The sequence below is a fragment of the Lepidochelys olivacea genome (assembly GCF_965140295.1).
Source record: "Lepidochelys olivacea isolate rLepOli2 genome assembly, chromosome: 3".
Taxonomy (NCBI): domain Eukaryota; kingdom Metazoa; phylum Chordata; order Testudines; family Cheloniidae; genus Lepidochelys; species Lepidochelys olivacea.
Window position 1 is genome coordinate 135,431,122 of NC_140413.1, and position 288,358 is coordinate 135,719,479.

General features: G+C 42.2%; 2 protein-coding genes across 3 annotated transcripts; both read right to left on the bottom strand.

Annotated features, from left to right (window-relative positions):
- Positions 1-16,696: 16,696 nt before the first annotated feature.
- Positions 16,697-56,294, bottom strand: GNG4 (G protein subunit gamma 4). Of its 2 annotated transcripts, none has more exons than XM_084623732.1 (3): positions 56,061-56,294; positions 33,855-33,963; positions 16,697-16,863 (listed from the first exon to the last, which is right to left on the bottom strand). In XM_084623732.1, the coding sequence occupies exons 2-3, from the start codon at positions 33,951-33,953 to the stop codon at positions 16,735-16,737; spliced, it is 228 nt and encodes a 75-aa protein (XP_084479858.1). In that variant the 5' UTR covers positions 33,954-33,963; positions 56,061-56,294; the 3' UTR covers positions 16,697-16,734. The 2 variants fall into 2 exon arrangements, with proteins under 2 accessions (XP_084479858.1, XP_084479859.1); XM_084623733.1 differs by lacking the exon at positions 56,061-56,294 and adding an exon at positions 55,666-55,770.
- A 2,510-nt stretch (positions 56,295-58,804) lies between these two features.
- On the bottom strand, positions 58,805-186,322 carry LYST (lysosomal trafficking regulator). Its single transcript, XM_084625190.1, has 52 exons — positions 186,260-186,322; positions 181,623-181,821; positions 175,403-175,493; positions 170,919-173,013; positions 167,628-168,660; positions 166,793-166,954; positions 165,004-165,157; positions 162,911-163,137; positions 159,846-159,912; positions 158,327-158,436; positions 156,983-157,406; positions 154,749-154,893; positions 151,705-151,878; positions 150,288-150,445; positions 149,859-150,049; positions 147,645-147,890; positions 145,566-145,739; positions 143,951-144,100; positions 143,057-143,194; positions 140,014-140,212; positions 136,067-136,198; positions 132,841-133,468; positions 131,272-131,449; positions 129,682-129,851; positions 127,796-128,026; positions 124,654-124,820; positions 123,773-123,925; positions 120,631-120,822; positions 117,360-117,538; positions 115,710-115,916; positions 113,786-113,962; positions 110,930-110,997; positions 104,797-104,985; positions 101,933-102,078; positions 101,745-101,841; positions 100,823-100,884; positions 95,033-95,088; positions 94,101-94,253; positions 93,137-93,381; positions 89,825-89,891; positions 86,597-86,753; positions 86,080-86,220; positions 84,010-84,227; positions 82,793-83,023; positions 80,841-81,030; positions 76,005-76,141; positions 73,574-73,672; positions 66,322-66,461; positions 66,039-66,136; positions 63,759-63,915; positions 63,457-63,528; positions 58,805-61,353 (listed from the first exon to the last, which is right to left on the bottom strand). The coding sequence occupies exons 2-52, from the start codon at positions 181,812-181,814 to the stop codon at positions 61,215-61,217; spliced, it is 11,406 nt and encodes a 3,801-aa protein (XP_084481316.1). The 5' UTR covers positions 181,815-181,821; positions 186,260-186,322; the 3' UTR covers positions 58,805-61,214.
- Between the last annotated feature and the right edge of the window lie 102,036 nt (positions 186,323-288,358).

The following is a 288,358-nucleotide window of genomic DNA, read 5'->3' on the forward strand; positions in this document are numbered from 1 at the left end:
CCAGAGGGCTTTGCTCAAACCCCAGTTGCTGGGTAATAATGAATTATTTGAAGTATGTCATTTTCCTTATACACTTTCTGAACACTCAAGTTTCCACTCCTTCTGTCATAGAGACTCAGGTTATTTTTGTGACATACGCTGAATAATTTGATGGGCAGGGGCTGTTTTTTATATGAGCAATGAGCATAAGGTGGCACTACTCTTAAACAGTGGCTTTTGTACCTGGGAGCTAGGAATTTTAGGACCCAAGTTGCTGGCTGAACTTGGGACATCATGTCTTAGGATAAGTATTTACTGTCTCACATGTAGTAGTCATTACTCATGTCTAGCAAACATGCATTGTTAAATACCAGAGGGATAGGTACATACATCAGTGAGCCACTATGTAACATTGACTCTGCTTGCTTGTATCACTCTTGTCCTGACTGGGATGTTGGTGTTTTAGTGGGACACCAATGGCAGTTGAAATAAACAGGAAGCAGGGTAAAGGTACATGTCTGCAGAGTTACCCCCAAAAAGTTGTGTTTTTCATGCTTGGCCAGTTCTTACTTCATCGAAAATCAATGAAAGGCCTAGCAACGAGATAAGGGTTATATAGTCAGGACAGGCATTTTTTACATAGCACATTGACCAACCAGCTGATGCACTATATCAAACAATCCACTGTGCCTTCAGTAACACTGCTTGCAAAAGTTCAATGACATCTAAAGTTATGTGGACAGTAACTCTTAGGAAAGGGTAAATGCTATACAGTTCATGAGTGTTACAAAGGTGTTACCACCTCCCATTAATATAACAGGTTGCATTGTGGAAGGGTGGGGAAAGATATACTTAAATTTTTCCAGAGCTTATAAGCAAAAGGGACTCAAAACAAGTATGGATGAAAGCAAGGAACCATCAATTTCTTTCCTATATTCCCAAGGATCTTCAGAAAATTTGGAATATGGCTCCCATATCCCCTGCTAGGCAACATAATCAAAGGAAGGGCTATCTAAGAACAGGTATAGGTGTGTTCCTAGACTCCTCAGCTGGGCTATTAATGTTATCAATATATTGCTGACAACTCTGCAGGCAGAGGACAGACCTAAGGGACTTCTGCAAAAGTTGAAATCCTTGGAGCATGGACCATCCTTTTTAAACGGAAATCACTGCAAATAAATAGCTGAAGCTGGAAACAAGGAGAAATGTCAGCAGTATGTGACCAGTCAGGTCTCTATAGACCTCCCTGAACAGCCAGAGGGTTAGACACAATTGGAAAGTTTTGACCTACACAAGCTGTGCACACAGGGCAGCAAGAAGCCTGTACTCATTTACACTGTAAACGGAGGCAGGATTCCTACAACACGACTTTACCCATGGCTACTTTTCTAAATAATCTCTTATGGGAGACCTATGAAAAGGTTTAAAAAAATCCAGATTTGTACATCTAACTGTTTCATTCAATATACTCCCTTACTAAGAGTTTCAAATAATTACCTGCTCAGAAAGGCAGTTTTTCCTTTACTGAAGCCATGCTGATTTAACCCTATCACACTGCTGTTTAAATACTGCAGTGTTTGGTTGCATGTGAACTGGATCTTTCTATCTATTTACAGTGGTTGATAGCAAAATACTCATCAACCTGAATCTATAAGAATGACCCAAACCAGACAGTAGAGGTGGGATAGTACCACATCTATTAAAATTGTCCAACAGTCACATTTAAAATCCAGTTTTCAGTTGCTTATAACTTGGCCAAACTACAACTGTTAGGGCTGAAATTTTCTGTAAGAGCAGTGGCTGTCTCTAGACTGAATTGTTTTGGCAAGTTTCAGCCAGAATGTTTAATCTGATTCTAAGAACAATGTTAAAAAATTCTGCCAATTTTTTCTTTGAGTGCCCCCATGCTTTGGAGCAGAAACTTGAAATTGGGCAGGGGATGGCCTTTGTGTCAGGATCAGCAAAAGGCATGGCTCTGTGGAAATCTGCACAAATGTGGCTAGGTTATCAGCATTTGAAAAATATCAGATTGCACATACTCAAAAGAAACTCACTAGAGTTTAGCAACTAAAATCTCCATAGATTCAGTTCTCACTGAGCATTCTCGAGCCCCTTACAGCTTCTATATGTGACCACATCTACAAATCCTATCCCTCAAAGCAAATGACCCTGCTCCAGCTTAGGGTTATTGGGGCTCAGAAGGACTTTCCCTGTAACTACTGCTGTCACCTACTCTGGACCAGGGTGGGGCTGGGCTCTGGAACTGAGAGCAGGGAGCCTGTCTCTCCTGTGCTCTCAGTGATCCCAGTCAGTTGGCACCCAGGCAGCATGGAGAGGGAAACTGCCTGTTTTGAATGTTGAGGGGACAAAAATTGGACCGGGGAGAGGGAAAGTAGATTAGGAAAAGGAGACTGGTCAGACTGGGATTTGGAGGGGGTGGGGTGACAGGAGAGAAAGAAACGCTGAGTTGCTGGGCAGACTAGCAGCCAGGAGGAGAACAGACTGGAATTGTCTGGGGAAGATGGGAAATGGGGGATACTGGGAGCCAGTTGGCAGGTGGGAAGGGGAATAGTGAGATCGGACATGGATCTAGGGGAGCAGGTAGACTGGTACTGGCTGGACAAGGAGACTGGGACTGAGAACCAGTGGATGGGTGTGGGGAGAGAGGACAGATCTGACAATGAGCTGAGGAGAGAACTGGAATGAAAAGCCTCAGGAGTGGAGACGGGGACTGGGTAGACAAGGAGAATGGGACTGGATGGGAAGGGGTGAGGAAGAGCCAGGACTGGGACAGGCACAGGTTGAAAGAAATGGGGCAGAAGGGGTCAAGGTTAGGGAGTGCAGGGGAACAGGCAGAAGGGCTTATGACCTCTAGAGACCACTTCCCTCCAGAGCCTGAAATGGAACCCAAGATTCCTGATTCACTATTCCTCTGCAAACCTTCTGGCAAAGCATATCTCATCCCCTTCTAATGCTGGTCCACATAGACGTCCACCTACTATGGCTCTCGGTTACTCTAGTAGCTCGAGTGGCAGAGGTCTGTGCAGTTGATCTAGCTGTTCTAACCCCGCTAATGACCCATGATAGAATTGCCATTTTTTGTTTCCTTTTTTAAAATACCTAGGACATGAGACACCCAAAACTATGCTAAAGAACAGTAAGGTTGCAAAGTCAAATGCTCAAAAGTTAGAAAATGCCTGAATGCCAAACTTAAGGGTGCCTGTGCAACCTTTGTTTGGCCTTCTTGACAGAGATATTTATGACAGTATTTACATGGTCATATACTAATTTTTCCACAGAAACCCACACCATTTAGTGCACAGAATGGACCCACTCTGAAGGATGAGTCAGGGATGTGTAATGAAAGAGACAGTTTCTGTAGGACCCTGCTTCATTTGTTGCAGAAGTTGCAAGGTATGTAGCAAATGAGGTAGGAGATTGTAGGAAGAGGAAGGATGATCTCATGGTTAAGCCAGCTGAATACTGCCCTGGAGACTTGGATTCTATCACTGACTCTGGCCACAGACTTCCTGTGTGATGCTGGGCAAGTCACTTAAACCAGCATTTTCACAAGTGGGCATTAATTGTATGTTCTTCATTTTCTGGATGCCCAACTTGGGACCCAAGGATCTGATTTGCAGAAGTGCTAAACTTCAACTAAAGTCAATGGGAGCTGTTCTCTGAGTCTTATATAATACTAAGTACTCTGAAAAAATCAAGTCCTAGTCAACTCAAATTGGGCACCAAAATAGGTGAATACTTTTTAATCTTAATCTCTCTGTGCTTCAGCTCCCCATCTGTAAAACAGGGCAAATACCACCCTTTCACCCTCACAGGGGTATCGTGAAGGTACAGCAGCGGTGGACAACCTGTGCCCACGGACCATCAGGGTAATCTGCTGGTGGGCTGCGAGACAGTGTTCACATTGACTGTCCACAGGCACAGCTGCCCACTGCTCCCAGTGGCCGCAGTTCACCATTCCTGGCCAATGGGAGCTGCAGGAAGTGGCGGCCAGCATGTCCCTGCGGCCCATGCCGCTTCCCACAGAGCCCATTGGCTGGGAATGGCGAACCGCGGCCACTGGGAGCTGCAGGCAGGCAGCCGTGCCTGTGGACGATCAATGTAAACACTGTCTTGCGGCCTGCCAGCAGATTACCCTGACGGGCCGTGTGTGGCCCACAGGTTGCCCACCACTGGTGTACAGTAAGTAAGGCCTGGGGCTACACATTGAACTATGATGATAAAACAATACTGAATAGCTGCTCATTAATGGAGCACCATCCACCTGTGCACTGAATGATGCAGAAGTTCTGTGGAAAATCATGTAGGTAAAGACAATCATAATGCGTAAGTCCAAGGGATCTGAATTAAGGTTGCACAAGCAACCTTACTTCTGGCATTTCCTAACTTTTGAGTGCTTGACTTTGCAACCTTAATGTTCCTTTAACATAGTTTTGCGTGTATCATATATACATTCCCTCCTTTGAAGTGTTTGTTTGGCAGGGGTAGCTGTAAGATGTTATTCTGTTTTATGTCACTGTATGCTCATGGACACTATTTGTTTTCCTTATTTCCCTTAGTCTGAAATAAAAATAAGACTAAAAACATACATTTTGTTCTTTGTGAATGGCAAAACCCATAACAGCTGCCAATCTGGTAAATGTCAGCACTGGAAGGTTATAAAAGAAACTCTGCATTTTATATCCATCACATTCCTTATTTAACTTTTTGTTACATTTCCTGTGAAAAGAGACCTACTATGTTTAACTTCTGAAGTCTTTTTTGATCCCTAGAGTATGGGAAAAAAAATCCCTCTCTCTCTCTCAAATCAGGACTTATGGGATTCCTGCCCATGATAAGTAAGGAAGCAGCTGATCTGCCATGCAAAGAATCGCTTAGTCAAGAAACAGCCCAGGAATGTTAACAAAAAGTGACTTAAACCATTTGTGATAAATAAGTTGTTACATTAAACCTTTTTAAAGTCAAGGCCATTGGAAAGACTAACAGTCAGTCTATAGGTCTTTGCTATAACTATAAAGTTAAGAGGAAATGTGGATCTTCCTTCCTCTCACTAAAATAACTAGAACATCCCTTTACAATATGCTACACAAACAACAAGATTTCTGTCTTTAGGAGCCTAGAGAAGGGGTGGGCAACCACACACCCGCCCCTAACTGCCCCCTGGAACCCCACCCCATCCAACCCCCCCTGCTCCCCGGACTCCTGCCCCTTATCCAACCCCCCCCATTCCCCGCTCTCTTACCATGCTGCTCAGAGCAGCAGGAGCTTGCAGCCCCACGGCCCAGCCGGAGCCAGCCACACTGCCCACGCTGCCCGACAGGTGCGGTGGGCCAGAGCGCTGGCGGCATGGCGTGCTGAGGCTGCGGGGGAGGGGGGACAATAGGGGAGGGGCTGGGGGACAGCCTCCCTGGCCGGGAGCTGAATGGCTGGGCAGGACAGTCCTGTGGGCCGGAGTTTGCCCACCTCTGGCCTAGGGTGTGTAAAGGAAATATAGGGTACAGTTCAGAGACTAGAGGTATGTATGGTGTTTGAGAATCAGAGGAGTTTTCAAAAGTTTAGTGAAGGAGAGAAGAGACTGCTTGGTATACTTTAAGTGAGACATTGTTCAAAGCTTAAGGGGTGAGCTGAGTTCTGCTGTATCTAGGTTCTTATTCTGTGGTACTTACAACACAATCTGACCTAGACCTCAGGACTGGAAAAAAGAAACAGTAAGGGAAGTAGCTTGTGGAGACTGAATGAAGAAAGGTGGGCAGAGATGTACATGGTGGCAGAGTTGTGAAGTGCTTTGGAAGCGAGGAAGAGAAATCTGAATAGTGTATAGAAGATGGGAAGATTCAGGCATGGGAATTATTACAGAACAATCCCAAACCAAAACTCTGCATCCAAAGATCCCTAAACTTATTGACAGTTTAGGTCTGAACACCTCTAATGTACAGAACAGACACCCACATCTGATTCCCTCCTCCAAACTTCTAAATTCATGAGACCTGAATTTAGAAGTTTGGCTCTGGAACTGAACTTTGAGCCTCAGGCATGCATTTAGGTAACATTATGCGAAGCCCTGGTGTGGAGCTGAGGTCATGTAAATTAAAGTGCTCTCTCTGGGTTGCAGTTGGGGGAGCTGTATAGGAATATAAAGGAGGTTTCTCATAGCTAGATTTGGCTATTTAATCCCTTTTTCTTTAGAAAATTTATTATTTTATCACTTTGTCCAATAGGTGGCACTAATAAATCACTCTAAAAGACATTTTTTCAAGGTAGGAATTGGGGAAGGGAAATAGCTGATTTTAGCATAGATCTGCTATTTCATTCATAGATTTACATGATAAAATTACACTTGACAAAGCCTGCTATGCGTCTTTCTATATGATAGAAAAGTTGTTCCTATGTTTCGTCAGGCCTTGTATTTGGTAAAGAAAATGGGTTAAATTCAGCTTTGGTGTCAGTGGGTGCATACCCTTGATTTAATAGTGCTGTATAAATTTGCATCAAGCTGTATTTGGGCCACAGCTCAGGTTGTGGGGCTCTTAAAATATTTACATAGTACTTGCTTCAATAGTTTCACTGATGCTACTATCAACAATACAAGTAGAATACTCAAGCCAGTGTATTGAATTATGGCTACTAACATTTCTGAATAAAAGATGTTTTTAAGAAATAAAGGTATATAATTTCTCATTAGTAATCAGACTCTATGACAGTCTTAAAGGACTGTGATATCCTTAGTGTTTTCTATACCAGTATACACAATTGTATAGAGTTGAAAACACATGTAAGAGCTGATCTGAATGAATGGGAATACTATAAACCACATCATATCAAATTGCAGAGTTTGTTCTCATCTTTCGATAAAAGGATTATTGTAATATAATCAACCATTGCTATTTTGTTTTTTTAACATACGTCTTCATATATCACAGTTTTTGAAAGAGTGTTCTTTGCTTCTGGTAAGACATTAGATTGGTTCCTTTTAAATAAGTGACCTGGGTACGTGGCCATATAATTGTATTAAATTGACAAAGCAGATGGCCAAAGAATGGACATAGCAAAGGGCCAAATTCTGCTTTGTTACACCAACTCTAGGCTCCTCAGAGTACCTCTGCTAAAGCCAATTGAACTGTTCTAGATTTATCCTCAGTGTGACTAAGAGTAAAATTTGGTCTATAGGCTAAAACTATAACAATTCAGTTTAAACAGAACTTCCTCCCCTGTCCTCGAATGTCTATAATACAGTAGCAACAGCAAATCTAAAAGTCTTACCCATTAACAAAAACAGAACAGACTGCTGCCAGCTGACTATGGGAGCAGGGAAAGAGAATTCTGTCATGTGGCAGAGCAAAACAGTTTTCAGTGCTGGAACTGAGACACTTCAAACTGAGCATTCAGCAACCAGCAGAGCCCAGGGACTACAAAGTCAGGCCACAATGGGTTCAAAATATCCAGCCTCAGAAATGTCATCCATCCAACTACTGCTGGATTATATTTTATTATTAACTCATACCGGGGAGTCTTACTTCCTCAGAGCAGCAAGCACCTGGGTTATGTTCCAGAAGAATGAATCTTTAAATCACAAGTCAGAAACACTGATATTCAGCTTCCTTTCTCAGGGCCTGATTTGGTGAAGTGCTGAGTGTGTTCTGAAAAGTGCCAAGCACCCTCAACTTCCACTGAGAGCAGTGGGGGTATGCACCATCTTCAGGGCCTGATTTTGCAAGGATTAAATGTAGATTGACAGTGCTAAGAGCAGCATGGATAACACACAGCCAAATACCAAAACTAGACAACAGGCCTGATTCTGTTGTCATTCAGGTTATTGGGAGTAGGAGCAGGCCCAGTGTGTTGAAAATAAAGACCCATTGCTACAGTCTAGAGGGAATAATTTACGCAGGGGAAATAAAGAGGTTACTCATCCTGTCCAGTAACTGAGATTCTTTGAGATGCATGTCCCTATGGGTGCTCAATTGTAGGTATGGCAGGACCCCTGTACCTGGGATCAGAGATTTTAATCAATAGTGCCCATCAGATTGCACAGGCACATCTCCCCATCTCGTGCTGTATATATAACGCTGTGCAGTCCGAACGCTCCCCAGTTCCTTCTCTGCCGCAGATTTTATCTTTCAGCTCCAAAGCACAGGAGAGGAGACTGGGTAGCGGAGCAGCCAAAGGGATACACATCACAAAGAACCTCAGTTACTACACAGGGTGAGTAACCTTCTCTTCTTCTTCTTCTTCGAGTGATGTCCCCATGGATGCTCCACTGTAGTTGACTATAGACCAGTGCCCCTAATTGGAAGGCTGGGGCTTTGGAGTGGCATTTACTGTGGATGTTAGGACAGTGTATCCTAGTAGAGTATCTGATATAGCATCCTGAATAATGGTGTAGTGACGGCTAAAAGTGTTCACTGATGCCCATGTGGCTGCTTTGTAAATGTCAGCAATGGGGACATGGTTGAGAAAGGCAATCCAGGTGGAGAGTGAACATGTGGAATGTGCTCTAGTTCCAGGAGGAGGTTGTCAATTGTGTAGTTGTTAGGACAGATGTATACAGTGTGAGATCAGTTTAGAAAGGTGGTGCTTAGAAATGGCTGTGCCTTTCGATCTTTCAGTCATTGAGAGGAATAAGAGTGGCAATTTTCGGAAAGATTTAATTCTGTCCAGGTAGAAAGCTAACGCTCGTCTGACATCCAGGATGCGTAATGTTGCCTCCTGTTCGTTGGTGTGTGGCTTTGAAAAGATGCAGGGTAGGTGAATAGGTTGATTTAGATGGAAAGAGAATGGTACCTTGGGTAAAAACTTTGGATGTGGACATAGCCTAACCTTGTCGTTAAGAAAAATTATATACGGGGGTATGCCATAAGTGCTTCAATTTCACCAGCCTCCCGGGAAGAGGTGACAGCGACAAGAAATGCTGTTTTCATAGATAAATGAAGATGGGAACATGTTGCCATTGGTTTGAACAGAGGTATAGTAAGAGAGCATAGGATAAGGCTGGGGTCCCAAGCCAGTGTTCGATCCCATATGCGAGGGTAAAGATTTTGGAGGCCCTTCGGAATCATTTCGTGAGTGGATGGGTGAAGACGGAGTGGCCATCTATATCATAGTGAAAGGTCACAATGGCTGCCAAATGCACCCAAATGGAGCTTGTGGATAACCCCGATCATTTAAGGTGTAAAATATACTCTAGGATGAGGGGTAATGGAGTGCTCAGTGCCTCGACCTGATTGGAGGAGCACCAGAATTGGGATAATTTGTAGAGGTAAGTACATCTAGTTGTATTGTGCCTGCTATTCAAGAGTACTTAACTGCTTCTGAACATGTTATTTCCAAATCCTGGAACCATGGAGGAGCCATACTTTCAGGTGGAGCCACTGTGGGTTGGGATGGAGGATGCGACCCACATCCTGTGAAAGGAGTCGGACAGAGAGAGACTGAGGGCATACCGTCATGTGAATGAGGTAAGTGTACCAGATCTGTTATGGCTATGGCAGAGCTATAAGGATGACATGGGCTTGGTTCTCGTGGAACTTGTGGAGTACTCATAACAAAAGGGGGAAAGGAGGAAAGGCATAGAGTAACAGCTCATCCCATGCGATGAGGAATGTATCTCCCAGAGATCTGTGTCCTAGGCCCACTCTTGAGTGAAACGAGGGCAGCGGGAGTTCTCCAGTGTGGCAAAGAGATCTATGGTGAGGAATCCTGAGCAGCTGAAGATGTGTTGAAGGGCTTATGATCTTGGGAGAATCTCCTGCTCAATGAGTCTGCAGTGGTGTTCTGGTGTCCAGGGAAGTATGTGGCTGAGATGGTGATGCCCTGTTAGATACAGCAGTTCCATAATTTCAGAGCCTCCGATCACAGAGAACGGGACCTTGCTCCACCTTACCTGTTGATGTAGAACATGCAGGAGATATTGTGTGCCATGAATCTGATCATGCGATGTGCCATCAGTGGGAGAAGGACTGCTCATAACTCTAGGAGGTTGATATGTAGGATGTATTCAGTTAAGGATCATCTGTCCTGCACTGTATGAGTGTGAAGGTGAGCTCCCCAACCAGTTAAGGAGGCATCGGTTGTTAGGATCATGGACAGAGCACGCTGAAGGAAAGGGACCCTGACACAGACGTTCTTGGGCTGTATCCACCAGAGTAGTGAGTCCTTGACCTTTATAGGTGTGGATAGAAGTTTGTGAAGGCTGTGTCTGTGAGGTATATAGACGGTTTGTAGCCATTCCTGGAGACATTGTATGTGTAACCATGTGTAGTTTACTATGAATGTGGCTACTACCCTGTAGCTGAGTAGCTGGAAACAAGTCCTGGCTGAGATCTGGGGGCAGGTTCTCTCCGTGGATACAAGATTGACTGTAGCTGAAAATCTGTGAGCTGGGAGGAAGACTCTGGTTCGAATGGCATCCAACTGTGCCCTGATAAACTCCAGGTATTGCACTGGTGTCAGCGTAGATTCCTCCAGGTTTACATGAAGGCCGAGGCTAGAGAAAAAGTCCATTGTCATTTGGACAGTGTGAAGGGCATCAGTTTTGGATGGGGCCTTGAAGAGACAGTTGTCTAAGCATGGAAAGATGAGAACGCTCTCTTTGCATAGGTAGGCAGCAACTACCGCAAGGACTTTGGAGAACACACAAGGGGCTGTCAAGAGTCCAAAGGGCAGTACTTTATATTGATTGTGATTGGTCCTCATGATGAATCGAAGCAACTGGCTATGGCAGGGTATACTGTGATATGGAAATACGTGTCATGGAGGTTAAGGGCTGAGAACCAGTCCCAGTTGTGAGATAATGGTGGAGAGGGTAACCATCTTGAAGTGTTGTAGTTTGACAAATTTGTTTAGTTTTGAAGATCTAGGATTGGTCTCCACCCACCAGATTTTTTTTTGGACCAGAAAATAATGGGAGTAAAAACCCTTCCCTCTGTGCCAGGATGGGACTGGCTCTATGGTCTCCAGTTGCAGAAGATGAATGATTTCTTCTCGTAGAATGAGTTCATGAGAAGGTCCCTGAAGGGGGATGGGAAGGGAAGGGGCGGTGGGGGGGGAATAGATAGGAAAGGGATGGAGTATCCTTCCTTGATGATCTCTAGAACCCACTTTTCCAAGGTAATTAGCCGCCCTGATGGAAAGAAAGGGACTAGATAGTCGCCAAACTGATGGGATGTCAGAGATTGCTGTTGTGATTGGAACAGGGGAAGGCTTCTCGGGGCCTCAACCACACCTGCAAAATAGTTGTTTGGTTGAAGGTGTGTGAAAGGTAGCTCCCTTGAGGAGTCGTATGTCTGTGCTTGGTAGGGGGCTCTTGTCAACAGTGTTGAGTATCATAGCATCGCTAGAGAGTGTATTGCGGTGGTCGGGATCATGGGGGAAGTTGGTATTTCCCTGGGTGCCTCTTCAGTGTTGGTGTGTAAATGCAGAGAGAGATTGGAGAGTTGCTCAAGAGTCCTTAAGGGAGCATAGGGACTCATCCGTATGCTCCATAAATAATTGCGGTACCTCAAAGGGTAGGTCCTTGACAGTGGTTTGTGCCTCCTTAGGAAGTTCGGAGAGGTGCAGCAATTATGCCTGTGTCTCATGACTGTGGCAGTCACAATGGAATAGGCAGCGGTATCCACGGAGTCCAAAGAGGCTTATAAAACCGTATGGGCCAAGAGGTGTCCTTTGGATCTAAGCACCCAAAGTTACTTTTTTTTGGCGCCAGGAAGGTCTTAGCAGAGTTCCTGCATTTTAGAATATTTGAGACAATTGTACTTGGCCAGGACAGCCTCGTAATTGGATATTCAGAACTGGAGCATAGCAGATGAATAAGCCTAAGGGACCAAATAGATCCAATAGCTTCGACTTGGTCACGAAGGGTGGATCAAGGTTGGTACTGGCGTCCTTTTTCATGCACAGCATTGACAACTAGGGAATTTGAGGTGGGGTGAGAAAAAAGAAATTCCATGTCTTTTGTGGCAATATATTTTTTGTCTGCCATTTGCAGGTCAGTGGGATTGTTGCTGGTGTCTGCCAGAGCACCTTGGTGGGACTGAGAATGGCCTCATTGACAGAGAGGGATATTTTGGATGAGGATGAGGATTTGTGCAGTTTATGTTGTTGATCTTTCACTTTCTTCCACCAAAGGAATCTGGAGAGAATCTGCAATCCAGCGAAACGACTCTTGGAAGTGTCTGAAGTCGTCAACTGCAGTAGGGAGGCATGATCTTTTCTTCCCATGATGTGGCTAAGCGGAGTGGCGGTGGAACTTCCTTCTCCTTTTCTTCCTCCTCATCAGCTATGGGGAGAGGCTTAACCTCTGGTGGTTGAGAGACCAATGGAGATGGCAAACGTGTAGGTCTTTGGCTTTGTTCTATTGGACGTTTCCCAAACTGTGCTCTGTACGTGGCCCAAGGATTCCAGAATGGCCAATGTGGAGGGAGCGGCACATGGGTTTGCATCTGTGGAGGTCCATACCAGGGTCCTGGTCCAGTTGTGGATTGTGAAGACGTGTAGAGGACGCCTTTTGCGCCTGTCCAGAGTATGAGGGTGGGGATGGAATACTCCTTCTTCTCTTCCTCTTTTGTGTCGCTGGGAAAGGGCAGTGCTTGAAGGAAAAAGGGAATAATGGTGTAATTCCAGAGAGGAGGACGGAAGTGGAGGGAGGTCGTGTCTGAGTAGTGGTGACTCAGCCATATCAGATACAAGTAAGTCCTTAGGATATCTGAACTCTTGGGGAGGAGCATCATCGGCACTGGCGCATGTATTGGTACTGAGGAAGGGTGCATTCCCTTGAGCAGCCAGCAGATGGAATTGAAGACTTGCTCAGTGCTGATGGTTTGCTCGGTGCTGAAATGGTCATCAGCACTGGCAATATTGTTAGTGCCATAGTACGCGAAGTTGGCCTGGTCGGGGCAATTGGCTGAGTTTTGGACTGATCTTTGTTCAAGAGGATGAAAGTTGTTATAACCATGCTAGTGGGTTAACAGAAAACAAGAACAGATACATTTAAGACTAATTCCATCAGGGTTTCAGAGTGCAGACCATCATGCACAAAACAAAACATTCTAGAAGGTCTTCTGTCTTGATCTCCAGTGCTGAGACATGGTGCCAAAGGTTGTAGGTCTGCCCAATTAGGATCTTTAGACCTTTACTTAGCACCAGTAACGGAGGTACTTGGATAGTCCCTTGAGCTATGTCCCCGGCCAAGGATGTCGAGGCAACTGACCTCACAGGGGATGGTGTTCTGGTGGACAGAGCCTCAGAGGGTGATGAGGGAGCCCGTTTCTTCCCATCAGCCCAGGAAAGAGAAGATTTTCTTTTAGAGGGATGTGGCGAATGAGGGTCGACGGACAACCTAGCAGAGCATGAGAGTTGCATGGGGAAGGTGTGCGGGCTAGGGTCCAATGATAGATGCAGTGATTTCTCCATGAGGAGAGGTTGTAACCAAATGTCCCATTTTTTTCTGGCTCTCCCAGTCAGGTTACAGTAATGAGTACACTTTTGCGGGACATGTCCCTCTCCCAGACAGAGAATGCACTGTGGGTGACTCAGTTACAGGGAAGGCATCCTGGCAGGAAATGCACCTCTTAAACCCAGGAGATCTGGATATAAGGGTGAGGGGAAAAGCTTCCTGGTTGAGAAGGGCAGGAAGCGGGAAAACAAAGACCTAAGCTATGAACTAACGGGGAGGGCAAGATAGAAAAGCTTTTTTTTTTTTTTTAAGTGAGAGGATGAGAAAGGAAGAAGTAACGACTAAACTACACGAAAAATTAACAGCTAAGGCACTATCTAACAGGTCAAAAGGAGAAGGGGCTCTGCTGCAGATTTCATCCCAGACCAAAGGGGGTAGAGATGGAATGCGGGGTGGTTGGACCACACATTATATATACACATCCTGCTCATGGTGGGAGACGGGAAGGTGCGCATGTGTGGTCCGATGGGCACTGCTGATGAAGATCTCCGATCTCAGCTGCAGGGGGGGGTGCTGCCGCACCTACAGTGGAGCACCATAGGGCATCACTCAAAGAAGAACCAGTAAATCCCTGTCATAGGATAGACAGAGAGCATATTCTGTCATCAACTGAAGCCCCTTTTGGGGAATGAGGAGTACAATACCTTTCAAATAAGTTTTCATGTGAAGTTTCTGGGACAAGCAGTTTTTGGAGCTAAGATGGTCAAAAAGCTTAAGTAGTGTTGGAAGAAATTTCCAAACATAAAACTAAATTCCATCTCTCAAAAGCAGCTGATGCAAATCTTTGCAAGTGTGGTAAAGTAATAGTAAAAAATCCAAAGGGGATATGGGCAAAGTCTGTGGCTGAAAGAGACCATTCTTGAGAATGTTAGAGGTGTCACATGGCCCAAACAAGCATAAATGGGAAAGCTAGTTCCACCCTTAATTATGGAGTTCACCTTATAAACACCTTAAAAAGGTATATTCTGTTATTAACCCTTGAATAAAGGGCAATTCTTAAGTGATCCAGAACTGTTACCACTACATTGTCCTACCAGGTCCTTCTAATTAGGCACTATTTGCCCATAATATACACACACGTGTTAAACAGAATGTGAACAGTCTGTGAAAATGGGAGAACGGTATCCCATTTCCAAATAAAATTAGAGTCATGTGGTATATTCTCCTCAGATATATTATATACATACAATACGCCAAGTATGGATTACATATTTACCCCCTTTTTACTGTAAGCACAGAAGAGTCTCAGTAGGTATAAAATTAATTATCTTGATTTGGCTGAGTTTTGGACTGATCTTTGTTCAAGAGGATGAAAGTTGTTATAAACATGCTAGTGGGTTATTAGAAAATAAGAACAGAAACATTTAAGACTAATTCCATCAGGGTTTCAGTGTGCAGACCATCATGCACAAAACAATGACTTGTTTTCATTTCAATATAAGTTTACCAATGAACAGACTTGATTTTTGTAAACACAACTTTTTTAAACACTGATGCTCAAGTGTACTTGATGTGGCTCTTTAATTTACAGACATTAGAAGTAATTTGAAATAGAAAAGAATTCTAAGTAAGCTGTTGCAATATTAAAATGCTAGATGAGATTGTGTTAATGAGCCACAAATGCAAACTCATACAAAACCTTTGAGAATACAGCTGTATGGCCTACATTCCCCTCACTCTTTATTCTATTAAAACTGTATACATTGAGGAATGACAAGTGAACATGTTACCATGGTGATCAGAGTAGCCTTATGAAAGTTACAACATCATTTACTATGTAGAAAGGATTCCCTAAAAGACCTTATTAAGCAAGAAGAAACAATGTTTTTTTAAAGTTTTCAGAAAACAATTTTTGTTCCACTTATAATAATGTATCTGATATATATAGGGCCTTTCATTTTCAGTTATTTTATTTAATTTTTCCCAGGAATTTATCAGTGTTTATTACCACAACAACAAAAACAGGTGAAAATCAGTACAAAAAAGTCCAGCTCCTAATGATGTCAATAACAAAACTTCTACTGACTTCAATGGGAACAGGATTTGGTTGAAGCCTTACGCTTTCACACACAGAGAATATTCTATGCAATGAACCAGCGTGTCAAGACAGCACAGAACATCTAAACCGATAGAAGTCTTCTGGCACATTCTTCAAAGCACTGTGACAGACATCTGCATTTACCATTCCCAATGCCTTGACATTTTGTTCTGGTGGGATTGTATAGATAGGATCAGATATTGAAAAATAAGCAATTCGGCAGTGATTATTTCAGTGTGGGTGCACGGACTGTAAATGTAAACATTGAATTAAGGTGAAAGCTATACCACTCATGCTCAGTACATCATCCTTATCTTCTTCTAAATGCATCTATTTTAAACAAAGTATTTATATTTCACACATTCCTCACTGAGGACTTACACCAGGGCAGGTTTGAGGCTTTAAAGTCTATGTTGCAATCAGCAGCAAGTATTGGCTAACGGCCTACTTTACTTCTGTTCAAAAGCAGCAGCATAACATGCTCCATAGCACAGCCGAACTGAAAGAATGAACAAGAATTTACTCAAAGCTTCCTACAAGTTTAGATCATTACAATTTTAGAATGGGAGGCAAATGGCTTTTTGTATTTCTATAAGCCTTCTTGGTGCAGAGTTAAGCTAAAGGAAAAAGCAAGCCCTAGATTGTGCACTCCTTTATTTTCTTCAGCAAAGGAAATTTCAGACTCACAATGTTGCTTAATTCCACCAAGTTTTAAAGTAAAATTTGCTACAGTGTTCACTAAACATCCACATTTATAAATACCATTTACTGTACAGGATTGACCGTTCCAAGCAGCATTACAGCAGTAACTGGCGTTCTGCTTCAAGAGAGGTCATTCTGCTTTTGTTAGATATAAATTTGTCAAGGCAAATGAAAATAAATTACTCACCTTTTTAAGAAAATGAAAGTTAAAAATAGGTTCAAGAATATGTATGACTGATTTTGGTCTCAGAAGAATCTATGACTTGCAAAGAGATCTACCATTTAATATTATATTTGGTTCTTTCATTAAAAACCAAAACAATCTTTATTGATAACTGAAATTATTAAACTTATGCGTTGGCAGGAAAGTGAGGCTACCCTAAAACTGCATGTAAACCACTTATTTACCATAAAAATGTATTGTGCTTCTAAAAATATTGTAACTGTGGGTTTAATTGTTGATAACTCAGGGAAAATCTAATGCTAAAAGCATGCACCATCAGTAATGGATTTTCACAAAGGACATTTTTAATTACAAACTGACTCAAAGGATAGTACAAAAGAATTTCTTCTCCCTGAAGGGATTTTCAGATGCAGGCACTGGTATAATAAGGGGATCTTCTCCAATATGAGCATCACAGTACGCCAATAAATCAGCTGCAGCCTTGGATACCTAATAGGAGAAAAGAAAGTGATAACCATTATTAAACTTGTGATATTGAAATAGTCAGCATTGTTTAAACATTCCCATTTAGCCTAAAAATATCAGAAGTTCCCCTTATTAAAGCAGCAGATGATCAGCGTATCCACTTTTCAAGGTATTAGACCAAAAGGCTGAACCTGCTCTTACAAGGGCAGATCTTTCTTTCACATGGTTTTTCAACATAGGGGATAGGAAACAGTCTTGATTCATGGAGTTTCTTCCTAACTGTTCCCTCAGGAACAAACAGTGAGTTTAATACCCTTTGTGAAGTCACCAATTAATGTGATAAATACAGCATTTATTATAATCTGAATCTTAGAGTAAATTGTCTTAACATTTATTTGTATTTATTTTTTCATATTCATGGCATAAATCTAAATCTTCCAAAATACGCGGGTAAAAAGTTTTACTTTTTTCTGTCCTTATGGAAAAGTCCCATAGAAATTTAACAGAAAATTAAAACCTTTCTTATAGGGGTTTTTGAACTATACTATACAATTTAATAGCTATCTACCTCTCTGTTATACAATTTTGTGAACACTAACCTTCCTATGTGTTTTAGTTACTCTATTGGAATGTATAGGCTGTAGAGTGATTTCTATAGAACCCTATTGGTTTCATACCTATCAAATTCTATAATTTTTCCATACAGATGTACCACTCTCCTTGATTTAGTGCCACACAAAACACATACTGATTTGTGTGCTGGGGTCAATTACAATATCTTGATTTCCATTTCATGCAAAAATGTTCCATCACTAGCTGAAATCCTGCAACATTACTCTATTAAGTCTCAACAGGTTTCTTTACCAGGGGACTTTACTGGGAGCTAAAGATGCCCAGGGCCTTGAAGAATGAGGCTCAATATGAGTATTAATTGTTAGCCTTCAGGATGCATTGTCAGACCCACTTATTTTCCTCAGGCCTTTGTGATAGGGCTATGGCACCTAGTCATGCTGTGTCACAAAGTATGTGGAGTATTTTTGTATCATTTGACTGGCTGGCTGACTATTTCTGTTACGTGAGTTGAGCCATTTACATTTTTCTTTTTGTTTTTTAAAAGATTATTGTATCTTAAGTATTGGGACAGTGCCCAGAGCTTAGGATAGATGCTCTTTTTATCAGTCAAGCTATATTAAAATAATGGTGTACAAATAAAGGACAATGATGTACCAAATTCTCCCTTCAATTACAGACTGAACTCACTATCATTGTACCACTATAAACAAGAGGAGAATTTGAGCCTAATTTCTAATGTTTTCTAAAGAATTTGTAATCAGCCTCAAAACTCTAGCCTGCTCGTGCACAACTTCCTTTGGATAAGGCCCATAACATTAATGGAAACCTTTCCACTGACTTCAATAAGCTTTTAATCATGCTCCATATCAAGGAACAATTTATTCCATACAATTTTGTACTAACTAAAACATGGTGATCTGTTAGAAAACTTAAAACCGGCCAAATATTTATGATTGGAATCCCATTACAGACTCCACTCCTTAGCTGAGGAAATCAAAATGTTAAAGTCACGGATAACTAGTTTGTAGCAAGTGAACCATGCTGAGAGAGAGAGGGCTGGGCAGAGGCGTTACCCATGAACAACGAATCACTGGGGCAATACATAGCTAGGAAAAACAGTATTACATAGGGCAGGAAAATAGTTCAGTTGAGCAAAACTTGAGGGGAAAGTGGTCTGCAGAAAGGAACAGTACTTTAGAAAAAGAAACAGGTCAGACAACAGGAAAATAAAATGGTAAGTGGACCCTAGCTTCAAAGGAAGAAAGCAAAAGAGGTGAAAGGAGACTGTTTCCCCATTATTTTCAGACTCCCTCAAATATCTACTAGGTGAGATGTGGCAAAAGAAAAGATGATTTTTCACTTTCTTCTGGAGGTGGACAGGGGTCAGACAGGTGTGAATTGTAATAACCAAAGAGAACTGCAGAATCTTTTCAGCAAATCCTGACAGGATTTTCATTTAAATTCACTGGAGAATTTAAAGAGACTCTACAACAGGGGTGGGCAAACTTTTTGGTCTGAGGGCCACATCTGGGTGGGGAAATTGTATGCAGGGCTGGGACAGGGGGTTGGGGTGTGGGAGGGAGTGCGGGGTGTGGGAGGGGTTGCGGTGTGCAGGAACGGGCTCAGGGCAAGCGACTGGGGCAGAGGAGGGGTGCGGGCTGTATGAGGGGGCTCAGGGAAGGGGGTTGGGGTGCAGGAGGGGTGCGAACTGCAGGAGGGAGCTCAGGGCAGGGGGTTGGAGTGCAGGAGGGATGCGGGGTGCGAAGGGGCTCAGGGCAGGGAGTTGGGGTGCATGGGGGTGCAGGGTGCAGCAGGGGGCTCAGGAAAGGGAGTTGGGGTGCAGGAGGGGTGTGAGGTGCAGGCAGGGAGCTTAGGGCTGGGAATTGGGGGGCGGAGTGCAGGAGGGGTTCGGGCTCCGGCCCGGCGCTGCTTACCTAAAGTGTCTCTGGGTTGGCAGCGGTGCACACCAGGGCCAGGGCAGGTTCCCTGCCTGCCTGCCCTGGCCCCACCCTGCGCTGCTCCGGGAAGTGGCAGGCACCACGTTCCTGCGTGGCTCCTGGGGGAGGGAGGGACACAGGGCTCTGTGCACTGCCCTTGCCACGCCTCCAGGTACCTCCCCCAAAGCTCCCATTGGCCACAGTTCCCTGTTCCCGGCCAATGAGAGCTGTGGGGGGTGGTGGCTGGAGGCAAGGGCAACGCATAAGGCATTCCAACTTGGGTTAGAATGTTGATTGGTTACAAGTTCTTTATATGGGCATGATGTCTGAGAGCACAGTGATATGCAGGGTCACAGCAATTCAATATGAAGAAACCTATTACTGAGTCCATCCCTAGGCTAAGGCATGATATAGCCCCCACACCTAACTTATAAACCAATTTACAAATAGGAAAATGGAACACTTCCAGAAATAGAGAGTTGGCATACCTTTCAACAACATATTAAAACAACACTTCAGATTTACTAACGTCAGAACAAGAATCACAAGTAAGTTGTAGACTCACTACAGTATGATCCAACTACCCACTTACAACAAGCCATGAAGCAGCACAGGCCAACATTTCAGCTCAGTGATTGTCACAAGCTAAAACCTCCATCTTCTTCCCCATATCAAGCCCAAGAACTTTTGTATGGGGGAACCCCCCCGCACCTCAGGCATACACTGCATTAAGGCTGTTGGAGTGGCTCCCTGGCAGCTGTAGAGCTACAGCGACTGACTATTACAACAACAGCAAAAAAGTTAGTGATCATACTCCAATAGCACTAAGTCACATCAGGGTGAACTTTTATAGGTTACGGACATATTTCTGTCAGCACCCAAGAGGTGTGCTGCAACTGCCTACTAATGCATACCCTGCTGTGCCTTATTTCTATATGGAATGTACTGTGTCATTATCACATTTGAAATACAGGAAATGTTAAACAAAGGACATGATTTTAAACTTTAGTAACAGTTGCTCACCTTAAAATATTCAAGCTGAATGCTGCTTGGCAGTTTCTGTTCAATGTTGCATGACTCAGGACTACTTTTATCAACATCAAAAAAATCAAACCTAACATGACTTGCATCACATCCTTCCCTATTTCCCCAGTAAAAAAAACGGTTACTCACTTTCTCGTAACTGCTGTTTTTCAAGATGCGTTGTTCATGTCCATTCGAAGCAGGTGTGTGCGTGCCGTGTGCACGCCAGCCGGAAGATATATCCCCTAGCAGCGTCCATAGGGTTGGCCGGGGCGCCCCCTGGGGTGGCGCCTTCATGGCGCCCAATATCGAATCCTGCCAACCTCCCCACCCCCTCAGTTCCTTCTTGACAACCATTCCGACAGAGGGGTAGGTGGGTGGGTATTGGAATGGACATGAACAACACATCTCGAAGAACAACAGTTATGAGAAAGTGAGTAACCATTTTTTCTTCTTCAAGTGATTGTTCATGTCCATTCCAAGCAGGTGATTCACAAGCTAGAGATCAGGAGATGGGGTCGGAGTTATCCACTGAAAAGAGCACAGCTCTCCCAAAAGCCGCATCGTCCCTGGACTGTTGTGTAATTGCATAGTATGACGTAAATGTATGTATTGAGGACCACGTGGCTACCCTGCAGATTTTCTGAATAGGGACTTGTGCCAGGAATGCCACAGAGGAGGCCTGGGCCCTGGTAGAGTGAGCGGTTATCTGCGGAGCGGGCTACTTTGCCAGGGTATAGCACTCCCTAATGCAGGACATTATCCATGACGATATGCGCTGAGATGATACCGGAAGGCCCGTCATTCTGTCTGCCACGGCTCTGAAGAGTTGGACGGATTTCCGGAATGATTTAGCTCTCTCTATGTAGAAGGCTAAGGCCCTATGCACGTCCAGTGAGTGCAGCCTGCGCTCCCTATCGGAGGAGTGTGGCTTGGGATAAAACACTGGGAGGAAGATGTCCTTGGTCATGTAAAAATGGGAGACAACCTTTGGGAGAAAAGCCGGATGAGGCCTAAGCTGAACCTTACCCTTATGAAAAACTGTGTAAGGGGGCTCAGACGTGAGGGCTCAGACCTGAGCTCCAAGACCCGTCAGGCCGAAGTAATTGCCACGAGGAACGCAACCTTGAATGAGAAATATAGCAGGGAGCAGGTGGCCAGAGGTTCAAATGGTGGGCCTGTAAGCCTGGAGAGGACTAAATTGAGGTCCCAGGCAGGGACAGGCTGACACGTGTATGGGAAGAGCCTGTCCAAACCCTTGAGAAAACAACTGACCATAGGGTTTGCAAAGACCGAGAAACCGTCTGAACCCGGGTGGAAGGCGGAGATCGCGGCCAAGTGGACCCTTAATGATGACCAGGAAAAGTTCTGGTGCTTTAGGTGAAGGAAGTAGTCCAGTATAAATGGCATGGAGGTGAAGAGCGGCGGCTGACTACGTTGCTCCGCCCAGATGGAGAACCTTTTCCACTTAGCCAGGTAAGTAGCCCTGGTAGAGTGCTTTCTACTACCCAGGAGGACTTGTCTGACCTGGTCTGAACAAGAGAGCTCTGTGGCACTTAGCCATGGAGCATCCAGGCCGTAAGGTGGAGCGACTCCAGATTCAGGTGCCGGAGACGGCCCTGGTCCTGTGTGATCAGGTCGGTAACCACTGGTAAGGTGAGAGGGGCTGCTATGGACATTTTCAGGAGCGAGGTGAACCAGTGCTGATGTGGCCACGCTGGCGCTATTAGTATGACTCGAGCCCAGTCCCTGCGGATCTTGAGAAGCACCCTGTGGACTAGGGGGATGGGTGGGAAAACGTACAGCAGGCAGCCCTCCCATAAGAGGAGGAAGGCGTCCCCAATGGACCCCGCACTGTGGTTCCCGAGAGAACAGAATGACGTTTCTTGTTGTCCGGAGTGGCAAACAGGTCTATCTGGGGAGAGCCCCAAAACTGGAAGATTGAGCTCACCACGTCTGGCCGAAGGGACCACTCATGGCTGTTGAAGGTCTGGCTGAGGCTGTCTGCCAGTGTGTTTCACACCCCTGGGAGGTATGAGGGCTGCAGGTGGATCGAGTGCTCTATGCAGAAATCTCACAGTGCAAGGGCTTCTCGGCACAAGGGAGAGGAGCCTGCACCCCCCTGTTTGTTGATATAAAACATCACTAAGGTGTTGTCCGTGAGGATTGAAACACATCTGCCCGTTATGTGCGTTTTGAAAGCATGACAGGCCAGATGCACTGCCCTCAGCTCTTTGACATTGATGTGAAGAGCGAGGTCCACCAGAGACCAGAGGCCTTGGGTCTTGAAGTCCCCTAGGTGAGCCCCCCAACCCAGATCCGAGGCATCTGACACCAAGGTGAGCGAGGGCTGAGGGCTGGCAAAAGGTACCCCTGCGCAAACCATTCGAAGGTTGAGCCACCATAGGAGGAAGTCCAGTACCAGGTGGGGCAGGGTTACGACTCTGTCCAACACATCTTGGGCTGGTTGGTACACTGACACCAGTCAAGACCGGAGTGGGTGCAGCCTGAGCCTGGCATGCTGCACCACGTAAGTGCATGAGGCCATGTGTCCCAGCAGCTTTAGACAGTTTCTTGCCGACATCATGGGGAACTGTCTGAGGCCGTGTATGATGTCCTGAAGTGAGCGAAACCTGGCCTCCGGGAGGTACGCTCTGGCTTGAGTAGAATCTAGGACTGCGCCTATGAACTCTATCCTCTGCACCAGGGACAGAGTGGATTTCTCCTCGTTCGGGAGGAGACCTAAGTCGAGGAAGGTTCTCCTTATAAACTCGACCTGAGCCTCCACCTGGGCCCTCGAGCAACCCTTGATCAGCCAGTCGTCGAGGTATGGGAAAACCTGTATTTGGTGCTTGCGCAGGAAAGCCGCAACAACTGCCATGCATTTTGTGAATACTCACGGGGCAGTTGACAGTCCGAACGGGAGAACTGCAAACTGGTAGTGGCCTGTGTTCACCACGAATCTGAGGTACTGTCTGTGATGTGGGACTATTGCGATATGAAAATACGCATCCTTCAAGTCAAGTGCGGCGTACCAGTCTCCTGGATCCAGTGAGGGGATAATGGAGGTTAGCGGGACCATGCGAAACTTGAGTTTCTTTATGTACTTGTTGAGTTGTCGCAGGTCCAGTATGGGTCTGAGGCCCCCGTTGGCCTTCGGTATTAGGAAGTACCGGGAGTAAAAACCCTTGCCCCTTAGCTCCTGAGGAACCTCCTCCACTGCCCCTACCGAGAAGAGGGACTGCACCTTTTGACACAGAAGTTGCTCATGAGAGGGGTCCCTGAAGAGGGACGGGGAAGGAGGTTGGGGGGGTGGGAGGGTACAGAATTGGATGGAATATCCCCTCTCTACCGTGCGGAGCACCCAGCAGTCCAAAGTAATTTGAGACCAGGCACAGTAGAAAGGGGATAGACGGGACAAGAAAGTAAGATGGGAAGGATCCAAAGGTCGAACTGGCAAGCCGTTCTCGACCGTACCCTCCGGGTGGTCGAGTGGTACGGTCGAGGACGGCTTGCCAGGGTGGTGGTGGTGTAGAGCCCTGTGGGGCCCTAGGTTGGCCCGAGTTTTGCCCAGAGGGAGGATGTTGCCTCCTCTGAGTGCTCCTGTTCCGCCTATGTGGAGCGTCCTGGCGGTTCTGGGGTTGATAAGGACGAGGAGCAGGTTGAGGCCTAAACTGTCTGCGCTGGGTTGCAGGTGTGTGAAGCCCCAGCAAACGAAGGGTAGCCCTCGAGTCCTTCAAGCTGTGAAGTCTCTTATCCGTCTTCTCGGAGAAGAGAGCTACACCTTCGAAAGGAAGGTCTTGAATGGTTTGTTGGACATTGTGGGGAAGACCAGAGACCTGTAGCCAGGAGCCTTTCCTCATAACCACCCCTGTGGCCAAAGTGCGAGAGGCCACATCTGCTGCATACAGGGTCACTTGTAAAGACGCTCGGGAGACCAACTTCTCCTCCTCCACGAGTGCAGAGAACTCCCCCCGAGCTTCCTGGGGCAGAAGCTCTGTAAATTTTGCCATAGACAAACAGGTGTTATGTCCGTAGCGGCTTACTATGGCCTGTTGGTTGGCTATACGAAGCTGTAGACCTGATGTGGAGTAGACCTTCCGGCCAAACAGGTCCAGTTTCTTGGCATCACTGTTTTTAGGGGTGGAGCCTTGAAACCCCTGATGTTCTCTCTGATTGGCCACGTCGACGACCAAAGAGTCCGGAGGAGGATGCGTATAAAGGTGTTCATACCCTTTAGAGGGAACAAAGTAGCGGTGCTCAGATTTCTGGCCATAGGTGCCAGAGAAGCAGCGGTTTGCCACAAGTTCTTAGACGTTTCAGTTATTGACTGGATAAATGGAAATGCAACCCTGGATGGGCCGGAGGGAGCCAGGATGTCTATGACCAGGTATAAGTCTTCTTCTGCCTCCTCTGCCTGAATCCCCAGGCTTTGGGCGGCCTGCTTCAAAAGCTGTTGAAGAACCCGGTTGTCCTCCAAAGCTGGGGCCGGTGAAGTCCCTGCGACCGCTTCGTCAGGTGAAGACGAGGAAGAGAGAACCGGAGGTGGACCCAGTTCACTGCCTTCAGCCCTCCCGGGGTCCCTTGGCACGCAGTACTCGGTCTGTGGAACCGGCACCGATGAAGAACTCTGCATCTCAGCCAGTGCTGGGGCAGGTAAAACTGGTGGGACCGAGACCGTCGAGGTTGGTAGGGATGGAGCTGAGGCTTCCTCTGGTGATGTTGGCTGAGGAGCCGGTGCACTGGCTGAGGCATCGGTGCCAAAATCATGTGTCAGCAGGGCTGCTCCAGTCGAGGGCGGCCCCATCGGCGGCGGTGGTGGCGCTGACTGTGGCACGAACGACGCCAAGGACACAGACACCGTTCTGGAGTGTGGACCATGGACTTGACCCTGGCTCTGATGGTACGCCCAGGGTGTCCAGAAGGGCCACTGAGCAAGTTGTTGCCACTGCTGTTGCCAGGTATGGTTGGTGACTGCGCCGGGACTGGGATCTTCTGCTGTGCGATCTGCTTGATCGAGCCGAGTCTACCGCCGACTCCGAGGTCTCCGAATGAAAAGACCACGGAGGAGCAGTCCCCTGGGTCACCAACGAACGACGACTCGACTCCGGGGAGCGGTGTGCTTCCTGCATCTGTGCGGGCGGTGCCGGAGATGGAGACCAATGAGCCATCATGGTTGGCTTGCACCTGGAGTGAAACAGGGGTCATGCGGTCACCGGAGACTTGTCCCTCCTTCGGGGGGGAGGCCGGCACGGGGAGGTGCATTAGGTCCGTTGCCGCCTCGAACGCCTCTGACGTTGATGGTGGTTGTATGTCCACCAGATGGTCTGGGGATCGAGGAGGGTTCGGACTTGACTGGACCCCGGCTGGGGCAGGAGTCGACGAGACCCTGGGTGGAAGCGAAGTGGACGTGGTCTGTGCCGAGCCACTCGCGGACGGCACCGGCCCCTTAGGCTTCAGGGGGGGTGATCGGCCCCTCACTGGCCTCTTCTTCTTTACTGGCACTGGAGATGGAGAACGGTGCCGAACTGATGCCAACGCCCTATGTCCCAAAGAGTGGTGGTGCCGGTGGGCTTTAGAGTCCTTAGTCTGGCCCAATTCGCGTGCCGGTGGCGCCGGAGCACTGCGCACCAAAGAGGACGTGCTCGGTGCCAGGTTGTTGGGTCCCGGGTCGGATTGCGGTCTCAGAGCTGCCTCCATGAGCAGGAGTTTCAGTCTCTGCTCTCTTGGGCGGGTTCTTGGGCGGAAACCCTTGCAAATGCGGCACTTGTCCTTTTGGTGAGTCTCACCAAGGCACCGCAGGCAGGATGAGTGAGGATCACTCTTGGGCATAAACTTACCACAGGACTCACAGAGTTTAAACCCCGGAGACCCGGGCATACCCCCGGAGGGGAAACTAACTATCTACCAAACACTACTAACTATGTGATAAGTACGGGCGGGAGTAACTATGACTGGCGGGACTAACTATGACTCTCTTAAAGTGTTCTACTTTGGGGAGTCGGGCTCTTGAGGCAGGAAGAAGCAGCTTCGTTGCGGGGGCGGGGGAGTTGTCTCCTCCCAAGCGGCCGGGGCTCCGGCTGGATAAGGAGGTTGCACCTCTCCTCTTGAGGTTCGCTGATTCTCTCACTAGTCTGCACTGTTTAGGGGGAAAAGACGTGGTTTGCCACTGATCCTCCTACTCTGGTCTAGTTACTGGGGCAGCGAGAATAACAGATCCTTAACCTTCCCGCGGTGCCCGCCGGATGCCACCTATATGGTGGTGACCAAAAGGATCTGCTGCCCTGCCCCACAGGGTGACTGGGCTGGAAAACACCCTGTGGGAGAAGCCAACACTTCTGTGTTGAAAAACAATATGATAGCCGAGCCTCCGGGTTCGCAGCAAACTGCCCTCCATTGCGTTGAGAATTGTGGGTTTCTCTTGAACTGAGAAAAACTATTTACACTAAGAACAAAGACACTGCTAAGGCGCTTGCTGCAAGAGCGAGCAAAGTTCCAGCTAGCCATCATGGGCGGTTAAGAAGGAACTGAGGTGGTAGTGGGGTCAATGGGGCTCGATATTGGGCGCCTAGGCTGACCCTACAGACGCTGTTAGGGGAAAAATCTTCCAGCTGGTGTGCACGCGGCGCGCACACACCTGCTTGGAATGGATGTGAACAATCACTCAAAGAAGAACTGTGGCTTCCAGTTTCATAAAAACTCATTTACATCTGCCACAGAAATGTCTAAAATAATCAGAATTCATTGGTCAAACTGAAGTCTAACAAAGTTAACAACACGAGTGCTTCCTTAATACCTCCCCCTTTTTTACTGTTTTAAAATATGTATTTGCCCAATCTCTCATTTTTCAGATCATGCTTTTCTACTCCCCTCAGGATAAAGGGAGTATCTAGTAGTCAAAGTTACCAAATAGTTGTGAAGCTGAAAACAACTGGCAGCCTCAGGAGGACTGTGGAATTTTACCATTACATTTCAGAACAACAGAGGTGATTAAAACAGCTCAAGTTAGAATATAATCCTGTTAGCTAGCTGTACTGTAATTATAAGCTTTAAATGACAAGGAAAAATGCTGCAATTACTATGTCATCTGCCTTGTCATAGATTGTGAATAATTACTATCCTTGCTATGACACCCACTCCACTTATTCCTTTGCATCCAAAAATCAACAGATCCACACACATTTCTCAGCAACCCCGCCGCTTATCTCATAACATTATTCAGAGCCAGTTAGGGATATTTTCTACTTCCTTTTGAAAAAAAGGAAACAAAGTAATAGCTGATACAGTATGATACTTAAGTGTTTCAGCATTCTTTCTTGCTGAATTTTTCTACTCATGAAGGAGAGGAGATCTAACAGAGCTCAGAGTCTCTATTCATGGGACAACTATGGTGCAGCCAGTTGCGGCACTACATTCTCTTAACCTCTCTCAATTTTGATGACCTTCCTGGTTAGCAGGAATCAGCATCTTCCATAGACACCAGTAGTTGTTCTTGATGTGTCTCCTAGGTAGGAGCCATTACCTATATCAGCATCCTGATTCCATGCTGTGGGATCGATCCTCACCTTCTGTAGTCAGAAGACACCAAACTCAGTTTACTATTCTTCTACTGTAACTCATTCTTTAGGCTTATCATAAGCCATCAACAACAGCATTCCCCCCAGACACTGGTACACGTACCAGTATTGATGCTTCCAGCTTTTATGACTAGTAGAAGTCGTATCTCTCCCTCTCTTTAATGAGCTTCCTTGTTGGACTCCAGTGCATTGTCACTGCTTCCTTCTCTGATGGTCCACGGTGCTTGCTTTCTAGTCAGTTATAAACAATTTAATCTGCAATGAAGTATTGGCACCTCCAAATGCAACTTGTAGGACCACAAATCTTTGATATGAGCAGGCTCACATATCCTCTGCTGGTTACTGCATGTGAGGCAGTCACAGACAAGATGATGTGCAATGGAGTCCTTTTTGTTTCTTTATGATGTATGAAGGTGGCCTAGAAAGTTTATTTTAAGAAAAACATTTTCCTTCCTTTTTTTCTTGTCATTAGAAATTCAGGTCTTATCTACTCTGGAAGACTGATCGGGTAGTGAAGCTATTTTTATTCAAACTATTTAAAAACCACTTGTTTTTTGTTAATGTCTATTTAACTTAAATAGTTAAGAAACACTTGGGGAAAAGGACATCTTTAACATTCAGCACTCCTACCTCTTCAGTTAAGATCTGCAAGAGCTCTAAATTCACATCTTGAGACTACCAATGAGTCTTTCAGTAAAGACAGGATAGACCAGATTTGTTATATCTGTTATTTCTAAGGTTAAAAAATAAAAAAAAGCAGGCAGAAAAAACCTCTTAACATCCCTTTTCAAGTTTTCTTTGATCATAAAAATAAGGCATAAACTCAACTGTTTTATCCTTTGCAAGTCACTTTTAGGCTACTATGCTAATACAGTTGCCATGAAAGCCCTGGAGCCACTGGTTTTTCAGCACCTTATAAACTGCTATGATACAAATTTCTGTTTAGTTTGACCTTAGATCAGGTACCAAAATGCATTTGGAGAACAAATGATTGGGCTTTTAAGCTATCCGGGCCTTAAGCCTGCCTCAGCTGTCCATAATTAAACTGACAACAAAAAAGCCTCATTTCCCTTCTGCCTTTGTTGTTTTATATTTAGTTACAGAGCATTACTTTGTACTTCTACACATTAAGTTGTCTCTACTACGTTCCCTGAACAAGTCCTTATCAATAGCTAGGCTGTAGTTTGGTGCTGTAGCAGCTGTTTTAAGATAAGGCCCAGTAAATGAAATTAGGTTTGAGGGGAAAAAAGCCAACTGAAAACTGAGTTTTTGAAAAACGGGGATCTTAGTGCAGATACATGAGAACAAACAGATTTTCACTGAATGAAATGCAAATATGAACGTACATGTATACATGACAATTTCATCATCATGTAATAAAGAGGTGAAATACTTAAAGCTGTGTTTATATAGTTTTCAATGGAACTTTGCATAAGCAGTTTCCAATTATTGGTGAATAGATTTAGATAAAAGCACCAGTGATAATTGATATTCTGACTATTCACCTAAAAGCAAGAGTGCCTTTATTCACTCAGGATTACGAAAATGCCTGTATGACATTGAAATAGAAAGAAAATACTACATACATGTACATGATGCAGTTTTTAAATACACAATCACATATTTTTTCTCCCTCAGGTACCCTGCCTCATTTAGTGCATAGGATGGATTCACAAGGAGGTCAAGTTAAGGTTGCATGTGTAATCTTGTAACTGGCATTATCTAACAGTGCTTGGCTTTATAATTTAATAACTGTCTTTTAACTTTTTTTTACTGTAATATGTTGGAGTGTCACTTTAATTCTGGGGAGGTTATCACATCCAAAGATACTGTAACTTTTAAATGAGTGCTTTGAAGACTTACAGATTAAATGTAGCAATTTAGAAAATTAAACAAGAACTTTTCAGCTTCTTAATGACAACATTTGAGAATGGTATAAATTCTAGGGTAGTAGGTTTTATTCTGTTTTTTAAAATACAAAATGTGATTTCCTTGTATTCATTTTGCAATTATTTCAAATGTGTATTTGAACAACAGCTTGGCTGCTGTCCTCCTTCCATCTAGTCCTGCAGTAAATTCATTGTACTATTTGGGGGACAGAGTGGGTAAAAACTATGGGTGAGATTCTCACTCTGACACCATCCCCTGTATGTCAGGTAAGGGGGCGGAGCAACTTAAAACAGAAACTGAGGAAGACAGCTGTGAGGCAGCCATCTAAGAATCCCCTTGCAAGCACTGGCAAAGGAGGTGTGAAAGGTGCATCAAAGGTGGTCCTGCAGCTAGGATTCCAGACAGCATTGCAACCTATACGGCAGCCTCAGAAGGATGTAATAATTTAGCTCCACAGGGATGTCTAAATTATGGTGGGCCACTTAGCCCACAGAGAAGCCCAGAACTGGGAGAGCATAAAAAACCATGTTAGATCCCCTTCCCTTTGGGGGTTTGAGTTCTGTGTTGTGCCTCTGATCTTTCTTGTATTAATCAATGACTATGTATTCATATGGAGATATTTGATATGCTTTATCAGTGCATTCAAGCTCTTCCTGTAGAGATGCATGGATTGGACAGACTCCACAAATGCAGTGGTTAAGATGATGGACCCAAATTTCCTCAACAATCACACCACAGTAAGTGAAAAGCGCTTAAATTTGGAAATGGAAAGAGTCAGAGATCCTTGTGTGTATAATTTAGATTTTGTACAGCCCTCAGATATTATGACGTCCAATGTGGCAAGGGCAAGTTGTTTGAAAAAGGAAAGAACAAGAGGCAGATTGACATATGATAAACCTCCCACTCTATGTGAGGTTAAAAATACTGTTTTAAAAGTCTCTTATCGACCTTTCATGTGTTCATGGAGGTTGGTCTTTATTACTAAAGAACACACATGATTATGGTGCTTCACAAACTCATTGAAATGTAGGTCTGAAAGGGACCTTGAGAAGTCATCAAGTCCAGCCCCGGGTGTCAGGAACTAGGCTGGCTCTCGACATGGTTGTGTGGCAACCAAATGAGCTTGGCTAGGCCCAACAAACCCTCATTTAAGTGACTGTGCTCCCTGACTGGACAGGGGGGCCAAGAGATCAGATCATCCTTTAAGCCTTTCGGCAACAGCAGCACATTGGCTGCTTAATGTGTTCCATACTCACTGCTGCACCAGACCTGCTTCCTGCACCAGCCTTTGCTCCAACTGATGCCTGCCCCTAACTACAGCCTTAGTCCCTTCCTTCTTCAGAACTCCTGGCTCCGACCAGTCCCTTGTCTACCGACCATGACTCCAGCTCTGCCCTTTGGTTCTGTTTTGACTCCCAGTTCTGATCATTATCTTGTCCCCTGATTTTGCCCCAGCCAATAGGCCAGATTCCTGTTCTGACCACTAAGTCACACCACCTACACACCGGTCTGACACCCTGCACTGAGGCAGGATCAAGTAAACCTAGACCATTCTTGACTCGTGTTTGTCCAAGCTGTTCTTAAAACCTCCAGTGATGGGGATTCTACAACCTCTCTTGGAAGCCTATTCTAGAGCTTAACTACCCTTGCAGTTAGAAAGTTTTTCCTAATACCTAACCTAACATCTCCTTTGCTGCAGATTATGCCAATTACTTCTTGTCCTACCTATAGTGGACATGAAGAATAATTGATAACAATCTTCTTTATAACGCATATCAGTAAGAAACAACATCTTTAACATCTCTGTAAATATTTTTGGAATGGGAGCTAGAATTAAGCATTTGCTTTCGGTCTTTAAAGAAAATAGGGAAAATATGTATATACAAATATTTTCCAAGTATCACCATTCCATGTGAAGGGTAAATAAATATTGCTGATTGTAGGAAAGCTACAAGCTAGCAATACTAAGATTATTCTAGATCATGCTACGCAATAACTAAACAGAAAAAGTAACCCTCATTTACCCAATGGATTATTTTTAAATATTCTATTCAAGTGCAGGTTGCATATTTAAGAAATTAAAGCCTATTAAAATTAACTTCTTGCAATGGAAACATTTATTGTACTCTTGCACATGAGAAATATGAGTAACGCATGAAATTTATGATGAAATTTGTAAAACGGTTGGTTGGAGGAAAATTTAATTAAACTGAAGTGGACTTGCTTAAAAACACTCCCTCTTCCCCCTCATCCTTTATTTACTGAAGGATATGATTTTCAGACATAGTGATTAGTGACTGTGTGTGCAACATGACATCTTAAAAGGAAGCTGATTTTCAGGGTGCTTGAAAAACCAGGCCCTTCTAAAGTGACTAATGATTCTGCGTGCCCAACTTGTCACCTTTTAAAATCTTGGCCTAATGGAAGACATAGGGAGAAATGAAGAGTAATAATTCTACACTTTTCAGCTAAAAAAATTATGAAAATTTCTCTAACCAATATAATCTCTTCACCCCACATGCTTAACAAATACAGTTAAAGGTGTAATATTTTACCCACAAAAAGATGTCCTCAAATATCAGATGCAGACAAATCTGGAGAAGCCAAAATGAAATATTGCATCATTCAGCTTAATTCCCCAGGGCAATGACAACTCTGCTGAACAAAATAAAGGTGAAATTGATTGTGTATTTTGTGTTTCATCTATGTTCAGTGGTAACACAGAGTGACAGAACAGTGATTTAGAAGAGTGATGCAAATGCTAACAGCCAAAATGTTCTAAAGGGCAGCCTCCTTTACTATTGGTGCAATCTGCAACTGCAGAAACCGCTTTCACCTCAACCCAAATGCTGTTGGGCTTTGTCTTGCCATCAGGAAGAAAAGAGCTTGTGGCTCCTTTAAGGTTCCCCCACACTGATTACGAGGGAGTGCAAAGAAGACAGTTTCCTGAGCCAAGGGCAACTGGATGAGGCTGACTCAGGTGGGATGCCAACCATCTTGTGTATTGTAGGAGGGAAGGTATTTATAGACGGTTCTCTCCAGAAATAATCTCTCTCACCATGGACAAGGAGCACTCACCCTCCCCACCCATGGGATCAAAGTAGGTCTGAGTTTTATGATCAGCTTTGGGCATTGCTCTAGTTGCCTTTTTCTTTTGGGGCTGAGAAGGAATTTTTCACTCACTGGCAGATTGGCTGGGGCAAGATGTTTTTTTTTGCCTTCCTTACAGCAGTTCAGGGCCCCAGTGGGGTATTTAATGAGGGTAGGTCAAGTTCTTGCATCTTAACAGCTATCCAGTGCAGGTCATCATTCCATAAGGGGTCCAGTTCCCTGATAAATTGGAGTTGGGAATCTGGGGGAAGGGAGTTGGCATTCCTAACGTCTGGTACAGCAATGAGACGATCTCCCCACCTCCTTTCACCCTCATAGAGGGGAGGGTGGTGGGGTCCCAGCAATGTGCAGTTTGCGTAGAGCTGATGACAGCCCTTCCAAATAGGTGGGAATGATTAAGGAAAGAATGATGATGTACACTATATGATTTATTGATGAATATTTCCCAGATGAGTTAATAAAATTGTGGCCTAATTAACCCACATCCCTTGAATCTTTCTTTCTTCCTGCCGGGTTAGGACAATGCATCTACATTTAACTGCAGGAGCAAATCTAAGTACCTGTGCCTCAAACCACCTGACTGTGGGTGCAGACCAGGTAGTTAGAGATGCAAGTACTTCTATTTTACCTGTTATTATTTGCTGATGTACACTGTGCCCACAAAAAAAAAAAAAAGAAAAGAAAAAAAAAAGAAGTAGGCTGGGCATCAGTCCTTTGAGAAGTACCCTGCTTAAAGTCAGACAGAATCAATTATACATCATTGTTTTTTCATGTTATCATTCTTTGAACATTATTTCATATATCACATTGCAAAGTACTCCGATAAGGATTTTCTGAAGTACCAAAGGTGAAATTTTACGACACAAAAGTAAAGGGCAATTTCAGAACAATTGACTCAATTTACCTTTATCCTGTCCATGTATGCTTCCATTTTTAACTGCTCCACAGCTTTTCTTGCTTGAGATATATTGGTTGTGTTGTTATTAGACATGATTTCCTTCATTCTGTTTTCCCTAGAACAGTCAAAGTTAAAGCAATTGAAAAGTTGCTTTTCTAAACAAATTCTTACAGGCTTGGTTAAGAGTACACTTATCTAATGTAATATAGCGATCAGACTACAGTTAACTCTCCCTAGACTGATAAAATAAAACTGAATGTAAAGTTACCATTGCTAGACTGCATATCTATAAATGTAAACCACAGAAGGTGAGGAAATAAACAGTTGTTCAACAATCCATCTATACTCAATTCCCCTGTACATTAGCTACCATCCTCCCCACATATTTGCACCCTCAACCACAACTCTGAGCATAACTAATATGCCAAATCACAAATGCAAGTTTCTACACAAAAACTACTTAATTTAGATTGCTAACACAGATCATCCATTCACATAATACAAATACATCTGAACCACCATTTGCAATTTTATTCCAGGCCTCGCTTACACACACTAATACAAAGCCACATACAGTTCTTTTGTACATATGATTTATGAAAACCACACCATCCTGATATCAGTCATCAAAACAGATTACTTTTTAAGCAATAAGAACAGTCAGTTAAGACTGCTCACAGGTTGTTCAGGAAACGTGCTAGAGATGAGTAGTGGAAGAGAAGCAATCAAGGTTGTAAAGGGGAACTAAGGAGTTGAGCATAGATGGAGTGTTCAACTAGGTAAGTTCATGTAGGATCGGTCCATCAGTGGCTATTAGCCAGGATGGGCAGGGATGGTGTCCCTAGTCTCTGCTTGCCAGAAGCTGGGAATGGGTGACAGGGGGATGGATCACTTGATGATTATCTGTTCTGTTCATTCCCTCTGTGGCACCTGGCAGTGGCCACGGTTGGAAGACAGGATACTGGGCTAGATGGACCTTTGGTCTGACCCAGTATGGCTGTTCTTATGTTCAAAGACTTAACTGCTTATTTCCTTGGTTTTTATGGTTTCCATGATTGGGATATGTACTTTACCAGCCTAAACACAAAACAAACCCCCATGAAGTGTAGGAATTACCCTGTTTTTAAAGACAAATAATTATGTATTAACCTTGATACCTGTCTGCAAACTATGAAGGTAACAAAGATAAGATGGGTGAGATAGAATCTTTTATTGGACCAACTTCTGTTGGTGAGAGAGAGAATCTTAGAGCTTATACAGCGCTCTTCTTCAGGTCAGGGAAAGGTACTCAGTGTCACAGTGAAAGACAAGGTGAAATAGATTGTTCAGCATAAAGTGTTAACACGTTACAAGAAACCGTTCAAGGTGAAGTGGGTGGTTAACACCTCCACAGTCACAGGACAGAAGGTTAATAGGTTACAGATTGTTGTAATAAGCCATAAATCCACTGTTTTTGAGTCTGTGATTTTTAGTGTCTAGCAATGCTATGAATTTAAGCTTCCAGGCCTGTCTTTTGAAGGTGTTGTGCAGGTTTCCTCTGAGGATGATGACAGAGGTCACACATGGAATGATCATTCAGTGAAGAGTTCACCAACAGGTGATACGGTGTTTTTGTCTTTTATCATTTTTCTGTCAGAGTGTAGTGATTTTTTCGTTTCATCCACACAGTTGTTCTTGGGGCATTTAGTGTACGCACTACTGGGTTTACACTGGCTCTGGTGGCGCCAGGCCCAGGGGCCCACAAAGGGTTAATCCAGCCGGGCCACAGCCCAGCAATGTGAAGAGTCAGCAACTTCTGTGTGCCAGATGAAACACTAAGCAGCCTGGGGAGTGCAGTGCAGAGGTGCAAAAGGGACTGTCTGTTCCAGGGTGTGCTGGGAGTTGTAGTTTGCATGCCACTGTGTTCCACTGGGGCCCTGGGACCTGCGCTGCCAGCTACACTACTAGTCCCAGAATGCCCCATGCCATGCTACCAGCCACCCCAGCTGAAGTGGTCGGAGGGGACCAAAAAGAAATCCCAAACAAGGAAATGGTCTGGTGCAGGGAGAGGGTTCCCGGTGCTAATCCCGCTGCACTCCTCCCCTCCCCGAGTCTCCCCCACTCTCCTGGGGTGGCGGGGAGCTGGGGGCAGCCCCCCAGCGAATGTGATGCCTGGGGCCTCCTGGGCACTGTCTCGACCCTGCACTTCAGGGTGGGGGTTGGTTGTCTGTGGTCCCTGGGAGCAGGGTGGGCAGTGACAGCGGGGCTTGTCAGTGCTGGCTGGCACATCCCCTGCCAGTGGAAATGCCCAGAAATTGCCCCCCTGCACTCTGGGGAGGGGGCACAGCCCAGTGTTGAGGGAAAGAGGCAGTTGTGGGGCAAGTCGGGGTGCGAGGGTGGAGCTGGCAGTGACTCCATGTGGGGGGCTGTAGGAGAAGCAGGATGTTAAGGTGTGGGTTGGCTCAGTGTTTGTGGGGGGGGGGTAGTAGAAGGGAGGGAGATGACAGCCCTGGGGTGAAAGTGTGTGAGGGGGTGGGCAGTAGCAGGGAGATTGAGGAGAGCCTTTGTTAGGGGGTTAGTTGTGTGGGATGGGGACAGTAGGAGGGATGGGGGGGGGGAAGAGCCCAGGTGTGAAGATTGGGGTAGGAGCTTGAGCCTGGATTGTGGTAGCCTTTGTGCTAAAGTGTGTTTTCTCTCAGTGGCCCTTTCTCCCTGCAAAAGATGGGCACCAGCAATTTTCCTCCCCACACTCCTACCCAAAGTTTTGTAAACATTATTGTACCAAAGTAGAAAATGCAACTTTCAAAAAATGTATTTACGAAACATAACTTTGGGTGGAGGAGGTGGTGGTAGGGATATGGAGGTGCGACACCACTGACTGCTACATCCAGGCTTAATATGGCTCATAAGTGTGCTCATTAAGCACTTGTGTTCAGGGCCCCAAGCAGGCCCTGAGTGTTTAAAGGAAAAAGACAAAACTAACAAACAACCCCCATCCCACACAAACCAAATTCAGTGGTATTCTGGGTACATTGATGTTAGCCCAGTTTGTTCTCTGCGGGCTGAGTGGAGGTCTCAGTGTGGCTTCAAATATCTTATTTTGTTTTTCGAATAAATGTTTTCATCCCCATCCCAGCAATACCACATTTACTATGGCATCAATAGTGCTGTCATGCCGGGCCCACACTTGGAAGGGGCTCATCACAACCACACGGGGGCCCACAAATATGTTTGGCACTGGGCCCACAAAAAGTTAATCCGGCCCTACGTGTACTGGATGAGTTACGTCACCTATTGTGATGGGCATTCATAGGGCAAATAGGTCTTGAAAGTGGGGGGTTATTGATCACAGTAGCGGCAGAGGTATGTCTGCAGGTTTTGCGTCTGTTGTTCTGGCAGGGTCTAGTGCTGTTTTGAGTTGGTGGGTCCTGGTCTGTGGGGAGCTTGCTTCTCATGATGAGCTTGGTGAGGTTTAGGGGTTGTTAAAAGATCAGATAAGGGGGATTTGGGAAAGATTTTCTTTCAGAATGGGGTCTCCATTGAGTAGGGGTTATAGTTCTTTAATGATACCCCAGATGGATTCCACATCTTAACACTTAAGACTGTATTCACCAAATAAGGAAACTCCATCAGAGAAGTAGCTTGCATCATAGATCAGGCCACCCAAATACTCCAAGAGAACGTTATAGGCCTGGCTTGACATAAGGAACTTGCCTCATTTCTTAGTGAGCATAATTTAGGGTGACCAGATGTCCCAATTTTACAGGGACAGTCCCGATTTTTGGGTCTTTTTCTCACATAGGCACCTATTACCCTCTACCTCCTGTCCCAATTTTTGACACTTGCTATCTGGTCAGCCTAGCATAACTGGGAAAGTGAATGAAAGGTTAAGTTGTAAATAGGGACTTGACAAACAGTATGCCGGGAGTCAGGATGTTTGTGCAAGCAAAGATAAGCAGCAACATCTTGATGGTAGTAACGATGGACAAGATTACATTCCAGGTTTAAGATCAGTTTCCAGGACACAGTACATGGACAGAACATGGTATACAGGGATTGGTTCTTGCCAAGTAACCAATCCAATAATGTGTGAATTAATGTACAGCAAATGCAATGTAATGTGTAAATGTATATAAAGGAAGACGTTATCTGTGTAACTTTGGATGAGCGGTACACATATCTAATCCCCTAACGCTTGAGTCTAATCAGTTCAGTGTAGCTTTGCTGTATGCCATTGCCAAATAAAGGAACCTGAGTGATGAAATCCAGAGTCAAATTGAGTTTTTGGATCCCAGAGAACTGGATCAAGTGTTTTCTCAGTATTGGACATGGTGCTCTGGCTAAGCCAAGTGGAAAATATCTCAGAGGAAATCCCAACAAACCTGCTTCAATATGAAAAAAACCCCAACCATCTCACCACATGCTCCTAGTTGTCACCTATAACCCCCCCACTGGTGGTGTGCTTTTTGGACCTGAAGTTGGTAGAGTGGAAGCAGGGCTATATCAGAGGTAAGCAAGGGAAAACAGGGGGTCGTGAGAAGGAGCTCTGCTCCAGCAAGGCAAGGGGAACTCGACTACCACATCCAACTCTGGCTCATCCTTAGTGCCCCACCCCCAAACAGGCTGTTGTGCACAGATTTACTCCATGCATTTTGAATACCCTTGTATCTCTCCCTGTCTCCTGGAAGAGCTGCTGCATGGTACACCTCGGGAGGAGATGCTGAGGGAGCCTAGGGTTGAACATGGTCAGGGGATTGGGGGAGCCCAGGGCTCTCCAGATGGCCTGTAACATTAGGGAGCCAAGTTTCTTTGTGCCAAAGAACTGGAAATTGAAAGGTTACCCTGAAACTGCTGCTTCTGCTCCCACATGTACTGATGTAGTAGGACCTTGGGGAGCGGAGCTGAGAGTCTTTGGTCTGAGGCTTCAACACAGACACACATTGGTGTCAGGCATGTTGGAGAGCTGTGGCAGCAGCACTAGATAGCATACAGACACTAAGTTCAGATATCAGTGCTTAAAGGGATCCCCCCTACAGTGGTACTGCACAGTGAATGAGGGGACAAAAGATGTGTTTTGTGCAATGCAACAGTTCACTACTATGTCATCTCCAGAAACCTGGGTTCAAGTCTTGACTGGAAATCACAAATGTAAGTGTGCTTGGGTAGTTTTATCCAAGTCCCCCAATTTGCATACAATTCAGTAAAATTATACTCTGGGAGGAATTCTGTTTTACTGCATGTGCATAATAAATGAGCCACGCATTTTTAAGTTTTTGAGCAGAAATAAGCTTGTGCCGAAATGTTGCTTCAGTTCTGCCTTTTGCCCACCAGAAGGCGCTGTGGCGCAAGAACAGCAGAAGCTCCTAGCAGAAAAATAACTTCTGCAGTTATGCCTTTTGCTCACCAGAGGGTGCTGTGGCAACAGAACACAGGAACAGCTCCCTGCCAGCGAGGGAAGAGAAAGAGCCTGCCTTCTTCGCAGCACCTGTCAGGCCAGGTCAGGAGACAGGGGCTATGGGGAAAACAGACAACGTGGGGTGCTGGGGGGATGTCAGACAGGGGCTCGTAAGGGCTAGTGTGGGAGGACAGATTGGGGCAGGGGCTGAATGGGAGTGGAAGCACAGGGCCACATGGTGATGGGGGAGGAGGCGCAAAGCCACATAGGGGTAAGGGGGTGGCTGAGTGAGGGCACAGACCACATAGGAACAGGGGGAGGCAGCACAGAGCCACATAGGGATGGGGGGGAGTGGGTGTCTGAGTGGGGGTGGAGAGACATGTGGACAGGGACTGCAAGGACACATGGGGTGGTGCAGGAACACACTGGGATGGGGCAGATGTGCCTGACTGAACAGAAGAGGTTAGGGGTCAGCCAGGGTCTGCATGGGGGAAGCTCTCTAACAATCCCTCCCCGCCCCCACAAAAAACCTATTCCATACTTTTCCCACCCATACCCAACAGCCCTCCAAGTTCACACCTAGGCTCCTTTCCAGAAATTGACTACCCCCTCCCTCAGCTCCTCCATTACCCCTAACTCGCCCAAGCCTTTGCACTGCTTCTGAGGGGTGAGGGAAATACAGTTCTGGATTGTAATTTAAGTGAATTATTACTCCGGGTTCTGTATTAATATTCCTAGTAAGGAATCTATTTGTCAAAAAAACATTTCCTGAATCTTTTTTGTTGTCTGTATTGTTACAGACATACTTGCTGACATGTACTGTGAAATAAATGACCAAAAATAATTGAAACTGGTGTGATTATATTGTGTTATTTTGACAAATAAAATATGCAGAATTTTAAAATACTGTGTGCAGAATTTTTAGGCACAGAATTCCCCCAGGAGTAAAATTAGTTTCTGCTTTAAGACCGAATCCAACATCCATTGAAATCAGTGGAAAGACTCCAATTATTAATTACTCAAGTATTAAGAGGCAATGAGCATTTCAGATGCATTAGTATTGACATCCAGTGAGATCTACCATAATGGTGACAATGTCCCAGTCAGAATATATATATTTGTATAAGGCCATAGATGTGCATGGCACTTTACAGGTATAAAGTGAAACAAGTTTCCTGCCCCATGGAGCTTAAAAATCAAATATACAAGTTAAATGATGAGTAAATACAATATACAGGCATTTCTGGGTGGGAAGTGGGTGATTGGGGGGGAGCCTAAGTTCCCTGTAAGGTGCGCGGCAGCACAGCAGCCTATTTAGCGTGGTGCAGGCGCTCAGGGAACCCACCCAGCTGACCTGTCGCAGCCAGGGAAGGGGTGCGCCATACGCGCTGACTTCCCCTCTAGTCAGAGGGAGCTCTACCCCCATCTGTCACAAGCCCCGCCCCCACTCCACCTCTTCCCTACCTCCTCCCCCTAGCGTGCCCGGAGCTTCCTACATACCGTGAAACAGCTGTTCGCGGTGGACCAAAGGCACTGGGAGGGAAGGAGGGAGAGGAGTTGGTCAGTGGGGGCCACTGGCAGGTGAGAAGTGCTGGAGCACCCACTACTTTTTCTCTCTGGGTGCTCCAGCCCTAGAGCACCCATGAAGTCAGTGCCCCTCCCTCAGCCCCAACCCTGCTGCGGCTAGGGGAAGGGCGGCCCAAACTCAGCCCCGGACCTGCTGTGGCCAGGGGAGAGGAGCCTATTCTGTGGCCCCAGCCCTGGAGCTGCTTCAGTGGGGAGAGGTTCCTCTCCCCACCCAGCCCAGGTGCTGCAGTGGGGAGAGAGAGTTGGGGAAGAGTCCTCCCTCCCCAACATAGCCCCAGAACACTCTCCTGCCCCCCAAACCCTTCATGCCCACACCCCCTGCTGGAGTCCTCACACCACTGCACCCCAACCCTCTGCCCCAGTCCTGAGCCCCCTCCCACACTCTGAACCCCTCAGCTCAACCCCCACCCAATGAATTTTGTTATGTGCACCAATATGAAGGTGATGTGGCCTGAAGGTGTCTACTATGAAGGGAAAAGTGATGGTGGCATGGAAGAGGTGAACCTCTTCATGACCCTTGGGCATATGCAGTGACAGCAGATCAAGGAGCTGTGCACTAGCTACGCGCCGACATTCTCAGCCACCCCAGGACTGACTGAACGGGCATACCACTCCATTGACACAGATAATGCTTACCCAATTAAAGTCCAACCATCCTCAAGCTAAAACTGCTATAGAACGGGAGATCCTGGATATGCTACAGATGGGTGTAATCCGCCCCTCTGGCGGTGCATGGGCATCTCCAGTGGTTCTAGTTCCCAAACTAGATGGGGAGATACAGCATTTAGCTTACGGTAGTCCATGCAAAAACGTAACTCGCCCAGACAACTATCCAATGCCATGCACAGATGAACTGCTGGAGAAACTGGGACGGGCCCAGTTCATCTCTACCTTGGACTTAACCAAGGGGTACTGGCAGGTACCGCTAGATGAATCCGCCAAGGAAAGGTCAGCCTTCATTACACATGTCGGGCTGTAAGAATTTAACGTACTCCCTTTCGGGCTGCGGAATGTACCCACCACCTTCCAAAGACCTGTAGATGGTCTCCTAGCGGGATTGGGAGAATATGCGGTCGGCTACCTTGACAATGTGGCCATATTTTCGGATTCCTGGGCAGAATACCTGGAACATCTACAAAAAGCCTTCGCACGCATAAGGGAGGCAGGACTAACCATTAAGGCTAAGAAGTGTCAAACAGAGTGACTTACCTTGGACACCAGGTGGGTCAAGGAACTATCCACCCCCTACAGGCCAAAGTGGATGCTATCCAAAAGTGGCCTGTCCCAAAGTCAAAGAAACAGGTCCAATCTTTCTTAGGCTTGGCCGGATATTACAGGCGATTTGTACTGCAATACGGCCAAATCGCCGCCCCACTGATAGACCTAACCAAAAAAGAAACAGCCAAATGCCGTTCAGTGGACCGAAGAGTGTCAGAAGGCCTTTAACCAGCTTAAAGCGACACTCATGTCTGACTCTGTACTAAGGGCCCCAGACTTTGACAAACCATTCCTAGTAACCACAGATGCGTCCGAGCGTGGTGTGGGAGCAGTTTTAATGAAGGAAGGACCAGATCAAGAATTCCATCCTGTAGCGTTTCTCAGCAAGAAGCTGTCTGAGAGGGAAAGCAACTGGTCAGTCAGTGAAAAAGAATGTTATGTCATTGTCTACGCTCTGGAAAAGCTACGCCCATACATTTGGGGACAGCGTTTCCACCTGTAAACTGACCATGCTGTGCTACAGTGGCTTCATACCACCACGGGAAATAACAAAAAACTTATTCGGTGGAGTTTAGCTCTCCAAGAGTTTGATTTCGACATACAACACATCTCACGAGCTTCTAACAAAGTGACTGATGCACTCTCCCGTGAAAGTTTCCCAGAATCAACTGGTTAAAATCATCCTTGAGATGTGGAAAATATTGTTAGCCTTTATAATCTTGGTAGTATATTTAGAGGTGCATGGTTTCAGAGTAGCAGCAGTGTTAGTCTGTATTCACAAAAAGAAAAGGAGTACTAGTGGCACCTTAGAGACTAACCAATTTATTTGAGCATAAGCTTTCGTGAGCTACAGCTCACTTCATTGGATGCATTCAGTGGAAAATACAGTGAGGAGCATGTGTCTTCTTAACTCTGTTTTCTCCTAGAGCTCCAGGAAGAAATCACAGCCAGTGTTTCACCCTATCTGTGATTTGGGGGGCGTGTCATAAATATAAAGGGAAGGGTAACCACCTTTCTGTATACAGAACTATAAAATCTCTCCTGGCCAGAGGCAAAACCCCTTCACCTGTAAAGGGTTAAGAAGCTAAGATAACCTCGCTGCACCTCACCAAAATGAACAATGAGGAGACAAGATACTTTCAAAGCTGGATGGGGGGAGAAACAAAGGTTCTCTCTATCTGTGTGAGGCTTTTGCCGGGACCAGGTCAGGAATGCTCTTCAGAACTTCTGTTAAGGTAGTAAGTAATCTAGCTATAAATGCATTAGATTTTCTTTTGTTTAATGGCTGGTAAAATAGCTGTGCTGAATGGAATGTATATTCCCGTTTTTGTGTCTTTTTGTAACTTAAGGTTTTGCCTAGATGGATTCTCTATGTTTTGAATCTGATTGCCCTGTAAGGTATTTTCCATCCTGGTTTTACAGAGGTGATTCTTTTACTTTTTCTTTAATTAAAATTCTTCTTTTAAGAGCCTGATTGTTTTTTCATTGTTCTTAAGATCCAAGGGGTTGGGTCTGTGTTTACCTATGCAAGTTGATGAGGATTTTTATCAAGCCTTCCCCTGGAAAGGGGGTGTAGGGTTTGGGGGGATATTGTGAGGGGAAGACGTCTCCAAGTGGGGTCTTTCCCTGTTCTTTGTTTAACACACTTGATGGTGGCAGCATAGGGGTTCAAGGAAAAGGCAAAGTTTGTACCTTGAGGAAGTTTTTAACCTAAGTTGGTAAGAATAAGCTGAGGGGATCTTTCACGCAGGTCCCCACATCTGTACCCTAGAGTTCAGAGTGGGGAAGGAACCTTAACATGTAACTCTCGTTACAGTGTGTATGGTAACACCCATTGTTTCATGTTCTCTGTGTATATAAATCTCCCCACTGTATTTTCCACTGAATGCAGCCGATGAAGTGAGCTGTAGCTCACGAAAGCTTATGCTCAAATAAATTGGTTAGTCTCTAAGGTGCCACAAGTACTCTTTCTTTTTGCGGATACAGACTAACACGGCTGTTACTCTGAAACCTTTCAGATTCAAGTTGGCTTTTCTGCTTATATGGCAGCATGATCCAGTGGTTCAATGCTGGACTGGGAGTCTGGAGAACAGAGCTCTAAATCGCAGCTCTGTACTGGACCTGCTCCTTCCAAATCCCTTGACTTCTATGCCTCAGGTTCCCTATCTGTAAAAGTGGGGTGAGGATATATACCCTTGTTTGTAAAGGGTTATGAGATCTAGGAATATAAAGTGCTTACAAGTACAAAGAATGATATGCAATATAATATTACAGGGTCATAAGCAACTGTCTCCTGTCATTGTTTTGTCCACTGATAGCAGATAATCTTCATTTTGTTTTGATCCTCTGTTGGCTACGTGATAGAAGAGGCAGATCCATTTCTATATTTTTTTGCCATAGCACTTAAGTCCCGAGACAAAACTAGAAAGCTAATTTTATTTGAATTTTAAAAAAAAGTTATTAAACTCAGCTGAATTAAATGGCACGAGCAAACCAGCAAATTCTGGTTCCAACTGTTTTTTCAGAAATTCAGTCACCCAACCTGTACAGCAAGACACAAAGTTACAAGCATTACATCACACCATCAGAGCTCACTGGCTGATTATAGCTAGAAAGCACGGCACTATTTCTAGCTCTGATTTCGAAAGATATTTAGGCATCTAATGATTCTAATATAATTGCCTAGGCACTCTTGAAAATCCACTAAGTGCCAAAATACTTTTAAAAATCTGTCCCTAAGCCTTACAGTGGTGTCACACATACATATACACACACACACACACCCTTCCCAGTACTCTGAAAAAGCAAGATTTTCTGGAAGCAAGAACTTGCACAGTAGAACAATAGAAACACAGGAATGGTCCTACTCGGTCTATTCCAATATGCTGTTTGGGACATTCAGTGGCTAGGGCCAGAGGTGTAACAGAAAGCTGTAAACCTGGATGGCCTTGTTATCTAATTATGTGTCCAATCTCTTTTTGAAATCCGCTAAAAATTAAATACGGTTCTCACAAATAACTTCACAGTACGGTTTTCCTCAGTTCCATGTGCACAAAGCTACCAGGCCAACTGCACCTCTGATCACTCTTGGTCTCTTCAAGTGGACCCCATTCGGGTCTCAAGCCTCTAGCTATCACCTGTCTCAGGGTGAATTCACACGATTCTTCCACACTCAGACTGGGCTTTGGACTGCATCCCCTGCCACTAACCATGATTATCTCAGCATAGCTGACAGGCTCAGACCCTGCAGTTCTGTTTCCTTGGGGAGCAATGACTGGTATCCAGTAACCAAAGAGCCTCCTTAAAGCAAAGTATTATTTTATTTAGAAAAAAAGGATGCTAGAGAATACAGACTTTGAAGATGGTTTATTGTTTTATTTACAGTCGTATAGACAGTGCTTTGAAGCTGAGGCTTGGGCTGAAGCTCAGGAACTGAAGCCTGTGGGGGAAGAGGGGCTGTTGTGGGCTTGAGAGAGAGAGAGAGTTCCAGCCCAAGCTGCAACTTTTACTCCTGGGGGAATTCTGTACCAAAAAATTAAAAATTCTACACACAATATTTTAAAATTCTGCAAATTGTGTGTGTCAAAATAACGCTCTATTTCAATTATCTTGGTAATTTATTTCAATATATCTGTCAGCAAGTATGTCTTTGACAATACAGAAACTAAAAAAAAATTCCCCAGGAGTAGAGAGTTAAAGAAACACCTATGACAACCCAGTTCCTGCTTCTCTGCCCCCTCCCACTCAGAGCCCAGCCAGGGGGCCACACACTCACACACACAGAGCCCAGCAGTGGGGCCCCCTGGGTCCACACACTCACACCCCCTACCCCACAGAGGCCAGCCATGGCCCACCCCCAGCGACCCACACACTCACACCCCTAACCCCCAGAACCCAGCCACGCCCCCCCAGATACTCACACTCTTTATCCCCCAGAGCCCAGGTGCAGCCCCCCTGAGCCAGCCACTCGCATCCTCCACCCCCCAGCCCAGACACTTACACCCCCTACCCCTCAGAGCCCAGCTGACCCTCGGGCCAGACACTCACAGACCCTACCCTCCTAGAGCCCAGGGATCCAGAAGAAAAAACAACCTGCTGCTGAGTCCCAGGTTTGCACAGATTTCAGAGTAACAGCCGTGTTAGTCTGTATTCGCAAAAAGAAAAGGAGTACTTGTGGCACCTTAGAGACTAACCAATTTATAGGAGAGTGAGTTTGTGTGTGTATGGGGGTGGGGGGGATGTGAGAAAACCTGGATTTGTGCAGGAAATAGCCCAACTTGATTGTCATGCACATTATGTAAAGAGTTGTCACTTTGGATGGGCTATCACCAGCAGGAGAGTGAATTTGTGTGGGGGTGTGGAGGGTGAGAAAACCTGGATTTGTGCTGGAAATGGCCCACCTGATGATCACTTTAGATAAGCTATTACCAGCAGGACAGTGGGGTGGGAGGAGGTATTGGTTCATATTCTCTGTGTATATATAAAGTCTGCTGCAGTTTCCACGATATGCATCTGATGAAGTGAGCTGTAGCTCACGAAAGCTTATGCTCTAATAAATTGGTTAGTCTCTAAGGTGCCACAAGTACTCCTTTTCTTTTTAGGTTTGCACAGAGTTTCCTGCGCACCGCTGCCTCCTTCCTTCAGGGCATGCTGGGAACTGCAACTGCTAGGAACCCTTCAGTTCCCTCCCCCTGGCTTTGTCTTCTATTTGCGAGCTGGGCTCTGCCCCTAGTGGCAACCAACATCTCTGCAGCCCATTTCTATGGAGAAAAAAGGAAATTCTGTGCACACAACATGAATTTCTGCAAAATCCTGCATTGCGCAGTGGCTCAGAATCCCCCCCGGAGTAAACGTCAAAGAGCTGTCTACATAGCTATTTTTAAAGAGCAAGCATGAGTCCCGCTAGCCCAAGTCTGTTGACCGGGGGTGGGAGGCTCACTCCAAAGTACCGTGTAGACAGACCCTTACTCTATTCATACCCATTATTACTTATCAGTATTCTTAGACTACACAGTAGCTCCTTGTCCATCATATCATGTTTATATTGTCTCCTGTGCCCTGATGTAAATAATCTAGGTCTCTATAGCTCTGTTAGTGTGGTTAGCTGGCATTTTTCATATGGCCTTTTTCAGTCAAAGGATGTTTTGTTGGTTAGCATATCACATCAAGCAGCTGTTCCCCAATGCCTTCCTTCTGACATGCTGTAGCGGGCTCCTGGGAGCTCCATGATAACATTCTGCCATCCACCTGAAGGGGATTTGGGGATTATTTTTCTGCCTCATATAGAGTTTACTCCCTTTCTGGATGCTGCTAACTCATCCTTGCCAAAGATGACTAATCTCTGGTGTTTCTGAAGAGCAATTTTTTTTCTTTTGAGGGATCAAATTGTACAAAATGATGCTTCAAAGGCCAAATTCTGCCCTGATGTTAGCAGGAATTGTACAAATATTTGAGGGTAAAATTTGGGGCACCATGCACACCTTTTTTGGGGCACCATGCACATATACAGTGCTCTATAAATTCTTCTTATTCAGTAATTTTATACCATGCTGTCTCTATATTTTAACAAGCAAGGAAAATTTAGCTTGTCAGCTCTTCATTGCAAGGGCTTTGTCATTTTAAATATGCAGCACCACCGGTTTTCAGATAAGCTATATTTTAAAAAATGAAGATTTGAAGCCATTGTACAAATTTTCCTCGGCTTCAAATTATAATCTTAATTCAAGTGAGTGTGCTACAAAACTAGATCTGAGAAGCAATCTATTTTCTTATGTCCTCTTGCAGCAATTGAGATTGGTTGGGCTGGAATTATTAAAGATCATGTAGGATAGTCTTAAGAGTTTGGGAGTTGTGGCTTTCCTTCAGAGGCCCATAACTTTACTATCTTCAATGCTTGCCAGTCTATATCCGTGGTGTCCTTAGGGACAAAGCTCAATACATTTTTAGTTTTATGATTTGCAGCAGGATTTCTTTTCTCAAACCAGTTCTATAATTTATTGGGCCACGCAGAAGACTAGGACTAAGCCCAGTCTTGCTAACTTTTTTTTTCATACCAGTAGTCCTGTTGACTTCAATGGGACTGGCCGGTGGCCACATGAGTTAAGATTATTCACAGGGTAATGGTTTGCAACTCAGGCCCAACACTGCAAGGAGGGCCCTATTGCATTAGGAGAATGCAATTGCATTCGGAGAATGAACAGCCAAAGCTAGAGTCTTAAAGATGTTTAATGAAGGATAAACATACTGAAGGACTCACAGAAACGAGAGTTAGGAGGTTTGCTTTTACAGACATATTATATACAACAGAAGCTTGACAAAAATATGTAAATCCTTGGCTCATCACATCAGGGACTATAATATTTGCTATGTATGCTATCGCCAGAGTCTATACCATACATCCTTCCCTGCCCTCTGTGCACAGAGGTGGGAGGGCACCTCCCTGTAAGCTGGGTCTTACTCTGACCCCACTTACCTGAAATTGCTCTGTATATAGGATAAGAGAATTGTTCTACTGTCTCCCCTTCTCCAGGGTTACATGTGACAAAAAACTCCAAAAACTGAAATTGCCTAGGATTAAACTCCCCACCCACCCACAGGTAACTGTCACCACTGTTAACTGCCCACAGCAGAGGTAAAGGACATGCATAGCAGGACCACACTACTAGCATGGAGAGAGAGTATCATTTTCTTACCATATAGTAACTTCCAAAACCATCACTACAGGGAGGTTGCAGAATGCAAACAGGAATGTTTCTCAGACTTATGCTTGTACCATCATTGATCCTAAATGTGGCAAGATGATAGAAAAGAGAGGTTACTTACCTTGCATGATAACTGAAGTTCTTAAGAGATGTTTTGTCCCTACGGATGCTCCACTTCAGCATGTGCATGCACTCTTGATAGGGGCTTTTGCCAGCAATGTCCAGGGGTCTGTGCCTGTGCCCTACTCAAGCTCCGTGCAAGTATATATAGAGAATAGTGGGTCCACTGCCACTCCAGTTCCTTCTCAACCCTGAAGTCTAAGAATGACTTTGAAGCAGAGTGGAAGGAGGGTGGGTAATGGAGCATCCAGAGGGACAAAACATCTCAAAGAACTCCAGTTACTGTATGAGATAAGGAACCTATTCTTTGAGAAACTGTTCCTACTGAAACTGAGCTCCACTTCAGGAGATTCCCGAGCAGAACCTCTATTATGGAAGAGTGTGCTGAAGAGGCAGATTCACAACAGGACATAGAACAGTGATACCAAAAGCCATGTCAGCTCTGGAAGCATGCGCAAGAGCACAGTGCTGTGAAAAAAGCATGCACCAATGATCAAGTAGCAGCTTTACAAATATTTGAGAGGGGTACGTACTTCAGTAAGGCTACAGAGGTAGAATGAGCACTGGTGGAATGAGCAATCACTCTAGGAGGGCTTTATAACAGGCTAATATGCATCCTGACATGTTTAACATATAATGACCATACTGGGTCAGACCAAAGGTCCATATAGTCCAGTATCCTGTCTTCCAACAGTGGCCAATGCCAGGTGCCCCAGAGGGAAAGAACTGAACTGGTAATCCATCAAGTGATCCATCCCGTCACCCATTCCCAGCTTCTATTTATTATTATAGTCTTTACAGATCCAGTGCCCTTTCATTCGTTCCATGATAGAGACGAAAAATCGAAGAGAGGCCCTGAAGGACTCAGTCCTGTTGAGGTAAAAAGCAAGTCTTGCATCTAGTGATTGGAGACTAGCCTCCCTCTAAGAGTGTAAAACACCAGTAATTGAACATCTTAATTAATGTGAAACTCTAAAAAGATACCTTAGGTAGGAAACAAGGGTCCAGACATAATATCACCTTTCAGTGATGGATTAGCTAACAGGCCCATGGGGCCCATGCCCCCGGCCAATTAGGGGGCTCCGGAAAGATGGGCACACCATCCCCAGCAGACAGCTACCCCAGGGTGGCAGAAGCATGGAGCCCTGGGAGAAGCACTGGATGGGCGGGGCAGGGGAAGCCACTGCACTCCAACCCCTGCTGCAGCCCTGGGACTGGAGGAGCTCTAGCTGCAGCCTCAGGAGTGTGGCACCGGGCTGTGGTGGTGGGACAGAGCTTCTCTGGTCTTGGAGCCATGTGGGAGGGGTGGGGGGAGAAAGGAGTAAATGGGTTGCGGGGTAGCAGTGTGGGCGGGGGAGGCAGAATGGGGCTGGATTGTGGGTGGAACAGGGGCGAGGAGAAGGGGCAGAATGGTGCGGGGCCGCAGGCAGAAGGAGTGCAGAACACCCCCCCCACTTGCTCTGGCCCAGAGCCCCACAAAACCTGAATCTACCTCTTCCACCTTTCCATGATAAAACACTATGTATGGTGAGTCACCCACAAGGGACCCTAGCTCTCCTACCCTCACAGCCAAGGTGATATCCGTAAAGAACAAAGTCTTGAAAGAGAAACAGAGGGAACAGCTATCCATAGGTTCAAATGGGGGTTTTCTCAGCACATTGAGAACTAAGTTGAGGTTCCATGGAGGACTATGTTCCTTGAGTAAGTAGGAAAAATGTTAAACAGGCCTTTAATGAACCTTGCAGTAGTTGGGTGAGTGAAGACTGAAAACCCTTCAATGGGGTGGCAGGATGAAAAACTGTAAAGGCACCTAGGTGAACCTAAACTGAGCTCAAAGATAACCCACTGTTTTTCAAATTTAGCAGACTAGAGCATGCTAGAAAAGTGAAACTCAAGGAGGTATAGCTCAGAGGCAGCTCAGAGTCTGAAAAGATTTTCACTTTTTACAGGTAGGTTTTCCTTGTAGTGGATTTTCTACAATTGAACAGTACTGTTTGGAGGTCTGGAGATGAGTCCTTTCCTATGCCAGAGAGGCATCTAGTAGCCATGCACTGAGGTGAAGCAACAAGAGATGGCAGTGAGTCGTGGTCCCTGACTCCCAGGTAAGGAGACCTGCTATCAGAGGAACGTGGAGAGGTGGGTTGCAGGGACAGTCGAAGGAGCTCTGGGAACCATACTTGCCTTGGTCATGGTGATGCTATGAGAATGGCCATTGATCTTTCCTGTTTCAACTTATTCAGGACTTTGAGGAGTAAAGGCATCAGGGGATTCCTGAAGGGATAACTACAGCAACTCCCAGCCAGTTCTGACTGTCACAGGTGCTGACTTTGTCCTTTCCCAGGCGGCTGCTTGACCCCTGCTCCTCCCCAGGCCTGCCCCTACTCCACCCCTTCCCCCAAGTCCCCACCCTGCCTCTTCCCACCCCCTCCCCCACTCCTCCTTCTCCCCCCACTGCATCTCCCAGAGCCTCCTGCATGCCGCTAACCAGCTGATCCATAGTGGTCGGGAGGGGCGGGGGGAGAGGCACTGATTGACGGGGCACCATTGGGCTGGAGGCACTGGGGAGGAGGGGGAGGACCTGACGGGGGACTGCTGGCAGGTGCTAAGCATTCACCATTTTTCCCCCATGGATGCTCCAGCCCTGGAGCACCCATGGATTCGGCACGTATGCTGACTGCATCCTCCTCTCAATCAGGACCATCAGCACTTCGCGCTGGAGGGCATCACAAACACATATTTCCAGAAGACTCAAGATAAGGCAAATCTTCTGTAATACTGCATCGTTGAGCTCTCACTTGTAGTCGTGGCCCAAAAACCTGCTCAGGGAGACTGCTACTATGTTCCGTAACCCCAGGAGATAAACCACTGATCTCTCTGTGTCTTGTGATACACATCATTGCATAGTTTTATGGATTGTGTGCACAAGAACTCAGAGTAGCAGCCGTGTTAGTCTGTATTCGCAAAAAGAAAAGGAGTCCTAGTGGTACCTTAGAGACTAACCAATTTATCTGAGCATAAGCTTTCGTGAGCTACAGCTCACTTCATGCATCCGAATGCATCCAATGAAGTGAGCTGTAGCTCACGAAAGCTTATGCTCAAATAAATTGGTTAGTCTCTAAGGTGCCATTAGTACTCCTTTTCTTTTTGCACAAGAACTGGGATCTTGCTCCTCTCCTTGACAATTTATAAAATACATTGAGGGGTCCCTGATATGTTGGAGAAAGCAAGGCAAACGTAATGGACTGCCCTGAGTTCTAAAATGTTGATAAGGAAAGCGACCTCCTGGGGAGTCCCCTTGCCTTGAGCTGTGAAGTTCAGAAGGTGAGTGCCCCAACCTAGCAGAGAGCCATCTATGGTGATCTTTGGGGGAGGCGGATTTGAGAACAGAACTCCCATACAGACCTTTTAGGGTTTTTTCCACCAATTGAGGGAGTTGAGGACCATCCGGGTATCGATACCTGCTTGGATAGATGGTGCTTTTTGGGTTTGTAGACTGTCCTTAGCCAGGCTTGAAGTTATTTGGAGTGTAATCTTGCCAAAGATGGTATGAACTTACTGGCTACCACATGACCTGGGAGCTGAAGGTTTGTGGGCTCTGTTATATTGTAGAAATAAGGCTGGGTATCATAGCAAACCTGCCTGTGGGTAAGTATGCTCTGGCAATAGTAGAGTCCAGAGTAGCCCCTGTGAAGTTTGTCCATTTTGCGGGTATAAGTGTAGACTTTCGCATTAGGGCGGAGGCCCAAAGAGCCTTGCTGGATGCTGACTGTCACTCAAGAAATGAGCAACCCTTCAGAAGCTAGTTGGCCAGGTAGGAAAAGATGATTATCTCCATTTGACTGATATGGGCTGCAACTGCCAAGACAACCTTGGTAAAGATCCTTGGGGCAGTGGAGAGGCTGAAGGGTAGGACACGGTATTGGTAATGGTCCCTACCACCAACGAAACATATGTGGGAAGAGTGAATGGATATATGAAAATAAGCATCCTGAAGGTCCAGGGAAACAAACCAATCTCCCAATTCCAGAGGGAGAGTTACCATTCCAGCTGCCACAGTTTCCATTCTGAACCATTGTGACAGGAGGATGGGAGGGAGCTGGAGCTGAACTGAATGTAGTAAGCTGGTGAAATCACTTCCAGGATCTACCTGTCTGAGGTGATGAGCTGCCAGGAAGGAGTGGACCCATGGGCACTGCTGACAAAATCTCTAATCAAGAATGCATGGGCACATACACATCCTGAAGTGGAGCACCCATAGGTACAATTATTTGAAGAACAACATTTCTGATAGCTGAGAAATGTTAGATGATTGTTTAGAATTGTGGAAGTTCGAAGATATCAGCATCAGAGTATCCCAATGTTTTCCTTTTTTAATCAACTGTCTCCACTTGGCACCCAATTCCTCTCGTATTTTTAACCAGTACTTTATATAAAGTGGATATGTGGATATGCCTTTGCCAGTGCAACTCAGTGTCAAAAAAAAAAAAAAAAAAAATCCTGGGAATTAAATGAGTTGGTTTTATTTTGTGAGGTACTTGGAGGCTTTCCAGTTTGGGTGATCCATAAATAATTAAAATATTTATTAAAATTCAACAGCAGTGTTTTCATCTTAGGCAATTACTATATCCAGTACTACAACAAGCAGCCTCCAGGAATTCCAGATTTCACATACCGCCTATCAGATTCCACCACCTCTGTTCTCAGAACACAAGACCTAATATATGACTGAATTAATCTGCCATTTCACAAGTACAAATTCTTATATAATTCACTTAAAATCTCCCTTTTTCCATAAACAATTAAAAATGCAAGAACATGGTTATTTTATTTCATGCTTTCTTACTGTTCAGTACTTCCACGTCTCTGGTTTCTGTTCCACAGAAGTTCTTTTTTCATATTCACATTTCAGCTATTTTCTCCTATTAATTTTATTGAGCTTCCTATTTGTGTGAGTAACATCTGTTCTTTTCCTCTATAATTATGAGTGTTATTTTATTGTAATGTTTTCTATTTATAGCTTTTTTACATTTTAGTTCCTCTGCATTTTTATTTCATCCCCAACCTTATTTTATCCTTGCATGTTTCCTATATGAGAAAACTATGCTGAATTGGTTTTCTACCCTCTTCTCATTTTTGCCGGAGAAAATGGAAAACTAACATTTATTATTAATTTAATAAAATAGGCTTAAAAAAACCCCACCTTTACTAGATAGATTTTTGAAGAATGCATTTAAGACAGTAAAAGTACAACCCAGCCCAAAGAGAGGTAACAGTACATCTGCAAAAAAGATGCTATTATGTCTAAGGGATGCTGTTAGGTTCAGTTAATTAGTGTATGTAAAGCACTTTGAGACCATATACTGTAAAGTGCTATTTAAGGGCCCAGTTCTGCAGATACAGAAATTTTACTCATGTAAGTTCTACAATTGACTGAACAGGACTGTTTATGTGAGGTAAAGCTACTGACACATCTAAGTGTTTTCTGGACTGGATTCCAAGTCACAAATAATAGCCCAGATTGTCGTTTTCTCTCTCCTTCCTTTCTCCATTTGCAAGAAGTGATCCTCCTGGCACAAATCCCAGAGTTATCTTGGTATGTCAGACAGATGGGTTGGACATTACACAGGCCAGGCTGGGGACATAGTGGAAGGAGTGGAAAAGACAGGTGGATCTGGAAAATCACTGGACAAGCCACGGTCCAAGACTGTTCTAGCTTTTCCACAGGATCCCAGTAGCCACCATGGCGAGCATGTTTATACATGCCTGGCAGCAAAAGGGCCAACAGAAGCACACTGCCAGGATCCAGCGCATTGGCATAGGTTCTCTGTGCAGATGACCCTAGACTTTAGGTTTGGCCACTCAAGAGGACATCATCTTGCCCCTTACTGTTGTTTTTTACATTAAATTAAAATTCAAGAGAAATAAAATTGCTACATGTTCACAATTTCCCTTTTGTAAACAAATATGAAGAGATTAGGTTATTTCAGACTAATTCCTTTTTCAACTATATTTTCATTAGCTTGCAATGAGTTGAAGCTAACAAAAGACTATTAGAAGCCCAGAATGCTTCTCAGAAAGGAACATTTTCCAAGTTACCGCTTTGAATTTTCTGTTTTAAGTGCATTATCTTAATCTGTTTGCAAAACGTGGTGTATAGTTCACAGCACCATGACAAAAAATAGCTACCACCACAGCAGTTTCACAGGGAAAATTCTTCCTCCATAGACATGAGCTTCTCCTGGAGCCTAGCAGAAAGAAAGGCACTTTTCTGTGTCTCCACTGGACAAGCTAGGAGAGGCAGTGCTAAGCACACTGAACTAAAGGAGCTGCATGCAATCGGTCCACCTTAGCAAATAACCAGACTCAAAAGGAGAAAATTTATGTGCAATACTTGAGGCTTTTTAGATGGTTACTACAAAACAGCCACTAGTCGAGAACGATGCAGCCTCCTAACCTGCACCGATCTCTGGACAAAATAACAGGACTGCATGTTAAAATACAAGTTACCTAGCCAATAAAATTCACTGACCATCAAACAAACTCATTTCCTATTGAGAAAAGCAAGTAATTGGAAGTGTACACTAGGCGCCAGGCCGGGACTTACGTGTTCATATGTAACATTTACAGACATAGGTAAAGAACTATGTGTGATAGGGGGGTGACTAGTCAATTCTCTGTCTCTCACGTTTTCCAGCTCCCTATAAATAGGCAAAGGATCAGCCTCCCACCTCCAATGAAGCACCCGGTAAAACGGGCGCCGCTAGCATACCAATGTCCGCTCGGCAACGCTTCCAGGAGGCCAGCGGCGCTGACGTACCTTCCAAACACGTCGATGTTTCTGCGGGCGATCAGGCTTCTTCCAGCCCTTTCGCCTTCCTTAGTGCAACGACACCAGGCGCTCGCCCCTGCGCGGCCGGCATTTTCCACACGCCCCCTGCCCAGAGCGGCCAGCCCAGCCCAGCCCCGCGCAGACCCGCCGGCGGCGACTCAGAGCCGCTCGCCGCGGTAGGACCCGCCGGGGCCATGGACCGTCACCTCACTCAGCCTCCGTCTGCTGCCTCCGGGAACGCTCCCAGCAACCCCGGCCCCGGGCACTGAGCATCGCCGGGCCCGGGCGGCTCCCCCCACCCACGGCCAAGCGGCTCGGCAGGCTCTCCCGCGCCGACCGCGCAGCACCCGCCTGCCCACTCTCGGGCAGCGGCAGCCACCCACCTGCCGGCGCCGCGGCGGCTCGGAGACTGCAGCGGGCTCACGCCCTCGCCCGGGACCCCGCAGCAGCAGCCGCAGCCGGGCTCGGGGAGCGGCACATGGCGGGGCTGGCTCCGCTCGCCAGCCCGGGGACCCGCGCGCCCCGCTCAGCTACTCCGGGAGGAGGAAGGGGCGGCGGCGGCGGCGGCGGCTCAGCCCGCCCCCCGCAACAGCCCCGACTGGCAAGAGGCGTCGCGTCGCGCGCGCGCGCGCGCTTCAAGTCCCTCAGGTGCATCAGAGCGGGCGCGGCGCGAGTCACAGCCCAACTGCCTCGGGACCAGTGCGTGCGGCCCACGCGCCCCCCCCCCCCGGGAAAGTCCATTGTATTGGGGGGAGGGCAGGGGTTGACGTGAGAGAAAGTGAGGCGGCGGGGGGGGGGGGTGTTGGGAGAAGAGCCACTGCTGGCTCAGCCCACTGCGACCCCTCCCATCGAGGGAGCTGTTGGGTCCCCACTGCTCAGGCGACTCAAGGTGGGCCGGACGCCCTGTTCCCTTCCCATGCGGGGTGGGGGGTGTACGGATTGCCCAAGCAGCCACTGTTACTTCCTGTGTTTGATGGATGGATCTATACCTATAAGCAATTACGTAAAAATCAGGCCCGCCGACTGCAATTCCAGGCCCCCTAGAAAGGGATGGCGGAGGTTTGATTTGTGCAGGACGGGCTGGAGGCGGGCCCCCCTACACTGCCGCGGGCCCAGCGTTGCCACAGGGGCACGGAGCTGGACCACGTGCAGGGGCTGGGGCAACCTTGCACAGGATGCAGGCACTGTCCGCCTGACACTGGGGCGGTGCTCGCCTGCGCTGGCTGGTGTCCAGCAAGCCGCCAGCTGCGCTGATGGGCATGCTCTTCCAGCAGGGCCAGGGCTCCCACATGCCTGCCTGGCTGCCTTCGCTACCACCTGTACCACCCCATGCGCACCTAGGGGCCCTATGGCCCGCCCGGGCGATTGCCTCCTTTGTGCCTCCCCCCCGTGGCAGGCCTGGTAAAAATAGGACCTCTTCATTCTGGGTGACCAAGCTAAAAAGTGGGCTTTAGTTGCCTTAGTCTTAAAGAGCCAACATAACAAGCTGGTATCTATTCTGGCTCATGCACTAAAAATAAACTAATTTTCAATTCATGGCCAAATTCTGCCTAAGGTAGTGCCCCTGCTACAGTACAGCAGAAAATGGAGTTGGACAGAGGTCAGTGAAATTTTGGAAGTAAGAAGGGAAAGAAAGGGACTTTTTTTCAGCTATTGCCATTTAAAATATAAGTAATGTTGAAGGGAAAGGTTTCAGAGTAACAGCCGTGTTAGTCTGTATTAGCAAAAAGAAGAGTAGTACTTGGGGCACCTTAGAGACTAACCAATTTATTAGAGCATAAGCTTATGCTCTAATAAATTGGTTAGTCTCTAAGGTGCCACAAGTACTCCTTTTCTTTTTGTTGAAGGGAAAGGAAGAGAATGGGGTAGAGAGAACTAACGAAGGAAATGTTCTTCCCTCTAAGTCATGTGACCTCTAGCTATAAGCATTCACTTCTTCCTAGCTCCCCTTCTTCCCGCCTTTGTAATGTATTGATCCTTTTCAGAGTGCTTCATAAAGACATTCTTAGAGCACCACTGAAATACAGCCCCCTCTATCGTGTGGAAAGTGACAACAAAATTGCATTTACCCTATGGTACAGTAATAGGGGAGGAGAAATTTAGGCCATTACACTAATGGCAAACATTACAAAAATGCTGTGGAATATCTTATTAGCACATGGAACAGACAGGGTAATCTTTAAAAAAAAATAGCATATGCTATTAGGAAGTCTTGGTTCCAGGAACTGTGAGGCTGTACTTTCAACCAAACCCAACCATCTTGACTATATATTTTCCCAAAGGTTGTAAGTAAATTTTAGTTTAACACACACTGCAACATTTTTCAGTTCCCATAGTAAACACTTCAGTTTGTTTGATTTCCAGTGCTTTTACAATTATTTACAATTCTCTCCTGGCCTCGTCCTAGTAGCTTCATCCTCACCCAGGAAATTCAGCAGTAATGCATAATTCAGATGCGCCTTCCTAAGTAGCTTTTGTGATGTAAACACTCAACCCCTTGTAACTGGATTGAGATTACTAGTTACACACAGCATGGGTGATTTGAAAAAAAGCCACTGATCACTCACCTGGGTTTGAACCAATGACTCAAAAGTTACTGGTTGCTGAAGCACATATCCAGCCCCAATATAAACATATTTTACCAGTTCCCCCATCACGGCTTGTCTCTTCTTCCCCTGCTGCTCCTGCCTTGAGGGTCACCATCTAAAGGGGGTCGGTACCCACCTCCCTTGAGCACCCCCTGTGGTTGGGTATGTCCATGGTCTTTAAACCAGTCTATCCCTGGTATGGGGCTGTGTCCCCAGAGCTTCCTCCCTGGAGACACTACCTTCCTGCAGCCCTCCCCAGGCTCAGTCCCTGCAGCCAGCCAGGAGCTACTTCATTACTCCCCCAGTCCCTGCTAGCAAACGGTCTTTGGCTCAGTCCTAGCAGCCAGCCAGGAGCCTATTGCTCCCCCAGTCCCTGCCCCCACTTAGCTGTCAATTATGCTGCAGTTCCCTCAAAGGAGACCTGGTAATGTGAGAACCAAGAAGAACTGAATTAAAGTAGGTTGAAAAACAGTGGAGTATATAGAAAAGTATTTTCATGTTGCAGATTGTCTACACAGCAGTGTTCATACACGGTCATAACTATACAGAAAAATATATCTCCCTTGGGGAGTTTACAATCTAAATTAGACAAAACAGCAAGTGATCAGATTAGTAGCAACTGGAGGGAAAGTAGTTACAAAACAGATAATGGACCAAATTCTGCCCTCATTCACATCCAGGTAACCCTATTGCTTTTAGTGTGGGATTGCCTACATATAAGAGGGGTCCTGTTGTGAATGCAATCTGGTCATTTTACTTTTTAAAGAGAGTAGGTTAAGGTACAGGAACAGCTGCAAATGGCACTAGAGAAGTGAACAATGGAATGCAAACTGAAAAATGAATTGATAGACCAAACACAAAAAACTGCTGTAGGTATTGCATAAACAGCCTTTTATCTGTATTTGTATCAAATTAATGATTTATTACCCAACACCACAGGTGGCAGTGTATACAAAGACAGTGCAACATGTGATTATTTACAGGAATTTTCAGCCTGACATGCACATATACTATCATGAGGTGTTTTAATATTTCCAAAACATGTTATCAAGCTGAATAAATATTCCCTGCCCCCAAAAGTTCGTGTTTTACATAAAAATATAATATTGCACTTTTTACAAGAACAGCTATTTTGCATATCTGAGATTTATAACAAATGGAATGCTGCTTTTTAAAAAATAAGACTCCATGAGCAACATCCCATATTTAAATTGGGGAGCAAGTAAAAGCCTCCAAAACAAAAGAGTTTTAAATGAAGCATATCACTTCAACATGAACCAAAAAGCTTCTCAGTTTGTATTTGGAGTATGAAAAACATGATTAAAGCCAGCTTGTAAAATGTACCTGCAATATATGCATTTGAAAAAGTTAAATTCTTACAGTATGCAGCCATTTGCTTATTCTTCACTGGTCCAAAAAATCTATTTTCAGAATATGAACTCTGGGAAGATCCTTGTACTTAATGTATAAAGTTTTCTGAAAATCTAGAAGTTAAAAGATGTACACTTGGAATTTTCAGAATGCACAGATTGTGTGTATATTATGATTTGCAGGTATCTATACATATTTTGTCTTTATCACCAGATGACAAATTATAGATCTTACAGTACAGTGTTTTGCAGAAGGATAAATATATGCAATGAGTAAAAATATAGGCATTAAAATCTATATGGTAGAAGTGGAATGTGTAAGTGATTTAAAGGAAAAAATAGGTTTTAACTACTTAATAGGTTTCTGTTGCATTTTTGGGTTGTAACTTTTTTTTCCCTAGTGGAGGAATATGTAATTATGCTCAGCTGATATTGGCTTTCCGAATATTTAAGTTATTGAGCGTGTCAGTCCTGTGTGGGGGATGCCATAAAAAAATTCACCTTCAAATTCAATTGATAGGTTGTGAAGTATTAACTCCTGACTTGAATGCATGTTCCTTTTTCAAAGATTAGCACCTAGGAATAAATATCATATTTGCACTCTATGTCTGTGTAAACTTTTCTGAACTGACATATAAGGTGAACACTGATTAGACAAGCAGTTATGGTCTCATTCAAACATTTTACATGTATTTAACTCTCACATGGCACTAAATGGGAGCAGATGATATCAGCGCTGTTTTCTTTGTATTTTTGAACTGAGATGTATGCTAAATATATTCTGCCACTTAGATTCATAATAAGTAACTAGTGTTACGCATTTGTGCAATTTACAATTAGATAAAAAACCTTGTTTAACTATTGTTTCATGATGCCATGAGGTGTCTGGTTGTTACTAAAACACAGACACATTGGTTTCCGTCAGTTTCAAGACTGTCTTCTCAGCTCTAGTAGGACAATAATTAGCAAAAACTATGGAATATTGGGAATAACGGAAGTTCAATTTTTAGCATTATGACACACGATAAAATGGTTGGTGCACAAAGCAGTGACCTACTGAGTTACTTGCTTCTCAAAAAAAAGCAGTTTTGAATCCTCCATTTTTAAATTTTTGGGGTACTAACGCTAGAGCCAATTGGACTGTACTGACTGATCAGATACACACATTGACAATCTTCTTATAAATATTTAAGAAATTTTAATGCTTTTGGTACTTTACAACACAAAGAATGAAAGGGAAAAAGTCACCACTAGTGAGTCAAGATTTGGAATACTTGTGTTCAAGAAATTATTTTTAAAAATATTACATTTTACACTGCAGCATTTCAGCTTGTTGGTTAGAGCATTTGTGCACCACGTTGGTTGTATCCAGAACTTCCCTGTAACCTTGATATGGTTTAAAATTTGGGGCATGCATACACACATTTTACAGTAGCTTCAGATTGATGTATGCTTTCATCAACTCACTTGTTTTAAAGTTCAATACATTTCAAAATCCAATTAAACAACAGAGGTTCTATGATCTACGCTGGATTTAAAGTGCTTCAGCGATATGGTGATTTAGCAGCATGAAGAGTCGTCAGCCAGCTGCATAGCTGCTAAGGAATGAGTAGAACATGGGTAGTTTCAAGCGCTGCTGGTCTTTGCGACACCAAGCTATAACAGTTCCTTCACTATTTGCGGTGTACAAGTGATGACCGTCACAGGAAAATGTAAGGCTGAAAACAACAAAAATCTAATTTTATATCATATTTAGCAAACTATACCATTTAACTGAAAATACCAGAGGAGATGCTTTAAAAAAGACAAGTACAGCATAACTGCAGCCAACACAAAAATCAGTAGCTTGCCTTCAGTGAGGCAAGTTCCTATGAATGCATAATTCTAGTGCTATGTGCGCACACAGGTGGGCGTGGGCAATACTTACCTGTTCAAACTGTAATTCAAGGTGTCAGTTACAAACTTTACTGCCATAAATTTAACTTAATACCCAGTCAATTTGTTTTTCTCTTTGTCACTACAAGTACAATCTGCTGTGCTGCTCCTGCTGTCATTTCCTGGGTAGAACTGTCTCTGTCTGGCAGAATGTGTTCACAGTACAGGGTCCATGTCCCTGGAACCTGCTCTCAGATGGATGGCCAGAACCAGAATCTGGCAAATTTCATGGGATACTTTTTTTTGTTTGTTTTTAAAGGCAGGCATTTCCTGATTTTATCACCACAGTAAGTAAATCCACCAATTCTTGCTAATTGTTTTATTTCAAGAGACTTAAAAAAACAGAAACTTGTACAAAAGTCCTTGTTTCTAATTACTGTGAGGTGCTGCTGAGGTGATGGTTGGTACACATTAAATGAAATATGATTAAGTTAACTTGATGCTGAGATCACAGGTTAAACCTGCGACCCCATTACAAATGTGAAGAGAATTATGTTTCTGTGCAAAGCTGTCAGATGGGAGTTCAACTCTAGCCATTCACACACACATTCGGAATCCCTAATTACACATTTGTACTGTAGGACCCAAGTGTTTAGTTTGCTGAACTTACTGCAATTTAAAGAATTCAATGTAGGTAGAAACACCTCTTGTGCTCTATTAGGCCATGTCTACACTATCCACCAGATTAGTGAGTAGTGATCGATCTAGTGGGGATCAATTTATCGTGTCTAGTTGAGACGCGATAAATTGATCCCCGATCGTTCTGCCGTTGACTCTGGAAATCCACCACAGCGAGAGGCGGAAGCGGAGTGGACAGGGGAGCGGTGGCCGTCGATCCCGAACCACGAGGATGCGAAGTAAGTGATTCTAAGTCTATCTAAGATACGCAACTTCAGCTACCAGAATAACGTAGCTGAAGTCGATGTATCTTAGATCGACGACACCCCCCGCCCCCAGTGTAGACCAGGCCTATGTATCCTAACACAACTAATGTTAGAATAGTCATTTTTCTCTCTATTTAAAAAGGAATTTTTCTGGATTAACCAAACAGTTTCTATATAAATATAATTGATACCGTGTAATTTAAAAAAAGAATTTCTGCTGCTTAGAAGAGCAAGTCAGTATTTCAGAAACCACTATTACCAGGAGGATGTGGTAACAATGGTAAGTGTTGGCTTTAACAGTGATCATTGTAATATGTTTAAAAATGTTGCTTCAGTAATGGGCACAAATATAAATTCTTGTAATAAAATTTGTTACTATTGAATAATTATGAAACTTAGGGCATGATCCTGCAAGTCTTCATGCAAGGAAATTCCCACTGAGGGCATGCTTTAGTGGGAGTTTGGGCCCCAATTCTGCAAACCCTTTAGCATGAGTGTAGCTCTTACATAAGTGACCAATGAGACTGTGTGCGCGCAAAATTAACACAGGTGCTTAACTGTTTGCAGGATCTGGGCTTTTTTGTGCCAGCCAGGGGGAAGGGTGAGGGGGAAAATGCACAGCAACAAAATAAAGCCATACAAGTCATTTACTACTGAAGCTCATATTATAACCATTTCAAATCTGGAGTTAATATGTAAATCCTGGGGGAAAATATAAACTTTGTTTTAAAAGACAAAAGAGCAAGCATTGTTCAGTCCACAAGGGAATCCTTCAAGTTTCGGTCTGTGTTTATCTCATCATGGTAGCAGCTGGGAATAGTTATTACTGTCATGTTACAATGTATTTGTGCTCATTTTACTTTCATGGGGAACTAGTAGGATTGTGTGCCTGTTTGCAGATAGTTTTGTTCATCCACTTCCCCCCTTTGTCAGTGTCTTCAAAAGTCCAGATTTATTTTTAAAGGGAACTTGAATTCTTTTTATGCAGCAAAATTTTTTTACCTTACAATAGGTTTATTTGATTTAGGAAATGTAATTTCCCGCACAGGTTTCAAGTCCCAAGTACTCCACAGCCTGAAAAAGAAAAAGTAATTATTTTCTCCATATTCTACTTAAACATAAGTTTAATTTTAGAAACTGCAAACAGTTGAACAACTAGTTCAACTTTTTGTAAAGCAGAACATTAGCATGATTTTAAAACTGCATACAGTCTCAAAACAAAAACAAACATTGATTTTATGTTTTTATAAGTGTTTATCAGCAAAGTACTTTAAGAACTTGAGGAGGAGAGTGTATGCTCTTACCTTACAACCCCATTTTCTAACCCCCCTGCAATAACATTGATGGACACTCCTTCTGGCTGGTTAGAGAAAGCAACAGAGCATATGATTTCCCTGCAGTGCACATGTCCTACAAGATCACCATTTACCGTCCAAAGTCTCAGATCACTGCCCCCTCCAACTGTAATACAAAGTAAAACACGAACATTACAAGATTATTTAGACTATTTGAATAGCCTATGTCATTTAGCTTTAAAGGCCACATCAGCAAGAGATCAGTTTAGTAAAGATGAAAACTGACTCAGATCAGAAAACTGTACAAATACTGTACCACAGTTATTTTCTCTTTTTACCATATTGTTTGTATAGGCAAACCCCCACAAAATTAATATGATATAAACCATAGCACTTTAGCAGTAAGGAAGCTATATAACATTCTACTCACCAATAAGACTTTTTGAAAACACTAGTTTTCACGTTAGCAGGTCAAAGTAAACATTGTAATCTCTCTCTCAAGGTTTACCTCAATCTGCTAATGTGTTCGTTCACATTACAACTGCCTTGTCTTTACTAGGATTTTACCTCTTGTTAATTGCCCTATGTTAGCTAACACAAGGTAAGAACACACCATTTTTTCCTAGCGAAGACAAGGCCTGAGAATGGTAAAGATAAAGGAGACAAATATCTCAGGCTATGTCTACACTGCACACCTTACAACGGTGCATCTGTCCCACTATAGCCACACCATTGTAAGGCATGCAGTGTAACCACTCTTTATCACCGGGAGAGAGGTCTCCCGTAGACAAAATAAAACCACCCCCAACGAGGGGTAGTAGCTTCGTCGATGGGAGAGCGGCTCCCGCCAACAAAGTGCTGTCCACACCAGTGCTTTTTGTTGTTAAAACTTGTGTCATTTGGGAGGGGTGTTTTTTTTCACACCCCTGAGCGACAAAAGTATTAACAACTAATGTGCCGTGTAGACAAAGCCTCAGATTCGGTCTCGGACCTGGCCTTGGCCCTGGAATGCTAAGATCATGTATTCTGTTTCTCTAATTGCGAGAGGTCCTAACCTTCAATCATCCTTTAATATAATAATCTGCTTGTGCTATCTTGCAAGACTTATTTACAGCACTGATTTTGATCCACCTCACTCTTCATGGGAATACAGGAAGAAAGGAAGAATGAAAGCAGCTTCCTGAAGAGACCTTAGAAGCCTCTCCTTCGTAGTACGAGTTCAGCATTGAGAACCAAGACATTGTATGTATAAATGTTGGGACAACAAACTGCTTGTTGCCATATGGATTATAAAATTAATCTATTTATCTTGCCTACCTCCCTTGATGGGGGAGAAAATTAGATGCAGACAAAAAAAAGAAAAAAGAGAGAGGCCTTGTCCAAATGACAGCCTCAAATTAACATTAACTACACTACAAGACAGAAAAAGTAATAAAAAGGTAATGAGTGCTGTTCAGTGTGCCTCCTCTTACAGAAACAAATATAGTGCTGTAGTGTGTGTATGCAGTAAGCATCAAATCATCATGCACCTTAAGCTACTTCTAACTGCCCATGTGAAAATTTGACTTACTATCCAAATACATGATTGGGATGTGTGAGGAGGAAGAACAATTAAGAAAAAGTGGTTTTGTGCCATTTGGCTGCAGAGTCAGGGACTTTCTGGGAAAAACTCATTGCAGGGTTCCAAACTCTCTAGGGTTCTGCATTAACAACAAATACCTACACTTTCTTCTGGAGGGTTTTTCCTTAAAACCACCAAACAAAAAACCAGACTACTCTACAGAATTTTTCTGGTTCCAATCACAGCAAGATCACATTGCTTTTCCCGTTTGCTTTGAGTCACTAGGTAATAAACTCTTTGTTAATATAGTGCATATATCAAGGAACATCTGAACACTCCAAAAAGACTGTAGTTTTAGAAAATGTAATTTTGCTTTGTATAAGTAAAACTCCTTTGGAGGATACAGTATCTTGGAAAACAAATCACTACTATCATGAAAGTAATGCACTTAATAGAATTTGAATCTCTCAGGACTCAAAAGTTTCAAATCTTAAAAAAAAATCAAAATATTACACATACAGTTCTGTCAATCACTTACACTAGCATATTTGTAACTACAAAAAAGATATACATATCATACTGTATATAGAAATAAGTTATTGAGTTGATTAGTTGGCTGCTCAAATGATTCAAGTCACATGACAAACCATTGCACTGGGAAAGTTGGTTGATCTTTAAATCTGGTCTATAAATGTGGATAGGTTATTCATTCATGATACCATACATACCTGAATCACAAACTGTTGCAATATCACCTGTCATTTCACTAGCAGAGACTGCTGTCACAGGACTCTTGTGTCCAGCAAGACTTTGGACATAGCACAGCCTACAAAGAATAACAGATCTCTAAATAATCTGCAGTTTTCTTTCAGAAAACCAAAACTGAATTTTGGTTTCACATAAGATTAAAATAGTTGGAAAGTAATAGTGTAAAATAATCATTTCAGATTAAGATTCTTAACAGTTAGAAAGTAAGCCTTTTTAGGCTAACCGAGGAAATTATATTTGTACCTGTTCAAATCCCAGATGATGCAGGTTCCATCCTTGCTTACACTTATCATTATACTATATGGTTTGCAGACAAATAAGCTGGTTATCTCTGCTGTGTGACCATATAGATGTACTTGAGATTCCATTTCTATCTCAGAATGCTGAAAAATAATATATTAAAATGAGACCTGAATTAAACACAACGTATTTATTGTTTTGGAAGTGTGGCTTCCATTGTTTTCAATTGGATCAATATGTATAGATCTTAAGGAATGAACTGGCACTCCATGATTAAATGCTTCATATCTTCAGTTCAGATGCTATTTGTAGGACTTTTAAAGAAGCAAACACATTGCTTACATGAGTATTTGGAGTAAGACATTAGATGTGAAAGGCCCTATATTCTCCTACTTCTCTCACACACAAGGTTTGAGAAAAAGTTGTGTGTGGCTGGTTGTTTTCCAAACATGTTATGTCAGTAGCTCAAATACAGATGGCCGCTAGATCTCCATATTTCAGTTTGACTGGCTGGAGAGGAAATATTGGGGGTTGAGGGCCAGAAACATTTTGGAATTAGGAAAAACTAGTTCAGCAAGTGACAGTCAATGGCAATGACCAGCACTTTAAAAAAAAAACTTGGAAAAAAACCCAAGTTACTGGGAACATATTGAGCCAGTGCCAAGTCCTTAGATGGGGCTTACCTAAGTGTGAAATTTGAAGCTCTGCTCTAATATAGAAATTGTCAAAAATTAAATGCCAAAGAGAAGATGAAACTGCTAAGCAGAAGTGCTAGTTCTTGTGTTTTAAGAATTGCAATTCTTCAGACTTTTTTTGAAAAACAGCCTATAAATTAGAAGAGTTGATCAGAATTATAATTGTCCAATTAAGAGAAGTCCAGCGTACAAGGAGATTGGAATAATGTTTATACAAGAAAGGTAAATGTGTCTCTGCTACAATGAATTTTCCCATAGCTCCTCTTTACTACCTCAGAGCACAGTAATGAACAATTTAGAAATCTGGAAGAGAAAATAGGGCATACAATAGCTCTACTAAAAGATGAAAAGAGTCATCAGAGAAAAGGAGAAGGAACTGGTAATAGATTTCACTCACAATATGCTAGCTATCATTATCATTTCTATCACTATCTGAGCAACAAATAGCAACATCCATTTCTGTACTAGTTATATTGATTACCAGTCAGGACAAGATTGACCTTCAATAATCATAACATTTAGCGATTAGTTTCATTTAACCGATCACAAGAAAACGATAAACATATCTTCCTACTGTGTAGTATAATACTTGCTGATAAGAATATCCAGTTTCTACATCCCCTCGGAGTAATGTAGTATCTACTATTCATAGAAGTATGGTCTGCCATTATTTTAGAATTTTAAGAACAGAACTAAAACAAGGTTTTTAATGGTCAAAGTGTCAAGCCAAGATTAATTTTTCTGCTAAACTATTTTGTTTCCTCATCTTTCCACTTCCCCCATCTAATCTGTCTGTTTTGTCCACCTTTTGCTGACACCTACATCTCTGGGACAGGGATTCTCTATTATTTGTCTCTACGGCCCCTAGCTCAATGTGGCCTGATCCTGGATTGGAGTTTCTAGGCACTATCATAATACAAAGTACAAAATGATAGTAATGGGAAAGGATGGAACTCTAGGATCAAATAATTTATTTGTGCTAATAAGTAATGCAACTATGACTTTTCATGCCATCCTCTCTGCCTGAAACATGTGTGTAAGTACTGTGTGCCATGGAAGCTCTCGCCGCCTCCTTCAAATCTCTTAAGACTCATTTCTTCCATTTATCCTTCCAATGCTGATGTCCACTTCACTACACTAATATAAACACTCAACTCACAAAATATTTTTAAAGTGGCATAGATATAAAAATAAATTGATTTAAAGCTGGTCATATATTTAAAATGCCCCCTCTCTGTGTTAGGCTGGATGGCTGTGGTTAAGGCACTGGAGTGAGGGATCATACAAATAATTACCACACCGTTTCATCTATTCTCTCAAAAGGATATACAATAAGTTAAAATGCTTCCCTCTCTGTTAGCAAGAAAGCCCCAGATAGATTAGGAACAACTAAAGGGTGGAGCAACCCACTTGCCCAACATCCAGAACCTCTTGGCTGAGGCCTTCTAAGGGTAGTGATTTGAGTGACTTCTCATAACAGTACTTCAGTGTGTTTTGGATTACAGATATTGACAATGCCTGGGAGAAGTAACAGACAAGAGCAGTTTGTCTGAACATTTTCAAACACAGAGATATAGGTCACTAGAGAGCCCTGCTTTCAGAGTTCCAGACTCTTATGTCTGTCCATTAGCATCATACCTGTCTCCTTGCTTTAATGATTTACACATGATGATTTTCCCTGATTGACACTTCCTGTACTGCATCTATAATAGACTGTTCCAAAGCACTCAGCTGGGGGGCTGAATACAGAACAGATGCTAGTAAACGCGTTGGCATTCCCTATAGCCCTGTCTCAAGCAACTGACTAAACAACAGATGCTACAAAATTGGCAGCAAGGTCATGCTGCCTGAGGTATACAGAAGTGTCAGTGCTGAGGGATTCAGCAAACATGATCTCACAGAGGACACCTGAGGAGCAAAGCAAACTCCTCCTATTCGCAGTTCTAAAGTTCCTTATAGCTGTCAAATACAAATTGCTAGTTTCTTCATTAGCATTTTTAAAACACAAGTATTCTGTACAAAAAGTTTATTTCCTACGTTAGTTACCAAAAATATAACTGATATTGCTTGGGGGCTTTAAAAATTAATTGCTCACAGTGGGTGGGCTTTCCTAATGTGTGTGGGGCTTGAGCCATGAATTTCTGCAAAGTTTTAACCTTGATGCAGTGGAATCCTTCTCAATCTGCAGAGAGCACTTAAGCCTCTGTTGCTGCTCCTAGATTTATCAAGCAAAAGCAACATAAAACAATACTGTGGTCAGTTTAAGTGCTGCTATTCAGAACCCTGTGACATAAGATGAATGGTCAAGAATTGTGTCAGCGATTTGCTGCTTCTTGGGAAAAAATTATGAACTACTGAAGAGGATGATGCTGGAGCTATTCACAGAAAAGACGACTTAAAACAGAAGGCAAAATCCTGGCTCCATTACAGTTCTATTCTATTTTATCCCTAGTATCTAAGCTTCTTCCATCAATGCATGAAGCGATATGACTAACATCTGTCACACGTTAGTTAGTCTCATCACTGGGGAAAAGGTGTGCAGGGGAGTGTAAGGATTCTTTGATAAGGATTCTTTTTTAAATTATTTAATACATGATGTTATATGTCTACGTTAGAGAAGGCAAGGTCAGAGAAGAATGTGGTAAGGTTTGTGTAACAGGGTGCTGGCCAGGAGGTCCTGACCAGGCCCCTGTTAGCCCAGCTCCAATTAAAGGGCATTAATTGGGGCTAGCTGGGTATGGCTCGCCTAAGGGCTTGAGGAGAAACCCATGCAGATCTTATTCGCCAGGGGGTTATATAAAGCTGGCAGGAAGGAAGCAATGGCAGGGGGAAACAGGAAAGGGAGGAGCCTGTGGCTGTAGGTTCCTGCTGGCTGAGGAAGCTAGCTGTCCTCCAGGGAGCTGTGTTGTACGGACTGTATATAGATGGTGGTGGGAAGTGACACTGCAAATAAAAGGGCACTGGTGCCTGCACTCTAAGCAGTCTCCAGCTGATTTGTGGCATGAGCAGCGAAGGGCTCCGTTACAGTTTGCAAGAGTCCTTAGTTCCTGTGTGAGTTTGTGCCAGTCTCTTACTGGCCCCCAAGAAAGTTCTGTTTTCCGCACAAATGGGATTTAATCTTATTATAGAAAGCTCCATTGTACCACAGGACTGAAGCTGTTGATCGTGGTCTTCATTCCAGAGCTTTAGGTGATATTTTCGATACTCTGGGCCCAGACCATTAGGCGTCATGAAGATAAGGATCAAGGCCTTCAACCTGACTTGACGTTCCGCAGTAAGGCAGTGTAGAGAGTGGAGGACAGGTTTGATCGGTTTGTGGTAGCTAGTGTTCTTGAGGTGGGCAGCAGGGTTCTGTACTAGTCGGAGTTTCCAAAGCACGAAAGGCTTCATGCCCACCTATACCACAATTAGGTACTGCAGCCAAAAGATGATGAAGATGCGAATAACTGAGTCCAGGTCACTGTTCATCAGGATGGGAGGGCAACTCCTAACCAACTGGAGATGATAGAAAGCATTACATATGGATAGAGCTGGGCAAAGTTTTTGGAAAATAGTTTATTTGCTGAAAAATGCAGTTACAGTCAACGCAAAAGTTACTTGCAAATTTTTGTCCAGTTCACCAAACAGTTTAGAACAAACAGCTTAGTGATCAGGTCACCCAGATATGATATGGGACATCCAAGTTCTAGTCTCTGTTCCAAGGGCTATAATTATTTGTAAGAAGCTTCAATAGGAAAGATTCAGAAAGTGCCAAACCTGAATAGGACATACAGTAACTCCTCACTTGAAGTCGTTCCGGTTAACTATTTCATTGCTGATCGATTAGGGAACATGCTTGTTTAAAGTTGTGCAATGCTCCCTTATGAGGTCATTTGGCAGCTGCCTGCTTTGTCCACTGCTTGCAGTGAGAGCATCCCGTTGCAGCTTGCTGGTGGGGGCTTGGAACCAGGGTGGACCGGCAGCCCCCACATCAGCTCCCCACTCCCCTAAGTTCCCTGTGCAGCAGCTACCCAGCAGGCTATCAATTGCCAGCAAGTCAGCTGTCCCTCCCCCCACTGCCATGTGCTGCTCCTGCCCTCTGCCTTGGAGCTGCTCTCCAGAGCCTCCTGCTTGCTGGGGGAGGGTGTCTCCCTCCCCCCTACTCCTGCACCCCGCTTACCCCATCTCCATAGAGCAGGGAGGGACACACGACAGGGCTCAGGACAGAGGGAGCTTCCTAGCAGCAGCTGCTGCGGTCTCAATTTGCCGATTAACTTAACAAGGTAGTGTAGTTAAGAGTGGTGTCAGCATACTTAAAGGGGAAATGGAAAAGGAGTATTTGTGGCACCTTAGAGACTAACATTTATTTGAGCATAAGCTTTCGTGAGCTACAGCTCACTTCATCGGATGTTGACTAACACAGCTGCTACTCTGAAACCTGTCATTAAAGGGGAAATGTGCATCTCTCTCTCTCTCTCTCTCACACACACACAGTGTGTGTCTGTCTGCCATGCTGTCTCCCCTCCCTCCATTCTTGCTGCCTTGTAGAGTGTGAGGCTACATTAACAACGAGTTAAACCTTGAGGGCTCAGCCAATTGCTAGTTCATCATTTAGCAGTAAGGCATTCCCTGGGAAATATCCCACCCTCTGACTCCACCACCTCAACCAAGCTTTATCATCATCGCTGTGTACAGTATTAAACTGTTTGTTTAAAACTTATACTGTGTGTGTTTGTTTCACGTAAAGTCGCATTTTTCAGGAACATAACTACAATGTTAAGTGAGGAGTTACTGCAGTTCAGTGGTTAGGGCAATCACCTGAGGGGTGGGAACTCGTGTTGAAATCCTCTCTCCACGTCAGGGAGAAGAAGAATTGAACCAGGGGTTTCCCATGTCCCAGGTGAGTTCCCTAACTACTGGCCTAAAGAGGCAGCTTCCTCCTCCACCCACCCCATTCCTAGGTGTTATGTCAAAAGTGCCCCAAACTGAAAGAAAACTATTTCATCCCAACTGTTTGATTCTCTGAAAGTTTCCAAAAGAAGTGTTTTGTTTTTGCAGTTTTTTGGAATTGCCAGCAAAATGAAAAATCTATTACTTGTCCAGGTCTACTGACAGATGGTGTGTATGCAACAGCATAGTGTCAGCAAGCTGTCAAATGCTCTCCTAAGCTACAGACTGAACTGACCAATTGTGGACGTGCACCCTCAACTGAAGGAGATCTTACTATGGTTGCAAACTTTTCTAAGTACTTACCTCTGCTCATCAGCATCACTCTGTATTGCTTGGGTTCCACTTCAGCCAGCTTGTTCATCACCCTTGAGCTGTACATGGTTGTATGTAGTGAAGAATAGTCTGAACTTTGTGTCATCTGCATATTACTGACACTTGAGTTCATGTTATCTGACCAATTTGTCTAGTGGGTGAATGTAGATGTTCAACAGGCACTGGGACAAAATTGATTCTTGTTGGACTTCACAAGGGAGGGGTCTGGTGGCAGAGGTACTATTTTCCATCCCTACTCATTGGGTTGTCCCTCAAGAAAGGACTCAAGTCACTTCAGTGCATTATCGTGGACCCCGTCACTTCTCAGGCAAGACAAGTTTAGGTAGTGCATGGCTGACAGTGTCAAATGCTGCAAAAAGGTCCAGTGGAATGAGAATGGATGTCTTCCCTTCAGCCATCAATGCCATGAAAGCTGTTTCAGTTCTACGACCTGGCATGAATCCAGATTATGCCATGTCTAGAGTATTAACTTCAGTAAGGTGATCTTGTAGTTGGAGTTTGGCTAGCTTCTCTAAGTTTGCTCAGGAACAGGAAGTTAGACAAGACTCCCATTGACTTAAAGGAGACAAGGATTTACCCAGAGAGTTCAGGAGAGATAGATTAGCAATCCTCATAACAAACAAAAGGTTCTGGAGAGAAAAAAAAATCTCCTTCTCCCTTCCACAGCAGTTAGAGAGGGTAAGGTGGAGATTCAAATTTATCAGCCACCTACTAGTCAGGAGTGGATAGAAGAGCAATGTCCAGACATGGCACTTCGATAGAAACTCCAGTATCTTCTCCAAGTACCAGAGGGGCTGGCCTTCCCCTTTGTCAGGGTGCCCTGAGTTTGCTAGTGGGACCCCCTCACTCTTATCTTTCATGTCTGCATCTGGACAGTAGATTTATTCCTTTGGATAGTAACCGTCTGGAGTCCTGATGTTGACGTACTAGTAACTAAGTATAAAAAATGTAAAGTCCTCAAACACAACAAAAATCAGCATTTGCTTTGAAAATAAAATAGGGTAGGAAAGTCATTTATTTTTCAAGCTTCTTTAAAGGTGGATGTTGGGGAAGAGAGAAGTTGGACACCATCCAAATAGTTATTAAAATGCAGAATACAAAATTTAAATTATTTTGTGAAAATGTATATGATAGGATACTTTGAAAGCCTCTTTAGTTAAAAAACCAAAACCCCTAAATACAAGGCATTTTTAGTAACAAGTCTAGTTTTAAGAAGTGGAGTAAACAGCAAGGATAAGAAAAGAAAAATACTGTAAATAGCTAAATTCCTAATTATAAATTCTGTCTGATATACTTACCATATTGCTAGAGAATCTGTTGATATACGCTGTGATGACACCAGATTTGCTACCTGTAAAAAGCTGGCAACTGTCTGGTACCCAAGCACAACTTGTTACCTTGGAGAGAAAAAAAAAAAGATCCAGAGAAAATTAAGTACTATTTTAACTACATTCTATTTCATTACACCTAGCTATTTTATCAAATATGTTTTTACTGGCTTTCCTAAAAAAAACATGCAATAAATAAAATACCTGACCCAGAATGGAAGCCCAAGAGAAGTTTAATAAATCTGCAGCAGGTCACATACATTTTGCATAGTTAGAGTTAAAATTATGGATGAAATTACGTGGCGTATTTAAGATGCATAGCATAGAACTCTCAGCTCAAAGGGATGGAGGTAAGTGTTAAAGTAACTTTCTGCCCTCCTGATCCTTGGCTGGCTGGAGAGGCCGCGACATAACGTGGACAGTCCTAAGGGTCTGTGTAAATTATGGCAACCTCCCAGGGCTGTGTGCTTTGTCCCCATCCCTGATGCATCCCTCTCACAGATGCCCTATATCAGGGTTTGCAAGGTGATCTTTGGAAAAATATTCTTACTGCTGTCTTTCATGGTACCTTTGCTGCAAGAATCATATCATAGCGAGATGCAGGGCTTTCAGAGCACCTTTATGAAGTTCTGAATTTTATGTGGTATAAAGAGGCCAGTGTGGGGTGAGGGTCTCACACTGACTTTTTCCATTTTGTCTTTAATCAACATTTTTGACTTTACAGACAGTAGAACCAACAAGGAGACACTTATTCCGCAGCCCACACATACCAATATTTTAAGGCACCTATGATCTTGTTCTCAGCCTGGAAACAAACTGTTTGGAAAGTTCTATATACTCATGATGACATATCCAATCATGTTTTTTCTGCCATGGTAGAGGAGCTGAATCAGAAGCAGATTTTGGGAGCAGAGAGATTCAAGAGGGAAATTTAGTGGAGAAGAAAGAAAGAGGGATATTTGGTGGATGGAAATGGAAGGAGGACCAAAAAGGTATGGGGTGGGGGGGCATTTTGCAGAGCTTGAAGGGGCTCATCCAAAAATGGGTATGCCCCAGAAAACAAATGTGGCATTTAGAGTAATTCCAGGACAGACACAAGCGAAATACTAACCAGCAAAGCAAATGAGTGCAGCTGAGTTTAAACTTGGGATGTAAGTTTGTGTTTCCTACTCCATTACACGTTTTTTGAAGAAGTGATTGAAATCCTTATGATCACATAATAAAGAATGTCATCAAGGACAAGGTGATGGTGACATTGATAACAGGCTACAGAGCCTTACATCTCTGTGACAGGTTTCAGAGTAGTGCCGTGTTAGTCTGTATCCGCAAAAAGAACAGTACTTGTGGCATCATAGAGACTAACAAATTTATTTGAGCATAAGCTTTCGTGAGCTACAGCCCACTTCATCAGATGCACAGAATGGAACATATAGTAAGAAAATATATGTATATATATATATATATATATATATATATATATATATATACATACACACACATACACACACACACAATGAAAAGGTGGAAGTAGCCATACCAACTGCAAGAGGCTAATTAAGATGAGCTATTATCAGCAGGAGAAAAAAAAAACTTTTGTAGTGATAATCAAGATGGCCCATTTAGACAGTTGACAAGGTGTGAGGATAATTAACATGGGAAAATAGATTCAATATGTGTAATGACCCAGTCGCTCCCAGTCTCTATTCAAACCCAAGTTAATGATATCTAGCTTGCATATTAATTCAAGCTCAGCAGTTTCTCGTTGGAGTCTGTTTTTGAAGCTTTTCTCCTGCTGATAATAGCTCATTTTAATTAATTAGCCTCTTAAGTTGGTATGGCTATTTCCATCTTCTCATGTTCTCTATTTGTGTGTGTGGATATCTATATCTATCTATATGTTCCATTCTATGCATCCGATGAAGTGGGCTGTAGCCCACAAAAGCTTATGCTCAAATAAATTTGTTAGTTTCTAAGGTGCCACAATTACTCCTGTTCTTTTTACATCTCTGCGTCACTGGTTCAAGCATGAACAAGATTGCTAGCAACTAAAGACACTTATCTGATGGCATATATTAAGGGATATACAGGATCCACCTTAGTTCCCACTGGATATGTGCCCACATCACATTGAGCACCCTGCCGGTGCTTTTGGAGACTCTAAGGATTACATGGGCATGGATGCTAAACCTTGCATTGTTAGAAACTGTTCCCCAAAATAAAGGTGAGGTGCGCTGGGGTTCAGGTGATCAGGAATGGTGGAAGGCTATGAAATTTGCACTATCACTATCTAGGCTGTACATGTTCTCTATTAAAAATAGATTTCAGTTTTCAATGATGTCATATAGAGCACCTTTTACAAATACATTAACTTTACAGTTAGAAACATTTTAAAGAGTTTTACCTGGTGCAACTGTGAACTCTGTATAAAATTTATTGGAGGTTCACTTTGCTTGCTTTTTAGTCTTAAAATGTTATCAGCATATCCCCAACTCAGAATGGCTGACCACTGGATATCTGTACTGTGCATGCTTCTCACACCTGCAGGAAAAGCATTATATGTTTTGTGTCAAGTATGCTGTCACAGTTTCAGGGTTACTGCACCTTTGCCTCCCGCATCTCCAGTCTTCATTGAGGGTACCCACGTAAGTTTTTAGGCTTCCAACCACCACCTCTCTTGGTGCAGAGATTCATGTCTCTCTCCCTTCAGACTGAGGGTTTAGGCTTTCAGTCCCTTTGCACCTCACTGCAATTTCCCAGCAGGTCTGACTGGGATCCGGCACCTGTGGTTTACTCTTTCTCCAGCAGCTAAAGCAGTGTACACCAATTACCAAACAGCTTTCACAAAGCAAACTGTGTTTATATGCTTAGGGCAAAAGCATTACAGAAGAAACAAAAACAAAACAAAAACTAGACATATACTAAAAGCTTACTAGAGATCACCCACAACTCCAGCATAGGTCTCTGGTTGGTGCCAATCTTTCAAACCACATAAATGGGTTTGCTCCCTTGGTCCCAAGTTCATGTCAGCTTTGAGATGGATCAGGAACTAGACCCCAACTGGACACATCAGCTGTTTCTTTAAACAGCTCAGGCCTTTATTCTCCATCTCTGAGAACAGATAATCACCAGTCAATGGCCCTCTCCTCAGGGTGTAGCTTCAAATCTCTGGGTTTTTGCATAAAGGTGATTGCGGAATTTACATTAACCACTGAGCATTAGAGCTCATTGACATTTTTCCAAGTCTGCCATTTTGGCAAAGGTTTTCATTGAAATTTTGAATTTGGAAGGGAAAAAAAGGAGACAATTTTTGTGAATATTTCTGTGAAAATTAGGTCCTATTTTTTGCCCAGGTCTATTTGCTTCTGTGGGAATCACTGAGAACAACACTTCTGAAAGAGAGGCTACTTATTTTAGGTGCCTGTGGACTTCAGAGCCTAATTTTGCTCTTATTTTTGAAAATCCTGGCCAGTAAAATGCTTTAATGCAAGAGAGACAATTATTAAAACCCATTTGTACTTATATCAGTAGGCTTTAATTCCATTGAGTTAACCTGATAACCAAGCCTTCTGCCTTATGGTTCTACTTCTGTTTCCCTTACTCATCCTCCATTCCACCTTCCAACAAATATTCCTTCACTTCTCCCTTCTGCTGCTCTTCTATTCATCTACTTGTTCATCAACACTCTGCTCCTCTGGATATGCTGGCAAACAAAGTTATCTGCCTTTCCCTAACTGTTCTTCAAGAGGTGTTGCATGTCCATGGAGCACCCATGGAAAAAAGTTAGTTGGTGATATAGCACCCACAGGCAGCCACGCTCCCCGTCCCTCCCGCTGGCAGCCCTACTGATCAACTCCTCCTCCTCCCTCCCAGTGCCTCCTGCCTGCTGCAATCGGCTGTTTCACAGCATGCAGAAGGCACTGGGAGGGAGGAGGAGGAGTGGGGATGGGACTTGCTCTGAGGAGGGGGCGGAACTGGGTAGGAAGGGGCAGAGCAGAAGCAGGAAGAGGCAGAGCGGGGTATTGGGGAAGGGGCGCGCACCTGTGATTCCACTCTATGTGAGCGCATGCCCAGCGCACTTTTGTCAGAGATTTTTTTCCCTAAGCAATACCAACTGGGGCAGCTTGAATGCCCTCTGCTGCCATGCACCACAAGTATAAAGGGTGGAACGACTCCCGACCCACCTCAGTTTTTTCTTACTGGAAAGGCTCTGACAGAGAGGGGAAGGAAGGTGGGTAGTAGAATGAACATGTGCAACACATTTCAAAAGATCAACAATTATGGAAAGGTAGGTAACAGTTTCTTCAAGTGATTACACATATCCATTCCACTGTAGGGGACTACAAGCAGATCCATCTGGAGGTGGGCCCAAAGTCGTTTTGAACAGTGACCGTAGAACAGCAAGCCCAAATTTGGCATCATTCCTGAAATGAATGGCTATAGTATAATGAGAAGCAAATGTGTGCAGACAACCAAGCTGTTTTGCAACTGTCAGGAATAGGAACTTGTGCCCAAAAAGTCACAGAAACTTAAGAGGAAACTGGGTGTCCACCACCACAATGAACAATTGTGATCATGATAGCTAAACAATTTAGTCCAGGCCAGGTAAAAATACTACAGCTCTTCTGATGTCTAAAAACAGTGGAGCTTCTCTTCATCTCTGAGAGTACGAGGTTTTGGGAAAAATGGTGGCGAACAGATTGCCCGATTAATGTGAAAGTTGGAAACAATCTTTTTCAGGAATTTTGGGCAAGGGTGAAGGTAAACCTTGTCCTTATAGACGGCTGTATAGGGAGGCTTGAATACCAGAGTTCTCAACTTGCCCACTCCCCCTCACCGAGGTGAGGTGACAAATTAAAAATGCAACCTTCACAGAGAGGTGGAGTAAAGAACAAGTCATGAGAAGTTCAAAAGGAGGTCCCATTAACTTTGCTAATACCAGGTTCAGATCTCGGGGGGTGGGAGGGCATGTTCTTGCACCTCTAGACATATTCTGTCCAGCCTCTTCAAAAAACCGGATAGCAATGGGATTGGAAAAAATTAGGTCCGTTACTCTCTCATGGATGAAAATCCGTCATAGCTGCTAGATGAACCTTGCCAGAGCTACTGCTAGACCTTGATGTTTTAGGTACAGGAGATCCATCCATCACCTATTGGACTGAGCTCGCTTTCTGGTGGGAACAGATGGGAAAACACTTTCACTTAGCCAGGTAAGTACTCCTAGTTGAAGTCTTTCTACTATTTAGAAATACTCCTTCACACGCTTTGAGTAAGCCTGTTCCAACAATGTTAGCCATAAAGCATCCACACTTTTTCAGATGGAGAGCCTGGAGGTTGGGGTTGGAGGAGATGATAATGGTCCTGCGAAACTACATCTGGATCTAGAGTGGAGAGTCAGTGAAAATCTGACTGACAAGACTAGTAAAGTTGAGAACCATTGCTGTTGAGGTCCCGCTGGTGTTATAAGTTTGAGGTGAGTGTCACGCTGTCTGGAGTGGCTCACAACCATGAGTGCCTCTCTCAGGGCATATGGTTAAAAAACAGGGCAGAGACCCCACATAGTCCTGGAACCCATCCCTGACTGGGCAATTGTCCCTTATCATGTGACCCCCTGCCAGGACTATGGCAGGAACCATCGGGCACACGTCCCCAGTGAAAGATGCATGTCCTGTCTAAACTGGGACACATAGAACCCAACCTCCAAGCTTGAAGAGGAGGAATAATCAGACATCCAATAATGGGGCGGGACAGAAGCTGCCTCAACTAGAGAGCGATAAATAGAGCCCATGGATGAAGGTCCTGGAGAAGTCATGGTTAGTTTTCCCCTTGGAAGTACTGATTTCCAAGGCCAAGAAAGTGCAGGAGGAATCCGTATCACAAGCTGGGGAGGAACTGGAGTAGGGTCCTCGGGTACCAGTACCATCTGAAACACTTCCTGTGCTGCTGTGGAAACTGGCACTGGGAGGTTAAGTAGCTCTCTAGCCTCTGTATATGCCGCCAGTGTCAATGGTACTGGTAGTGCATCATGTTCATGTAGTACTGGTGGATAGCTCGAAGAAGCTGTAGTAGGTGTTTCAGGGGTTGCTCTTGAGGGATCTTGCTCTGGTTTCGGAATCCATGACCCCTTTTTAGTTGAAGGCTGTTTTGGGGAGTGTCTTTTCAGTATTCGTCCCAGGTCTCTTGCCTTTAGAAAGCTTCAGTACCAGAGATCTTGTAGAGTTAGGTACCAAAACTCTGGCGGCCTTGTGCCTCTTCCTCAACACTGCTGACAGTGATCGAGCTCTGGATTCAGACAAAACAGAAGGAGCACTCTGGACCAAACCTAATGCGCCCGATGCCCGCTCTGAACTGGATGGCTTTGAGGGAGGATGGAGTGCCACCTTCACAAGAATACATTTCAGCTTGGCCACTCCATCCTTTTTTGAGCAACACTTAAATCCTTTTAAAATGTGATATTTGGGACTCCCTTAAGGACTTAAGGCAGCTGGGGTGTGGGTCACTCATTGGCATTGGTTTGCTGCATGAATGACATGATTTGAATCCTGGAGATCGAGACATGGTTCCAGTACCGCTCCTCGTACAAAGAGCTGAACCAGTCAGCCTAAGATCTAAAATTGAAACTTATAACTATCATTACTACCGATTAAATTAACTATGAAATTATACGAAGCGAACTGAATATATTTTAATGAGGAATGAGGGAAGAACTTACAGTAGCAAAGCTATAATTCCTCCAACAACTGTCATTGTTGGTAAGAAGGAACTGAGGAAATTTGTGGACAGCTCTGCCCTTTATACCTGCACACAGTGGCATATAGCAGCAGAGGATGTTCATGTCCCAACCGGTACCACTGGGGGGGGGGGAGGGAGGGAAGAATATCTAACAATTAGGCACTGAGCGCACACTCAGCTACAGTGGAATGGACATAAACAGTCACTCGAAGAAGAACTGTGGATTTCTAGAGTTCTGATATTTTAAAAACTCTCAGTTGAGTTATTTTAACAAAAATACCAAACTAACTGAAAAGAATTCTTGAAATCCAGCACCTTTATTAAAAGCTGCTTAATAATTCTATTTACAATCCTTAGCAGAATAAGACTGCAAACTTGAGTACTCAGCTAGAGTATTAGAGTGGCACTATAAAAATATAGCGCGATTATGACTGGGCAACTAGTTAAGTTCTTCCAGTATTTCATATGTAGAGGGTAAACATGAAACTGATTTCTGGGGCTTCCTTACCTTGCTCTTTACTGTATATCATCAAAAGGCAGAATTTTTGGGACAAACCACAGATGGCCCTAGTTGGCAGAGCCTGCAGAGAGCCAAACCTTTCTCCATGTGGCTGGCTGAAGCAAACAACTGGATCTGGAGCACTTGGGGAACCTACATATTCCCCCCACTTTAAACCTTTTATCCAAGGCAAAGGACTCTAGAACAAAGACAAATAAAACACCAATTAAAATACTCCTATTTTATATGAGGAAAAAGTGCATTATAGATAAAAGACTCCTATAAGTGATTCTAGTCTTGTGGTGCTTTATATGACAGGGTCTATACTTTACTTTGTTATAAAGAATTATGCAAAAAGGCAATGTAATGTTCTATGCCAAGATATTAATTTCAAGTGAGTTCTATTTATTCAGAGACACAAGGTAGGTGAGATCTTTTATTGTGCCAACTTATTTATTCAGTCAGTTATTTACGGGCTTGACTAGAAAACTGGTAACTTGTAGGGTTCAAGTAACACAGTAAGATGAAACATCAGTTTTCCATTTCTATTAACATGGGCCAAATTCCCGATTAGGTTTTAGAGAAAATAAGTGTCTGAAGTAAATGAGGCATTTTCCCCACAAAGAATGCTAAACAAAACAAAAATGTTGATACGAATTGTCCATCATCACATATCTCAACACTGGACCAAGAATTCACCATTCAAGGCATGTAACTAACCAGCCAGCAAACAAGTATTTAAGTGCAGTGCAAGTACTGGCATCCTCTTTGCTTCAAGAAAGACTAGTGCAAATTTATTCTACTTTTTAATATATAAAATACTGCAAATTATAATATATTACAATGTAATTTTGCATTACTTCACTAATATTAGATTTCCCCCATGGTATAGCATTAACAGTGAGGTGCAATTTAGGGATTAGAATGCTCTGACGCATTCTATATTGACAAAGACCAGATAGCTGACATGGTAGACTATACTGATCTAATACAAGAATTATATTCAGTGCCTCCTGCACAACATATCTCAATGGTCCTGAATTTATTGGTCTCTCTCACATTTCAGTACTTTTATAGCTCCAAAAAAGTCATTCTGAGCCCTGATATTTTTAAGTTCAAAATGATATTTTATGGTACTTAAAGTCACTTGTATACTAAAATCAACAGATTGGATTTTTTTTTTAAAATGGTTACTGGCAGAAACCAGAAAGTAATTCTTTTGATAACCTTGTTCAATACAGAAACAAAAACTAATTCGCAACTTTCACATGCGTATTTACACATGGAAATTAGAGTGGTTGTTTTTCCATTAGTTCTTCCTAAACTTCAAGGGTGAGAAGAATGGTAATGAGGTTGTACTGAAAAATACTGACTCAAAAAAGACAATAAAATTATCCTACTATAACAGAAGAGCTGCTTAAGAACTTCTTTACTTCAGTTTGCTTACAGACAAATATCAGATGAAAATTTTTCAAAATGTCTTGAAGCTCAGTCTATAGTAAAGAGATTTACTAACCACAACACTTCCTACAGAAAGACACATGGGCATAGACTGAAACAGATTTGCCTCAGGCATGACAGACTATTTGATGCTCTGTGGTGCAGAAAAATCTCCTCCTTCCACTGTGAAGAGAGTGGAAGAAAAAACTATTTCAGTCCAGCACCTTCCGCCCCCCACCTCCACCCGCTATACACTCTGGGAGTAGGATCGGCAAGGACAGAAATTCACTGCCAGACAGTTCCTCCAGAAGCTTGGACATTGCAAGTCATTGTGCCAGTTCTGCTCTGATCCACATAATCATGAAATGTCTTAAAATGTGCAGAGGATATAGTGCTAACGCTTTTCATTAATACACTGTGGGTGCAGCTGTTTTGCTTAATTATTCAGATGTGTACCTTAGGGTGCAGTAATTACAGCCTGTGAATGCTAATTTAGCAATCTTGTGAATCAAATTACATACTGGATATACTATTTCTTTAGTGTGCTCCCTGGTTTCTCTGAAAGCAAACTGCACTAATAACCCCATGGCAGCGGGAAGTTCTCCATCTATTATGAGCCTGGAGCCAGGTCTGCTGACATGTGCTGTGTGGAACAACTGACGAGGGGTTTGTCCATATGTTTTTATCATTGTTTCCAGGGCTCTTCTTTGAACTGGATCCTCAACAGCAGAAACATCCATCCCAAAGTAGGTCTAAAATGTAAAACAGCAAACACAAAAGCTAAGTAAAGTTATCTTTGAAAAAAGTTTCCCAGCTAAAACTGCACAAGCTTAGAGCCAGAGTCTTCAGCCCTTCTGTAACTGACTTCTGGATGCAACAGAACTGCAGAACTACACCCTAAAGTGTTAAGGAAAACCAGCATGAATCGAAGTGACTATATGATTGACATTTAAATACTCTATTTTACCATGAGCAATTAAATTACAGTGAGTGAAACCCATAAAGTGAGACAGCCTGGCTGGACAAAGTCAGGCTGCTGCACTGCTAATATTTAAGCCTTTCAAGGAATGCATTTTGAGACCTGAAAATGTACAATTTAGGAATTCTTTTGAAATTGACAAGTCCTTCGTCATCTTGTTCTCCTTTCACCACGGTCCTGAGTAAATCCAGACGCTTTTGCAGTGTAATGCAGAGTCTTAACCAGTTCTGTGATCCGAAGTTAAAGCCACTGTAGGGGTTTAGCTTAAATGGGACATTAATTGGGTAGCAGGTAAGGAACACAAATTAAGATTGTGGAGGAGGGAATAGTACAAATGTTGTGCTCTCTAATCAGACACTTCACTTATCTCTGCTGCAGCCTTCGCTACAATCTGTCAAAGTGAAAGGCTTCTTTTTGATGGAAGAGGAAACAAAATACTGCATTTCTAAATATTATTGCAAACAATGACTAATTGTCCAATAGGCTTTTAAGTAGACATACATTGTATGACTATTCCCTACCTAGCTTTAGCCCAGGAAAAATTATTTAAAATAGACATAATTGACCTTCATGTCACAAGCCCTGGGATTTTACCAGTTCTTCATTTAAATATTCGGTCTTTTTCCCTGTTCTTTGATAGTTAGCTATTTCAAGGGAATTTGCCTAAAGCTGGATGTTTTCCAAGCAATCGGGTTAAACCAGCTCAGAGATCAAATAATTTTATACTATGAACAGATTACTTAACAAAAAGATACTTACAGCAGGATGGAAGACATTGATAGCTTGAACCGAAGCCTTGCCCTTTTGCTTATACCCAAACACTAAATCAATCCAGTTACAGATTGTCTGGGAGACATGATCAGACTCTAAAGTCTGACGATGAATCAGGATGAAGAGACGGGGATCATTACGAGCCCATGGGGGGAGATTGACATGGTTTACTCTTTCGCCATTTTGACGCAGGCCAAAATCAAAACCTAGAAATGTAAAGAGGAGGGTTTATATGGTTTTATTATTTACCATTTATATTACTGTAGCACCTAGGAGCCCCAGTCATGGACGAGGACTCTATGGTGCTAGATGCTGTACAAACACAAAACAAAAAGACAGTCCCGGCTCTACAGACAGATGGGGCAGTACAAGAAAACAGTGAGAATATTTATCAGCAGATAAGCAGTGGTCTCACCTCACCAGCGGCCTAACCGTTCTTTTTTTTAATATGCATCACTGAGAAGGAAAGTTTACGGGGAGCTCCACCCAACCAAGAGGGGCAACATGGCAGAAAACACAATTTTAGGATTTCAATTACAGCAACAAAAAAGAGGCCTTTGCAAGAGTTCTAGGTGTCCTGACACTTACTCATTCCTACAATAGTATAATGAACCCAGCAGTGTTAAAAAACATTCAGATATAAACAAGGTAATTTGAATCAGCCAGTAACTGAGCTACAAAAAAACAAAAAAGCTTCTGTCTGTCTCCCACAGTGCCACTATCTCCAGAAATCTTCTCCAAAAACCTCATAAAATAAGTATTTTCTGTACGATACCCAGAAAGTCCTCAAAATTTTGGTTGATCTATATTTAAAAAGAAATTTGCACCCATTTCACGCTGAGCAGCAATTTCAAAAGCCTTGTGAATCTATAGGCCTTTTTTCTGAACTTTGCAGGGAAGTGTGCTTAAACACAGTTCTTGCTGGAAAAGTGATAACATGCTTCTGGACCCTGGTGTAGAAATGATCTAACTATATTATAGAATTGTATACAGTAAGTGGGCTAGCAATATCCATGTGGAAAGCCATGTGATAAATTGAATCATGTACCTTAGCCTCACATGCACTCTGTACACTATATCCACTGGGGCTACTAGCATTCCAATTCTCTTAGCAGCTTCAAACAGATGGTACTTTTTCAGGTGGGGGCGAGGAGGAGGGAGGAGTACAAACCTCACAAATGTGTGACATCCCCACTGTGCAACAGCCCTACCTGAGGTCCAGAATGGGTAATATTCAGCACTAACATTGCTTCTTGCTATAGTCACTGAAGGTCTGATCTCTCTACTTGAAGTCTTCTACTGATTCAGTAAAACACTTTCTTCACCATCCTGCATCACTGATCCTTTCCATTCCATTCTCGATGGTCAGTCGCTCTTTCACATTCACCCCCGTCACTACTACCTAACTCCACCAGTTAAACTTAAATTGTAACAAGGAAACATGAACAATAAAAAAGGCTCAATCTTACAAAGTGCTGAACACTACTGTGAAATGTTGAATGCCCTCAACTCCCAAAGGTTTTATTGGGCATTGTTGGCACCCAGCACCTTATTGGATCTAGCCCAAGTCCCTTGAGGACAGCATGAGGACAGTAAACTCTCTCAAAACAACTGACAGTTTGTCAGAGCCTCTTGGGGAAACCCTAAAATGTAACTAGCTGAAAAAATGTAAACAGATTTATCAGAAGCATGACACCCTCAATGGAAAGGAGCAGATGCTCTTTCAGTTATAAGAAACAGATTTTAAATTTCTACATTTATCAAACATCCTTGTCTGGATTAACTTTTATGGTTTTCTTGAAATCAAATAAGATTATGGCAGTACACCTCATGAGCATGAAGTCTGGGCTTGCAGAACTAACAAAAGTGGCAACAGTAGAGTCAATCCTAAGCCTCCGTGGCTAAATATTCAAGATCCGGACCTGCCAGGTTTCCCCTTGACAATCAATTTAAAAACATGGGGGAAAAAAACAGATCATAACATGGAATTATCAGTTTCAACCCAGAGACCCAATCCTTGTGCCTTTTTAGAGATCATTTTGGCATTGTCTCGTATACCTTCTCTGTTAACTAAAAATTCTGGAAGATAGAAAAATTCTGGGATAAGCTCCTTCACATCAGTCATAGATTCATAGGAGGAGAGGCGCCAAGTTGTGTGGGTAGAATGAAAGGTTCTGTCTGGGATGTCAAAACTTTGATCTGCAAAGAAAAACACAGTTTCCGTTTATTACCTTGACAAGAGGAAAACATACAATACCAATTGCACATTGGTGACCTCAAAAAGTTCAAGTTCACCAACTTTGCTTGGCTGAGGCCTGAACATTTAGATCCCAATTGCTACATATGAGATCTAGAGCCAGAGACCAGATTTTTTGGAATAGATCACAGAAGATGTACAGACATTTTTAGAAGATGTAGAGTTTTGTGAGATGCACAAAGAGTTCATGTACTACATGTTCTCTTTATGAAAGCCTCAAAAGGGTCCACTGTCAAGGTAGGTCAGATTTCTAAGTTTACCATACTTGATAATTTCACTTTAATTTTCATTTGTCATATTTAACAAAATTAATCTTACCTTGATAAGCTAAGAACATTTTAGTGAAAGGAGGCATTCTAACTAGAAAGTGAAGTACGGTTCCACTGTTGGAGTAATGAGATCCATAGTGATAAGGCTGCACAGGAGGCATTGGGTCATCCTCTCTAGCTCCTTTGCGGTACTCCTCTTCCAAATACTAGAACAGGAACAGGTAAAACATGGGTGTCATATCTTACCCAACATGCTATTTAAAAGCTATATTGCTAGGATACTACACTAAGATATACGTCCTTCCAGCACTTCACTAGTGCCTTCTGTCCCAGACAATATCTGAAGAATTTAAGCTCTCATTTAGAGGAAAGAGCCTCACCTGGTGGGGGGTTTTCCCCCCCCAGTTGTAAAAATAGCTTCTGTCTGAAGTAATTATTCATTTTTACCACACAATATTTTTCTGGAAGAGACCATTCCAATAACTGTTTCCAATGCTTCAGGTTACACCTTTCAAAACATTAACCATGGTTTTTGGAAATTGTACTAACCATGGTTTGTCCTGTTCTACACCTGCAGTTAACTCCGTTCAACACTAATTCAGCTGCACCTGTTACTTTAATCTTTTTTCAGAAATAGGCAACTTCTATAGTGTGGACCAGGTGCCATTTCACCTTTAGAAAAAAGTATATCTTGCAGGAAAGAGACAGAATCCTGACTCTTCAATCCAAAAACTTATCCTTAGGGGTAGCAAATTTAAAGGGATAGTAAATATGAGTTTTTGTAACAAAAATGCAGAAAAATCCCATCAAAGAAATTTTCAGAAGTGCCAAAGTGACTTAGGAGCCAACATCTTGCATTCAAAAGAGGACTTAGGGCTAGATTTACAAAAAGATATCTAGGCAGAGATGCAGATACACATCTTTGAAAATCTCAGTAGGTGCCTAAGTGAGGTTTTCCTAAATCTGTTTGAAACTGCCACTGAAAATATGAATGTCAGGTTCACTACACTAGAAAGCCCATCACTCACATGCTTGAGCCCATACAGCAACCTAGTAATAAAGAACTGACATCACCATGGCAATGTACTGACTGAATCTGTTAGATCATTTTACATAAATATTGAATGAAGAGGAAACAGTGCCATACATCGATGGTTTCTGACAAAATTTCATTTTAAAAACATCAATTCAACCACAAATGACAAGTGTGCACATGCATACTTAAGCTTTTAAGCAACAGACCACCTGACTTTCACAATATATTGCTCTAGCGGTAAATACTGTTCTTTCTGTCCAGGAACACTGTTGTGTCATAATGTGGGTTTTTCACACTAAACTTAAAATCAAAACAAGTTCATACACACACTTTTGTCAAAGCACACTCCAGATCTTGATGCAAATCTAAATGAAAGGCCCATGTGTAAATGCTTTCCAGCCCCATCAAGTCATTCTCTATGGACTTTAATGGGGGTCCAGGAACAAGATACATTTGTGGACATGGTCACTGTGACTGCACCCCATATTCACCATAGTAATATTATAATATGGTTATGGCATAATTATGATGCATTTTGTGCAAGATAAGTCATGTGAGGAGTCATTGAAAAAATTATGATTTGCTGAATATGATTATTCTATTTGTCTGCATGTATCATTTTTGTATCTGAACACTATGTATCTGTACTTCAAATTTAGTTATGCATGGGAAACGCCCACCCGGCAAGATGCTTTCAGTCTAGAGAGCTGGTTGGGAAGGGCCTATTCAGGGCAATGAGCCATTAGGGAAAACAACAGGCCTTAGGAGAAGCATATCTCCCCCTCGCGAGCCTTCCTGAGAATGCTCCAGACAGCTTGTAAGTAATGGCTGCTATGATTCTACAAGGACATGTGACCAGGCCACATGATTCTAGACTCCATCTTGGGATGTTAGTATTTTTCCACAGACCAGTCTGGGAACCAAGTTTTGAAACAAAGGACTCTGGTCATATGCTAAAGCTATATAAGGCAGGGAGTGACATCATCTGTAGTTCTTCACTCCCCACACAGGAAGACACCTGGAAACACCTGAGGAACAAAGACTGAACTGGAGGAAGTGCTGGACCAAAGCTAAATGGATTTCTAGCCTGTGTATGAAAGACCTGGGGTTTCCAAGCTGTAAAGCCAGTGCAGCTTGTCCCATAAGAATCTGCAGCCCGCCTGTTTCGTCAGCCAGGATGAGAATTTGCTAGTTCATATCCTATCTTTCTAGTATCTTAATCTTAGTTTGTGTTTTGTTTATTTACTATGTAATCTGCTTTGATCTGTTTGCTATCACTTAAAACGTAACTTATGTTTTAATCCAAACCAGTGAGCCTTGATTGGAGTGCTTGTGGAAAATCTCTGCTTGGTTACCACAAGTATACATTGTTCTCTTCACATTGTGGGAGAGGCGGACCGGGTATTAAACCCATAGACTGGCCAGATTTGACCAGGGCAGGACAGTACTGCTCTGGGGTCTTAGGCTGGGAAGCTGGTGGTTAGAGATCCTGTGTGTAACTGCAGGTGGGTGTGTTTCTATCTATGTGAATGCTGGTGAAAGTGCAGGCTGGAGGGCTTTGCAGCTTGTCACAGCAGCACAGTCTGAAAGGGAGCCCAGGCTGGTGGGTCAGAGGGCGCAGTGGTACCCCAGTTCCAGGTGGCACCCCGGGGGGGAACCGGTCATAAACGCTCAGTAGCAACAGCAGGCAGCACTAATGGAATACTAATTCTACTCTATATGATCAGATCTATTTTCAAACTAGATTGATGTTAGGAGATTAGGAAATACTTTTAAAGATTTTGTGCAGTTAGTTTAATTGATAAATGACCCAGAATGTTTGAAGGCAAACATAACTGTTCTGTTGCATACTAGAAAAAACCCAGATGTACAATATAATTTTTTAGACCACAAAATGCAAGGCAATTTACAGAGATGTATTTCTTTGGCTTCTTTGGTTAACTTCATATGTATTTATCTCATTGGTCATGAATTTAGACCCCAACATACATCAAATATAAAGTACCAAAAGATGCACTGCAGTTTTTAGGATTAAGTTTTTTCTTGTTTTCTTATGTTCTTGGTTACAAAGAGACAGACATAAGACAGAAGGGAATCCATTTCCTGCTAACTGTTTTCACAATTGACTATAACATGCTGAAAATGTGAAGTCCCACAGAAATACATTAAAAAAACCCGCCACATTGTTTTGGTTTTAGATACCAGAAGAAAACACATTGTAGAAATGAGAGTTTAAGATACCTTGTAAGTATCCACATATCGATCTTCCTTTTCTTTAGACTGTACAGCTATGGGTTTGGCTAAATTTCTGTAATAGGAGAAATGTTGACATCTTATTTTCATAATGAAATTAGAAAATTCAGTTCAATGTACATTAACATATACAAAGACTGATCTTTTTAGCTAAATCAGATTAAGAAGAGTTAAAATACAGAAGGACAAATACAAAGGCAAATCCTAACAAAACTCTACATATGCGTTTAGGAAAATAAAATGACTATAAAAATACGTTCGTAATTTAAAATTGGCCATTTGATGTTAGTGCTAGAGGAATGAAAGTCATTCGTCCATAGAACAGCTACAGTATAGGCAACAGGTCACATATTCCCCATACTGCTCCCACCAGCATGTTTCAATCTTGACTTGTAGCATCCCTTTAAGAGTAATGCCTTGTCTACTGTGGCAAGGCACCTCCTCTGTGTTGCCAGAATTAGCACAAATCAGCCCACTCTGGCCAGTGTGTGTCTTCCCCCTCTGTATTTTCTTATCAGTATTTTCAAGGTAGGCCTCAGTTCAGGCCCAAGGAGCATGGTTGCCAACCCTCCAGGATTAGCCTGGTGTCTCCTGGAATTGGTATCAATCTCCCAGTGACTATTGAAAGCAATCCGGGAGATTTCCCCCCCCCCCCCCAATGTCATGTCACTTTCTTAAAATATCCTATTAAAATCTCCCGGAATAGCTTCAGTCAGAGTTGGCAACCCTATCAAGGAGGGTTCCTCCAGCTAACAAAATGAAATCAATTTACAAACACAAACAAAGGGGAGTAACTTTCCCTGCTTCCTTGCTGTGGAGGGTGTTGTCCTGTTGTTGGCCCCAGATGTGTCAGTTCTTCCCCTAAACACGCACTCAGCTTTGGTTATTTCCCCTGTAGGGAGGAGAACAGCCTCTCACCCTGGAGAAGCCTGTCTCCCTGCTGCCACTAGCCCTGCAGCAGCTCGTCTCTCCTCCCAGTCTCTCATCAGAGGAGGGGTTTTTAAAAGGTGTCAGGAAGCCCTTAATTGGACTCAGGTATCCCTAACTGACCTGAAGTAACACTCTCTCAGTTTATAGGAAAAAGGGCCTCTCTCATTCTAAGGCTAACATACCTGCCTTCCATCACTCCTCTTGCACCGGGTCCTGCACGAGGGCGCGCCCCACCCACCCTCCACCCCAGGCCCGCCAGACCTTTTTATCGGGCCCCTGCCCCGTGGACCCAACCGACCCCCTCACTGAGCTGGCTGCACGAGCTGCAGCTGGTCTGCTTCCAGACCACGCCAAGGAAACATCTATACACGCTCGTGCTCCATACCCTTCACACCCTCACCCTCGTGTCCCACCCAGATACAAAATGGCGGGACCTCTTGCCACCTTTGGAGGGTGAGGAGCCCCAGTGGGCCAGCCTATATTCTACCTTGGTTCTGAGGCTTGCCGGGGATATCAGTTGGCGGCTCCTTCATGGAGCCGTGAGCACGGGCGTGTACTTGGCACAGTTCACCCCTATGCCAGACACCTGCCCCTTTTGCGGCATGAGGGAAACTCTGGCACACATATTTGGAGTGTGCCAGGCTGCCGCCCCTATTCCGGCTCCTCACGAATATTTTATTATGCTTTTGGTTGCACTTTTCCCCTCACCTTCTTATTTATACACTCCCTATCCACAGCCCCACAAAGTCACGGGATCGCCTGGTCAACCTCTGCCTGGCCCTAGCTAAAATGGCCATCTATAAAACCAGAGTCAGGAGGTTGGCCGATGGAGTCTCCTGTGTCTGTGGGGCCTATTTCCTATCCTCTGTCCATTCACGTATCTGGGCAGAGTTCCTCTGGGTGGTGTCCACTGACTCCCTGGACGCCTTTGAGGAGCAGTGGGTGCTGTCCAGGGTTCCCTGCTCAGTGTCCCCGTCCGGTTCCCCTCGTTTGACCCTTTGACCACACTCCTGTTCCTGTTATTTCATTAGTTGTCCCCCGTATTTATTTGGTGTCCAGGTCCTGTGGATCCCCCTCTTAGGCTGGGGGGGGGGGGGAATCCTTTAGCAGTGGGAGGGCTTTGCCCGCCAACTTCCTGGATCCCAATAGGATCACTCCTCTTTCTCGATACAAGTGGTGGGACCTATTTCCATCTGCTGAGGGTGACGAACCCCATTGGCCAGTCTGTATTCTGCCTTGGTCCCACTGGCCACCGGGAATATTAGTTGGCAGCTCCTTCATGGAGCCGTGAGCATGGGAATGTACCTGGTGCAGTTCACTCTTATCACAGATGCCTGTCCCTTTTGCAGCATGAGGAAGACCCAGTTGCTGCCCCTTTTCCAGCTCCTCCTGGATTTACTTTTGTGGTTCTAGCTACACTTCTGCTCCCAGCTTCTAATTTATGCACACCCCATTTGTGGCCCCTCCTCGTCAACCTCCTCCTAGCGATGGCCAAAGTGGCCACCTATAACACCAAGGAGAGGATGCAAGCTGAGGGAGTGCTCTGCAACTGTGGGGCCTATTTCTGTTCCTCTCTCCATTCACATATCTGGGCAGAGTTCCTTTGGGCTGCATCCGCTGGCTCCCTTGACACCTTTGAGGAGCAGTGGGAGCTGTCCAGGTCGGTGTCCCCTTCAGGTTCCTTGATTCTGACCCTTTGACATTCACACCTGTCTTTGTTTTCGGTTTTGTTGTCCCCCATACTTATTTGAGTCCCAAGCTCAGTAGTTCTTGCCCTTAGGCTGGTTGAAGAATCTTTGGCTGGTGGATGGGCTTGCGACTGCCCACCTCCCAGAACCCAACAGGACTACTCCTCTTGCAGTTGCCTAGCCTGACTTTTTCACACTAGACACAAGAGCTGCACCAACTTTACTAAAATCCATTTTAAAAATCAATGTAGTTAAGATTGTGCCTGTGTGGACCTCCTTAGTCTGTTTACAACTAGCTGATATAGATTTACCTTTGGTAACTGGCAAGTTGCTCATATAGCATAATTCTGGTTTTGGTTATGTTTTGCTAAATTGTCAGCTCTTTGGTTACAGGCTGTTTTTTGTTTTTTCAAGGCAAAGGAATGTATATCAGGAAGTGCAAGACAGCAGGTATTGAGTGAGACCTGCCAACTACTGTGAATATAAATGCTGGTAACAGGTATACTACTCAAATTGACTAGATGAGCCAATGTTACATTCAAATACCATTAGACCAGATGTGTTTCCTAGCAATCTTCCTAATTAAGTCTTGGTTTATCAGGGTGAACACAAGTGGATTTTACTGAAATAACCAGTTTAATGAGTTATTTGGAAAGGAGTAATTTCAAAGATTTCTTGTTACCTATAAACAGATGGATCATTTAGGTCCAGTGTTTCGCTGGTGTAGTCAGAAAGTATAAAGGGAAATACTGGATACTGCATGAGATCATTGAAGGAACGGCCAGCATGTTTGTTTAAATGAGTCAGGTATTCAAAGTTGGTAATCTGTGCTGTGTACCATAGGTGGGTCAAAGCAGTAATGTTCCCATACTCCAAAAGATTAGGCAGGTTGTTCGTTAAGATGTTGTGGTACACATCATCACGGACCTAAAAAAATTATTGTAGTTTTATTCAAGCAACACATTTAAACTGTCATAAACTACGTCTCCTCCTACAGTATGTAAGATTCTCTCATTTACAAAGTTCTAGAGATCTGCTAAGATCATAACAATGTGATAAAAAGTCACAACATTACGATATTGAATTGGTTTAGTCCTGTAAGGAGAGTGATCCTGGAAAACCTGGATTTGTGCTGGAAATGGCCCAACTTGATTATCATACACATTGTAAGGAGAGTGATCACTTTAGATAAGCTATTACCAGCAGGAGAGTGGGGTGGGGGGAGAGAAAACCTTTTGTAGTGGTAAACACCCATTTTTTCATGGTTTGTGTGTATAAAAAGATCTTCTGTACTTTCCACAGTATGCATCCGATGAGGTGAGCTGTAGCTCACGAAAGCTTATGCTCAAATAAATTGGTTAGTCTCTAAGGTGCCACAAGTACTCCTTTTCTTTTTGCGAATACAGACTAACACGGCTGTTACTCTGAAACCAGAACATACCTGTGACACACATCCTGTCTATCAAAAAGCCTGGCTGAGCCCTTAACTCATATCAGCTTCCAGAAGTATCTAAGAATTCAAAGAAGCCTACCCATCATTTTTCTTAATGTATTCCATGAAAATACACATTTCTTCAATACATAATTATAAAAAATACCTTTATATACATATTCTATATTACCATGCATTAATGCCACACTGTTACCTTTGTGTTGTCAAAAGCTAAGAGTAAAGTTCTGCCATTTGTTAAAAATATTTCCACAGCATTGTCTCTTAATTGCCACCATCTCTTATGAACTTCCTTGATTTCTTCATATGTCCAAGAAAATGATGCTGGTTCAGTTTCCCTGTGAAAACTCTGAAGAACATATAGTACATTGATACAGAAAATGTTTTGCTCACTAGCCTTTAAAACTAGTCAGTTTCCATTTATTTATACTGCATACTGTAAACTAATGCTCTGTGTGTAGTAATTTACTTTAAACTTTGGCTTGTACTTTTGAAAATCTTTAATTAAGCTACATTTCTCTAATAGACAAAGAATTAAGTTGTTTATCAAAAACTTTATATAATGAAAACTATCTAACAGATCATTTGTTTTTAATCTGTTTCAACCCTATGTCAATACAAGACACTGTTAGGGATCACAACAATTAGCTCAATCAAATGTCATTTTAGGGTAATAAAAACAGTTTTGTTTTTTAATTTTATTTAAACACAAGTTTCACCTTTCAATAGATAAGTATATTATGATTCCTAATTCTGGGGTTCTGGTCCATGACTAAGGCTCCTACGCACTACTGTAATATATAATAAAATCTGGTATTTATATATAACAATATATAACATATTAAAAGACTGGTAGAATTGGGAATAATATTCTCTTTATTCTATAATGGAAGTTATCAATCTTACTCAGGGTATTTGTATGTTATTGCTGAAATGTTGGCAGATAAGCATTTTAAAATTCTCAAATAATCACACACAAATAGAGTAACAGTCTATGAATTCAAACTCCCAGATATCTTAATATACAAATTAAAATTATGGTGATTTTAATTGATAAAGCACCAAAGTTATTCTCAGTTCTAATATAGAAGAATGTGTGATCTGTGAAAAACTTGAACTCATACTCACAGAACTTTCTATTGTGTCGGAAGCATTGTCTTCAACGAAATACATTCCATATTTGCCTACAGAGAGGAATATTTATACAAAAGGTGACCGTTACTACACTAATTTGTCTTTACTTTTAACATCCATAAAAATGATTAGACATGATGTCTAAAGCACTAACTATGCTGTTCATAATAGTAAGTAAAAAGGACAGCACTTGGTGGAAATGAAGTTAAGTAATTAAATATTTGTCAAAGGATAGTATTTAACAAAACAACAACAATAAACCCAATGAGCACACTGTGAAAACTGTAGGAAAGGAAGGCCAAACTGACTAGTTGGGTAAGCAGGTGCAACTCCAGTAGTCACACAGAGTTAAGGCCAGAAGGGGACCACCATATTATCTAGCCTGTCCTCCAGTATATCACAAACCATTACCACAATAAATGCAGTTACAATCACCTAAACCAATTATTAATTTAGCCTGGAATGTCTGTTTTTAATAAAATTCATATAGAGGCTGTAGATATGTAAATAAACTGAGACTGAACAAAAACATTAAGTGCTCATCTTAGAAATTCATTATATAAATAAGTGCACAATAGACATGCAACTCAAAGCAACAACACACAAATAAAATATTCTGTATGTGGGGTAATCTATGACTATTCATCATCCCCTGTAGTACAATATGTGGAAAGTCAAGCAACATTTCGGCTATTCCAAAATACATATGAACCATATGTCTGGACAAAAATCAGTTGTGTGTTAACTTTAGAAAATTTAATCCATATGTTAACTGTGACACTGGCAGACCAGGCGCCAGCTCTTGCCAAGACTGCAGGCATTAGCTAAGAACTAACGAACTCATAGCTGGAGACTAGACTAGTTCACCTGTACCTCAGTTTTGCTCAAAATAGGTATTAGTCTTATAAGAATGTATTTAATGTTTAGACTCTGTGAAATGTTTGCAAGTTGCTGCATGCATTAATCTCACTTGTAATGTCGATATTCTATGCTCTAAGAAAATATGTAAATTTTGTCTTATAACTTCATAAATGTTTGCTCTGAACTTGCAAACCCAGGTACAGGAATTGTCATGCCACTTCTCCGCACTTTTCCGCCCCTCCCCACCACCTATTCAGGAGGACCATCAAAATTTAAATGGGGCCATTGTAAGACAAAGCTTTGTTAATTGTCCCATCCACCCATGGTTAAGTAGGTGCAGAAGGCCTGTAGCTTTGAATGCTGGAAAAGGTAAATGAAAAATCTTCACATCAACTCTTTTTTCCCCATCTCTTTGCCAAACTCTCACAGGGCTAGAGAAACCAAACTGAAGCCAGAGACCCTAGTCTACCCAGAAAGACACTGAATTGACCAGCTGTTGTGACCTGCACTGGATGTGCCATGTTTGTCTTTCTTCCACAGGACAGAAGCGACTTTGTCTGTACAAAGTGCAAGCTGGTCTCCATATTGGAAGAGAAGGTTCAAGGTCTGGAGCAACAGGTATCGACCCTGCGTTGCATAAGAGAAACTAAAGATTTCCTGGACTGACGTCAGGATATGCTTCTACGGACATAACGTTCTGAAGATTCAGAGCAGGCTGCACTGCGGGGACAGGACGACGGTGAAGAAATTTGGTAGCACGTGACCTCCAGAAGAAGAAAGGGGAGCGTCCATGTACCAGCAACGCAGACAGGTAAGTAACCGTTTTCATGTTCTCTCCACAGGTACTAATGCGGAGAGTGGACAAGATGATACATTTGAGGGAAGGGAACAGAAGAAGACTTCATCCATTGGAAGGCATGAGATGCACTGTCCTAGGGTTGGGGGTTCTACGACCACCGCTCCCAAGAGAAGGAGGCAGTTGGTGGCGGTCGGGGACTCTCTCCTCAGGGGGACTGAGTCATCTATCTGCCGCCCCGACCAGGAAAACCAAAAAGTCTGCTGCTTGCCAGGAGCTAGGATTCACGATGTGACGGAGAGACTGCCGAGACTCATCAAGCCCTCGGATCGCTACCCCTTCCTGCTTCTCCACGTGGGCACCAATGATACTGCCAAGAATGACCTTGAGCAGATTACTGCAGACTACGTAGCTCTGGGAAGAAGGATAAAGGAGTTCGAGGTGCAAGTGGTGTTCTCGTCCATCCTCCCCGTGGAAGGAAAAGGCCTGGGTAGAGACCGTGGAATCATGGAAGTCAACGAATGGCTACACAGGTGGTGTCGGAGAGAAGGCTTTGGATTCTTTGACCATGGGGTGGTGTTCCAAGAAGGAGGAGTGCTAAGCAGAGACAGGCTCCACCTAATGAAGAGAGGGAAGAGCATCTTCGCAAGCAGGCTAGCTAACCTAGTGAGGAGGGCTTTAAACTAGGTTCACCGGGGGAAGGAGACCAAAGCCCTGAGGTAAGTGGGGAAGTGGGATGCCGGAAGGAAGCAGGAGCAGGAGTGCGCGAGAGGGCAGGGCTCTTGCCTCATACTGAGAAAGAGGGATGATCAGCGAGTTCTCAAGTGTCTTTACACAAATGCAAGCAGCCTGGGAAACAAGCAGGGAGAACTGGAAGTCCTGGCACAGTCAAGGAATTATGATGTGTTTGGAACAACAGAGACTTGGTGGGATAACTCACATGACTGGAGTACTGTCATGGATGGATATAAACTGCTCAGGAAAGACAGGCAGGGCAGAAAAGGTGGGGAGGGGGGGAGTTGCATTGTATGTAAGGGAGCAGTATGACTGCTCAGAGCTCAAGTATGAAACTGCAGAAAAACTTAAGAGTCTCTGGATTAAGTTTGGAAGTGTGAGCAACAAGGGTGATGTCACGGTGGGAGTCTGCTACAGACCACCGGACCAGGGGGATGAGGTGGACGAGGCTTTCTTCCGGCAACTCATGGAAGTTACTAGATTGCAGGCCCTGGTTCTCATGGGAGACTTCAATCACCCTGATATCTGCTGGGAGAGCAATACAGCGGTGCACAGACAATCCAGGAAGTTTTTGGAAAGTGTAGGGGACAATTTCCTGGTGCAAGTGCTGAAAGAACCAACTGGGGCAGAGCTCCTCTTGACCTGCTGCTCACAAACCAGGAAGAATTAGTAGGGAAAGCAAAAGTGGATGGTCGAGTTCAGGATCCTGACACAGAGAAGAAAGGAGAGCAGCAGAATACGGACCCTGGACTCCAGAAAAGCAGACTTTGACTTCCTCAGGGAACTGATGGGCAGGATCCCCTGGGAGAACAACATGAGGGGGAAAGGAGTCCAGGGGAGCTGGCTCTATTTTAAAGAATCCTTATTGAGGTTACAGGGACAAACCATCCTGATGTGTAGAAAGAATAATAAATATGGCAGGCGACCAGCTTGGCTTAACAGTGAAATCCTTGCTGATCTTAAACACAAAAAAGAAGCTTACAAGAAGAAGTGGAAGATTGGACAAATGACCAGGGAAGAGTATAAAAATATTGCTCAGGCATGCAGGAGTGAAATCAGGAAGGCCAAATCACACCTGGAGTTGCAGCTAGCAAGCGATGTTAAGAGTAACAAGAAGGGTTTCTTCAGGTATGTTGGCAACAAGAAGACAGTCAAGGAAAGTGTGGGCCCCTTACTGAATGAGGGAGACAACCTAGTGACAGAGGATGTGGAAAAAGCTGATGTACTCAATGCTTTTCTTGCCTGTGTCTTCATGAACAAGGTCAGTTCCCAGACTACTGCACTGGGCAGCACAGCATGGGGAGGAGGTGACCGCCCTCTGTGGAGAAAGAAGTGCTTCGGGACTATTTAGAAAAGCTGGATGAGCACAAATCCATGGGGCCAGATGCGATGCATCCGAAAGTGCTAAAGGAGTTGGCGGATGTGATTGCAGAGCCATTGGCCATTATCTTTGAAAACTCATGGCAATCGGGGGAAGTCCCGGATGACTGGAAAAAGGCTAATGTAGTGCCCATCTTTAAAAAAGGGAAGGAGGAGGATCCTGGGAACTACTGGCCAGTCAGCCTCACCTCAGTCCCTGGAAAAATCATGGAGCAGGTCCTCAAGGAATCAATTCTGAAGCACTTAGAGGATAGGAAAGTGATCTGAAACAGTCAGCATGGATTCACCAAGGGCAAGTCATGCCTGACTAATCTAACTGCCTTCTATGACAAGATAACTGGCTCTTTGGATGAGGGGAAAGCAGAAGACGTGTTGTTCCTTGACTTTAGCAAAGCTTTTGACACTGTCTCTCATAGTATTCTTGCCAGCAAGTTAAAGAACTATGGGCTGGATGAATGGACTATAAGGTAGATAGAAAGTTGGCTAGATTGTCGGGCTCAACGGGTAGTGATCAATGGCTCCATGTCTAGTTGGCAGCCGGTATGAAGTGGAGTGCCCCAAGGGTCAGTCCTCAGGCCGATTTTGTTCAATATCTTCATAAATGATCTGGAGCATGGTGTGGATTGCACCCTCAGCAAGTTTGCAGATGACACTAAACTGGGAGGAGAGGTAGATATGCTGGAGGGTAGGGATAGGATGCAGAGGGACCTAGACAAATTAGAGGATTGGGCCAAAAGAAATCTGATGAGGTTCAACAAGGACAAGTGCAGAGTCCTGCACTTAGGACAGAAGAATCCCATGCACTGCTACAGACTAGGGACCAAGCAGCTAGGCAGCAGTTCCACAGAAAAGGACCTAGGGGTTACAGTGGACGAGAAGCTGGATATGAGTCAACAGTGTGCCCTCGTTGCCAAGAAGGCCAATGGCATTTTGGGACGTATAAGTAGGGGCATAGCGAGCAGATCGAGGGACGTGATCATTCCCCTCTATTTGACATTGGTGAAGCCTCATCTGGAGTACTGTGTCCAGTTTTGGGCCCCACACTACAAGAAGGATGTGGAAAAATTGGAAAACGTCCAGCGGAGGGCAACAAAAATGATTATGGGACTGGAACACATGAATTATGAGGAGAGGCTGAGGGAATTGGGATTATTTAGTCTACGGAAGAGAAGAATGAGGGGGGATTTGATAGCTGCTTTCAACTACCTGAAAGGGGGTTCCAAAGAGGATGGCTCTAGACTGTTCTCAGTGGTAGCAGATGACTGAACAAGGAGTAATGGTCTCAAGTTGCAGTGGGGGAGGTTTAGATTGGATATTAGGAAAAACTTTTTCACTAGGAGGGTGGTGAAACACTGGAATGCGTTAACTAGGGAGGTGGTGGAATCTCCTTCCTTAGAAGTTTTTACGGTCAGGCTTGAAAAAGCCCTGGCTGGGATGATTTAGTTGGGGATTGGTCCTGCTTTGAGTAGGGGGTTGGACTAGATGACATCCTGAGATCCCTTCCAACCCTGATATTCTATGATTCACAGATCTCTACAACTCTGTCACTCTTTGGATTTAGATCGTAACTCATTTGTTTATATATATTTGCTTGCTTTAACCTGTAAATAATTCTCTTATTTGTTTTTCCTAATTAATAAACCTTTAAATAGTATCAATTGATCTGGGGTAAGCGACTGGTCTCTTGGGACTGGGAGCAACCTGAATATGATGTGATTTTTGATGTAAGTGGCCATTTATCACTAAATCCAGTCTACGTGGATGGCAAAATAGACTGGAAAGTCTAAGGGGATTGTCCGTGACTCCATGGTGAGACTGTTACAGTGATCCAGGAGTTCACATTTGTTACTGTGTTGGTAAAATCTAATTATAGAACATACCACCAGTTTGGGGTATCTGCCCTGTTTTTTTGACAGTCTGCCCTGAGGTAGGCACTAACAGTTGTTAGCCACTCCAGACACTTTTTTTTTTTAAACACAAGAACATTTAGTCATTGAAACTGTTACACTTACCTAACAACAATTCCCCAGCTGTCTCTCTAGAAGGTGCTACATTGATGCATCTTCGATTCACTCTGCATATATACAAATAGAAACACTTACTACAAGTCATAAAATTCAGTAGATATCTAAAATTAACAGCCTCAAATACTATACACTATAACCAAGTAGACTTTTCCTTTCTGTGACCCCAAGTGTTCAAATCCCAAAGGAATGTGTAAAACTAGCTCTCACCTCTTTAAGAGTTGTGAGCACCTGAATAAAACAGTGACAACGTTCAAACTTTGAGAGAAATACCAAGCTCAAATTTTATAATATATGTTCACTTGTACAAATTTAGGATCTGGTGCTTTCCACATGCCCCAGCTATTTTTTATGTTAAGCTAATTTGGTACTTGTGAAAGGTGCTGGATTGACAGCACTGCAAAGTTAAAATCTAGTTATCCATTGAATATGTATAGTATAGGCCGTGAAAGTGCATATTTACTCAGTCAGCGAAGGGATGAGAATATAATTCAGTCTCCACAACCATTCATTTCTGGGCCTCTGCTGAAAGCACCAACAAGTTTCAATTGCAATGCTGACATTTGGAAATGAACCACAGCAAAGTCATTGATCATAGGCCCAATACCTGCCAGATGGTAATGACTTTCTACTGATTGTTAGGCTTTAAAATCAGCAGCCTAGAAGTGAAAAGCTCTGTAAACCCACTACAATCTCTCAAGTCACCCACTCTACTATATTTGCTGTTTTTAATTTATGACAAGCAAGTGAAGCAGGTGCAAGTTAAGTCTTCTTAAAGAAGAATATTTCCTTGTTGGAAAACATTGTATGATCTTATCCCTATTGTTCATCTCACGGTTGCCCCTCATGAACAAAGGCAAAAAATAAAAGTTTCCTTTGAGTAAGATTTTTTTCCTAATTCAAAGCTTACCTTATATTCTCACTTGCTGCTTTGTCTTTTACAGTGGAAGAGTGAGAGGAATGTGTTTTGTCTTCAAAGAGGTAAGACAAAGGGTGTTTGATCACTTCTATTGAAAAGAAAAATGTAAAAGAAAAATTGATTAAAATATTAACACTCTAGCTTTTGTGAAAATTTAGTTATAATCTTAAAAGTATTACCTTCCTGTTTCTGCCTATCTCTGAGCAGGTACTTATTTGGTATAGTTAAATAGCACCTCTGCAAACGGCGCCTCTCTCGGTTTGGGCCTTCTGTTGGATCTAGTTGCCAAGACGTTGGGTAGTAGACAGGATCATACCAGAGTGCTCTGAAAATGAAAATATTTTAGCATTTTAGAACAACATGACAACATATATATCTCATTTATTCTAATTAATTTTTTAAAAATTGGTGAACACATAACCATTACAAACAGGCATGAATTTCACAGTGAAACACTGTCCAAGTCATGTTGCTATAAAACAGAGGACTGGATCCTGCAGCCCCTTAGTCTCATGAGCTGTTCCATGGATTTTAATAGAACTACTCATGAGTAAGTACTGCTGGATTGGTCAGCAAACTGCTTGAAAGTTATCAAGGGAATAAGTAACAGTACCGTTGCATAATGTGGTGCTTAGTAAATTAAATTGCTACACTCAGATCTAATATAGCTTGTCATCATAATGGACACACTGAAGTTTGAGACCACACATTGTCGGGGGGGGGGGGGGGGGGGGGGGGGGGGGGAGGAATAGCTCAGTGGTTTGAGCTTTGGCCTGCTAAACCCAGGGTTGAGAGTTCAATCCTTGGGGTGGCCCCATTTAGGGATCTGGGGCAAAAATTGGGGATTGGTCCTGCTTTGAGCAGGGGGTTGGACTAGATGACATCCTGAGGTCCCTTCCAACCTTGATATTCTATGACCCTTTCCTTTTTAAAAGGTCTTGTACGCTTTTGTTTCCGCAGTAACAAGATACAGCATTTTTGTTGCCAGTCAAGATTTCTTGATTTGGCTTAATGCATTTGCAACAACACTGGCTGGAAGATACAGTTTATGCAAAACACTCAAACAAGATCTTTGTATTAGTCCTTCACTTTTGCTGCTGTACCTTTCTAACGTAGTATAATTTTATGTTGTTCCTTGCCCTTCGCCCACTAGGTACACTGATTATACTTGATAAAGGGCCAATCTATAGATATTTCAAGATCTAAAAATGCTTTTGATTGTCCACTTACATACAGGAAAATATACTTAGTAGGGCTGTCGCTTAATCGCAGTTAACTCACGTGACTAACAAAAAAATTAATCGTGATTAATCACTGTTTTAATTGCACTGTTAAACAATAGAATACTAATTAAAATTTAGCAAATATTTTGGATTTTTTTCTACATTTTCAAATATATTGATTTCAACACCATCACAAAATACAAGTGTACAGTACTCACTTCATATTATTTTTATTACAAATATTTGCACTGTAAAAAGGCAAACAAAAGAAATAGTATTTTTCAATTCACCTCAGACAAGTACCATAGTGCAATCTCTTTACCGTGAAAGCACAACTTACAAATGTAGGATTTTTTTTGTTACATAACTGCACTCAAAAACAAAACAATGTAAAACTTTAGAACCTGCAAGTCCACTCGGTCCTACTTCTTCAGCCTATCGCTAAGAGAAACAAGTTTGTTTACATTTATAGGAGATAATGCTGCCCACTTCTTATTTAAGTTACCTGAACGTGAGAACAGGTGTTTGCATGGCATTGTTGTAGCCAGCATTGCGAGGTATTTACATGCCAGATATGCTAAACACGTATGCCCCTTCATGCTTTGGCCACCATTCCAGAGGATATCTTCCATGCTGACGACGCTCATTAAAAAAAACTGCATTAATTAAATTTGTGACTGAACTCCTTGGGGGAGAATAGTAGGTCTCCTGCTCTATGGTTTTACTCTCATACTACCATATATTTCATGTTATAGCAGTCTCAGATGATGACCAAGGACATGTTCGTTTTAAGAACACTTTCACAGCAGATTTGACAAATTGCAAAGATGGTACCAATGTGAGATTTCTAAAGATAGCTACAGCACTCGACCCAAGATTTAAGAATCTGAAGTGCTTTCCAAAATCTGATTGGGACGGGGTCGGGAGCATGGTTTCAGAAGTCTTAAAAGAGCAACACTCCAATGCAGAAACTATAGAACCCAAACCACCAAAAAAGAAAATCAACCTTCTGCTGGTGGCATCGGACTCAGATGATGAAAATTAACATGCATTGGTCTGCACTGCTTTGGATCGTTATCGAGCAGAACCCATCATCAGCACGGACACATGTCCTCTGGAATGGTGGCTGAAGCATGAAGGGATACATGAATCTTTTGTGCACCTGGCACGTAAATATCTTGCAATGCTGGCTACAACAGTGCCATGCGAACACCTATTTTCACTTTCAAGTGACAATGTAAGTAAGAAGTGGACAGCATTCTCTACTGCAAATGTGAACAAACTTGTTTCTCTGCGCGATTGGCTGAACAAGAAGTAGGACTGAATGGACTTGTAGGCTCTAAAGTTTTACATTGTTTTGTTTTTGAGTGCGGTTATTTTTTGTACATAATTCAACTTTCATGATAAACAGATTGCACTACAGTACTTGTATTAAGTGAATTGAAAAATACTCTTATTTTTACAGTGCAAATATTTATAATAAAAACATAAAATGAGCACTGTATACTCTGTATCCAGTGTTGTAATTGAAAATCAATAGATTTGAAAAAGTGGAAAACATCCAAAAATATTTATATAAATAGTATTCTATTACTGTTTAACAGTGTGATTAACTGCAATTAATTTTTTTAGTGGCCTGACAGTCCTAACATTTAGCATTTCATAAGAGCTTAGAAGCTGCAGCATTAGCAAGTCACATTCATCTAATTTTGTTTTAAAATCACACATACATTTCAATTGCTTATAATATTAAAATCACAAGTGTACAGAATGGCCACATTTAAGTCCAGTAATACAGATCTAAAATGGCCACCACTTACCTATCATGTGTAAGTTGCTGAACAAGTTCCTGCCAATGCCTGCTAGCACTTAAATCTGTTTTATACATTCCTCTAATGTGCTGAATCACCTTCTTTCTTTCCATTCCCTGCGAAAAAGAGACTGCCTGGGTGATGTCTGCAGCGATTTTGGAAATATCTTTTGACTTTGCATCCAGACGCTGAGAGAGACTGAGAAAAAAGTAATATGAACCAAATTACAAAATGCCTAATGAATATTTAGTACTGAGTGAAGACAATGTACTGAATGCCTTAGAAGAGGGGTTCTCAAACTTCATTGCACTGCGACCCTCTTCTGACAACAGGGTGGGGGGTGGGGGAGGGAAGGGGGAGGAGGAGGAGACAGAGAGGGAAACCAAGCCTGAGCGCACCCAAGCCCCGCTGCCTCTGGTGGGGGGAGCCAAAGCCAAAGGCTTCAGGTTTGGCCCCAGCAAGTCTAATGTCAGCCCTGGCAACCCCATTAAAACATGGCCCGGCCCCCAGTTTGAGAACCGCTGCCTTAGAATCATAGGACCGGAAGGGACCTCAAGAGGTCATCTAGTCCAGTCCCCTACACTATGGCAGGATTAAGTATTATCTAGGCCATCCCTGACAGGCCTTTGTCTAATATGCTCTTAAAAATCTTCAATGATGGAGATTCCACAACCTTCCTAGACAATTTATTCCAGTGCTTAACCACCCTGACAGCTAGGAAGTTTTTCCTAATGTCCAACCGAAACCTCCCTTGCTGCAATTTAAGCCCATTGAAGAGTTTAATCAGTTAACTAGTTACTGTCCACAGACCCTTGATGTGGTAGGCTCACTGACAGTTTGATACATAATTTGCATTCTGGAGGGCATAAATATAAGTCGTGTACCCCTCTGATTTCTTAGCAATGACTAAATATTACCATCAAAACTCAAGCCAGCAATAAGCAAAAACAATTCTTGTGGAATGTATATTAACTAAATTGTATGATTGAAGTTTAAATTAATCTTCTGTACAGCAATGAACTTGAGTGAAATGTTGACTTTGAGAGACTAAACTGAGTGGCAAAATCTTGAGTTATTTTCTCAGAGTGAGACTTAACTCTGCTCTGGCTTCTTTATGCTGTGCAAAGAGAACAGACTGACAAAAATGGGCCCTAAAATGCTTGGATCTGGCCAGGGAAGAATTCCCACAGTGCAGGAAACTGGACCCTCTTGCAAGCCCTGGTGTAGGGGGCATGCCAGGTATCTGGCTGCAGCAAAGCCACAGCATGTACTGTTGTGGGGATTATGGACATTGCAGATGCCCATAGGCAGGGACAGGCTGCCATAACTTTGTAACAGGGCTGTCTAAGTTAACTTCTTACTTGAAAGAGGACAAACAATGAAGTTACTCAGAAAAAAAAAATCATCATAATGATCAGGAGCTACCACCGTTAGGGAGTAATTACTGCTAATCACCTGAGAGGTAAGCAAAGTAGCCTAAATACCATCTCCTAGGGGACACTACAGATAGTTGTTTTGACCAGGTTCAATAGGACCAGAAACCCGAAAACTGTATAAAGAATTAGCCTGATCGGACTCAGAAAGAGACTCATTCTGGAACAAAGACCTGAAATTGCATACAGACCTACCAGGATACCATGCAGATGATTGGTAATACCTGGTAAATTTGGCACACATGTAGACTGTATATTGTTTTAGGATATGTTATCTCGAATGCTTTCATCCTAAATAAACGTACCGTGCTTTGTGAAAGTTGGCAGGTCACTGGTAAACCTGTTATAGCCACTGGGAGATAACAGGACCATAAGCCTAAAGTAACCTCAGACTTGCTAAGGTGATCCCAATGAATTGCAAAGGGATAGCAGCCCTGAAAATCTAGTCTGGAGGGAGAGGAGGGAGATGGCTAGAGGCCTGAGACTCAAGAGGGTGCCTCTGAGGATGCCACAAAAGGAGCAGAGGTGCAGTTAATCCTGGAACTGTGACAAGAAGGTCGTCTTTTCCAGAAGCACCAGAATATTCAGAGGCAGTGCTGAGAAAGATGTCCCTTCATCATCATACGCTAAGCCTTCTTCCCAACAATACTTCAAAAAGTGAAAAGGAGCTAGGTAATGAGAGATAGAAAGGTTTTGAGCAGATTGAAGTCTGAACACAACTTAGTGACAACCTACATGGGGCATGCATTTTTGATGATTAATGGGCAGTTTCCACAGCTTCTACTGTTTGTATGTGTTCTGAACCTTTAGGTTTATTACGCCAGATTAAATCTGTATGGTATCCTTAGCCTCAAGAAATATGAAACAGGATTTGAACAAAAGCAAGGCATAAGAGGCAGGGGGAGTGTAAACAACCTTTATATGCTTCACATTTAACTTAGCAAGTAGAGCAACATTCAGCTTGGGGTTTGATTTGAAACAGTGGTGTTTTAGACATCTTTGAGTCTTTCAATGGATTATCTCAACCCCCACAAAAAATGTTTACTTCAAAAGAATGGCTTGAAGCATCATTCAGTGACAGATCGTTGGAATCCTTTCACAGAGAATTTAAAAGAGTCTAGCTCTTAAGTACATGATCACTTAACCCTGAAGGCTTTCATGAGCTTACATGGAAGTTTATGAATACTGTAGACTCAGGGGTGTCTAAGAAAGATGCTAATCCCACAACATGATTTCAAAGTTCAAGGCAACATCCTCATGAAGATTCCACACTTAGTATGGGTAGATTGAGCTTCAAGAAAAAAATCAAAAGGGTGACCAAAAGCACTTGAAGTGGCAAACTGCAGGATCATGAACTGAGACCTATCCTTAAGTATTTATCTCTGGAGAAACAGCTATATACGGTATTTTGAAAATTACTCTGCACTTTATACCTTCCTTGTTATATATGTCACTCAGCTATTCTATTTCTTGCCTATATTCTACATGCTAGGTGATTTTTGTATGAAAGACACTTTAATAAATGTAAAGTCTCTGAATTATAAGTGATCTGAAGTCTAAAAAAGGAGTTTTTAAATGGATGTTATATTTACCTATTACAATATATAAACTAATGCCTCCATTACCAGGGAATAGAAAAAAGGGCCCAATATGTTTATTCCATGTATCATTTCTTCAATTTTATGATTTTGTTCCACTGTGTAATTAGTGCATATTTTCCCTTTCCATCCAGGACCCCATAAAGTTATTTAACATACTGTTTCAGAGACAAGGCTGATTATTAATTATTAATAATTATTATTATTATACGTAAGTCAGCTAACAAAGTGGCTGGGCTGTCTCTCTACATCTCTACATTTCAGAGTAGCAGCCGTGTTAGTCTGTATCCGCAAAAAGAAAAGGAGGACTTGTGGCACCTTGGAGACTAACAAATTTATTTGAGTACAAGCTTAGTTTCTAAGGTGCCACAAGTCCTCCTTTTCTTTTTGCGGATACCACATTGATATACTTTATTCTGGATGATGTAGTCTATAAAGAGATAAAGCTCTTCGGTTTGGCCAAACACCAGTGTGGAGATCCACATGTGTATTTTCAAAGGGAAAGAAAAAGTGAAAGAGATAGCAACTAAACTACATTATGAAGAATAGTGGAAAGATCTGAATAATCCATCACAAACTATTAAAGATTAAACTGCATCAAGAAACAAGAGTCTGCAAAGTTCAAAAATGCAAATGCTAAGGCAAATATATGGAGGTTACTTACTGTAGCTAGAAGTTCTTCAAGAGGTGTGATCCCTATCTATATTCCACACATTTGGCACGCATGCGCACCATACGCCTGAGTCTGGAGATTTTAACAAGCAGTGGCCATTGGCCCACACATGCGTAACAGATCTCCTCATGCTCCCAAGTGAGAGAGATAAGAAGTGCAAATTGACATCCTCTCAGTTCCTCCTCTTACTGCAAATCTAATCAGATCCACAGCAGAGGGGATGGAGGTTGGGCAGTGGAATATACGTAGGGACCACACCATCTCAAAGAGCCTCCAATTACTGTAAGTAACCCCCACTTCAAGTGTTGGTTCCTATGTATATTCCACAAATGGGAGATTGACGAACAAGTATCAGAGTGGTGCTGGGTGTGAGGAAGTTGGCCAACGAAGATGTCTGTAACACTACAGATCCACTGCTGCACCTGCAGCAGAGGCTTGGACTAGTGCCTCAATATCTAGCAAACATGTATGGAGCTCAAGGTAGGTGCTTCTGCATATGTCCTTCATTGGTACCTCCTGTGGTAGCCTGAGCTCTGATGGAGTGGGTCGTTATACTGCCCGGAGGTGGAACACAAGCTAGTCTGTAGCATTCGATCATGCAGCCAGAAACCCTCTGAAAAATCTGAGAAGATATAGCCTGACCATGGGCTCTCCATGTTATCACGATGAAGAGTCTTGGAGACTTTCTGATAAACTCTGTTCTTTGCAGGTAAATGGCCAGTGCATGCCTTATGTCGAGGAACTGAAGGCTCTTCTCTTCAGGAGAAGCATGGGGTTTCGGAAAAAGGATAGGTAAGTGAATATACTGCTTATGGTGGAATTTGGAGACTATCTTGGGTAAAAATTTAGGGTGAAGGCAGAGGAAATACCTTGTGAAATACCGTAAGAGGGGGTCATGTTCACCATGAGGGCTGCTAGTGTGCTAATCCTCCTGGCTGAAGCAATAGCCACTAGAAACACCCCCTATATGGATAGCAACAGGTTCCACATCCCACCTAAGGGTTCATATGGAGGTCTAGTAAGCTTTGACAGCACAAGGTTCAGATCCTACAGTAACGTTGGTTTAGCGACTGGAGGAAAGGCCTTGATGAGGCCTTCATGAACCATGTCAGAGGTGGGAGGGTAAAGAAAGCGCCCATCTTCTGGGTGGAGAAAAGCACTAATGGCTGGCAGGTGAACTTTTAATGAGCTGATTGCCAGAGCAGACGTCTAGGTAAAACCAGGTAATCTAGAATGATCGGGATGCCATTTTCATCACCAACTTGCCCTCCCCTAGAAAAGAGAGGGAGGAACTGGGCTCTATCCTCAGAGGAAAGTTTGTTCTGAAAGGCCACCAGCCTAGAGTAGTTACTAAAGTCATACTTAGCTAGCAGGACCTAGTAATTGGCAATGCAATTGCAGACTCACAGATGAGAAGACCTTTCTCCCCAAGAGGTCCAATCTGATGGGGTGGTCCTTAGGTACTGAGACCTATTATGTTCCATCACAGCCTGTATGACCAGGGAGTTGGGACCAGAGTGGGAAAACAGGAATTTAGCTCTCTTTACATAACTAAATAGCACTTCTCAGCCCTTTTAGGTGTCCCTTACTCTCATGGGAAGCCCTAGAGGAAGAATCTTTGGACTTAGACACCAAGGGCTCCTAAGCATGTGCTCGGAGGGGCGCTACTCATTTGGTGAGCCATATATATATATATGGAGTGGGCGGTCTTTCTGTCCCAGATTGGAGAGGGGCTTCATAGTCTTGTCCATTAAGTATTTTGTACGGTTAAGCTCACGAGCTTGGGGAATTCTCTGTGGAAACAAGCAAACCAAAAATCTGGTTTGGGGAACTGAATAAGCTAAAGAATAACTATTTACAATCTTAGTTACAGGGTTTTCTGAAAGGCTGAAGCAAAAGAGGACACTGAATTCTGATTCAGACCATACGGCAGTAAGAAGGAACTGAGAGGGTGTTGACTCGCAGTGCTTCTTATAACCTTGCTTGGGAGCACAAGGAGATGTGCAGGCCAATGGACACTACTACTTAAAATCTCCGGACTCAGGTGCATGCGTACCCCACATGTGGAATTTATACAGGAACCAGCATTTGAAGAAGTGGAGTTTTGTGTTCTAACCAGCTGGTTGCAATGACATGTGCCACACATTTAATTGCATGGTTCACATGCAACGGGAGAAACATCCTGATGGATATAATCGTTAGCATTTCATTGGAAAGAATTATTTTTTTAAAAAAGATATATGGCAAATAAAAGATTAAATGTTCTGAAATTTAAATAATGTTGTTGGTTATTAGTGAAAGCAATCAGAGAACGTCACTTACAGCATAATAAATGTTGAAACAGGCATGGATATTGATTTTAAAAGATTTTTCATAAAAAAGTACATGGCATTTAGCAATGAGATTGCTAAATATTCTTCCATAGACCTTTTACTTACTTTTGCTGATTATTAATCATAGTCTTCTGCCAAGCAGCTTTGTTCACACATTCCTCTGCCTCATACTTCTTTTGATCATGAAATTTAAAAAAAAAAAAAAAAAAAAAAAAAAAAAGTCATTCCACTTTAACTAAGCAAGTTAAAATTTGTGCTTTGTTTTTCATCTGCAAGTTCCACATCAGGAACCATTTATAAAGTTACAACTGAGACACAAATCAATGCTCCCAAAGACATCAACAGAATCCAAGTCTGCTCACTCAGTGAAGTCATCTCTTCTCACTTAAAGGATCTTATAGCATCAGACACTATCATTTCAACAAGGAAAGGAGTTTACTGTCAAAAACATAAATGACTTGCAAAGACTTGTATCAACTGGTTCCATTCTTCTAAGCAGCAGAAGTTGTTTTTAATTCACATATGGCCTATTCCCAACTCAGATCATCATATTGTCTAAGTAATATATTTGGACATATAGTGTACATTCATAGCAACTATTCAAAAGCTTGTGTGTTAGAGACAGGAGGGACCTAATGTACTCCAGTCATTATGTAAACGTATTCAAGAGGAACCTGACCCATCCTGAAGTCAATAGCGAAATTAACAAGGACTCCAGTGAGAATAGGATTTGTCTCTCTCTTTTTTTTTTTTAAAACAATATAAAGAGTAATATATCCAAATGTTCTACTTTGCCACAATGCAGCTGGGGCTAGATTCACAAAGAAACATAAGTGTGGCAACACAAAGTCCCCATGCCTTACTTTTAAATGCCTAGAAAAATCACTGAAATTCACAAAGCCTGAGTTTGGTGCCTAGGCTCCCTACATAATGAATTGCGGGAAACGGTGTCTCAGAATGGGAATCATGGAAGAGCCAGCATATGAGGCAGCTCCCCTAAGCTAGCCAATGGCAGACGCTGAGGGGTGGGATGTGCGCTAAGCCTCAGCCCCATCAGGGCGTTTGGCATTTAAGGCCTGGCTGGAAAGGTGGTGCCTCTCTGTGCTTGGGATTCTCAGATGCAAATCCTCTCTTGGGGTTAGGCACCTATACCATTTTTACAAGAAGCTGAGGAGCGTGGGGGAGGAGCGTGGGGGAATGTGGTGGGATGGGGAAGGACTGCCCTCGTACCTTTTAGCCCAGTGGTTAGAGTACTTACCTGGGATATGGGAGAACCCTGGTTCAATTCTTCCCTTCTGCTTCAGGGGAGAAGGTATTTGAACAGGGACTGCCACCTCTCAGGTCATTGCCCTAACCACTGAGCTATGGGATATTCTGATGTGGGGCTCCCTCCATCTCTCCTGTTGAAGCTGTTCCACTGTGGATAAATATTTTTAAAACATCTTTGTGCTAGAGAGAGCGAGGAAGCATGAGACTAACTCTGTAGCTGGGCGTTAGAGCACACCCCAGGAAGATGGGTCACCCAGGATCCAGTCCCCCTGCTCTAGTGATTTTTAAAAAATTATTTTGGGATTTAAAGTGGCAGTCAGGCACCTAAGTCTTCTTGTGAATCGAGCCACTTGTCCTTAATGATATTTCTGAAAAGAAAGCTATTACAATAGAGCTAACAATCATTTGTTCAAACTGAAAAGGATAGTTAATTTTGTTTAAACATATTTATATTAAAGAGAAATGTAGTTATGAATAGTCTTTTCTGACAAGGAACATGCTGATTTGTTCACTACATTTTCCTTTTAGTTATCATAGTTTGTTGATTTTTCAGAAAAATGTAAGATAGCCTCTGGTATAATCAATCACTTGGATGGTTGGAAACCCAGTTCAGTGTCTCTGGATTCCATATTTAATCATTTTGTTACTTGATTTTTCATGATCTTGCTTATTTGACTAGAAAGGATGGTAACTGATTATTTTTGAACGAGATTACATTAAATAGAAACTGATTACTGAATTTTTTGCAGAAAATGTTACAGAAAATGTTGCTTATAATCATAACCACCTATTGACCTGTTAGACACTTAAAACACCTATTTATATTGATTGATAAATAATCTGAATATAAAAGTAGAGTTGGGAATTTGACCAATAAAATTGGTCAAATTGACCTGTCAAACATAGGTCAAATGTTATCAAATAATGTCAAAAAGGTCAAATATTTCAAAGCACTCATTTAGCAGAGCAGTAACATAAAAAGAGTAAGTTTATGGTCTAAGATTTAGACTTAGACATTTATGCCTAATTACCAAAAAACCCAGTTACTTAACTGAGTTATTTTAACTCAAAATTGCAAAGCAGAATTAGGTTCTGAAAAATGAAAGAATAATTATAATTTTTTTTGCAATGTTAGGTGAACATCTAAATGTGACAATATTCAAGACTGAACAGTTACAAAAAGAAAAAAGGAAACTCATCTTCTCTCTCTGTGGAGGAGGAGGTTTAAACACTGAACCCTCCTCTCTCCCCCACACTCCCTTTGAGTTAGTTTCTGTATGTTTGTCTAGTGAGTTTAGATTGTAAACTATTTGAGGCAAGGATCGTGTCTTTTAACTTGTTTAATATGCTTTGTAAATCATCATTTATACTGATGGCCTGGTATACACATACATGTACTAGAAGGTTCCAGTCAATCAAGATGCTCAGCTTTCAATTATCTTACCTTTTCCCCAACAGGTTACATTAGCATGTAGTAAAGTGAGTGATCAAGGTATCCGAATAAGCTTGCTAACAGATGGCACCATGATGCAGTCAAAAAGGTAAGCTTGCCAAGCCTAATAGAAACTGTGATCATCTTTGTGAAGTAGTTACTGTACACTACACATTCAAGTAGTATAGCGTTAATTGCAAATAATGATGTCAAATAATGAATTCTGGTTCACTAGGAAATGTTTATTAATATTCACACACCTCTTTCATGGCTTTAAGGAAGTCTGGTTCTGGTAGAGCACTGGGAGAAATGCATTTATAGCCACAAAATTTTAATGCATTCATAAATACTCCTGATGATGCTTGTTCTTCTTCGGTCAATTCATCCTTGTGATCATGCATTAACTCATACAGATAGAGGGCTAATTTAGGTCCATGCTAGAAGATGAATAAAAAAAGTATAGTAATTCTCATTTTTTCAGTAGAACACAAAGAACTTGCAATATAAATGTATATATTTTTATCTGTTACACTAGGGCAAGTTCTCTCTACTAATGCTCATGATTCTTGAGCTATTTTGGATTTTTCCTCTTCTGATATACAAAATCCCAAATTAGATGAAGGAAAAGTTTCTCTTTGAAAGAACAGACACATTCATATAGACTCCAGGACAGAAAAACCTGCACCTCAGCCCTCTAACTTCAACCAAAGTAATTATTGAGAGAAAGCTCGGAAGTTAAAAGTAGTGGTTGAAAGCAGGAAATATACTCAACGTAGTGCCCCAACAAAAGAACACTGCTGCTGAATTTGCTCTCTTCCCACTGCTTCTTTACACCTTACAGGGATTTTATATCCCAGTGAGAAACCCACATATGATCTGAAATACATGTGACTTAGGGGCATTAACTATTTACTTTGTTTTCTTCTCTGCTGTATGATAATAATAAGAAATCTGTGGCTCAGAGCCTAGAACACAGACACTATAGTCCAGACTTTTACTACAAAGCACCCTTTGAGTTTCCATGAGGCCTCAAATAGGGCTTTGCTCACATAAATTTCAAGCTTGTAACTCTGAGATATACACTTGTTGCTTCATAGACTGTATAAACAGTGACAGTACAGCTGAAGGGATGTGTCACTTTTGAGGAACACGGAAATGCAGTGCTCTCTAATATTACCAAAAAAAAAAAAAAAATCTGTTCAGCCATTTCTGAGTTATAAGGAGCATAAAAACACAGATTACGCAATCCCACTTAAAATTTTCAGAAATTCTCAGACAAGAATTTAAGCTTACAGTACAAGTTGACAGATTAAAAAAAAATTACAATATACTTTAATGAGCAAAGACTGAATGCTAAAATCCAGGACATTTGCAACTAAAGTTCCATCACCAGCCTAACTTTGCATCACTACCTGCAGAGTTCAAAGGCCGAAGACCTCCTTACCGATTCCAATCCACTCTCTCAGTATGGGCTACTAGCCACCAATCTCACACACACACACCCACACACACACACACTCTCTCTCTCTATTGACTTTAGTAAACCCACCTACCTGTAGCACCCTTGCCTGGTACATTACACATTCAAATGTGCCTTTGCAGAAAACAAAATATAAATGTTCCTCTCTCACTATCTATAAGGCAAACATGCCTGAAATGATTCCATCTTGCTTCCTACAGAGAGAAGGACACATGCAAGTGCACATGCCCACCTTATATGCGAAACTAGAAAGGCATATGCTAAGTAAGTTCACCACATAGTTACAAGTGCATCACCTGCCCACTAATTCATCTAATCAGGATTTATTTTAACGTTATAAATCTCCCAGCACTTTCAGACATCTGCCATTAAACACAACAAAGATCAACCTCGCAGGAAAAAGGTTTCCTTGTCTTCCCCCCCACCAAATGTGAAATTTTCCACCCTGATTATGCCAAAGGCTCAGGAAGGACAATGTTCGTCTCGGGCCAGTAACAGCTTGTACATGTGAAAATGCTAGTACTATGTTCTGCTACAGTGAATGCCAGCAGGGCTAGAAGCGAGACTTGACAACCTCTGAAACTAACTTCTTCTGTGCATCCACTGGAAAAAACACTCCTGCAAATATTTTTTAAATTTAAACCAGGATGTTTACGTGCAAGGGCTTCAGAAGTTTTTATGCTTAAAAATATAGCAGTGCTTACTTGCAGAGCTGAGTTGAGACAATCTCGCATAATCTCCCGGTGGTTTGTTTCACATACTATCTCCAAAGCTTGCTTTCTTTCTTGCAATGGTTGTGCTGGAGACAAAATATGCACTAGGAGTTTTCCAAGCTGCATACGGAATGTATCCTTACAGGACCAGAGGATTCTCTTCCACTGTTGCCTAGGCGAGCTGATTCTGCTTGTACCCTAAAGCAAGAAGAGGTTTGTTTTCCCCCCTCTCAGTAAACAGGGTTTCTCTGATCAGAACTTTGCATAGAGCAGTGGTCCCCAGCCTCTCTGTGGGAATAGCATATTCCAATTCCCAGAAGACTGGCAGGCGCCTGACACCCCGCTGCCGAAATGCTGCCAAAACATGGCAGTGGCAAGAAGCGCTACCGCCGAACTGCCGCCAAGAAACAGCAACATGTCCGGGCGGCATTTCGGCGGGCAGTTCTCCGGGGACCGTGCTCGGCGGCAGCATTTTGGCGGCATGGTGTCCTGCGGGCACACGCAACTGCCCCGGTGGGTGCCACTGCACCCACGGGCACCGTGTTGGGGACCCCGGGATAGAGCATACAACAAGCTTGAAAAGAAAACTGGAACAGGAAAGGATACAGTAAATCTGGTAGAAAAATCTTATTGAGGAAACACATTAACAAATAATTAATTTACTGGGACAGAGGTTTAAAGATGACCTTACAAAGGGAAAAAAGGGTTTTGATATATAAAGGTGACTTGAAGATTTTTTATTTTTCTGTTTTTTCTGACATTAGAAATTCAGCTCTGATTTAGGCTGGAAGACTACGATGTTGAACTAACAAGACAATGGTGTCATAACAGCCAAGAGAGTGAAAGTTGACCAACTCTGAGGGACAGGATTTTTAATCAAATTGTTTTAAAAAACCCTTATTTTTGTTAACTTTAAATCACTAATTATAAACAAACACTAGTTGCAATTTTTCATGAAGGAAGCCTTTGCTAGAGATTAACACCTTAATTGACGGTTTGGTATCTAGAGCTCACAGTAAACATTCCTGAGACCTCTGAACAATACTCAAGCAAAAAAGTCTAAGACCAGATGTGGCATTCCTGATAGTTCCAAGGTTAAAAGAGTTAATCCCTTTCAGGTCTTCCTTAAGTCACAAAGGAACAGAAAATGACAAGTCAAATTTTTATTAAATCCATTGCAAGCTCAACTTGGGAACACAGGAATACAGTGAACCAACAGCTACATTCAGGGAAACAGTTTTTGGACACGTGCTTTTTTTTTTTCTTAAATATATACAATTTCTTCTATGGCCTTGCTGAAATCTGAAGGATGGGAGCTCAGCTATGACGAGTCTCATAAGAACCGACAGAGAAAGGTTCACTTCCTCCAGACCCCACACGCCAAACCGATTTTAATTCCCCCCCCCCAATCTTTTTTTTTTTTTTAATGAGCACCAATTTATGCAAAGGTCAAAACTTATCCAATATCAGGATACTTTCTTATGCAATGGCCAAGTGACAAATTGCATTTGTATTATAATACCTGAGATGCAACAAAAACTGAACATTTATGAATATGAACAGTCCTACAGAGAGACAGCATTTGCCACAATGCTCCTTAAGCAATAGGATGTAATACAGACATACTGCCTAGTTACTTACAATAGATACTTTGATTCCTTCAACCATCATTTTGAACATTTCTTTCAGAAAATAATTTGTACTGCTAGGCAGTTCTTGTTGGTCCTCCTCTTCAGAGGCTTCCAGCTGGGATGCTGAAAGTCTGCATTGAATTGTGGTCTCTGGTGTACCCAACACATCAAGGCAATCTTCAGTAGGTTCTTAAATTTTAAGAAGCACAAACAGATCAATAAAAACAAAGGAATCCTTGTGGCACCTTAGAGACTAACAAATTTATTTGGGCATAAGCTTTTGTGGGATGTAACCCGCTTCATCAGATGCATGGAATGGAAAGTACAATAGGCAGGTATAAAAATACAGCATCTGAAAAGATGCGAGTTGCCTTACCAAGTGGGAGATCAGTGCTAACGAGACCAATTCAATCAATCAGGGTGGAAGTGGCCTATTCCCAACAGTAGACAAGAAGGGGTGAGTATCAACAGAGGGAAAAATGATTTTTGTAGTGACCCAGCCATTCCCAATCTTTATTCAGGCCTAATTTGATGGTGTCAAGTTTGCAAATTAATTCCAGTTCGTCAGTTTCTCACTGGAGTCTGTTTTTGAAGGTGTTTTTTGGGAAGAATGGCCACTTTTAAGTCTGTTATTGTGTGTCCAGGGAGACTGAAGTGCTCTCCTACTGGTTTTTGAACGTTACAATTCTTATGTCTGATTGGTGTCCATTTATTCTTTTGCATAGAGACTGTCCCGTCTGGCCAATGTACATGGCAAAGGGGCACTGCTGGCACATGATGGCATATATCACATTGGTAGATGTGCAGGTGAATGAGCCCCTGATGGTGTAGCTTATGTGTTAGGTCCTATGATGCGGTCTCTTTAATAGGTATGCGGACAGAGTTGAAAGATCAGTGGCATCTCAGACCATGCTAACTTAATCCTAGTGTACTGTAAGTAGTAATAGTCAAATATCCACTGTACTACTACACTGTGAATATATAAACAGTTAATCTAGACACTGGTTAAACCAAATTAAAAATTAGGAGTTAATCATTTAAAGACTCCATTCTGCAACTATTCCACATGCAGAACTCCCATACATTTCAAGTCCCACAAACAGCAAAAGTGGCCCCTAAAAAACACGATTCCCATTAAAAATTCAACCAATTCACGGAAATGGGGCAAACATAAAGGTGATTGACTAACTTTAGTAAATGGAAAGGTTCTGACAAGCCATATGGACACAGAAGCCACATACACTAGATTTCTATTGCATATAAGTTTCCTTAAATATGCTTCATCCTACTATTTTTGCATGCAATTTTATGCACCAAAGAACACAGTACAGCCCAATCCACTAATGGGCCAGGTCCTAGCAGGTAAGAACAAGGCTGTGTCACTTCCCCTGAAAATGCCAGTACTCTGTGGATTGGGGGCTAGGTGGTCCTGTGTCCCAAGAACCTCTGGATGCCAAGGTTTGTAGTTAAAAAGAGGTCACTCAAAGACAGTATGTCTTGAGACCAACTCCTCCAGACAAGGGATGGGGGGACACTTATCTTGGGCTGTGGGGGGGCACTTGGTGTATTGTATGTCCAATAGGAATTCAGCACATGGCTATAGGGACATAGGGAAACGGGGAAGGACAGTCATACAGAATTTCCACAGATCCATAGTCTACAGGGAAAACCTCAGAGTTGGCAGGTCTGGGTGCATGTGGAATGGATGGATGTGGCATTGGGAAGATAGGTGTGGAGAATGAGTAGCTATATGTATGCAAAGGGAGTGTACATGCCTACAGATATCTAGAACTGGAAAAGGAGTAGGTGTGGAGTGAAAGTCTGTATGTAAAGACTACAAATTGAGTGAAAGTGGTGGTGGAACGAATGCATGAAGTGGAGTGGGTGAGAGATATGCAATAGGTCTGTGCAAATTCATAAAAATTAGGTAAGTTATTTTTAAAAACTGTAAGTATTGTCAGGTATTCATTATTATAGAATTCTAAATTGACCTACATTTCTGTATCTAATAATCTCAAAGGTGAGAAGCAAACTAGGAAAGCTCCCCCTTGCCTTAGACTTAATCAGAATTAGATATTTGTCACATGAACTGGTCCAGTTCAGTGAAATAAAAATTAGATCCAATCTGTCAAGTATTTAATACAAGAAGCAGAGACTAAGCTCCAGTGGTGAGGATGAATTTTAAAATGAAAAAAACATTAATCCAAATTCTGAGAGTCATAACCCCAAATAAACTCCGCTCCCTTCATACCCACAACATATTAAGAACATTAATACATTTTTAATATAACAAAACACTGGCATTGTAAGGCAACAATAAAAATAAAACAATCCTTTGTCTGGCTATGCTGGAAGGAGGACAGGAGATACTGGATGTAGTTTAATTAGGCAACAGCTTTGGTCTTATATGCTTGGGAGGACCTAGCAGATAAAAGTGCACAGTGCAGGTAAATTGCTTAATCTTTTCAATATATACCTGGGGGTGGGAGGAAAAGGGCGAGGGCCTTCCATCTGCCTTCCCGCTTAACCATCCTGGTCCCCAGCCAACGCACTGCTGGGACCTCAACATTCTCACCTACCTCAAATGAGGGTTAAGAGGGGGCTATAAAGGAGAGGGAGATTGGCTTCATGCCATACCAGACATAGGAGCCCCAAATCCCCCTTCCTACATTTCCACTCCTTTAAAGGATACCTCCTTTAAATCCTTTACCAATTCATTTTATCTGATTACTGCATCCCCTCCCTATGGAGTACCTACACTGGACAGCCACTCCATGTTACATAATAAGTTGCGACATCATAGTCTAACTCCCATTTCATGTTCATCCCAACTAAGATCTCCTCCCGCCCGCAAACCCATCGTGGGGAAGGCAAAAAAACCACCCACTTTGCCGTGGTCAATCTAGTGGGGGAGGGAAAATTCCTTCCCAGCCCCCCCAAGAAAGTAGCAACTAGCGCAGCAGATCCTGACAAAACCCAGTATTTCACCACTTCCATGGGTGGAGGATGGGTACTGCTTCACCTGGTCCAGATGAAAGAGGGCTTTTCCTGCACCAGCATGGACCTATATAGTCCCTGCCGTCTCGGTCACCTGGGGGAGGGAAGAGTCAGCATTCCCACACTGACATGGTCTGCAGTGCAGCAGAAAGTGTCTCCCTTACTTTCTAGCCCTTAAAAGGGCACACACCTTTTCCAACAAGCCAGACAGCAGTCCCCACCACTTAATGGGTGGTGTGATCACTATAAGCATAGTTACCATATATTTTTTCCCCTGTTCCTACCTTGATAAATGAACCTGTTAACCGCTAGAACAGTGAGTCTCTGTAACCTCTGTATAAACTCAGTCTCAGTGGCTCGAATAGGATTCTCTTGGCTCATTCGCCGCTGCATCATCATGTTAAGTTCATCACTTGCTACTAAACGCATTTTCATCACTAGTGTGTCAGATTGAGCAAGAGAAAATTTCCTGGAACCTTTAAATATAGAGAAATATATCAATAGCATCCTCATGAATAGATTAAATATCACATTCGTAACTTCACTGCATGCACCAATAGCTCTCATCTAGGAAAGAAAATTGGTTGTGGTTATGAGGGAAAATATTTGAAATATATTTCTTTAAAAAGGAACAAGGAATGTCCACGTTCTTCTTTAAATTTGGAAAAGTGTGACAGTTTTTCCACTTGAAAATGAAATGTATAACATTCATGTAACAACAGGATTGAAGTTTAGAGTTTTGATGAAAAACTCATCTTAAACTATAGCACATTACCTGTTCAACTGTTGAATTTTCTTTAGCGTTTCCAAAATATTATTTCTCAGAACTATTCACTGTATAAAACAGCTTCTGAACAGTCACTCTTTCACTTCCCTACTTCTATAATGTTACCACATTACTGCTGTTATTGAAAAGTTAATTGTTCTTATACTAACATGCTTATAGAAAGTAGGTTTTAAGCAATGTGAACTAAGACCAGTGAAGTTAACAGCTCTGAAAGGTAAACACATTTTCATATTGATCTATCAAAAATTACTTTGATAGATGCATCTACTTCATATCTAATCCTGCAAAACATTTCCTGAGAAATGTTTTTGCAGAATGAATGGGTAAGCATGACCACCACTACTGCACCCGCTTCTGTAGGGAACTATATGAAGTGGATCCAGTAAGGTACCGGAGGGGCAGCTCCTGGTTTAACAGACTGAAGGAGGGGGGCATCAGAAATTGACTGCAGGAATAGAAGTGTTGTTTTGGCAGACGAGAAATAATGGAATCTTTCATTGCAATTGAACCTTTGTTTTAAACAGCTTTCAGAGTAATAGCCATGTTAGTCTGTCTTCGCAAAAAGAAAAGGAGGACTTGGGGCACCTTAGAGACTAACCAATTTATTTGAGCATAAGCTTTCGTGAGCTACAGCTCACTTCATCGGATGCGTACTGTGGAAAGTGTAGAAGATCTTTTTATATACACACAAAGCATGAAAAAATACTTCCTCCCACCCCACTCTCCTGCTGGTAATAGCTTATCTAAAGTGATCACTCTCCTTACAATGGGTATGATAATCAAGTTGGGCCATTTCCAGCACAAATCCAGGGTTTAACAAGAACGTGGGGAGGGGGGAGGAAAAAACAAGGGGAAATAGGTTACCTTGCATAATGACTTAGCCATTCCCAGTCTCTATTCAAGCCTAAGTTAATTGTATCCAATTTGCAAATGAATTCCAATTCAACAGTTTCTCGCTGGAGTCTGGATTTGAAGTTTTTTTGTTGCAATATAGCAACTTTCATGTCTGTAATCGCGTGACCAGAGAGATTGAAGTGTTCTCCGACTGGTTTATGAATGTTATAATTCTTGACATCTGACACTTTCCACGGTATGCATCCGATGAAGTGAGCTATAGCTCACGAAAGCTTATGCTCAAATAAATTGGTTAGTCTCTAAGGTGCCACAAGTACTCCTTTTCTTTTTGTTTTAAACAATTAACAGAACACACATTTTTTTATGTAACAGTCTTCAGTGAAATCTTAAATGCAGCTGAATGTAATGACCTAGATACAGAGAGCACCTTTCAGCCAAAGAATCCAAAAGCACTTCACAAAAATGATTCACAAACTATTATAGTCTGAACTGGTAGTGCTACCTAGAGTTAAGGTTGCATAACACTTTCCATTACAGCATTTACTTGCTTATAAAAACTAAAATTATCCATGCCAGGTATCTACCTCAAGCAGATATTTGTTGTTGTTGAAAGTTTCCATTAAAACAGTTCAGTTGCTTTTAAGAATGAGATTAAAGAAAACTAGGTTTTTCTCATGTTAAAAAAAAAGTATACTCTTTCAGAAGCTCTAATACCTACATGCTTTGGAGCAGGATCTTGAAACTTAAAAGTTTGCCCTAATTTATCATCCCCCTCTAGTAGTTGGTCCACATAGAGGAGGAGAACTCACTACTACTATCAGTTACTCTGTTAGCTTAAGTTGTAGACTGGATTTAAAGATCAGAACCCTGTTCACGACCCAAGTTGGGGGGTCCATCTGATACTATATGACAATTGTTTTTCAGGGTTTGTCTGACGATTAAGAAATTTTATACAAATACTGTACGAAAAAGAATGTAAGGTTGCAAAGGCACATGCTCAAGAAATGTCAGAATGAAAGTTGCCTTTGTGCATATGTTTTATGATGCAGTCTTTAAGTATATGATCACACAACCCTGCGGAAAAAAGCAGTATGTGATCATGTAATTAAAGACTATCAAAATGCAAGGACGACAAATTATATAGGAAACCTTAATACTGGCATTTCCTAAGTTTACTGTGTGACTTTGTAATCTTAATGTTATTTTAACATAAGGTGTGTCTGTGTGGGGAGGGGCTATATATGTGTGTTTGTTAACTCATTTCAAATCCAAGTTGAATTTGGCTTCTGGAGTCTTCAGGGATGATACAGTGTTAGGTGAAGGAGAAATTATTGCTACACTCCCTTCTTCCAACATATAAGCAACACTTATTCTGCACACCTACTGAATGCAAAAGTCATACATAAGTTACACTACTGTTCACCTTACATACAACACAGAAAACTTAGATCATCATTTTTTCCACAGGTGGATTTGCACTAGACTTCCACAGGAGATTCACTCACTTCTGCTGGGGTGTATTTTGCTAAATTTAAATGACGCATATTTATTTAATATACTATGTTTCCTAAATATAGCAGTACATTGATTGAGGAAATGGTCGTGTAGTACCAAAAGTAAAGTTGCAGGGAACTCATCAACACAAGTCCACACATACACACTTTTACAACCTGTGTCTCATTAAATGCCAGAGTAGAAAAATATGACTGGCTCCATCACATAAAGAGGGCAGAAGAAGCGATAAAATTCTCTTAATACAACATACTATACAATTTATCACTCACCAGCAATGCTTTTACGTTTTTGAAACATTGTGTGATGATGGGTAGCAGGTAAACGTAAAGAGTTAGCCAGATCCTGTGAGTCTTGGTTTGCTGTAGCTTTTATTAATTCAATAGCTGCCTGAAGAACTCTGAATTGCAGAGCAATTGCCATGTCTACAAATGAGAGGCAACAAAGAACATAGGACATTTTCCTCATGGTAGTTTACATAAATAAGTATCCAAAATGTTAGCATGGTTCTTATTTTCATTTTATCCTTTACATATATTTCTGTAACACCAAAATAATAGAATTTCACACATTACAAAACTTTTGAAAATGCATTTCAACACTGGTTTCTAAAAGAGGTGACAAGCCTTTTTTTGAGATGTTGATGGAAATTAAAAAGGGCCAGATATATTTAATTTTCAAAACCACACACTTCCAAGAAAGTCACTGCAAAACCACCCCAATATTAGATGCATGTCACAGTATCAGTTACAAAGCAAAGACTCCCCCCCGGGCTTGGGAAAAAACAGCCACCAAATTTTAATGTCTTCATATTTTTATTTATTAAAAGTTATAAATGGAAATAACTATTATATGGAATCTCTTAATATTGTCACTATTTTCATAATACTCCAAATATTCCATTCTAGGCCTTTTACCTCAGATGTCCAGGCAGAACTCCAGTTACTGGTACATATTTATAATCAACAGACTAGGACTGTAATTAAGCCACTATTGTACAAGGGTCACTTACAGGAAAATAAGGTACACAACCAGGTACCCCCTCAACTCTAAAAATTAGCTCTTTTTGTCATAGGAATATCCTCTATGAAATCTATGAGAAAGTTAGCAGTTCCATGGGATTTGAAAATGTAAGTGAAAGCTTATGACTTACTTTGGGTCTTCTCATTTTTATTATTTTGAAGATGTCCCAGTAGTATAATGAGGTCCTCAATAACACGAAAATACTGAGAACCTGAGGAACTGCAGGCATGAATTGTGACTGCTACTAGTAATTGTTGTATATCGCACACAAGAAGCTTGTAGTCATTCAAAGGAATGCTGTAAACAAAGTCAGTTATAATTACTACAAATAGTTTTTTGTATTCATATGAAACAATCAGAATTAAAATGGCACTAACACAGTACTTGGTATGGTTAGAAGAAGGAAAAGTAATTTACAGATAATGTTACAAAATCCAAACACTTCCACACTAAATCTGATACTGCTGAAGACAGGAAACAAACTGTTAACACAAAGACAACATTAGCTATGTTTTCATTCAGAAAAAGTGGACACCCAAAAATCTTTGGAAGAGATTCCAGTGTTAAGAATGAAGTTCCATATAACGGTCTTGAAAGCAAATGACTTTTACATTAAGTGAAGAACAGATCTGAATTATAATTTTTTCAAATTACTGAACTTTAAAACACTACCATTCTCTCCAGTTTTGCAACTACAAATTAGTTTTACCGAACAATCAAAATTGAGTATTTGTTCTGTGCCCTACTAACTGAACACATGAGCAAACAGTTTTACTTTCTCCTCACTTTAGATTTCAAAAAGAAAAGTGTATTAAATATTTTTAAACATCAGTTTTTTTGAGTAAACTTAGTGCATTATAAGATCGTTAACAGTGCAGCTATTCTTTGGATGGGAGACTATTCTTATGTAAACTGCATCTCTCCCCAAGTCTAGTTGCTCCTGCAGGTCAGCCACTGGTCACATTTTTAGTAGAATGCTATTGCTTCTTGTGCATGATTGATGTTTAGTTGTTTGCATAGTATAGTGTGGCTTACGTCTGGGTTTCCCAACCTGGGAATGATGGCCTGAGACAAGGAAAATAACTGACTTTCAGTTCTTTAGTCCCATCTCTGTCTTTCACTGAAGGACATTGCTCATTTAAGTCTCAAAGTTTCCTATGTTCTACACAAATGTAATGACCCCCTTAGTTTAATTGCTGAACATCATTTACATCAAAAGTAAAGAACTATGACTATAAGTCCTTTATACTAAAGAAATTAATCATTTTTTTATTTCCTACATTAATAATTTTGTTTTGTGTCCCTTATTTTTGGTCTTTGTTACAAACTGCATCCCACATTTGAGCCTTGGTAAGTTGAAAGGTATGCTTTTAGCAGCAGCCTCCTTGCCAACATTGGTCACTCTCTCCCAGCAGTTAGGACTCTTCTCTGCTGTAAAACTCAGCTGGCTCCCTGCCTATGTCATGCCCTCAGCATGCACAGCATAGCAGGCATAACAGCCAGCGGGGCAGGGAATGGGATGAGCCGCAGAGCAGCCAGTCAAACCAAATTCCTTCTCCACTCTACAATAAGTCAGATCCAATATGGAGAAAATGAGAGGGGCCAGGAGGATTCTTGAACATTTTTCCTCCTTCCAGTTTTGCATTTGAACTGTCCAATTTTTAAATGTTCAAACATTGGTTCATTTCAAAATAGAAAATTTTCAGATACAAAGACTCCCAAAAACTCTCAGACACTACCACAACTTGTACATTTGTTTTATTGGAAGATATATAAAATCATGAGTGGTGTGGAGAAAGTGAAGAAGGAAAAGTTATTGAATTGTTCCCATAATATAAGAACTAGGGGCCACCAAGTGAAATTAATGGGCAGCAGGTTTAAAACAAATAAAAGGAAGTTCTTCACACAACACAGTCAACCTGTGGAACTCCTTGCCTGAGGAGGTTGCAAAGGCTAGGACTATAACAGGGTTTAAAAGAGAACTAGATAAATTCATGAAGGTTAAGTCCATTAATGGCTATTAGCCAGGATGGGTAAGGAATGGTGTCCCTAGCCTCTGTTTGTCAAAGGGTGGAGATGGACGGCAGGAGAGAGATTACTTGATTATTACCCGTTAGGTTCACTCCTTCTGGGGCACCTGGCATTGGCCACTGTCAGCAGACAAGATACTGGGCTGGATGGACCTTTATAGTCTGACCCAGTATGGCCATTCTTATGTTCTTAGATTAGCTATTTAACTCATTTAATCCAACAAATTTGTTAGCTACAATTTACAGATGAATTGCATAATGGAAATGTTAGACAATAATACACAGTGAAAGTTAATGAGGTTTTAAGTACCACCATGATGAATGAGACAGATTTTAAGACTAAATTTACTTTAAGACTAAAGTAGCATTATCCATTGAGCCAAATGTACAACTATTGCTGACCAGGAGACAACTGCTGTGGGTACAAATTAAAGTACAATATCTAATTTCTTCAACTGAATTTAAGACTGCAAAATGTCTATTACAAAAATGTATGACTACGTTATCTGAAAAAACAAAAGTGATTTAGAGCTGTAATAATAGATACTTTGTACTAGATTTCTGTACAAAAAGTCAATTATCTACTATTAATTATATCTAAATTAATGTCACAAAAGAGTCCATAAAATCTGTAAGTTATGGTCTGATAAAGCAATTATGCATATGCTTAAATTTAAACCATGTGAATAATGCCACCCCTATTCAACAAGGAACTTAGGCACACGCCTAAATCCCACTCAGTCAATGGAATTTAAACACTTGCTCCCACCCCTCAAATTAATAAGAGTCATTGCCATGGTAACTGGACAAAACACTTTTTTGCTAGGTAAGTTTTCAAAAGAAGTGCTTGAAAGATGTGGTAACAAAGCAAGAAATGTCGGTTTTTCATTAAACAAGTTCTCAAAAGGACCAATGAGATTTTACAAGAGTTTCCAAAATTAGACCCACACACACAAAAAGTATGAGACATTTCTTCTCAAAAAGAAGGAAGAAAAAAATTGAGCACACACAGAGCTATCAAAAAGAAGTGCCTCTTAAGCATAAGTAAAGCAAGGCATTAAAGCAAGGCACACTGGGCCTGATTCTCATTTTCATTTCAGAATCATACCCAATTTGTTGTGTTGTTTAAACTGGACATTAAAAAAAATAATTAGAAGCATATATATGATTAAAATAATCTAGTGTAAACTTGTAAATTGTTTTTAGAGTGAATCTGAAATATTCAGGTAATGCAACACTTACTTTGTTTCTATACCATTAAGGGCTGCTAAAGTATTACACAGCACATATAGCAAACCATTATCAAGCAGCATATCTGCCATTTTAGAGCAGGAATTTATGATTTGTAGCAGAAGGCAGAAGGAATTATGCAGCAGTACGTTGTCATAGAGAGAATTCTCTATAAGTCCCAGAACAGGAATGACACACCATTTTTGAAAAAGTCCAGCATTTTTTACATCTTCCATGTCAAATCTATTAAAATAGAAACAAATAGGAATTCATCATCTGTCTGTAAAATAATCATCACAGTATGCACAACTGAATTTTCTAGATTATGAATACTAAGGAGAGTCTATGCTAACTGTTATGTACTGACCAGGGGATGGGAGTGATTTCCATGGCATCTCATTTCATGTCAGTGACAATGCTTATCTAATCTGTTAATGGTAATAAGAATTACAAAAAATGCTTGCAAGGCTTACAGGGAAATGAGACCCCTAAAAGAGATATTAATGTAGTTTTCATAAACTACAAATAGGTTTACACTACTCATTTCATAAATAGAAAAATCTGACTGTCAGCTTTTACTAAAAGCCAGTGGCACAAAAGTTCTCTCGTGACTCATTCTATTTCTCGTAATAAAATATTGCAACTGGCAGTGCCACTGTCATGAAATGAGGTATGGGTTTGCTGCAATAAAATAATCTACTGTTCAAGAGGAGGCTTTGATATACTGTATTCATTACTGCTGAAACTAATTAAAATCAAGGATGAATACCTTTTGTTCATTTCAACTCCAGAAGCCATAAACAGAACTACAGTCCTTGCATTAAGACTTTCTATCACATAATGGAAAAGGAATTAAAAATATATCGTCGTACCACTCTATTACTAATATATTCTGAAGTAAGCATCATAACAGATTCCTAAAAGGCTAAGTCTCATCCCCATCCACCTCAGTCCTTTCTGAGGAGATGTCTGCTTTTCTTCGTGGGGCTGGTAGGACATCTGGCAGGTTCAAAGCTTTCTATTAGCATGAATAGTTACCTTCTGGTATATGTAGGAAATAATCTGTGGGTACTGATCTCGCACTATAGTAGGCAACTGAAGCAAGAGCTTTTTCCTGATTGGGCAGACTGTGGGCCTTTGGCTATACCTGGATGTTAACTCTCCATTCTGTATTGTTAGATCTCTACAGTGTCAAACAGAAGGGTCTGACTAGCCATATATTCAGAGAAAAATTACTTCCCACCAATTTGGCGGAATAGGCTGCTTAAAGTGAGATTTTCTCTTTCCTAAATCCTTCTGTGGGATTCCTCCTCTTTGTGGTACAAGGATGTAGTACAAATTATAGAGATGATACTAAAGGAAACCTAGAGATTTTGATTTAGTTGCAGATTATGGTAGCAGTTGGCACAGAATTTTTTTTCTAGCTAGTTGTCACAATTTTGTAGGTAGGGTCTACAGTGGTGATTGAGTTATTAATATTGCCCAGTGTCTCATATGGGCTCTGACTGGAGAATGGCAAGGGCAAAACAGACTATGATGAGTTCAAAGGATGTAGAGAGGCCTCAATATTGAACAAGGATATGGGACTCCCTCTCTTCATGAAAGGTCAAGTGAAAGTGCACCATGTTCTGGTTGTTCAGTGGGCGTGGATGTGCCATTTTGCATGAGGATTGCAGAGTAATGTAATTAAGGGAAAACTGAGAAACTGAGTTTTTAGAGTTCCAATAAACTTGCAATCAGAAACATTTTTGGTGAGGAACTGTTTATAAGGCTGTCTGCTGTTGAAAACATGGTGGGACTTAAATGCAATTATATCCTTGCCATCAGCAGACAACTCAATATCGTTGTTTGAACTAAAACAGTGCACCTTCTGAATGCTGAAGAAAAGCAATACTTACTCTTCATCAAGACCAACAGATCGACCAATGAGCATTTCCAAAAAGCACTCCAAAAGTTCCTGAGTTCCTTGGTGAAGATACAACTGGTTGGCTAACAAGGAGAAGCCACGATTTTTTAAGAATTTCTCCTTTTGTTCCCTGGTTGCTCTGTTGAAATATGCATCCAACAACTAGAAAGAAATGCACAATTTTGATTCAAGATGAAATATTTTTATGTATCATTTCCTTGGAAGTTTAAATATTCTTGTTTGCAACATGTTCCATTCAGAAAGGAAGAGTTAAAATGCTTTAAAATTTTTCAGATTCCAAATTAAGTGACAAATTCTTTCCTTTGATTTTGTTTGAAATTTCCATTGACCTCAATCCATCCAAGAGAAGAAGATTATATATAAAAAACACATCTAGAATTATATAATCATAGGACTGGAAGGGAACTTGAGAGGTCATCTAGTCTAGTCCCCTGCACTCATGGCAGGACTAAGTATTATCTAGACCATCCCCGACAGGTGTTTGTCTAACCTGCTCTTAAAAATCTCCAGTGACGGAGATTCCACAGCCTTCCTAGACAATTTATTCCAGTGCTTAACCACCCTGACAGTTAGGAAGTTTTTCCTAACGTCCAGCCTAAACCTCCTTTGCTGCAATTTAAGCCCATGGCTTCTTGTCCTATCCTCAGAGGTTAAGAAGAACAATTCTTCCTCCTCCTCGTAACAACCTTTTATGTACTTGAAACTGTTATGTCCCCTCTCATTCTTCTCTTTTCCAGACTAAACAAACCCAGTTGTTTCAGTCTTCACTCATAGGTTATATTTTATTTTTTTATATATTACACCTAGAATAAGAATTATATTTATTTATATGAAAAATTGAACAAAAAAGTTTATTAAAAATCTATTTTACGTTTTATCTAAATTGTTACTGATTGGTGACTTAAGTGGTTTTATTTTTTATCTATCCATCCATCTACCGTTAACTAAACTTTTGAAGTTCTTCTTCAAACTACAAGCCAAAGCTACTCCGTAGTCCCTGCCTCAAGAGCAAAATTCTCCATTGCAAACTGTTTTCCTCTTCATAAAATGGAAAAAACCACTCTGACAAAATCGAGATAAAACCCATAGTCCGTTTAAGTTAATACCCAGGCAAGAGTCACACTGACTGCAATGGAAACTCTGCCTTGAGGAAGGATTTCAGGACTAAGCAAACACTAGAGGAAATAATTTTTGTATGATGCACTACCCCTACTGAAGGATGGTCATTTATTTTCTTATGTCACTCCAATTTTTAAGCGCTATTTGCTCCCATCATAGGATTTGATTTCTTTCATCTCTAACTTAAATTGTAGAATTTATATAACTATCAATTGAAAAGATACTTTTTATGAAGAAATTCTCAAACAGCTAAATATAATCAACTCAGTTTTAAAAAGGCTTTGTGGGGATAAGACTAGGGGAACATAATAAAGAAGTCAATCTTATTTTTGCTAACAATCTGCATATAAATAACATTTTAGATCGAACTTTGAATATATTCAAGTGAGCTAGTTTATATCTTTATCTGAGTTGCAAACATTTAGACTGTATATACTCCTACTTTAATGACTCCTTGTTGTATGAGAGGAGATGGATGGTTCACAAGAACGATAAGAGTGTCAGGCTGAATAAGTTTGTCTATCACATCTTCTAGCATGATATCTGGCAGGATTAAAAGAACTCCACGTAAGAGGTCATACAATCCACAGCATATAAGCACAAGGCAATCTTCTGTGGATCTGAAAACAAATAGGAAAATATGCTATTACTATATTGAATTTCCTATAAACCATAGGAGTGTATAAATACCATTAGAGGCTACCTGCAGGGGGAAAATGACCACACTGCACCTTTAAGTGCACAGGGGGGAAAGGGGGGTGTTCAGCTTACTGAGGGAGAAGGAATAGTGCTTTACAGGGGGGTGGGAGAGGCTCAAAAGCTGCTTCAAAAGGGGGAGTGGGTCAGCATGGTGATGCTGATTTATCCCCTGGGACTGGAAGGACTGAGCGGTTGAAAAAGGGGCAAACCTGGGCATGAGAGGCCTCTTTTTCCAAGAGCAGATGAAGCTGCTCCTTTTTAGGGGGCTGGGAAGGAATTTTTTCCTCACCACCAGATTGGCTTAGGTGGAGTGGAGGGGTTTTCGGCTTCCCCAGAGCTTTCACCACAGTGGGTTTGGGGGTGGGGGCTTTGTTATGCTGAGTGAATGTCAGAAATTATGTAAGTGTGGGGCAGATGTTCAGCGCAGGTACTCCATAGGGAGGATGTATAGTGACTAGATAAATGGCTTGGTAAAGGACTTAAAAGGGAAGTGTTGGTTAAAGGAGAGGAATGGGGAGGCTTGGGGCTCCTATGACTGGTCTCGCAGGGAGCCAACCTCCTTTTGTTTTAGCCCACCTTAGCCCTCCTTTGAGGTCCCAGCAATGGGTTGGGTGGGGAACCTGGATGGAAAAAGAGGGGGCTGGCAGAGCTGCCCTGGGTAGATATTGAAAGAACATGAGGATACCTGCACTGTACATGTTTATCTGCTGGGTAGTCCCAGACATCTAATAATAAAGTTGTGGCATGATTAAAACCACAGCAAGCGTCTCCAGTCGTCCTTTCAGTATAGCTAGACAAAGGTCAGACTAATGACAGTGTGACAAAGGTATTTGTCCAAACTCTTCCCAATGCTCTCCTCTTCTTCCTTTTTTAGGGCTTAATTCTTGACTGCAGTCAGTAGAGGGCAACATGAGCAGAGTTATTTGTATTACAGTAGTGTCCAAAAGGTTTCAGTCAAGTTCAGGGCCCCCCTGTGCTAGGCATCATATAAAACAGTTAACCCTTCAAGGCAGGGATTAGCTAAATAATGTGGAATTTGAAACAAAAGCAATTTTCTAGCACACTACTAGTTTAATGAATATATTTGCAAGTTTTCGCTACAGATGCAACACTAAATTTCAGACTTATTTGTTTAAAAAAAAAAAAAAAAAGCTAAGTATGTTGTCCTGAGCAAGAACCACAAAATATTTGTCGAGTCAAGGAGAAATTATTCTATATGCTGTGGCAGAAGTTACTGTACTATTAGAATTATTTCTGGAATGTTGAGGTATTGTAATGTTTCTTTAAAAAAAAAAAAAGAGAGTGTGCATACCTATAATCAGGTCTTTCAGATCTTTTAAAGGTCTGTTCACTAACTGAAGAGAAGGTAAGACTTTCCCATTCTTCAGGAAGTGCACTCCTATCTGTGAGGGTTGGCCAGCAAGCAACGGAGGATGATCCACTCTGAGCAGAAAACGCTAGACCCAAGCCTGCAAAATTATTTTGACTTTTCTGAAATGAAGACAGCCCCTTCAGATTGTCAGGACGGCGAAACAATGATTCAACTGCAGCACCATCCTCATTACTTTTCAGTTCTGCATTTAGCTCTTTGTTCTCAGATAATTCTAGTTCTTCTTTTGAAATGTCAACCAATGCTTCAGCAGATGTTAACTCCGAGTCACAAACTGTTTTTGCAGACTCACAGCTGCTGACACAGAGTTCCTCCTGTACCCTTTTTAATGTTTCAGAGTTTTCCACAAAAAGATTTTTTTCCTGTGGATCAACAGAGTCACTCTCCCCAACTTCCTGCAAGTCATCAATGCTTCTACCCAAGCTCCCAGGTAGGTTTTTCGGATGCACTTGTGGTGAGGAGGTAGGAGATGCTGGTAGGCTTTTGCAACGCCGTTCAGGTGCCTGAGTGTGTGTTATCTGTGGTACACTAATCTTGGAAATAATGTTTCCTGGGGAAGAGAACACAAAATACTGTTAGCATCTATTTTGTATTAGAAATGTTAATGTTCTGTTTCACCACCAACTAATATATCCACAAAATGCACCAAGTAATGTGCCTTTTGGCTTATTATACTGACAATCACAGTTTTCTCCCTGCCCCAAACATTAAATCAACTATGAACAGATACCACATTCATTTGGCATAGCAAGCCATAAAGTTTGCTCAACTATTGAGACATTTGATTTCAAAGACAAAATATTCAGTTTACATGAGTTACAGCATATGGCAATAAAATAATATATATACACAAGTTAATTCTCACAAAGCAGAATGATATTTTTTGGGCCCTCCTGATTTTGTTTTGATTTAAAGATTTCACCACTTAAATAGCAGATTCTAGAAGGTATGTTCTGTTATGTCTCATCCCTTCAGTTAAGTCAGTTGGCAATAAAACCCTGAACATATAAATGACTAAAGCTCTATATAATAAATAATGCCCTAAAAGATTAAGTGTTTGAATATGGCCAAATGTTGAATAAGTAAAGTTGTGTATATAGATCACTAGTGTTTAAAGGCGCAGCTCTGATCTCAGAGGCACAAACATGCAGCATCTAAAACTGGATTAGCCAGTCTACTTTTACTGAATGATAAATGTAAACTAAAGATAAATATTGCATCTTCAACTACTTCTGTAAACTAACTCTCAGTTCATCTAAATTTGTCTTATTCCGGATATTTTATTCCGTCTCCTCTTTGGAGCGTGTGAGCCTTCTTTCCACTCTGTATTCACAGAAAAACAATTTTTAAAAAGTAGAACTTAAGCATTTGAAGGACTATCAGCAACTATTGCACAAAAATATGGTTGTGCTAGGACACTACAGTCTTCATGAAAGGATGTTAGATCCGAGTATCTAATGCAATATTTCTAAAATCAAAAGTGATGCAATTTGACCAAAAAGGTTTTAGAATGATAGCTAATACTTCTGTCCGAAGTCAGTATATCAGGAATGCATTCCTAAGCACTGTCTGACACTTGCTGAAATAATAGAAACATATGAACCCCCTCCAGTAGTCAGTACAGAGCTGGTTGCTTGGGTGGTTTTACACGTCTTGCAGCTAAGTCAAAGATGCAAATGTAAGTGTGCAGCTCTCAGGAGCATCACATATTTTTGCAACAATCTGAGGAAGACCTGGCTATAACATTCATCTGTGATAGATGAATGGATAAACATTCTTTATTTAAAAAGAAATAATTTGTACTGAACTATAATTTATAATTGGTTTAGGACCTCATGTAAGAGAACGTATAATGAGTGGTATTCATGCAAAAAAAACTTATGAGGAGATTGCAACATTTCATGGCATGGCTCTAAGTGAAGTGAAAAGCATATCACTTTTTTTGGGGGGGGGGGGTGCACGGGGGGAGTCAAGCCTCAATCTAGCAGGTACATAACATTTGAAGAGCTAACTTGTAATATGTTTTTCACAAGGGAAGAACTGCTTCAACATTAACTGCAAAACGTATTATATTGGTCAGGTATGTGGTACTGTTGGGTTTTATATAATTGAAATTGCAACAGTCGCAAACAGGAAGTGAGAAATGGAAGCAAATCAAATCTATCCTGTAGATGTTGGCTAAATGGAAGCAAATTACATCTATTTTGTAGATGTTTGAATCCTGCAGTTTTAGCCAACAATTATACCTCATTGTGGATGTACATTAACTTCATAGTTAAGGCTGCACTGATAGTTCCATTGCAAGACTTTTTTTTGACCCAGCTTAAAATTTTGATCCAGGGATGATATTTGTTTGAAAATGTGTGTAATATACATTGAAAGACTACTTTTTTAAAATTCCAGAAGTCTAAAGCACTTTTCCCATACTGGTTAATAAAAGTGGGCACTTAATTTTTTGCTGGAATGACTTATGATTTGTTGGAAAGTGTGAAAATTACTAATTTGTACTTTATGCTAAAATGTTGCCTTGAAATCACAACAGTAGAAGATGATATTTTGGGACGTGGGTGGGGGGGGGAGGAAGAGGGGGGTGTTAATTTGCCCCAGCAATCTCCTTTGCATAACTATAGTATGTTTAGCACTCATACATGGAGAATGAAATCTCACTGACTACAAACTTTTTACATTTTAAAGCTCAACTGGAATATAGTGTACTGTAATAAAAAGCCCCGACAATTCTCTCTCAGGCAAGTAACTTGCTGGTCATCTAAGTCACACAATTTGGGATATACCTGGAATAAGTTGCTCCTTATAGGTTTTCCTACTTTATCTTTATCCTACTTTCTATAAAGTGTATTATTGTACTCACTGCACAATCAAACGCTGATTTTCTATTTTATACTAAACTAAAAATGGCCAAAATCATCATTTCTCATCATGCTCAAGTTATAAAATACTGATACAGTCTTTGTTATTTTGCACCAATGGACTGAATTTAAGCAGATTTTGCCACCACTCAAAATCTGCTTAAATTCAGTCCATTGGTGCAAAATAAAGACTGTTGCAAACTTTTCCCTTGCTTCATTGCCAAACCCAGAAATTGAGCATATGCTTTCCTAGCAGCAGGTATGCAATATAAATATTTTACCTCCCAGTGGTGAAGCAGTAAATCCAGCTGGACTTGCAGTTAAATGTGTAGGACTGTCAATTGATTTTCCACCAATGCTAGAATTTCTCAGGTACTTGATCGATTGGACCTTTTCCTGGAAAATTTTGCCATCTAGAAAAAAAAGGGGTGGGAGGAACAATGACTTAACTCTATGCAAGTTTTTTTCTTGGTGAATTAAAAAAACAAAACAAAACAAAAAAAACCCCATAGAAAACAAGTCAAAGTTAAGATTCAAAACATATCACTGCAAGGTTTAATGAGCCAAGCACTTTCCTTCCACATTTAAGAAACACATTACAGAATGAAAGAATTCTACTTTTGTTCAGTATAGTGGTGTTATACTTCACACTACGAGAATTTTTGAACCATTCCTCTCAGTGATTATATTCTGAAATGGTTCTCAAAATTATACATTTAAAAATAGCATTTCCAAGCTAACTGTTAGTAGCCATCTTGTTGAAAATTTTGTGACATCAAATAATGACACCCCTCCCTAATTCTCTTCCCCCACAAAAAAATTAGTTCCTGTATCAGATGAGCCAAGCCTCAGACAATCAGAAGTGGGCTCTAATTCTGTGCTAATAAAGTTGTACATGGAGTCATATTGGAGTGCAAATGCCAACAACTGCACACCATTCAAGTAGAGAGCCAATTACCCAAACTGAACATGCAAAGCAAATGCATCTGCAAAAGTAGAGTATGGTCTGAAAATTTGGCTCAACGCATTTAATATTTCCACCACAAAGGGTTTCACTATTTTCAAAACTACCTATCTACAATGTCAACAAGATAGATACTGGCAAAAAGCTTGGGAATGCCAACTTTAACGAGAATAAAATCTATAAAATGTATTTTGCACTACATAGATGTAAAAAATGCTTCTTTACAGAAAAAGATTTTAGAAGCCTGTACCCATTTTGTTCAGTACAGTAATGATTTACTACCACAGACTACAGGCCTGTTCTGGATTACAAATTTCCTAACTTCACCCACTTTCAAACACTTGTGTTCATTTTCTCTAGCTGAGTGCTGCCAGGAGATCACTGTATGTCTTCCACTGGTAGCTCAGAAGGATACTTGATGATAGTAACCTTGAGCAAAAGGAACCTTATGTGGTTAGTTGCAATTTGAAGGATCTCCCTCTTTCCTCTCTCCTGCCTCATCTCTGAGGGATCCTCTGACTGGATCCCTTCCAGCCTTAGCTGTCCACTCTGTCTTCCCTAAATATGAATTTTACATCACTGTCAACCAATCTCATTAAAAATTATTGAAGCTCAAAATAATGTATTTAAAATGGATTAAAATTCTAATACAGTTTGTTTTAAGAACAATAGAATCCTCTTAATTTGCAAATCTTGTTGGAACTAATGAACGAGTTAATCAATTGTCCAAATTATCCAAGTTAGCATGATGTACAGAACATTGCACGTGAATGATTTATAATAGTTTTCATTGGCTGCTTTAAGATGAAGTATTGTTAAGTTATGTAATATGCCTAAGAACTACAAATACTGTAAAATTGATGTACAAGGAGACATAAAACCAAACTGCCTGAAGTTAAGGCCCATACTTTGGGACTGCTAGCAAAACCACAAGTCATATCTGGAAAAGGGTTACTTACTAATTACAGAAGACAGTTTGCATGGAGCTACACAATCAAGAATTGTGCCCCTTGGGGCACCTTTCTAAGTATCAATGTATTTGGGAGGGTGCATGCACAACCCACTTGAGGCACTGAACACTGATGCCTGAGGATGGAGGAGTGACCTCTACCCTAACTGCTTATTAGTTCATTTGATTCATTTAAGAATTCTTTAAAAAAAGACGAAGATAGGGAAGGGGCTTGGAGCTATACACTTGTTCTTCTGAAGGAGCTACAATTAGTGACAAGAAACACTTTTCCTCTGAGAATTGCCTACATAAATTCACAATACTGGGAGTCTAACAAGCAGTAACAATCATCCAAGGAGAAGAGCCCAAGGAGAACTAGTTAGAGACGGCAGGAATGCTCTCCCAAATTGGCATTTAGATCTAGCTGCATAGTCAAGCAAGTATTGCTGTATGAATTTATTGACATCTCAAAATAGCAGCTCTGAAATACTTTTAACATGTTCACAAAGCCATATTATGAAAGCCATTTTTGATCTCATAGAATGTGCTCTAAAGCCCTCAGGTACTTAGACGTGCAATATCATAACAAGTTTGTCTAAGAGTTACTTAGAAGCTAGAGGATTTCCCCCTTGAATTGGTCTCCATAAACTGCAGTTGCATTTAGGGCAGTGGTTATCAACCTGGGGTCTGTAGACTATGTCTAAGGGGTCCGCAGAAGATTGTCACTAGCATAGAACACTGGTTTTCAGCCTGTGATCTGTGAACCCCTGTGGGTCTGCAGATTATGTCTAAGATTTCAAAAGGGGTCCACGCCTCCAAAAATTTTTAAGAGTCTGCAAATGAAAAAGGTTGAAAACCACTGATTTAGGGTATTCACGGATAGATTTTCACATTGGATCTATGTAACCTAGCCTCCCCTTATAAGCTAATTTGGGGAAGTGGTAAACAGAGTATGTCTAACCTTGGATCTGGAGGTGTAATCTGCAGCTTGAAGAGGCACCTTATGCTAACTTGAATAAAGCTTGCACACTAAAAATAGAAATGCAGCTGCTGCAGCATAAGAACTGGGAGGGGCTGGCTGCCCCAAGTACATACCTGTCCAAGACACTACGAACATGCTAGGGTAGCAAGCCCCTATCACCACTTGCACTGCCAAAGCTACATTTCTGCTTTTAGAGTGCTAGTTCAATCAGAGCTGGAAAGTACACCTTCAGATTGAAATGAAGACATACCATAAAATTAGTTTAGGTGGAACTTCAAGAGACCTTTCAGCTAGAGGTAAAACCACCGTATCTATATAGAACACTGAAGAGAAGGTACAAGCTAGCCCTTTCAAAAAACTCTCAACAGTAGGATGATTGAATATGAAGAACCCTGTAGGGTAAACTAACGGGGTTGCCTGAAAATCCTGTCGGAAATTAGTGTCCCTAAAGCAGATCTACTTCCCAATGGACAGTGCCGTCTAGAAGGTTACAAGCTTGCATACAATCCAATGTGGTGGATCTGTACAGGCGGTTCTCAAAGGAGATGTACTGTTAACATGTTGCAGACAACCCCATGTGTTAATTTAAAGGAACAAGGTCAGTTTTCCATTATTTCCAGCCAAAATGCATGGAACTCAACTGTTCTCTACAAACTATTTATGAAGTATTACTTAACATGATTTTAGTTATGTGAAAATGGCTGGCCAAGCTCTTTTGCTTTATTACCTACTGTTGCATAAACTGTAATTTTCAGTAATTTGGTACTGTGGTGCATTCACACATTCAGTATGTGTGATCCACAGAGAACCCTAATCTAGTCTTCCAAGTACAACTTCAGAGGTCAGGAACTGGAAGATTCTATAAGTGGTAGACTATTTGGCTTTGGGCAAGCCATTTACAAGTTAGTTTCCTCATCTGTAAGCCTGAGATAGTTTACCGACCTCAGAAGTGTTTACTTTTTAGAATTAATAGCTATCAAACACTTCAAAGATGAAAAAGAAGTATAAAATACAGCTACTAATTATTTATATATATGGTCTTTTGGGGGGGGGGGGGTTAATAATGAATAACCCAACCAGGTATCATGCAAAATATGAGGTTCAATTAAAGAATCTTTTTTGATAGAAATCAAAGTAGTTATAATGTATCACAAGAAATTTTGGTTGTAAGACTCAATTCAGTAGCTTTTGTAGAAATTACATGGTAGTGTACAGTACAGTCATTCACAGAACTGCTATTTATAAAATTAGCTGAGTTTTATTTTTAATCAATCAAATAGGTTGACATTTCATCTTATAGTCTATTTCTGGTTAAACAAAATATTGTATCTACCTATGTGCAGGGAAAAGTAGAAGTTGGTGGGATTGTGACAAACATATGTATTAGTGGGAGGGTGAACTGCTAAGAGGAAATTGAAGATCAGTGTCAGTAATTCCAGGTCTGGGGGAGATCCAAGCACTTCTTCAATTATTTTCACAAATGATCTACAAACCTCCCGAGGCAGGGATGTAAGATGCCCTTCCTTTTGCTCCTGAAAGAGAAATGCACAGGTAAAATTTCCTGAATGCTCAGTTTGTCAATTTATTTCATCACTATATTCTTCCATACAATAGATACAGGAAAAAGTTTTAGTACACTTTACCGAACTTGGAAGAAGTTACTGTGTCCATTCAATATTACCTGCAACTAGCACGCCTGAAACACAACTGTAATACTAATAAATTACACAGGTACACTTTTTTAAAAAATGGAAGTTTGTTCCATGGAAGCACTTATACATAATCTGAAGTTGCAATGTTAATGACATCTATAGATCTAATAAAAATTAATAGATTTTGAAATATTAACTACAATTGTACAACTATTTAATTGAATAAAAAGACCTAAGGTTAGATTTACAAAAATCCCACTAGATGGAGTTAGGAGGCTAAACTATTTAGACACTTTTGTAAGTCTTAGTAGGCATCTAACTGCCTCTTCTTCGGGCACCTAATTTTGTAAATTTACTTGTATTACAACACAGAAGTGCTTGAAATTAGCAATTGCTATTTTTTCTCTGAACTCCTCTAGGAGTTAAGTTTAAAAGGCAAATCCATTTACAATAATTTAGAGTCATAACACAAACAGAGGTGAGACTATTATTGCATAGGGCATTGGTTAGATCAAATTGTTAAGTGTTAACAAAGTGTTCAGTGCTGTACAAGACAGACTAAGATGGTTCTGTACTGGGAAGCACAGCCTATGAGAGTCAGATGTAAAACAAAATTCATTAGAAGCAGATGGGGGTGAAAAAAATGTCATTTTCTTCCCAGTCGCTTTAAGGATTAAGAGAGTTTGAGGTAATTCTTTCTAACAGGGGAGGAAGTGATGTGAATCAAAGATATTGAAAAGTATGTAAAGAAGAGTGAGCAGTGCCTTACATAATCGGCTTCAACTTGCGAACATGATCTAAGAAAAAAAAAGATAAACTAGGAGGTTATGCACAGCTGCAACAGACACATGTTTCAGAGTAGCAGCCATGTTAGTCTGTATCCGCAAAAAGAACAGGAGTGGATCCAATGAAGTGAGCGGTAGCTCACAAAAGCTTATGCTCAAATAAATTTGCTAGTCTCTAAGGTGCCACAAGTACTCCTTTTCTTTTAACAGACACATGAAATCACTAGGAAAAAGTGACTAAAGAAAGCAGTGTAAAGAAGTATAAGGTAAATATTGGGCATGTGTTTTCGGAGAAGGTAATTAAGAAGAGTAGGGTAAAGGAAAAATGGGATTAGATAAAATAGAACATCTGTAAGGAATAAGTCATCTAGCTTCATGTCATGTTCTAATTAATGCTCTTAAGAGGCATGCAACTATAGTTAAAAGAAAGGTACTCCTGTTTTGTGGCAATATTTGACTTCAGATTATGAAAACAAGTCAAGACATTTAAAAAAATCCATATTTCTTTATTCAAATGGAATGAGAATCATAGAGGTATATTTTATAGAGGTATATTATAGTCATACCCCTTCAAGGATATGCTACAATAATTTGTATCATTGTGTTTTCTTAGGAAATCATGAAAGTGACGGATGGTTATGCATTAAATAAAGTTTAAACCACCTTTTGAAAACTTATAAGGGCTGATTACAAAAACACTAGCCCTACCTGTGCTTTTCATTAACAGTGATTTGAGAGTAAAGCTAGACAGATATTCAGTATGGAAGATCTAATACATATTTGATATTACATAGAACAGTGTTTTTCAAACCATGGGTTGTGACCCACTACTGGGTCATGGCATGTAAGGCACTGGGTCGCATTGCTCTGGTCAGCACCACCAACCGGGACGTTAAAAGTCCCATCAGCAGTGCTGCCCAGTAAGACAGGGTAGTGGCTACCTTTTCCGACACTGCACCATAAAGGCGGCCAGCAGTGGGTCCGGCTCCTAGGTTGGAGGGCTCTGCACCCCCCGGGCTCTGCGCCCTGCTCCTGCCCCGAGCACTGGCTCCGCACTCCCATTGGCTGGAAACCAGTCAATGGGAACTGGGGGCGCGGTGCCTGCGGGCGAGAGTTGCGCACCTCCGCCTAGGAGCCAGACCTGCTGGTGGCCACTTCCAGGGTGTGGCATGGTCCATGGTGCCAGGACAGGTGGGAAGCCTGCTGCTGCACCACTGACTGGGAGCCACCAGAGGCAAGTCCGCACCCCGACCCTGTGCCCCATTCCCCTGCCACAGCCCTGAGCCCCCCCAAACCTGGAACCCTTCCTGCACCCCAACCCCCTCATCCCCGGCTCCACCCCAGAACCTGCACCCCCAGCCAAGAGCACTGACCCCCTCCCCGCAACCCAACCCTCTGCTCTAGCCCAGAGCCCCCTCCCACACCCTGAACCCCTCATTCCCAGTGCCACCCCGCAGCCCTCACCCCAACCCTCTGCCCCAGCCCTGAGCCCCTCCCACAGCCCAAACCCCTCATCCCCAGCTCTGTTGGGTCACAGGCATCAACCATTTTCTTCAACTGGATCCCCAGGAAAAAAAGTTTGAAAGCCACTGACATAGAAGGACCATCTTAGCATTCCAGTGGCAATGTTCTGGGGTATAGGAATCAGAGTCCACATCCCTTGCTCCTGAGGTTGGCAGGAATGGTGGCATTACACTCAGCCATTGGGGGTACTAGAGGATCTTGCATCAACCACCGATGACCTTTACAACTGATGTGTTCTGGTGAAAATACCACTACTTTATAATGCCTCCTAGAGGGTAAGAAGGGGGAAGGACTAATCTTTATGGGGACACTTAGAAAAGTAAAACTAAAAACATTGAAGAATGAGGTGCACTTTGTTTTTAGTTTAAACTGAATTATTTTCCAAGCACAAAATAATAGATAAGATTAAAAGTACCTGCAGAACCTGACATGTTAGCAGGAAGTGATGCACCACTCGAGCTTTCAACAGTTGTTTGATGTTAAACATCTGTTCGTGATGGTTAGCTCTGATAAGGATTTCCAGAGCTGCTAAAAGAGTTTCCCAAACACCTTGCTAAAAAAACAAAAACAAATAATAGTATAAAACAAGCAGCATCAAATATAGAACTGTTACTATCTCCCCATCTCTCTATTTTATAGGCTATGCTATCCTACTTTCAACAGATTAAGACGGTAATATGAAGCATTAACTGAATCAAGATGCTTTTTACCAGAGTTTACATGCACAGAAGGAAGAGGAAAATTAAAATTTTCTTCCAAACTCTGACCTAGAAGAAGCATGTTAAGGGGCATAATTTAGTTTTTAATCCTTAAAATTTGAGATTCCTTTAACATCTATACCAAGTTCTGCAAAGTTAATGAAAAACATCAAAAAATTATCACTATATGCAGTATTGTTGTAGCTGTATTAGTCCCAGAGTATTGGGGAGACAGGGTGGGTGAGGTTCTCTCTTTCAGGTCACCTGAAGAGCTCTATGTAATCTTGAAAGCTTGTCTCTCTTGCCATTAGAAGCTGGTCGAATAAAAGATAACCTCACCACCCTTCTCTCTCTAAAAATGTATAACAAAATTGAAGGATTTGCTATTATACCCTTGCTATAACACTGAAAGCAATCATGAAGATCTGTGCTATATTTAGGTTTATTCTGGGTACAGACTATTTTGGTAGCTATTTTGGTAGATTTTCAAATCGCCAAACTAGTATGTAGAGAGCAATTTCAAACTAAGTAAGGATGATGACAAAAAGGAAGTACTGTACTTTTCTTAGATAGGAATCCATTTTATTTATCTGTATAAAGAAGGTAAATACCTGTGCTTTAGACCATATCTTCCAATCAAGCAGCAACTCTTCTAGCAATTTAATATCTTGTATTACTGCAATGGAATCTGCATCAAGCATGAATTGTCCGCTCTCATTTATATTAAGAATCTCATCACTGCAGCATCCTTCAAGAAGTGTCTTAAAACAGAAAAACAAAAAGGACTTGAGGTTTTGATTGGAGTACTGAAGACCACAATTACATCCATCCATATTTTAAGAAGAGTTGTTTCCAGGCCATCCTTATCTGCATCTTTTCTAGAATTATGATGCAACATAATAGGCAGCAGGTTTAAAAACAAACAAAAGGAGGTATTTCTTCACGCAGTGCACAGTCAACCTGTGGAACTCTTTGCCAGAGGATGCGGTGAAGGCCAAGACTATAACAACTAGATAAATTTATGGAGGATAGATCCATCCATGGGTATTAGCCAACGAAAGCAGGGATGGTGTCCATAGCCTCTGTTTGCCAGATCCTGGGAGTAGGTGAGGGGATGGATCACTTGATGATTACCTGTTCTGTTCATTCCCTCTGGGGCACCTGGCATTGGCCACTGTTGGAAGACAGGACACTGGACTAGATGAACCATTGGTCTGACCCAGTATGGCCGTTCTTATAGGTATACTTAATCCTGTGTCAGCACTGAATTAGAGGTGGACTAGACCTCCCAGTCTTACATTTCTAGGATTCTATGAAATTTATAGAAACCCCTCATCTTTTTTTCCCCCTCTTAAAAAGGCATTTTAGTAATCAGAAAGCCCAGAGAGCTTTTTATGGCTTACCAGGCCTACTTTCCAGAAGTGATTAGTGAGTTTAGGTGCCCAATTTGATACACTTTAGGAGGGGCCTGATCCTCAGAAGATTGGTGTACAGCACTTTCTGAAAAATCAGGTCTCTCTTAGGTGTCTCAAATTGGCCATCCAAAGACTAATCACTTTTGAAAGCCTTAGCTGTAGACCAACTTCAGAAAACATGTCTACAGAATTTAAGGATTATAGTCTACCCTCTCAATAGGACAATGCACACATACATTATATGCCCATTTCAAATAAACATTCTCAAGCAAAAATGAAGCTCTGAAAGATTCAAAGGCAGTCATGGGGATGGTCAAATCTACATGTAAGGGATTACATAGATAAGAGTTTTTGCTTTCAAGATTTATTCAAACTCTTCCTCGTCTCTTCCCAAAACATCCTACAGCATCTACTGTGATAACAAAGTGAACAGTGTCAGTTCAGTCCCCTCTGAAATAATATTTTTAGCTTCCACTTCCGATTTAAGATTTCACCTGTAGGTTTCTAAAGTTGATCTTCTGTTTAGCTTGTCATCTTAAAATAACTTTGCCAAGTGGGGGACAATTATAGAAAATTATATTTGCAGTTGTTTCTTTCCCCTCAAACCCAAGTGGTTTCTGTAACATTCTCTCATTTCACCCATCCTCTCAGTTTCTGGATTGAGAGCAATTGTTCCTGCATTGGACAGGCTCCAAACCAAAAATCTGCATCCCAAGTAGGGCTTCAAATCTAGGACTAAGAGCATAGAGGATCTTCCAAACAACAATATAGTCCAAATTAAACTATACAAACATTTTTAACAGCACTATACCTTCAAAATGTGAAATCCAACAATACACTTGGGTTTGATCAACACCTGATGGATCATGGAATATCCATTACAGTTTTCCATCTCTTGTATTCTCTGTTGATTGTATTTTGTTAATGAGAGTATAACTTGTAGCGCTAAAGCTTGAGTCTCTTCACAGTTGCTGATATCAATAACCTAAAAATAAGCCAGTTTTAATAATTCAAGTGAAACATCTTTGATAGATCTAGTGTAATGGACAGATTTATAGATATTCTATAGAAGGTATTAATTACATGACTCCAGGCTACAATTTGTCTTAAGGCTCAGTTAGGGTTTCATATCTATACAGAAATAATATTCCATTATTCTATCTAAAAACACAGGATCCCTAATGGAGTTAATGAAGATCTTCCAACAAGTCCGAGACCCATGACAAAGATCACTGGAGTGAAAAAAAGATGCTCCAAAAAATAAAACCCTAGCAGAAAAGTATAAACAGCTCCCTATCATTCTGGGAAATCACATGTGCAGCAACTGCTCAGTGAGGGTGAGTATTTTATATAAACAGGAAGAGATGCTTCCTAAATGCTATAAAAGCACCTTCATTTATGGCTCCTGGAGATCTAGAACACAGCGGACTGCCTGTAACAACAGCAGTCTGCTCCAGTGTTAAAACTCTATTACACATAGCACCGAGGTAGAGGCAGCTGTGCTGCTGGATAAAGCTAGTAAACAGACAGTACAAGTATTGAAGCAGTAAACAATGGGAATGCAGTCCTGAACCCTACGACAGACAACCCATAACATTTGAATTAAGTCAGAGATGTATGAGAAGGAAGGCTCAATTGACTTTGTACACATTCAGATCCTACTCTGCTGTTGTGTACATGTAACAATGCTGCATTTATAACACCTGTGCTGTTTGACAGCTCTAAAATCATGCTGCAGTGGTGTGAACATTGTGTATGGTAGAATGTGTAGTTATGTAAAACTTAAGTAACATAGTAAAAATTAATAGGAATAATTTCCATTGCAGACTTTGCCTGAACACCAGAGAGCCTCATTCCCATACAAATTGATATGATTTATCAGTAAGATAATAATTTGATGGACTGTGCAAATGAGTCTTGGAATCACATTAATAAACTTTGGGAAACCAGACATTCCAAGTACAAGGACTCCACTTTAGCCCCTGTATCTGCTATGATTCAATATGTGGACAGACAAAAGATGCAAAAAAATCAACCTGCCTTGATTTGTTTCATTAAAAAAAAAAATTAAGATTAAGATTATCATTCTGAGTAAGGGATTTAGTTTTGATGAGACCTTTGTGTTAAACTATTTTTATTTAGAGCTTACCCCAAAAGTAAGCAAGCTCTATAAACTGCTTGTGCCCCTCCCCACACCCAGGATAGCATCCTTTAAGGTTTACACACGTTTAGATTCATTAAATCTAATTTGCACCACTTTGTCAGATGTGCACAGTGCACAAAATAGGTGAATTTGGTCCCATACTTATTACATGCACTATAAACACACAAAGTCTTTGTGCTAAAAAATAGAACTATGAATAGGTCCACTGTATTTCAAAACAAATTTTTTTTTTTGGAACAGCAGTTTGTAACCAACACATGAATTCAAATATTTATATGTGAATAAGGATGGCTTTTGAAGAAACATAATGGCACAGGTTAATGAAAAGATTAAACAAAAGTTACGTTTTCATTATATAAACTCCAAAATATTTTAAATGCAAGCCATATCTTGATATTTTAGAGGCTAATACCTCCATAAAGTCAGATGCAATGTACAATAACACAAATTAAACTCAAAAATATTGTAAGTATAATTTGCACAGGAACTTGCAGGATATAATCACGGGCTGTTACAACAGCTTCCTGTTTCTTTTAAGATGCACAATAACCACATTGCATTGGTTGGTTATGTTACAAACTACATTTTCCATAATGTCAAAAGCATAATTTTTAAAAAATAAGCGAATACTGCATTTCAAAATTCTAACAGGAGAGCTGAGTCTTAAAACCACAATAGATGTGTTAGACTGAGGGGGAAAATTTTAACAACGTTTAAAACTCTTACCCTAGCAAAGAGAAAGACAAATGCACCTGTTCCTCCAATCTCATGCAGTATGCCCTGAAGAGTTTTATATTCAACAGGCTGAAGCATTTTCAGGTGATGAGGATCCAATAAATTGCTCTGAACTTCTTTTGAACTGAAAGGTCTCTGAGAGGGCATAGTTTTCACTTGACTTTTCAGTCTAATAACTGGTTCATAGATGGTGTACTGAGCAGGGCAGCAAGTGGTATAGACAACAGCGAGACTTTCCTAAAACATACATTTAAAGAAAGTTCCAGTTTCTACTCAGTTCTTACTTTGCCTTAAAGAATACAGAATAAGCTTATGGCCTAGGAAATACAAAACAATAGCTTCAATAAACTTGTTTCTACTCCTCTCTCAAAATATCTTTCTAAATATACATTTGAGAGGCTGAGACACAATGTGGTTCCCAGGCTTTAGTCAGGATATTTGATTTCTGAAAACAGTCAGGTTTCAGAGTAGCAGCCGTGTTAGTCTGTATCCGCAAAAAGAAAAGGAGTACTTGTGGCACCTCAGAGACTAACAAGTTTATTTGAGCATCAGCTTTCATGAGCTACACGTGAGCTGTAGCTCATGAAAGCTGATGCTCAAATAAATTTGTTAGTCTCTGAGGTGCCACAAGTACTCCTTTTCTGAAAGCAGTCACTATCTGAGATTTCCCCTCCACCTTTCCCCCAAAACTTTTAGAAATATTGTACATTTAAAAAAAATAAAAAAAGGTTATTTACTGGTGGAAGGGATAAACAAGCTTCACTTTTTTTTTTTTTTCAAATGGAAAAGGAAAATTTTAGCAGTGCCTCATGGTGAAGAATACAGGTGCTCCTTTAAATAAAAAGGTTTGCTATAACACAATTTTCACCTTCTACTCTTTGTTCTCCGGTCTTCTAATCTGCTCACATACCAACATTCTTAAGGATGATGCCTAATACACAGGAGACTACTTCAGAAGCCTCATTAGATGAGGTGAAAAGGTAATGAAATTAGAGCAAAATTCACCTTCTATCATAAAAGAAATAATTCACCCCTCAACTCTAGACAGGGCTAAAGAGTACAGAAGCAGCTTGCACGGGGTTAAAAAAACAGGCTACGGTTTCATTTGAAAAATTACTATTTTTTTCCCTCTGCAAGTCTTAAAAATCAACTCACTCATGAACAGACAACTATATTTCTCTGAACATTTTGCTATTTAAATGTTTAGGTCTTCCTTAACTGTGAAACAAAGTAAGGTAATAAAAGTTGTGTCACTCTGGTGCATTAGGCATTCCACCTACACCACTGTTCCATCTCCTCTCCCCTCCAGCCCATTTATAAGTCCCTCTAATACCTGTAAGCAGGGATGCGTGCAGGAATTTAAATTTGACTGTTTTTGGAGAGGCATGTTAAAAACACACACAAACAAAAGGTTCGCGTGAACACCCCCCCACCCATGCCTGGCACTCTTGGGACGCCTCTGGCGGGGACACCCAGCAGTGAGGAGATAGCAACACTCTGTGTCCCTGCAGCCCGGGGACAGAAGCAGCAGCAGGGCTGCTGGCTGCCAACTGTGCTCCTCCTCCCACCCACACCCCTACAGTTGCTACTTCTCCTTCCCTGATGCTGGAGTCCCAGCCCTGCTGCCTGCTTTGCAGATCGCCCGCTGAGGTGAATCACGGGGTGGAGGCAGAGGCAACAAATGGGACTCCAGCATCAGGGAAGGAGAAGCAGTAGCTGTAGGGGTGAGCAGAGGAGGAGCTCAGCCAGCAGCCCTGCTGCTTCCTCCCTCCCCAGGCTGCAGGGACACATGGAGGTTTTTATGGAAGCCCATGCCCCTGCTTGTCCTCCCGTTGTGCATGCCTCTACCTGCAAGCTTCATGTTAACAATTAACAGAACAGCAAGTGAAGACAAAATAATCTTGATGAATGATGGAGGGGGCAAAAGTCATCTGCTACTTGCTAACAAGGTGCCCAACTCAACGTCCATTGAAATCAATGGGAATCCTTTCCACTGAGTTCTCACTGAAATCAATCAGGCCTCAGGGAAACTCCCATTTTTGGAGAGGAGAGGGCCTCAAATGAAAGAGCACAAAACAAACAAAACTACAAATAAAATCTCTTGTACAGACCAGCATTTCTGTGCCAATGTAATTTAAGGCCCCGATTTGTTAATGCACTGCTAAGAGTTTAAGACTCAGGCTTTAACTTGGACCAAAAACTTACAGTTAAAGGTCCAGTGTCCACTTCTTTCTTTTTCATAAAGAGTTCCTTAATTTGTTCACACTGTAGAATGTCTTTACTTATATATTTGGAGTAGTCAGTCATTGCTTTGCCATATTTACAAGGCATTATAGAGGTAAAGTCTGGCCCACAGGTGTATAAGTAGAATGCTTCCTCTGGACCAATCTTTGCACCTAAACAGAAAAATAAAAATCTAATTATCTATCTTCACACTGTTTACAATCATTCATATGCAAGCAACACTGAATTCAGGGATCTCTTTACTATTTAGTAGAGCCTTTATTTTTTATTGTAGTAAAATTGCATGTTAAAAAGTTTGTTTCGCTCATATTTACATGATCTTTACATTCAAAATATGCAAGTTAAATGGAAAGTTATATGTATATTTTTTGCTTTTAAATAGATAAGTACCATTAAAGAGAAGCAGATTTCCCAGATCCCATTTCCCAGCCAATTGTAGCAGTTCTTCTTGAGATGATGTGCAATGACCAACCATACAAAATGTTTTATTGCTGTCAGATAAACTTGTTTTTCTTGGTAGAGTGTAATCTAAACTGATCTCACGTTTCCTAAAATATAAATAAAAAAGCAGAGTTTAAATATTGCAAAGTTCTTGAAAAACCTATCTAAAATATTCAAAGTACAGTAAATTGGATTAACTTTCCAGGATTGTGTTCGTTTTTAAATATTAAAAGATACACTGTCAAGATATAAAATTAAACATATTAGCCTCTTAGATTACTACAAAAGCTTTAAGAATATATTTATAATGCATTTAACCATTTATACTACTTACTGTTTGCATTTCACTCAGTTTAGATAGTGAACCTAGAGACTATTAGTTTCACTTCCTTGTCAATTATTAGCAAACTGCTGTTAAGGCTTGAGGGACACAACAGAATTATGAGGTGCATAGAATTAACTCCGCACCCTTGCCAAAAAAACCTCTCACTAAAGCAAACAGCAGTTGTACACAGACAACTAGTTAATCTGAAATTGGATTTGTAATTCTAAATAATACTGTGCAATTTTAAGGCCCCGATTTTAAGGTGGAACAATTTTAATATTTTAACGCCGGAACGAAGATTTCCCAAGTCACTTGCCTGCTGAACAGATTCTAAAAGAATTTTTTTTTTTAAGGAAGGAAGGAATTCACAATTCTTTGTAGTATATCATATTTTAGAAGGCAGCATACCAACCACGTATTAATACTTCAAACACAGAATCTACACATCCTCCAGGATCTACACATTAAGAGCAGAAGATAATTCTCTGACATTCAACGCTTTCCTTCTGCTCCTCCCTCTCCAGCTCATTCTCAAAAAAATGAGTGCCCTGTCCTCCCATAAACATGCCTTCCTTCTCAGCAAGGCACCAAAAACACAAACAATTCCTCTTTCCCTTCCACAGATCAACTGCCTTCTTTATGCTGGTTACCAGCTTGCGCCTTGGAAATGATACCGGCTACTAGCTCCACACAAGTACCCTTTCTGACCCCAGTCTGAATTCTTGTAGTGTCCTGCCTATTCTACTGGTTCCCAACCAGGAGGAGGAGAACCAGTACAAAAATCACAGTGAGGATAATTGGTCATGTACGGGGCATGGGCCTGAGGCTGAATATGGACTCTGAAAGCAGATGAAAACTCACTATGCAAAATGACCCTCTTTTCCCACCCCAAGAATTAAGTCTCAACACTGTCCCCTCTATGAACCTTAGCTCAGTGACCTCTCTCTCTTCACCAGGAAAACCTTAAGGAATTATTCTGTTTCCACTAGCTGGCTCCTTAAAGATTTAGTTACAGCTTGAATTTTCTGAAGTGTACTTTACCTCTGACCAGAGACCCATAGTGACAGTTCTCCGTGGATATTCTTCTTGCCTTCTGGCTGTTGCAAGTATGTTATTGCCAAATGCTGCCACTTGCCTATAAGGAAAATGTTCTCTGGTGATTCAGCCTGTGCTAGCAGGCCAGCTTTCATTTCATCATTTGGATCCATACACATACTATGAAAATAGCAAAGAAAGAAACAGGTAAAGAGAGTTATGGATATAAACTTTTATTTATATTTCTAAACCTTCATTCCTAACTGGGTCTAAGATCAGTTTTATTCTAAAATACTTTTTAACTTTCATTTAAAGAGAGAGTCCAGCGGAGGGCAATGAAAAATGATTAGGGGCTGGGGCACATGACTTATGAGGAGAGGCTGAGGGAACTGGGGTTATTTAGTCTGCAGAAGAGAAGAGTGAGGGGGAATTTGATAGCAACCTTCAACTACCTGAAGGAGGGCTCTGAAGAGGATGGAGCTAGGCTGTTCCCAGTGGTGGCAGATGACCAAACAAGAAGCAATGGTCTCAAGTTGCAGTGGGGGAGGTCCAAGTTGGATATTAGGAAACACTATTTCACTAGAAAGGTGGTGAAGCACTGGAATGGGTTACATAGGGAGGTGGTAGAATCTCCATCCTTAGAGGTTTTTAAGGCCCGGCTTGACAAAGCCCTGGCTGGGATGATTTAGTTGGTGTTGGTCCTGCTTTGAACAGGGGATTGGACTAGATGACCTCCTGAGGTCTCTTCCAACCTTAATATTATATGATTCTATTAAATTATAGACATTCTAAATATAGAGAGCTGTGATCTTGTGGGCTGAGCACCTAAGTAGGAGTCAGGAACTCCTGAACTTGTAGCCTGGGGAAAGTCACTTACCTCCTCTCTGCCTGAATTTCCCTAGATATAAATTAAGAATAATACTTCCTTACTTCACTGGGGTGTTGTAAGGATTACTAAATTTAAAAAAGTTAATGAAGCACTTGGATACAACCTGTTCTAAAAGTCCATGGAATTGTCTCATTACCTACTTTATGGGAGTGTAAAATTATGTTTGTAGACAGCTTAAAAGATTAAACCCACTATACAAATGCTAAGTATTAAATCAGATCATGGGTTTTTCACCCATGGAATAGAAGCAATTTGAAAAAACAGCAGATATGATTGTTAAAAATGACTGATGCTGACTAATGCACTGTTTCAACTGATCAGGACTTTAAAATTTTGCCAGGAGACAATGCTCAGGGTAGTGGACAGCCTAAAACAATTAAAATTTCTGAAAATGTTATCTTACAAAGAACTGACTGAATGCTGAAATATTCATTAAAAATTCATTCTAAAAGATGTAATGCATACAGAATTAGTTGCAACATTTTTGCAACAGAAAAGAAAGATCATGCAAATAAAACCTGAGTAAATATTTATCACCAGAGCAGCTTAAATGAAGTTGCACTTTGTTACAGTACCAGCAACAGAAATATAAAGGAGACTACACCACAGATGTAGTATAAATAGACAGAACAACAGCACCACCACCTCAATTCTTAAATGTTAGTGGTAGCCTGTTAAATTTGGTGGTACTGGCATAGCACTTTACTTATGTTTTCAGAAATGCAAATACCTTTCTTGCAAATCATTTCTATCTAGAGTCCCCTTTAAAAGCTACTTCATCCTTTAGAAAGTTTGAGGGCAAACCCACCATCAACACCCACTGCTTCTGCTACCATCCATATAAGGCTGTGTGAAACGGTCATAACTAAAAATGCATTTACATTTTTACAAAGCCAAACGAAAAACATGGCATAGGAAACACATACTTTTGTTTCCTATGAATGAACAGAGACAGTCACACCTCCAGGAACCAACCCTGCATTAGCAGGTAACCCAGTCATGGGGAGTTCAATTTTCAAATTTAGATGAAAGATTCAACATTTGGCTGCTCAAATCAGCACGTATTTTTTAATTTATATAGCTTTGCTTTAACACTCACCAGCACAGTATCCAAGAATTTCAAACATTAGCCAATTTGGCCCCACAATATCTCTGAGGTAGGTAAGAATTAAGCTCATCTGTGAAATAAGGATAGGCAACTAGCCCAAGGTTTTGCAGAAAATCTATAGCAGAACCAGTAACAGAAGCCAGATTTCCCAGTTTCCAGTCCAATCTCCTAACCAGACAACCCTTTTTTCCTCTTTGAAAGGCACCTAACATTGTTATTTGAGTGCCTATAGTAGGTGCCAGACTCAGGGTCCAAGTAAAGTTGTTTGTATTTAAAAAAAAAAAAAAGAGCAGAATGTTTGTTTATTAGCTGCTGCTAAGTACTAAAAAGGGGGGCCACATTGCAGTTAGTTGTAACTTCATTAAAAACACCAGTCTGCTGGTTAATGTCCACAAATTTACACATTATGATGGACACCAACCAGCAGATAAAAATTTTAAGTTAGACCCAAAGTTGGCCTGACCAGGAGGATTGTAATTATCAGCATATCCTAGAGTTGTCTGGATCCAAGGTTAGAACAATTCAGCAATTTCCCCAGAAAAGACAACATTTTCTATTCCATTTTGATAAGCCTCTCACCTTACTTCCTCTCTTCTTCTGTCATGCTGCCTCGTATTCTTGGAACAGCTTCCCTATTCTTATGCATCAATTGCATTCTCTTCCTCCATCTACCTATCTAAGCAACTTCCCTCCTTCCTTCTTAATTCCTTCATCCCTCAGCTGCTGTCCTTTATGAGCTCTTATTTGTCTTACATCTCTTACAACTTGCTCTGCACAGGCATAGCATCATGTCTACCTGGACAAAGATGAAAGGCTGGAGCCAAAGCCTGTACACAGGGACTGTTTCTTTAGATTTGTAAAGCACTGTGCCATAAATTTAAGGCACAATGTCAATGATCTTTCTGTTTAAGTAAGCAGTAATCTACAGACCATAGCTTTGTCTTCTATCCTGGGGCTGACTCCATGCTACTACTCCAGGTCAGCTTGCATAAGAGGTCATACATTATGCTTGTTAGCCCCAAAATAGGAAGAATTGTAAATTGCATACAGTACCGAAATATGAAAGCTCCAGTGTTCAGATCAGCCCAGACTTGTATCATCAATGCTTTGGAACCCAATGAAATTATATGAATGCAGCCATCTTCAACAAGTTTGTCCCCCAAGTTAAGGTACTCCATTCGTACAGATTTGCTTTCTTCTAGAAAAATAAATAGATATTTATTAAATAATTATTAAATAAAATAGCATATATAGCATTTACAATTAACCATACCACAACAACATTTGTTTATGGTCCACAAAGTGCAAAAAAAGCAGCTTATATATCATAAGAAACGTCTTTAAAGGTGAATTGACTAGTATAAGCATTATGTTGTAGTTTCACCATTGGAGACCTAGGTCTTCCTTGGTTGGGTCTATCTTACATTGTTGATGTAAAGCACACTCTAGAAAAGTTGTGGGCAACCTGCGGCCCATCAGGGTACTCCGCTGGCAGGCTGCGAGACAGTTTGTTGACCATCCGCAGGCACGGCCCCCCGCAGATTCCAGTGGATGAGGTTCACCGTTCCTGGCCAACGGGAGCTGTGGAAACCAGCAGCCAACAGGTCCCTGTGGCCTGCGCCACTTTCCGCAGCTCCCATTGGCCGGGAACGGCAAACCGCAGCCACCGGGAGCTGCGGGTGGCCGTGCCTGTGAACAGTCAGAGTAAACAAACTGTCTCGCAGCCTGCCAGCGGATTACCCTGATGGGCCATGGGCAGCCTGCGGGCCGCAGGTTGCCCACCACTGCTCTAGAAGTTATCTCCACAGTCATGCATTTAAATTTTCCACTTTAGTTTAAGAGAAAAAGAAAAGAAAACTCTGGAGGCAATAAGTCTGCCTGTTCTTTGAATCAGCATCTTTACACAGAGCCAACTGTGCAGCTACTATAATTATATACAGGCACAATTCTCTTGTGTTTTAGGCCCTGACCCAGCAAAGCACTTATGCACATGAGGAGTTCCACTGAAGTCAACAGAACTGCTTGCATGCTTATAGTTAATCAGTTTAAGGGCTTTGTTGGACAGGAGCCTTAGTGTGCATCAATAAATACTTAGAATGTTTTATGGACAGAATGTGTTAAATATTTTCCCGTTACCACCGAGCAAAGGCACAAATCCTCAAATGGGAACAGGCATACTAAGTTTTGGATTTCAGCCTTTTTACTGTAACCTTGGGTAAAAAGGGTTAGTGGTTAGAACTTATTTTTTCCCTCCCTCACTGACTACAGTTTGACTAAATGTTTGTCCAGATTGTGAAATTTTTGAAAAGCTGTAGAAGCATGTGAAAGCAAAAGGTTTCAGGGTTGACCCTGCTTGCAGCAGCAGTCCTTTCCTCAAATATGTAGTCTTATTTAATTCAGATAAATTACTTGCTTGAATAAGGGTTTGAAACTATTTTGTGACACGAATTATAATCAGCATTATCAGCTCCCACTTAAAAACAAAACACTCTACAACTTCATCAACTTTTCAAATAAAGGACCAAAATGAACTCGGAAGAGACAGAAGCAGACTTCTCTGGAGAATCTCCAACTGAAAGTCAGAATACTTTCATTTCCTTAATATAGGCTATGATGGCACAATAGGTATTTTATCATCTCTGGCTTCTAATTCAATGAGAACAATAATCAGTAATGCTGAGAGAGCAAGTGAATAAAAGTGGGGGAAAACCCACTATGATACTTCCGAAATCAGTAATATCTTCTCTTATGGACACTTAAGGGTAACTGAAAATATTTAAAAACAGTTGAACTTTTAACTGTTTTCAAGTTAAAGCTGGAAGTGGGAGATCATTTTACCACATCTTATCGGTCCCCCAAAAAATAAGGGCAAGTTCACTCTTGGGTGCCATACATCGAAAGCTTATGCTCTAATAAATTGGCGAAAGCTTATGCTCTAATAAATTGTCATCTGATGAAGTGAGCTGTAGCTCACGAAAGCTTATGCTCTAATAAACTGGTATATAAAGTCTGCTGCAGTTTCCACGATATGCATCTGATGAAGTGAGCTGTAGCTCACAAAAGTTTATGCTCTAATAAATTGGTTAGTCTCTAAGGTGCCACAAGTACTCCTTTTCTTTTTGCGAATACAGACTAACACGGCTGTTACTCTGAAACCTGTAACAGTACAGAGCAGCTAATATTGAATAACAGCTTCCTGTTCAGTTCAAAGCTATTATTGTGTATGTCTAGTAGAAACATCTGAAATCCCTCAGCTTTATAAGTTCAGTAATAATATAAAAACTTACCTGTGCCACCAAAACTGCTCTCTCGCACAATTAGTGACTTGCTTCTTTTCTTCATCTTCTTCCCTTTTTCTGTGGGACTGTCTGTTTCTTGAACACATTCCACATGAAACCACAATGAGACACTGAAGCCCTCAGACATGTGCGGCCAACAGTTTTGCCCCACCAAAGGCAAGTGGATTGGGGCTACATGCCAAGAAGAAAGAAGATGGTGAGTCAAATTCTCACCATCTGCTTCCTTCTTATTTTGTGAAAACTTTGCTCTTTTTAATAGTCCTATGGTCTTGCTGTTGAGTGCACTAATCGATTTTTGTGAAGAACTGCTATTTAAATTTGGGCTCTTTAGCAAGGGGAAGGAGAGATATTGTAATGGACTCATATAGATATTCATCTCCACAATCTTCAAGATACCTTTAAGTAGTATCTCCTAAGAGAAACAAACAAGAAAAATAACCAGAATCAAATTATGTTAACACTATATAGCCAATGTTAATGCATAATACACAGCTTACATAGAAAGACTCAGATCCACATTTTCGGAAGTGGCCTCTGATTTTGCATGCCCAACTTAAGATAGCCTAATTTAGAGTTGCTGAGCACTAATTTCAAATTGAGTTGCAGGCTCCCAACATTTCTGAAGATTACGGCCAACGTTTCTCAAGTTAGACACCCAAAAAAATCTCATGCTACTTTTGAAATATTTTGGCCGCTGTCTGTCTTCTTGCTTTGTTGGTAACTATTTAAATAAAATGCCTATACCATGAAGTTATTCTTCCAACATGGAACAGACTGAATGGAAGGATATTCAAAGTCTCCTGTACAAAACTACAGATTGCAGTTCAGCAAAATGGCCACAACAAGCAATAGGCTCAAATATTGTTTAGTTAACCTTGAAAGTACTTCCTGTTCACAAAAAAATGGTAATTTCTAGGAAACTGGAAGGCTTTTTGCCCATGATGCAATTAACAGGAAGGACCTTCAATATATTATCCCTCCTCTCACCATCCTTCTCCCCACCCCAAAGCCCAGTCTTTCCTTGCACTTGAAGAATGCTCAAGTGCCTCCATCAAAAAAATTTATATCTATACCTCACCATCGCTTCTCTCCTACTTCTTCCCCCACATTTTATTGTGCCAAGCAAAAAATCTATTTTTCTACTAACTCGTGTTTACGCAGTGTAAATGGCAGTTATATACATTCTAACCAGTAACATTATAACAGGTTACTATGTTCCAGGTCTTTTTCTTAAAACTACCTGAAACAAATGCATATATTGATATGCCAGTCAATTTGTTCAGCCCCACTCTTTGTTGCATTAAGGAATTTTCTGATCTGTAGTATACTTACTGTACAAGGTGCTTCCTCTAAAAATATCCTCAATAGAAGGGTTAGCTCTTCTGCACATGTCCTTGAGCTCATCAAAGACACTAGAAGCTCTACCAGCACTATCTGGCATGCTACATAGATGATAAAAAGGTATCAAAATTTGTTTAAATAAAAAACATTTTTCATATACAATATCATAGTCTATATTGCTGCCATAACTTGCTTTTGGACGACATTAAAAGGAGGCAGAATAAACAGACTGAAAACATTAGAACTGACATATTTTGTGACATGTCCTCCATTAAGAATCTCAAGTTAAGAATATTAATGAATATAGCCTCACAGCTCTTATATGGGGCAGATATTTCCAGTTGCTAAAATGGGAACATCAGACAGAGGAGTTAAGCATCTCACCCAATGTCACAGCAAATCTGTGCCAAAGGCAAGGAACAGAATACATCGAATAGGACCATAGTTCACTACATTATGAAAAATGTTTCTAGGCAAGTGGGCTACTACTTATGTTCAGTATATTAAGTAACTATTCACACAAATGCCTAAAAGGAGAGAGTACCAAATTTTGAGTTTTTTATATACAACCTTACAATCAGATGAAATCATATCATTCTACCATTTCTGTGACAAAAATCAGATGTAATGAATACAAATTTAATCTACCTCATTTACTAAATTAGAATAGACACTTTTGGCAAAAAAAGCTTTTTCCTTTAATTAAAAAATTTTAAAAAAATAGTGAAATGGGAGCTGTCTGTTACTGAGACACAAATCTGGTCACTTCTAGGTTGGGTTTGTAGCAATCAAAAATCATTGTTACTAGACATTTATTCGATGGTTTAAATTACGTGCAATACACACATTACCACAATTAATTTGTATGGAAATCTTAGGTAAGAAATCACAGGTTGCTTGGTATACAGAGATACTCGCACCTCAAAAGGTGTCCCTACATAAATGGCCTATTATGAGGAGGCTTACACTGCCATGGCTGTATCTCCTGAGGACTTGATCCTCTAACATCAAGCTGAAATTTCTGTGAATGCTAATTTCACTTTTAAACATTTAAAAACAAATAAATTGATTTTAAAATGTATTATAGCAGTAATAAGGTAATTTTCTGTTGAAGAAGCTGCACTGTCATCTACAAAATACACTAAATTAACCCTAATCTCTTCTGTCCAGGTGTTCAGACAACCTTTCAAATCTTCATGCACACCTGTTTGGCATTATGCAGACTCCAATCACTCCCCCAACCAAAAACACCGAAACCAAAAAACCCAACACACTTTTGTACATAAAAGTGTAAAATGCAAGCATACTTGGATTGTACACGTAAATGTGGATATTTCCATGTGCCCATGGATGTGCTTGCCAATTTTGCATGTTCATTAATAATAGTTGTGGGCTGAAAGTTTGAGCATATATACTTGTAACTGTATAACATATACATTATAATAATTCCAGCATTTTTATTTATGTATTTATTTTTTAAAAAAGAAGAGTAAACAGCATTAAAACCCACAATGAAAACTGGAGTCCTTCTGTGTCAAGATGTTTAGGAATCCTCCCAAAAGACTTTTTACAGCTCCCTGCAAGAGAAAACTTTAAAGTTAGGTATATGAACAATTCACAGCAGTTTGAAGAGCAAAACTCCACAGAATTTGTTTTAAGTATTCCAATATATTCACAACTGATTTTGCCAAATAAAATGTTGCTAGTGATTTAATCATGATTTTTAGTATTTGTTCTATCAAAAAAACTACTGATCTTGCTTGCAAGATTCTGACTAGTTCAGATGCTTCTGATGATGAGACAGCCTTTGGGATCAAGCTATTTAAAGCATCAATTATTGAGCCACTGCCAGTCTGGCAACTACTCAAGAACTCATTGTTCTTACAGACTACATTGCAGGAACCTATGTCATCTTTTCTGAATCACCAGAAATTGATTAAGTACTGGCCTATAGTAATGTACTGTACAGATAAGCAAATTACACATTCTCATAGGTCAAGTAAAGGTGAAACAGTGTTTTAACATTTAAAGCAAACTCACTTTCACTTCTAGTAAAAAAATTGCATTCTTCATAATCCTGTCTCAAACAGTTTTTGTACATAATCACTAAACTGATTAGTCCAGATTTGTATTCCTTTTCTTCTTCCTAAAGTCAACATTGTGCTAGATTTGGAAAAAGTATTCTTGTCACTTTCTAAAAAAAAAAAAAATCAAATTATATATATTTTTTTGGGGCTTTTGAGTCTTCAGGAATGGAGTTTATTTAAATGCATCCTTAGAGAAAAAAGTGACTAATTAATAAACATACAATCAAAAACCTTCTTTCCTCAAGGGTCATAGGATGATTTGGGTTCTAAGGCTATCCCCAAAAGTTATTTATATTTTAAATACATTAAATTGTATTAAAATATAGCATTTCCCCTTTTTTGATGTCATAATTAAGCCCCAATCATCATAGGCAATACAATATGAAAAGACCACTAGATGGATTATTAACTTAGTCATAAAAATTACCAGGTAAAGTCCATACAGGTAAAACTACCACAAGAGTTACATTACTATCATTTATCAAGGGAATTGTTTATATTTGTACCAAAAAGTCACAAAAGCATATTTAAAAAAAAAGTCATGAGGATCTCATCCTAAATCAGATTAATCCGGTATTTTTTATCATTAATCTCAATTTGTCTGAACATCAAAGTATTCTGGGAGATAATTATATTACTATAGCTCTTAGAAGCTGCAACTATGCTTGGTACTACATAAACACATAGTAAGACAATCCCTCTCCCAAAATATTTTCCATCTAAATAGATGAGATGGACGAAGCATGGCAGGGGAAACAGGAACAGAGAAGTGCCGTGAGTTACCTTGTCACACAGCACATCAGCAGCCAAGCCAAGAATAATACACAAATCTCATGACTCTTAGATCAGAGCCCCATTCGCTAAATGACCCTGTCTCTGTATAACACACTGCTGTTTCATCTCAGGCCAATGATCAACCAGAAGATTGCCCTAAGACACTTCACCAGCGAATCAAAGGCTTTCAAAAAAAGATAGGACTAATGGCAGGGTGTAGATAAGAGATGGAGTAAGTGAGTCTACCATCCAATAGGAAGTTATTTAGTAGCTTTAGAAATGTGTTTGTTTTCAAGACCGTGGCTGTCTGGCTCAGGTTTGTCTGTATAGGAAGGTTTATGAAGAGGTGTGTGTGGTGGTGGGGAGAGCCAAACACATTACAGTAAGTTTGCAAAAACAACTTTAATCCATATATGCCATGTCAATTCACTGCGCAGACACTGAAGGTTTCCTGATACAGAGGGCATCAGTTGGACCAGTTCCAGATCACTGGTGCCCAGGTAGCTAATGCTTTTAATTTCAACTGTAAAGATTATCTAATATTTTATTCTAAAGATTCCTTGTTTTCATATAGGCAAAGGATTATATGAATGACAGATTTAACAGAAGATTTTTAGTACTTGCCACATTTTCCCCTTCATGGAGATACAGCTAAAGAATTTATTATTGGTTTTCCTCTGACACAGAAGGCTAAACAAAAAACTTCATCTGAATTTCTTATTTTAAATTCCAGTTTGTCTTCTAAGTTGCCCAGAATCAACAAATGATACACAGTCCTTCCACAATTAACTTGAGCAAGCTAGTTTCTACAAAAACTCTGTGGGAACAAAATAAGAGCACAAAATGCTTCAGAAATATTTAGAATGCACAGGACTTTCAGGAGATCACAGGCATGTATTCATAGACCGTGAAGGTCTTATGCCATATGTGGGGTATAGGTTTGTCTTTAACGAGTCAGTCTCTATTTAATTGGATCATGCACACAGATTACTTTAGCTCTGGGCTGTAATGATTCCTGTGGACTGTATGGTGCTAGTAAAAGGGTGGAGGGGAAAAAACAGGTCGCCAGAATGGAGGACAGAGAGTTATTGCTCCTGGATACACAAGTGTTTGGCCTTATGCTAGAGATACAAGGTGAGTGAGGTAATATCTTTTATTGGACTCACTTCTGTTGATGAGAAAAATAAACTTTCAAGTGACACACACCTGAAGAAGAGCTCTCTCAAAAACTCATCTCTTTCACCAAAAGAAACTGATCCAATTAAAAAAAATAATAATAATTAAAAAAAGTATTACCTCACCCATCCTGTCACTCTACTATCCTGGGCCCAACATGCCGGCAACACTGGCCTGATGCTGTAACATTTTTTAAAATATGCTGATCAGCTGCAAAACACTATCCACCGCGACTATAAACAGTCATAGACATAACAAGGCTTTGCCAATCTGAACTCAAAATCCAGACAAGTAAAACAACTTTCAGTACATCGTTTAAAATATACCATCTGGTAACGTAACTCTACATGTCACTAATTTGTAACTTCAGTCACATAAATACATTTCAGTTTGTATTAAATATTCCAATATAAAAAAATTGATAGGATGCAAGAGTATATACTTGAATATTTTCATGGTTCTCTTGCACAATATTTTCATCAGTTTCCTATTAATATACTATACAAGTTCTGTTTTGCTAATCACATTCATCTTTTACCTGTTGCATAAGGAAAGTGGCATTTTTCTCCTTCTGCCTGATGACTTTCAAGAAGCTCTGGAAAACATGGGCAAGTACATCTAGGCTTGGGTTGCCAGCTGAGAGCAAGTTTAATTCTAGCATACAGATTTCAGGGTATATTAATTCTCCTTGACTGATGTTTTCAGTTAGGTCACTGGAATAACTTGAAGGGACCATGCATCCCGCTTCTCTTTTAGTGTCTGTTCCTGAAACAAAAACATGCATTTTGTTGATTGTTTGAGGGTTTTTGTTTTTTAGTTATTGTAAGATTACTACTACTACAAGTAAAGAAACTTGCCACACAAACAATTGCAAGTGGTAGATTTATTAGACATCTTGTTCAAGTATTTCAGGTAAGCCATAAAAATTCTAGAATTCCCCTCTTACTCAGACAGATTTAAAGTACATGATACAGTTAGTCTTATAATATGTCTAATATAAGATTGCCAGGTGTCCAGTTTTCAACTGGAATGCCCAGTCAAAAAGGGACCCTGGCGGCTCCAGTCAGCACTGCCAAGAGGGCCGTTAGAAGTCCAGTCGGCAGTGCTGCGGATGTAAAGCAGGCTAGTCCCTACCTGTCCTGGCACCATGCTGTGCCCCAGAAGCGGCCAACAGGTCCAGCTCCTAGGTGGGGGGGAGGGGGACCCCACACAGGGCTCTGCGCACTGCCCAAGCCCCAAGCACCAGCTCCACACTCCCATTGGCCTCCTGGCCCCCGCCCCAGAAACCGGATCTGCTAGCTGCTTCTGGAGTGCAGCATGGAGCCAGGACAGACAGGAAGCCTGCTTCAGCTCTGTTGCGCTGCTGACCGGGAGCTGCCCAAGGAAGCCCGCGTCCCAACCTGGAGCCCTAACCCCCTGCCCCAGCCCTGAGCGTCCCCCACCCCCAAACCCAGAGCTCCCTCTTGCACCCCAAAGCCCTCATCCCCGGCACCAGAGCCTGCACCCCCAGCCCAGAACCCACAACTCCTCCTACACCCCAACCCCCTGCCTCAACTCGCAGCCCCCACCCGCACGCCAAATCCTTTGGCCCCACCCCCCAGCCTGAAGCCCACTTCCTGCACCCCCAGCCCAGAGCCCATACTGCCTCCCAAACCCCTACTCCCTGCCCCAGCCCAGAGATCTCTCCTGGACCCTGAACCCTCATTTCTGCTCCCACCATGGAGCCTGCACCCCCGGTTAGAACTCTTGCCCCCTACTGAACCCCAACCCCCTCCCCCAACCCAGTGAAAGTGAGTCTGAGTGGTAGAGCGCGAGCCACCAAGGGAGAGGGGAAATGTAGTGAGCGGGGGCGGGGCCTCAGGGAACGTGTGGGGTTAGGGTGTTCGGTTTTGTGCAATTAGAAAGTTGGCAACCCTAGTTTAATATCTATGCTACACAGATTTACAATATAGACAGAACCACTGACAGACACACCTAACTGAAATTACAACTCCAACTCAATTATAATTAAATGCATACTTTAGATCAAATTGTTATACAAAAGCAAATACTTACAATGTACGCTTAATTTGAAAAATCAGTTTTGTAACAAAAAGAACAATGGATGTGCATGTTATTAGAAAAATTAGTATATATATATATATATATATATATATATATATATATATATATATATACACACACACACACACACAAAGATTAAGATCAGACTAGGAAATATTTTACAAGGAAGATAACATTGTAAACAAAATTGAGCATAGCGTTATAAAAAACACTACTTACTTAGGATCCTATCTGGAGAAGAAACTGCTTTTAGACCACAATCAATAACACACTTCAGTGAGAATGACAACAGTACTTCAGAGCAATTTGACAGAAGCCAAAACTCAGTGCGTAAAACATTTCTCAATAACATTTGGGTAAAATAGGTGTGAACCATTACCCTCCCCTGCAATAAAGCTGTTTCATACTGCAAAAATAAACTGAAAATCTGTTATGGCCTGTGCAATCTATTCCACTTTTGCATGTTGAGAAAAAGTCCAGTACTTCACATAAATCACATGGTAAAAGCTAGTCTATAAAACAGTTAAAGATGATTTTGCCTGATGTTTGTGCAAAGTTTGCATTTACCTTCATTCTTGCTTTCACTATCAGGGTTACTTTCACTATCTGCTTCATAGCCTTCCTCTTCAGCAAAGAGTTTAAAACTACAGCACTGCGATTCTTCAGCTTCTTCAGAAAGGTCTTCAGGTTGGGACACAGACTCCTTTTCCGTGTGATGGATCTGACACACCCATATTTAAGAACAAAATCAAACTTAGAAACAGTTGCTTATAAGTTTCATTTTCATTCAAAAAACAAAATGCTGTGAGATCTTCCATGTCAGAATTACCTCTGCTCTTGAAAGTGGAGAGAACAGCACAGTCCATAAAACCTATTGGGAAATACTGCCTCTACAAACATGAGTCAAAACTTCACTTGAAAACAAAACAAAAAATCTAAAGGGGTTGAGAGTACTTTTTAAAAGCAAAAATGTAAGTTGATTTTTTTTTTATGATGAGTAAAAAACCGTATCTTAAAAACGAACCGGAAAAAGGATTCTGTCAAGTGACCCATGTTCTTAAACCTGACTTTCTGGCAGCATTAACAGTTAAAACGTGGGGGAAAAAATAAAAATCAGAAAATTTCATTTCCAATCTAACACAAACTGACTGCGACCCTGTGCAAGTATCTTGATCTCTTTTCTTTTGTAAAAGGGGGGATGATGGTTCCATACCTTGCAAAGGGTCTTGTGAGCATTAGGAGAAAAACATCAGGGTCAATCAGCCTCCCGCACTGAAGAGCTTTCTTGAAAATTCCTTTTTTTTTTTTTTGGGCGGGGGGGGGGGAGGAAGACTCAGGCAGGCAATTTATCCTTGTTGTAGAGCAGGGGTGAACATACTTTTTGGCCCAAGGGCCACATCAGGGTGTGAAACTGTATGGAGGGCTGGGTAGGGAGGGCTGTGCCCCCCAAACAGCCTGGCCCCCACCACCTATCCGCCCCCACCCACTTCCCACCCCGACTGCCCCCCTCGGAACCTCCGACCCATCCAACCACCCCCTCCCCACTCCTTGTCTCCTGACCGCCCGCTCCCAGCACCTCCTGCCCCTAACCGTGCTCCCCCCACCCTGGGACCCCACCCCCATCCAACCCCCACTGCTCCCTGTCCCCTGACTGCCCCTCCACCCCATCCACACCTTGACAGGTCACCCAGGGACTCCCACACCCTAATCCAACCCCCCCGTTCCCCGACCACCCTGCCCCAGAACCTCTGCCCCATTGAACTGCCCCCCAGAACCCTATACCCAACCCCGCCACCAACACCCCCTTACCATGCCGCTCAGAGTAGCAGGAGCTCGCAGCCCAGCTGCCCGCATGGCAGCATAGCTGTGGGGCGGAGGGGCGACAGTGGGGGAGGGGCCGGGGGCTAGCCTCCCCAGCCAGGAGCTCAGGGGCAGGGCAGGACAGTCCCACAGGCCAGATGTGGCCCACGTGCCTTAGTTTGCCCACCTCTGTTGTAGAGTGAAAAGTGAACTGAAACAAGTTTCAGATCTATTCTCCCTGAATCAATACTATGATATATATAGCTTGCTTGTTTTTCCTTTTGTGCATAAAGCACTTTCATTTATGATTGACACAGCGAATAAAACAGGCATCCACTAACTTCAATGGTGTTTACATGTATCCATGAAGGAATGACTCCCTAAAAGCATTACTAATTTTAAGCAAGCCTGTGCACATGCCTTCTGAGGTGACAATGTATGCTTTTTTATTTATGAGTAGCATATACAGGCCTGATCCAGCAAACCTTTACACATATAAGTAATCCTCTTAAATCAGATTACTTGTGCTTAGTGAGAGTGTTATGCTGTTGCATACCTTCTCTGTTTTCTCTTCAGAATGATCCAGATCAGCAGAATAATTTCCCAGCGCAACTCGAAGCAGCGAATCTAACAGAGGTTTTGCTAAGTACGTTTCAATTACTCTTGACTGGGCAAGCTGGTCCCGCATTTCAAGTAATATATCTTCCAGATACACACTCTACATGAGCAAAACAAAAACCATCCATTATGCTTGATGTTATTCTGTATTTGGCTAAATGAAAAAAAAATATCCGTACTATATTCAGTCCCAGTATTTATGCAAGGATTACCGTATCCTAGTTTATTTTTAGCTTCCCCTGTCCACCACCAATCTCTTATCTAAATGGATTGAATTCCACTGCCATTTACATTCTCAGCCACATCTCAATCACTTGAAATAGTATGAAGATCTGTTACTATCTGTCATCCAGTAAATCAAAATCTTTATTCTGCTGAAATTTAGGCCACTGGTTACTTCCCAACTAACAGTACAAAGCTAATACAATCAAGTTTTTAAAACACTTATTTCTTCCATACCCTTTTTCATATCCAGCAGGCTTTGCAAATATTACTCGTCACACCATTCCCCACTTTACTGATTAGGAAAATGAGACAAAGAGGTTAAGAAAGCTGCCCAAGTCCACAAAGCAAAGCAAAAGTCAGCTTGACCTGGTGTCTAATCCTTTGACCTCCAATCTGATCCCTAAACCTCAACCAAAAAAATGGTACTGTTTTAGAAGAAAATAAGGAGCACTACCCTTTGCCCACTTCTAAAATAAGTTTTCACTGAGTTACTGGAAGAAAATATTGTACATATATCCTTAAGAACTTCATGTAAAGAATATATTTACCTGGTGAAGCAACTCCACTTCCACTTTCTGTTGGGTACTATTTGCGCTGTGTAGACAAATAGTCAGCAAAGCTTCCAAGAGTTTTATACTGTGAAGTGACCACTCATTCTCTTGACTTACAAACTTCTTTCGTTCCTCAAGCTCATCAACAGTAGCAACCGAAATTTGTTCCAATTTCAAAGAATGGTCACAGGAGACACATTCAGATACCAGTTGTCCAGTAGCATCAGGATTTTCATCAAGACTATTAAGCTCCGATCGTGCCAACTGTTTGTTCACAGTCAAGTGATAGGAATCTCCTTTGAAAACGGGTTCATTAGAAGGACTGCCATTTAAACATTTATTATTTTCACTTAAAGTTCTCGCCTTTTCCTCTTGCTCCTTTTCTTTATTTTTGGCAAGTTTCTGGATTATCATGAGTATTAATCTATGACAAACTTCAAAACCACCAAGCCTATGGAACTGTCTCTGGAAAACTGAACTACACAAATAGATCCAACGACATATAGACCAAATGTCTGCTGCCCTGTGGATATGTTCTGGGGAGGGTAAAGTAAGGCTCTCTAGTGAGAGACATGGTAGCTTGTGACTCAAAGGCTCACTAGCTGTGCTATCATAGCCTGATGTATCTTCAGAATCATTAGCTGAATCCCGATCACACTCTTCTTCTTTACTTACACACAAAAAAGCAACACAGAGAAATAAATTTATCAAATTGACATGAACATCTTGATTGACATACTTTTTCTTCTTTGGATAAGCTTCTCTGAGGCCTGCATAAAACTTGCTCAGGCTTTGAGGAACATCAGAAATCTGCTGGCTACGAAAGGAAGTCACTAAATCTAAAATGGGCTCCTTTTGTTCATTATCCATACCCTCTAGTTCTGGCATTGCTTGGTCTTCGTGCTGATCTCCAAGGCAGAATATCAGAGTTTCAAATACTTTCAGAGAGTGACTTCTTACAGAATCTAAGTAATTCAGTTCTGTCATTTGATTCACTCCATTACAACTTAAGAACAGATTTTGTATTATCCTATGGAAGAAAGCACACAGAAACTTCACTATTATATAGGCTGGGCATAAACAGAGCTTTTTAAGATTCTTTGTCCCAGAGACACAAACAGCACACACTTTACTAGGATTCAAGAAGGAAGTTATCTTTACAGTAAAATGTATACCCAAGTATTACATACCAGGGTTACAAATAAATTTAGATTGGGGTCAAAGTTTACCTTAACCCCAACACTTTCCCATTAGCTGCTCTATTGGGGCTTATTGGCAAGAATCTATGGAGGACATCTTTTGCACTACTCTAGAGTCCTGATTAAGGATAATTCATTCGATGGTGGGAGAGAAGCCACACAATCTTGCTTCTCAAATATGGAATGCATAATGGCAGACTATTATAATGCACTTCACGTGGACTGGAAGAACATGCTGTTTAGGGCCACAAGAGTGTTTTAATTAACCTCTTCAGTTAAGTTTGCTCCAGAAGGTTTGGCACTTGCCTTTATGCTATACTTGTGCCTGAGCCTCTGATGCTCTTTTTAAAAAACAAACGATCATTTAGAATTATCTAACATGTTAAATGAACAATTTTGAAATATGTCATTGTCCCTCTTACTTCTGTTACACACTGGAAAGCACAAATTCCCTCTGAATATAACAATTTTGGAACATTATGTAACCACAGTTAGCAAGGATATTTGTTTGAATATGGACACAAACAAATGTACTTTTAATTTTATCTGAAATATTTTACAGGCAGGTTTTTGAGTCTGATGTTTTAAAATAATGTCATACTGTACACAAAATATTACTGATTACGCACGGAGGAAAAAAGCACTCTTTCATGTATTAACCCAAACTCTACTTATTTTAATTTCTAGGTGTATCTATTCACCCTCCACACAAAAAGTTATTAGTTCATACAAATCCTAACCCAAAGTCTCTGTAACCCTTTTAGGTATTTACATATTTCTGTAACAGCAAACCCCGAGCTTCCTTCCCCCTCCCCAAACCAAGAATACTTAGTTGTGGAAGTGGGCTATAGAGTTTAAAGACATTTTATAATCTTATTTATCTAAACCACTTCCCCTTTGTAGGGATGTACGTATTTTGGAAGTGCCCAAAAAAGGACGCAGCATTCCAGCTGTTCTCATTTTGACCTGCACAATCATTTGTCTCTTTGATTATAGTAATCATTTGATGAAATCTATGCCCTTTACTGCAATTGAACAATGTGTTCCAAAAGTCACACTGCTAACTTAAATACTCATGTGCTTTCCACTGCCCATTTTTTACCAAGCCATACATGGGCTGCCTTAGATAACTTAGTGACTCTAGTCTTCACTTTCCCCTCCTCAATCTTTCAATATTCACAAAGATTGTTTTCTAACAAGCTTATAAATTTCTATGCTCACCAGAATAGCTAGATTTTGTCACTATCAGTTTTCTCGAGATGTTATAAGTTTGGTTCTATTATGCATCCAGAGCAGTCTGTCTTTATAACAGTCACTTCACATGATAGATTGAAATTTTCAAGGTTGCAACTGGGCCACACAGACCATAGTCCCTTGCAGGAAGGGAAGAATACATCCTTGTTTGTGCTTTTAGCACATACCATACTTTAAGGGTAAAAAAACGCTCTCAATTTTTCTAGAATCTTCCCCTTATACTTCATGTTTTGCAAGTGCTGCAATTGTTTAACTATTTTTTAAAAAAATAAAAAAGTGAAGGTTTTCTATAAGAGATTAAAAACAAAAAAGAGTAAAGCAACAAGGAAGCAGTTCCTTGTCATTTTGGAATTATAAGAAATCCTACCTCAAGCCTCAAATATAGTTTGTTTGTTAGAATTATGGATGTACTAATAATTCTATGAATGCAGTTGCAATGGTAGATGTTAGACATAATTCTATGCAGTCTAATTCCTTCACAAAAAAGGCACATGAACCTATTCAACATGCCCAACTAACTTTTGCTTGAGGAATAAGAAGTGCAGAATAGGTTTGTATATCGCATTCCGTATAAAGGTTTTACACATTTCAGTTTTGTAGTGTAGATACTCTCATCCCAGATCTGAGACCTTCTGGGGTTTATGAACCTATTGAAAAAAGTTAGATAATAAAGGTCTCAATCCTAATTATTTACATGGTCCCCATCACCTTCATTTCCAAGTGTGTGCTGCTACCCAACCTCAAATTTATTACGTATTAATCAGTGATTAATGTACAAACATTTCTGTAATTTACAGCTACAGTTTTCCCATTAATAAATAAAAAATTAACAAACCTGGATTTAAATAATGCAGGTAGTGTCTGTAAATAAATTTGAAGCACCTCCTGGGGCAAACATCGGCTATGACAGCTGCATACGTGATTGCATGCTGCAGTTATACCGAGCTGTTGAGAATGATGAGCTAACTCAACCCCTCTCTGGAGCACTGGGTTATATATATAGTTGTATAACTTCCACTGAACCACCACATTGCCCTTTTGGATTAAATGGCAAATGTGGCTTGCTATCTGCACACTGCGTTGTCTGTCTTCTTCAAAAGCAAAGTCCTGGTAAGCCTCCAAAGCATCCCACTTCAACAACATGTCTTCAGATCCTCTACTAGGCAAAATCCCTTGAAACCTATAAGAGGGACATGAAAAATTTGATGCGAGACCAATATCAGTCGAGTTGCTTTGCAGGGTATCTTCTAGCTCAGCAAGCTGGTCACAGTCAATAGTACAAATATTGCAGGCTGCTTGTATAATTTTTTGAGACACTTCAGTTCCTCCCAGTTGATCCAATATAAACTTGCTAAGGATGCTCAATATGTGCTGTTGAAAGTTTTTTAACACTGGTAACTTGGAAGCTCGAAGTAATGGAGTAATCACAGACTTTGGGTCCATACAACAACATATTCCTACATTATGTACACCTGATAGAATCTGAGCACAGGTGCTGCTCAAAGAAACTTGCTGCAGCAAGTAGAAGCACTGATGAGCACAAACAGCAATGCAACAGCAGCGTTCAGGATAATGAACTTCTCCATGTACTACCTCCTCAAAGGGGTTTCTGGAAACCTGGTTTTTAAAAGCAGAAACTGGAAGCCCCGAGAGATCTCTGTGGTGATGCATGAAGTGAGAATACTCACATCGTCTATGCCTCTTTCTTGTACACATTGACTGATGAAGCTGTTCTGATTTCACTTTTTTGATAGTGCTGATTATTTTCATAATGCTGTTGATTAGGGCTTTTAGATGTTCTGAGGCTTCGGTAGTTATTTCCTCACCCCTTGCGACCAGCCATTCCATTTGAAGCACTGTCATTTCCAATAGTTTGAATCCCTGGTGTTGTATAAATTCGTGAACGAGATCTATAGCTTGACTAAAATAAAACGGATTGGAAGCTGCACTCTGAAGACAACAGATCAGAATCTGCAAAACCCCTTCTAGAAGCTCAGGTAAAAGGAGAGCTCTGTGGCGATACTTGGAAAACACAAAGTTATCTTGAACCTCCTGTAGTGTTTTCTTTTGTCTTGGAGCAAAAGGATCAGACTGCTTTTCCAAACAAGTTTTAATTTTTAAAGCGGCTCTAAGTAAGTCTGTTAGATTTTTTCTCAAGTTGTCAGGCATAGTTTCAGCATTGGTAATATCTATGGACAAAAGGTGCAGCACTGTTCTAAAGAGCATCCTTTGAACCAGAGCCACAGGTTCTTCTGTCCAGCCTGCAGAAACCACTTCACTTTCTGCTTCACTACTCACATTGCAACAGTCTCCAAATCCTGATAAGAATTCTATTAAGGTGGGCACTACAGTGGCTGCAAGTGCAGAATTGTGATTCAAGGTAACATCAAATTTACATACTTTTTCTAACAATGACAACAAGACATGGCACAAGTCAAATGGAGAATTGTCCATGCTGCTGACCATTGCTGCCGCAGCGGACTCAATTTTAACCTCAGATTTTGACTCTTGTGCTGGAACGATCTGTGTTGAATTTTCTAGACTCATGGGATCGGAATTAAAACTTCGCACTACTTCTGCCAGTAGGGAATCACCTGTTCTTGCAAGGTAGTCATCCCTAGGTGGGTATGTTATAAAAGGCTGTAGGATTTGAGACCGTCTGTGTTTAATCATTATGGTAGTCTTGTCGTCTGAATTGCCTTCTGAATCCGAAGTGGATAAATGAGATTTTCTTGCATCCCTCACAGAATACCGATGGGTGATTTTGCGCTGACGCCTAGTTTTTCGAGATGAAGAATTTAATTTTACAGGAGTCTGAAAGGATGGATGAACTATTCCTTCTAAACTTAGTTTTTCCCGTGTAGATCTCAAATAACTTGAATGTGTCTCTTTGGGCAGGCATATGTCAACTATGAAGGGTAGATTAAAATCTGTTGAAAGAAAAATCAGCATATACATTACACTTCAAAGTAACATGATCAAACTTGTATTAAATACATTTGGAGCACTTTATAACTTGAACATACATATCTTCATGATACATATTTGGTTAGTGTCTCCGAAGGTTTCCCACGGGACATTCTTTGCTTTTATTCATTCTTTAAACACCTCCAGGATAATTAAACAAAAAACATCATCACAAAATGGCTATTTACAATTCAGATTCAGCAATCTGATTTTCTTATTCTCAAAACAGGGACCCACCAGTTTCAGTTTCCTCCTATTAATAATCAAAATCTGGACTTTGAAATTTCTCCATTTTTTCCTTGAACAGCAGCAGCACTTCATTTCCCTTGCCTAGATCAACACAGACTAGGTTTTTGAGACAGAAAAAATTATATTTAGCAAAATATGGGTTTAGAAACCCCTCTTACCTGTTAAAAATCCCCTACTTTAAAGAAGCACACTAACATGCTTGGCTCTGGCTACATCAGAACAATACAACCAAAACATTAAAACTGACAAAGAGCTACTTAACAAGCTTTTACCTTTTACTGCGCTAACAAGTTGAATACGATTGCTTTTACAAGAAAGTAATTTGTTCAAATAGAAACCTAATGAAAGAATAAGCACTTAACTTACACCACTATACCTAGTCACACCATTGTACAAAATTGTCTAATTGCACAACACCCATGTGAGGTATTATAAAGCTTATCCTCAAACAAAGAGGGATAAGGCACACACAAGAAAGAAATTCACCCAATGCAACACAGCAAATCAGTGGCTAAGCTGATGTGAGAATTTAGTGCTACCCGATTCCCAACCCTGTTAAGAGAATATAGTACATGGTTCTCTTTAACAAAGATCCCAGAAAATGCTTGGTAATGGAAAAACTAAAAAAAGTGTGTATTTATAACAATGCAAAACTTGGTGAACTAAGTGTCTTAATTTAAGCTTCTTTCACTCCTACACAAATAATTCCTAAAAAAATATTCTGAATAAAAAAAACATATTACAACTGTTAAAGTTGACTTTCAAGGATCCTAATTCCAGTAGTTTTACCAATATGTGCCAAAGTTATTTTTTGATGGGGGGAGAAGAGGGGGAAATATCTGACACCCTTAATGCACTGAATACCCCCAATAGTGAGGCCAAAAGTGACATCCAAGCATATAATGTATATTGCTAACAAAAATTTGAGAACATCCAATGACAGCCTATTTGCTTTCTGCTTGTACCATGGATATGAAATGTAAGACTGCTCAGGGGTTTATGTAGGATTTGAGGATCATTATTAAGGGGTGAAATAGCCATTTTTAGTAGCCTGTATGCCTGGACTCCAATTATATCCAATAGCTAGAAACAGACATATAGGATGTCTCTGCATAAGTACTTACATACCCATTTTTCAGCAGTGATGCAGCTGCACTGGTGCTACCAATGCATAACTACTGTAGACCAGTTGCAGAGATTTTTACCCCCTACTTAGGAGCTCTGTAGATGAGATGAGAGGGTAGCAAAAAAAGCCTGTCCCTGGGTCAATGATAGAATTTAAACCATTCATAGCATCAGTGCAGCTGCACCATTGTTTAAAACCAGGTAAGACGTTCTCGCTGATCCTCATGCTTTATAAAAAGGCACAATTCTAGTGCTTGAGAAAGACCCTTATAATCAATTGCCAAAAAAAAAAGTATACTTCATGCAGTCAACGGGAAAGACCAACTGGAAAGAATGAAATCTTATTGAAAAAGAGAAAGGAGAAAAAAGAGAAAGGGGAAAAAAATTATACAGAAATGCAGCCCAATAGCTCCTAATGAGAGAAATGTTTCTTGAAGTTTACCACGCTAGTAATGCTAGCTAGGGATTCATCTGGGAAATGACAAAAATATTTTATAAACTGTACACAAACAGGTTTGAGACATTAATTTTTAAGTGATACATTGTTTTAAACTAATCCTGATAAAGTCACTAATTTATCACATGTCCACAAGCAGGCTTGTACTTGAGTCAGTCAAGCTGAAAATTAAACTGGGCTTAGCTGCCCCAAGATGGGCAGTAAATTACACATACAGTAGACTATCAGACTTGCTTTATAAGTATGGTGAATCTACACATGGTAATAAGACTTAGATAAACAAAGGACTTAAAATATAGAGGAATGTGGGGACAACTCTATGTAAGATACTTTAGTCTTCCTTCTATTGGTAGAAAGTATACAGAACTCAAAAAAAGGAAGTCACCAGTCTGAAATTTAAGACTCATTGCCTGATAAAATTCCTTATTATGTATGGTTTTGAATCCATCATTTTTAAGTCACATTATTACAATACATAATTTTTGCTATGATTCTGATAGTGTAGTATGATGAAAACATACCTATCGCTTTTTCTTCTTGGACAGGTATTTTCCACACCAATGGTAGAAGTGACAGGAGGAGAGTTAGAAGTTCTTCTCGACATGTCAGCTCCTGGATTGGAAACAAAAGTATTTTTAAAACTTCATGTTTTGTACTTTTACAGAAATAGCTGGACTTTTCCATCTGCCATAGATGTCCTAACGTAAATTTTGTTAAGAATTAAACACTCAGTTCCCTGCATCCCCAAAAGCTACACTAGAGAAATAACTAATCTATGCAGAAAAATTGTTCTGACCATAAGCCACAGTCAATCAGAAAGCATTGCAAATATTTAGCACATCTTTGCAATTGAGTCAATAAATGTCAAAGTTATCCAAACCTTTCTTGTTGAAAGACTTCCTCACCCAAGGGAGGAAAAAACATTAAGTGAAAACTGAAAGCAAGTAACTGTTGATCTGAAGGGAGGCCGTAAGAAACAGAACTGTGGGTGCAAGACATGCTTTTTTTTTTTTTTTTTTCAAATTAAATAGCATCTGTATTGCCTTCCCACATTTAAAAAAAATGTCCTTTTGAGGCTGTAAGTTACCTATTAAAGGAAGAAGTTATCTGCAACAAGGCACAATGGGAGAATGGAATTCTGTGGAGGGGAAAAAAGTTTATATTCCTGTAATTTTGTTTCTCTGAAATTGTCATTCCTACCGAGATTCTGGAACTCTCAACACTAAAAGAATTTTGAGCACAGAGGGCAGCAGGAAACAGGATAGAGCAGGGGTGGGCAAACTTTCGCCCGAGGGCCACATCTGGGTGGGGAAATTGCTTGCAGGGCCATGAATGTAGGGCTCAGGCAGGGGGTTGGGGTGCAGGAAGGAGTGTGGGGTGTGGGAGGGGGTGCAGTGTGCAGAAAGGGGCTCAGGGCAAGGGACTGGGGCAGAGGAGGGGTATGGGGTGTACAAGGCGGCTCAGAGAAGGGGGTTAGAGTGCAGGAGGGGGTTCCACATTCCCGGCCAATGGAAGCTTCGAGGGAGGTACCCACAGGGAAGGGCAGCGCATGGAGTTCTCCACACCCTGTCCCCCCCGAGGCTGCAGGGACGTGGTGCTGGTCGCTCCCCGGAGGTGGCAATCCCACAGGCCGGATCCAAAGCCCTAAGGGGCCAGATCTGGCCCCCGGGCTATAGTTTTCCCACCCCTGGGATAGAGCATGAACAAAAACTCCTCACTGGCCTTCATACACCACACTCTGTCAGGGTCAATACTCCTTAAGAGCGGAGGATTTTCCACTAGTCTCCACACTAAGGAACTAAGCCCCCAAGACTGGAGTTTTAGCAGATGCTTTTCCCTGAAGAAACAGTTTTTCAGAAGCCCCAAGAAGCTGTGAAATCAGCTTGCAAACATGTTATATTGTTCTTGGGAGCCAGGTAGATGATTATATTTATTTATAAATCAAATAAATAAAAGTAAAAAATACCATCTAGCTCTTATATAGCACTAATCATCCATACATCTCAAAGGAGTTTACAAACAAATAGTGGTCAGTATCATTTTATAGTGAGAGAAACTGAGGCACGGAGACTAATTTGCTGTGGTGGCAGCACCAAGGTTTCTGAGTCTTCTTCTCGTGACTGGGACTTGGAAGAGCTCCATCCCCTTGTGCCGAGCAAGTGGAGGGAGCATCCAGTCTCTTGGATTTAGAGGAAGATGTAGCCCCATGCTTATGGGAGTGCTTCTGAAGGTTCCAACGAGGCCCCACCATGGGGTCAGCTCTGGCACCAGAGTCAGACGTTGTAGTAGGAGGTGCATGCCTCACTGAATCAGGCTGATGTTCGAGAGGGTTCTCCAGCCTCGGTCTGAGTGCCGTCTCATGCCATCTCCATGAGAAATTTGAAGCTCAGCCTTCCGGCTTCTGCTGGAGAAGGATTGACAATTGCTACATCTAGTGCAACGTGAGTTTCTCCCAGGCAGTAGAGGTAGCATTGATGGCCATCACTGACCAAGAAGGATTGTGGGCAGGAGGCACAGATTTTGAAGCCCAGGATGCTGGGCACAGTCATGCGACTGCCTAAGAAACTGGGGGAGGGTGCATCAGGTGAACTCACAATTCTATTCTAAAACTATAAAACTACTTACTACTAAAACTAGGAAAGATAAACTAATAAAACTCTAGATAAAACTGGTTATTAAATTACAGCTGTGATCTTGTCAAAGTTCAGAGACGAGGATATTGAACATTCCAACCTGGACAAGGGGTGGTGAGAAAGAACTGGAAACGTGGTCTGTTCATCCTGCCCTTTATTGCCTTGGATGGAAGCACAATGCAAGTCAGGGTACATGCACGGACCAACGGATACTACTTTCAAGTTCTCCGACTCCAGGCACATGGTGTGCATGCATAAACCTCAATGGAATACAATAGGGTTATTGAAAGAAGAACTCTACCTCTTTTGCACAAGTTAACATTGCTGTTATGTAATACATGGATATTTAAGTCAGTTCTTATGGTCTTGGAAGCTTGTCTCCAGAGACAGGAGAATGAACCTCTGTCTCCTGAGTACCTATTAAAAGGTAAAAATATATATTGCTAACAGAGTTTCTCCTGGAAAGGAATGAACAATAGCTTTCAGCCCAATGTGAGCAGGACAAGTAGGTCTGTATAATCAATTCAAGATAGCTACTTTTCCAGATGCATTTATTTATGCAGGAACTTTACACAGTGTAACCTCTTGATTTCAGTGGAAATTTTAAAGAGGGACCTGCAGCACCATTGGTAAAGTATACAGTTAACTGCAAGCTACAGTGAATGTTTTTCCCCGTTACTTTGAAATCACATGTCTCAGCTACACCTTTGAAATGTTGCCCATTTATGCATATGTAGAATGATATCTTTTAATTACATGATCAGATACTACTTTTCCCCCAGGACTTCTGTCTCATTCAGCGCACAAGATAAACACATGGCACAGAATTATGGTTGCATGGAAAACCATACAATTGGTATTTATTAACTTTCAAAGGCTTCACTTTGCAACCTAAAGGCTAATATAGTTTGTGTCTGTAACTAAATGCATTAAAACACCTCTCCTAATATGGAACCAGGCATATAAATTTTAGTGGTGGTTCCATTCAGGTCATTACAGCCTATTCCGCTTGTTCCAGTTCTCTGTCACCCACTTCTCCTATGCCCAGGTCTACTTCCTCCCTTGGGCTGCTTTTTGCCACTTCCTTCTCCCTGACCAATGGGAAACTGCATAATAACAAAAGGAAAGCGTACCTGTCAAGACTATTTCTCTTTTGTTCTTCCTTCCCCACCTCAATTGTTCTCTTGTTCCCCATAACAAAGAGCAAGAGATTCCTAAAGATGTTCTTACAAAAAAGTTGCCACCTATACTGCTTAATACAGTGAAACAGGCAGGTAGTATTATCACTAGAATCAATGGAGCGAAAGGTAGGAATGAAGGCTTGGTCTACACTGAAGTAGTATCTGCATAGTTACATCAGTCAGAGATGTGAAAAAACACCACCAACTGACAGTTATGTCAACAAAACCTTCATTATGGACGCAGCTATGTCCAAAAAACAGTGCTTCCTGTCAACATAGTAACATCTTTCAGGGAGATAACGTTCCTACATGGGTAGAAAAACTTTATTAATGCAGGCCAAATCTCTACACTAGAGGGCAATGCCAGCATATCTATATCGGTACAGTCTCCACAGCATAACCTCTTCCTCCTGCAGTTCTCCTGACCAGTCTTCTACTGAATTTATTTTATCCTTGTTTTCTACTTATCTACAAAATGAAACCTTCAAGCACTTTTAGCACATTTCATTTTGCAATGAATCAGTACAAGTGAGAAATAAATGAAAATTTGCAATGTGCCAAAAATGCAGTGGTCTGCTATTAGGTACATCAGGTTTAGGGAAAAAAAACCCCAAACATTCCTATATTATATTTTTATATATTTATAAATATATAATAGAGCCCAACTCACCCCAAACAATAAGACTAGACAATCATACACAGCTGTTATAATGTGTTCCTCAAAGCACTATATAAACGTTAATAGCTGCCCACTTAACAGCTTTTACAAGTGTCAGTTAAAAATTATGTTAACTGACCCGGTATCAAAATCTCTCTCTCCTAGGCTTCCATCAGTTAAATATGAAGTTCTGATGACAAAAAACAAAAAACCCAAAACCTGTCTCTTATCCACAGATACAATATAAACAGAAAGTAATACAGTTAAATTCCCTCTAGACCTGGAGTGTAAAACTAACCCACAGAAGATATTAATTAGAACCTACTGTGCATCAAATTATATGAAGGTTGGCATGAACACAAATAGTATCAATATTCTACAATACTGTGGTTTCAACATGTTCTCGGAATTAGAATTAGGATAATGACGAGATTCTGAATCCCAAGATAATTATTTTTACAGGTTTAAATTCCATAAATAGCATTAACGAAGAGCTACAAAATTTGAGTGGGAAATTTACTGTTCTCCCTGGTACTTACAAATCTTCAAAGATTCATAAAGTCCTTACACAAATCTGTAGGTGCCATCATCTATAAAAAACATTTAGAATCCACAGAGACTGTAAAAGTGCATTTGTAATGTCAGTCCTAAAATTCTACACCTTTGAGACAGTGCACTGCAAGGAACTAGTTCTAGAATTGTCTGAATTTCTACTAAATGCGAATGAATACTCAAAAGTTAGAAACAATGCAGTTGTAAACAGGATAACTTATAAAACAAATAACTTAATGAGACCATGAAGCTTCATCTGCACCATATTAGATAGGTAATAACTGCATCTTAGTTTATCAGAGAGCTAATGTAATATTAAGAGTTGTGTTTTGCAGATAGCAGTACCACCTGCTTTTATGGAGATTCTGTTTGCCTTGTTTATTAAAATGTGTACTTTGTAGGGAAGATTTCTGGGTTGCTGGATTAGCTGATGTTGACATTATTTAGAAACAAAGACAAGAGTTGAAGACTATAGTATTATTGTTTAAACTGGAGACCACTATCAGAATAGATTAGAAATGTGATTATGGAAAAGAAGTGCACACAAACAAAAAAGCAACTATTAAAGACTTCACTACCATCTTGAATTTAATAGGCTTTTTAAAATTCCAATTTCTGTTTAAGTACAGTATGGCTTGTACATTTAAAAAGCATTTCAAAAAATACTAAATTTTTTCGCTCCGTGTTGATGTTATAAGGGTTTTTTTAGCAAGGGATAAATTGATTAAAAATGGGAAAACGCAAAGGGCTGGCAAATGAGCAAAGTGAACAAACTGAGAAAAAACATTATCAGCGTGAGCTAACTTTTCAGTTAAGAACAATGCTTTAGATTTCTGTAAGAGTCTGGTTGAATGGGAGAACCTGGGAGGAAACCCAGAGATGCATGTGAAATAGGAGATCACATTCTAGGGTGTTGGTGACACAGCGTGCATGGATATTGAACAGGAATGGCAAAAAAATTATACGCAAAAGCTTTTGGGGGGGAGGGGGGAGGAGACAGGACGACAGAAAATTGGATTTTTGACAACATGAGACTTAATTGTAAGTGTCTGCTTTCCTTCCTTTCCCTCCCCCCCCCCCGCCCACCTTGGGCTTTCGGTTGAGGGAAAGTCAAAATTCTCTGCTAAAAATTGAGTGAAAAAAGAGTTTGTTGGTTTTGCTGACATTTTATATAGGAAAAAAACCCAACATTTTCCAACAAGCTCTAGTATTTTAGCCTCTGAACAGTGGCGAGGAGATTTCCAATACTGCACTGTATAGCATCTCTAGAAGTGGGTGTCTCTCTCGTTTAGGCCTGCACCCCAACTACAAATTCTAGTCCCAGTACTGCAGTCTGATCTTTTAGCACAGACCCCGGAAGACCACCATGCTAGTGGATCTAGCTAGTGGAGCACTAGCTGTTTCAAAGGAGCATGCATTTACCTATTTGTCCTTTTTCTAGTAAGGACAGAAAGAAAACTGCTACTATTAAACAAAATAAAAAAAGTTTATGGTCTTTCACACTTCCTTTTTAATCATGTTCACACAAGACCATGCAAAATAAGAAAACCCAGAGAAGAAAGTACAAAATCTCAAAGGGAAAATACAAACAAAAAAGCTTATCAAAGAGGAACATCCTGCCACAAACATATTTTCTTCAAAAACACAACAGCAGAAGTGCAAGCTGCTGTAATGCAAATATAATCTACAAGTTACTCAAAACTATGAAAACTATTACCTGATCTATGTTGGAATTGAGCGTGGTAAGCAAAGTAAAACCACGACCCTGAACAAGGTATTGTCCAAGTGCTGCCATGTGAGTTTCCTCCTCTTCCTCCTCCCTGGCCTCAGCCCTCTGGACAACAGCATTGCAGAGACGATTGACATCTATCAAAAATTCACGTGCCAGTGAATTACTGGCACTGCTCATGTCTGAGCTGCAAATACAAAAAAGAAAAACAGAAGTATCAAAGAGTATCCTTGAAAAAGTTTACAATTCTCAAGATTTTGAACTGCACATGAAGTCTATAAGACTCAACAAGTTTAAAAAAATTATTTCTATTAGTTTAAAAAAAAAAAAGTGTGGCTTCAGCTATTTTCACCCTCCATGAACTACACTAAACGTAAGTTAGTCACTAATATCCACCATCTGTAAATTTGACGCATTTCTGTCTCTCATCCAGATCATGAGATATTTTCATATACTCATGATTGTTTTTATATTTTCTAACTATTAACATGCAACACTCATTTATACAATATCTATTAAATATACTTCCACAAAGCAAAAAAGTTTCCCTTGTGAATGTATAAAAGGAAATTAATGGCTTAATTCCAGTTTTCTAGTAACCTAGAAGTAAGCTGTAATGCCCAGACCGCATATTTAGCAGCAGCTAAAACTTAAAGGAAAATGACTAAGTCAGAGGAAAATCAGACATCCCATGATGCAGGATTTTTTTTTTAAAAAAAAGTCTAAATAAACACTGTGAATTCAAACTAAATGCATCTTCTCACTCTCTATAAAGTATGCATGCGTACTGTATACATAGGCTGGGACTTTGTTCAAAGAAGATTAAGAGAGCTAAATGCCCAAATCCTATTGAAATTCAATGGGATTTGGGCATCTAGCTCCCTCCTATGGTTTTGAAAATCCCAGCACCACTGCACAAGTGAGGCACAAGTACAGTAACTCCTCACTTAAAGTCATCCCAGTTAACCTTGTTTTGTTGGCGATTAATTAGGGAACATGCTCATTTAAAAGGTGTGCAATGCTCCCTTAGAGCATTGTTTGGCAGCCGCCTGCTTTGTCCACTGCTTGCAGAAAGAGCAGCCCATTGCAGCTAGCTAGTGGGGGCTTGGACTCAGGGTGGACTGGCAGCCCCCCAATCATCTTCACGCTCCCCTAAGTTCCCTGTGCATAGCCGCCAAGCAGGCTATCAATTGCGGCAGTTCAGCTATCCCTCCCTGCACTGCTATGTCCTGCTCCTGCCCTCTGCTCTGGAGTTGCTCCCAGGAGCCTCCTGCTTGCTGGGGGAGGGGAGGGAGGAGAATCATAGAATATCAGGGTTGGAAGGGACCTCAGGAGGTCATCTAGTCCAACCCCCTGCTCAAAAGCAGGGCCCATCCCCAATTAAATCATCCCAGCCAGGGCTTTGTCAAGTCTGACCTTAAAAACTTCTAAGGAAGGAGATTCCACCACCTCCCTAGGCAACGCATTCCAGTGTTTCACCACCCTCCTAGTGAAAAAGTTTTTCCTAATATCCAACCTAAACCTCCCCCACTGCAACTTGAGACCATTACTCCTTGTCCTGTCCTCTTCCACCACTGAGAACAGTCTAGAGCCATCCTCTTTGGAACCCCCTTTCAGGTAGTTGAAAGCAGCTATCAAATCCCCCCTCGTTCTTCTCTTCCGCAATCCCAGTTCCCTCAGCCTCTCCTCATAAGTCATGTGTTCCAGACCCCTAATCATTTTTGTTGCCCTTCGATGGACTCTCTCCAATTTATCCACATCCTTCTTGTAGTGTGGGGCCCAAAACTGGACACAGTACTCCAGATGAGGCCTCACCAATGTCAAATAGAGGGGGACGATCACGTCCCTCCATCTGCTTGCTATGCCCCTACTTATACATCCCAAAATGCCATTGGCCTTCTTGGCAACAAGGGCACACTGCTGACTCATATCCAGCTTCTCGTCCACTGTCACCCCTAGGTCCTTTTCCGCAGAACTGCTGCCTAGCCATTCGGTTCCTAGTCTGTAGCTGTGCATTGGGTTCTTCCATCCTAAGTGCAGGACCCTGCACTTATCCTTATTGAACCTCATCAGATTTCTTTTGGCCCAATCCTCCAATTTGTCTAGGTCCCTCTGTATCCTATCCCTGCCCTCCAGCATATCTACCACTCCTCCCAGTTTAGTATCATCCGCAAAGAGGAAGGGAAGCTAATGTCCGGGTGTCCCAGTTGCCTCTGCTCCTGCCCCCCGCTTACTCCTTCTCCATACAGAGCTGGGGGGGACACGACAGGGCTCAGGACTGAGGGAGATTGCTGGCCACAGCTGCCATCTCAACTTGCTGATCTACTTAAAAAGGCAGGTTTCAGAGTAGCAGCCGTGTTAGTCTGTATTCGCAAAAAGAAAAGGAGTACTTGTGGCACTTTAGAGACTAACCAATTTATTTGAGCATGAGCTTTCGTGAGCTACAGCTCACTTCATCGGATGCATACCATGGAAACTGCAGCAGACATCATATACACACAGAGATCATGAAACAATACCTCCTCCCGCCCCACTGTCCTGCCCCCCCACACACCCGATGTGTGTCTCTGTCTTCCATGCCATCTCCCCTCCCTCCATTCATGCTGCCTTGTACAGTGTGAGGCTACATTAACAACGTGTTAACCCTTGAGGGCTCAGCCAAATGCAAGATCATTTAGTAGTAAGGCATTCCCTGGGAAATATCCCACCCTCTAACTTCACCACCTCAACCAAGCTTCACAATCATCATCGCTGTGTACAGTATTAAATTGTTTGTTTAAAACTCTGTGTGTGAGTGAGAGAAAGAATAGTTTTTTGTCTGGTGAAAAAAATTTTCCTGGATCCTAAACCTTCCCCCCCCACCCCATTTACATGAACTCTTATGAGGGAAATTGGATTAGCTTAACATCGTTTTACTTAAAGTCGCATTTTTCAGAAACAAAACTACAACATTAAGCAAGGAGTTACTGTAAAGGGACTCCAGCATCTTTCCCAGGATAGAGCAGGCTTTACTTTCAAAAATCAAACTTTTAAAAACCATAAGTAAATTAGAACAAAACAGATTTAAAACTAAAACATCTCAATTTCTAATGAAGTTAATATTCAGTTTTGGATCTACCAGGATGGACAGTGGCCCTTTTAATTAATCAAATGATTGAAATAAATATTCATTAATAATGCATGTTGCTCAAAATGTGATTCTACTTTGGAGAAGACTCAAATGCAGTAGAGCAAGATTACTTTCAATTCTTCACATTATATATGTCCAAACATTTGAATTTTACTTTAAAATAAATGCACACAGTGCACTGGATTTCAGTATTTGGACACTATTTTTTAATATTTTTGAAAGCAAAAAATAAGAAGAAACATGTCTAGATTATCTCCTCCCCGCCCAACTATTATGAATTTTCTCTTTCCTCTCGTAAATAATATTATGGTAATATTGTTAGTTGACCAGTAACACACACCGGCAATTTGAAATGAACAGGAAGGGAAAATTATTTACGTTGTAACTTCTAATATTACAGAAAGATCAAAAATTATCTATGCTACTGAAAAAGGCATAGTGAAAGTGGCATGAAACAGTGGTGGTGCAGTAGAAAAATATTGGGTGCACTAGAATACACAAGAAGTGAAGAGCATAAATGCAGTATGACTCATTTCAGTTACTGGTAACAAGACTAAATATAAGAACCGAAAGTAAATTTAAAAATAGAGTTAAGATGTGAGATCAGTAAGAACAGGCCCAGGTGTGACTCCCTCCACACCAACGAATAGGAATAAGGATCTCAAGGACTGCTTAACTCCATTCTTTAAAATACTTGTATTAATGTTGCTGAAATGGAGGAAAAAACCCTGTGCAGTCATTATGTCAAATATGTATCTTAAAATAATTTTAAACACAAGCCTACAATAATTTTGGGTTTAAGAAGTTATGCGATACTCAAAAACTCATCATGTGAATGTTGTGATCACTACTTCTTCCACTGAAAGCTGCATTTTGCATGAGCACCTTTTCATTCATAGCAATAAAATTGTACACTTAAAGAGTACAGGTGTCTGTAACATCGGACATCCTAACACTAAGTGTTTGGTCATAGAGAAATCTCTGGCCAAGACACAATTGGAACGAGGGGCTGGCAGGGTGGTTTACATACATATGAAAAAAATGTGGCATTCAGGTCCAATCATTGCAACTTATGGTGCAGGCAGGAGCTAGGAGCACTACAAAAGGTGAGCCTTCAGCCTTGTGCAGTGGAAGAGTGGAAGAAAAAGTATGCTTTGTGACCAGAAAAAGGCTAAGCATGACAAGAGATCTTTGGAAGGAAAATGAAATGAAGGATGTTAAGATACTCAAGGAAAGGGAGAGAGAAAAATTCAAACAGAGATGAAAACAGAGACAAGAAACTCAGAAATGAACTCTTCCTTGTAAGAGATTTCAGTCTCCCCTATTTGAAAAAGAGAAGTGAGGTAAGTGTTGTTTTTTAAGTGTAGAGGCATCACTGATCTTAGCTGGTACCAATTATGACTCATGCAAATGCTACCAACGAAAATGCTATGTACACCTATGACGTAGAAATAAATATTTATGGTGTGTAATGTAAATGCTAACTGCTACTTACCAGGTTGTTGTTTTTAAATACAGCTTCTAACACATTTCTTTTCTTTTTACAAGAGAAAAAGAGATAAAACTTTAAGGAAATATTCCCAGAATTTATCTGTAAGACAAGAGACATGTTTGTAAGTCACAATGTCTTTAAAAAAATATCTGTAATATGCTATTTTCTAATTCTGAAGTTAATAAAGTTTAAATGTAGTGTTTCATAAACTTATGAAATTGACCAATAAATCCCTCTCAAGTCTTTTTTGAGTGTCAGGATGGAGGATTGACTCTGGTAACAGGGAATAAAGATTATGCAAGCTAACAACATAAAACAACATAAAAGCTACTGTAGTTCAAATATTTCGAGGCAAATTATTGACAAATGTTTTTCCACAGAAGTGATGCTAAAATTTTCAGATTAGCCATCATTTGCATGTATACACAGACTTTCTGAGCATTAACACCTGTGACTACAAATGAGGAGCAAATATTAGAAGCCATGAATTATACAAACAAATGTAAATGCTTGAGAAGTGCATACACAGGTGTAAGGACTAACATAACTGAATGCAAAGATGGAGGACCCTTATTTGGGTGCTACCACAAAAACATATAATATCCAATATCTAAAGGCCTAAATATGGGGGGGGGGGGAGAGAGAATTCATGAGTTTAGGAAAGAAACAGTAAATCAAAATCATTGCCAGGCTTACAATCATTATTACAATACAACTGACAAAGTGGGCAAGACCCTACCCTAGGCGAGATGAAAAGTAAGTGCTATGCTTAGGTAGGAAGAAGTATGCAGCATACAAAGATAAGATAGTCTTGGAGACATACAAAGATGGCTAGGAAAAAAAGGGATCCAACTTGTGACTCAGATGGCAGACTAACTAGGACAACAAGTTTAGGAAAAAAGCTTGCGCAAAAACCAAGGACCAGAATGAAGCTCCAGGTGTTTCACATGACGTATCTATCTGACAGCCCTCTCATGCTTCCCTGTAGTCTAGCCAGGCTACAATGTTGACCTGCAGTAGTTTCTCCAGCTTCAGGCAGCTATCTACCCCATCACTAGTTCAGGCAGGGAGTGAAGCAAAGTAAGTGACTCTCACCTGTGAGTAAAAATCACACAAGGAGATGCACAAATCTTGGCAGCTCTGGACATAACTATAATAAAACTGTCTAGAACTTGCAGCGTTGGGCCACACAGACACAGACAGTTATAAACTTTAGAGAAAATATACTAAATCAGAACATTTAAAATAGCAGTTTGTCTGAAATAGCCATGAAGGAAAATTACTGTAGACAGAGCTCCCTTTATGGCTCTTTGACTAATCACCAAAATTTAAAAAGAGCAGTTGTCAATCAACTGGAAAATGAAGTTCCTGATTATCAATATACTTTTCCCCCGTGTCTTTACAGTGTAAGAATTAAGGGGGGAAAAGATTCTTCTGGTAGTACTTAAGTAACCTGAATCCCTCATTCTTTTCTAAATAAAAGGTACGCTTCAGAAGAGTTATTTAATGTTTTTAAATATCCCAAAACATGGCGGTCTTTGAGTGACTATCACATACAACATCTCCCATGCTTAAAATTAGGACAAATATTTTTTAAAATATAAAGGCCATGATGCCGATCATGTAGCCTCAACTATGATTCAGTTTGTCAAACTGTCAGCGTTTGTTTCTTTTAACTTTTCAAAGTGAACTTTTATCTTCATCAAATGTCAACTGCTCAGTTTTCTAAGGTAACATGAATCCTTACCAATCCTCCACAGATTTCAGCCTCATGTTTCATCTGAGTTGTATTTAGAATACTACTTGTAGTTAGTGCTTATATACAGTAACACCTTTTGACTGAAGGTGCTTTAGAGCAATGGCTCTGTAAAGCAGACAGCAAGTATTCTACCAATTTAACTTAGGTAAATGACATATTTTCAAGGCTGTCCACTAATTTTGGGTGGACCATTTTAGTATCCTGTTCCATATGCAAAGAGGTGCGCACTCACAACTCCAGTTGACACCACTGCGAGTACATGTTGTCAGCATCTCTTGGAAGAGGAAGCTGGGGGTAAAATCAAGTGCAAGAAGTCTCAAGTTGAGCACTTAAACAATAAACATTTCTATAAATAAGAATTAGTTCATAAAAAAGAGAGGGCCTTTGCAAGCATCACTATTACCTCAAATGTGTCCTAAAAACTTATCAAATATGATAGCTTAATTATAACGTAGGCTGTATGGAAAGCAAATCTTTAGCATGTATTACATCTGTAATAGCAGCAAGGAGACCAGAGCAAAATAGCCAAGTAGTTTTCTGTAAAAATACCTTCTGCCGGTTTCTTATTGTTCAGTTTAGCAATTTAAGCACTTGATAAGACATATGAAGTGCTTTTAAGATCAATAATGAATGATTTCTCACTGTGATACAGTACTAGCATGCATTGTATACAGCTAAAGCTATGAAAACACACTTATATCGTATATTGTTAGACACCTTCTCTTCCTCTTGCTGACTATAGCATTGACACTGGTCTCTCACCGACTGACACTTGCTCTTATTCTGAAGTAGCAAGCAAGCAAATTAATATGATTAAGAAGAAGTAAGTCTAGAAGGCCAAGAAGCAGCCCTACAAATGTCCCAGTATCAAAACATCCCTGAGGAACTCTATCAACATTGCTTGGGCTCTTGTTAAATGGGCCCACCATCTCTGTGGAGGTAAGGTCTGAGCAACCTCATAAACTGGTTAATGCAGGACATAAGAACAGCCATATTCAGTCAAACCAATGGTCCATCTGCAAAATTCTGCAAATTTTGTTGGCCAATAAACAAACATGGAGGCTCCAGCATGGCAGTGGGCAGCACAGGCCACTGACTGCACAGAGATGGGAGATCACCCTGCATGCAGCCCCTCACCTTCCCGGGACACAGACTTGGCTGTGAGGCTGCACCCAACCCTGACACAGCGTAAGGGCCAGACCTGCCCCAGAGGGCCATGTCTGGGGCGGGTGTGTGTGTGGGGGTGCAGAGCCAGGAGTAGTTTCTGGAGATGCGTCTACCCTAGCTGCTCTCTGCATGGGAACTGAATTCCTTCCCCACTCCCAGCCCAGCTGGGACTAGCAGCTGAACCCAGATGGGGTGCGGCCACCAGATGGGGTGGGGGGGTGGGGGGGAGAAGAGGAGGTTCTGAATGAGGGAGGAGAGAGGCTCAGCAGGGAGGTCTGGGGGAGGGGGCAGATGCATAAGGGTTGGGCAGATGGGGAGGGGGGTGGTCTGACCCAGCACCATCAGAGGTGTCTCCAGCCCTGCCCCCACCCAGTGATTTACCTCTATGCTGGCTGCTCCGGGTGCCGAAACGACGCACCCACACTGCTGAGGAGGGGCGCATGACTTCCTTTTGCGACTTCCTTTTGCTTCCTCATCAGAAAGTCACTTTTCTGCATGGAAGCAAAGAAATCCACACGGGACATGAATGCTGTGTGCGTGCAGTGGCACAGAATTCTTCCAGCAGTAAATGAGGATCAGTTTGGCATGATCCAACTTCAGTTTGGGAATGGCTTATGGGATGATTGGGATCAGGGGAAAAGGTGTACATCAGAGCCAAACCCCAACTGAGGTGCAAGGCTTTGGTCAAGGAGCTCTGACTGAGACCCGCTTGACAGCAAAACTGACTGTTCTTCCTGTTGTCTCTTGTCCCAAAGAGATAGCTGGTTAGAAGGCCCCATTCTGCAAATATGGACTTCAGCACACTGGACTTCAGATATCACTTACTATTCTGTGAAAAGTTCCTGCCAACGTGATCAGCCAGGAGATTCTGAGCCCCAGATAAGTGAGTGGCTGTAGGAATAATGCTCTCCTTGATGCAGAACAGCCAAAATTTCCTCACCTCCTAACAGGGATGATTGGAGCAAGCTCCTCCCTGCTTGCACACGCAGTATATTATGGTAGGGCTGTTGGTGAGCATGTGAACTGCAGAGTCCCTGATGTGATCCCAAAAGGCTCATCAGACATCATAAATGGCTTGAAGTTCCAGGGTGTTGATATGCAGGGAAGCTTCCTGTTTTGACCACAAGCCCTGAATTTTCAATGTCCTTGGATGTGTTCCCCGGCCTACTGAGGAGGCATCAGTGACCTGGTTGGTGAGGAACAAGCAAATGGAAGGCCCTGGCATACATTATATTCAACTACCTACCATGGTAAGGAGTCCAGGATTGCTGGAAGCACTCAGACCAGCCTGTCCAACAAATGTCAACCCGGACGATAGACCAACTTCAGCCACATTTGAAGAGGACAAAGGCACAATCTCATATGCTGGATTATGTATGTGCATTCAGCCATAATGTCCAACAACCTGAGGCATATACGGACCATGGTTAAGATTGATGCCGCAGAACCAGACATAGGCCATGAATTGTCATAGTTCATTCTGCAGAAGTGTTCTCAAACTGAGAATCTAGAAGGGCCCCAATAAACTCAATTCTTTGAGGAGGTACAAGTGTCAATTTTCTACCTAGACAAAGAGCATGCTACTCTCTGCTGGTGTTCCCTTACAGAAACTTTCAGTTACACGAGTACATATTTCTGAAACACCAAATATTATACTTTTTTCTAAATCCAAGACATCAGTCCTATGTATGTTTTAGTGCTATGTGCCACTCTGTATGGGGCACAGAACCCATTTTCTGACTGACTCCTTGACTATGCAAGGTCCCTTTTTGGCAATTTTGTATGGCATAAGAATAAGTATTTGCATCTGTATTTGTTAAAAACCTGAAGATACCAAGATAAACCTTAAAAGGACAGAATTATTTGAGAAACAGGAAAGTCCAAAACTGTGAAGTGATGTTATAGGCAAGTTTAATGGCTAAAAGTAAATCGCTAGAATTAGTCACACTGAAGTGAAAACACTACTGTCTAAACATTTCAAACAACTTTGCACCATGCTAAGTTCCTTCTGTGGTTTGTTATAGAATAAGGATGATCTTATGGTTAATACACTGGACTTAAACTCGTGGTCTGTATAAATTATTGTTCGGACACAGACTTCCTGTGTGACTTTGGACAAGTCACTTCATCTGTGAAACAAGACACAGATTAAGATATATTCCCTCATCTATTTAGAATGCAAGCTCTTAGTGTAGTGACTGTATCTCTCATGCAGCTGCAAAGGGCCAAGAACAATGGGATCACAATCTCAGTGGGGACCTCCAGGTGTTAGCCACATCCACTGTTGGGGTGTTCATGGTGGTGGTGTGGTAACAGAAAAAACTTGTTCTTTGATGCACCAGACAAAAACAGTTTCTACTGGTAATATTTGTGCAGTCATATGGATCTCATTACCTTGAAGATTTTGCAAAACCTTTTATTTTATTTCAATTAAACTATTATAAAAATGATTGTGTCTTTCTTATAAATTGTTGATTTTACAGCAGGCATTGAATCTGGTGTCAGCATATCAGAGCAATTAGAAATCAGCTACTGTACTTGTATTTCTTGTGAAATGGTGCATCAGTATTGCTGTGGATTTACAGGACTGCACTACTTATCAACATGAAATAGACATCCGAAATGACAATGTCAACAAGCAGTGCTGCTTATGGAGCTATTTAGTCAGGCTTAATGGTCTGAATGAGAGAATGAAGTACTACCTATGAAATAAAGCTGGGAGAGTTAGTTAAGAGCATCTGTTTCTTGTAACTAACTACACAGTTTTTACTAAAAGGTTGTCTTAAAGTGGAAGAATTATCTAGAGGACTGTACAAGTGTCTTATTTCATCTGACAGGCAATAACCAGCCTCTGGAAGGGCAGAATGAGCATCAAGAATCAATTTAAAGAGCAATCTAGAGAGAGGAAAAACAGGAAGTAATGACAACTACTTACAAGCTGTCATAACCATACAGCTAAGGGTAGCCTAGAATTCCTCCTTACCTATATGGGGTTAAGAAGCTCAAATAATCTGGTTGGCACCTGACCAAAAGGACCAATGGGGAAAAGATACTTTCAAATAGTGGGGGAGGGTGTGTGCGCACTCTTGGGAAGCGGAGAAGCATCAAGTCAGAAAACTCCTTCTCCTATAAACCATCCTAAAAGTCTCTCATATTACAAACATTGTAAGTAAAAGCCAGGCAAGGTGTGTTAGATTATCTTTTGTTCTGTTTGTAAATTTTTCCTTTGCTGGAGGGAGGTTTATTTCTGTTTTTTTGTAACTTTGAAACTAAGCCCAGAGGAAGTTCTGTTGTGTTTCTGAATCTTTTGTTCCCCTGTAAAGTTATTTTCCATCCTGATTTTACAGAGGTGATTTTTTACTTTTTTTTTTTTTTTTTTTAAATAAAATCCTTCTTTTAAGAACTTGACTGATTTCTCTATTGTCCTAAGACCCAGGGGTTTGGGTCTATGATCACTTTGTAACCAATTGGTTAGGATAGTATTCTCAAGCCTCCCCAGGAAAGGGGGTGTAAAGGCTTGGTGGAATATTTTGGGGGAATAGGAACTCCAAGTGGTCCTTTCCCTGATTCTTTGTTAAATCACTTGGTGGTGGCAGTGTACCCTCCAAGGACAAAGAATTTGTGCCTTGGGGAAGTTTAACCTAAGCTGGTAGAAATAAGCTTAGGGGGGTCTTTTATGCAGGTCCCCACATCTGTACCCTAGAATTCAGAGTGGGGAGGGAACCCTGACACAAGCACACATTCAATATCTGTGTCTTGTCCTTTTTTGCTTTTTGGCAAATTTTAGTAAAAACAAGTACCCTTATGTTCAAAAGCGTAACAGTTTTCTAGAGTATTCTTCATAAAGCCACACATGGCACTCAGCACCAAATCAAACCTTTTCAATTTGGATATTTAAAAAAAATGAGAGATGCAGAGCAATCTATCGAACACAAACAGAAAAACAGATATGTTTCATGTATTCTGTAAGTAAATTCAGAGTGTAGGAAACCTGCCAGTTTCAACAAGCATCAGGATAAAATGGTTACTCACCTTCTCTGAACTATTGTTCTTTGAGATGTGTTCATGTCCTTTCCAAGGCCCTGCTGACCTGACCCCACCTCAGTTCCTTTTTGCCTGGTACTCCCGACAGAGGGATAGGAGGGAGGGTATTGAAATGGATATGAACACCGCATCTCGAAGAACAATTACAAGAAGGGAACAATTACAAGAAGGGAACCATTTTTTCTTTCGAGTGCTTGTTCATGTCAATTCTGATCAGATGAATCACAAGCTCAAGTTCAGGAGGTGCCACTGGTTGGAGTACCGCTCTACCAAACGCCGTGTAGTCTCTGGCCTGCTGGGTAATCACATAATGTGCAGTGAAAGTGTGTATGGAGGACCATGTCACTGCCCTGCATATTTCCTGGGTAGGAACCGGAGCCAGGAAAGCCGCTGAAGAGGACTGTGCCCTGGTGGAGTGAGCAGTGATCGGAAGGGCCAGCACCCCTGCCAGGTCGTAGCACTCTCGAATGCAGGACATGATCCACAATGAAATTCGTTGAGAAGAGACTGGAAAACCCTTCATTCTGTCCACCACAGCCACAAATAGTTGAATGGACTTCCAGAATGGTTCTGTTCTTTCGATATAAAAGGCTAGAGTTCTGCAGTCATCCAAAGAGTGAAGCCTCTGCTCTTTGCTGCTTGAGTGCAGCTTAGGATAGAACACTTGGAGGAAGACGATGTCCTGGTTGATGTGAAACTGGGAGACAACCTTCGGGAGGAAAGCTGAATGTGGCCTGAGCTGAACTTTGTCCTTGTAGAACACTGTGCAAGGGAGCTCTGAGGTTAGGGCCTTGAGCTCAGACCCTCCAGGCTCTTATTGCCACCAGAAACACCACCTCGTACAAGAGGTAGAACAGGGAGCACGTCGCTAGTGGTTCAAAAGGTGGTGCTGTCAGTCTGGAAAGGACGAGGTTGAGGTCCCAGCCTGAGGTCCCAGGCTGCCTGACTTGCAAGCCTAGTCTGTCAAGACCTTTGAGGAAATGGCTGACCATAGGGTTGGTGAAGACTGACTGGCCCTCTAAGCCTGGATGGAAGGCAGAGATGGCAGCCAAGTGAACCCTTATTGATGACACGGACAGCCCCAGCTGCTTGAGATGGAGAAGATTGTGCCACCTATATTAGACTGAGGTGAGTGTCGGGGATGAACGATGCTGCGCCAACCAGATTGAAAAAAATCTCTTCCACTTGGTAAGGTAGGTATCCCTGGTGGAGGGCTTTCTACTGCCAAGGCAGACTTGTCTAACCGGGTCCAAGCAAGATAGCTCTGTCAGGTTCAACCATGGAGCTTCCATGCTGTGAGGTGCAGTGACTCAAAGTTCAGGTGCTGGAGACTACCATGATTCTGAGTTAGTAAGTCTGGGCAGAGCGGAAGGTGACTGGAGCTTCCATGGACATTTCCGGGAGTAATGTGTACCAATGCTGACGAGGCCAGGCTGGGGCGACCAATATCACTGAAGCTTGTTCCCTCCGAATCTTGAGGGGCACTTTGTGAACAAGAGGGATGGGCAGAAACATGTATAGGCAATAGCCTCCCCATGGGGAGGCTGAACATGTCCGTGATGGAGCCCAGGCTGTGATTCAGGAAGGAGCAACTGCTGGTGCTTCCTGTTGCATTGCAAACAAGTCTATCTGCGGAAAACCCCACTGATGGAAGATTGAGTTTGCAACATCCAGGCAAAGAGATCACTTATGGCTGTGGAACAAACTGCTGAGATAGTCCGCCAAGTTGTTCTGTACTCCAGGGAGGCACGATACTTGCAGATGTATCAAATGCTCTGCACAAGTCCCACAGCATGAGGGCTTCCTGGCACAGCACAGAGAAGTGTGCACCCCTGTTTGTTGACATAAAACATCGCTATGGTGTTGACCAGGAGATGTGCATCAGTTATGACAGACAAGCGGGCTTGGAAAGTCTGGCACGCAAGGCACACCGCCCTCAGCTCTGACATTGATGTGGACAGTGAGTTCCACAGAGGAGGCTGCGACCTGAAGTGCCTGCGCTGTGCAGTAGGGGGGTGTATGCTCAGGGACTTGAGGGGGACCGTCAAGTCTTTTAAACTGTGCAGTTTTCTGTGTCTCTTCAGAGACTAGGGCCTGACCGAAGGGTAGGTCTTGAATGGTTTGTTGGACTTCGTGAAGGAGTCCAGAGACCTGAAGCCAAGAGGACCTTCTCATTGCCACCCCCGTAGCCATGGTTCGGGCAGCCGAGTCAGCACCTTTAAGATCCGCCTGCAAGGAGGCCCTAGAAATGAGTTTGCCTTCTTCCATCAAGGTATTAAATTCGGAGCGGGAGTCTGGTGGTAATAAGTCAGCAAACTTGGCCATCGCTCTGCAGGCGTTAAAAGGAGTACCTACTAATGATGGCCTGCTGGTTTGAAATACATAGCTGGAAACCACCAGTGGAGTACACTTCTGTCCCGAACAAGTCCACCAATGTGATATGGCCGTGAAAAAAGCTTATGCGGTCTTGGGATGTATCAGGAGAGGTATTTCCAGTAGAGATAAGGAGGTGATGGTACTGTTATACAAGGCACTGGTGAGATCTCATCTGGAATACTGTGTGCAGTTCTGGTCTCCCACGTTTAAGAAGGATGAATTCAAACTGAAACAGGTACAGAGAGGGGCTACTAGGATGATCCGAGGAATGGAAAACCTGTCTTATGAAAGGAGACTCAAAGAGCTGGGCTTGTTTAGCCTAACCAAAAGAAGGCTGAGGGGAGATATGATTGTTCTCTATAAATATATCAGAGAGATAAATACCAGCGAAGGAGAGGAATTATTTAAGCTCAGTACCAATGTGGACACAAGAACAAATGGAGATAAACTAGCCATCAGGAACTTTAGACTTGAAATAAGATGAAGGTTTCTAACCATCAGAGGAGTGAAGTTCTGGAACAGCCTTTCAAGGGGAGCAGTGGGGGCAAAAGACATATTTGGATTCAAGACTAAGCTTGATAAGGTTATGGAGGGGATGGTATGATGGGATAGTGAAACATCAATTAATTGCCAAAATTAGGCTATTAGCAGTAAATATGCCCAATGGCCTGTGATGAGATGTTAGATGTGGTGGGATCTGAGTATTAAAGAGAATTCTTTCCTGGGTGTCTGGCTCGTGAGTCTTGCCCACATGCTCAGAGTTTAGCTGATCACCATATTTGGGGGTCGGGAAGGAATTTTCCTCCACGACAGATTGGCAGAGGCCCTGGGGGTATTTCGCCTTCCTCTGCAGTATGGGGCAGAGGTCACTTGCTGGAGGATTCTCTGCACCTCGAAGTCTTTAAACCATGATTTAACCTCAGACAGAGGTTAGTGGTTTGTTACGGGAGAGGGTGGGTGAGAGTCTGTGGCCTGCATTGTGCAGGAGGTCAGACTAGACTATCATAATGTTTCCTTCTGACCTTAAAGTTTATGATTCTATGATCTTTTCACCTCCTGATTTTAAGAGGAGCATTCCTGAAACCCCTGACACTCCCTTTGATTTGCGGCATCCGCCACCAAAGAGTTGGGCAAAGGATGAGAATAGAGATGCTCATATCCCTTTGAGGGAACAAAATAGGGTCTCATTTCTCTTAGCTGTAGGGGGCAAAGACACCAGTGTCTGCCACAAAGCTTTTGTGGTCTCATTTATAGTCTTAATGAGTGGGAGCGCAATACCCGAGGGCCCAGAGGGGGCAACAATGTCCACAATGGGATCAGCATCCTCTATCAGTTCTCTGCCTGGAACCCCAGGTTCTGGGCCACCCTGCGCAACATCTGTTGCGGGACCCTGCTATTCTCCAAGGCCAGGGTCATTGAAGTGCCAGCAATGGCTTCATCCGGGGAGGACCAGGACGAGACAACCTTGGACGAGAGCACCAGCACATGGCCTTGGTCCCTACCCTCACAGCCAAGAGGGTCGTGCTGTTCATTGGATTGCACCGGAGGAGGCTGGATGTGTTGCCAAGATCTAGACCTCCTGCTGCTGGACATATCTGAGCGATAAGACTCCACCTCAGACTCTGAGATCTCTGAAAAGGAAGACCACGGAGGAGTGGTACTGGGCAGTGCCTAGACTCTGGAGATTGATGCAGTCCCCCTACGTGGACAGCTGGCACCAGGGAGTGGCTCTGTGGAGATGGGAAGCAGCGTGACGTCATCACCAGCTTGCTCCTAGATAGAATAGGAGGCTAGGTTATCACCGGTGCCTCATCTCTCCTTGGAGAAGGTGGTGCCATCAGGCGACTAAGGTCCTGAGCTGCCTCAAAAGTCTCCAGAGTGGAGGGGAGTTGAACGTCCCCGGCCATGACGTCTGGACAACAGTAGTGGGCTGGAATCAACTGGACCCCTGGAGGAGTCAATGATCCTCTGGGAGGCCCTGGTCCGGAAGCAGGCTGGATGGTCTGAGGCCTCCCTGCCGCTTGCTCCTAAGTCTTAGGAGTGGGAAAGCGCCCCGTCTCCTGCCTCTTTCTTCTGGTGTACCAGGGATGAAGATTGGTGTCTGCCGGAAGTCTTATGTTTGGCACCATGTCAGTGCCGGGAGTCCTTAGCCTCCTTTCTTTGTGCCAGCTCACGCTGCGCACGGGGGACACGTTGCTTGGCACGGGCTCCGCTGACCTGGGGTTGGAGTGCGGTCAGAGGGCTGCCTCCATGAGGAGAATTCCAAGTCTCTTCTCATGATCCTTAAGGGTCCTCAGCTGAAACACCTTGAAAATGCAGCACTTGTCTTTTTGGTGACTCTTGCCGAGGCACATCAAAATAAGAAGGGTGCGGGTCACTCCTTGGCATCAATTCCCTCAGATTTCACACAATGTGAACCCATGCCCCGGCATTGGGGAATGAAATGGGGTGGACCCTCCAATGGAAACTTAGTAGTTTCTCTAACTAATAATCTAACTATATACAGCTGACAGTGGGACACTGCTAAAGGTGCTTGCAAAAGCAATAGCAAGGGAAGTTCCAGCTAGCCATCACCAGTGGTAAGAAGGAACTGAGGTGGGATTGGGTCAGCAGGGACCTGTATTGGGCACCATGAAGGCATGACTCCAGAAGGTGCCCATGCCGACCTTACAGATACCGCTAGGGGAAAAATCTTTCGGCTGTCGTGCATGCGGCATGTGCACACCTGATTGAGTTCTTGTTCATGTCAATTCCAAAGAAGATCTTTCATAATATTCTCAGTTACATAATTCAGTACAGGACTATTATAATTACCTAGCTCAACTTCAATCACCACTGGTACATTTAATCACGGTTTAAATCACCACTGTTGCATTAGTGGCTTTACACTGGAATAAAATGTATGTGAAGATGAGTCATCATTAGCTGATAAAACGCTGGATTTCTTTAATACTGCACTCAATTATTTACTTTAGAAAGTATTTTTCTCTTCATGTCATCATTTGTACCTATTATTTCTGTTCAGTGGAGTATTTTTGTCATCCCTTCCTCTGAAAATATACCATAGCAATTTTAATTAGACTGTTTGTATTTTAGTTTGGGATTTGAATTTTAAATGCTGGCTCTGTCATTTCAATAGACAAAGGACTAGAGTCACAATGCAGGATACCGGTATACTTCTGCCACTTCAAAGGAGAAATACTCCCCAGTGTATTTTTGACTTACTATATGTACAGTATTACAAAGCATACTCTAATTACTGTGCTTAGTAAAGATATCTTTACATCATCTGCTGAAATGTTAAGTGAATGTTCACTTATCTTTACATTTGTTTCAAGGCATATTAAAAGCTTGGTGAAAAAGCTAATCTGGAGAAGGACAAGAACAACAAATCAAGCAGGGCCAAGAGCCCCAGTTTAGAAACATGGCAGCTACTAAGTGACATTTTTCCATTCAGCAGAGCCAGGACCAGAATGATTACCTACGGGTGCAGCACAGCCTTTTCAAATGCAGCAATATAGGTTCCCTCCATTTGCTATTGCTCAGAACTTTAGAGTCAAAGCTAGAGACTAGAACTCATTGAGGGAAAAATGGTTTTGATGAAAATGTCAATTAAAATGGCTTTTCTACTAAACAAAAGCAATTTTGTTGTGGAAGAAAATTAAGTTTAATTTATTTTTCCAGTTTCTTTTAAACTTTTTATTGAAAATTTCAGAACACAAAATTTTGGGGTGGTTTTTTTTTTTTAAATATCTGTCCATGAAATTTCTAAGACTTTTTTCAACATGTCCCATTAAAAGTAATCACATTCTTCAGCTTGCTAAAGAAAGAAGCTATTAACTCTTCCACTTTCAAAGTGAGTGAATCACTCAGCCTCCCAAGTGACGTGTGTTCCAGGCGTACCTTCAGTGAGACAGGAGCAATCCTATACAAGAACCATCCACCTCCAATTCAAGTGCATCAGCAGAAGACTAACCACATTTTGCCATTCCAAGTGCATCAGCCAATGATATTTAAGTAGCCTGGTTGACAGTCTCCGCACCACTGACATGAAGTAAAAATTACATATTTAGAAATGTTTCAGAGTAGCAGCCGTGTTAGTCTATATTCGCAAAAAGAAAAGGAGTACTTGTGGCACCTTAGAGACTAACCAATTTATTTGAGCATAAGCTTTCGTGAGCTACAGCTCACTTCATCGGATGCATTCAGTGGAAAATACAGTGGGGAGATTTATATACATAGAAGACATGAAACAATGGGAATGTAGCAACAACAAGCAGGGCCAGTGCAAGGATGTTTTGTGCCCTAGGTGAAAACTTCCACCTTGCACCTGCCCCCTGTGAGCCCTGCAACAGCTCCCCGCTCCCACACTCCGCCCTGAGGCGGCCCCCCCTGCAGCAGCTCCCAGCCGCTGCCCCCTCCCCTCAGCCTGGAGAGCCGCATGCAGCAGCTCCCCGCCCCAGCTCACCTCTGCTCTGCCTCTTCCCCGAGCATGCTGCCGCCACTCTGTTTCTCCCACCTCCCAAGCTTGCGGCTCCAATCAGTTGTTTGGCGCCACAAGCCTGGGAGGGAGAGAAGCAGGGTGGGGCGGCGTGCTCAGGGGAAGAGGCAGAGCAGAGGTGAGCTGGGGTGGGGAGCGGTTCCCCTGTGCATCGCTACCCCCTCCCCCCGTTACTTGCTGCAGGCGGTCCTGCCCGCATCCCCCTGCCTCCGCTCCACCGCCTCCCCGGAACGTGCTTTTGGCCGCCCCCAATCACTTGGCGCACTAGGCAACCGCCTAGTGGTACCAGTGGCCCTGTTAACAAGGCTACCAAATTTGCCTCTTTCTTTTTTAAACACTAAACAAAGACTGGCCTTTCATTTGACAAGAGCCTCAACTTTGAAATGTGCTATCAATGAAGCCAACTATACTTTAATAGAGCTTAAATTTAAAACAATTTAAAACAACATCCTTTCAACTTATCAGGACTGACATGGTTTATCTTGGCTCATGACTTCATGCGTTGTGAAGAACTATGCCATGATTCACAGTAACTAGCACTACAAGCAGGATGCTCACGACTGTATATTAAATTACATGCATTTCCATTAACTTTGGGGGTATTTTCACGAGTCACCTTTAAACGCTGATATTTATCAATACTCACCACACAGTATCTGAGCTACTACAATTAATTCCTGTACCAAGTATTGTAAATACAGTGGTCTCTCAGATATCAGTGAAACATACAATACTCAATTTACATTTAAACAGTCAGAGAAGAAATGTTTATACGAGACATGTTTTTCACCTTTGTTGGTGACTAACACCTTGATACAGGCTCTACAGGCATATATCTTCATAATATTACAGAATCATAGAAGATTAGGGTTGGAAGAGACCACAGGAGGTCATCTAGTCCAACCTCCTGCTCAAAGCAGGACCAACTCAATTAAATCATGCCAGCCAGGGTTTTGTCAAGCCGGGCCTTAAAAACTCCTAAGGATGGAGATTCCACCACCTCCCTAGGTAACCCATTCTAGTGCTTCACCGCCCTCTTAGTGAAATAGTGTTTCCTCATATCCAATCTAGACCTCCCCCACTGCAACTTGAGACCATTGCTTTTTGTTCGGTCATTTACCACCACAGAGAACAGCTAGCTCCACCCTCTTTGGAACCCCCCCCCTTCAGGTAATTGAAGGCCGCTATCAAATGCCCCCTCACTCTTTTCTGCAGATTAAATAAATTCAGTTTCCTCAGCCTCTCCTCATAAGTCAGGTGCCCCAGGCCCCTAATCATTTTCTTTGCCCTCCGCTGGACTCTCTCCAATTTATCTACATCCTTTCTGTAGTGGAAGGCCCAAAACTGGACCCAATACTCCAGATGTGGTCTCACCAGTGCAAAATAGGGGAATGATCACTTCCCTCAATCTGCTGACAATGCTCCTACTAATGCAGCCCAATATACCATTAGCCTTCTTGGCAACAAGGGTACACTGTTGACTCATATCCAGCTTCTCATCCACTGCAATCCCCAGGTCCTTTTCTGCAGAACTGCCGCTTAACCAGTTGGGTCCCCAGCCTGTAGCGGTGCATGGGATTCTTCCATCCTAAGTGCAGGACTCTGCACTTGTCCTTGTTGAACCTCAGATTTCTTTTGGCCCGATCCTCCAATTTGTCTAGGTCACTCTGGACCCTATCCCTACCCTCCAGAGTATCTACCTCTCCCCCCAGCTTAGTGTCATCCACACACTTGCTGAGGGTGTAATCTATCCCATCATCCAGATCATTAATGAAGATGCTGATCAGAAACAGCTCCAGGACTGACCCCTGGGGCATGCCGCTTGATACCAGTTACCAACTAGACATCAAGCCATTGATCACTACCCTTTGAGCCTGACAATCTAGCCAGCTTTCTATCCACCTTATAGTCCATTCATCCAATCCATACTACTTTAACTTGCTGGCAAGAATACTGTGGGAGACCGTATCAAAAGCTTTGCTAAAGTCAAGATATATCACGTCCATTGCTTTCCCCATATACACAGAGCCAGTTATTTCAGCTTAAAAAGGAATCAGGTTGGTCAGGCATGACTTGCCCTTTGTGACTCCATGTTGACTGTTTCTGATCACCTTCCTCTCCTCTAAGTGCTTCAAAATGTATTCCTTGAGGACCTGCTCCATGATTTTTCCAGGGACTGAGGTGAGGCTGACCAGTCTGTAGTTCCCCAGATTCTCCTCCTTCCCTTTTTTTTAAAAAAAAGTTGAGCACAATATTTGCCTTTTTCCAATCATCTGGGACCTCCCCCGATTGCCACAAGTTTTCAAAGATAATGGCCAGTGGCTCTGCCATCACATCAGCCAACTCCCTCAGCACACTTGGATGCATTAGTTCTGTCCCATGGACTTGTGCATGTCTAGCTTTTCTAAGTCGTCCTTAACCTGTTTTTTCACCACTGAGGGCTGCTCACCTCCTTGCCATACTGTGCTGCCCAGTGCAGCAGTCTGGGAGCGGACCTTGTCTGTGAAGACCAAGGCAAAAAAAGTATTGAGTACTTCAGCTTTATCTTCATCATCTGTCACTAGGTTGCCTCCCCCATTCAGTAAGGGTCCCACACTTTCCCTGACCTTCTTGTTGCTAACATACCTGTAGAAACCCTTCTTGTTACCATCACTTGCTAGCTGCAACTTCAATTGTGCTTTGGCCTTCCTGATTACATCCCTGCATGCTCGATCAATATTTTTATACTCCTCCCTCGTCATTTGTCCAAGTTTCCACTTCTTGTAAGCTTCCTTTTTGTGTTTAAGCTCACTGAAGATTTTTCTGTTAAGCCAAGTTGGTTGCCTGCCATATTTGCTATTCTTTCTGCACATTGGGATGGTTTGTTCCTGTGCCCTCAATAAGGCTTCTTTAAAATACAGCCAGCTCTCCTGGACTCCTTTTCCCCTCATATTAGCCTCCCAGGGGACCCTGCCCATCAGTTTCCTGAGGGAGTCAAAGTCTGCTTTTCTAAAGTCCAGGGTCTGTATTCTGCAGCTCTCTTACTTCTTACATACTACTTGTACATCATTTAACAATGATATTGAGAACCCGTGTGACATTCTTTGATTGAATAGAATATACATATCAATCAGAAGATTCCTGTAACCCCCTCTGCACACCTGTGTCAGTTCTCATTAAAGAGGTTTTTGAGTCACTTCTTCCAAAGGAGGTTGTGGAATTCACCTCATTGGAGGCTTTTAAGAATAAGTGGGACAACACACTTGTTATGGATGGCATCGGTTTAATTAGTCCTGCCTCAGCCCTGGGGACAGGACTTGATTACCTCTTTACCTCTTGATTACCCTAGTACTACCTCTACTTGATTACCTCCCTTCCAGCCCTACACTTGCATGAACCTATGATCCTAGGATATAATGGTTTTTAAACCATCAGACTAATTTTAAATGAATATTTGCACGATTCTTAGAATTAGCAAGTATTCACATTTTTGTAACATTGTGTTTAAACCAGTTTTAAAGTTAGTTGTTTGCTTTTTAATGGCAAACATATCACAATGGGTCCTCTATCAACCTTTTGGACTGAATGCAAAGGAAGGATTGTAAAAGTTTCGAAGAAGAGATGAACAGGCAGAAAAAGTGGGATCGGGGGGGGGAGGGGAAGAGACCCTATCTGCAGGTATGTATCAAAGGTTTGCTCTACGTTGGGAAGGTAAAGACGACACCCTGGCACCGTTCACTGAGAAAGCAAAAGGACAGCACTTTTGCTTCATAAGAAAGGGGTCTTAACCAGGCTTGGTTGAAACACACTGCAGAGGACTTTAAGCAGAAGGTTAACCTGTTAAGTTTAGTCTCTGGAAGCATATTATGATTTTTTTTTTTTTAATATATGTAACCACTTGTTACCAATACTCTTACTCATTATTACTTGCATCTCTATTCTTTGATAATAAACTTATTCTTGTTTTCATTATAAATAAATCTAAGTGCTCTGGTGTTGAAGTGCTAGTCCTGAGTTGAATCTTACAAGCGGATTTGTACTGATCCTTTGGGAGCGTTCAGTGAATAAGGGGTTGGACACTGCAGGAAATGCTCCAAGTATTCGGGGGGTTCATATATGTGCCTTTCATTACCTGTCCAGAGACACCGAGGTCTGAGAAGGGCTGAAAAGTAGCACTTGTGCTGCAAGAGGCTGTTGGTTTCAAGGAGCTGATCCATAGCAGGAATGGACAAGAATATTTCATGCTAAGGGCAGGTAGCAGAGAGGTGCCTCAACCCCGGGAAGTGTCACAAAAGCCTATTCCAGAGTTTAAACATTTTTCTAGTTAGAAGATAGACTCTGAGCCAGTGAGAGTTAAGCAACCTAAAAGCAACCTTTAAATGACATTTGAAAAATACTGAAATGGTAAACCTTTTATCATTTTTATTGCTTTCTTCTGGACTCTCTGCAATTTGTCTGTCTTTCCTAAAGTGGCACCCAAAATTGGCCAAAGTACTGCAGCTGAGACCTCACCACTGCAGAGTAGAGAAGGACAGCTACCTCCCATGCCTTACATGTATTAACAGGAGTGTCACACCTCAGAATGATATTAATAGTTTCGCATCCCATTGTTGGCTCATATTTAATTTGTGATACATTATAATCCCCAGCTCCTTTTCAGCAGTATTAGTTCCTAGCCAGTTATTCCCCATTTTGTAGTTGTGCATTTGATTCTTCCTTTCTAAGTGCAGGGCTTTGCGCTTGTCTTTATTGAATTTCATCTTGTTGATTTCAGACTAGTTTTTCAATTTGTCAAGATTGCTCTGAATTCTAATCCTGTCTGCCAAAGTGCTAACAAGTCCTCCCAGCTTGATGTCATTAGTAAATTTTACAAGCACACTCCATTATCCAAGGCATTAACGGAAGTACTGACTAACGGAACCAGGACTGAATGCTGTGGAACCCCACCAGATACATCCTCCCAGTTTGACAGCAAACCATTCATAACTGCTGTCAAGGTTCCTTCCCCACTCTGAACTCTAGGGTACAGATGTGGGGACCTGCATGAAAGACCGCCTAAACTTATTCTTACCAGCTTAGGTTAAATGCTGCCACCACCAAAGTGTTACACAAAGAACAGGGGAAGTGCCCACTTGGAAATGTCTCCCCTACAAAATCCCCCTCACCCCCAAGCACTACACCCCCTTTCCTGGGGAAGGCTTGATAAAAATCCTCACCAATTTGCATAGGTGAACACAGACCCAAACCCTTGGATCTTAAGAACAATGAAAAAAGTGATCAGGTTCTTAAAAGAAGAATTTTAAATTAAAGAAAAAGTAAAAGAATCACCTCTGTAAAATCAGGATGGTAGATACCTTACAGGGTAATCAGATTCAAAACATAGAGAATCCCTCTAGGCAAAACCTTAAGTTACAAAAAGACAAAAACAAGAATATACATTCCATTCAGCACAACTTATTTTATCAGCCATTTAAACAAAACAGAATCTAATGCATATCTAAGTCGATTGCTTACTAACTCTTTACAGGAGTTCTGACCTGCATTCCTGCTTTGTTCCCAGCAAAAGCATCCCACAGACAGAGAGAACCCTTTGTTCCCCGCCCCCCTCCCTCCAGCTTTGAAAGTATCTTGTCTCCTCATTGGTCATTTTGGTCAGGTGCCAGCAAGGTTATCTTAGCTTCTTAACCCTGTACAGGTGAAAGGGTTTTTCCTCTGGCCAGGAGGGATTTAAAGGTGTTTACCCTTCCCGTTATATTTATGACAACTGCTCTTTGAGTACAGCTTTTTAAACCTTGCGTACACTAGCCTACATTTCCCTAGTTTGCTTTGAGAATGTCATGTGGGGCTATGTTTCCAAAAAAAAAAAAAAAAAAAAAAAAAAAAGGTAATTAATTATGAGGAAAAGTAAAATTCAGTGGAAGAATCAGTCGGGAAAGTCCACCATCTCCAGTAACTTGCTGAGAAAGAGGATGAAGACTGGACAGCAGTTAATAGTTCTTTTAGAAGCAGGTAGGACATTAAAAAGTTAATTGATTCTTTGCCTCTTTGAAGCAGCCATGATTTCCCTGCCCAGCCAAAAATCATCCAAATTGCTGGCAGACTCAGCCTGACCTCTTGGATAGGGGTGGCAATGAATCCAACTCCTGCCTGACACTCACTAGGAAAACCATCTACATGTGTGTGTGCTCACAAAGACTGCCCTCTTCTCCCACCCCCTCCCCCACGCAAAGTAAAGAATGATGGGAGTTGGGACAGCACAATAAAGCAAACTAGACTAACCTAGCTCCATATTCTTTGAAGCAGTCCTGCTGTTTTTCCCCAGTATTTGGGCATCTGAAGACTGCCAACAACAGGACTTGACATTGCTAAAACATGTAGCCCCATCTACAATGCGATGGGAAACAGAGGGAATTAGGCTAACACTAAAACAGCTTATTAGAAAGAATTTCAAAAAATATGAAGAGGAGACATTCAGAGATAGTATCACATATTGTAGTACAGGTAAAGTTAATATAGCGGGTATATGAGCTCTCAAGATGACTTCTCAACAAGTAAGAGCATGAAATTTCCTGACATATCGTGGCAGAGCTCCGACCTTGTCCCTGTGGGTCCTGCGCTTCCAGGCGGTTTATGCTAGCCTCAGAGGCTCACTGCGACCGTCCACACAGCCCTTCTCTATAGGGCCAGGGTTACAGTCTACTGAGCCCTTTCCATCATAAGCAAGCAATGAGGTTGGTGAGAAATCTCCCACAGTCCCTGTTGTCCCTACGGGCTTATTCCAAAACAGTTTAGCCTCCTGTCCTGACAGGGGCCTGTCTTCCTTTCCCAGGAGGTGTTTCTGTAGTGGTGGGTTGGGGGGAACCTGGGCCCGCCCTCTACTCCGGGTTCCGTCCCAGGGACCCTAGTGGCAGCAGCTGTTGGCAGCCGACCTGTCACTGCCAGAGTTGCTACACTTCCCTGGGCCACTTCCCCACAGCTCTCCCACTTCTCTCTCAATGCCTTCTTCATCCTTACCTTAGTGCTCCCTTTCCAGTAGCTTGAAGGGGTCTTCATTACCCAGCCCTTCAGCTGCAATTCCTCTCCCCTGATTCCCCTCAGCTTGACCGGAGTGAGTCCTTTTAGAGTATCAGAGAGGTTTTAATTAGAGTCAGGTGTTCTCCCTAACCTAATGGCTTCAACTGACTCTTTGCAGGCTAATTTCCACCCTAGCCTGGAGCAGCCCCTGCTCTGGTCAGTCAGGGAACAGAAAACTGCTTATGCAGTGGCCAGTACATCTGCCTTCTACTACTCTGCTGTACCCAACTGGCCTGGGTCTATCACAATATGTACAGTCTTATAGGGTTTAATATAGAATAAGTTTATCTAAAATGTGCACTTAAAAGTATCCTAGCATGAACAATTGGAGCCGAACCAAACAAACCATGAGACAAAAATAAAGTGGTTAATTTTTGTCTAAAAATAAGACTACAGGTATCTCTCTCTCACACACACACCCCTCTTCTAGCTGTGTCAAAACTAGATTTTTATTATTAAGCAGATTTGCTAAGCAATATTACTATTTGATCATTGGATGTATTTGTGAAAGTCTCCTCAAAGATGAATGGTTCTGCAAGAGAGTTTTACCATATTTTAAGAAAGTGACTTTGCATTTAAAAAGTGATTTAGATTTATAAAGATATTCTGAAATAATCTACTCTGGAATTTCTTATGGAGTTTCAAAAAAGTATATCACATGGGACATCATCGGACTAAATCAAAAAATGTAGTCAATTCTCCTTTCCCAAAAAGGCTTGCTCAGTTTGGAGGAATTTTTTTTTGATTGCCAATCAAGTGCTTCAATTCAAGGAACAAAAAAACCAAACACATGGTGTACAAGTCAAGGACTAGACTATGCTTTTCTCAGGCACTCAAATCCCTATTGCAGTCAGTCAATTGGAGATTTAGATGTGCAAGAAATGCAAAAAAAAATTAAATAAAAAAATCAACCCATTTATGTTGCACAATTCTTTTACACTGAATCATAAAGAGCTCCGATGAAGTGAGCTGTAGCTCATGAAAGCTTATGTTCAAATAAATTTGTTAGTCTCTAAGGTGCCACAAGTACTCCTTTTCTTTTTGCGGATACAGACTAACACGGCTGCTACTCTGAAACCGGTCATAAAGAGCTCAGTTATACAAGACCCGAGTTGTGTCTCCAGGTCCTTCAGTATTTGGGCTTGGTGTGCTCTCTCAATTTTTAATTGGCAAGAGGAAAGGTGATAATGACCTAGATTCCCTTCCTTCACCTGTTTTCACTAGTTTATTGCCAGTGGGTACATCTGCACTGCGATAAAAAACCCACAGCATGGCTGCAACTGACCCAAGTCAACTGACTCAGGCTTGGGCTGCAGGGCTATAAAACTGAAATGTACATGTTCAGACTTATTGGGCTGGAGCCTGGGCTCTGAGATTCAAGGAAGGGGGAAGGTCTCAGAGGCTGGGCTCCAGGTCCTACCTACACTGCAATTTTATAGTCCTGTCACCCAAGTCAGCTGATCTGGGCTTTGAGACTCTACGCTGTGATTTAAAAGAACGTGCAGCATAGACATACCCAATGACTTCATTGATATTACTCCTGATTTTCCACTGAGAGAGAAAAATCAATCTTTAAGTCCTGAAAGATTATACTAATAAACAATGCCTTCAGATTCTCCAGTATTCTTACAATATTGAATTCTGAATAATCAAGAACGATTTTCCAAATCTTCCATTTTGTCCTTATTTTATTAGGTATACTAGACATTTTAAGAGGACATTTAAAGGAAGACAATTAAGCCTTCTACACTTATGGTTCCTTTTTCCAATCCTGAACAAATCTAATTTAATGTACGGTAATTTAACCTAATTAGTCAGTTCTTGCATTACACAGACATAACTTGATTTAATATTACTTATTCCTTCAAGAAGATTCTTCAGCAGTTCTCTCATTACTGCTGAGATGGGAATTGATAGAGTTAATCTCCTGTCCAGTTAAACAGACGTTTGCCCAAGACAGAAATTCAAAATTTGTGGAATGCAGCTACTTTATGCATACTTGTTTGTTTTGCCCAGTCTCTTCAAAATTCAAACTTTGCATTTTTGGATACATCATAGAACCCAACTGAGAGAAAAGAACGAACATACATACTTTATACATATATTATACATACACCCACACCCACCCACCCCAGTAAGCAACCTATAGCACGTGTGCCAAAGGCAGCATGCGAACTGATTTTCAGTGGCACTCTCACTGCCCAGGTCCTGGCCACTGGTCCGGGGGGGGGGCTCTGCATTTTAATTTAATATATAACTAAACTATTGTTGTATGTAAAGTAAATAAGGTTTTTAAAATGTTTAAGAAGCTTCATTTAAAATTATAGTCTTATAGAAAGAGACCTTCTAAAAATGTTAAAATGTATTACTGGCATGCAAAACATTAAATTAGAGTAAATAAATGAAGAGTCGACACACCCACTTCTGAAAGGTTGCCAACCCCTGATATACAGGATTACTTTAAGCACCTAACAAAACTACGCCTATATTTTAAAGATACAAACAAATCTTTAGCAGGAGTGCACCAAGATGACTACAGATTTTCCTTTGAACATTGTAGATGCGTTTTATATTTTTAAGCAGCATCAGTCTTAGAGAAGATGCAAAATAAAAGCAAAACATGCCCTGAAGAGCTTAAAAAGCTAAAAAACAGGGACCAAGACACAGTGTTATTATGGGTATTTAAAAGAAGTTATTTTTGTACTTAGTGTCTTCAATGTAGCAGTAGCATGGAAAGAGAATATTCAGGGCCTGAAAAAACCACTCTCCCATGGCATTCTGAAAAAAAAAAAAAAAAAAAACTTACCCTGGTATGTAATTCATTTTCCAAAGAAAGTAAGCTTTCATTTAGCAAATGCAATGTTCTAGTACTGATGGTTGAAAGGAAAATGCTTTTGAATGTAAGCTGATACAGTGCTACCTTCCTGACTCTGCAGAAATAGCTTCAGAGCCTCTGATGTTTGTAGATTTGCTGAAAGACAGCAGCATTAAAGTAACACAACTGCACCAGTTTTATCGCTAGAACGCGCATCTATATAACGCAAATTCGGATATAATGCGGTCACAGGCATAGATCCCAAATTTAAGTACAGTACAATTTTTTTTTATTTATTTTTTTTTAAGTATAGACACGATAAATCGACCACTGAGCACTCTGACTCTAGTACGCCACCAGAACAAGGAATGCAAGTGCAGTCGATGGGAGAGAGTCAGCTATTCACATAGCTGAAGTTGCAGATCTTAGATCGACCCCACATTGTAGTGTAGACAAGCCCTAAGACGATTGCTGTAGGCCAAGAATGCCGTGGAAGAAGAGGAGGAAGATGAAGTGGATGTCGTTCCAACGTCAACTGTGACCGTAGCCAGCTTAGAGACTGCTTTGAGATGGTTTGAGACGCAAAATGTTGAGCCTATAAAAATTATGCAGCTATGTAGTCTTTTGCAGTTTGCTAAGCGGAAGCAGCAAGAAGCAAAAGCAACTCACCGACTTTAAGAAAAACTAGACTAGTTTATTGTCATGTCTACTTTAAATTTCTAATAAAGCAACACTTTTTTTCCTCATTTATTGTTTCCCTCAAGTAGGAATTTATTTTCTAAGGTTTTCTATACTTTATGGATGTGACATTTACTGTCTACAGTCATTTCATTTTAACGCGGTCCCTGCTATAACACGGTACTTGGCATGGATCCCAAATCCCACGTTCTAGTGAGGGTCTGGTGTATTCTGAGTTCTGCAATCAGCAGTGTAATTGTCAAGAATCATGTCAGCTGCATACAACCGCTGCTTGGGAAAGCTCAAAGGGCTTGTCTTCAGTGCAAAGTTAACTTGAGCATTGCTCCTACTTAGACACTATGGCCTGGTCTACTCCACAAAACTTAGGTCAACATAAGCCATGTTAAAGTCGATCTATTAATGTGTGTGTCTACACAACCAAGTCTCTTCCACTGACCTAAGTGGCCTGTACAGTTAACTTCTGTACTCCACCTCCGCGAGAGGCATAGCGCTTGATTCGACATCCATGGATTGACATGGGGATAGTGTAGACCGGTGGTTCTTAACCGGAGGGGTCCACAGCCCCCTGGGGTTCTGCGAGCCCTTTCAGGGGGTCCTTGGGGTCCCAGGGCTGAAATCTGGTGCCCCAACCCCAGCACCCCCTGCGGGGCTGAAGCTGGGAGCAGCATGGGGCTGAAGCCAGCAGGGCCCCCCTCAAAGCCAGGAGCAGTATGGGGCTGAAGCTGGAAGGGTCTCCAGCAGGCCCAACCCTCCCCCCCAGCTGCACAGGACTGAAATTCCGAGCCACAGTGATTCCCATGGGCAGAGTTGGGGGGCATAGGGCCCTCAAACTGCAGTGCCCCAAGTCCCACTTACCCCCATTGCACCCTGGAGTTTTTATAGCACGTTGAGGGTGGCCTCAGCAGGAAAAAGGTTGAAAACCTCTGGTGCAGACACTGCGTTGTGTAATTCAAATGAACTGGCCTCCAGGAGGTGTCCCACAGGGCTCCACTGTCACTGCTCTGGAGAGCACTTTCAGCTCCACTACAAGTCAGCCAGGTACACAGGAAACAGCTGCTCCCCTGTTAAAGCCCTGGGAACTTTTGAATTTTCATTTCCTGTTTGATCACAGTGGAGAGCTTGGCAGCACAGCGGATCACCCAAACTCAAGGCTGCAAACGCACTCCAGCCTGGAGTACACAGGCGGTGATGGATCTTATTGCTGTGTGAGGAGAAGAATCTGTGCAGGCAGAGCTCTGATCCAGCAGAAGAAACACTGACATCTATGCCAAGATCACGCAGGGCATGGGGGAGAAGGCTACACCAGGGACATGCAGCAGTGCCACATGAAAATAAAGGAGCTTCGGCAAGTGTACCAGAAGACAAGGGAGGTGAACAGTCGTTCTGGTTCTGCCCCACAGACATGCCGTTTTTATGATGAGCTGCATGCGATTCTCGGCGATGACCCCCCACCACGCCAAAACGCTCGGTGGATACCTCCCAGGAGCCCTGGGTGACCTCGAGCAACAACGAGAAGGACATTGTTGACAAGGAGGAGGAGAATGTGAGGCAGGCAAGCAGAGGATCTATTCTCCTCAACAGCCAAGAACTGTTTTTAACCCAGGAGCTAATCCCTTCACAGGACCAGTTGGCAGCAGATCATGATGCCAGGGAAGACAACTCCAGTGAGTACACATTGTCATTCAAACTGTAGGGGTTACATGCTATTATTTTTTATGCTTAATCTGAACAAAAAAAAGTAGGTGCAGTGGGTTTTGGTGGCCACTCCAGCTACGCAGAGGGTGCTGGCCAAAAAAATACTGTTCATGGGGATGGCCCAGGAACACTCCAGGGAGACCTCTACGAAGCTTACATGGAGGTACTCTGCAATCCTTTGCGGAAGGTTTCTGGGACGGGCTGCCTCATTTCATCCACCACAGTAGGACATTTTTCCGCACCACTACAGTATTAACTCTGCTGGCACCATTGCAGCACACAGCAGAAGGACCAGGTCTGTACCCAGACACTTGCAGCATCTGCTCCCTTGCCACCTCTGTTATCCTCAGGAGAGTGATCCCGAATAGGGTCACCTAGGGGAAACAGGGGAAGTTTTCAATGCTAGCCCTTAAACCACAAACAATTCAACAAGTAATCCACCCCTGCCCCGTTTGATGAGATCTGGGTCACATAACCACACTTTCCCAAACGTGCCGTGGTTGTGGTTGGAAGGGATCACCGTGTATTGCAAGCAGCATTGAAAAAGAAGGGGGCAGGATGGCAGCTTCCTGTTTGTCTCCCTTCTCCTCCAACCTGGTGCCACTTTTGTAAAAGACACACACATACTCTATTTGAGGGGCTTTACACTAGTGGCTGTCCTCAAGTACCATCCAGGTTGCTAGGAGAAAGGGGGCTTTTCTCCAGTTCCAACTGGTGATCCCAAGGATGTCTTCACAAAAGCAGCAGCACAAAACCTCTCGCCCATGCCTCATGGCCTTACTCACCATGGCTGGAGCAGCAAACTAACTCTTGCAATAGCCAGCCAGTGGTTACATTGTGGCTTGCAGGGAAGTGCATTGAGGGGTGTTGGCTTTTTAATAAAAAAAAATAACCTTTGCACCAGAATCAATGTATGTACTGTCAATGCTACCCTTGTGCTTTGCATTCCTTGCAGCTGAAAACTTGTCCACTGGCACATCCTCCACACTGGGATAGAGACTTTCCCAGATTAGAAGGTGGACAAAGATGACTCAGGAGGACATGTTCAATGAGTTCATGTGGCCACTGAAAGTGACAAGACGGAGCTCAGAGCATGGACGATTAAACTGTCCGAGAACCTGGACATGGACAGAAGAGCATGCATGGAACAAAAGACAGTGTGCCACACAGGAAGAGATGCTGCAAATTAGGAAGGAGCAATCAGACATGTTAAGGCGTCTGGTTGAGGTTCAAGAAAGGCACCTGGATGCTAGAGTCCCTCTGCAGCCTATGCTAAACCTGCTGCCATCAGGGACTCTGCAGGGCTGAGACTGCAGGGCCGAGAGTGGGGGGTTGGGTATCCCTTGCACGCAACACCAGGGGAGGGTACAAGGACCAGAAGGCACCCATTCCCACACCTATGATTGCTATTGCAGTACATCTGTAAGCAAGCTTCCTTGTTTCTCCCCACCCCACAGTGTTATGAGCCCTTTTGCCATAGGTTATCTTACTTTTCTTTGCTGTCTCTGTGTGTTTACGCATAATAAAACTCAACAGATTGAGGAGAAAAGGCTCTTTCATTCAACACATGGTGGTTGGTGGGGGTGGAGTTTATGGGGAGAAAATGCACTAGAGGGTACAGTTTGGTAAGGAACATCACAGATAAGCGTCACATTACTCTGGCTCATTGAAAACGAGTTTCAGCAAAGCCTCACAGAGACACAGAGCCCCTCAGTGTGCTCTTTGTATTGGCCCAGTGTCGGGCTGCTCGGCAATCTGCCTCAACCCCCCACCCTGGTGGAAACTTTCCTCTTTGTTTCATAGACATTATGGAGCACACAGCAGGTAGCAATAACAATGGTTATTTGACCGAGGTCTAACCTAGTAAGCAAACAATGCCAGCGACCTTTTAAACATCTAAAGGCACATTCCACAACCATTGTGCACTTGCTCAGCCTATGGCTGAACCAATCTTTACTGCTGTCCAAGCTGCCTGTGCGGCTTCCTGAGCCATGGGAGCAAGAGGTAGGCTGGATCACGATTGGCATTTCAACATCACCAATCGTTATTTTGCAGTCTAGAAAGAAAGTCCCGGCTTGCAACTTTCTGAACAGACCTATGTTCCTAAAGATGTGTGCATCATGCACCTTTCCCGACCATCCCACACTGATGTTGGTGAAATGGCCCGTGATTCACCAGCTCTTGCAAAACCATTGAGAAGTACCCCTTTTGGTTTATGTACTCTTTGGCAAGGTGGTCTGGTGCCAAAATAGGGATATGTGTTCTGTCTATCACCCCACCACAGTTAGGGAAACCCATCATGGCAAAAACATCCACTATGTCCGCATGTTGCCCAGAGTCGCTACCCTTCTTAGCGGAAGTCTGTTAATAACCCTGCAAAACTTGGATCACAACAGATCCCATTGTAGATTTACTCACTCCAAATTGATGCCCCACTCACCGGCAGCAGTCTGGCGTTGCAAGCTTCCACAAAGCTATCACTTCTCCACTTGCATAATGACAGGTTTCAGAGTAACAGCCGTGTTAGTCTGTATTCGCAAACTGTATTCTCCACTGTCAGAGCAGCTCTCATTTTAGTATTGCTGTGCTTCAGGGATGTGGAAAGATCTTCACACAGTTCCTGGAAAGTGCCCTTACACATTTGAAAGTTCTGCAGCTGCTGCTCATGATCCCATAGCTGCATAATGATGCAGTCTCACCAGTGAGTGCTTGTTTCCCGGGCCCAGAAACAGCGCTCAACCGTCAAGGTGATCCATGACTGTTGCCAGCAACTACAAATTACTCTGCTCTGTGTCTTCCACCAAGGCTGTTTGCATGGCATCACAGCATTCCGTGCAGCAGCTCATGTACTGGCTGCGTAAATACTGCAGGATAAGGTGCAAATGCTCACAACAGTGTACAGCTGAGTGGGGTCCATGCTTTTCGTGCTATGGCGTCTACACGGGTAACTCATGCTTAAGAAAAAGGCATAAAAAAGGCTTGGTTTGTTTGCCGTTGATTTCAAGGAGGGAAGGAGAGGGGTAAATGCATCATGGGAGGCTAATGCCATGTTCCCATAACCACCTGCGCCAAGGTTTTGGTCCCATAAGGCACTGCAAGCCCAACCCAAAATTCCACTATGTGCACTGCGGGATAGCTACCCACAGTGCAGCACTTCATGCACCGATGTAAGCCCTTGGATGCACTCTGCCAACACTATGCTCATTGTGTTGGCAGAGTGCATTGTGTGGACATGCAAGATCGACTTGCTTAAATCAGAGGCTTGATGTCAACTTACATGAAGTCGTCTTAACTTTGTAGTGTAGACATGGCCTCAGCCACACACAAAAAAAAACCTTAACTTCAGGGTGGTAGTGCTTTTACTTCAAGTTGGCTGGCTTATCAGAGGGGTAAGGAAAAAGTAAGGGTATGACTACACTGCAATTAAAAACCCGTGGCTAGCCCAGGCCAGCTGACTCAGGCTCCTGGGGCTATTTAATTGCAATATAGATGTTCGGGCTAAGGCTGCAGCCCAAGCTATGGGACTTTCCCACCTCACAGGGTCCCAGAACCCTGACTACTGCCTGAGCCCAAACATCTACACCACAACTAACAGCTCCTTAGCCTGAGCCCCATGATCTTGATTCAGCCGGCACAGGCCAGCTGCGGGTGTCTACCTGAAGTATAGACATACCCTAAGACAGGGGTTCTCAGGACCAATTATTTAGTGGCCTCAAGAGTGTGGCCACCAACTCTTGCTGATGGCCGCTCTCACACTTTTTCCTAAAATACTTAATTCGCTTTAGGAAAAACAAATAAATATGCACATATACACATCCAAATCATTGTAATTTATTTATAGCTAGCTAGTAAATCTGTTGTGAAAAGTTAAACTAACAAAACATACACATATCACTTTTCACAGCAGACTTACTCAGCCCTGGCAAGTGTGGGGACAAATTAAGCCCCGGATGGGGGGGTTGGGGTAGGCAATGGGGGCCAGGGAGGCAGTGGGGGCCAGAGGACAGAGCCCGAAGCCATGCAGCTAGAGCCTGAAGCCCTGTGGCCAGAGCCTGCTGCCCCGCCACCCCAGGACTGAAGCCCAAAGCCTGAGTCCTCTAGTGTTGTGCCTCAGGGGGCGGAAGGGGGAGAGGAAAGGGGAGGCAGGGTCCAACCCCCTATTGGCGGCTCCAGCAACCAACACCAAGGCAATGTATCCAAGAGCAAAGGGGAGGGGCCACTGCTTCCCCCATCCCCACCTCAATTACATCTCAGAAGGTTGTAGCCGCATTTGAGTAACGTTGCCCTAAGAGGGGAAAGCTTGAGTTAGCACAATTCGTCAGCTGCTCACATGACCACTTTGTAGTGTGGACACAGGTTAACACAGCTCAAATGGTGTTCATTCTCTAATGCCTTCCCACAATTCCCTCCCGAGTGCCTAGAAAGGGCAGACAAATTCTCCCATAATTCACTGTGAACGAATGCTTAGCCCGACTCCAGTTACACAAAGGGCCACAGCCCCAGAAGACTTAATACCATACCAGTATGGACAAAGCAACTCAAATATTATTTTGCAGTGATGCTGGCTGCTCACAGTTGAGCTAGGCTAACTCAGGTCACTCAAGTTAACTCTGCATAGCAGCAGCAGCAAGCACTGAAGTGATTCATGGGTGAAAAGGGGACCCACAAGAAGTGGAGTAGTGGAGACCCTACTTTTTGCAATAGCAGGGAGGCTCCGGAGGGGTGAGAAGATATAAGAGACACCTTCAACAGGTGGAGATTAAGTTTCCAAATGTGTAAGACTAACTAGCCAAAGATATATATAAAATATAGAATTCCAAAGTGAAGCCCAGAGACAGCACCTTGGTGGAAATTTCAGCATTTGGAGGCAGAAGTGAGGTTGCCTCAAGACCTTACTGATAGGAAGGCACCCTTGCATATCTACATCTGCCTGTTAGGTCTAGTTCTTAGGCTTAAAATCTAATTCATAGGCTTAAAAACATTACCAGACATCTCTTAGCCATAATAATGTTTTTACTTTTGTTTCAATGATCTTTCATTTTTCTGAATTTGTTGGTAGCTAGAGATGTAGCATTGATAACATTCTTATATGTATGCCTCAATCGTCCCAAAGAATGAATATCTTCCAACTGCAATAAAGCCTGAAAGTTATAAAAATCTGTAATAGTAAACAATGTGACTTTTTCCCCTTATGTTACAATTTATGATTAAAAAAAATCTATAAGAAATCAAACTGATATTCAGATTTTTCTTTCCCTCCTAAGGCCAATATCTTTCCTTGAGTTAGTATTTGTGGTGCTTTATTTAGTCCATGCATGAGTAACATATTGTTACAAAGCTCATTACTTCTATTGTCAGTTAGCTACGGTTGGTACAGTGCTTTGAACACGTATATTGCTAAACACACTACTTAGGCAAAATATGCAGATAATCTAATTGAAATTGTGATGTCTTCAATAATTTTGATCTTTCTAAATAAATCCTTTTAGGTTTGATAAACATTGAGCCAGGAAATCTCTAATTAGGAAAGCTAGTGCAAGAGAATATTATCCTATTGTCACCCTGATGAATAAACTAGATGCCATAGAGATTGTATTTCTAATGTTTATTGCATTCCGCACAAAGTTAGTATTTTAACATACACACCAAATTAAAGTGGAATTAAATGCTTGGTCAAGAAGTCTCTCAGGCAAGTACAGTGGCCACCATCCAAGAAATCAATGTTTGTCTAAGGTTACTATAAAATATCTGAAATACTGGTTATTTACTATTCTATACAGTATATAGAGTATTTACAGAAGTATCCCATTTACTATGATGTGACAACTGTTGGTAAATGCTGCCTTTTAAAACTACTATTACTGTATGTCTATAAAAAGAAAAGGAGTACTTGTGGCACCTTAGAGACTAACCAATTTATTTGAGCATGAGCTTTCGTGAGCCACAGCTCACTTCATCGGATGCATACCGTGGAAACTGCAGCAGACTTTATATACACACAGAGATCATGAAACAATACCTCCTTCCACCCCACTGTCCTGCTGGTAATAGCTTATCTAAAGTGATCATCAAGTTGGGCCATTTCCAGCACAAATCCAGGTTTTCTCACTCTCCACCCCCCCCACACACACACACACAAACTCACTCTCCTGCTGGTAATAGCCCATCCAAAGTGACAATTCTTTACACAATGTGCATGATAATCAAGGTGGACCATTTCCTGCACAAATCCAGGTTCTCTCACCCCCCTCCAAAAACCATACACACAAACTCACTATCCTGCTGGTAATAGCTTATCCAAAGTGACAACTCTCTACACAATGTGCATGGTAATCAAGGTGGGCCATGTCCAGCACAAATCCAGGCTTTCTCAACGCCCCCCCCCTTTTTTTTCCCCCGGGGACACACACACACACACACACACACACACAAACTCACTCTCCTGCTGGCAATAGCTCATCCAAACTGACCACTCTCCAAGTTTAAATCCAAGTTTAACCAGAACGTCCGGGGGGGGGGGGGGGAAACAAGGGGAAATAGGCTACCTTGCATAATGACTTAGCCACTCCCAGTCTCTATTTAAGCCTAAATTAATAGTATCCAATTTGCAAATGAATTCCAATTCAGCAGTTTCTCGCTGGAGTCTGGATTTGAAGTTTTTTTGTTTTAAGATAGCGACCTTCATGTCTGTGATTGCGTGACCAGAGAGATTGAAGTGTTCTCCGACTGGTTTATGAATGTTATAATTCTTGACATCTGATTTGTGTCCATTTATTCTTTTACGTAGAGACTGTCCAGTTTGACCAATGTAAATGGCAGAGGGGCATTGCTGGCACATGATGGCATATATCACATTGGTGGATGTGCAGGTGAACGAGCCTCTGATAGTGTGGCTGATGTTATTAGGCCCTGTGATGGTGTCCCCTGAATAGATATGTGGGCACAGTTGGCAACGGGCTTTGTTGCAAGGATAAGTTCCTGGGTTAGTGGTTCTGTTGTGTGGTATGTGGTTGTTGGTGAGTATTTGCTTCAGGTTGCGGGGCTGTCTGTAGGCAAGGACTGGCCTGTCTCCCAAGATTTGTGAGAGTGTTGGGTCATCCTTTAGGATAGGTTGTAGATCCTTAATAATGCGTTGGAGGGGTTTTAGTTGGGGGCTGAAGGTGACGGCTAGTGGCGTTCTGTTATTTTCTTTGTTAGGCCTGTCCTGTAGTAGGTAACTTCTGGGAACTCTTCTGGCTCTATCAATCTGTTTCTTCACTTCCGCAGGTGGGTATTGTAGTTGTAAGAAAGCTTGACAGAGATCTTGTAGGTGTTTGTCTCTGTCAGAGGGGTTGGAGCAAATGCGGTTGTATCGCAGAGCTTGGCTGTAGACGATGGATCGTGTGGTGTGGTCAGGGTGAAAGCTGGAGGCATGTAGGTAGGAATAGCGGTCAGTAGGTTTCCGGTATAGGGTGGTGTTTATGTGACCATTGTTTATTAGCACTGTAGTGTCCAGGAAGTAGATCTCTTGTGTGGACTGGACCAGGCTGAGGTTGATGGTGGGATGGAAGTTGTTGAAATCATGGTGGAATTCCTCAAGGGCTTCTTTTCCATGGGTCCAGATGATGAAGATGTCATCAATATAGTGCAAGTAGAGTAGGGGCTTTGGGGGACGAGAGCTGAGGAAGCGTTGTTCTAAATCAGCCATAAAAATGTTGGCATACTGTGGGGCCATGCGGGTACCCATAGCAGTGCCGCTGATCTGAAGGTATACATTGTCCCCAAATGTAAAATAGTTATGGGTAAGGACAAAGTCACAAAGTTCAGCCACCAGGTATGTCTATATTAACTCCCCATACTAAATCTAGACAATTGCTTTACTATAGTTGGGAGATGACAGCATCGCCTACTATAAAGGTGGCCTCACAGTTCACTGTAAGACCTTATTTTCATTGCTTATAACTTTGCCAAACTAATTGTTTGGACTGAAAATTTCCATGCTGGATGTCAGTCCCAGGCTTACATTTTTGGGAAGATTTCAGCTAAAACATTTCAAGTGTTTCAGAGAATGAGGCAAGAGAAAATAACTGTTTTTCAAAGTTAAAAAATTCTGACTCTCTCTGTGAAGGTCTAGTACCCTGCATCCTTTAAAGGAAGGAGTTGAAATTTGTCAGGGGATGGCCTTTGTGACAGGGATGTTCCTTTGCCATCATTGTGAAAATCATCCACATTTAGCCATTATATATCTTTAGAAAAGAATATCAGTTTGCACATGCTTAGTAAAGACTTGAGTTTAACAGCTATAAAATGACAATTCTGTCCTCAATGTGCACGCTCAAGCTGCTTATAGAGCCTAATGCTGACCAGACTGCGTAAGTGCCATTCCCACACAGCAACTGAGCAAGCTCTAGCCCTCACAGATTCTACATGTGACAAATACCATTAGACTCGGCAAATACCATTCCCATAGAGCATGCTCCCGCCAATCCAGAGCTACAAGGGTGAAGCCAGACTTTCTACTGCCCAGCTGCTTCAGGCTGCATGGTGGCAGCATATAATGTACATGTAGCTACACACCATAGCAAAAAGAGTATTATGTCAACACTGCAGTGTGTAGTTACAGGTTTCAGAGTAACAGCCGTGTTAGTCTGTATTTGCAAAAAGAAAAGGAGTACTTGTGGCACCTTAGAGACTAACCAATTTATTTGAGCATGAGCTTTCGTGAGCTACAGCTCACTTCATCGGATGCATGCCGTGAAAACTGTAGCAGACTTTATATATACACAGAGAATATGAGAAAATACCTCCTCCCACCCCACTGTCCAGCTGGTAATAGCTGGTAATCTAAAGTGATCATCAAGTTGGGCCATTTCCAGCACAAATCCAGGTTTTCTCACCCTCCACCAAGCCACACAAATTCACTCTCCTGCTGGTGATAGCTCTAGCTCATGAAAGCTTATGCTCAAATAAATTTGTTAGTCTCTAAGGTGCCACAAGTACTCCTTTTCTTAAGTCTTGTGTTTCCTAACTTTTGAGTGCTTGACTTTCCAACCTTAATGTTCTTTTAATATTGTAAATATAATTAGCCACACAAAACTAAGATGCAACTGACTCAACTGAAAAGACTAGCTAATTAGAAGTAAGTTTCCCTTTGCATCTGCTACAGATATTGCCAAATACAAAATACCCGATTGCTTAGCTGCTGACATTTCCTGTATTTTGTTAATAGGCTCTCTCTAGTTATGTCAAAAGACACCTTACAAAGGAGCTCACTAAAAACAGGTTTTTTTGCAGTTAATACCTATACCAGCCCAAGGTACTTTACTTAAAAGCCCACAAACAAAGACAAAAAACAAGCAATTTGCCAATAAGCCAGGTAAAATGAAGAAAATACCTCTCTCAAGCATCATTCTCCTCCCCAGAAGTCCTGGTTTACAACAACAACAAAAAAGCTTTGCAGCATGCCATGCAGGTAAAAAAAATTCAAGCTATTTTGGATCAAGGAAGGGAGCAAATGCCCAAGTCTTTATAAAGACTTTCTACCCAGCTGCTTCCTCCCATTTCTAGAGAGCACAGGTGGATTAAAAAAAATAAAAAAAATCAATTATTAAAAATTGGATTTAAAAAACAAATTGAGGGTTTTTTTAAATAAACCTACTTTAAATCAAATTATTTTAAAAACCTGTGTTAAGGCCTAAACTTACTACAACCTATTTTTTATTGAAATAAAATACTTTCACAGTCCATGTTTGCTTCAAGTCTCAAAAACAAACAAAAAAAATCAAACCACTGAACAAGTGAAGTCACTGGGTGTGACATTCTATACCTTGGAGAAGCGTACTGTAACCCCATACTCCTCATTTTCATATAATCGCGATCTTGCATATAAAGCATTCCTTGTAAGGTATCAGGGGAAAGGTTATGATCTGCTGAAAGTCATTTCCCTATCCATATATATGTATCATTAATGCATATGAAGTTATAAGAATTGTGTTGTATGGTGGTCACTAAAACATGCTGTAGGTTAGGGAAATCAGCCAGATATTAGCTCCCCAGAGGCTACAGCAAGGAAAGTAACCAGCACCTGGGCAGGGTGTCAAACAACCCATCAACAACCATTGTCCAGCAAGGGAGCTACAATGCAATGACTCACTTGCATGAGGTCATACCTGGGAAATTGCTCAACCTTGCTGGGTGACTCAGCAACGCTCCCAAGACATGCCTGGACTTATGCTCCCCAAGCACATGGACTGAGGGTATAAAACAGACAGAGTGGACACATACTGGGCCCTTCTCCTGCCCCATCTATGCTACAAGCAACCAAGACATAGAGAAGACGACAAAACTCCAACACAGGAGATTGTTCCTTAAACCTGGGCCAAACCTGTATATTAAGGACTGCAATATCCAGTGGGGTGAGAAAAACTGCTTAATCTAGTTGCTGCCCAGTCTAATAGGATTGAAAGTTTAGACTCAATGCTTATATTGTATTTCTTTTGGTAAGTTTCAGAGTAACAGCCGTCTTCTGCAGTTTCCACAGTATGCATCCGATGAAGTGAGCTGTAGCTCATGAAAGCTTATGCTCAAATAAATTGGTTAGTCTCTAAGGTGCCACAAGTACTCCTTTTCTTCTTTTGGTAACTATCACTTAAAAATCTACCCTTTATAGTCAATAAATTTGCTTAATTGTTTTATCTTTATCATTGAGTTTGTATAAAGCATGGGGCAAATCTGCTCAGGTTTGACAAAGGCTCGTGTATATCCACTTTCCATTGCTGAAGTGGTGAACCAATTAATACATTTGCATTGCCCATCTTGAGCAGTGAAATACAGTATATTCCTGGGGTACAGTGCTGGAGGATTTGGCTCTGGTGCCTTTCTCTGTGTTATTCATGAGTGACTCTGGGAGCATTCATGCAATCCAGCTGGGTCTGGGGGTTCCACATGCAGTTGTGTGGTGTGAGCACAACGCCTGGAGGGGCTTGCTATTAGTCACTAGCAAGGCACAGAGAGACAGCCCAGGCTAGAGACAGTTAAGTGGGCACAGTGTCCTGCAGTCCCAGGTTGCACCTTGGGGGGATCCCATCACACAGGGTAAGCACCTGAATCCACAGTGCGTTGACGTACTAAACCAGCTTTTGACAGCAGTCACCTTTTCTGCAGATGTAGAAAAAATATTTTCTTTATTTCAATTTATTCAACTAGATCAGTTCAAGGACTAGTTCATTCAAAGTTAAGAAACTGAGTGGGAGTTCAAAAGCAGGAAAGCTTGTTTTCCTCTTCTGATCCATAAATTAAAACAATGAGGTCTGAGAGAAAGGGTGCTAAAAAAATCTAGAAAGACATGGTGATCAGAAACAATCCATTCAATTCACTAAACACAGTAAATACTTCCTTTGTTTAATAAGTCAGTTAATTAGTTGACACTAAAGAATTTTAATTGAAATATGTTTTGCATTTAAAACTATTTGAATACTGTGTTTGTACATGTGATTTAAATTTCTAACCAAAAGAGCAAGTAAAAATTAAATCTAGTAAATAAGAAATGCATCATTCACCATTTTCTAATTAAAAAAGTAAAAAAAATTATATAGCTTAGCTTATATTTACTGTCTTAATTGTATAGTGTACCATCCTAATTAGCAAAAAGCAGCACCAAATTTAGTGTAAACTATATATTTAGCTACAAATTAACATAAGAATCAGCATTTCATTAGAAAATATAAATGCAAATCAAGATTAAAATCAATTTAAATCAAGCTTTCCTTATTGCTGATTTAAATTAAAATTGATGATTTAAGTCACTGATTTAAATAGATCTACTTTGAGAGAGCACCAGTTTGAATACATTCTTTGATCTCAGTTTGATCTCTGAAACCTGTCATTTGATCTCAGTTGTAGCAGTATGTCACAGAAAGAGAAGCAAGTCTTTCAATCAGACAAGTCCCAGGCAACTTAGGGCTTTATAAATCAAAACCAACACCTTAAACTCAAATCAGAAAACATACAGAAAACCAGTGCAGATTCCAAAGCAGACCATAGGAAGATACACCACTTAAAAAGCAAGCTGATGCATTTTATTCCAGTTTCAGTTTCCCCAACAGATTTAAAGTGTATCCTCCTTTAATGTGCTGTACTGTAGTCCAAATATGGTTCAGTAAAGGTATGAAACATGGTAGAAAAGCCCACATCTGGGAACAGTCACAACCTCTTCATCTAACATACAAAAAAGTTGGCATCACTAGTACTGAAAACTGATCTTCCAACAATAAATGGGATTCTAGTCAGACCCTGAAACTGTGAACATGAGGAACAAATGGCCAAAATATGCCCTCAGCAGGCAGCTATGCTTTGCCAAGTCTTGAGGCTGTTTCCCCTCCAAACCCTTCAACTCCCACACCCAACATCACTGCTGTTTTATCTGTGTTGGGGCTCAGCCAGCTCACTCTCTTCCATGCCCCAATCCCAACCAAGTACTAAGGAAGGCATTCCACTGCACCATTTGAATCAGAAGACAAATAAAGTTGAGCATCCTTTGTATCCTGAAGGCAGCAACTCATGTTCCCTCACTAACCTTTCTAAAGCCCGCACGTACAAGAAATCAAGACGGCACCAGAAGAGTTTTATATAGGAGTCCTTTTAAGGCAAAAAAAGCATTTGGAAGTCAGGAACACCTTTGATCAACAGTATCAAAGGTAACTGATTGATCATATGATAGCATGGATACTTGATCCTATCTAAAAGCTATCACCCTCATAGAAGAATCCATCACAAGATCAAGCAATGCCAGTACTGCACTCTCTGTCCCATACTTAAGTCAAAAAATAGTTTGACGAGGGCCAAGGAATTCCAAAGCATCTAAATATGAGAGTTCGCTCATCAAGACTTTTCTTCTTTTCAATAATCTAAACCAGAAATGATTAGACACAAGACAACAGTTAACCAGCCTGTCAATGTCAAGTGATGGCTTCTTGATTAAAAGCTATACAACGCCTGCTCTCCATTAACTCAGGGCCTAGCACCTCCACAGTAGCCTTCCTCAGCCAGGAAGGAGATGGATCCAGAGCAAGGTTGTGGCATGAAGTTCTTTGGAGAGGACAGAATCTTATGTCATCTCTAGAAGAAAAAGTGAACGCCTTAACATCAAAGGTCAAAATCTGTTGCTGCACCATAATCCTCTCATGATTAAGTCAATCCCTTCTCCCCTCACAAAAAAGCCAAACACACCCAACAAAAACCTCTCTAAAATGTCACTGTAAATGATGTTACTGATTTTGATGAGAAGCTGGGTATCAAAACTGCAGAATGATTAGAACACAAAGACATCCAAACTACAGTATAAGCTAGAGTTGTCAATGCAATTATTTTGCTGCATGCTTAAAGGTAGAATCTCAAAACTAAAAGCCACTATGTTATCAGAAATGCTTTTGTTTATATTCCACAATATTTACAGACACTATTTCAATATAAAGACAATTTTTCATCAAAATAAACTTAAATACAGGATTCTTATATGTAAAAAATGTTAATGTGTATGTTATAGTTATCTAGAAGGAATGCTGAATTCTTGAGAACCCTTACTAAAACACTCATTTATCAAAAAGTTTGTATTTTAAGAGTTTCTTGCTTCTATGTTTGCATACCAGACATTTAACTTCTCAACATGTTCCATACGAATATCAAAGGTACTCCTACATAAGAATATAAGAATGGCCATATGGTCCACCTAGCCCTGTATTCTCTCTTCTGAAACTGGCTGGTGCCAGATGCATCAAAGGGAATGAACAGAACAAGGCAACTGAGTGATCCATCCCCTCTCATCCAGTCCCAGCTTCTGACAGTCCAAGGTTTAGGGACACCCAGAGCATCGGGTTGTGTCCCTGACCATCTTGGCTAATAGTCACTGACGGACCTATCCTCCATGAACTTATCTAATTCTTTTTTGAACCCAGTTATACCTTTGGCCTTCACAACATCCCCATGCAACAAGTTCCACAGGTTGACCGTACACTGCATGAAGTACTTCCCTAAGTGTGTTTTAAACCTGCTGCCTTTTAATTTCATTGAGTGACCCCTGGTTCTTGTGCTATGTGACGGGGTTAATAAGGAAGTTTTATTTACTTTCTTCACACTGGTCATGATGTTGTAGGTCGGTCTTTATAAAACCTCCCTTAGCTGTCTGTTTTCTAAGCTAAACAGCCCCAGACTTCTTAATCTCTTCTCACATGGAAGTTGTATAGAGAAGCGCAACAAAAATGAACCTTTCCCAATTCTAATATATCTTTCTGAGATGGGGCAAAATCAGAACTGCAATCAGTATTTGTGTGTGCATACCATGGACTTATGTAGTGACATCATCATATTTTCTGTTTTATCCCTTTCCTAAGGGTTCCTCACATTGTTAGGTATTTTTTGACTGCCACTGCACACAGAACAGATGTTTTCAGAGAACTGTCCATGATGACTCCAAGATCTCTTTCTTGAGTGGTACCAACTAATTTAAAACCCATCACTGTGTATGTACAGTTGGAATGTTTTCTAATTTGCATTACTTTGCATTTATCAACACTGAATTTCACCTGTCATTTTACTGCGCAGTAACCCAGTTTTGTGAGGCCCTTTTGTGAGTCTTTGCTATCAGCTTTGGACTTAACTATCTTGAGTACTTTTGTATTGTCTGCACACTTCGTTCCCCCTTTTTCAAGATAATTAATGAACAGCACTAGTTCCAGTACAGATTCTTGAGACCCCACTATTTACCTCTCCAGTGTGAAAACTATTTATTCCTACCGTTTGTTTCCTATATTTTAGGCAGTTACTGATCCAAGACCTTCCCCTCTTACCCCATGACTTCTGGCTATGCTCAAGAGCCTGTGGTGACAGACCTTGTCAAAGGCTTTCTGAAAGGTCAAGTACACTATATCCACTGGATCAACCTTGTCCACCCTCAAAGAATTCTAATACATCCTTATCCCTTCTCTCATTTTCTTACATTCTGCAGTGCAAAAGTGACAGGGAGAGGCATAAAGTTGGATATGCATGGATAGGAGGAGCCAAAAGCTATGGGGGGGGGGAGGGAATAAAATTAGTGGTATTTTTAAACCTGTAGGTACTAATTTAATTTTTGACAGGATACTCTGTTAGCTTTCAATTTAAAGTGACGAATTATCTTAAATGCTACCTATCTACCTCTGAACAGGAAAACATTCCCAGATTATTTCAAACACAGAAAGTTCCTCCCTAGACTTTTATAAACCAGGATAAAACTACATCCCAAATCTACTGTGCTTTCAACATTAGTTTTGTTAGTTCAACTTCTGTTCCCGAGGAATTCTGCACCACTGTGTGCACACAGAATTCATGTCCTCCAGAAATTTTTTTCCTCCATAGAATATAGATTCTGCTGGAGAAGTACTGCAGTTACACCTTTCACCCAGTAGGGGCTGCTGTGGCACCAGAAGAGGGCAGCAAGCCAGCAGAGAGGCTGTGTTCCTCACAGTGTGGCAAGGTGAGGAGGCAGGGACAGAGAGTGGAGCACACCGGGATGCTCAGAAGCTAGTTGGGTGACAGCACTGACCCAGGGGCTAATGGGAGGGGGCACACTGGGACAGGGGGTCAGATGTGCATAAATGAATGGGAGAGGCTCGGGGTCTGCAGGGGGAGGCTCCCCAAACTCCTTGTCTCTCCCACCTCCAAAAAAACAAGACAAAAAACAAACAAAAAAAACCCCACCACCCTCAGCCCTAAAACAACCCTGTTCCATACTTCCCCCACTCACACCCAACAACCCTCCCCAGGCTCCTTCCCAGCAATTACTTCCCTCTCCCTCAGCTCCTCTATTACCCCTGATTCCCGCAAGCCTTTGCATGGCTTCTGAGGGGTGCTGGAAATACACATCTGTATTTGAGTAAGAATTCTTTAAACTACAAGTTCTATATTAATATGACTAGTAAGGAATCCTTGTCAAAAAACATTTCCTGAATCTTTTTTGTCCGTATTAGGGCCATACTTGCTGACAGGATTATATTGTGTTGTTTTGACAAAATATGCAGAATTTTGTAGAATTGTAAAATATTGTGGGCAGAATTTAATTTTTTGGCACAGAATTCCCCCAGGAGTAAACTTCAAGAGGTGTTCGGGTTGGGTATGCAAAGGTCTCCACCCAAGTTTTTACAAAAAGGGATGGGGGGGAAATAAGAGGAGAGTTAGCATGTCTTGTCATGGTGTAATTTTAAATTGATACTATTAGAAAAATTCCATCAAACTAGACAGAATTCTCATGCACAATTGTGAAAGGTAAAAAAAGAATACATTTTCCCCTTCACGCTATTTACAGTGCTCCATGATCTTGAACAATCATTTACTGAAAGAAAAGGAGTACTTGTGGCAACTTAGAGACTAACCAATTTATTTGAGCATGAGCTTCCGTGAGCTACAGCTCACTTCATCGGATGCATACCGTGGAAACTGCAGTAGACATTATATACACACAGAGACCATGAAACAATACCCCCTCCCACCCCACTGTCCTGCTGGTAATAGCATATCTAAAGTGATCATCAAGTTGGGCCATTTCCAGCACAAATCCAGGTTTTCTCACCCTCCGCCCCCCCCACCAAACTCACTTTAGAAAATAACAGAACGCCACTAGCCGTCACCTTCAGCCCCCAACGCATTATTAAGGATCTACAACCTATCCTAAAGGATGACCCAACACTCTCACAAATCTTGGGAGACAGGCCAGTCCTTGTCTACAGACAGCCCCGCAACCTGAAGCAAATACTCACCAACAACCACATACCACACAACAGAACCACTAACCCAGGAACTTATCCTTGCAACAAAGCCCGTTGCCAACTGTGCCCACATATCTATTCAGGGGACACCATCACAGGGCCTAATAACATCAGCCACACTATCAGAGGCTCGTTCACCTGCACATCCACCAATGTGATATATGCCATCATGTGCCAGCAATGCCCCTCTGCCATGTACATTGGTCAAACTGGACAGTCTCTACGTAAAAGAATAAATGGACACAAATCAGATGTCAAGAATTATAACATTCATAAACCAGTCGGAGAACACTTCAATCTCTCTGGTCACGCAATCACAGACATGAAGGTCGCTATCTTAAAACAAAAAAACTTCAAATCCAGACTCCAGCGAGAAACTGCTGAATTGGAATTCATTTGCAAATTGGATACTATTAATTTAGGCTTAAATAGAGACTGGGAGTGGCTAAGTCATTATGCAAGGTAGCCTATTTCCCCTTGTTTCTTCCCCCCCCGACGTTCTGGTTAAACTTGGATTTAAACTTGGAGAGTGGTCAGTTTGGATGAGCTATTGCCAGCAGGAGAGTGAGAGTGTGTGTGTGTGTGTGTGTGTGTGTCCCCGGGGGAAAAAAAAGGGGGGGGGGGCGCGTTGAGAAAGCCTGGATTTGTGCTGGACATGGCCCACCTTGATTACCATGCACATTGTGTAGAGAGTTGTCACTTTGGATAAGCTATTACCAGCAGGATAGTGAGTTTGTGTGTGTGGTTTTTGGAGGGGGGTGAGAGAACCTGGATTTGTGCAGGAAATGGTCCACCTTGATTATCATGCACATTGTGTAAAGAATTGTCACTTTGGATGGGCTATTACCAGCAGGAGAGTGAGTTTGTGTGTGTGGGGGGGGGGGGGTGGAGAGTGAGAAAACCTGGATTTGTGCTGGAAATGGCCCAACTTGATGATCACTTTAGATAAGCTATTACCAGCAGGACAGTGGGGTGGAAGGAGGTATTGTTTCATGATCTCTGTGTGTATATAATGTCCGCTGCAGTTTCCACGGTATGCATCCGATGAAGTGAGCTGTAGCTCACGAAAGCTCATGCTCAAATAAATTGGTTAGTCTCTAAGGTGCCACAAGTACTCCTTTTCTTTTTGCGAATACAGACTAACACGGCTGTTACTCTGAAACCAATCATTTACTGAGACTTTTTATTTTGATTGTGATAACTGTATGCATACACTATGACTGCAGGACTGTAAGACAAGACAAACACACAATAAACATATGCTATAATATTGCCACTAGATTAGTAGGTATTAAATATTTACATTTAATATAAACAAAGAATATTTTGTTCATTCTCTAATATGAACACATTGCAACAGATATATTTAACAAGACACTCCACTGCGCATGCTTCTTCCTTTGGGGAGAGGATAAGAGAACAAACAACAGATACAGATGTTTAGTCACATGGCTTGATGCACTACTGGAAGCACTCCTATAATACAGTGATGAACGTGGCATAAAAACCTAAATAGAATAAGACTTGTTCACATACAAATAGACTATTTAAAATGACAGGTTATTGCTTATGACACTATTAAGTAGGTGAAGGTAAACCTAATGATAGCAAAGAAAATACTGAACACTGGAAAGATATAGCAGAGCCATCTAGGGAAGAGGGATATTAAAGTGCTCATGGATACATATAAGATAAGGCCCAGTAAGTAACAAAGGAAGTAACACTATGTAAGTATAACTTATTTGCTCTTTGCATTGTACAATACAGAAGATGTGAGAAGTTAACTAAACCAATCTGATTACTATTTACTCATTTTATTGAAACTCGTCAATCAAATCATATTACATGAAACAAAAACAGAATGCCTTAATAACACTATCTACCTAACCACATCTCAAGATACTGGGTGTGCATATCTCATACAACAGCAGGTGTCATCAAGAAAAACGTCCCAAATATGCTGTGCTACCAGTTAGTTACGGAACTCTGTAAGGCCACTTAAATCATCTAGAAAACACAGCTCAAACAACAAAAAGCAATACACGTTTCCTTGTAAATAACGAAGTTGGCTTAGTCCAATATCTTAGTCTCCTGAAAAACTTTCAAGTTTTCACTTTGAAGATTGGGCGGGGGAGAATGACCAAGCTTAGGACATATGGTGAAACCCGCACTAAGGATCTCCTTAGTTACTTCTGGGTAAGCATAGTCTTCTGTGCCCATCACTCTGTGCCACTCTACAGTACAAGCGTGATGGAGAGGACTATGAAACGGACAACGGTTAAGAAAAGAGTGAAGAAATCATCCAAAAAGGCTCAGAGAAGGGAGAAAGTTACATATCTAAGTTTTCCAGGAAAATGCTATTCCTCTTGTAGATAAAGTATTTTCTGAACTTAGTAACTGACTTTCGCTCATGCCGAGAGCCGCTACCCCCAGCACTACAATGTAATGTTTTCGCTCTGCCCGACAGCGGGTGCTCACCGAGGCTAATTAATGCTGTCGCCTCCCGACACCGCCTCTCTAACTCACCCAGACAGCCGCGGGGGACCGAGCTCCTGGATGGTCCTTACAGCACCAAGCTCAGCGCTGCCCCGGCCTGAAGAGGCTGGGCCCGGGACCAGCCAGTCGGGGCCAGGGACAGCGGTAGAGGAACCCCAAACACGGCTCTGCCCCAGCTACCAACAAAGTTACCGCCCGCCCACAAGCTGCGCTGAGGGGAGAGGGGCTTTGCGTGCCCCGGAGCCGGGGCAACCCCCCTCCCTCGCTGCTCAATGGGGTGGGGGGGGGGAACCCCGGACTCAGCCAGACACCCCGCCCGCCACCCCGAGGACAGATAAACAAACCCCGTCAGCCCCCACCACACACACACCCCTCAGTTCCCACCCCACCCCACCGACACGCACCCGTTCAGCTCCCCTGGAACTTTAGGCCCACACAGACCACGGGACCCCGCTCGGGCACCGGCACCAGCCCCTTACCGGGTCCCGCCGCTGTCACCGCCGCGTCCCCGCGCAGCGCCGGCCGCCCCGCTCTTATCCCTGTGACAACGGCCGCCCGCCCCTGCCAGGATCCGGCCTCCGCCTGCCGCCGGGACCAGAGCCGCCCCCTCCCTCTCCGTCACCCGGGAAACGCTGAGCCCACCCCCTGACCCTCCCGGCCCAGGCGACGCGCCAGAGACCAATCAGGGGCGCCGGCTCCCCGCCAGGCGATCACGTGCGTCCTACGGGCCAATGGGAAACGCAGCCCCGAGCGTGACTGGCGCAGGGGGATTCCTTGGGCGGGGCGCTCTCCTCTACACAGACCTGATCCCCTCATGCCCCTCCCACTGGCCCTCCCTCTACACCCCTCCCCCCGCCCTGACTCCCTCCCCCTCCCACTACACCCCTCCCCCCTGCCCTGTCTCCCCCACCCCTGGTTACCCCTCCTAGTCGTCCCTCCAGGTCCCCTTCCCCTTGCATCTGGAGTCACTGGTGGGAACAAGCTGGGGACCCCGGGGCTGGGCTCCGCTCAGTTTCACTGAGGGAGGTTTGCTGGGGGCACTTGGCCTGGTTTACACTTAGAGGTTTCCGCAGGAGACTAGTTCCGGTATGGCTGGTGATTTTTTTCCGCCCTGGTATTATTATACCTGTCCAAGCCCTAGTCTGGGGGGTGAGAAAAGTAGTTGGTTTGACTTGAGGGTAGGTGTCAGAGAGGGCTGCTTGCTACCACTCACCCTCTTCAAATGTTCTCTTGAAAAAAATCTTAAAAAGAGGAGAGTGTGTACCTGTGGCTGGATGAAAAATTAGTCATCTGTGTTTCCCTGATGATATAGTCCTGATTGGATCATTGCAAGAGGAGGTGCAAAAGTTGCTTGAAAGAATGGTATTGGAAGCAGAGAAGAAAGAGCTAAAGATGTCTCACGAGAAGACAGTGGTGACAGTCAGATGTGTTGAAAAGGCAGAGATAGTTTGATAGTTAGATAGAGATAGTTATAGATAGTTTCAAATCTGAGGAGACATTGGAGTGCGTTTAGCACTTCAAACCTGGGTAGGATGACAACAGGGGACACTAACCATCACTTAGGGATCTAACATAGAATTGGACTAACAGCTGCAACTCTAGAAAAACTCAGCCACAGCTGGAGAAACCAAGGTATTACATACATTACATACATGAAGTATTAAATAAAATTGCTGCAGTCTCTTATCTTTAGTATCTTGCTATATGGACATGAGACATGGATGCTAAGGAAACAGGACCTTAAGAGGCTTTCTGCTTCAAAAAAACTGAAATGCTACAGGCAATTGCAGTATGTTAGCTATACTGCACATATGACTAACGAGGAGGTAATTGCCTAGATTTACAGGAATGATATATCAAGAGAATCAGACAAAGAAAACTTGAGTTTGAAGGACACGTGAATCACATGAACAGAGGAAGATTGCCAAAGAGAGTGTTGCAGGGACTGATGGGGGGCAGGTGTGGTTCCACTATGGGGATGTTTGGCACACTTCTCAAAACTCTGTAAAGACTGTGAGACGTGAAGGAAGATTGCAGGCCAAGGCCTCATGCGTTGCATTTACTGTTCATTGTGATGTGACTGGGATGCTTTGCATAATGAAAGAATGCATGTATGTATACTACTATAGCTTATTTCAGTACCTGAATCAGAATAAGCACTCTTATGTTGGTATAATCACATATGCGTCCACACAGAGGGGGTTGCTTTAATTATGCTAATACAATTTAACTGGCAAAAAATTTTAAGTGTAGACAAATCTTTTATCTAGCAGACAAGGGCAAAATTCTTCCTCAGGCCCCTTAAGAACACTATAAAAATGGTCTCAGCAACTAATTCACTTTCAGAGAGTCTTCCTGGCAGTTCTGAGCATTCATTACACTAATAACAGTGGGAGTCCAAATGGAGCAACACCCAGGGGTCCTCAGAGTAGCAGCCGTGTTAGTCTGTATCCGCAAAAAGAAAAGGAGTACTTGTGCACCTTAGAGACTAGGTCTGTGAAGCTGAAACCAGGAAGGAGGCTAACAAGACACTAAATGCATGCAAAATGTAACATAATGTTGCAGCCACACATGTTCAGTGCAAAGGATAATGATACAAGTGTGTCAGAAGGAGAAACAGTCTATAACTAGGTACAAATATAGGTCTATGTGGGAGGAGATGAATCACTGAGCAAACAGCAGGGACCCAGAACTAGACTGGTGACATTGCTTGACCTATATAAATTTCACATGTCACTAGTTGATCATGGCAATACGGAAAGACCAGAGAAGAGATTAGGAGAAAATGATACAATGGGGTGAATGCAGAGATGAATTTAAATAAGAAAGTAATTCTAGACAGAATTTAAGGACATAAAGTCCATCTGCTGACTCCCTAAAAACGTTACACCAACTTAAACTCCCTTTAAACTCATTCTAGGTCTGCTTTAATACATTGAGGCTTGATTCTCATTTATACCAGTGCTTCTCAAGCTATCTGATGTGGGGGACCAGCAATTTTTTTTTCCCCAATGTGCGCGCAGACCGGCAGAGGATGGCTCGCGGACCAGCACCAGTCTGCGGACTACCATTTTGAGTAGCACTGATTTACACAACTCCCCAGGGTTTTGCCTTTGCCACTTCCACAGGAGGATAGGGGGGAACAGGAGGAGTGGCTGTAGCATACTGTTTTAACCCCAAGAGAGTCTAAAGACTTGCCTACATGAGAAAAACCAATTCAACTAAATCAATCTTAAATCAATTAATCTAGTTAAACCAGCGTAAACCCCTACTCCCACATAAATGCACTTCAACCAGTTTAAATCTCACTTAAAAGCAGTTCAGCTAAATTTGGCAATTTAGCTGTGCAAGCTCAACCAATTTAAGCAAGAGTTAAATTGGTTTGATCATGCCTACATAGGGGAGTTGAACTGTTTAACATCAATGTAGTTAAGCTGATATTTTTTTTTCTGTATAGAAAAGGCTTAAACTGTGTACCAAAGGAACAGAAGAGAGGAATGCAGATAAAAAAGCAAATAAGATGGTGTAAGAATTTATACATTAAACTCCCTGCTTTGACACTTTTTTGGCTCCTCATTGTATAGCTTACACCAATTCATACTCTTTTTACTATGACTTACATATTGTTAAGGGGCTATCCATAGATCTAGCCATTCTAAAGTCCAGGTCCACACTAAAAAGTTAAGTTGACCAAGCTAAGTCACTCAGGAGTGCGAAAAATCCACACCTCTGAGCGACATAGTTAGGCCAACCTAAGAATTCTTCTGTCGATGTAGCTGTTGCCTCTTGAGGAGGTGGATTAACTACAGCGATGGGAGAAACCCTCCCGCTGCTATAGTGAGTGGCTACAGTGAAGCACTACAGTGGCACAGCTGTGCTACTGTAGCTGTTTAAGTGTAGACATGGGTGATGTGTTAGCTAACTCCAGGTTAAATCCTAATGAAGAAAAGGCAGTTTGTAGTTTTCACACACTTAGCAGGTAGAGTTAAAGACTCAGCTCCTCCATAGTCTTTATCTCAAGCAGCTAGAAACTGCTTTGACTTCATTAGGATTTTACCCCAAGTTAGTTAACTTGAGTTAGCTAACTCAAGTTAAAAACACTTTTTGTAGTGAAGACAAAGCTGAATGGAATTTAATTTATCCTTATAGACTATCTCTCTGAATTTGGTCCTATGCCTCCTAAAATGTTTAAACAAACATGTTGGGGAGGAGGAAATGCTTAAGTTGGGAGGACATTACATACATGGGAAAGGAGCTATGGTTAGGTAATTCATGAAGGCATGAAGCTTTCCCTAAAACATGCCTAATGGAACCTGCAGTCGATGTCCACAGCTTGTAATTTTTACCACAATTTCTTGATATCTCGAATTTTTACCACAAGAAGCCTTACTTGTCCCCCAGTATTTGTTAAGGCAATAATATATCCTTAAAAAGGAGTTTCAGAGTGGTAGCCATGTTAGTCTGTATCAGCAAAAAGAACGAGGAGTACTTGTGGCACCTTTGTTAGTCTCTAAGGTGCCACAAGTACTCCTCATTCTTTTTAAAAAGGAGTGTCATATTGCACTGTTAGGGCTCAGAGCCTGTCTGCATGTGTACCAAGGACAACGTATCATGATGTTTGCCTTGACAGTTAAATCAAACACTCAGTGTTCCCATTATCAGAAACTTGTCCTCTCATTTAGGGCATGTCTACACTACAAAATTAAATAGACTTCACTTACATCGGCATACAGCCACCACAGTAATTACATCGCTTGTGCATGTCTACACTTTGCTCCTGGTGTCGGCGATGTGCTTCTTCACAAGGAGCACCTGTATCCATTGTACTGTCAGTGGGAGGCATTGTGGGATAGCTTCTGAAAGCCAGTAACAGTCAATGTAAACAGTGCAGTACCCTGACACTGCATCAACCTAGCGACATCAACATGGACTCTACACCTCTCGTGGTAGAGGAATTATTAAGTCAGCATAGCAGAGCAATTACGTTGGCAGTAGCGAAATTTTAGTGTAGACAGTTACATACTTATGTCAATGTAAGCTGCCTTCCTGGGGGCATTTGTCTCTCTCCAGCATGTAATGCTATGTCTACACTTAAACTGCTGCAACACTTCAGTGTAGATATTCACTACAGCCACCAGAGGCATTCTCTTGTTGCTCACCCACCTCCCCAAGAAGTGGTAGCTAGGTATTGGAAAAATTCTTCCGGAAACCAAGTGCTGCCTACACTGGGGTTAGGTCAGCTTAACTGTGTTGCTCAGGGGCATGGATTTTTTACACCCCTGAGAGATGTAGCTGGTTCAACTTAACTTTTTAGTGTAGACCAGGCCTAAGTTTTCCTCCTCCACAAGAACAAGCCCTTTGTCTGTCCTATCTCAACACAATCGTTAAATAATCTGTGAATGTCCATTATTACTGTAAGTAGCCAACTTTTTTTTTCTTTTGGTACAGATATCTCCTTGGCTTTTGCACAGATTTCAATTTCCCTCTGGAATTATAGCCCTGTCTGCTTAGCCACTTCAGCCTAGATCTGGAATGAAAAATATTAAGTATTTGTGGTTGTAAATTGCAGATCCATGCTACGGAGCATTTACTGCAAAACAGCATTTTGTCTTCCACAAAAAATGACAGTACCTTTTATATATATTTAGAGAAAAGTGGATATACTTTCAAAATCAGTCAGTGGGCCAAATATCTAAGTTTGTAAAATAATAATATTGATCAGAGCATTGTGAATAAATCATCAAACAAATGTAGCCTCTTTTTCTATCCTCTGTGGCAAGCTGATTTTGACTTTTACAAATGTATTCGTTCTACATCAGTATGGACAAAATAGTTTAGGTGAACACATTTCTGGCTCTGCAAATTATTCTATTTGCCTTCCTGATGTGTGATTGGTCACCTAATTAACATAGTATTGTTTCTATTCCCTGACTGGATGAATACAGCATTTTAAGCAGCAGAATAATGAAGGATGAATAATGAGTAAGACACGCCAATGAATTTCTGGGTGAATAATCTTCGATTCTAAAACACATGAAATATTCCGGGTTTGTGAACATTTTCACGTTTAGAAGGATAGTTGTTCAAATACTTGTAAACAAGAAATAGTCCATCTCCACAGATAACAGCAGAGCACACACGCTACATTTATTCACAGAAATATTTAACCAACTATAAGACTTCATCATACTTGGCACTTATTTATCACTTCGAAGTGCTGTGAAGTGGAGGTGTAAGTTACACAGCAGAGGTCAGCTGGTGAGAAAACAAGTGTAAGTGAATTTAACTTACATCCAGAAGGAAGAATTCAGCTGTGTTGTGTAGCCTTTTTCTCCCAATAGAAAGTGGCCACAAAGCAGCCAGAATGCACCCCTGAAATAAACCTCCAGTGCATTGTGCCTTGCCATCAGCCTTCTCCATGCCTTCCTCCAGTGTAGGAGGCATTGAAGTACCACTGGTGGGGGAAGAGCATATGTACCAAGGACAAAATGTATGGTGGCATGACTGGGGCATCCCTCTGCCGGTTCTAGTCTCTTGCTGTCAAACTGTCGAATTGGAATTCATTTGCAAATTGGATACTATTAATTTAGGCTTAAATAGAGACTGGGAGTGGCTAAGTCATTATGCAAGGTAGCCTATTTCCTCTTGTTTTTTCCTACCCCCCCCCCCAGATGTTCTGGTTTAACTTGGATTTAAACTTGGAGAGTGGTCAGTTTGGATGAGCTATTACCAGCAGGAGAGTGAGTTTTTGTGTGTGTATGGGGGTGGGGGGGATGTGAGAAAACCTGGATTTGTGCTGGAAATGGCCCACCTTAATTATGCACATTGTAGGGAGAATGGTCACTTTGGATGAGCTATTACCAGCAGGATAGTGAGTTTGTGTGTGTGGTTTTTGGGAGGGGGGTGAGGGGGTGAGAGAACCTGGATTTGTGCAGGAAATGGCCCAACTTAATTATCATGCACATTGTGTAAAGAATTGTCACTTTGGATGGGCTATCACCAGCAGGAGAGTGAATTTGTGTGGGGGGGTGGAGGGTGAGAAAACCTGGATTTGTGCTGGAAATGGCCCACCTGATGATCACTTTAGATAAACTATTACCAGCAGGACAGTGGGGTGGGAGGAGGTATTTTTTCATATTCTCTGTGTATAAATAAAGTCTGCTGCAGTTTCCACGGCATGCATCCGATGAAGTGAGCTGTAGCTCACGAAAGCTCATGCTCAAATAAATTGGTTAGTCTCTAAGGTGCCACAAGTACTCCTTTTCTTTTTGCGAATACAGACTAACAGGGCTGTTACTCTGAAAACTGTTTATAGGGGCCAGTGTAGCCAATACAAATGTTGAGATGTTTCGCAGGGCTGTTCTAATCTGCACCAGCAGGCCAATTCTAGGCCCCACCACCCCAAAAATCCAGATGAGAGAGACACTTCACCTCCCACCCCTACTCCTCAGCAGTCCCAGGAAGGGGAATGGCGCAAAGAAGGCTAGAGATGAGAGATAAAAAGCAAGCCAGCCTCATTTATCAATTGGTAGTTTTTCACTTGCTAAAAGCAAGGTGCACAGGGTCACTGTTGTGTATCCTGATACAAATAACTTGTTTGTGCAAAGCAGACACCACCTCAGCATTAAAATTTTGTGCACTTCTATCTTCTTTTGGGGGTTACTTTATCCAGATTAACCTCACTGGCGTGGACAGTAGCCCTGTTACAGATTCTGAATATGCAACATAACATAACATAGAACATTCTGTGCATTTAAAGCACTCTTTTTTCATGGTTATTTCTTCAATAGCAACAGACTAGTTTTTAAACCATTCTGATAGCATTATATAAGCTCCTTTTAATGCTTATTTTATTGTTTCCTTTTCTTTTCCAAATGTCTTGAGCTTTGGTTAGCTATTAATTTAACACTGTATTGTGGCCTTACAAAAATGAAAATAATGTTGGTTTTACGTAACTAATTCAGTAAGAGCCTCAAACTTATATTAGTTGCATTAACTAATTCAGTTGAATGGCCATTTGATGCAACTATTTCTGTTAGTTTTGTTTTATATGAAACACAATTCATCCTTTCAGTACTGCAGACAAGCACCCAGTAAACTGCATGGCAGTTTTGTAGAAAACACACACTTACAAACCCATACACTTGCTTCCCAAAAACCTCTAGCCTTCTGCCAAATCTTCCCCTTTTCTCCATAGGAGGCCAGATCCTGCTCTCTTTCACCACTGTCTAAATCTATAGGTTTCAATAGAGTTGCTATTGCACTACATTGGTGTGAGTTTATTATAGTCTGCTGTAGTGCCTCTAACCTATCTCATTCCTTCCTAACCCTTCCGCACCTCCTCCCTGCAAACAACCCAGTCCCTTCTCCCACCTATTTAACCTTCATGCTAAGCTGCTAAACAAATGCCCCATAATCCAGCTGTGGAACACTCCAGCAATCCTGATTCCCAGCCAAATGCCCCAGCCACCTTCCATCAGCCTAACCCTACTGCAGCCTCCACACCCTCCTCACCTTCCCAGTTTCGAGATATCCTATCCATGTGGAAATTAGAACTCATTCTAATGGATAAAAACAGTTTTAAGACTCTGCATCCCACCTGGTTTCCTTATGGCATTGGATTTCAAAAGCCAGATGGATGCTGCCACAGCATTCTATGGACATCTTTCTTCTGGGTATCCCTCTTATGGTATTAGATACAGATCAATTAACATTGATGCTGCATCTGCACAACTTGCTGCAGTGATGCTTCAGAATTTCTATTATACGGTTAGAAGAGATCACAGTTGACATGCAGGAAAGTTCTGGCTCATTTTCAGCTTAGTACAGGCAGTATTATCCTGCAGAGTGTTTGGTATTTTTTTAAAATAGTTTGTGCTGCTGTGACGGCAGCACTGCTGAAAAGAAAAAGAAAATCCCTCAGTCATCTACTATCGCTATGGAGCAACAGCATGAGTAAACAATGCAGATAGCTGGAAAGATTGCACAGTGTGGTGCAAGAGACTAAAAGCTTCCCAATGTGCAATATTATGAAGCAAGTCTGGTGAATTGTACATATGCAGATGAAAGGAGGGGACCAAACTTTTGTAGGGCAAAATCATCAGCTCTGAGGGTTTCATTATGAACTAAGTACTCTGGTCAGGTTTTCCAAAAACCTCAATAAGCAAATCTGGGCTGAATTTCAAGCAAACCGGGACTCTCCGGGTTTTGACTCAAAACCAGGCAAACTGTGCCACTTACATGCTTACAGTAAAAGTTAGTTGATCAAAGCTGGGCAGCAGAAAATGTGCACGTACAATTTTGAATCTCAATCATTTTTAGTTTTCTGTGTAATCTGTAATTGCATGGATCAATTCCAGAAGAATAATAAAGTTAAATTTTTATAAAAATTGTCCTTAAGTGTTTGTATTTAAACTGCATTGCAGCTATCACTTTATTCAATTCACTACATTCACAAGCTGGTTGAGTCTCTATTTCTTTTACACTATGTCCTATTACTTATTGTGTTATGATGATTGCTGTTCCAAATGACATTCACTTCAGTCAGGTATCCCAGTTCATTGTCAGAGAATAGTGTGAGCTCAGATTTAAATTATTGGCTAAAGTGATGAGTCATTTGCTGTTTAGTCAATTTGTTTTAGAATTGTTAAGTTTGCACTATTTTTCATCATAACAAAAAACATTTGCAAAAAGAAAAGGAGTACTTATGGCACCTTAGAGACTAACCAGTTTATTTGAGCATAAGCTTTCGTGAGCTACAGCTCACTTCATCGGATGCCTTCATTATCATACACATTGTAAGGAGCGTGGTCAGTTTGGATGAGCTATTGCCAGCAGAAGAGTGAGTTTGTGGGGAGCGGGGTGAGAAAACCTGTATTTGTGCTGGAAATGGCCCACCTTGATTATCATGCACATTGTAGGGAGAGTGGTCACTTTGGATAAGCTATTACCAGCAGGAGAGTGAGTTTGTGTGTGTGTGTTTTGGGGTGTGTGTGTGAGAAAACCTGGATTTGTGCTGGAAATGGCCCGCCTTGATTTTCATACACATTGTAAGGAGAGTGGTCACTTTGGATAAGCTATTACTAGCAGGAGAGTGAGTTTGTGTGTGTGGTTTTTGGAGGGGGGGGTGGGGGTGAGAAAACCTGGATTTGTGCTGGAAATAGCCCACCTTGATTATCATACACATTGTAAAGAGAGTGGTCACTTTGGATGGGCTATTACCAGCAGGAGAGTGAGTTTGGGGGGGGGGGAGGGTGAGAAAACCTGGATTTGTGCTGGAAATGGCCCAACTTGATTATCATACACATTGTAAGGAGAGTGATCACTTTGGATAAGCTATTACCAGCAGGAGATTGAGTTTGTGTGTGTGGGTTTTGGAGGGGGGGGTGGAGGTGAGAAAACCTGGATTTGTGCTGGAAATAGCCCACCTTGATTATCATACACATTGTAAAGAGAGTGGTCACTTTGGATGGGCTATTACCAGCAGGAGAGTGAGTTTGGGGGGGGGGAGGGTGAGAAAACCTGGATTTGTGCTAGAAATGGCCCAACTTGATTATCATACACATTGTAAGGAGAGTGATCACTTTAGATAAGCTATTACCAGCAGGAGAGTGGGGTGGGAGGAGGTATTGTTTCATATTCTCTGTGTATATATAAAGCCTGCTGCAGTTTCCACGATATGCATCTGAGGAAGTGAGCTGTAGCTCACGAAAGCTTATGCTCTAATAAATTGGTTAGTCTCTAAGGTGCCACAAGTCCTCCTTTTCTTTTTGCGAATACAGACTAACACGGCTGCTACTCTGAAATCTGTGTATATAATGTCTTCTGCAGTTTCCACAGTATACATCCGATGAAGTGAGCTGTAGCTCACGAAAGCTTATTCTCAAATAAATTGGTTAGTCTCTAAGGTGCCACAAGTACTTTTTGCGAATACAGACTAACACAGCTGTTACTCTGAAAAAAAACATTTGGTGTAATTCAATCTGTGTGTTTCCAGATTGATGTAATTTGGAAAATATTGCATTAGCCATTGCAAATGTGGGCATGGAGAGTCACCCAGAAGCACAATGGAAACAGAAATCATCATTGAAGTCAATATTGTTAAGGGAGAAGAGCGTTCATCCTTTTCCAAAAATAAAAGGAGTACCTGTGGCACCTTAGAGACTAACAAATTTATTTGAGCATAAGCTTTCGTGAGCTACAGCTCACTTCATCAGAGCTTTTGGAAAGCTGCAGCATTGTGCATTTTGCTTGGCCATGTTATGCCCAGGTCCATGTGCCTGACATGATGGTCCATCAATGTCCACATCACCATGGATTAGCACTGCTTTCTGTTAATGTATTTCTGCATTTGTTGGGGAAGGGAGGGTGGGACACATGGGTTCTGGCAGTGGCTGCTGCAGAGTCTGGGAAGACTACGTTTACATCTACCACATGATCATTGGCAGATAAGCCACCAGTGTATTATCCTGCAAAACACAACACCACCACACACTGTGGATTTCCCAAGCACAAAGAGACCAGTAACAATCTGAAGTAGGAAGCTTCCAGAAAGCAATCACAACTCTCTTTCTCTTGCTATTTAGAGTTTTCATCCTGGTTTTGCAATGCTGGTACTAGCTCCCCACAGGGACATAAAAAACGTTCCTCGCTCATTCTGAAATTCTGTTGCCACTACTGCTCATCTCAGGTCTTGAGAACAATTTGGTTCTGTCAGTCTGTGGTCATGGGCTGGATACAAAAGCTGTGCTCCACCCAATGAAGTACAGCATGCAGACAACCACTCAAATAGTGGCAGAGGGTGTCCAACCATTGTATGAGGAGTTCTGTGAGCTTATTGTTTTAATCTCTGGTTCTCTACAGGCACTGCTGGATCACCTCGATTGCTTTTCTGCAGTCACCTCAGATGGTCTTGCTTAGTCATGAGAGATTTCTGAGTGTTCATCTTGGCATCCATTTTGAGAAGATGAATATAAACTGGTGCTGTCATCAGAAGACTTAACAGGAATTACCCAGTGGATTATGGTAGCTTGACCTCTTTGTCCACAATTCAACAGGGCTTCGCTAGGTATCCCAAAAGGCCTTTTGAAATCTCCCAGAAGCCACTGCTTCAATGAGCTGGAACTAGTTTCTAAAGCATAGTGACCACAAATGGTATAGTACAACATTAGTATGGACGCAGTACAAAACTGCAATAGACCTGCACCTGACAGAATATGCCTAACGTGGAAACAACACCACTGATGCTTATACAAGTGCTGTTCCATCAGTTTAGTTCTCTAGTGTATATTTCCTGCAAGTGATTCTGGGATGCTGAAGCTTTGCTGTTTTACTCTGTGTAAAAACTCCCTTAACACATCCTACTTTCACTGAATCCATTATCAAATGCTGCCTCTAATGCTTCTGATGTCAGGAACTGCCACAGAGGTAGATTGACACTGATATAGCATCAACCCAGGGCAATTTCTCATCAGCCTTTAAATGATTCCAGTCTTTATCCTGACAGACTGATGCTGTACAGTACCATAATCACAGAGCACAACAAAGATTCATCTCCAGAGAGCTCAATTTCTTGTGTCAATTTAATATTCTTCATAAAACATGTGAGGACAGAATGACACTCCCAAATTTGACAAAGGCCAAGAGCGCAGTGAAAGCAGTATACTCGGTCTTCTGCCTCACTGCACTCTTGAACAACCTCCCTCTGGACATTGAGTGAAGCAAATCTTGTATTCTTTTCATAACCTGGAATACGATAAGAGAAACATAGTGCAGCTCAGTCACAGTTGAAGGTTGGAATTTCAGTGTAATAGCCAAAATGAATACTCATGGTCAAGGCAGGGGTGTATTTCTAAAAGGGGAAGCTAACGAACTTCCCTTTCCCAACCCACCGCTGCCCTAAAAATCAAAACAAAGCCCTGTGTCTTGGCTCTAACTACTGAAACACTTTCCAAAGAAGAAATTAAGTTTCTCTTTTCTATATGTTTTTCTGTGATTGCTAAAGGGGAGTAACAATGGTCTTGGGGCTGTGGTCCCAGACTAGAAGTCAAGAGATCAGCATTCGATTCTGCATTCTGTCAAAAACTTCCTGTGTGACTTTGGCCACAGTTTGTCCCTCTGTAAAATGTGAATAACAATGCTTACCTACATCACTAGATATAGTGAGATTTGATACACTTATATTGTGAAGTGCTTTAAGAACTCAAGTCATAGCTTTAAGTCCTTTCTGTGGGTTCCCCCACAATATTTGCTGGAAATTTCACGATGATACTAGTTTTGTCAAGAAAGAAATTCATACAATGCAAGACCAAGAGACATACACATAATACATTAGCAACACTAAAGAAAGTGAAAGCCTGTGTTTCTATTAGTCAGGAGCAGATGTTCAAGAAAAATTAATCTATGAAAATATTATCCTTGTGATCCTACTCTCAAGACTAGTGTTGGCAGATGTTGTTTACACAGGGTCAAGTTCTGGCTAATGTTGTGAAAGTGGCATAAGTAAGGGCCTGCTCCAGAGCCCCTTGAAGTCAATTGGAGTCCTTGAAAAGTGATGTAGTGTAATAGAAATGTGTGTGTAGATGTGCATGCATGGTGGAAGGTGGCGGAAAGGCCTAGGGACCATTGCTTGGTCTGTGCAACCACAAAAGCAAATGCAAACTATGCCAAAATTCCCCATGGACAATTTATTATATCCCCCCCCTTCAATATTAGCAATGGAACACTTGGAAAAGGCATAATTGAGGAAGCTAACTTTGCCATATACTCTTGCTACTCCCCACAGGTTTTTTGGAAAGCATATATATGCACTGCTGTCCAAAAATTGGCCCTTAGACTTGTAAAGGAATGGATTCTTTCATGCAGGATTCTCCCCTTGCTGTTAACTCATATCAAATGTCTGTTACATACCAAGTGAACCAATGACTTAACAAATATCATTGCCATGCAAGCTACATAGGTAAGTCTTGTTGCACAAATTTTCACTGTAGCTTATATGAAACTGCCTTACAGTCATTTCAAAAGAGGGACCCTAAATGCATTTTAATTCTTTCTTCTTGCTTTCTATAATGTTTATGTACTGTGAGCTAAATTATGCTTTCATGTACACCAGCAAAAGATAAGGAGTAACTTCAGTGCAACCAATGAAGTTATGCTGGATTTTCCCCACTGTTACTGAGACCAGAATTTGAATATCCAAGTCTAGCTAGGTCTAGCAGAACTTAAGCTAAAATAATTTAACATATATGCCACAAACAAATATAGTGCTGATCCTGCAGTGAGCTCTGGGTAGGCAGATCCCACTAAAGTCAATGAGGCTCCTTGCAGTCCCAACAGTGAGGAGCTCAATATAGGATCAGAGCCATAGAGAGCAAATGCACTTCACAAGTATATTAAGGGCAGAAACATTTGGAGGATATCTTGTGAATGGATGTTCTGCAAGTTACATGGTAACGTCAAGCATTTTTGCTCATGTGACTTGTTAGTGTTTCCTCTATCTATTATTAATATTTATATTGTGGTAGCACCTAGAGGGCAACCAGATCAGGGCTCTGTTGTGGTAAGTGCTGTGCAAATATGAGTCCCTGTGCCAAAACAGCTTACAAATCTAATGCTTAGGGGAAAACATTATGCTGTGTTCCTATTTTGCCAGTAGTATGAATTATGGCTGAGCTCACATCTGAAAATTCTTCATTCCATGAGAAATCTCATAAGAGGCTGAAATATAGCAAATGAGCAAAGCAATCCAAACGAGGCCAAAGAAGCAGGAACAATGGGCAGCTTAGAGAAGCAGTGCTTGCCAGAAGGGAGACAGGCTAGGAAGTGAATTCAGGCTGCCTAAAGTGGTCAGAAACTTTTGAGAGGGTTGGCTGTGGCAGGAAATAATTTTTTTAAAAAAAAGCACACTGAATGAATCACTTGATGCTCTGATTAAGAGACATGGGACTCTGTATCATGTGATAGTTAAAGCTGTACACTCTAGCCTTGAAGATATTATTTGGAACACAATCAATATGAATGGGCAGATGGTATTCATGAACAAGATTACAATTTCAAGTAAAAACAGGTCAAACCAAGTCACTTACAAATAGCGTTCAAAAATTCAAAGATATAAATTGTTTTATAATTTTGTAAATATTCAATTTTTAAACTAAGAAGCATGTTTGCATCTCTTTAACAGTTAAATCTTTACATGTAAAAGAGTAACAATCAGTGTCTCTTTCCTCTTTTCATTCGTCACATATATTTGTAAATTTCCAGCATGAAAAATTCCCCCCAAAAATACTAATTAACAGGTATTGACCAAAATAATATTTATAGAGCACCCCATGGCCAATAGCCTTTGAGTAAGTAACATAATGCAGTATATAAAATGAGACATATTGCAAACAAAACATAGTTCAATAACAGCTCAGGGAATGGGACCAGGGGAATGCCCTTCTCTCTGAAGGGCCTAGACCAGTGGTGGGCAACCTGTGGCAACCCATCAGGGTAATCCACTGGCAGGCTGCAAGACAGTGTTTACATTGACTGTCCATAGACACAGCCACCTGCAGCTCCCAGTGGCCACGGTTTGCCATTTCCGGTCAATGGGAGCTGCGGGAAGCCACACGGGCCACAGGGACATGCTGGCTGCTGCTACCCACAGCTCCCATTGGCCAGGAATGGCGAACCGCAGTCACTGGGTGCTGCGGGCAGCCGTGCCTACAGACGGTCAATGTAAACGCTGTCTTGTGGCCCGCCAGCAGATTACCCTGACAGGCCGCGTTTGGCTCACGGGCCACAGGTTGCCCACCACTGACCTAGACTTACTACCCCTGTCAAGGTTCCTCCCCCACTCTGAACTCTAGGGTACAGATGTGGGGACCTGCATGAAAAACCTCCTAAGCTTATCTTTACCAGCTTAGGTCAAAACTTCCCCAAGGTACAAAATATTCCACCCGTTGTCCTTGGACTGGCCGCTACCACCACCAATCTAATACTGGTTACTGGGGAAGAGCTGTTTGGACGCGTCCTTCCCCCCAAAATACTTCCCAAAACCTTGCACCCCACTTCCTGGACAAGGTTTGGTAAAAAGCCTCACCAATTTACCTAGGTGACTACAGACCCAGACCCTTGGATCTTAAGAACAATGAACAATCCTCCCAACACTTGCACCCCCCCTTTCCTGGGAAATGTTGGATAAAAAGCCTCACCAATTTGTATAGGTGACCACAGACCCAAACCCTTGGATCTGAGAACAATAAAAAAGCATTCAGTTTTTTACAAGAAGACTTTTAATAAAAAATAGAAGTAAATAGAAATAAAGAAATCCCCCCTGTAAAATCAGGATGGTAGATATCTTACAGGGTAATTAGATTCAAAAACATAGAGAACCCCTCTAGGCAAAACCTTAAGTTACAAAAAAGATACACAGACAGAAATAGTTATTCTATTCAGCACAATTCTTTTCTCAGCCATTTAAAGAAATCATAATCTAACACATACCTAGCTAGATTACTTACTAAAAGTTCTAAGACTCCATTCCTGGTCTATCCCCGGCAAAGACCAGCATATAGACAGACACAGACCCTTTGTTTCTCTCCCTCCTCCCAGCTTTTGAAAGTATCTTGTCTCCTCATTGGTCATTTTGGTCAGGTGCCAGCGAGGTTACCTTTAGCTTCTTAATCCTTTACAGGTGAGAGGAGCTTTCCCCTGGCCAGGAGGGATTTCACAGGGGTTTACCCTTCCCTTTATATTTATGACACGCCCCCCAAATCTCAGCTAGGGTGAAACACTGGCTGGGATTTCTTCCTGGAGCTCTAGGAAAAACAGAGTTAATAAGACACATGCATCTCTAAATATACTACCAAGTACATAAAGACTAACAATATTTTCCACATCTCAAGGACGATTTTAACCAGTTGATTCTGGGAAACTTTCACGGGAGAGTGCATCAGCCACTTTGTTAGAAGCTCCTGAGATGTGTTGGATGTCGAAATCAAAATCTTGGAGAGCTAAACTCCACCGAAGAAGTTTTTTGTTAGTTTCCTTGACGGTGTGAAGCCACTTCAGTGCAGCATGGTCGGTTTGCAGGTGGAAACGCCGTCCCCAAACATATGGGCGTAGCTTTTCCAGAGCGTAGACAATGGCATAACATTCTTTTTCAGTGACTGACCAGTTGCTTTCCCTCTCAGACAGTTTTTTGCTGAGAAACACTATAGGGTGGAATTCTTGATCAGGTCCTTTCTGCATTAAAACTGCTCCCACACCACGCTCGGACGCATCTGTGGTTACTAGGAACGGTTTGTCAAAGTCTGGGGCCCTTAGTACAGGGTCAGACATGAGTGTCGCTTTAAGCTTGTTAAAGGCCTTCTGACACTTTTCGGTCCACTGAACAGCATTTGGCTGTTTCTTTTTGGTTAGGTCTGTCAGTGGGGCAGCGATTTGGCTGTAGTGTGGTACAAATCGTCTGTAATAACCGGCCAAGCCTAAGAAGGATTGAACCTGTTTCTTTGACTTTGGGACAGGCCACTTTTGGATAGCATCCACTTTGGCCTGTAGGGGGCTGATAGTTCCTTGACCCACCTGGTGTCCAAGGTAAGTCACTCTGTTTAGGCCTATTTGACACTTCTTAGCCTTAACAGTTAGTCCTGCCTCCCTTATGCGCTCAAGGACTTTGTGTAGATGTTCCAGGTGGTCTGCCCAGGAATCCGAAAATATGGCCACATCGTCAAGGTAGGCGACTGCATATTCTCCTAATCCCGCTAGGAGACCATCTACAAGTCTTTGGAAAGTGGCGGGTGCATTTCGCAGCCCGAAAGGGAGTACATTAAATTCATACAGCCCGAGATGCGTGATGAAGGCTGACCTTTCCTTGGCAGATTCATCTAGCGGTACCTGCCAGTACCCCTTGGTTAAGTCCAAGGTAGAGATGAACTGGGCCTGTCCCAGTTTCTCTAATAGTTCATCTGTGAGTGGCATTGGATAGTTGTCTGGGCAAGTTACAGCATTTAGCTTACGGTAGTCCACGCAAAAACGTATTTCTGGTTTGGGAACTAGAACCACTGGAGATGCCCATGCACTTTCAGAGGGGCGGATTACACCCATCTGTAACATATCCTGGATCTCCCGTTCTATAGCAGTTTTAGCTTGAGGAGACACCCGGTAAGGTTGAACCCTAATTGGGTGAGCATTACCTGTGTCAATGGAGTGGTATGCCCGTTCAGTCAGTCCTGGGGTGGCTGAGAACGTTGGCGCGTAGCTAGTGCACAGCTCCTGGATCTGCTGTCGCTGCATACGCCCAAGGGTCATGGAGAGGTTCACCTCTTCCACACCACCAGCACATTTCCCTTCGTAGTAAACACCTTCAGGCCACTCAGCGTCGTCTCCTCCCTGGGCTGTAAACTGACAAACCTTTAATTCTCTGGAATAAAAGGGCTTTAGAGAATTAATATGGTACACCTTAGGCTTTCGGTTGGAGGTGGGGAATGCTATGAGATAATTAACAGCTCCCAGGCGCTCCTGGACCATGAATGGCCCTTCCCACAATGCTTCCATTTTATGGGCCTGGAGCACCTTTAAGACCATGACCTGGTCCCCTACTTTGAAGGAACGCTCTCTGGCATGTTTATCATACCAGGCTTTTTGCTCTTTTTGAGCATCCTGTAAGTTTTCTTTAGCAAGGGCTAAAGAGGTTCGGAGGGTGTTTTGTAGGTTGGTTACAAAGTCCAGAATATTAGTTCCTGGAGAAGGTGTAAATCCCTCCCATTGCTGCTTCACCAACTGCAATGGCCCCTTAACCTCACGGCCATATACAAGTTCAAATGGGGAAAACCCTAAACTGGGATGTGGTACAGCTCTGTAGGCAAAGAGCAACTGCTGCAACACTAGGTCCCAATCATTGGAGTGCTCATTTACGAATTTACGTATCATGGCCCCCAAAGTTCCATTAAACTTCTCCACCATGCCATTTGTTTGATGATGGTAAGGAGTGGCAACCAAGTGATTTACCCCATGAGCTTCCCAAAGGTTTTTCATAGTTCCTGCCAGGAAATTAGTCCCTGCATCTGTGAGGATGTCGGAGGGCCAACCTACCCTGGCAAAAATGTCTGCTAGTGCCTGGCACACACTTTTAGCCCTGGTGTTGCTTAGAGCTACTGCTTCCGGCCATCGGGTGGCAAAATCCATGAAAGTCAGTATGTACTGCTTTCCTCTGGGTGTCTTTTTCGGAAAAGGACCCAGAATATCCACAGCTACTCGCTGAAATGGAACTTCAATGATGGGGAGTGGCTGGAGAGGAGCTTTGACCTGGTCTTGGGGTTTTCCCACTCTTTGGCACACCTCACAAGACTGGACATAGGTAGAAACATCCTTGCCCATTCCCTCCCAGTGGAATGACCCCCCCAAACGGTCTTTGGTCCTGTTCACCCCAGCATGGCCACTAGGGTGATCATGGGCTAAGCTCAAGAGCTTGGCCCGGTATTTAGTTGGAACTACCAACTGTCTCTGAGGATGCCAGTCTTCCTGGTGTCCCCCAGAAAGAGTTTCCTTGTATAAAAGTCCTCTTTCTACAACAAACCTGGATCGATTAGAAGAGCTGAGAGGCGGTGGGTTGCTCCGTGCCACCGTCCAAGCTCTCTGGAGGCTTTCATCTGCTTCCTGTTCGGTCTGGAACTGTTCCCGTGATGCTGGAGACATCAGTTCCTCATTGGATTGGGGACATAGGCTTGGTCCCTCTGGAAGCGATATAGGGGATGGAGCTGTTTCTGTTGACTGTGAACCGCTCTCCGCTGGTGCACTATGTTGGGATTCAGGCTCCGGCTGAGCCTCTTGTGTAGGGTTATCGGCTGCTGCCAGTTCAGGTTCAGTGGGGCCCTCTGGTGTTGAGGTTGCAAGTACTGGATTCAGTGCTGACACGGGGTCTGGTGTTGGTTGTTCGGCTGGTTCCGGTTCTGGGACTGGTTCCGTCTGGGTCTCTGGGACTGGATCCACTACTGCTGTTGCAGACACTGGCCTGGGGTCCGGGTCCATCACCTCTGACCGGGTCCTGATAGAAGTTTCTGGAACAGAGCTATGCCTCACGGCTTGTTTAGCCTGGCTGCGGGTGACCATTCCCACCCTTTTGGCCTGCTTCACATGATTGGCCAAGTCTTCCCCCAATAGCATGGGGATGGGATAATCATCATAGACTGCAAAAGTCCACATTCCTGACCAGCCCTTATACTGGACAGGCAACTTGGCTGTAGGCAAATCGAAAGAGTTGGACTTGAAGGGTTGAATCGTCACTTGGATCTCTGGGTTGATTAAATTGGGGTCCACTAAGGAAGCATGGATAGCTGACACTTGTGCTCCGGTGTCCCTCCATGCGGTGACCTTCTTCCCGCCCACACTCATAGTTTCCCTCCGCTCCAAGGGTATCTGGGAGGTATCTGGGCCTGTGGACCTCTGGTGTGATTCCGGTGCAATGAACTGTAATCTGTTGGGGTTCTTGGGGCAGTTGACCTTTACATGCCCCAGCTCATTACACTTAAAACATCGTCCAGCTGACGGGTCACCGGGGCGAGGAGGGTTGCTGGAGAACGGGGTGGTGGGACGATAAGGGGTCTGGAGGGTTCTTTGGGAGGTAGGTGGGGCTTTGGGCGGCCCCCGGTAATAGGGTGTGGTCTGGGGTGGTCCCTTCTGGTCTCCGCTCCAACTGCGACCAGTTTTCTTCTTCTCTGCCACCTCCACCCATCTGGCTCCAATCTCTCCTGCCTCAATTACAGTTTTGGGTTTCCCATCTAGGATGTATCTTTCTATTTCCTCAGGAACACCCTCTAAGAATTGTTCCATTTGCATTAGGAAGGGCAAATTTACTGGAGATTCAACACTTGCTCCTGATATCTAGGCATCCCAATGTTTCACAATGTGGTAGGCATGTCGGGTAAATGACATGTCTGGTTTCCACCTTAGGGCTCTGAACCTCCGACGAGACTGCTCGGGTGTTATCCCCATTCTGACTCTCGCCTTGGATTTAAACAGTTCATACTTGTTCATGTGTTCTTTAGGCATTTCAGCTGCCACCTCAGCTAAGGGTCCACTGAGCTGCGGCCTCAGCTCTACCATGTATTGGTCAGTAGAGATGTTATACCCAAGGCAGGCCCTTTCGAAGTTTTCTAGGAAGGCCTCAGTATCATCGCCTGCCTTGTAGGTGGGGAACTTTCTGGGATGGGAAGTGGTACTTGGAGAAGGATTACTAGGGTTTGTTGGGATATTCTGCTGAGCCTTTATCTTCTCCATCTCCTCCACATACTTCCTGTCTTTTTCCTTCTCCTCCAGTTCTTTGTCCCTCGCTTCCATAGCTCTCCTGTGAGCAGCCGCTTGGTGTTGTTCTGCTTCTCTCGCTGCCTCCCTTTCTTGTTCCTTCTTCAGCCGCATGAGTTCTATCTGTCTTTCATGTTCCCTTTGTCTTTCCTCAGCCTGAAATTTGGCTAATTCGAGCTGTAGTCGAGCCGCGGATTTTGCCATTCTAACCTTTCTGTTTTTAACTAACTTTACACCCGAGGTTTAGAAATAAACAAACAAAACTTGGCTGTAAAATTTTGCTGTGCTGGAATAGAATACCTATTCTCTGATAGTGATTGTCAGCCTACAGAAAAAGACAATTCCCTTGTCTCTGCTCTGGGCCCAAATTAAAGCAAAAAACCTCCAACTACTTGGAAACCTGCTTACCCAGCCCAAAGAAAAAGCAAATGGGTAGAACACACACCCCCTATTTACTTTTAGGAAGAAAAGAAAAAAAACCTCTGGGTTGGAAGACTGTGAATTTCCCTGCAGGAGTTAAGTACCCTGCCTCCAGGCAAAGAAAACCTGCAATTCACAAAGATAATCCCCTTTTGTCTCTGCTTGGCCACAGTTTCAGCTGCTTTCTGGACTTCCTTTCCAAAGGAAAAAAAAATTTCCTTTTTAAAATCTGTATTTCTAGTTCAAAAAATCTCAACTGGATCTCAAAATGATTTCAGGTTAATCCCACCTCTGCCACCAGGTCAAGGTTCCTCCCCCACTCTGAACTCTAGGGTACAGATGTGGGGACCTGCATGAAAAACCTCCTAAGCTTATCTTTACCAGCTTAGGTCAAAACTTCCCCAAGGTACAAAATATTCCACCTGTTGTCCTTGGACTGGCCGCTACCACCACCAAACTAATACTGGTTACTGGGGAAGAGCTGTTTGGATGCGTCCTTCCCCCCAAAATACTTCCCAAAACCTTGCACCCCACTTCCTGGACAAGGTTTGGTAAAAAGCCTCACCAATTTACCTAGGTGACTACAGACCCAGACCCTTGGATCTTAAGAACAATGAACAATCCTCCCAACACTTGCACCCCCCCTTTCCTGGGAAATGTTGGATAAAAAGCCTCACCAATTTGCATAGGTGACCACAGACCCAAACCCTTGGATCTGAGAACAATAAAAAAGCATTCAGTTTTTTACAAGAAGACTTTTAATAAAAAATAGAAGTAAATAGAAATAAAGAAATCCCCCCTGTAAAATCAGGATGGTAGATATCTTACAGGGTAATTAGATTCAAAAACATAGAGAACCCCTCTAGGCAAAACCTTAAGTTACAAAAAAGATACACAGACAGAAATAGTTATTCTATTCAGCACAATTCTTTTCTCAGCCATTTAAAGAAATCATAATCTAACACATACCTAGCTAGATTACTTACTAAAAGTTCTAAGACTCCATTCCTGGTCTATCCCCGGCAAAGACCAGCATATAGACAGACACAGACCCTTTGTTTCTCTCCCTCCTCCCAGCTTTTGAAAGTATCTTGTCTCCTCATTGGTCATTTTGGTCAGGTGCCAGCGAGGTTACCTTTAGCTTCTTAATCCTTTACAGGTGAGAGGAGCTTTCCCCTGGCCAGGAGGGATTTCACAGGGGTTTACCCTTCCCTTTATATTTATGACAACCCCATAGCAAACAAATCCAGTCCCTTGATGGGTGACTGCTACTTTGAGTAATGTATGAAAATGGATTGTATAGACAAATCAGAGGGTAGCTTACCTTACCAGGGGGAATAGTAATCATTAACCTCTGCAATTACGTATGGAAGGCCCAACATTGCCCCATTGGAGCCTGTTTTGTAGTGTCAACGCCAATGGTTGGCTCTGGGCCACACAATTCATTCAATCTTCACATCTGTCACAGTCAGGAAGGAACCTATCCTTCTACCCCCCTAGGATGTTGGAGGAGGCACTGCTGTGCCCAGATGTCCCACAACTAAGCAGCCAACCAAGGTTGCTGCAGGAATCAGGCAGAGCTCTCCCGCCATCCCCTCAGAAGCCAAGAGGAGTTTTTAGGTAGGGAATGGGAGGGGGAGCAGCTGACATCATTCTCACGAGCAGGGAACAAGGAGAAGGGATCAGAAAGCACCGGGTAGTGACCAGCAGCTCAGAGCGGTGCCACTCCCTCCTACCCACTGTGAAAAGCGGATCAGCAACTCCCTTCTCCATCTCTGCAGCACCAGGCCCGGGAAGAGGAAGAGTGGGAAATAACTCCTGGGACGGTCCCCCCATGTCCCCAAGGCCTGGGAAGGGGGAGAAGAGGATCCCATTGTAGCTGCCCCATCAAGTCTGGGAAATGGAGTTGAAGAATGACTGGATCTGCAGGAGAAGCAGAAGTGCACTGAAGTGCAAGGGGCAGATGTGGGGGCTAGGGGTGCACACAATTAATTTGTATTTGGAGGAGAAACTGGAAACTCCACATCAATCAAGCAGCATTTTATACAAAGCTTTGTAATTAGATCTCAGTTGGGTCCCCTGCAGCAGGAGCCAAAAATAACCTTACTGAACACTCTGTCACACACACTAAAGGTGGGCAGGGAGAGTTCAAAATGACAGACCAAAATAACTCCACAAAACAATCTTTGGTCAAGAATCATGAGGTTGTTTTTTTTTAAAAAAAATCTCATTATTTTTGTGGGGTCTGGACTCATGATTTTTGAACTTTTGGGGTTGGCAATACTGAGACCGGTACATGCACAAGCCCATCCTCACAACCATCTCATGAAATCTCCTGCTGCAGAGTTTGAGACCCCGGGCCCAATCATACTCCCACTGACTTCAATATTAATGGTCTATTTGTATTGCAGTAGCACCTAGAACCCTCAACACAGACTGGGACCCTATTGTGCTAGGCACTGTGCAAACAGAAAGTAACAAACAGTCCCTGCTCCAAAGAGCTTACATTCTAAATAGACAAAACAAAAAGTGGGAGAATGGGGTAGAACATAAAAGTAAAATAAATATTAAGTGCATTACATAGGGCAGGAAGATGAAAGACAAGAGGGGAATAACAAAAAGACAAAGGAAAGAAGAGGTGACACTGAGAAGAGGTAGGGAAGGATGGAGGGCTAGTAGAGGGAGACTGAAGTGAAGAGACATGGGGGATGTCTGAAGTGAACAGCTAATCAACACAGGAGATAGAGATACACTGTCGAAACACAATGTAAGCTAGTTTTCCCCCCATTCCCAATTCTTGCTTTTCTTAACTTGCTGCATCAGGCACCTCCCTTTCTGTTGCCAGAGAGAGCCCTCTTGGACACAGAGAAAATATTGATCAGCATGACCTTGAAGAGACACCACAACAAATCAATATCAGACCAGTTTCCGTGCCAGAAGATGTAGAGTAAACAACTAAACAGCCTGACCGATTGCTTGCAACAACTTCAACATCTCTTTATAGCTTGGATGACAGGTCAGAGATGGTAAACTCATTCTGTGGTGACATTTTTATTCTGGGTCTGAGACACCTAATCACCACCTACTCAGAGTGTTACTTTTCTCCCTTTCCCCACTACCTCCAGTATGAATTTATTCCTTCTGAACAGGGTCAGATAGAGGACTTCAGTCTCCAGAACAGTCAATTAAGCTACAGACCTGGTAAAGCTACAGAACTGCTTGTGCTATACAATGCTTGTGTGCCTGAACCCTCAACTGCAGAGATCTCTTAAAGGAGTGGGCATGGAGGAGAGCTCAGTGTTCATGACCATACATTTCTTGTTCTCTCTTCTGAGACTTTCAGCAGTTGTGACAATGCCTGCCAGATGCTGGTGACAGATTTGTAACATGGATGCCTGAGGGCTGCCAGGTGGACAGTGAGTGCTCCTTTTAAAAGGATGCTGGTTCATTCTTTGTCTCTCATATGTCTCCATATTTTCTTTTTTATAGGCTGGGGCATCAAAATATATTGTAGTTATCACCAGGAAATCTAAAGAAGCTTCCTCAGAGAGGTGGAATTATTGGTAATTGTAAAGATTGCTTACTTTCTGAAGGCAAATATGCAGACTACTGAACAATCTAAGTACCTGAGTTGGAGGATTTAAATGGTGCATAGGCCTTGAGCAGGTCCGCTGTACAAAGGTGAATTCATGTCTGCTATCCATAATTCATTATTAGTGGTGCATGACTGGTCACTTGTATTATTTCTGTATTCTGATTGGATGACAAATAACGTATGCCAGGGAAGTGAACACTTTTGGTACAAGTGCATGAACAGCAGCTACTCCCTAACATTCTAAATTTGTGAAAATAGTGGGGAATAATTTCTCTTTTTTCATTCAGCTCTAGTCAAGCTCTGCCAGTTCAGCTGGAAAGATTAAGCAGAGCACATGCGAAGGTTAGACCTGCTATAGACACACATGTTTCATTTGTATCATATTGTTCATTAATAGGAGTATTTCTTTAAGTTGTAATTTGAACTGTGGATCAAGTACATGTGACAAAGACACAGAACATTAGTCAGACTTCAATAGGCTCAGTCACCTGGATTCAGTTTCCAAACTTTCCACTTTGTTGTTCTCATCAGATGTCACAAGCCTTACATCTACTCTTTCAAAAAGCATTTGGCAGTTTAGGGGAGCACAATACTGCTCGTGACAAAGGAAGGCATATAGCAACTCCGCCCCCCCCCACCGCCTTTATCCACCATCCTCTACATATATGTCTGCTTAGAAGCTGGCCCAATTGTCTCTTGATTTAAAAGCCAGTCATTTCTGTGAGAACCTTTAAAATTACCTTTTGACAAACATGTCCAAAAAAGGAAACAATATATGATGGTAAAAGCCAAAAGGTAAACATATTTAGCTTTTGCATCATTAGAATTATGATGAACAGATTGAATCAGAGAACAAAAACAAAAGAAGTCTGATCTTTATTGTCACTACAGCCCATTTACTGCTCTAGCAGCATAAAGGAGACCTTAATACCAAAGTGGTGTAAAGGGCATGAGAATCAGGCCCAGTTTGATAACAAGGCTGTAACTGGACCAGCCCCTCCCATACACCCCTTATGATCTAAAGCAGTTGGTCTCAACCTTTCCAGACTACTGTACCCTTTCTGGAGTGTGATTTGTCTCGCATACCCCAAGTTTCACCTCACTTTAAAACTACTTGCTTACAAACTCAAAAAGAAAAATACAAAAAAGTGTCACAGCACATGATTACTGAAAAATTGCTTACTTTCTCATTTTGTCTGAATGAGAATTTAGTTTTTAGTGACTTTGCTAGGCTTTTTACATAGCCTGTTGTAAAACTAGGCAAATATATATATGAGTTGATGTACCGCTGGGTGTACTCAGAGATCTTCCAGGGGGTACATGTACCCACAGTTGAGAACCACTGATCTAAGGTCATGCTACAAACAGCCTGCCTCATTTTCCTTTCTTGCATGTCAAATAAAAACTTTCCTTCAGGCTTTTTCTTGGCCAGAAATACCCTGCTGAAGAACTACATTTATTAATCTAAAATAAACTGCAAGTAAAACTCAAACTCTCTAAACAAAGTCTATTTCTAGATCGACACAAGGTTTCTCTTCCTCCTCCCAGGCCTTTCTATCTGGGGTCTTTGCAACTTTCCCCCTACTTAGACATGGTGTTACCTGGCAGTCTGGAAAGCATTATACAGATTCAATCACAATTTCCTAACCCTTCCCACCCTCCACTGCGGCATCTTGCTCCTTTTGTACTGGAATCACCTGATTCCTCTCAGGTGGGGCTCATCCTGTAATCAGAGTTGGCTTAAACCCAGGCTCTCCCAGGCCTATGGGGCAAGCTACTATTTTACAAAGGTCAACTTGCAAGTGAAAGAATAATGACAAACTGTTAGAGCTTTATTCTGCAAGATATCAGGTAACTCCTGGAAGTACTGAATATTTTCTACTTCTGTTGATTTCAATGGAAGTTGATAGCCCTAATCTCCAGCAGTTGCTCTTCACTTTGTGGTATGAACCTTTAGGGAGAACCAAAGAGGAGGCACAGAGCCACTTGTATGAAATAGCTTAATGGTCTAAGTATTGTCTGTTTAATGGCTACGCTGCGCATACCCAGGTATGTCTATGTTACAGTTGGAGCTGTGATTGCAGCTCAAGCAGACGTACCCATGTTAACTTTAATCTATGTAGCACAGTTAAAAATAGCAGTGAAGTACAGCAGTACAGATCTGGTCTGGGCTAGCAATATGAATATGTACCCAGAGTTCTTCAGCCTGTGCTGGAGTCTCCCAAGCAGCGGGGACTGCTGCACTGTGGAGAGAGGATAAAATGGGGTCCAGCCAGGGCTATCCCTCCCGTTAGCACCCCCCCCCCCGAACCCAAAATTGTGCAGGGAGACCTCCCCTACTCTGGAGGCACTAAGAGCCAGGCATTGCCTCCTCTCACCCTTCCGTTTGGGCTGCAGAGAGGAGCCAACCAGAGACTCCACCTGGTAAGATCAGAACCAGCTAAAGCAGGGCGCTTTGGACATTTCCAATCAAAACTAGAAAATGTTCTCTGATTTTCTCTGCCCTCTGTTGATTGGCTGCTTGCTCTAACCCTCCTCCTCCCAGTCTCTTCACCTCAGCTTTGTTCCACACCTGCTTCTCCTCCCCCTCACACCCTTCCCTTTAGCTGATCCCTTCCTAAGGAAGCAAGCCCCCAAAGAAACCAATGACAAAAACAAAAATTGTGGATCTAATATGATGCTTGCTGCCAACACACGGTTGTTTCCTTGTACTCCCTCATCCGTCTGTATTCATCTGTTGTCTCTTGTCTTCTACTTTAGATTGTAAACTCTTTAGGGCAGTTGTGGGCAACCTGCTTCCCACAGCTTCCATTGGCCAGGAACGGCAAACTGTGGCCACTGGGAGCTGCGGGCAGCCAGTCAGTGTAAACAAACTGTCTGGCGGCCTGCCAGCGGATTACCCTGACGGGACGTGTGCGGCCCACCGCTGCTTTAGGGCAAGGACTGTCTTTTTGTTCTGTGTTTGTACAGTCCCTGGTGCAATGGGGTCTGGGTCCATGATGGAGGCTCCTAACTACTACAATAATAAGAATCAGGTGTAGTTCACTGTATATAAATTGAGCACCCATGCAGTGTGGGTAGTATCTCTGAAACCTTACCTATGAAATCCAAGATCCTGTTTGTTTTATATGGGGATTAACATTTCTTGTGGTGTTTTTAAGAGAAAATATTTGGAAGGAAATAGTTTTTCTTCTCCACTTCTGTAATGCAGGTTACATTTTAGCCTTAAATTCACAAATTGGGTAGGATAATATCAAGACAAAAGTCAAATTTCACTAGCATTTTACCATACTCAGACTCTGTGTTACACCTTAAGTTGACGCTCCCTTGATTTATGTTCATGTTCACACAGTAAAATGTGCCAGACAGAGCCACATAAACAAGAGGAACAGTTCACTGAACATGAGAAAAAATTCAGCTCTTGAGAGACAGATTCAACATTGCCCAGTGAAGCCTCATCATTCAGCTTTAACTAGCCTGATAAATGAAAGGGTTTGGTGGGTGTTAATGAGAAGTGGCAGGAAGCCAAGAAGCAATGCTGAGCCTTCTTAATAAGGGGAAGCTACACAATAAATTCATGCCGTTTAGTACTATGAATGAAAGGAGGATACTGATACACCTCTACCCTGATATAACACAAATTTGGATATAATGCAGGAAAGCAGCGCTCCAGTGGATCAAAGCAAGTTTGATATAACGCGGTAAGATTTTTTTGGCTCCCGAGGACAGCGTTATATCGGGGTAGAGGTATACCTTTTAAAATGATAGCTTGTGTTTGATCGGAATACTAATAATTTATTATATTTTTACTGAATCTCACTTTCTATGTTTGTGGCGAATGAGTGATGGTCATAGCATTGGTTTTTATTCAAAAATGTAATGCTGGGGTCAAATCAACCCCTTTTGGAGTAAACCCAATGCTCCAAAAATTCCTGAAACAATGGGAAATTGTGAAAGAATACTGGGAAAGAGATCAGATCTGCAATATGAGCAGCAACCAGTGGGAGTGATTTCAGGGAGGTGTGTGTTCCACATAAAATAAATACTCCAAAAGCGCCTTCAGTAATGGCTCCTAGAGTCCCGGAACACAATGGATTGAGCTGGTTGCTATGGTTACAGGCAGACATGAAAGCTCTCGCTTGTATACCTCACCAGCTGCTGTTACTGGATGAAGCTGGTAGACTGGCAGCACAAATATGGAAGCTGAGCGGGCAATGAGAATACAGTCCTAAGCCACAGAAGAGACAACCCATAAGAGTTGGGGTAAATCAAAGGTTCATGATAAGGAAGGCTCTGCTGACTGGGATTTGAACATGCATGAATGCTGTTGCTGCCTACAGTGTGTGATAGGTATAGCACAAATATTGCATGTACAGCACTAACTGCTCTAGAAAGGTGTGAATACATTAATAGCAGAAAGTGCAGTGACGTCTAATCACCAAAAAAGGTACTCAACACAATTAAAGACAGGGATCATTACTACACCAGATCTCATCTATTCAGAGATGAGTCTGTTTATGAAAACTGTGCCCCCCCCACTCAATTACAAATGACTGAACGCCACACAGCTTCCATCTCTCTGTAAATGGGCTCCCCTATATGTCTATCATCAATGTGATTGTGATTTGACATACTGTGCATGTAACAAATGAATCTAGATTACATTAATAAGCTGTAACAACTCAGATACCCACGATACAGGGACTCTGCTGTGGTCCCATGTGCAGAGAGGCAAAAGTGCAAATTGAGTCTGTCACAACTAGTTTTAATTTGCTTCCATTTAATACTGCTCTTGGAAGGAATAATTTTGTGTGAAAGATTTAGTCCTGACCTCACACCTCATTTTTCTCTACAGCTCACCTAACAAGTCAGCAAGTCTTGTGCACTGCTTGATATCCACCCTGCCCTTGTCCATGGGATAATGTGGTAGCAATTTTTGTGAAACATACACACATTGAGAAGATTAGATATAACTTGCATCATTTTGCAAACTCCTCATCAGAGTAAGTGCACTTAAATGAGATACAGTGTTAGCAATTTTCTTAATGTTTTTACTGCCCTGGTAAATCATTTATTGGGGTAGCCTTTTTACAAAGTCCTCTCAAACACCATAAAATATATTCATTACAAAAGCCAACATTCTTTCCTTCAATAAACCAGGCTCCATTATCCAAGGATAGGTGATCAGTGTCCAAGTACAAAATAACTGTGCCTACGTGCACTAGCAATATTTAACTCCTCACTTTGTTCAGAGCTTTGAGATACCTTGGGCAACCTTTTTGTCCTCCTGCAGAAAGGGGTAAATGGCATTAACTCCTTGCCAACTGTCAAAGTATTACAGTTTTTTCCTTAGTCTTTAGAAATTGTTTCTCTCTCCTCAGGGTTGTGTGAAAGACCCACATAAACATGGGAAACTAACTAACCAATTGATTCAATTGGGGAGGGGAGAGTGAAACTTACACCAAGTGAAGATAAATGCACAAAATAAACCCAACAAAACTTTCTTCCTGTAAAATTTCCATTAATGTAATCTGAGAAAGAATATCAAGTGTTTCAGTGACTTTTAAGTTGATGGTTTCCTATCCTAGGCTTTCAAGGGAAACCGCCACCAAGTGACAGATCATTTAGAAAGTGAAACCTAACTACGGGGGAGCGCACAGGTTGTAAAATATCTGTTCCACAATTAATAAGTAAATTATCACATACACCTGATTCTGATCTGATTTACACTGGTTTAACAACAATGTAAGTGTTGATTTCAATAGTTACTCCTGATTTACACTGGTATAAGCGAGAGCACAATCAATCACCCTGCTGAAACTTGTAGAACAATGATATAGCCTGCCCTTGTGCACTCCAAACATAATTTATACTGTGGCTATATTTTCAAACTGACTATGTAAGATTGTGAAGTTTCATAGATAGTAAAATAAGCAAATACAACTTAGATCAGGGTGGGCAAACTTTTTGGCCTGAGGGCCACATCTGGGTATGGAAATTGTATGGTGGGCCATGAATGCTCATGAAATTAACAATTCAGAGATATTCAAATAAACTTTATTTCATAAAGATACATTTTAGTGGAAACAAACATTAAACCTTACTTACTATTATAAATATACCATCATAAAGTATTACAATACTTAAACCAAACTTGCCTCCTTTCCACGCCCTCTTTGAGTAATGTGAACAATGCACCTGGCACTCCCTGGCCAATTACTCTTTGTTTTATCCTCAACAATGGAAAATTAACACTACTAAAACAGCAGAGTCACCTCTGTCAACAAGTGGCAGGCACGTGGGCTAGCATGTTCCAGGCTCTGATGGCACATTTGGGTTGTGAAGCCCCAGTAACATGCATCCCCTCACGCAGTTCCCACCTGAATACGTGGGAGTGTCGGGCAGGCAGAGCGGGGCAAGCCCCGACCCCACTCCCTGGGGGCCGGATTAAAAGGTCTGAGGGGCCGGCTGCTGTAGTTTGCCCACCCCTGACTTGGATGAAAACAGATCTGTTAAGAAGGTGCCATTTTCATACCAGAATTTTTCCTGACCATAACTGCATGCCAGATGTACATAATCCTGGGATGACAAGGAAGAAAGAAACTGAAAGCAAGAACACATCCCCTAGTGCAGTAGTTCTCAACCCTTCAGCCTGCTTGCAGCCCAATCAGTACACAGCTGCAGTCTATATGACATCCTTAGGGCCATACAGGTAATATATATATATTGTGTAGATGCAGTCCACATAACACGCAGAGCACGGCATATGCAGCCCGCAATGGTAAACAGATTGAGAACCCTGCCCCTAGTCTGTGCTTAGAATAGTCAAGCAACAAATTGATGTCACTTTGAACAAGTTCATCTGCTGTACCATGAGTAATGCATTACATTAAGCAATTCACTAACGGCCCACTTTAAAGATTTCACTAAAAATCCAGGGCCTGTTACAAGCAGAGAAACAATCAGTATTAATGGATTGTGCAAATGTCTACATGGTTTTTAAAAAAACAAAAACAAAAAAACCCAACACATCTGGCTGCTTTCAGATGTTGGTAAAGCGCTGATTAAGGCTTTTGCTGCTGATGCCAAACAAAAATCCAGATCACCTATTGCTCTGCTAAATTTAGATCTCAACATACTTGCCATAATTCTAGCAACAGCAAAACACTCAGTCAGACTGAATTTCCAGAACAAAAAGTCAAATCTAAATGAGGCATTTGTTTCTTATTACCCAAGCAAATCAGAAATGGGCAAACATCATTCAAAACAACATAACTAACTGTAATGATTGTGGTTACTTATTAGCGTCAAATGATCTACTGAGTTTCTGGGGGTAATTATGATTGCAGAAGCATAGTGCATGCTGGGGCATCATTCAGAATGAAAGCCAGAAATTCACAACTTAAGGGACCAGGAATGAGAAAGGTAGGTGTTTATTGAATGTCTTTCTTACCCTTGCTACTACAGACATTCAGCATGTAATCTTACAAATAGCACATTTAAAAAAAAAAACTTGCAGGTCACCTTTAAGTGGTAGCTTCAGAGATATGTAACTATCTTTATCTAAAAGCCCATAAAAAGAAAAGTTAAGGGGGGAGAAACGGATAAGGATGGTCAGATGGATTCACCTTGAATAAATATGCTGAGCCTTTGATATACACACAGATTAGTGGCATTTAAAAAAGTCTGTTTCATATGTATTCATAACAACAATAAGCAGAGAACATTATTTGCTTAAGCCAGTTGGGAACAGGGTAACAAATAATCTGAAGGGTTGTTTACATGTTGAGTGACTGCACAGCAAGCCAGGGTCTGAATCTGCAGTGCACCAGCTTTCACACAGTAAACTTGCTGTGTGGACACTGCTACAGAGCAGCGAAAGTCCTGTAGTAGAATGCTAAGCCTAAAGGTGTTGAATTTAGGTCCCCAAAGTGGCAATTGGATGTACAAATCCTTTTCTAGATCTCTTCCTGGGTGTCCAGGATTAATCCCAGTGCTGACACTGACTCTTGGCAATCAAGTTCCTGCATCCAACATATCAGGTGTGTTACTGCACTATATGGACAAGCCCCAAATGTTGGATGCAGGAACATGATTGCCTGGAGTCCGTGTCAGAGCTGGGATTAGTCCCTGACTCTCAAGACTAGATCAAGAAAAGGAGTCAGGCTTCTAACTTCCACTTTAGGCACCTACATACAACATTTAGGTGTCCCTGGGATCCTCAAAACCCACGCTCAGTTGTTGCCTAACTCTGTAGGCACCTGAAATCCTGTGCTTAATTTGAAAAGAAAGAGATGCCAGGGTTTAAGCAATAGTGATGGCCTCCTCTGTATTGTGACTTCACATGCACTGTATGTGCGAGGTCATGCCTTGCATGCCACTGAAAGATGAGGTGTCAGGGCAGAGCCTCGGCAAGACCTGGCACAAAATAAATTCTGCTGCAGTCCTTTGGTGCCTAAATGTCCGCCATTAAAATTCCCTAGCTACCAAAGTTTCTACCAGTGAGCATGCACACAGTCATCTATCTCACCCCTAAGTCCCAGTGTGATCCTCAGGCAAGGTGTTCCTCTCCTACCTATCCTGCTTCTGGGACCTGATTCAGGATGCATGTTCAGAGCATGCCTAACCCCACAAAAATGTCCAGAGCGGTAGGTTGTGTACAACCTTTAGCCTGGTAGTTGGAACACTCACCTGCAATGTGGGAGACCTAGGTTCAGTTCCCCTTCCCTGCCTGAGGTGGAAAAAGAATTTGAACTTGCGTCTCCCACCTCCCTGAGAAGTACCCTAATGACTGGACTATGGGGTATTCTGGGGCAGGTCTCAATCTCTCCTGCTGAAGCTGTTCCACTGTGTATAATTAAATAGTCATTGAGCCAGAGGGAGAATGACTCTACAGTCCAGTTGTTAGGGCACTTACCTGAGAGGAGGAAAACCCAAGTGCCAGTCCTCCTGTTCCAATGACTAGTTCATTATTTATATGCAGCATTGCCAACTCTCATGTTTTTATGAGCCTCACAATATCTGGTGTCTTTTTTAAGGGCCCAGCTCCTGAAGTCATGCAGATACCCAAAAATCTCAGCATTCATTCAAAACCATTTGTTTCTATCCCTCAAGCTTGGGAGATTTGGCTCTTTGTGATGAACCAGGAGTCATAGAAGTCAAAGGTAGAAAAGATCTGTTAGAACATTGAGTACATAGCTTGTACTGTCAACAATTCTGTTTAGCTTTGGTGAAGAGTGAGTAAGTAGAACCTTTAGAACATTCCTTCCTGTTGCATGATTTAGTTCCCTGACAAAAAAAGCTTCAATGATTTGCTGAATCAAGGCCACAGGAGTTTTTACTGTATACAGCAATTCTTTGCTTTAGTCAGATTTATAAAGAGGGATTTTCAAAAGCACTCAGCATGGGCCTAATACTGCTCCCACTAAAATCCATTATAAAGCTCGCATTGACTTCAGGGGAGCAAAGTTAGTCCAAATGATGACAGTGTTTGAAAATCCCACTCATAATAAATATGTACCCAAGCGAGTGCCTAGCTTGGGCTCTTGGTGACTTTACCAAACGTTAAATATACAAAGAAAAAGAATCTGTAGCTGCTTTTCAACCCCTAATCCCCCTCACCCCAAATAACCAACCATAATAAAATCAAGTCCAAAGAGTATTCTTTCCTTTACCACAAACATCAGCATTATATTGCTCCTACCTCCCCAAAAGCGTGGGTAATTAGATGGAGCTTGCTGCATTTCCTGGAGGTCAGACTTCTGGGTAATTTTGGACTGAGTACGTTCTGAAGCTGAGGTCTTCTGACAGACAACACACTGCCATTCCTTCCTTCTCTCTTATACTGATAGTGTTCATACTCGACTGCCTGTGTTGCTTGCAGCTGTGGCAATATTGCATGAGGAGAAAGGTGATCTTTCAGGTAGGGTTTCATAGGTCAATATCAACACCTGTAACTCCAACCAAAAACAGTAGTCAGCCAGTGTATATCATGGCGCGTGGATGTCACATGAGCTTCTGCTGAGAAACACCATGTAAAAACAGGTTGCTGCACTCTGCACTAGCTTTAGTTTTTTAGATAATGTAAGATGTAGTCCCACATAGAACATGTTACAGAAATCTACTCTTGATGCAGCAAGGTCATGGATCACAATAATAAGGTCCACATTCAAAACAAAACCTGTCTCAATGGGTTTAGGTCAGAGGAAGATAGGAAAAAGTCTTTGACGCTGCTGGTACATGATCATTAAACAGCAGATAGGGACCCAACACACCACCACCAGATTGGGAACTCTTAACAACATAGGGCAATAGCATCACACAGCTGAATAGTCTTTCTTATTCCAATAATCTATAACTAATGAGGAGATTGCTAAACTAATGTGCCTGTTGTATTACAAACACACTCTAGAACTACCTAACTAACCACCTACCCAACTTCAGTGGTAACTTACGTAATCAGAGCAGCATCCTTTCATTGCACTGGGAATGTAAAGGAAAGACCGAGATTTTCTAGCCTTAAACAAGAATAATTCAGAGTCCTAAAATCAAGACAGTTAAGGCTTTCAGAGGTGTTTCCCATAAATTTAGCATGTTAAAGAGTTTGGAATTTCCCCAGTATTCAAAGATTTGTTAAATATTGACTTAAATTGCTCAGAGAATTCCTCAGCCAGTTCTTTTAAAACTTTTGGATATAAGCTATCCAGTCCTGCAGATTTAAAAATGTTTAATTTTAGTAGTTGCTGTTTAATATACTCCCTACTTACGGTTGGAATAGTAAGTGTGTAATTTTCATTGTAAAATGTGAATTAATCATCCAGCTTCTTTCCAGATACAGAACAGAAATATTTATTGAACATTTCTGGTAATTTTGCCATCCCTATCTACTAATGGACCTATAGTCTTATACCAGTGGTAGGATATCATTTGTTCTTTACATATTTAAAAAAATTCCTTCTTGCTGTCTTTAACCCTCCATTGCTACACAGGTTACAAAGTTGCATATCTTTGCTAAGATTGCAAAACCTGCCTGTTTTGTTTGCAAAACAAAAACCAACAGGTTAGGTTAACAGGCGTTTGCTGCTTAATGGCCCAAGAAAAGCTTTTGTAGTTTAGAAATAAATTATTTCTTTAAAATGAAAATATTGTAGCTACAGTATTAATCCATAATGTGGGTGGAAAATTCCTCATGCTATTTGAGAGAGGGAACAAGTTGTGTTATTTTTTTTTAAAGGCTGCTGTCTGTGCACAATAACTTTTCTCCATCAGAAATGTGTTTGACAGCATGTGTAGTGGAAGATGTATTGACTCAATATGCTGTACCTTAGGGCATAGATTGAATTCTTACTGTCTGTCAGGTCAATAATGTATGAACTAAAATGGACTCATATCAATCCTGGCTCCTTCAAATCCCCACAGACTTCAGAGCCATTAAAGACTTCACTGGTCTAGTCAACTAACCTAACTGTCTCTCTATGTAAAGAACAAAAGCTGTAAGGATTGAATACAAGGAAAGATACAGAGATGCAAACTGATCACCAGTAGGCAGGGATTGCTGCTTAAATCTCCCAGCTGGTAAGGTGTGGAATAAAAAAAAGCAGGACTGGAGACTGAGGGTCTCATCTGAAGCTGAGAGGAAAGCTAGGGAATTCTAAAAAAGCCTCTGGCCAGAGAAAGATAGGTAAAGAATAATAAAAATACTATAATGGCAAGGTGAATCTTCAGTGGTCTACTTCAGCCACATTTAAGTCTGCTTTGTATCAGAGTTGCATAAACACATTTAATGGGCTGCAGAGACTGAGTGTTTCCAGCATTCACAAACCATAATTATCCAATATCCATTTATGTTTGTAAAACCTTCTGCTCTCTCTCATTCTCAAAAGGGATTCCTACCCGGCAGGATTTGCTCCCTCTGAAATCAGAAGAAAGAATCACACTTATTCCAGTGGAAATTGGATCAGACCCTTATAGCCCAATTCCACAGACATGGGGCGCTCCTCATTGCATACAGGCCTCAAGCTCGAGTTACAGTGTGGCCCCCACCATCACTGTTCTTTGACTAGTTGTTTGTGTAGGGGTTTTCTGTTCTTTTAAGTGTCTCTTTAAATGGAATTTGAGCAGGCTGCCACCCTCAGCTAGCCTCTCCCAGCAGGCCCTTGAAATTATCTCCGCTCAACTCTATTCTAGACTGATAGCAAAGTCTCACAAATGAACAAAACTTGAAATAAATATTCACTAATTCAGATGTCCCTTTCTCCCCAAGTGTTCTTGTCGAGATGGAGTCTTTGCAATGCTCTGCCACAGTCTGGAGACAGAATCCACATTCCCCCTGGGGAAAGCTAACAGTCTTCTTCCTACTAGTGTCTCCTGTTATAAGGGAAGAGAGTGGATATATGCTGCTCTCCTTCCCAGGGCTTGTCCTGGTTGGCTGAAAGAGGGAGAGCCCAGCCCTGCTCTATACTGCAAGGTTCTGGTTTGGGGCCCTACAACAGCCGACATGGGTTGTGTCAGGACCACTTTATCTCTCTCACTCCTTAAGTATCTCTGCTGCAGAACTTCTGGAAGGGGGTAGCCTGGCTCCCCCAGAGACTTACCCCTCTGGCCTTAAAGGACCAGAATATCTCAGGTTTCAGAGTAACAGCCATGTTAGTCTGTATTCGCAAAAAGAAAAGGAGTACTTGTGGCACCTTAGAGACTAACCAATTTATTTGAGCATAAGCTTTCATGAGCTGTACAGCTCACTTCATCGGATGCAAGTGAGCTGTAGCTCACGAAAGCTTATGCTCAAATAAATTGGTTAGTCTCTAAGGTGCCACAAGTACTCCTTTTCTTTTTGCGAATACAGACTAACATGGCTGTTACTCTAAAACCTGTCCGTACACAAACTCTTCTCCCAGATTTTTTACCGTTTGAATGGTATTTATCTGAGTAAGGCAAATGTCTTCTATTTTTTTATCTAGGCTCAGATACTCAAAAGGTATTTAGGTGCCTGATTCACATTGATTTCAATACGTTTGAGGATCTGGGCCCTGCTTCTTAACTTAACATACAGTAGGATTACCTGTGGGGACTGAATGGCACAAGGAACTGGAAATTGGTAATCTGTCCCATATCAGTAGTGTTTAAGAGTTCTTATCATGCAAAAACTGCTTGGTGACTAACAGGATTGGACATAAGTTGATAGTTTCTGTTCAGTTTGCAGTGGACAGGTGTGCATATCACAGAAAATGCTGCTGCTGGCCATCTTTTTGCAGAAGCTAAGGACCGAAAGGACTGTGCAGATTCAACTACTTTCTCCCCTAGAGATAGCCTTTCTAGGTTAGGGTTAAGCACAACAGGGCAGTGTGGGGAGTTTGGACTATCATTATCTGTGCTAAACCTAAACAGAAGACTTCATTGTGAAGGGGCTGTTCTTCTGGCCCCGTGCACCAGTGCAAAATTCATTTGGCTTTAAAAAGAAAAGAATATGAGAACCGACCACATGACAAAAACTAAAATTGTAATTCAAACAAATACATACAAATAAACAAAGGAGTAGGAATTGTCCATATGCTCGATGTTGCCTCCCTGTAAATCCAGATTTGATTCTGGTTTCTTGCTCCCCAGGCTAGACAGGGCCTGGAGTGCCGAAGAGGCAATGTGTTGCATAGCTCTCAAACATGCCCTATGGCAGAGCTAGAAGCAGCACTGATTAGCTCTGAGCTGAATCCCTTTTGTCTTCCTCTGCAAATAAAGATCACCACAGGGCTTTGAAAAATGCAGGAGGAAAGAGGAAGTCTTCTATAGCCAACCAGGAGGCAAATCATTCTCAAAAGACAAACATTATTTTTAAAGTTAGAAAATGTAAAATGAACATGATACTTAAAGTAATGCTCAATAAGGTCTTTTTTAAAAACAAAAAAGCCTGTCATTTGTGCACAAATGTGTTTTCTTCTGAAAAAGAAATCTTTTAACCTTGTAAAGTGCAGTTTTTCCATTCAATACAGCTTTATGGCCTACGCTATGGAAAAGCACATTTTCATAATACCTTTAAGAAGGAGGACACAGAATACTTAATGCTCTAGCAACATGATAGATAGGGTAGTTTTCAGTGAATGAAGCAATGACTGAAACACTAGTGCTGCAACTCTTGAAATGGTGCAATCTGTCCTGGAGATTGCTATATTAAACTGCAGAAATGGAATGAAAAAAGTTATACAGCCGTATCATCTTGAAAGATATTTTATTGGGACTGGAATTTTCTGGGGCTTGGTAACTGAGTATAGAGCCTTCTGCTTCTAAATTGCTAGTTTAAATCCAACCCAGGTCAGCAGAAACAAAGGACCAAATTCTGCTCTTATTTGCACACGTGCCAATCTGAACTCACTTACTTTACCTCATTAGGCTGATTAAGACCTGTGCTGTTGAGAGCAGAATTTGTGGCCAAATTTGTTATCAACAGGCTGTTTTGGTTAATGTCAAGGAATCAGTTGGTGTTTTAGGCTATGTATCAATATCGGAAAAACCACCAAAACAATTGGTGGCCCCAGGAACTAGGCAATGGTTTTAGATCACCCATTCAGAGGAACGTAACAGAAAATGAAGAGAGCTAACTGCTTTGAAGCTCTCTTCAACCCGCCAGTGGGGTGCGTAACCTGGGGCTAGTCTACACTGGCAACGTTAGAGCGCTGCCACGGCTCCAAAAACACCACCTCCACGAGGGGCGCAGCTCCCAGTCCTGGTGCACTGTCTACACTGGCGCTTCACAGTGCTGAAACTAGCTGTGTTCAGGGGGTGTTTTTTACACCCCTGAGCGAGAAAGTTGCAGCACTGTAAAGTGCCAGTGTAGACAAGCCCCTGGTTTGACCCGGTTCAGAAGATCCAAGGCAGACAAAGGAACTTTGAAAGGCATAAAAAGGGAACCCTAGAACAACAAAGGAAGAGGCAGTATCTGCAGGAAACCAGGTGGAACCCCGGTTCCTAGAAGCACGGGTACCTGGGATTAGTTGGGCCTGCCTAAACTTTGAAAGCATGGTAAGCTGTAGGTCAGACAATGTGTGTGTCAGCCTTTTATTGTTTCAAGTCTTTTCTCTGAATATTATGCTGCTGTGAAAACTGTTCCGAGTAGAGCTAGGTGAAAATTTTTTTTTGGCAGAAACTGTTTTTTCACTGAAAACTGCAGATTTGCATCACCCAAAATATTTCACAAATTTGCACTGAATTCATCGAATTGTTTCAGTGAAAAAGTTTTTTTCCAACATTTTCAAAACAAAATCAATTTTTTATTCAAAACTACTTTTAGTTTCAAAATTTACTTGAATGTTTCTTTTAAATTAAAAATGTTTTTAAAAGCTTAAAAGCAAAATGTTTTGTTTCATACAAAATGATTCCCCCCCCAATTTTTCAGAATGGCCAGCAAGCTGAAAAATGTTATTTGCACAGCTCTAGTGCCGAGTCACTGTATTTACCTACTGGTCATAGCTCCTGAAGGTGCCAAACCCAGGTGGGCCTGCTGAGGAATTATGGTTGGTAACCAGAGACGCTGCCGCCCAGGAACCTGGTCCGTGAGAGGCAGAATTGAAGGATTCCATTCCAGGATAAGAGAAGGCAGGGAGTCGATACCTGAGGATGTGCACTCCGGAGAGACAAGTGAGGGGTCAGAGGCACAGCTTACTCTGTAACTATGAGATTGGTCCTTCTCAGTATAGAAGCATATTGGCACATCAACAAGGGGAAGCCTGCACTGCAGCAGTCTGTAGCATACATGTTTTGAGCATAACTAGAGTCTCCAGGTTTGTCTTCACTGCAGTGTTAGTTTCAGGTATAATTTGAGTATTACCCCCAACTTGACTTCTCTTCACACAAAAAAATATCTAGCTCAAGCTAAGTGGTGTTTTTAATTCAAGCTAGCTGGCCTCTCAGGAGGGATTGGTTGAGTGCTGCTGATGCTTGTGCTATAATGCAGTGGAGACTTGGCTGTGCTGCTAAGCCAAACACTCTGTACTTCTTGAGTGTCATTTTGCAGTGTCACTTGAACTAGGCTAACGAGTGTAGATAATTCAAGCTAATACTGTAGTGAAGACAAGTCCTCCAGACCTATCAATGCAGCATCTTTCTCAAGCCCTAAATTCATCCAGGGAAGATGGTATTTTATTCAAAGTTTAAGGGCATTGTTATACCAATAAAATAAAAACCAGCAGGATCTTATTAAAGGGAAAAACGCAAAATACCACATTTATTGTGAATACAGAAAGAATCATAGTAAGCAGTTAGTTATAGCTATAACATTCCATTCAATCTCATGTTTATTCACACATTCATTCATACAAACACACACACACACACAGGTTCTGCAAGGTTGTTATCATAGTTACCAGCCTTAGAGTTGCTCATGCCAAGCCACTGGCCAGGTGGCCTGGACATGAGGAGGGAGCAGGGCCTTGTCAGATGCTCATCTGATGCTCCTGGAAGTTGGTTTGCAGAATCAGACCCCAAAGTTCTCACTTTTTAGAGTCTATTTTTATAGGAATTTCTTCCTATGCCAGTCTATGGGAATTGCTTCATCATGCTGTTGCTGAATCAATCAGTAGATAGCACATTCCTGATGGCTCCATGCTGCTAGATGTTATCTTGTTCTTTGGTTCTCCCATTCTTGAGGCTGTTGGGTGGATTCCAGTCTGCCCTCCGGGGGGTCCTCTGGTTATTTCCACTTGACGCCTTCTTCAGCCAATGGACACTGGATTCTTAGGCTGGCACCTCCCTGATCATTCAGTTATTATCCACACCAAGCATCCATCCACATACATCCTCTATCTCTATTTTAATCACAATTGTTAATACAACAAAAGGGTGGGGAGTCTCTGGGTGCTGTTTCTGTTGTTAGAGTATTGCTTTGAGTCTCTCTCTCTGTGAATTGCTTTGAGAACAGACTCTGTCTTAGAATGTACTAACACAATTAGCAGCTTGCAAGTTTCACACATAGAGGGAGAGAAACAGTACCAAAAACCAAGAGACCTCTTAATTAGTAATACCCTGGAATTGAAACTCTGGGGAATCAAACTCATTTGTGATTTTAATACAGAACTTCTTTAATATGATCCAACAGCATGGCTACTCTGGAAACTTCAAAGCACTCCCGCGGCAGCACTTTGAAGTGAGAGTGTGGTCACGCTCCTGGTAATCCACCTCCACAAGGGGATTAGCTCCCAGCGCTTGGAGCCTGTTTACACTAGCGCTTTAAAGCGCTCTGACTTGCTGCTCTCAGGGGATGATTTTTCACACCCCTGAGCCAGCAAGTTAGAGCGCTATAAAATGTAAGTGTAGCCAAGCCCTAAGACTACTTCTTTTCTACCCATAGTTGTATGCAGTGTTGTTGTAAACGTGTTGGTCCCAAGATATCACCCTAGAGATTGACCTGTCAGTCCTCATCCTCAAAGGAAACCTGCACAACACTTTCAGAAGACAAGCCTGGGAGCTTACATTCATAACTTTGCTAGACACTAAAAATCATGGACAGAATAGAGACACTGGATTATCACAACAATCTACTAACCCACCAGCTGCTTTCCCACTCCCCTTCCTTTCCTCCCTATGACTAGAGGGGCTAACGGGCCCGTTCATCTTGAATGGTCCCTTTAAATGTGTGTTAACTACTTACGCCAGACAATCTGTTCCACCTTGTGTTTAGCTGACACTCTTTCCCAGATCTGAAAAAGAGCTCTGTGTAAGCTCGAAAGCTTGTCTCTTTCATCAACAGAAGTTGAGCCAATAAAAGATATTACCTCACCCACTTTGTTTATGCATAATATAAATATTCCCCACTGTGGAATGAGTGGGTAGAAAAGAGACAGAGGACCCTATTTTTGTTTTGTAGGATATTAATATCTGGGCCTTTTCCCCTACGCACAAGCTGTTGTGTCTTCAACTCTCCCTCATATACTAGCTATAGTAGTTTTACTACTTCCAATACACACACATTTGTGTATTATTTCATTAAAGATCAAAGCTCTCAAAACCAGAACCAGCCAACTACTGGCAGTAGCTAACACATTTAGGCCATAATACACGAAAAAGAAGAAGTCAGGCCCTGTTGACTGTCTTTATTATCCACCAGTGTAGAGATGAAATCATATTACTGGAATACTTCAGAAGGTAGCATAAAGTTACTTGATTCAACTAGCAAAAACTGTTGATCACTTTTCCAGTAGGTATACAGTAGTTTAAATTATGTTCCTGTTTTAAAAGAACTGCTTGGATAATCACACTGGAACTAAAAATATTATACATATTGCTTTTGGTTAAATTGATAAGTAGACTATGATTTTTAAGCCATGTCACTGATGTCACTGATGTTGACAGAGCTATAACTAATGATGCAAAAAAAGGTCTTGTGACATATGAAATAGGGCACTGAGTACAACTGGTTAAGCATTAGAACAACATTACTTGTGTCTAAAGAGAATGAGCCTTAATGTTACATAGGATATTTCAAGCTATCACATGTCTTACGTAACTGAAATTTGTGCAATAAAGATTTATTTACATAGAGCCAAATTCTGCTCCCTTTCTCAGGCTGGATAGTACATCACTGTGAGTATCTCTCCCAGAACATGTATAGCCAGGCTGGGGGGGGAGAGAGAGAAAAAGAGGGGAGGCAAGAGATCTAAACTATGTGGTACATTCCCTTGTGGGGGATATAGAAGATAATTCCCCTATCATTGTTGCTTTGGCAGCTGATGTAAGGTGTACCCTTGATAAAGGAGCTACCTGAGTGAGTAGCAAACAATTCTGTCCAGCCTCATTGTGGGCTGAATGTTTAACAGGCAAAACTGGCCTGTTTTTGGCTACCTCTTTCCCAAAAACATAGCTGATTCCTTCCCACCATGATTACACTGCTCTGCAGAATGTCACAAGTTCTTAAGAAGGTTTAGTGAGATCAGATATTAAAATAAGGAAGAATACAAGAGAGGAGTGCACAGTCTTTGAAAAGTCATGGAAGATGGGAGAGATTCCAGAAGATTGGAAAAGGGCAAATAGAGTGCCAATCTATAAAAAGGGAAATAAGAACAACCTATGGAATACAGACCAGTCATCTTGACTTCTGTACCTGGAAAGATGATGGAGCAAATAATTAAGCAATCAATTTGCAAATATCTAGAAGATAATAAGGGGATAAGTAACAGTCAGCGTGGATTTGTCAAGAACAAATCATGTCAAACCAACCCGATACCTTTCTTTGACAGGGTAACAAGCCTTATGGATGGGGAGAAGCGGTAGACATGATGTACCTTGACTTTAGTAAAGCTTTTGATACTGTCACATGACCTTCTCATAAACAAACTAGGGAAATGCATCCTAGATGGCGCTGTTATAAAGGTGGGTGCAAAACTGGTTGGAAAAGCGTTCCCAGAGAGTAGTTATCAGTGGTTCACAGTCATGCTGGAAGGGCATAAGAAGTGGGGTCCCGCAGGGATCAGTTCTGGGTCTAGTTCTGCTCAATATCTTAATCAATGATTTAGATAATGGCATAGAGAGTACATTTATAAAGTTTGCAGACGATACCAAGCTGGGAGAGGTAGCGAGTACTTTGGAGGATAGGATTAAAATTCAAAATGATCTGAACAAACTGGAGAAATGGTCTGAAGTAAGTAGGTAGGATGAAATTCAATAAGGAAAATGCAAAGTAGTCCACTTAGGAAGGAACAATCAATTGCACACATGCAAAATGGGAAATGACTGCCTAGGAAGGAGCACTGTGGAAAGGGATCTGGGGGTCATAGTGGATCTCAAACTAAATATGCATCAACAGTGTAACGCTGTTGCAAAAAAAGCAATCATCATTCTGGGATGTATTAGCAGGAGTGCTGTAAGCAAGATATGAGAAGTAATTCTTCTGCTCTACTCCACACAAATTAGGCCTCCATTGGAGTATCATGTCCAGTTCTGGGCGTCGCATTTCAGGAAAGCTGTGGACAAATTGGAGAAAGTCCAGAGAAGAGCAACAAAAACGATTACAGGTCTAGAAAACATGACCTAAGAGGGAAGATGGAAAAAAATGGGTTTGTTTAGTCTGGAAAAGAGAAGACAGAGGAGACATGATAACAGTTTTCAAGTACATAAAAGGTTGTTACAAGGAGGAGGGAGAAAAGTTGTTCTTATCCTCTAAGGATAGGACAAGAAGTAATGGGCTTAAATTGAAGCAAGTGAGGTTTAGGTTGGACATTAGGAAAAACTTCCTGTCAGGGTGGTTAAGCACTGGAATAAATTGCCTAGGGAGGTTGTGGAATCTCCATCATTGAAGATTTTTAATAGCAGGTTAGACAAACACCTGTCAGGAATGGTCTAGTCCTGCCATGAGTGCAGGTATGATTCTAACTCTTCCTGTCCTCTGCTAAACATATAGGGAGAGCTCTCTCTCCTCCCTAGCGGGTACTGTGAGAGCTGCACCTTCTCTTTCAGTCTACTTTAATCACGGAGCAAGGCAATTCTTTGGGATAAATCCTAAACTTAACTGACCCATTTTACATAAAAAGTGTGTGTGTGTGCACATGCCTCTCTCTCCTAGCTATAGGAGGGTCTTTATGCTTCCCTCCCTACCCAGCCCTGACTCTTGCTGCAGGAGTGGAGCCCAGCCGATTGCTAGGGTTGAATGAAACACACTGCTTACAGTCTTCTTTGTGAAGACAGCCTTGAAACTTGTAAAGAGCTAGGAACTTACCTTAAGAAACCCACCAAGAACAACCACAACAACAAAAGACAAACCCACCACACCAGCAGAAATCACAGACTTCTTCCTCAATGGGGCAAAAAGGCTGGTTCTGTGAACAAGGATCTCGTGTGAGTGCCCACCAGCCTCCACCGACTTATTAGTGGTTATGGTTAGGGCTGCGTCTGTCACAGAGATCATGAACATCACAGATTCTGTGACCTCTGTGACTTCTGCAGCGGCCAGTGTGGCTGGCTCCAGGGCTGCCCGAGCAAATCAGGCAGCCCCACCCACACCAGCCATTGCTGGGGCAGTTTGGATGTGGGAGGGTCTTAGGTCTGGGGCAGGGGGTTGAGGTGTAGGGCAGCGCTTACCTCAGGGTGGTGGTGGCGGGAGGCTGCCCGGAAGCGACCAGGATATCCCTGCAGCTCTTAGGTGGAGGGGCCCGGGGGCTCTGTGTGCTGCCCCAGCCCACAGGCGCCACCCCTGCAGTTCCCATTGGCTGTGGTTCCCGGCCAATGGGAGCTATGGAGCTGGAGCTTGTGGCAGGGGCAGCACGCAGAGCCCCCCCCGGCCTTCCCTCCCCCTAGGAGCAGTGGTGCAAGTAGAAATCATTTCTTGCCGGTAACTGCACTCATGGGAGGGACACAAGGAAGGGCACGTCAACTTCCCATATGACCGGCCATGTGATTCCTCCCCTAGTCTGGGCCCCCCACTCTCTCCCCGTCCCCTCCGACACACCCCTTACCTATCTAAAATTTTACAACTGCGTCTGTTAAACATGATAAAAATGATGCTTTGGGCCCCTGCTGCCACCTGTACTTCCAGGTGTCATTGAGGATCCAGCAGCAACCCAAATTGAAAACTTCTTAAATGACAGAAGGATAGGAAGGACAATCACCCCAGTTTCCCTTAACACACTATCAGTGCCTCCATTATGTCCAAACTAAGCTTCTGCCAGCTTGCCTGTATCTAAGTATTGCTCTCCACCAGGCACAAGGAACGCAAAGTTGCTGCGGCATCTGGGTTTGATGGAAAAGAGGCACAGAACTGTGTGTGACATGTGCATCTTGATAGAACTGCAGCCCAAATTGTTTTATTATTTTCCTCAGCATGACGTTCAGGAGGGGCAATAAAAATCAGCCTGGCAAAACATGCATGAGAACTGTCTCTGGACAGATAAGGAATTGATCAAAATCACATTCTCTGATCTCTTGGGGCCAAATCCTGTTCCCATTGAGATCAAAAGGAGTTTTGCTATTGAGTTCAATGGGAACAGGCTTTGACATTTGGAGAGGAAAGAACAAAACCACTCAAGCAAGGGCTATGTTGCTTGTACCACAGGTATCAAAGGCTGCTGACTTATGTGAGAAAGTCAGCAGACATCAGATCTTTGTCCATTGCAAGGGAGAAATCATCAATCAGTGAGGCTAGAACAGTCTCTGTACCACATCCAACTCATAAATCCACCTGCAAAGGATCAAGGAAATATGAAGGCTCCAGATTACCTTAAAGTTCTCAGTCCCTTGGTTAGAGTGCTCCCATTAGTATATGTTCAAAGTCCAGAGGCTAGAGCAGGAAAGAGGCCAAGCAGGAAAGAGGGAAAATGGAGATGTTTCCAGGCCAGGGCCTTTTAGCTTCTGCCAAGTAAAGGGAAATCTGTTCTTACTGTGAAAGATGGTGTTTGGAGTCACATGGGCAAGTTACATGTCCATCCCCCCCACCCATATTCTAGTTAGAACATTCACAAAAAGCCCATTACGTGTAGACAGGCATTTTCCAGGGTCCTTTGTGAGCTAAGTGTTCCTTAATGGGCCATTCAACCTGACTTGTCCCTTTGCAGTTAACTTTTTAATTTTCATATACCTGGTATGTGCTGAGGTGGTTTAAAGCATAATACAGGTTTTTAGGTTTGCAAATCTGTGAACCTCTGCCTCTGAGATTTTATTATTATTATTTTGCTGGTAATAATGTGGGAGAGTATCCTCTCTGCCCTCTGCTCATGAGGTTGTGTACGTGTCTAGCACTCTTCTGAACACGAGTTGGAAGGAATTTATATTTCAGTAAGTGTGGATTGATTCTTTTCTATTAGAAGGCATGTAATTTTTTCAGGTTCATACTGATTAACATAGAAAACAATTGGGGCAGTTTAAACTTTCTTCAAATTCTACAGAAAATTATGTTCAGCTATATTTTCCAGTACAGTGATGAAATGCTTAATGACTCACTTTCCCCAAAAATATGTTGTGTTCAGTCTGTTTATATGGGAGTTCTGTGAGGAGCCATTTCAGTATATGTATGACCAGTGGTCCCCAACCTTTCTGTGGGAATAGCACACTGCTATTCCCAGAAGACTGGGGTAGGCGCCAGAGACCCCGCCGCCAATATGCTGCCGACAAGCGGCAGTAGAAAGAACCACCGCCACCAAAATGCTGCCAAGAAACGGCAACGCTTCTCGTTTCAGCATTTCAGCGGTGCGGTGTCCTGCGGGTGCACGCAACTGCCCTGGCAGGCACCATTGCACCCACAGGCACCGCACTGGGGACCCCTGACTTATTAAAAGACAAATTATAAGTAGAACTGTATCCTAAACTGCATTATGGTATTGTACCCAAACATTGCATTTCAATGGGAAATTCAACTTCCTTTATGGGAACAGAACAGAACAGACTCCTGAAACTCTTACCACAAAAGTGGTCCAAAGACATGCAAACAGTAACAGGAGTCTGTTAGACTAGTTTGGCTGCAAAGAAGAATTCTGTGTACACTGGGGACAACACCTGATACCTGTCAGGTTCCAGAACTGGGCTGACATCAGAATCCAAACATCCTCTGGTCAGTGCAAGCAGAGGCATTCCTCTAATGATTTGGACTTGATGTGATGCAGTATGAACGTCATGGATAATTTAGACCAATGGGGAGAAACAAAATCAAAAACACTGTTTAAACACCATCTGTCGTCCCCCGTCCCCGACTGCTCCCCTCTTGAGGACTCCCAACCAATTTAACAGCACAATGCATATGCTAACAAACTTAAACAAGGCTTTGTTTAAGTTTGTTAGCATATGCATTGTGCTGTTAAAGCTATAGAAAGAATGAATGCCCTGCCTAGCCATGTTCTGCTCCTTTAAGGAGCAGAGCACAGCCCCACCACCCCCTCTGGGGGAGGGTGAGGGAGGCTAGTCCCAAGTCTTTCTGGTACCCCGTACCCCCTAAAAATCTCTTGCTGCGTTCTGGAGAGTATCACTTTACTTGCACTACTGCCTAGGAGCTGCAGGGACATGCAGAAATGGGTAGGGAGCCTGCCAGCCCCACTAACCCTCCCCTGCAGCACCAGGCGGGGCTCCCGGGCCACCAACCCTCCCCACCAGCACTAGTGGGAGTCCCAGGCCGCCCACTGTAACCTGCCTCCCCCCCAGCACCAGCACGGGTCCCGGGCAGTGTGCCACCGCCTACTTCCTGCCCCCAGCACCAGCGGGGGGGGTCCCAGGATAAGTTCCCTCTAAGTGGCACATCCACGCAGCTGCCTATTAAGCGCCATGCAGGCACTCAGGAATGTGGCAGGAAGAGATGCCTCTCCCCAAGCCCCAGACCTGCCACGGCGTACCTCCCCGGCCCCAGTCCAGCACTGCCCCTGCCGTGGCCGGGGGACAGGTACCCTTTTCCCTGACTGGGCCCGGACCCACCACAGCCAGGGGACAGGTGCCTCTTCCCCTGGCCCCGACCCAGCCCAGGCCAGACCTGCTGCACCCGGGGGGTGAGAGCTGTGGGGGAGGGGCTGGAGTCCTCTCTCCCCACCGTTGCCCCAGGGATCCCCACTGCACCCAAAATCCCTCATCCCCAGCCCCATCTCAGAGCCCACACACCCAGCCAGAGTCCTCAAACCCCAACCCTCTGCCTCAGCCTTGAGCCCCCTCCCCAACTCTGAACCCCTCGGCCCCACCCCCACCATATGAATTTTGTTATGTGCACCAACATGGAGGTGATGTGTCACATCGCACATGGGTGGGAAAGATTAGAGGGAACACTGGTCCCAGGCCACACACACACACCCTCAGCACCTGCAGCACCCCTGTTGTTTTACTTCCCTACAATTTATTATGACTGTTTAGATCACTGCACAATATATAGTAGTGATCAATGGCTCGATGTCTAGTTAGCAGCCGGTATCAAACAGAGGGCTACAGGGGTCGGTCCTTGGGCTGATTTTGTTCAACATCTTCATTAACGATCTGGCTGATGGGATGGATTGCACCCTCCGCAAGTTTGAGGATGACACTAAGCTGGGGAGAGCATGGGGACCAGGTTTGTAAAATTTTTGGTGGCGCCCAGAGGGTCTGCAGAGCTGTCCTGTCCATAGGACGGACCAGGGCAACCGCCCCAGACCCTGTGCTTTGGGGGGCCCCACACTTCAGGGGGATGTGGGGTCCAGGATGGCCTGGGAGGTTAGCAGGGGGAACCCAACCCAACCCAACCCCCTCCTCCGCTTTGCCACACCCCATTGGCTCCCAGCATCACCTGAGGGAGAGGTCAGAAGCTGGAAAGAGGCAGGGCAGGAGCTTGGGGGAAGGCATGGAATAGGGGCAGAGCAGAGTCGGGAAAAGGTGGGGCAGGGGCTTGGAGGAAGGAGTGGGGTGGCGGCAGACCAGGGGCAGAAGGGGGCTGGACTGGGCGGGCTGGGACCAGATCACTTACTGCTTCCGGTGCCAGGCCCCCTGCTAGCCCCCCAGGCTGCCCTGAACCCCGCCTCCCCCTGAAGTGCGGGGCTCCCCAAAATCTAGGGCCCGGGGCAGTTGCTCTGGTCCGTCCTATGGACAGGACAGCGCTGAAAATATAAGTCCAAACATTGGTGGAGCTGGGCCCATGTTCCTGAGTATTGGTGGAGCATGGCCACCACAGGCCCATATAACTCACCGCCTATCGTGGGGGGGGGGGGGCAAGGGGACTGGGGAGGGAGGGAGCTATGCTGGAGGGTAGGGATAGAGTCCAGAGTGACTTAGACAAATTGGAGGATTGGGCCAAAAGAAATCTGAGGGGGTTCAACAAGGACAAGTGCAGAGTCCTGTACTTAGGACAGAAGAATCCCACGCACTGCTACAGGCTGGGGACAGAATGCCTAAGCAGCAGTTCTGAAGAAAAGGACCTGGAGATTACAGTGGACCAGAAGCTGGATATGAATCAACAATGTGCCTTGTTGCCAAGAAGGCTAATGGCATATTGGGCTGCATTAGTAGGAGCATTGCCAGCAGATCGAGGGAAATGATTATTCCCCTCTATTTGGCACTGGTGAGGCCACATCTGGAGTATTGCATCCAGTTTTGGGCCCCCCACTAGAGAAAGGATGTGGATAAATTGTAGAGAGTCCAGCAGAGGGCAACAAAAATTATTAGGGGCCTGGGGCACATAACTTATGAGGAGGGACTGAGGGAACTGGGGTTATTTAGTCTGCAGAAGAGAAAAGTGAGGGGGGATTTGATAGCAGCCTTCAACTACCTGAAGGGGGGTTCTGAAGAGGATGGAGGTAGGCTGTTCTCAGTGGTGGCAGATGACAGAACAAGAAGCAATGGTCTCAAGTTGCAGTGGGAGAGGTCTAGGTTAGATATTAGGAAGCACTATTTCACTAGGAGGGATGTGAAGCACTGGAATGGGTTACCTAGGAGGTGGTGGAATCTCCATCCCTAGGAGGTTTTAAGGCTTGGCTTGACGAAGACCAGGGTGGGATGATTTACTTGGGGTTAGACTAGATGACTTCCTGAGGTCTCTTCCAACCCTAATCTTCTAGGATATAGTTTAATATTCTTCACTATTGCTTGTAGCACTGAACTTTCTAATTTCCCACATGGATTATAGATATAAATCCTTAAAGAAATATTAATCTTCTGCATTGGGAGCTCAACAGCATTATATTCTAAGCTTATTTCTTCATTCTCTACTGCTATCCAGTTTAATCTTTCCCTTATGAAAATACAAACACTTCCTCCTCATCCTAGTTTTCAGGCTTGCCTAAAGGCAGTATACCCTGGAATTTTAAACACAAGATTGTCAAGGTTTTCATGTTTCCTAGATACATATGACATCTGGTTAGTTTTCACTTCCAAGATATTTTCTTTTAGTTCTTGACCCTGTGCTATCAGACTGTGCGCATTCCAACAAAAGATTGAAATCCTTATACTACAGTCATATTTTACCATTAACTTCATTAAAAATTACACAAAGATGGTCCATTGACAAGTTGCTAACATACATTGTATATCCCAAACGGGGAAGAAATCAATGAAATTTTATAGCAAGGGCAAAAATACTTGTATCACTTCTATCATAAATGCAATAAACCCTTTTTTTTCATTACTAGTATACCATCGCCTATTCCTTCTCCAGTGTTTATCATATTCGTTATAGAATGAGACTGTCTTTTCCTGTGGAGTCTCTCTTTCTTCACCCCCTAATATGTTGAGAGCCTCCTTACAGCTTCCGCATAAGATCTGTTAACAATTTTCTCTCTTTAGCTTACCTTTCTGCAATACACCTTCTATATGTCGGTCTGTGATTAGCACCACAGTTACTACTTTTGACCTCTGTCCCTTCTGTACAGTTGTCATAGGAATACTCTCCCCTACATTTACCACATCTTGTTTTCACTTTACAAACAGCCCTACATCCCCATACCATTGGCACTTATAACACCTTAGTGGAGGGGGGATATATGGCTTGGTACTGAATATCTTAAACCCTAGAGTTCCTTTGGCTTGGTCTACACTAGCACTTTTGTTGGCAAAAAAATTTCAGCCGGGGTGTGAAAAAACACCCCCCCCCGACCAGCATAAGTTTCACCCACAAAAGCACCGGTGTGGACAGTGCTATGTCGGCGGGAGATGCTCTCCCATTGGCACACAGCGGCTACATGGGACACCTCACGCTGGTGTAGCTGCAGCAGTACAGCTGTGCCACCGTAAGGTCACTAGTCTAGAATCTCTCTGGTAGAGTCCCTCCCTGTACTGGAATCAGTACTCCTGTTGATGGCTTCTGCTTTCTACTCCTCATTTACTTATTAGTCATTTCCTCATGATTATTCCCTTCCCCCCCATCCCTACTGTTCCTCACATGTTCTTGTCAACTGCTGGAAATGGCCCACTTTGATTATCACTACAAAATGACCCCCCCACACACACTTGCTGGTAGCTCACCTTACCTGATCACTCTGGTTTCAGTGTGTATGGTAACACCCATTGTTTCATGTTCTCTGTGTATATAAATCTCCCCACTGTATTTTCCACTCCATGCAGCCAATGAGGTGAGCTGTAGCTCACGAAAGCTCATGCTCAAATAAATTTGTTAGTCTCTAAGGTGCCACAAGAACTCCTGTTCTTTTATTAGTCACTTGACACTTTATCTCATCATTAGTCAGCTCTAATGACACTCCATATATTATCCCCTTTCTTTCAGTTTAACACTTTGGTACTGACACCTCAACTTTTCTTATCGTTTTAGTTTTTAACCAGTTTATCAGTTTTGTTATTTTTACATTCAACCAAAAGATCACCATCTTGTAGCTTCCCTGGCTCTTACACTATCCCCTATGCTTTTTTTAATCCACTCAACTACTTTCACAGGGATTAACATCACCTAATCTTATTTTTTTGGCTAGGGATCTTACAATTATAACATTCTGGTTTATTTCCTTCCTCAGCTTTGTTTTTTTGCTGATGTCATTTGATTCTGTTTCTACTCTTGGTTCTCCCCCTCACCCCTTTGTATTATCTCTCCCTCTCTAATAGACTCTTCAGTTTCCCAAGTGACTTCCTTGGGGGCCAGAAAATCCTCTCTCCCCCACCAGGCCCAACCCCTTTCTGCTTGCCCCTCTCTGGTTTTATGTAAGCCCTTCCTCTTCCTACCCAGCTGGGTTTGAGCTCCACTTAGGGCTGTATCCAGTGTACATTTTACCCAGGCAGGTGCAGCCCATCCTGTCAAGTCGCTCTTTCTGAGTCATTGTAACCCCTTTCAGAGGTGGTGTTGGAGTGCCCATCGCAGTGGCATTTTATTTTCCTGTGCTAAGAAGCTTCCTCTATCTCCATCAGTAAGCCATCCTGTGTTAAACCACAGCAGTACAGGAAGCAGAAGAAACCATTTTTACCTTCAAGAGCCAAAACAGTGAACAATATATAGCTGCCCACCACAGCCCAGTAAAAGCACATTGATTAAGTGTCTTGGGCCAGCTATATATATTTGATTAAGATTCCCAGAACCTTTTTGGAAGGGATTGTGCACGTGTCCATAAAAAGATACGTTCCTCCCTTCCCTTTCGATTTGTCTCATGAATATTCAATAAAACACACACATTCCTAAGTGACTTACAGGCAGGAGTGATTTGTTTCTTTGTTTGTTAAATTCAAACTTAAGATGAACATCAAAAATACAGGATCAACATACTGGATGAGAAACCATTAGTCCAGTATCCTATATTCAGCAATAGCCCAAACCTAATGCTACTAAAGAAAAGTACACGTTCTTCTATAATGTAGCTAGCTAAATATGCAATGGTATCCATAAGCTTTGGTGAAAGTAGGGGAAATATCTTCATCTCAGACATTCAAACAAAAAAAAAGAATCTGTTCTTATTCATTCTCCCCCCGCCCCCCAAAAAATCTTTTTCTTGATCAGGTTACTTGTGAATTTCATTCAAAAATAGTTGATTTACTTCATTAACAGTCATCCAGAGCTAATATTCTATTTTAATTTCCTACAAAATAATAATTCAGCCTATTAATATTTCAGAGGGCAGAAGTGAAAGTTATTATATTTCAAAGTAGGGCTATCAAACAATTTTTTAATCGCAGTTAATCATGCGATTAAAAAAATTAATAGCCAATTGTGCTATTTAACAATAATAAAATACCATTTATTTAAATATTTTGGATGTTCTTAGGGTGACCAGATATCCCGCTTTTATAGGGACAGTCCCTATTTTGGGGTCTTTTTCTCACATAGGCACCTATTACCTCCCCACCTCCTGTCCCGATTTTTGACACTTGCTATCTGGTCAGCCTAGGTGTTCTCTACATTTTCAAATATTGATTTCAATTACAACAGAACATAAAGTATACAGTGCTCACTTTATTTTTGGATTACAAATATTTGCACTGTAAAAAGGAAACAAGAAATAGTATTTTTCAATTCACCTAATACAAGTACTATAATGCAATCCCTTTATTACGAAAGTTGAACTTACAAATGTACAAAAAAATAACTGCACTCAGAAACAAAACAAAGTCCACTCAGACCTACTTTTTCTTCAGCCAATTGCTCAAACAAGTTTCTTTACATTTGCAGGAGATAATGCTACCTGCTTTTTGTTTACAACATCACCTGAAAGTAAGAACAGGCATTCACATGGCACTGTTGTAGCCGGCGTCACAAGATATTTACATGCCAGATGTGCTAAAGATTCACATGTCCCTTCATGCTTCAACCACCATTCCAGAGGACATGTGTCCATGCTGATGATGGGTTCTGCTTGATAACGATCCAAAGCAGTGCCGACCGACACATATTTATTTTCATCACCTGAGTCAGATGCCACCAGCAGAAGGTTGATTTTTTTTTTTGGTGGTTTGGGTTCGGTAGTTTCCACATCAGAGTGTTGCTCTTTTAAGACTTCTGAAATCATGCTTCACACCTAGTCCCTCTCAGATTTTGGAAGGCACTTCAGATTCTTAAACCTTGGGTTGAATGCTGTAGCTATCTTTAGAAATCTTGTATTGGTACCTTCTTTGCGTTTTGTCAAATCTGCAGTTAAAGTGTTCTTAAAATGAACAACATGTGCTGAGTCATCATCTGAGACTGCCATAACATGAAATATATGGCAGAATGCGGGTAAAACAGATAAGGTGACCTACAATTCTCCCACAAGGAGTTCAGTCACAAATTTAATTAATGCATTATTTTTTTTAAAAAAAGCATCAGCATGGAAGCGTATTCTCTGGAATGGTGGCTGAAGCATGAAGGGGCATACGAATGTTTAGAATATCTGGCACGTAAATATCTTGCAATGTAGGCTACAAAAGTGCCATGTGAACAGCCGTTCTCACTTTCAAGTGACATTGTAAATAAGAAGCGGGCAGCATTATTGTTAGGATATAGATTCTAGTCAGGCCTGTCTGTAAAGGCCTATACTTTAAGAATTTAGGAATATGTTTATCATTTAGCTAGTTATAGAGATATAAGAGAGAGAATCAAAATCCCTATCTGCCTGTGTAAGGGCCTTCTCTCACTGTGACAGTCTGAGGCCCTGTTCTTAAGCTAAGGCCTTTGGCTAAGCAGTGGGAGCAGCCATAAGATGGAAAGTGTACGGTGACGTCCTCACACATTTTAAAGCAGTCTTATTGAAATAAGGCAATCTGGGGCTGTTAGAAAGGTGATCTGATCTATGACCTCCAGAGAAAGGGAAGAGCCTAGAAGATGTAAAAGAAAATTTAGTTTGATAGTTTTCTGTTTGGTAAGAACTCACTTATCAATAGACATAGTTCAGAAACCCTTATGTCTTTACAGATGTAGTTGTGGAATCTTCACTTCTGTATTGTTTTGTCATTATAGTTCCCACTTTGCTATTGTTTATTTGCATGGTCTCTGTCTGGTTCTGTGATTGTCTGTCTGCTGTATAATTAGTTTTGCTAGGTGTAAATTAATTAAGGTGGTGGGATATAATTGGTTAGCTAATCATGTTACAATATGTTAGGATTGGTTAG

Excerpts from the sequence above, each read along its gene's own strand:
- LYST (XM_084625190.1), bottom strand. The coding sequence starts at position 181,814 with ATGAGCAGTGCCAGTAATTCACTGGCACGTGAATTTTTGATAGATGTC. Across the intron at positions 101,842-101,932 it reads AGATAGGCAGAAACAGGAAG|AAGTGATCAAACACCCTTTG; the intron begins GTAATACTTTTA and ends TCTTTTCAATAG. Across the intron at positions 94,254-95,032 it reads CCGACACAATAGAAAGTTCT|AGTTTTCACAGGGAAACTGA; the intron begins GTGAGTATGAGT and ends TATGTTCTTCAG.
- GNG4 (XM_084623732.1), bottom strand. The coding sequence starts at position 33,953 with ATGAAGGAAATCATGTCTAATAACAACACAACCAATATATCTCAAGCA. Across the intron at positions 16,864-33,854 it reads CATACATGGACAGGATAAAG|GTATCCAAGGCTGCAGCTGA; the intron begins GTAAATTGAGTC and ends TTCTCCTATTAG.